The sequence below is a fragment of the Epinephelus fuscoguttatus genome, linkage group LG4, assembly GCF_011397635.1.
Source record: "Epinephelus fuscoguttatus linkage group LG4, E.fuscoguttatus.final_Chr_v1".
In the NCBI taxonomy this organism is placed as follows: domain Eukaryota; kingdom Metazoa; phylum Chordata; class Actinopteri; order Perciformes; family Serranidae; genus Epinephelus; species Epinephelus fuscoguttatus.
In genome coordinates, this window is record NC_064755.1 from 42,652,542 (window position 1) to 42,896,334 (window position 243,793).

General features: G+C 42.4%; 5 protein-coding genes across 7 annotated transcripts; 2 read left to right on the plus strand and 3 right to left on the minus strand.

Moving 5' to 3' along the window:
* Window positions 1-59,254: 59,254 nt before the first annotated feature.
* dusp6 (dual specificity phosphatase 6) lies at window positions 59,255-64,586 on the minus strand. The gene is made up of 3 exons (XM_049573057.1): window positions 63,592-64,586; window positions 62,863-63,297; window positions 59,255-60,945 (listed from the first exon to the last, which is right to left on the minus strand). The coding sequence occupies exons 1-3, from the start codon at window positions 63,992-63,994 to the stop codon at window positions 60,632-60,634; spliced, it is 1,152 nt and encodes a 383-aa protein (XP_049429014.1). The 5' UTR covers window positions 63,995-64,586; the 3' UTR covers window positions 59,255-60,631.
* Window positions 64,587-115,056: 50,470 nt separating this feature from the next.
* poc1b (POC1 centriolar protein B) lies at window positions 115,057-191,505 on the minus strand. 3 transcript variants are annotated; one of them, XR_007449091.1, is made up of 14 exons: window positions 191,215-191,505; window positions 189,501-189,585; window positions 189,016-189,187; window positions 188,588-188,767; window positions 188,144-188,251; window positions 187,693-187,808; window positions 187,414-187,547; window positions 186,997-187,065; window positions 186,700-186,852; window positions 186,466-186,543; window positions 119,451-119,756; window positions 117,715-117,945; window positions 116,074-117,059; window positions 115,057-115,735 (listed from the first exon to the last, which is right to left on the minus strand). XR_007449091.1 is itself a non-coding variant. In XM_049573041.1 (12 exons), the coding sequence occupies exons 1-12, from the start codon at window positions 191,236-191,238 to the stop codon at window positions 117,808-117,810; spliced, it is 1,563 nt and encodes a 520-aa protein (XP_049428998.1). In that variant the 5' UTR covers window positions 191,239-191,505; the 3' UTR covers window positions 117,103-117,807. The 3 variants fall into 3 exon arrangements, 1 of the variants encoding a protein (XP_049428998.1); XR_007449090.1 differs by having other exon boundaries at window positions 115,057-117,059; XM_049573041.1 differs by lacking the exons at window positions 115,057-115,735; window positions 116,074-117,059 and having other exon boundaries at window positions 117,103-117,945.
* A 1,374-nt stretch (window positions 191,506-192,879) lies between these two features.
* On the plus strand, window positions 192,880-207,494 carry cep41 (centrosomal protein 41). The gene is made up of 11 exons (XM_049573059.1): window positions 192,880-193,003; window positions 193,332-193,395; window positions 193,494-193,541; window positions 196,666-196,727; window positions 197,130-197,199; window positions 197,351-197,492; window positions 203,615-203,781; window positions 203,860-203,927; window positions 204,021-204,135; window positions 204,255-204,470; window positions 206,187-207,494. The coding sequence occupies exons 1-11, from the start codon at window positions 192,971-192,973 to the stop codon at window positions 206,312-206,314; spliced, it is 1,113 nt and encodes a 370-aa protein (XP_049429016.1). The 5' UTR covers window positions 192,880-192,970; the 3' UTR covers window positions 206,315-207,494.
* A 1,976-nt stretch (window positions 207,495-209,470) lies between these two features.
* Window positions 209,471-218,425, minus strand: cpa5 (carboxypeptidase A5). Its single transcript, XM_049573055.1, has 12 exons — window positions 218,287-218,425; window positions 215,906-216,096; window positions 215,279-215,360; window positions 215,020-215,154; window positions 214,737-214,841; window positions 213,199-213,300; window positions 212,888-212,989; window positions 212,668-212,778; window positions 212,082-212,172; window positions 210,254-210,453; window positions 209,991-210,075; window positions 209,471-209,812 (listed from the first exon to the last, which is right to left on the minus strand). The coding sequence occupies exons 2-12, from the start codon at window positions 215,968-215,970 to the stop codon at window positions 209,625-209,627; spliced, it is 1,266 nt and encodes a 421-aa protein (XP_049429012.1). The 5' UTR covers window positions 215,971-216,096; window positions 218,287-218,425; the 3' UTR covers window positions 209,471-209,624.
* A 4,584-nt stretch (window positions 218,426-223,009) lies between these two features.
* On the plus strand, window positions 223,010-243,566 carry tes (testis derived transcript (3 LIM domains)). Its single transcript, XM_049573037.1, has 7 exons — window positions 223,010-223,217; window positions 232,059-232,144; window positions 233,690-234,152; window positions 236,848-237,522; window positions 238,728-238,943; window positions 239,080-239,238; window positions 241,465-243,566. Exons 1-7 carry the CDS (start codon window positions 223,191-223,193, stop codon window positions 241,654-241,656), a joined length of 1,818 nt encoding a protein of 605 aa, XP_049428994.1. The 5' UTR covers window positions 223,010-223,190; the 3' UTR covers window positions 241,657-243,566.
* Window positions 243,567-243,793: the final 227 nt, after the last annotated feature.

A 243,793-nucleotide genomic window follows, 5' to 3' on the forward strand; every position in this document is an offset into this window, starting at 1 on the left:
ACTGTGAGGCATCATCTTACACAGGACAGAACGTTACCGGACAGAACAAATCTCAATACAGAACAAATTTGCCAGTTACTGGAATTGTGCCTTAACACCACATACTTCCAGTTTAACGGTACTTTTTACAGACAGAAGCATGGCTGTGCTATGGGGTCACCAGTATCCCCCAACTTGGTATATGCTGTCCAATGCAGTGAAGAATGCAAGGACTCATACACTGGTGAAACCAAACAACTATTAAACAAGCGCATGGCTCAACACAGAAGGGCAAACTCCTCAGGTCCAGTTTCTGCTGTTTATTTACATCTAAAGGAGAAGGCTCACTCCTTTGAGGACAGCAATGTGAAAATCTTGGACAGAGAGGACAGATGGTTCGAAAGAGGGGTGAAAGAATCCATCTACGTTAAAATAGAGAAGCCGTCTCTAAATAGGGGAGGTGGCCTGAGACACCACCTATCCCCCATTTACAATGCGGCCCTTGCTGCTGTATCTAAGAGATTGAACAACTAAGACTGCCCGAAACTAACCTCAAGTGGCTCAAAGAAACACAACGACAGTCGTTCACTGGTAACCACACATTATGCCTAATGACTGTTGCTCACCAGTGGCCCCACTCACTCCTAACGACTGTCGTTCACTAGTGTGACTCACCTGACCCAAACAATGATCCAGTGAAACTCCACTAACGAAGTATTGTCTTATGAGGGTGGTGGGTGTACACCTCCACAGAGGTTAAAAACCTGAGTCTTACTCCACTGTTTGTCAGACTAGTGAGGACTAGTCAGACCGATGCGTTGAGAACTGATGAAGCCGCTTGGATAAGAGGCGAAACGTCTTCTAGACAAAATCAAAGTCCAGTTGCCTACGATTTAATTGTTGCCAAAATGGAATTGGCCTGGATAAATGAGAATATCCACAGACTCCTCCAAACAAGAACTGAAAGACTCTGAGCTGGATACAAAAAGTGTTTAGAAGCCGTGATACCTGCCAAAGGGGGCGCTACTGAGCACTGACCATGCAGAAGCTTTTGCTTTCGGCCCTTTTCCTTTTGTTATTTTGAAACTGTAAAAGATTGAAATTAAAAAGTGAAGGAATGTTTCATCTTTAACTTCATGTCTTTTGGAGATCAGTTCATCTCTTTTGACCAGAGGTGCCCAAACTTTTGCCACTGTGTTGTCCCTTGCTAACAGCATGTAATCTCTCCTCGCAGTCGGGTTCATTGAGTGGTGAACCACCAACTATCCTTTCACAGAGTCCCTGAAAAGCCCTGTGAACTCTCAGCTTCCTGATCACTAATCACTGAGGAGAGCATTTCAAACGCTTCATTGTCGTCGCCGTCTGTGTCGGGTCCCGCTGGGTTACGCAACCCACGTACACCCGACTCGGTTTGCCCCGGCGCAGCGGATGTGGCGGCCCCTCTTAGCCAGGCCTTGGCATTCTCGGGTTACTGAGTGTGCAGGCGGACAGGTCCTTGTGTGTATCCCTTACACTTGCTCAGGCAGGCAGGAAGTTCCTGTTGACATGAATGAACTGGCCTTTCAATAATGCAGGAGGAGCTCAGGGGAGAACGGCTGCCTCTCCCCGAGGACCATTACCTCAGCAACTGTCCTGCTTAGGCTGGCCCGGACGCTCAGTGTGTGTGTGTGTGTGTGTGTGTGTGTGTGCGCGTGTGTGTGTGTGCGTGTCAGGAAGAGAGAGAAAGAAGAGGAGGAAGCAGAGTGTTTGTTTTATGTTAAGTGGATGCATTAGAGTGTGTCTGCAGTTGTGTTTCTCTGTGTGTGGGTTCATTCTTACCATGCTTATGTGGACCACGAAAACTTACAGGAGGAGAAATAAGAGGATAAATTCACTGCTTCTCTGAGGTAATTCTTCAGACTGGGTTTTAAGATTATAATGCTGTAACACAATTGATAGAGTATGGGCTGATGTTAAGTCTTCAGTCAAAGAGCTGAAAATAAGTGCTGAACAATTTCAATTGCCTGCCTTGTGCATATATTTTTCCTGAACCCTTACCTCATCCCAAACACAAGCACATGCTCATGCACAGACAACCACAAGCTGTCCGAGGCTAAGTCAAGGCACACGGCTCTATTTGGCCCATCCAGGTAGATAAAATCCAAATTCCAATTTTCACAGCAGGCTGGTGGAGAGTGGCAGCGCTAGGTCTAATCTGTGTAACAGCAGCAACAGGATCACTTGCGGCAGTTCAAGAGTAGATCCACCCTGAGGTTTGCACCAGTTGAATTCACGGACCATGCTGTAGCCTCAGTCCGTGAGCTGCTGCCTGCCAAACTACGCCACTGCCAAGCAGCGTACATCAGCACGAGGTCATCCTGCAAATAAACCTTTGATCAGCACCAGGGACAGAAGCTGGAGCACCAGATTCATTAACACTAATCTAACAGTCTGCCCCGGACTCAAACCACCACAGCCTGACTACTCCAAGTGGCACTGCCTTCCTACACAGGCCCCTGACGGCCTCTGGGCACCAGTTGCACCGTCAACATTCATGCCATTGCGTGTCATTCTAGACAGTTATTTCCTCTCTTGCAGGAGCAGAATGTACATGCTAGCACGCTGTCGGCTGTAGTCTTTGAGGTGTATTCAAGTGCAACTTTTTGGCCAAGAAACAGGCGACGTGAGGCGACATGACAGTCAGCCTTTGTCGCCACTGGTTCTTCAAAGTTGGTTTGATGTGTCTGAGCCTTAAGAGCCAGATATTTGCCGTCGTCCATCTTACCTTTCCTCACACGATGCAGGTATCGGGGGCAGCTTCAGGCGCTGGTTTCTGGTTTGATGGCTATTTTCTCCTGTCTACACTTTTTCTATTAGTATCCTTGAACAGGCAATAAACTTTTGAAACATATGATGTATGTGTACGTTTTGTCAGCATGAAACCTGCAAAATAAACGTAACGTGTTCTCTGTAGCCATAGTGAGTTTTGTCAGTAGGTTTAGTCACATGTGCAACTGTTAGTTGTGCAGTGCAACTTGTAAATCTCCACTTAACAATGCATAAATTGTAACAAGTCGTTACCCTCAAACAAACAAGTTTGAGTTTCAAACAAGTTTGAATTTATTTATTTATTTATTCATTTTTTTGATATACTTTATTAATCCCCCTGAGGGGAAATTCAGTTCTTTCACTCTTGCTGTCATTTACACACAGGTCCGAACACACACGCACAAACAGGACCTATACGTGCACTAAGTGGAGAGATGTCAGAGTGAGGGGGCCGCCTTGGTCGGCGCCCCGAGCGGTTGGGGGGGGTTCGGTGCCTTGCTCAAGGGCACCTCAGCAGTGCCCAGGAGGTGAACTGACACCTCTCCAGCCACCAGTCCACGCTCCATATTTGGTTCCCAACCCAAGTCCCTATGGACTGAGCTACTGCCACCCCAGGAGGAGCTGCTGCAATCAGCTCAAAGTTAGACCTAGTTTTAAGTGGCGTCAGGGTCAGGCATGGTTGAGGTTACTGTGATGTGGACAATAGATGGAAGTTTCTAACAAGTAGGGATGCACGATATTGGATTTTTTGCTGATATCCGATGTGCTGATATATAACAACTCATTTGACTGATAACCGAAAACGATATTGATGGATTCACTTCATTGTGCAGAATAAGAAAAAGCACGTTGGCTGATTCTCATAGTTAATTTTAAAGCTGATTTTGGCAGATGCTAATGACATGCCGATGTTACTGTGCATCTTATAGTGAGACAAATGTGTGTACTCAACACATGAAAACGGTCACCTTGTGCACTTCTGAGTGACCTAACCCAACAACATGCATGTTTTATCTTCCCCAAATCTGACCTCTGTTCAGGTTTTCTACACCAGACCATTCATCAAACAGACCTCGTCCCAACAGAGCCATTGTAAATGCTCCTTGTTATCTGACCAGACTAAACAAGCCAGACTACACAAACATTCTTGTTTGGCCATAAAAAGCCCAGAGTGGAGCCTGCCCCCTCCTCTCAGCACAGCCTCCACACCACACTGCTCCACACTCCTCAGCAGCTCTTTTGAAGTCGTCCCCCGCAGCTCTCCACCATTAGCCAGCCTCCCATCTGCTGTGCCACAGCTACTTCATTACCAGCCTACCGCTGCTGCCATAATCGGAAAGAGAACAGCAGGCTAACGTAGCCGCGGTGCTTCCTGAACCCCCCCACTCCCATTCCAGCTTCTTTAATTAGCTGTCGGCTGTTGGCTTTTATTGACCTAAAACATCCCTAAACCTTATTCCTCCACACCCTGTGCTGGCTCATTAAGCCTCGCAAGAGGAACAGTAAAAGCACACAGTCTGCAAAGAACACACCTCCACATTATGTGCAGTTAGTTGATGGTTCAGAGAGAAATAAATGTGACATAAATACAAACCACTCCAAACAGTAACCTGACAGTTAGAAGTAAAACTTTTTGTATGAATGTGACATCTGTCCCTTGTGTCTTTCTGGCATCTGTCTTCACCTTGACCTTGGGCAAGTAATTTGCCCTTAAAGAGACAGGAAGTGTCTGCTGTCCTTTGCATCTTTTATCATATACGTGACAAAAAAGATACCCCAAAACATCCAGTTGTGTGTGGTGAAAAAGTTCAGTCATCAACCTCCTGAACATCTGCACAAAAGCCTGAAGCTTAGTAGAACAAAGCTCAGCAAAAACATTCTCACTCTGACGCCGTCGCATGGTGACGTTTGGTCATGAACTTTTGACGTCCAGGGTACCCTGGGTGTGTTGGTTGTTGATGTTCTGGGACACTGTGTCACCTTCTGCCTGTTACATGCATTGTCTGTTGTTTTCACAGGAAATGTACAGTTTGCATACAGTCTCTTTCAAAATTAAAGTGCTACGTCAGTACAACACCGCAAACTGACTTTTTTGTTCCTTCGACAAACAAATGCACGTAGTTTGGTTTTGGTTTGGCTTTACAATCTGACAGGAAGTGAACACCGGCCTCCTGAGTGACAGTTGGTGGTTGCTGGACTGATCCATCACCCCTCCCATCCACCCTAGTTGGACTTCTGGCACCTTAACTTAAGTTGTTGTCCTGCTGTGTTTCCCCCCAATGCCAGCAGGCACCGTTAAGCAACAGCAACATATACAGACGTGAAAGGATGGCTTTTTTGTTGGTGTCTGATGCTGGAAGTCCCTGATCAAGCTCCAGATTTCGACAACTTCAGAGTGAGCCCAGGCTGGGGAAAACATCAGCATAGATGACACACACCTGGTGATTTTTCCTAGAAGGGGCAGCATTAAGAAACACATTTCAAAATACATGGAGTGTGTATGAATTTGGGTGTATTACTTTTCGTAGGAAAATGTATGAACAGTTTGTGAGAACAGCAACAAAAGGAGCTTCTGTATTGGGTATTGAGTTGGGAAAGAGAACGGGTTGGTTGACCGGCTTATAAAGCCCTTGAAAGGGAAATTTGGGATTTTTTATTTTGAGCTTTATTTTAAAAATATTTGGCTTCACCTCTTTAAACAAGTGTCCAGCTCTGCACCTACATGCCTGCACCTTTGCTGGGCAACTATGTTTATTGTCTCATCATGGGATTTCACCACAACCTGACCACAGAACTGAAGTTCTGAGGTGTGCAGTCACATTAAAGAGCTACACGCTACACAGGAAGGACATCTGTTTCCAAATCAGAGAGCATTAACCTACCACTCAGCTATCTGGCATCCAATATACTGTTCCTCTCAGTCTCTTTCTTGTTTTTATATGAGGGGTTGTAAACAGACAGATAGCCTCTGGCTTTATTGCTCCCCTCCCTCTCCCTTATTTAGTGACTTCCTCTCAGTGTGGCAGTAAAAAGAGCTTTATTCCTCATTATTCCTCGGGTTTGTTGTAGCTCCAGACTGCAGGATCAAGTTGAGGTCAGCCAGGTTTGCATGTGAGGGGAGGTTACTGTGCACTTTCTCTGTGGTTGCTGCTGCCACTCCAGACCTCTTCATGTAGATTTTACACAGATATCTGCTGATTAGAGAGATTGCACGCTGAGCTGCTTTGATGTTGGTTTCAAAGGTGAAAAGTAAGGAGCGTTTGCACAGTGAAACAATGGGAGTGTCTCTGCCACGGCTCTGTTTTATGAAGCTATAAAGTGAGACGTCAAATAGAGTTTATGTCAACGAGGTCAGAAATGCTGCGGGGAATCGTGACTGCTGAAATCCAACTAAAATAAATAAGGATGCACATTTATCTGTGTGTATGCACAGTGTGCAAAGGTGCAACACACTAAAATGTTAGCAACAATAAAATCTCAAGTGGTCACAGAAACCAACTGAATATACAAAAATGACCATTTAAAACAGCTAAAACATTGAAATGCATCTAGAGGTCATAATAAAGACAGTAATAACAACAGATTCCAGTGAAAATGGAACACACACGTTCATACTATTCCTCATCTGTCACCCAAGTGTGCCACATCACACCACAGTGCTGAGCATGTGCTTTGTTTATGACGCCATTCGTCACATGGATCCACACCACTTCCTCTGCAGCGGGGTCACAGTGGGGTTGTGACATCACAGATGCACACTAAAAAGCCAAAGTTTGTTGAGTACAGAGGACACTGTTGCCTGGCTCCTCTCTCTGCCCCCAGAATCATCATCACAGCGCTGCACTACTCAACTTTTTCGAGCACTCTTCATGCGTCCACATTTAGACACATACAGGTCTATTCTGCTGGATTTGCTCACTTAAGAGCACAATCAGTCTGTAAGTATGAATAATAACAGCACTCTGACTGCATGTAATTGAATCACAGGTAAACACATGCTTCAGGTACTGCTCAGCCAACTTTTAAACACCTAGTTGTGATTTTAGGGTCCCTGTCAGAGCACTGAGTAGCATCTTTTTAATTGTTTTAGTCAAAGAGGACCCATTATTACATTTTCAGGTCCATGCTTGTATTTGAGGTTTCTACAAGAACATGTTTACATGCTTTAATAAAACATTTTATTTTCCTTGTACTGTCTGTGCTGGAACACCTGTTTTCAACCTCTATGCTTCATCCGAACGCTCTGTCTCTTAATTCCCACTCCCCCGAAAAAACTCAGTCTGCTCTGACTGGTCAGCGTTTCTGGGTCCTTCCCCATCTTGGCATCTCTGCACCATCATTACAGCCGCTGAATGATTGTAACAGAGAATAGCTGCACTTTCTTCTTCAGAAAATCACTAATGAAAGCTTCTCAACACCATTGGCCATACTCCAGCAGGAATATGATCCAAAACTGTGGAGAAATTAACAGGCAGCAACCTAGAATGCAGGTTTTTCCAGATGTTAGCATGTCGGTACATGTAGCATTGTACATGCAGAATGACTGAGTAGCTGGAGCGCAGTTTCTTCAGTTAAAAACACAATCGGACATGTTCTCGCAGGAGTCGGATCTGAAACTGGGGAGAAATTTACAGCATCAGCAACCAAGATTACAGGTGTCCCCTGAGGTTAGCATGTAGATACATGGAGCAGTGTACTTACAACCAGGGAATGAATGTGTATAGCAGCGCTTTCTCTTGTTTAAAACCTCCAATAAAAGCTTTCAAACACTATCAGACATATTCCAGCTGGAATATGATCTGAAACTGGGGAGAAATTTACCACATCAGCAACCGAGATTACTGGTTTCCCTATGTTAGCATGTAGCCACATGTAGCAGTGTACTTGCAGCTGGGGAATGGCTGTGTAAAGAGCAGTTTCTCTTGTTAAAAAAATCAACAGTAAACTCTTCTAAACACAACATGACATGTTCCAGCAGTAATATGATCCAAAATCAGGGAGAAATTAAAAATATCAGAAACTAAAATAATATGTTTCCCTGACATTAGCATGCAGCTACATGTAGCAGTGTAGGCTACGTGTTGTAAACACTTGCAGTAGTGTGCTGGGAGCAGATGATCACATGAAGAAACTGTCACAAGCTGATGTCAGCTTGTCTCGAAAGTAGAAAAAAATCTTCGAAAACAGAGAATTCAAAACGGTCCGAAGCCTGAGGTTTCACATTTGTTACTTTTCCATATGTTTACCTCATTAATATTAAAATTTTTACTGTAATATTGTATAAATGACAGGGTATAAGCACAGCAGGTCCTCTTTAACTTTGCCTTTATCCTGCAGTCTGTCATAAACAAAGACAGAATCTGATGTTTTCTTGGCCAAGTGTCAGCTGACAGCGTCTTCCTCCCACAGACATGAAGACACTGTTGACACCTGAGTCGAATTCTTGTTTTGTTCTTGTGACAAAAGCATTCACGATGAAGCATGAAAGGAGGACACACAAAGAGACGCCGCACACATGACAATGTGGGAGAGCACGCAAAATGTTCATCAGTGCCAGGAACCATTCAGACCCTCTTGCTCTGGCTGAGATCCAGAGACTTTCAGTATCCTGTTTCACAGTGTGTGGCTCTGTGTGTGTGTGTGTGTGTGTGTGTGTGTGTGTGTGTGTGTAGCTGAGTGTGTATGTTTTGGAGTTGGGGTGTTTGCATGTCTGTAAGAACCCAACAGTCCTTATGGTCCAGGGTTGGGAGTGCTGTGTTCATTTAATGTTTGCACTTTGTTTCACAGTGTGGGTTTTCTGGAACCAGTTTGGAGCGGACGGAGCTCTGATGAAGAGCTGCTGTACAGACCTACTTGACTTGCACCTTTTCTGTGTGGGCGTTATTTTTTTTTTCTTTTGCAAAAGTGAATATGAACAAAAGTACATATTACTGCAAAAAAAAAGTAAACCTACTGTTTGAGTTCACAGGAACAGGATGTGTTATAGAGTGTGTGTGTGTGTGTGTGTGTGTGTGTGTGTGTGTGTGTGTGTGTGTGTGCATTTAAGAGAGCAACAGCAGAAGGTGAAACTACATCCATATTTACCTGCTCTCTGGATGTGAAACATGCCTGTTTGAGGAGCTGAAATGGAGAGAACAAGATACATTTCAATATTTAGCTGCCTTAGTGCAGACATGAGGGAGCAGGAGTGTGTACAGCGCCCGTCAACTCTCCTGCCCGTGCTGTGAACCCCAGATCAGTGTGATATGGCACCTGGCAGGCCTCCCAGCTGCACGTCACCAACCTGTCCACCTGCACTGCACACATTCGTCTACCTACACCCCCTCACCCTCCTCAACCCCAGGCTTCACAACCAGTTTGTGCAAATTTAAAAATAATGAACCATCGTGTGAGGCCTGTCACATGGCCTGACGTGAACTGTACATATATCACTGGTCATGGTGCTCTTCTGACAGGTAGCACAACTCGTCTCAGCTCACTTGGACTAGCTGTTCTGCACTCAGTCATTAGTGAAAGCAGCTGAAACAGTTTCACACCAAAACATCCTGACACGTGTCTCAGCTCTGACCTCAGCACTCTGACTGTAGCTCTGAGAAGCTGATATTCATTGCTCAATTCAGCTTCATTTTATCCTAGATTCTTTGGTGAAATAATTACACCAATAATACTGCTACAAAAAAAATAATGGCTTGTTTAAATAGTAAATCAGTGTGCAGGGTATATTAAACTATGTAGAACCATGGCAACAAATGCTACGATGCCTCTCAAACCTCACTGGTTAAATGAACCAAACTGAGGACGGTTTAAACACAGTACGTTTACATGACAGTAGAGAAATTAGATTAATTGTGTCACTCCGACTAAAACTGGACTGTCAAAATACACGTAAACATGTTAGTGTGTCTGAAATCATACTAAATCAAATTTCTCACAGTGGGACTAACACACCAGATCATGTGACTCCTGCATGTATACAGTCAATCAGACCCAAACTGGCCGAGGCGCTCTGAGCATGCTCCACAGTTTCCGCCCCGGGCTTTGACCCTAAGTATTAAATGTGTAAGAGAAGAAGAAGCCGGTAACAACGTGGAGAAATCTACATCCAGAGCTGTGACTTTTTGGACAGACAAAATGTACAGAGCTGTAAAGTTGTCCACCATGGTAGCAGTTAGCTGCTAGCTAACCGTAGCTAACTTGTTTGTCCATTGTTTGGTCTGTGACATAATAGGTCAACAGGAAAAAGGTCCAATACTAACAAGCTGAAAGGGGGCATATCTCCACCTATTGTAGAGGAGTCACACATACTTGGGTCAATACATGGATTCCCCTCCCGTGCTTGTATACTGGGACAAGGACAGTAGGCCAGTTAGATGTCCTCGTCCAGCTGGAACTGGAATTAACATTTGAATATTGTCCACTGTACAGCGGGGTACAACTTTGCAAATTAAATGTCAAACAGCTTTTCCATTTTCATTCTAGCAGAGTTGAACGTCCATATGAGTGTGTGAAAATGCAAATTCAAATGGGATTATTGCATTTTAAATTTTACTGAAATAACATATATTTGTGGAAAATGATGGTGCCATTCTGGAATTATTTTCATTTTCAAGTTTAAATGGTCATTTTAATAAAGTCCTCTGTTGGCTTTCAGGAGCTGTGGTGTAAATACTCAGGCTGTTATATGTTCTCTTACGAAAAGCACTGCACCTGAATTTATACATGTTGCACAGATTTTGAAAGGCTGTGATCAAGTGGCCAATGCGTTGACAGAAGTACACAAGGGAACAGTCCTGAGGCAGGCTGGGGTGGATGGGTGGCAATAAACTGGGCTGGAATTTCCCCTGGAGTCACATATTTGGATCTGTGTGAACTTTGAGAACATTTTAAGGTACATCCTCACCATGTTTTTTCCTAAACCTAACCACAATAACTTTACGTTAATTATGTAATTGTACGTTAAGGATGTAACGTCATCCATAAGGCTCAAATTCGCAGGATATCATACGCAATGTTGTGCATGCATATTTTGTAGGATATTGTACGATCTATGTGCTGTGTTTCTACACTGGTCATGTCCACACTTTATGCTGATGTCCATATTTACATTTATTGTTAGTATAAATGTCATGGAACACTGAAAACTATAAGACTGACAAAAAACAGTTTCAAGCACAAAGCTCAAAATAACAATTAACATACTTTATGTGTCTCATTTCCTTATAAATATAACATAACAGCTTTGAAATAGGGTCATTACTCAACAGTCATTACCGTGTTGGCCTGTTAGACCAGCTGTAGGATCATAGAGGGGGGCGTAAAAGTCTGCTGTTTACACTCGGCGTTTCAGTCACCTTTAGTTTTCACCCGGCCTTTTTTCTTGCTTTAACGTCTGGGTCATGGTCATGTGATTTACAAAGGAAATCATATTTATGAATTTAACAAAGACGACATCATAATAATTCTAGCTCATAAAGTATCCCGAAATGACAGTAAATAAAATCTTTTACAACAGCTTAAGAAAACCGTTTCATTATAAAAGGACTTCACATGTCTTCAGGTGTTGTCATGGCAACTTGCAAACAATGCTGTTATCAGCACCAGCTGCATGATATAATGCAGATATAATGTGTCTTGATGCTGACTGGAGGACACAGCTGAGGAAAACTCAACTATTGTATTTACCTGTACCAGAACACCTGGTTGTACATTTGAACACGACTGATCAGAGGCTTATTGGAAAATTAGTCTTTACGAGTTTGAAAGGAAAGAAAATGATCTTTTTTTTTTACTTCTGTATTAATAGTCTAAATGTATAGATGGATTATTGGCAGCAGTGTGGAGCCAGTTCAGACTGTAAAAGACTGATTGTTCCCCTGATGGAAATTCAGTTTGCACAAAGCTGAACACAATAAGCACAAATCACACACGCAGAAAACCCGTTGTGTAGAGTACTGGTAATATTTGGGAGCAGCTCTCGCCTACTGAGAACAAAAAGTGGTTCTTACAGAGAGAATTATGATGTATGATCGAAGAACCAGGTGCAACCGCGTCACGTTTTGTTACGTTGCACTGCAAACAATAAAAAAGTACACAGCGTACAGCCTTGGCCTTGGTTTACAGCGGGCCAGTTGTCTGTTTTGACACTCTTTCACAACGTTAATCTTACTCCTCCATGTGTGACACAATGGGGAGGCTATGGCCTGTGGCTAATCTGGGTAAGAATGTAGACAGATGTACTAACAGCAGGAGGGAATGTACTTTCTGTCATGATACACAAACTCTCAGAACAGAGGTTGTTCTGAGTTTATTCAGTCGCTGCAGCCTTCCAGTGAACTGAGTCAGTGATGTCAGGGTTTCTGATGAAGGGACTGGGTGTGAACAACTGATCCAATCAGGAAACTGCCGCTGGTTCAACAAACAAGAAGGTGTCATAAGTAAAGAGGTGATTTTTAAGTCAGCAAATAACCTTCAGTCCAGATCACGTTGTGAGTGTTCTACAGTTCAGTTTAGAGACTGAACATGTTTATTCCTGTCGACAGAACCAAACCTGTGACTTGAGTTTGATGCACATGAGTGGTCAAAGTTGTAAAAATATGTTGAATAAAAAGCAGAACAGTGCTGCCAAGTTTTCTTCACAATAAAGTGAAAGTTCTGTTTACAGCAGATCATGTAGAAATACATTTTGAGTACAGGGAAGTTTCTGTTTAAAGCAATCACTGTAACATTAACGGCTCGTTTCCACTTACGTATTTGACTGCTGTAAACATACCGATGATGCCTCCACTGTGCATTTCTTTACGGATGAAAGAAAGTAGCTGAAGCCATGGGGGAGAGGCTAGAGGCTTTCAGACTTGTGCTGACTAAATTTTGAATGATGTTCGAGTGCTGCTAGATGGAGACAGACAGTATTTAGTGGCGACACGTCATTGCAATGCGCTGGCCAACTCCAAAGTCGTCGAATAATGGCACCTGGTCAGTGACTTTTGGCGTCAGATGCTGACGAAAAAGTCATCCTTTCATGTTGGCGTAATGTGCAGTCAATCGCCATTATTGTTTATAGGCGACTGGTGGCGTCATGGGGAAACACAGTGGGACAACAACAAAATTAAGGTGACGGAAGTCCAAATACAATGGATAGGAGGGTTGGTGGATGGGTCCGACAACGCCAGTTTTACCCCGACTCTTTGAAAGAGACTATATGCAAACTGTACATTTCCCGTGAAAACAGAAGTGTATTTTGAAATCAGACAATGCATGTAACAGGCTGAAGTTGACACAGCGTCCCAGAACGTCAACAACACTGCTGATCAGAGCTGGAGATGATAAAAACCTGTGACTACTGCAGAGTCATTTGACCCGGCAGGGAATGCAGACTGTCACCTTTCCTGTTAAATTAAAAAAAGCCAGATGTTTGTGGGTTTATGTTCGGTGGGAAAATCGCTAAAGCTAACAAGATAAAATGCGTGAATTAATTCACAGCTGTTGGAAGCTGTATCTCTTTAGTGGAGGGCATCGGTCTCCACCTGCTTCAGTTTTGCTCCAAACTGAACCAAAAACTGAACTCATCAATCTTTTCATTTAACCCAATCAGAAGCTGCAACAGCAAGTGTTTTTTAAGTTGGTGTTTATCCAGAATAAGCTCAGGGCCACTGATACTTTTCCTTGCACGTGTGATAATTAGATTCTATTTACTTAAAACCTGCTAAGCGGGAGCATTTATAACCCTGTCACATAAACTAAAATGAACCAGACTCTATTCAGCTCCTCTCAGCCACCACCTCTATCTCCCCATCTCCCCATCTAATTCCTTTTTTTTTCTGTCAGCTCAAAAGCCGACCTCTTAACCCCAGCGTGACCTTTGCCGCCCCCACCAGCGGCACACTGAATGCACCACAGGAAAAACACCACCTCACAGCCTGCAGGAAGCCCCTGACCTTTGACCCCACCGGGCCCCTTTCTTCGCACTGGGAGGTGATGCTTTTCCACACCATTTGTCCCGGTGCTCTCATCGTCAACACGCCTGTGTTATCTCTCTGCTAACACACTGACCTGTGGCAGCGGAGCCATCACACCTCAGCTGTTTCACAGCTCTCTGCCTGTTTCATCAGGGTGTAACTCCACATATTCTTTCACAAATAAACCATTGATAATGAATGGTTATGTATCACTGAAGTAGTCTATGTGTGTGATAACAGAGGACCAGGGATGGAACAGATAATGAATGTGTTTTTGGATCTGATGATTTGACTCCTTTCGGCGTTTGCAGTAAAATTCTCTGTTGAGGCTGTTTTTAACCCCCGCTGTTCCAGGCTTTATCAGATCAATTTTAAATGATATATATATATATAAAACATATAAAGGCAACTAATCTCATGTTTTAGAAACTAAAACCAGCAGACATAGACTGTGTAAAATAAAGGACATAGCCACCGTGACGTCACCCATTGGTTTGTGGACTCACATTTTAAAGCCTTGAGTACGGCATTTTGGCTGCGCCATCTTGGACTCTGGGAGCCAGAGGTGATCATTAATGCCTCCCAAAGTCAAGGAAGTTTCCTTAAATGGCTGAAATCAGGCACAGAAAAGACAGGTGGCCGTCTTTAGTTCAGTTCACACCAAAGATTACCACGTCACCTGTTTCAACAGCCAATCAGCTTGCAGTGAAGTCCGCTGGTCAAGTCAAAATGACCGCAGACGACGTGTTGGCTTGCTGCGGCAGGTGCTCAACAGCCCTCTGTTTCCATCCTCACGGTGTGCCGGTGTCGGACAGTGGGTCACTGCTGCTGCTGGCTGTATGTGCTTATGCCCCGCCCACACCTGTGCTCCACGAGCCTCTTAACAGCTGAGGTGCTCTCACCTTGACTGGCCAAATTTTGGCTGGGTCCGAGTGTCGCCCTGCTACAATCAGATCACCAAAACTAACGATTTTCATCTCGCTGTGAAACTCTAAAAGTGAATACTCTTTGATTTGGGTTGCAGTCTGGAGTCTTGTTGCTTGTGGAGGTAAAAAAGAAGAAGAATTTACAGTCAGTGGGTGAAACTGTGGAAGTGGTAGATCAACAACCAGTCTCTTTCTTTGACTGTCTCTGCTGCTAATTTGTCACGCTTGAATGTCTTAACGGACACTGACGAGTGCCAGTGGTGCCAGGCGGGGGTCACTCAAAGATCGTCAACGGCAGCCGACGATCAGCAGTTGCCTTGAATTGTCAGGTTCACAGCAGCTAAACATCTTGTTATCTTTTCATTCACAAATGCCCCCAACGCTCTCTGATAACCTCCCTCAGTCTAAATCAGTTTCTCTCTCATTGTGATTCAACTTTCTCTCACGGTTGTAAATGCGAAAGCAACGGCAAAAAGAAAAGAAACCTCGCCAGGGAGCAGGGAAGGGAGGATGGAGGGAGAAGGAGGAAGGAACGGAAAAAAACAGGGATTACTGCCCTTCATTGTCCTGCTGCTAATCCCTCCTCTACTTCACACAAAAACATTTGACACCTTTCAGTGGCTCAGCTCAACACTTCCAGTTACTCACTCAGGGTTACACAAACTCACACAACGTTCACACGCACGCTGATTCAAAGCGTTTCCTTGCTCCGTCCACTCTGCTTCTCAGACAGCATGAAATCTGCCCTTCATTGGTGGTTGGGGCTCTCGTCTGTTACACCCCCGCTTCTCCTTCCTCCTCGCTTTCATCCATTCTCCATGGCTCCGCCTTCCTCTGGGGCCCCACAAGGCCTTTGTGCAGATCGATGGCCTGTGGCTAGCCTGGAAGTAGGGTTATACAGAGTGCACCATCCTCGCCGAGGCAGGATTTTCAGGGATTTTTCATGAAGGGGAATATTTAAATCTCTCAACCCTGACGTTACATCTTCTGTTAGAGAGCAGCTTCCTGTGTGGCTAACCGGCCCGTGACCCTCAAGTCATTCCTAATTTAAAAACCACATAATCCCAGCCAGGATGAAATATTCACATCATTTACTGAAGTTAAAGTTAAAATACCACAAAGGAAAGTATTAATATTATTACGTCATGTAGAAAAACTTCAAAATCAAAATGCTACTGTTGGAGAAATATTAGCAGCAAATTGTACTCAAAGGATAAAACTGGTATTATTCTGCATTTTTTAGAATTTTAAACAAATCCCATGAAAAAACAGAATAAACTGATTAAACTAACAGGTAGTGTGTAGCCAGAGCCTGATGTATCATCTTCCTCTGTGCCATAGAGCTCCACTGCTCCCTATAAAATATTAAAAACACATCAATGAGCCTCGAGGAAGAGCACTATTATATTTGTGACCTGTTTGTAATGATTTATGTTTTTGATATGAATAAAGGGGGCTGAGGGCCACACATGGGGTGGAGTATTGAGAGACTGCCTTACGCATCGTTAACACCAGCCGTTTTCACACCGCCTGTTCAAGGCGAGAATTTTGAACCATTATTTTGCCTCAATGTTCTTTACAAAAGGTACAGCTGAGGACAGAGGTGTGTCACCTTTAAGCTGGCAGCAAAGGTGTTCAAAGTGTGGAATTTATGTCTGCATAAAAGGGACAGCTGGCAGGAGGGGACCATGGGCAGCATGGGTGTGACTTTTGACAACATGTTCTGCGTATAACCCATCGTGGTGGTTTTATAAAGATGGTAATAGCAGTTAGCAGCTAAATCAACGAATAAGAACAGCAGCCAAAAATGTCCACAAATTGGAAAAACATGAGGTCCAGGAGCTCCTTACCCTCCGATCAGAGGACGAGATCAGCCGCCATACAACAGGGACGGTAAATAATTGTTATTCACATGTTATGTCATTGTTGTTGTTTAGAAAGTGCTGCTGACGCATATGTTACATGCCACACCCGTCACACCTCTTAATTCTGGAAGGCCGGCACGCCGTCTAAAATCACACACTGGAGCGACATGATGCCATCATTGTTTAATTCAGTGTAAAAAAGCAAAGGCTGCGTAATGAAGTGACCTTGTAGCTGCTCTACGGCACAATCTCTGTGTAGGATCGGCTGATACGTCAACTATAGAGTAACAGCAACCAGCAGTTGAGCAGTTTCATGTTATTTTCTTCCTACCAAACCACACCTGCCATCTGAACCACCGTATAGAGAGAAGCGTGCATCTATTGCTAGCTCACCTAACACCACTGAGCTAGCTAATGTTACATGAGTGGATGCTTTCTTCTGAGCAGTGATACCATTGGTGGGTGTAGAGAGAAAATAGTTCCTACATGAAACTGCTCCCAACAAGGTGTGTGGATTATCTTGAGTAACCAGGACATGATTTCTGTAAAAGGACATTGATGTTGAGTTTTTCAAATGCATACTTTGGTGCTTTGAGCACCACTAGCTGAGTTCCATTATATTTAAGAGAAGGCAGACACCTTCATAGCCGAATATCTCCAACACCCTACAGCTCACACCAAAACTACTTAGACTGATAAACAGTTCTACTGGTTAGAGGAAAAATATGTATATTGGATTTTGGGATAAGCTGTTCCTTTAAAGTATCAAAAGTACTCATCAGACAGCACAATGTTTTATGTTATTATGCTTTACAGCACGCTGTACGGTTTATAATTCCTTTGTGTTGTGGGTTAAATGTTGTTTTTACACATTACTGTGTACTTTAAAATTCTTAGTGGTTTAAAAATGAAAAAAATTCAAGTTAATGTGATTTTATGCAAAATTATGTAGGAGACAGTGTCTCTCTCTGGGTAAAAGAAAACTGATAGATGAAGGACTTGTCAAACATGAAACTGTATTTCACATAGATAGAACTCATTTTAAAGATATTTAAGGCATGTTTGTTGGCTAAGATGAATGTAAAGCATTTTGACACAGCACCCTGAGGTTCCTGCACATTCCTCACACTCTGTAATTAACATCATCCTGCTTTTCTCACGTCCTGCTCGCTGGGTGGGGTGACTTCACAGGTGAGGTGCGAGCTCCGTGACCTTTTGACTCACACGCTTTCCCCTCCTTCTCATTTGGAAAGAATTTATTTTCAGTTCCTTATTTCCTTTTCATTGCCCCTTTCTCCAGCGGTCCCGCCCCCTCGATGCCCCCTCCTGGGGCAGTTAAAGTGCAGCTGTCGCTCTCAGCTCTCTATTATCCAGCCCGGGGCAGAGGAGGAGAGGAGTGGAAACACACAGGAAAGTATAGGATGATATTTTAGCATTTCTGGGAAGCTGTGGGTGTAGCTGTGGATTACTCAGACAGGTGTTACTCCAGTTTCTTTTCTCCTTTGCTCTCCTCCACTTCCTGTAAAAGAAAAAGAATATAAAGCATGCCAGAAAGGAGTCCCACACATGTACTGTGAAACCCACAGACCAGGCGTTGTGTTTGCAGGGTTGTATCAGTCTATTGTGGAGCTTCTTTATCGTTCCTAATCATTGACCATTATCAAAAATGTGGAGCTCTTCTGTGAGCTTCAGTGGCCTGTGGGCCCTTCATCACCACCCACTGTTTAACTGGAAACCTGAACTTCCTGTGTATCTTCAGGGATGAGCTCATGCTGCACTGGGAGACGAAACTAAAAAGTCAAACCAAAACAAGATGACACATATTTTCAGCTGTTTTTGCCTGATCAACACACACACTGCCGTTCTCTTCATAACTCAGGGGTTTACACTTGATAAATTGATCCCACAACATCCATCCTGCTCCAATGTGTTTCCACAGAAATTATATCACACTGTGGGAGTACTGATTCCATTTCATGGAATCTTGAAGCTGAAGCTCAGACTCTGTCAGAAGCATATTTTACACCATTCTGGCAAGAAAACATAACTGGAACATAAGAAGCACCAACAGTAGAGGTGAGTTATGTTGCAGGAGTTTCCGTAGAAGACTTTGATGATATATTGGGAACAAACATGAATTCAAGCCAATCGCAGCCATTTTCCTGTGAAGAAAGAAACTTTTCACATCTACCTGTTTGTGTGTTTGATACAGAATAGGTCCGTTTTTGGGTGGAGTATCACTTCAAACAGCAGTTTCCTGTTTTTTATTTCCTCTGCTATAAAACAAAGGTGGTGACAGAAGGCCAGACATGTCTGATATTCACTCCACTAACCAGCTATTCTGCCCCGACCAGAAGGAAACCAAATGTTAACTGAACTCTGTTTCGCCCGTAAGTCTGTCGGCTCGCTGCCATCCTATCCATCTCACTCCTCGGGATCAATTTGGCTGAGTTGAACGAGGGGTCAAGGCAATTTAACACTCCTGCTGCATTGTAAAACAGGAGAGGAAGGGTCAGGGCCAGGCAGGTGGCGGTCAATTCTGCAAGGGCCGTCTGCATTCCTGTGTGTGTGTGTGTGTGTGTGTGTGTGTGCGTGTGCGTGTTGGAGTTTAGCGAAGGCAGGGTTGACAGGAGGCAGAACACTGCCACTGCTAAACCAACACATTCTCACTGCGACCTCGTCACATATCATCGTTTGGTCACGGACTTTCCATGACGTCCAAGGTACCCTGGGTGTGTTGGTTGTTGATGTTCTGGGACGCCGTGTCAACTTCAGCCTGTTACATGCATTGTCTGCTTTCAAAATACACTTCTGTTTTCACAGGAAATGTACAGTTTGCATACAGTCTCTTTCAAAATAAAAGCACTATGTTGGTACAACACTGCAAACCCAAACACACGTGGTTGGGTCTAGAAAAAAAGAACAGGGTTTGGCTTTGCAGTCTTACAGGAAGTGAACACTGGCCTCTAAGGTGAAAGTCGGTGGTTGCTGGACCTATCCACCACCCCTCCCACCCACCCTACTCAGACTTCTGCCCCCTTAGCATATGTTGTTGTCCTGCATTTTCCCTTGACAACACCATCTTGTAAATTTTATACTGTCTGTTTTTAAACTAATCTAAACTAAAACTAAATGTTATTCATCCCGTTAAGTGTTGCCACGCATGTTTCCTCCTCCTGCAGCTGCCACGGTGTTTTCTGTAATGTTGCTTTTCTCCTCCTCATATTTTAGTAGAATTAATCTCTGATCCTCACGAGAAATACCTTTTTCCCCTCACGTACGGCGCTCAGTGAGGACGCTCAGTGACGCTCAGTGACGCTGCGCTTCTCTCATGATTGTGATTGGTCCGCTGCGTGCGCGTTCACGGCTCTTGATAAAGCAACCCTGGGTTGAGTTACCGAGTTGATATCCAGCATCGTGATACTGATTATCCTGATTGCCATTGCTAGGGTTAGTCAACCCAGGATAGGTCTGGGTAACCCAGGAAAGGTTGATCTCACTTTGTGATACAGGCCCCTGCTCCCTATGTAGATATAAACATATCTCATTCTAAGGTAACGAAAACACAGCTATTCTTATTTTCATATTATATTACACTTCTGCCAATATATCCCTCTGAATCCCACACACTGGAGCTTTAAAGGCACTATGTGTAACAATTTCAGTTGTTCTTTGAGACAAACAAATTTTGCAGTCAAAAGTGTGTCCTAGCACATGTGTATTTACCTTCATCAGCGTATCTAAGTATGTCCGTAAGCTCCGAAATTCTCATTTACATATACATTGCGACCGGTGTCTCATCATGTACGTGCGCCATCTTGAAAATACAGGTACGTACAGGGACATACTTGAGAAATACGGAATCGCCTTTCGCGTTTTCACTTGTCGGTTTCTGGTTTCCGCCTGCAGGTAGAGTGACGAAAAGCAGCAGCAAGCAGGGTAGTCACAAGTGCAGTTAGCAGCAACAACAGTTAGCAGCTGTTAGCGGCGCTGGTCGCTAACAGCTGTTAGCGATGCAGTGTTGCCAGGAGAGGGATGAGGTGTGTGAGGTTGAGCCACTCGTCAGCTGTCAAAAGACAAGACATGATTGGTTTGTTTTGATTTACAAGTGCCCCAACACAGCCAGCATGGTGAGAAGGGGGTTTGTCGCGTGTGTCTGTGTAGCAGCCTGAATGAATACTCCATGAAGTATCGGATGACATGGTTTCATCAATGTTATCATAGCTTTTTGGTACACAGCAGCTACCATTGTTGCAATACGAAACAGTGAGGCGCTAGAGCACGCTATCCGTTTGAATGCAATATATACGATCTCAACACTAGATGGGAGAAATTCCTACACAGTGCCCGTTAAAGGTTTTAGTTGAAGGTTGGATTTAGAGGTTAGAAGGTGCTTTATGTCACTCAGGGTCCTCACAAGTACAATAAAAACTCTTAGCTCTTAACTCCTTTTCATTTGGACGCACTCTCATATGTGTAGGTTTAAATTAACGTACATCCAGTGTGTGTTTCAGTGTGTGCATGCCTGTGTCTCTGTGATTATGTGTCCAGCGTGTGTGTGTGTGTGTGTGTGTGTGTGTGTGTGTGTGTGTATAATTTAGTCAGTAAATGTTAGTCATTAGCGTTGGTCTCCAGGAACAGAGAAGGAAGGAAGTAAAGGAACAACCAGCCTTCTAAGGTTTCATGGTAATCACCAGGGCAATTATGAGCAAGTATGAACACACACACACACACACACACACACACTAGCAGTATCAAGCTAAATTACAGTTTATTTTACCGTCTGTTGTCATGGATTTCCTCCTGTGTTTGCAGTTTTCCTCCCACGATGTCACCAGATAACGTGTTTCATTGAGAAGCCGACACACAGTGCTCACCTGGAGGTGGAGGTGGAGGTGGAGGGTTTCTCCAATAAGTACATTTGAACAGTAAATGTTGCAAACACATGATGTCTGAGCCGATGCTTGTTCCTGCTATAACAGATGGCTCAGCCCACTTACTTCCCTTTCGCAGGATATTTATTATATTATGATACGTCTGTTACATCCGTGCGACAGCGTCTGACTCAGCGTTCTCAGTTTCACATTGACCAGATGTTTGTTAGATACCGTGGACAGATAAATAGATTAGTTTTAGTAGTAATAGTAATAGTTTTTCCTTATCCGCTGTGAGGAGGGATGTCGTGTGCTGTAAAGCCCTCTGAGGCAAATTGTTGGGCTTTATATATAAAATTGATTGATTGATTGATTGATTGATAGATATATAGCCCAAAATCTGATTTTTAAAAAAGTCTGATTTTTGCTTCTTTTTATTTTAAGGCCTCAATTTTAATACTTATGTTTACTTATGATTATGATGTGTTGACTTACATGACCTTTTTAGGGATCTGAAACATTTGAAGAAACTCCATCTAGATGACATCACAATAGAGTGTGCCAGGGCTGACGTCAAAACCCAGAAGTTTAGCATCGCGCTGGTTCCCGGAAGAGAAAGTGAATGTGATTTTTGCATTGCGTTTTGGATTATGTCAGAAAATAAGCTCTGTGGCTAACACAAGTTTATGATACTTACAGCTTTTGTTCAGCGAGATAATCTTCACATATGAACACCTTTCATACCACATTTGAAGCTTAAATGCAATCGCCAGAAGTAACAAGCTAACGTTAGGCTTTAACGGACTACATGACTACTCCACGGTCACATGACTCTTGACGTCACCGCCACTAAGCTTTCAACTGATTTCGGCCGCTTTATTTTAAAAACATTGTATAATGGGGAAATCGGACTGTTTAAGCTAAATAAGAAGCTGTAATGGCGGACTGCCAGCACTCTCGCCTGTTCGGGGTGATGACGTTTACTGTCCTCGACAGGGTTTGTAGTCGTATTGAGCAACTTGTTAGCAACTGCCTTTTTTATGACACGTAAAAGCTTCAAAATTCACAAGTAGGGTATTTACTGATGTGTTTTATGTCATAGAACAAAACCTGAAACTCGCTTAAGCTTTTGTTAACCACAGACCTTATTTGAGGCATTTTACCAAAATCCCATTCAAAAAACGTACTGACTTTTAGACGAGAGAACCGGAAGTGCTAAAAGCGCTAACGGAGTTCCGGGTTTACTGGCACACTCTATAAGAAAAGTATAAAAATGAAGGTACTGGCCGACAATTTCTGTTGCAGAGTTGAAAGGGTTAAAATTAATAAACCCTCTTCCAACTTATAAATCCTTTACAAACTTTGCCTTAATGAGAGAGTGGTACTTATTACTTAAATGGCATAAAACAGAGAAGTCACTTGTGTCCTGATAAAATTATTTCAGGCCCGGCAGCGTTCTCTTTTTTTTTCTCTTTTGGATGCACTATGTTGAGTTGGACCATCAGTGCAGACGGAGCTGTCCTGTGGCCGAGGGAAGCTGAAATTCAGCGCATTCATTTTCATTAATATGTTTCTTTATGCTGTTTTTTGAGAACTCATGTTACCAGCAGCTTCCCTCCGTCAGCATAATGTAGCAGCAGTTTGCTAAATCTGCTTAAGTCCTTCTTTGCTGGGAGGTTTAACATGTCTGGATTCCGGTGGAGGAGGCGAGCCGTCGACACAAAGAGGATATTGATTTCAGGACGTTTCCTCTTCTTACCTTTCACCCAAGTGTCAGTCGGACAGACGGAGGCCCATGGGCTCAGCCTTAGACTTACCTTAGTAGGTCAGGGGTTGTGGAGTTTCTTCTTGGCTGAAATTCTGGAGCCAGCATGTCTGGCTGATGTGGACTCAGCACAGCACGTTACAGAAGTTATGTTTAAGTGCTTCATGCTGCCAAAAAGCATGTGTGGATCCAACAAATCTGTGTTCAGTGCATGTCCTTCACTATGAAACACTTTTTAGGTGTTTAAATCCAGCATTGTTTGCATGCATGTTTATTAGCTTATAGTCGCCTTTCCTGCCTTTGACTTTTTACCTCCACCTGCAGATTAGTGGAATAGTGTGACACCATCAGTAGGACTGTGTCTCATGTCAGCTGTGTACATGCATATGCATACGCATGTATCCCCATGCACGTGCACCATATAAACACAACAGGGATCCACCGTAGACCCGTACCTCTGCCGCTGGACGGGCAGGGATCTCTGGGGGAATTCAAACAATGTTCATCTGCGCACGATATGATGACACACAGCTGGTTGAATATGAGCAAAGTTTCCCTGCTTCCCTTCACTGGTTCCTGTACAACAGGGTCGCTCTTTGTTTCACTGTTATAATCATTAAAAAGCAAAAGCAGCATGTGTATACATTCAGTAGGCTATATCTTCAGTAGCTAGCTAGCTAACCCTACACTTTTCAGGGTCAGATTTTGGTTTTGGAACAGGGAAGAAACGTATATCTTTTATCTACCTCTCCAGGTGACGAGTATCATTAAAATGCAGCGAGCTCCAGGCACAACATTTAGCTCCTGTTGTGTCTTAAAAGAAACAACAACAACTAATAACACAAAGGAAGGGACAACATTCAGTAAAACTACACTTAACTTCCATTTAATGGGTTTAAACAGGTGAAATTACCCTTTAAAGTCTCCTGTGTTGATGAACATGCACCCTGCTGATGTCCTTGAGCCAGACACTGAACCTCTGACCAGCTGCAGGGGTTCATCTGACCCTGACCTCTGACCTCTCCTTCAGGAATCAATAATCAGACATTATGAAACAAGGTGAGGAGTAAAGTTGAGTGTCAGGTGCCTCCTGGGGGGCGGGGCACAGCCAGGGAAAACATTACATTAGACACACTAAAATATTTACAAGCCTCTGTCGGCTCCTGAGCCTCCAGCCTTCATCAAGTGCCAGAGCTCTGCCATCCGGTGTGGCCCCTGCTGTTTGTTAATGGACTTCCTCCTCGACGCTAACAGAAGGACGGCTGCTGTGTTTATGCGCTCAAGGCCTTTTTCAAGAGAGGATATGGGCAGAGTAACAGGTTGGAGGTGTTTCATTGGAGGCTGCTTTAGGAAAATGGAGGCAGAAACTGCTGTTTGATTCATTAAATCACAGTTTCATGTGTCCTGTGAACATTCTGCAGACGTGTTTGTAATAACGAAGAAAAATCTGTTACAGGAAACGCAGAGATGAATAAATACAGGGATTAAATAAACAAACGGACACTTAGATACACAGTTCAAAAGAAGGTATATAAACTGGGAAAAAGCCATATAAGGAATTAATATCACTTCCTTTTTAATTCTTAGACGTAACCAGAAGGAAGGAAACTCAGTGTGCCTCAGTAGCTGTTAAAACTCTCAAGTTTTTCTTTAGGTGTGAAGATCTCAGAAGCAGTCGGTGATCTGGTGGTTTTTCATTCACTATTTTAGTCCCCCATGAGATACACAGTGGCATGCAAAAGTCTGGGCACCCCTGGTCAAAATTTCATTTTCTGTGAATAGTTACGTAAGTACAAGATGAACTGGTCTCCAAAAGGCATGACGTTAAAGATGAAACATGCTTTTCAATATTTTAAGCAGGATCAGTGTTTTATTTTTGCTCTGTACAATTTTAGAGTGAAAAAAAGGAACGGAGCACCGTGCAGGAGTTTGGGCACCGCGTGACATGCACTCATCTCCAGCAGATTGGATTAAGGGCATTACCTTTTTGCTGGACATCCCAAAAACACAACAGGTCAGCTCCAGCTAATTCAAATGCTGCAGTGAGAGCGCTAACTGGGACTGAAAACACTTTACTGGCTGACATTTTCAGAACAAAGTAGAACAGTGTAAAATATGGTAGGGGAGACTGGGGTAAGTTGAGCATAGGGGCCAGTTGAGCCGTCCCTTGTTGCTAGGACACCGTAAATTAAAAAAAAGCATATGACCAAATATTTAGGACGAAGGCATCATTTCATGGAGTCTGTGAAGGTAAGAACCACATGGGTTACGTGGTTAGAGATTCATGTCCAACAAAGCGTTTTTCACTCATGAAAGTGAATTTAGTCTGTCATAAGTTTCATGGGGATTGTGTTTAGACCAAAATAGATCAGGGCTAAGTTGAGCCGTAAGTTTCTGAGAAGAGGCAAAGCTGGATATGGTATGATTTCAGACACAGTATGAGATCACTGCTTGTTCTCGCGATATTTCGGCCGCGCTTTGGAAAGCAGAGCTAGATGGTAAACAAACATGGCAGCACACCAGTAAGGTAAGACAACACGTTTACATGTCGTTTTCTATATGTTCTCTGACATTTATCCTAACGATATGAGGCGGTCTTTGTGGAAAAAAAGCTTGTTTAGTGGACTAACTTTGCACTTGAAGGTTGCCCGTTCACTTACGTTTTAACAGGTCTGACGCTACTATGCGCCCCGGCTGTATCTAGGCTAACGGCTAACATGCTAACTATTATTTTTATGTCACTAGTCACTTGAAACAAATTTAGGACGATAGGAGACAGGTTGAAATAAACCGAAATTTCCCTTTAAGAGGAATAACCACTTTCATGTTTTATAGAGAAGAGTCAGTTTCTCATTTATTTTTAGGTCTTCAGAGAAGAAGGAGTCAGCGGCTCAGTGTAGAGAAACAAACCTGCACATCAGCGCCTTGAAATAAAGCTGACCTATATGCAGCTCAAAAAACTCTTCCTGAAAATGACAAACTACTAACAGCTTCCATTCACCTCATTCCTCCCATTCACAGGCAGCGAGTGAGGGTTCATTCAGAATTTCAGACCAAGGACGAGCTCTGTTTGTCTGTTCACCGGTGTCTCTTTTTCCATTTTAAGCCTCTGCTGGCTAATGGTCGAATATGATGTATTTATTTATCTCGCAGCCGTTGGCCTGACAACAGAGACGCAGGATGATTCAAAGAGGACGGACAAAAAGAGACACACAGGGATGTCTATATTTACCTCTTCTTCTCTGAATGAGGATAATATCAAACATGAGAGACACTGATGAAGAGGAGACGATGAATAAGGTGAGTGGAAGTTTGAGAACAGCTCAGTCTCTGGAGATGAGTCAGGTCACGTTGATGGACAAACTGGGAGCATGTTGATGGATTTCTGCTCACACCACGAGGACATAAGTCAAGATGCTCCTCAGGAAGGTTTCAACGCAGGTATTAAAGTTTTTCCTAAAACTGAGGGCAGAAAGATAAACTGTCAGAGGAGTTTACAAAAGCTGCGAGACATGCAGCCTCAGCGCAAAAGTCAAAATTTCAAATAGCACCATTGCATTTTCGTCTCTTAAGCCTACAGACATGTAGACATGAATACGTCCCACCTGGTCTCAAAGAAATATGAGGTAGGAACTTTTAACAAAGCTTCACGAGGTGGTGGGCATAAAATGTGTTTTAACATTATATGCTGGCAACACAAAAACAAACAATGCCAGTGCAAAATCGATGACCTTTTGTTGTGGCAGACACATGAATTAAGTAAAGACCAACCTGGTCTCACTCCAGAGTCAGTGACCTCCAGTGCTCTCATGTTGGCATGATATGCACCCCATGGCATCATGGGGAAACACGGCAGGATAACAACGAAAGATAAGCCAGCAGATGTCGACTTGGGTGGGCGAGAGGGTTGTAGATGGGTCCAACAACCAACAACCACCAACTTCCACCTGGGAGGCCAGTGTTCGTTTCCCGGATGATTACAAATCCAAACCCTGTTCTTTTTTCCTAAACCCAAGCGCGTGCGTTTGTTGTTGAAGGAACAAAAAAGTCAGTTTGCAGTGTTGTACTGACATAGTGCTTTTATTTTGAAAGAGACTGTATGCAAACTGTACATGTCCTGTGAAAACAGAAGTGTAGTTTGAAAACAGACAATGCATGTAACGGCGTCCCAGAATGTCAACAACCAACACACCCAGGGTACCTTGGACGTCATATGTGGACGTGGAAAAGTCCATGACCAAACGTATGTGATGAAATGGGAGTGAGGATGGCGTAGGGCAGGTTGGAGGGGTGGGTGATACCACAAAATTTGGTTTCAATCCAAAAACATAGACCCAGAATCACCGATACTGATCAATACTTTTTATTGTTAAAAGTGGCTGTTATATTTTATGTAGGGTAAAGCAGTGTGCCATGACTGATGAACTAAATAATCAACCTGCTTTAGTAACAGATAATGATGACCATATACTGTTTGAAAATGTGACATTAACCAAAGCTGAAGATCTGATTTGACTTAGATATTAATTTCTCTGGTGTTTGATGGTGAAAAGAAGAGAATAAATACTGGTCAAACATCAGTTGGAGTGAGAATTATCTGTACCAGAAGAAAACGTTGGGAGCAGGTTCACAGGTTGTATCCATGTCAGGTGTTTTTGATACATCTCTAGTGCACGCTGCTTTGAGACCACTGATGTTTAACTTACATGCTGTTAAATTTCATTATATGCTGGATCATTACTGTTTCTGTTTATGGGTGATTATTTTAATTTTGAGCACTTTTGGTTTCTTAATTTCTAAAAAATGAAACCTCATAAAGCCTTCAATTATCTACTTACACTTTTTTGTCCAGGACCCAGCATCTAAACATGGTTGTACGTGTCACTTTGAGAAATTTTAAATGTTTAACACTTTTTCTAAGATATCAGCGGAAAAGGTAAATACCACCACATTGTTGAGTAACTGTTCAAAACCTATAAAAACTTGAAAGTTATTGATTTTGAGGCATTTTATGTATCTTGACATTTTACTTCTGATGTCTTAGTGCTTAGAAATATTTTAATTTGAATTGTGAAGTGCAACCTTATCAATATATTCCTAAATCCTCTCATGAAATATAGAATTACTCCAAAGGTCAGTGACGTGTGTTTTTTAGTGTAATGTCAAGGAATGGCTTTTAATATGAAAATGCCTTTTTTGCCAACAACTTCTTAAAAAATCATTTAAAACTATGAAATGTGTTGGCAATGATAAACAGAGGTGGTAAATTCATATTTCATAAGAAAATACTATTTAACCTTACAATAATGATCATGTCATTGACTACTGTGTAACTGGCCGGGCCGGGCCAACTTGATTGCAAAACTTCAAAATGAAAACACACAGTTGTGAAGCTGACGACCTTTATGGTTTCAAACAGTGAATTCTTAAGCTTTTGATATGCATTTCAGTTTACCAGTCCATTTGCTGTTTTCATATCGCTCTTTATCTTTTGTAAGTATCTTTGGTATAGTTCTGGATCCTCTTGGGGGACCATGGCAGAAACGGTAGCCTAAACAAACACAACAAAATCATTCATTTCAGTTAGAAATGAGACCTACATATTAAAAAAACCCCTTTAAATTCATCATAAAATTAGAAAATATGTAGCTACAATGAACTTATATAATATATAAATCTATAGATATATGGTCAAACAGCCACAGCGGTGATCATACATTTATTCTTTAGTGTTCAAATGGATGTGATCTATCAAAGTTCATTATCTGATTCGATAATCACGACATGATCGCACAAATGAAAGGTTGAATTCATTTCCTTGTGTTCCTGAGCTGTGAAAATCAAACCCAGAGCATAAAAAATGACTCAACTTTGATGTTACGGGAAAAAATAAAGTGAATTTGGCAACTTCTCCTGTTGAAAGGATTTGTTTTTCAGTGGCCAGCTCCGACATGTCGAAGCTGACAAACACAGTCTGTACTCACAGCTTCAGCAGCTTTAGATAATTTACACTGTCGATGGAAAGACAAATTAAAGCTGCTTCAATGTTTTATCTTGAAAAATTACTATTCTGAGCAAAACTAAATTCTGCACACCTCGCTGACAACAAGGGAAATAAGACCCAAGTTGTAAAAACCCAGAATTATCTAGTCCAGTTCCAGCAACGTTATGATGGAGCTGTGTGCACAGCAGCATCATGTGTGAGTTACATATTGTGCCTATTTTGGTAGACGTCAACAATCCCGTGAAGTATTGTGTTTATCACCCAATAGTTGGTGAAGTGTGCTGAAAGTGATGAAGTGCTGTTTCCTCCCACTGACTCCCTTATTAGCTCTCTTTCCCCCTGTTCTGTCGCTGAAGTGGCACAGTTGTGTCAGCAGCATTACTCATACCTGGGCTGGATTCACTGGGCAGGCGAGCAGGCCTGGATCTGCCTTAATCACCCACTTCCACTTCCTGTTCCTCAAAGTGCCAACTACCTGCCGTGGGCGGACACTGATGACGGGAAACAACAGAGACGCACCAGCGAGAAACAGGAGGGAGCATTTGACTGGGATATTATTATAGTTTCACTAATACAGGGGCGGTGGAACAGGAAGAAAAGTGCAGATGTCTGAAGTCAATGCTACGTAAGAACACACACTCAGAGGAATGCAGGTTCACTGATTCATATAAAAATGATCTTTTGCACTCTGCAGTGAAAGGATTCAGGGGTGTACACCTTCAGATGTTCTCAGCTTATTAAATGATTGTTATGAGTTGTTATCGCTTTCATTATAATGATTCAGATGGGGCAAACTGCACCTACTAGTAGGTCCGAAGGTGCATAACCAACACTGTGAAACGGCTGCAGTTTCGTTAGATTTTGGTTTCACTTCTGTTAGGTTTCGGCACATGAACTACATGGTCAGGTTAAAGAAACAGTTGTGGTTTGGGTTAAAATAAATACATTTGTTACATAATATAGAAAGTAAACGTTAAGTTAGAGGGTATGTTTTTTTTTTATTTTTTTTTTTACCAGACCTATGTATATTTTTCTAATAGGAACAAAAATGTAATATTCAGTGCAGTGGCGCAGATGGGATTTTTGAACTGGGGTAAGAATTACCGTTTATGTTTAAATTAATTGCATTATCGCGGTGGATTATCAGGATATGTAATAACAGCCTCATTCAAGTCTCGCAATGCAGGCGCTGCGTGAATGCGTAGCATGTGTAAACACAAATGAAAACATGGCGGAAGGTGGTGATAGCGGCACTCCGGACATTTTCCCCCCAACTAAACACACAAAGTCTGAGGTCTGGGCGTACTTTGGGTTTCTTAAGAATGCCGAGGGACAGCTGGTGGAGGACAACTATCCTGTGTGCAGAACATGCAGAAAGAAAGTTGCTGTGAAGGGTAGCGACACTACAAATCTGCTGGCTCATCTCCGTGACCGTCATCCACAGCTTTACAGCCAATGCAAGTTATGCCATGCAAACATCAGTTATTGTGTGAGGAACTTCGGTTTTACTGAGATTGTCATACTGTGTAACTCTTGACATATACGGGACATTTGAGCCGTATCTGTCCTCTTAAACGGTGACTAGGTTTTCCATTTTTGTTTAAAGGGCCACTGTGTAAAAGCATAATTATAAGGCTACGAAAACCAAACAAATTTTATTTTATAGCGATTATACACTTATATAAACATATTAATGCGTAGAATATTCAGATTCAGATTTGACAATAAACCATGCCAAATATTACACACTGGCCCTTCAAGACACTTAGGAGCTAATACTAGCTGAATAGCTAATAGCTGTATTAGCAGCTATGTTGCTAAGTGTTTCAAAACAAAATGGAGCTGAAAACACTGAGCGGAGCTGACAGAATATAAACCGACGTAACGTAAAGCTAATTGAGATCAACTATGATTGAATCACTGTGATTATGGTTTTTGTATGGCGAGCCAGAATCGATACAGACGGCCAGTTATGGTTTCTCGACATAAGCTCAAGGAAACAACATAAAACGCTGCCGTGTTAACGTAAGTTCACTGCTCACAGCTTTGACCTAGCCTTGGACCAAGACATTATTCTGTGTAATGATGACCATTGCCCAGTGATATCTATTCTATATATTGTATGTCTTTTGTTCTACTCTTGCATTGTTTTGTTTTATATATATTTTTCCTCTCGTGTTAATAAATAAATAATATATAAATTGTTTACATATTTTGCTGACTGTTAAAATGCACCAGACAAATAAGCTTTGCTCCTGTAATGTGTATTTTGTTCATTTAAAATAAAATTTTCAGTTGCTGTGCCAATCCCTTGCCCCTTTAATGTGAAAGTTTCATTTTAATATAAGATTTTGACTGTTAACATTTTGGTATGATAAGGAAGTTACAAGATTTAGTGAAGTTATTTCAATATATCTATTTTTTGGACATTTTACAGCGCTTAAAAAAAATATCGGGATATTATCGTTTACCGTGATAATTTGGTCACTATAATCGAGATATCAAATTTTCCATATCGTTACATCCCTAATATATATATATGTATATTCAATTCAATTCAATTCAATTTTATTTATAAAGCCCAATATCACAAATCACAATTTGCCTCACAGGGCTTTACAGCATACGACATCCCTCTGTCCTTAAGACCCTCACAGCGGATAAGGAAAAACTCCCCAAAAAAACCCCTTTAACGGGGAAAAAAACGGTAGAAACCTCAGGAAGAGCAACTGAGGAGGGATCCCTCTTCCAGGACGGACAGACGTGCAATAGATGTCGTACAGAACAGATCAACATGATAAATTAACAGTAATCCATATGACACAGGGCGAGAGAGAGAGAGAGAGAGAGAGAGAGAGAGAGAGAAATGACAGTATCTTACAACAACATTAATGGAAGTAATAATATTATAGTTATAGTTCTGGTTACTGCGGTACAATATGTTGAAAGTATGTATTAATACCTGGCAGTATACATGTGTGACAATAATCATATGTGTATAATAACAGAAGAAGTATGACTAATGACTAATGATGGCAGCAGCAGCAGGAGGCATCTGGCAGGACCACGGCAGCAGCACAACCACACACGTCACGCTGTCCAGGCACCGCTGTGATATGAGTTAATCTGAGAGACAGTGGAGCACAAAGGCTCCGGAGAAGAAGCCGAGTTAGTGACATCCAGAATGGCCGGGTTAGCTAGATGCAGTAATAGGATACGAGAGAGAGAGAGAGAGAGAGAAGGGCCGGTGTATTATGAGGGTCCTCCGGCAGACTAGGCCTAAGTCAGCCTAACTGCTGGTACAGGACAAGCCTGAGCCAGCCCTAACTATAAGCTTTATCAAGAGGAAAGTCTTAAGTCTAGTCTTAAATGTGGAGACGGTGTCTGCCTCCTGGACCGTAACAGGAAGATGATTCCACAGGAGAGGAGCCTGATAGCTAAAGGCTCTGGCTCCTGATCTACTTTTGGAGACTTTAGGGACCACGAGTAACCCTGCGTTCTCAGGCGCAGTGTTCTGGTGGGATAATATGGCACTATGAGCTCTCTAAGATATGATGGAGCTTGACCATTTAGAGCTTTATAAGTTAACAGTAGGATTTTAAATTCAATTCTGGATTTTACACTGGAGCCAGTGCAGTGAGAAGCTAAAACAGGAGAGATATGATCGCGTTTCTTAGTTCCTGTTAGTACACGTGCTGCTGCATTCTGAATTAGCTGGAGAGTTTTTAAGGACTTACTAGAGCTACCTGATAAGAGAGAGTTACAATAATCCAGCCTTGAGGTAACAAAAGCGTGGACCAATTTTTCTGCATCTTTTCTGGTCAGGATAGGCCTAATTTTGCAATGATTACGCAGATGAAAAATGCAGTCCGTGAGGTTTGTTTTAAATGAGAATTAAAGACAAATCTTGATCAAATGTTACTCCGAGGTTTCTTACGGTAGTGGCAGGGGCCAGAGCAATGCCATCTAGAGAAACTATGTCATCAGATAAAGAGTCTCTGAGTTGTTTGGGGCCAAGAACAATAACTTCAGTTTTGTCTGAATTTAACATCAGGAAATTGGTGCTCATCCAAGTGTTTATGTCTTTAAGGCAATTAGGGAGTTTAGTTAATTGATTGCTTACATCTGGCTTCAATGATAAATACAACTGAGTATCATCCGCATAACAAAGGAAATTTATAGAGTGATTTCTAAAGATGTTATCTATAGAGTAAACAGGATTGGTCCGAGCACAGAACCTTGCGGAACTCCAAAACAAACTTTAGTACGTAAGGATGGTTCATTGCGAACGTCAACAAATTGAAAACGATCAGATAAATAAGATTTAAACCAGCTTAGTGCTGAACCTTTTAAGCCAATTAAGTGATCCAGTCTCTGCAGCAGAATTTGATGGTCAATTGTGTCAAACGCCGCACTAAGATCTAATAAAACAAGTACAGAGACGAGTCCTTTGTCTGAAGCAATCAGAAGGTCATTTGTAATTTTAACTAGAGCTGTCTCAGTGCTATGATGCACTCTAAATCCTGACTGAAATTCCTCAAATAAATTATTATCCTGGAGAAAATCACACAGCTGGTCTGCGACTACTTTCTCAAGGATCTTTGACATAAAGGGAAGATTAGATATTGGTCTATAGTTGGCTAACACCTCTGGATATATATATATGTATATTAGGGCCGTAAAGGTACATGTATTTGTGTCGACTTCCGGTTCAGCACGACCCTGTACCGAATTACTGGGTGCAGGATATTATTTTATTTTATTTTGTTTTATTTTAATTCCATTTTTGCGAGTGACAGACTGAGTCCCGTAAATCTCCGCTTTCACTTTGTGCAGCGCATTCTCGCATTTTGACCAACCAACGCCATTGGAGTTGAGTAAAATTGTTTAAGCTGCACTTTAGAGATAAGCATGTTTTGTTTACTGCACTTTAACAAAGTGGGAAAGCTAAGTAAGTTCCTAGTAAAACTGAATCTGAGCAGGCTTTAAAGCTGACCAGCTGCACTATACTTTTTATTTTAATTGAGTAAAACTGTTAAAGCAGAAATGTATATTTATATTTTTCATTCAAAAAATGTGTTAACAAAACAGCAGGATTTTATTTTTCACTTTTATATTTCTATTTTCATTCAAACAATGTGAAAAAGCAGGATTTTGTATATATATTTGTTTCATTCAAAAATTGTGTAAAAAGAGTTAACTGCTGTGGTGGTATGTTTTAATAAGGTTACCAATAAGTAAAAGATATTTAATAGTTGTCTATTTTTTTCATTACTGTACTGAAAAAAAAACGAACCGTGACTTGTGTACCGAGGTACGTACCGAACCGTCAGTCAACAGACTCAGCCGATCTAATGGAAGTGGAGAGGTTGTTCAAAAGTCTGGGAGCCAGGGCAGCAAAAGCACAGTCACCTTTAGTTTTTAGTTTGGCATGTGGTATGGCCAACAGGTTTTGGTTGGAAGACCTAAGTGACCGCTCGGTGGTATATGGGCTGAGTAGCTCGGAAATATAGGTGGGAGCTAAACCGTGTAAGGCCTTATAGGTGATTAAAAGAATATTGAAATGAATCCTGAGCTTCACTGGCAGCCAATGCAGTGAGGCTAAAACAGGAGTGATGTGGGATCTACGGCCAGTCCTAGTTAATAGCCTCGCTGCTGCATTTTCTACAAGCTGGAGACGTGACAGGTCAGCTTGGCTAAGGCAGGTGAAAAGAGAGTTGCAGTAATCGAGATGGGAAAAAAATGAAGGCATGAATGATATGTTCCACGTCAGAGACTGACAATAACGGTTTGATTTTTGCAATGATTCTGAATTGAAAAAAGGTGGATTGAACCATTTTATTGACATGTTGTTCAAGTTTCAATTTCGGATCAAATATAATGCCAAGATTCCTAGCGTTAGTTTTGATATAGGGGGCAAGTGGGCCAATGTGCTGAAAGATGCCTTGAGCAGTATTTTCAGGGCCAAAAATGAGAATCTCAGTTTTGTCAGAATTTAGCTGAAGAAAGTTGACAGACATCCAGTCCTTTATCGCAGCTAAACAGTTGTGGAGAGTGTTTAGGTCGCTAAGATCATCTGGCTTTACTGAAAAATATAGCTGAGTGTCATCTGCATAACAATGATAGGATATACAACCAAAACGACTGATTATCTGGCCCAAGGGAAGCATATACAATGAGAAAAGAATCGGACCAAGGATTGAGCCCTGGGGCACCCCATATGTGCAGCCTGTTCTCAGATTTTGGTGTCAGATACCAACACCAAAAGCCACCTTTTGCGGCTGTATGATATGCCGCTGAGTGGAGTCAGTGGAAATGCTGGCTATAAGGTGCAGTAAAGTCCCTACGGGATGGGTGGGAGAGGAAGTGGATGGATCCAAGAAACCCCAGACTTTCACCTGGGAGCCCGGTGTTTGCTCCCTGTATGAATGTTGAGTCAAACCATTATGTTTTTTTCTAAACCTACATCCTGGCATCGGTTGTGGCATCCTGAAACTTGATGTTCCAACAGACACACCCAGGAAACCTAGCATGTCATATATAGACTTTAAAGGTCCACTGAACAAACGGGTTGGGAGTGAGAACGTGTTTCCCCCAGAATTCCATGTGATCTAAAACATGAAGACCATCCACACTGAAAAAGAGGCTGCAGAAAGTTAAGAACAAAAAAAATCTAAAATCTTATCTGCTTGACAACTAAGTGAGAATTCCAGTCATTCTTTGTTAATATATTCCTGCATCACAGTCAGACTGACACCAGACAGGTGTTGGACACAACTGACACTATGCTGAAAGTGTAAATGAGAAACGGAGGCCAACAGACGACACAGTGGGAATAAAGAAAAAAAACAGCATCAGTTAAGTGGGCCTGATAGCAGGTCTGTCTGTGTAGGCGGGATGTGCTGTTTGCTCGCCTTGTTTCTCTCATTTTGTCATTTTTAAAACGGCTTTTAAATGATAATGACTATTTATACTCCTCTTGAGTTGGCTGCGTGGGCTCGATGGAGACAGCGCGAATGATTCACAGCCATTAGAGATCGCCTTTTGTCAACCAGCGCTTCTTTTTACTGTGGTTCTGCCTCTCTTTCTCTTTCTGTTTGTCTCTTGATATCTCGCACCCTCCACCTCTTTTCTTCAGCGGAGCAATAATAGAAAGAGCACTGTAGTCGCTTCAGGTAGAGGCAGCGTGGGTGGGAGGACACGTCGACTCAAGGTTTATGAGGAGCCAAAGATAGTTTTTGAAGGAAAGGTTTCATAAGTCTGGGGTCTGACTCACGCTCACTTTAAAGGAAACGGGTTAAGTTGCAGCGTTGGCCGGCCAATCAGGTCACTGTACATCTTTAGTTTGAATTCACTCAGTGATAGAAAGATTCAAAATCATTTTTAGACTTTTTTAGGACTTAAAAGGCTGATGACCTCATCCTAAAGGCCCAGAACAGGGTTGTGCCAAGACCTTCAGAGGGGCAGAGTTTCAAAAAGGCACATTAAAACACCAACATTACTTCCAGCATCACATGTTGAATTAAAACAACCCATATTTAAATAGAATAAAGGGAACATTACAACAAACCACGTCAGACTACTGTCACTGTACCCCAGCTGACGACATGAGAGGGAAGTTACGATAAATACATGACGAAATTCTGAATTTTGTGTCATTTGAGCAGACTTTCCCTTTAAATCGATTAAATACCTGAACAGTAAAATCACATGATATCTGATATGACAGTGTCATCCTGAAAAGACATTTCGTTAAAAAAATCATATAACCTATTAAAGATTTTTTAAATTAATTTTTTTTACACGATTAAATCATGAATGTGTTATAATGTAATTTGAACTGATTCTAACTTTATATTTCTCAAAAAGTGCACAGTCAATCTATATGAACCATTTTATGGTCATAGTCAGAATCATCTTTTCAGCTAACCCATGAAGAAAAGGTTTTTATGACACATCAAACATGATAAGACTGTTTAATGATATTTTATTTTGGAGCTCCATAAAAATTGTGCAGAAGAATATCTGGATTTTTATATGTTGTGGAATATAATGTTGTTTTACTTGGTCTATCAAATGTGTTAGATTATTGCTGTAATGCCTTTCTTTTTGCTTTTTGGCTGAGCCAAGCACCCATACCTCATCAGACGAGCATCAAAATCCAGGTTGGCTTCACTGGTTGTTCTGTGCATAACTGATGCACAAATTAAAGGTGACGCTGTGTAACGCTAATAATAATAAATTTATACATCAAAACCAATCACACAAATAAAGCTCACCATCTAAATGTCACAACTGAGTGTTTGTCTGCAGCGTCTTGTGCTGCAATGGAGGGCACATCACCTGCTGCAGGTGAAAGTTCATCGTGTGAGGTAAACTGACTGATGGTAAACAGGTCTTTTTTTTATAGCTAAATTATTAGAAATTGTTAAATGTTTAACTTGACATGGGCCACGTGCAGGCAAACAAACAAAAAGCACTTTGGACATCAAGGGGCAAAGAGGCAGGTGCTCCAGTACCCTCAGCCTACCTCTCTGCTCGTGAGCCTGTGTCTTGGCCTAAAGTTGCACTTGAACACACTGCAAAGACTACAGCCAACAGCCAGCTAGCACATATGTTCTGCGCCTGCATGAGAGGAAATTAGTCTCCACACCAGCATACGGCGGTCGTCTGTATTCATCATTCAAAAAGGGAAACAGGAAGACCAACAAGATGGCAGTTAGCCAATAACTACACAACCTAATGTTGAAAGAAGAAACAACATTCACTCTGTGCTAGTGTGCGATAACACCAATAATTACTGTTTATGCTCAAGAGCTCAAAGGCTAAAAAAATAATCTCACCTCATCTAACATCTTTGTTGCATCTCACACCCTATTGACTTTAGCTGTTTGTTTACTTTCCTCACTTCTGTTTCTCATCTCGTGCGCTGAGCTGAATAGACAATCAGAGTGATTTCATTCACCAATGAACTCTGCCGAGTCTGACGCCAATTCAACATGCTTAATCATCTGAAGAGCAGTCGACAAGGGCCAACTAGTGCCAACAATGTGGGACACGCTGCAAAAACTAAGGTGGCTAATGCTCGCTGTGTGTCGTGGCTCTGAGACCAATTTCTCAGCTAAAATATCATCCTCATGAACCTGTAAAAACCAGCATCATTTTCACATTGTACAACAAACGTATCGTCATAATAAAAAATGTACCATATTCAGCACCACATGTTTGAGTTTTGTTGTTTGCCAAAGCTGCTAAATCAGTACTGCATACATGAGAAGGAGGTGTAGGATAACGACATCTGTCACAGTGACAGTCGAGCCATTAAAAGTGGCGTCTCTAACATTAGCTTAGCCACAACAGCAGCGGCTGACTCAACATGGCCTCATCTGCTGCTGACTCATCATGGGATATGTTGTTGTTGAATGCTAAAAACAAGAGATGTAATAAATGTTTAATCTTGCGCACACACACACACACACACACACACACACACACACACACTGACTAAAGAGATGCAGGATGTTTCTGTAAATCTGGCACAATGAGCAACTTTCAGTGAGTACGACAGCCACAGTTTAGAGATCTCCGATGCTACATTTACAGCTTCTTTTAAAATATATAATAAAATCAGCAGTTATGAGCAACCTGAAATCACAGAGATGTGTGAAATGACCACAACCTCTTGGACAACCACAACTAGTGGTAGCATGTAATGTGTTGAATTATGTGGTGATGGCAGGGGTGGGTTTTGGCACTGAAACTACTTGGTTAGGTATGGAAAAACGTGGTGTTTATGGTTAAAATATCTACATCTGTTACCTGCTGAACAAGTGCCGTATGTCCTTCATGTAACTAATAAAGGATGTAAGTATGTAAAGTTAAAAGAAAAAGTCAATGTTGACTTTTAGTTTCCCACAGGACAGTGGTCTCCTGGGCGACCCCGACCTCCTCCCAAAGGGGATTCTTTTGCTCCTTATACTCCCTACAGGGCCGTAATATTAACCACCTCCAACTGTGTGATGTCGCTAAACCAGAGAATTCCTGTGTCGACCATGATGAAGGATCCAAATCAACTTTCTATTGCTAATGTTTCTGTAGAGCAGCACATAATTTTAACCAACGTGTCCTCAGATTGTATGATACCCTACAAAAATGCAGACACACCAGCTCACATGATATCCTACGAATTAGTGCCCAACGAATGACATTACATCTGTCGTTGTTGTAATTAATGTAAAGTTACTGCAATTAGGTTTAGGAAAATAAAGCATGGAGGGACATTAAAATTACTCAAAGTTAACATGGTTGCAAACACTGGTCTCCTGAGTTAAAAGACCTTTGTTTTGTGACACAGGACAGCCTGCTTCCTAACTGGACTGCTTCCCTACTCCCTACTTTACTTCACTTCTTTACTCCTTGCAGCACATCAGTCATGTGATGGCAACCTGCCAAAATAGAGGGTTATGCACGAATAACTGTCTCATCATTATGTGGAACATGTACGAATTTTGGTGCAGTACTTTGCATAGAAAAACATATGAACAGTGCATGAGATGAGCCTGTTTGAACACAGAGGTCGTGGTCATTTCAGGCGTTTCTGTGGGAACAGGTTGGTTAGGAATAGCAGAATGAGCAGGTGGATGAAGATGGAGCAGCAGCTCAGCGCTCTACTGCACATTGATGGACTGGGGCTCATCCTACTCTCCAGTGTGCTATGTGTGAGCTCAGTCCTGCGTGTTCTTTATTGAAGCAATAGGAGAAGATATTCGGTCTCAGTTAATGTAGTTTATTAAGCAGTAAAGGAATAAAATTACAGAGCTCTGGGTCTCAACTTCACGTCCCTGACGAACAACAAAGGTGTGTCAGTTCACGAAGTCTGACCTCCTGTCCTTTCCCTGACCCAGTATATTTGAGCGTAACAGAGTGTCATTGTGCACGCAAGGCGTTGTCCTCTTCTCATTGGCAGTTCCACTTCCTCCTTCACCACACCACGCCCCTGCCTCGTGTTAATCTGACTCCTTCCCGCTGACAGTGGGGGCATGGTTCCTGTTTTGAAAGACAAGAGAACAACACAACTCCCTACACGTGCTGTACCTTACTATCTGTACATCACTTTCTATTCTTTTTACCATATATGAAACTAATTATCTAAGCATTGCGATATGTGCTCCTCAGACTTCATGTCTCTTCCTCTCCTGTACTTCTCCACTTCTGCAAAGCAAACACATTCAGATCAGCTGAAATCATCTCAGTATTCTCATTGTTCACACATCTAAAACTTATATAGTGAAACACAACTCATAGTAAAACACATAAAATCATTCTATTCCCAACAACATCAACGGGGAGAGGGTGGAGGGGGTGACCAGCTTTAACTCCCTTGGCACACCTATTTCAGAGGACGCTCAGGAAGGTAAACCTGTCACAACAGGTTCTAATGTCGTTTTACTGCTGCTCCACTGAGATTGTCCTCACTACAGCATCCTTGTGTGGTACAGTAGCTGCTCTGCACTTTTATCCCATTTTAATTGCATATGTTGGCAATGAATTTGTCATACCTACAATTGTGTAGAATGTGAGTAGAATGGAGGCTTTTTTAATCACTATTTTATTACTATTTTTACTTATTTAAGTTCTTTTTGCACCTGAATTTCATTGTATGTTTGTACAGTGACAGTAAAGAAATCTAAATCTGAATCTGAGAAATCAGACATCACATTTCTTTTAGTAAATATGAACTAGAGTTCTTACTGTTTGATCTGACTCTGATTATGTTTTGTCTGTATCACATCTGTATCTACAAGCCTCCTGGACTGTTATAACCATAAAAATAACTTGCTCATTCAACAGACTGTGGTTGGTCTTCTTGGTTCGAATGTGACGATGCAGCAGGATGTTTGCAGCTAAAAAAGAGCTTGTGTCCTCTGGATACACAGCACTGGAACAAACAGTTTTCCAATCAAACAGCCGCTCCTCTCACCATCCAAGCTGGTTCTGCCCGTATAATGGTGAAAGCCTATTATGGTATAAACCATGAAAATCGGATGTTTCTCCCGTTGCTTTGCCCGTATCTGGGACAGCTCACAGTAGCACGTGCAGCGCTCGACAGTCAGCTATATCAGCACCCTGCAAATCCATCAGATCCGCACATGGATCACAGTGGGAGATGGGTGACGAGGGGGCTGCAGGGACAGGAAGGTGGGTGTTATGAAGACGTGCGAGCACATCCGCCAACTTGTAAAGAGGCATTTCAAGTGATGAGAACGGTCGAACTATTTTTGTCACCGGCAGCAAAGCTTGTCAGGTGATTTTTTTTTTTTTTGTGGGTTTCGTAGGGTAACACGGGGGGATCTGAGAAAACTGAGGGCACATCTGCAGCTCTGCTTCAGGAAAGAAAAGACAAACCCAGCAATTTGAGCACTGTAACTATTTTTATCAGGCTTTGCAGTTTGTCAGGTTTTGATTCCACCTTTTGTCGATTTTGGTTGCAGCTGCAGTCTCTTTGCACCTGGCACCTGAAACTGTCACCTCAGAAACTGTTTTTAAACATTCAGTAATAGTGAAAGTTTTAATATGAACCACAAAATAATAATTTCCCACAGTTAAACGTGCTGTCAGATGTCAGGGTCAGTAACAGATTATAGATTGATTGTATTCAGCACTGCAAATACTTGCTTACATGTGTTTACGATGTGTTTCTGTTTCCATCTTCAATACAGCGGCTGCTTTTATTCCAGTCTTGTTTAACCACTAAAACTGTCTTAATGTTGAGTTTAATGCTGTGTCTTATAAAACTTGAACTACACTTGTGAAAATTTTGAGCATTAAAAAATTTGATATGCACCATCAGTGCTGTAGTCTGTCTTAAAGGATATGTAACATAAGGAATGACACACTGCGCAGCAGCAACTGGGGTTGAAAAATGAAGCCAACATTAAAGCCCCAAAACCTGCAGTTCCTCTCATGGCCACTTGAGGCTGGCTCCAAGAGTGATCCATCACCACAGACCCCCATGTTTAAACTTTACAGCAGAGATAAACGTGTTTACAGCCGGGTAAAAAGATAGTTTTGGTCTCTGTAGATAATTTAAACATTCATGACAACTGTACGGGGGCTGAATTTTTTATATAACTCACCTATAAAGGCTTAAAGTTATGCATAATTAAGGGTGGGACTGCTTTATGTGACAGGTGGGTGGTTTGTTTTAAGTGTCACAACCCCTGAAAATGTTTCACTATCAGGATTTGACCCGTACGGCCCCATAACGTTTAGAAAGTCTAGAAGAGCTGCGTGATTAAATCATTTTATCCCTATTCAGGTTAGCGGAGTGCTAATCTGGTGGAAGTCTCTAGTGTGACTGCTCTATGGGCCCAGTGATGCAGATGCAGCGTCTATCATCTGAGTAATTTTATATGTTAGTTAAACTTTTTTGGCTTCATGCACCACTGAGCAGCTTTCATGGGAAAGAACAGGGTCCTGCCTCCAACGCTGTATCTAGTTCCCTTAATAATCTATGCAGTTAACCTTAGCTAGTAGCTAGCATTAGGATTATCTCCACTCTCTCTTCCAATTATGGTCACTTCTGGCACCAAAAATCCAAGATAGCAGCACCTAAAACGGCAAATTCGAGGCTTCAAGACAATCCACAATTCAGTGGGTGACGTCACAGTAGCTACATCCAATATTTTATAAAGTCTACTAAAAAATGTCTAAATTTCATTCACCAAAGACAGTTTTACTTTGACAAGAAACACGATGTAGAAAGCAGCTGAAAATGATTGTTTTTTTAGTTTTAGGGTGCTGACACACCAAGCCAGTGGTCGGTCAGTGATGGGTTATCAGTGAGTGTCCTTCACCCTTGTCACAGCGGTGCGTCCTGCACTGTTGTCCCTCTTTTGCGCTAGTTGCCTTTTCCCCCTAGATTCAACACGCTGATTCAGCGAAACCTGTCTGATTGGAAGTTTGGCTCAGCGCATAAGACTGGAAACAGAAGTGAGGGAAGTAAACAAAGTCAAAAGGGAGAAAAGTGCGACCAAAACAAACTTGTTCCATAAGGTCGGATTATTTTTCTCATTAGCAGAAACACTTCCTGATAGTTTGTGTTATTGTTCACCGGTGCATGCTCTGTTAATTCAACATTAGATTGTGTTGTTAAAGTGCTAACTAGCGTCAAGACGATCTTCCTGTTTCCCTTTTTGAATGATGAATACACACAACCACCGTTTGCTGGTAGGAAGAGTTATTTCTTCTCACGCAGGTGTAGAACATCCATGATGGTTGGCCATCGGCTGCAGTCTTTGCAGTGTGTTCATGTGCAACTCTTTGGCTTGGACAGAGGCTACGCAGCAGGGGGCCTTTGTCGCTGTTTGTTGGTTTGGCATGTCTTGGCCTTTAGTCAGTCACAAACAGAATCAAATAATGAATAGTGTCCTTGACAAATAAATTGATTTTCTGCGTAATCTGTAAAATAACTGTGTTAATAAATAAATCAAATTTGATAAAACACTAAACAGAACTTCATAATCCAAAAGCTTACAAAAGGCTAAGAGGAGGAGCTCAATAAAAAAGGAAGATTGTATGTATTGGTACAAAATTTGCAGCAGTTGAAGGCCTTGTGTTTATGGGTTGTGCAGGGATGGGGAAAATGCTTTTGAATCTTGGACCAGACCATCTAAAGATCCACTGCACTACCAAAGAGACTTTTTCAGTAAACGTCTCGTTGCAGCTTTACCTCGAGTGAAAATGGTTTCTAATTCAAAAAGGAAAGATTAATTTGTGTCTGACTTAAACTCAAATCATGTTAAAGGTTAAACACTGTGCTAAAATGTCAGACTGTTCCAGAGCAAAGTCTAGGTAAGGTGGTTATCACAGTGGAAAAAAAAAACTGTCTTGCTGTGGAAATTGCGTGGGCTGAATGGCTGCTCGAGAACACTGTATCATACTGTACACACACACACTGAGAGCACAACACTGAGCCTCAAAACAAAGCTCTTCATTCTGACTTGCCCCCTACTCCAGACATTCCTTCCCAGCATTCCAGAGGGCGTGGGTGGGGTCAGAGGTCCCAAGGACACAAGTGATGATTTTAACAGTGGGGAAGCATGTTAATGAAACCTACACGCGTGTTTGTACTCTATCTATACTTCTGAGGACCTTCAGTGACGTAATGCATTCCTTATCGCATCCAATCCACAACTCTGATTCTTATCTCCACTCTACACCCAGGGCATGACAAAATGTCCTCATCCTTAAGGTCTAAACTCAAACTGACAAAAGCTGCATTTTCACAAAACCAGAGTTGTGGAAAACGTGCACTTGATCAGTGACTTTGGTGTCAGACACAGACGAAAAAATCTGTCCTTTCACGTCAGCATGATACGTGGCCTATATTATTGTTTTGCATCGGGGGGAACGTAGCAGGACAACAACGCAAGTAAAGGCAGCGGAAGTCCAAGTAGGGCAGGTGCGAGGGGTGGTCGATGGGTCCAACAACCACTGACTTTCACCCAGGAGGCCGGTGTTCAAGATGGTAAAGCCAAACCCTGTTCTTTGCTCCTCGACCCAACCAGGTGTGAGGGTTGGTAAAACGTAACCATGCGCGTTTGTTGTTGAAGGAAAAAAAAATTGTGGTGTTGTAGCTATGCAGTGCTTTTATTTTGAAAGAGATTGTATGCAAACTGTACATTTCCTGTGAAAACAGAAGTGTATTTTGAAAACAGACAATGCTAAATGATACTCACAGTTTACTCAAAGATGCCTTATAATTTGAATATATTTAAAGTTTATATGTATGGATAGAATATTCAGTTATATTACAAAATAATATATATAATATAAAATTTTCAAATTATATCTATCTATATCTACCTATCCTATCTATATACATATCATTGTTACTTCATGTTGTTTTCTGTTGTTGTTTGTACTGTATGTCCACTATTTGTACTCCACTTCGTGTAATGTATTTGTCCTCTATGTCACCTTGTCTGTTGTCACGTAATTTCACCAATAAAAATAAATAAATAAATAAATAAATAAAAAATAAATAAAAGAGGGAGACTGGTTTTTCCTATTTTATCTTATTTTGTTATATTTCTCCCTCTCCCCTCGCTGGAAGCTTCGGACCTCCCTCTGCCCACTCCCGTCTCAAACACGGAGGTCTCCCTCTCCGCGGAGCATCCATGGCACACACCCGGCCTGTTAAATAGCCTGTAACCATGACAACTGTGTGACACAACCTCAGTGCTTTAGTCATTAAATAATGTCGGACTCGGTTCGGTTTATAGGGGATGGGTTCGGACAGAAATAAGCGGCTCGTGCCGCACTCTAACACACACACACACACACACACACACACGGAAAACTGGACATTATCATCAATTTATAAACACCCCCCGGATGCCCCGGACAGGACGTGAAAGTGGACACATCCGGGCCAAAGAGGATGTTTAGTCAGCCTAGCTGCGCGCCAACATTTTCAGAACAGAAATTAAAAAATAGAGCATTGAATCCCTGTCGTGCAAGAGTGATGAATCTTTCTTCACCAGTCAACGAACTGCAGTGTTTCCAGCTCCACCTTTTAGTGCCGGATCTGTGTGCTGGGTACCTCAGAGGGGTAACAAAATATATATATTTATTAAAAATATACAGAGTGGTACCATCCACAGATTTTGACGATGGAAACACAAAAATAACCGTTCTGTGTAACAGTATGAACTGAGCTGCTTGGCGGAAACAAGGCTAAAGTACAAGAAAACACACAGACAATGGACAAGATACAGGAATGCAGATAATGCCAGAATACAGCTAGCAACTTATTAAGCTATTTAACTGTCACCGACATATTTCCAAAGTCAGAACAAAGTGATGAAAGAGTTGCTACAGTTGTTGCGCACTCCTGTGACCTTGATTGTTTGAGCTAAGGTAAAAAAATAAAATAAAAAAAAAACTCAGTCCATGCAGTTCATCTTGATGTTCCAATAAAATCAGACATGTTTTACATTATCATAACTTTTAGTCTTGGTTCATGCAAATAGTGAATTTTAACGGTGTGAACATTGTCAACAATGTATAGCTGTGCTCTCTCCAGCACCAAACAGGAAGCAGCATTCCAGGTAGATGTAAACAACTCTCTGTTGTCAAAGTCTTCTCAAAGTCTTCTACTGTATGGAAAGCACGTGTCTGGGAATGTTTCTTCCAGCAGTTAAACCCACAAAAAACAAACACAAACAATGTATGTGTGTATTTTTTAAAGTAAAAATGACTTTGTAGTAGCAGGACAAACACAGGTGGCATAAATATCAACCGGGCTCCCAGTACACCACACCACTGAGTGATCATGTGCCACATCAGTACCCTGGAGCTCAAACGGAATGGAATCACTTGTCTTTAATGTCATTCACTTCACCTGTTTCTGTCCTGCTATGATGAGTCAGAATATCTGCTGTAGTGAATGAACAAAGCAACAGAATAAAATCCCAATAAGCTGCGTTTGCATCAGTTGTGTTGAAGCAAATAAACAGACTTCCTGACACGTGTTGGGCAAATTGGTTTCCTCCCAACTAATGTTGGCTGCAGTGTCCATGCATAAAACTATTCGAGTACGTTCAAACAGGAAACTAAATAAACACAAATAGAGCTGAAAATGTTTCAACTTGAGTACAAATACAGCCTTTTTCCACAGCTTTATAAAGAAACAGAGGAAAGTTCAGGGATAAATAAAGTAACTGAGTGTCTGGTGAGTTTTTAGAGCTGCCACACAAACACATATACAGCCACACTCCACAAACTGCAGTTAATGTCTGTAGAGCTGGTGCATTTGGGGCAGAGCAACAAGGACTTCAGTCACAGATAGAGCACATTGACAGATAACCACACTGTAACACTGATGTTCTGGCAGTGAACGATTGAAGCTGGGCCGGTTTATGTAGTGAGAGGCTGATGAGGGAATAAGATGCAGGTGAGGAGGTAGGCAGGGAGGCCAGGCAACTGCAGAGCAGATGAGGGAAGTGGGAACAGGTGTGTAGATGGGTGGGGCAGTCAGGTGATGGGGAAAGGAGGGAAAATCTAATGGCATCTGGTGGATGGATGGAAAATGGCAAAAAAAATTAAAGGGCTTGGGATATAAGGAAGGTGGCTAAAGAGTGGGGACTGAGACAGACTGTGACAGATGATGTCACTGTTAGTCATTCATGGTACAGTCCAGTCACCAGAGGAGAATGTTTGCATTCTATATTTCTGCATGGATACGTCACATATGAACGTCTCAGATGTATCATATCAATCTTTCTACAATGATACAGATTACATGTACATGAGCTGACTTTGTCATCGGGATGGAGGGGATGGAGTGACACCGAGGCAAGACGGCTTCAGGCTACAGAGCACTGTTTGAGCACAACAAACATTTTTCTTTTTAAATTACATGATAGCTATTCTCCCTTAACTCCCTTAAAGAATACCTTTGTCCATTTCACTTCTACTTCCACTTCTCATTCTTTGAGTTTACATATGGCTAAAGGGGGAAAAAACAACCGTAAACGGACGGCATGATTAAAATTGCACACACAAAAAGTAGCCGAGTGGCGGGGTTAGTGTTGCGTTCATGGTCCCCCAAAAAAAGGGGGGAAAAAAGGCAGAATATTTGAATTTTGTTTTTCACAATCGAATCCTGTGCCATTGAACGAAGCTTCGAAGCTTTGAAGCTTCGAATTTTTTGGATCAGCCCTACATTTCTGCTACGTAATAACGTAGAAATGTTACATATCTGTTTGCAGAAATGTACATAGCCAGCATTTTTTCTGGTGACTGGATTTACGGTAACAAAATACATTTCTCTCTGAAATATCTGTAAAAGATATAGAACTTGAGAAGAATGTTTCTTCTTCTGTTAAGAACCCTGATGCAGACACACATTGCTCTGCATTAATTTGAAACTGTAAACATGTGAAGACATATCAAGATACTTGGATAAAGCTCAGATTACAGTCAGGGGTGAGGTGGGACATATAGGGGACACAGAGGACATCAGCTGTCAGTTATGAGAGTGTTTGGCTGGAGAAGGAGCAGGTCTGTCCATGTGGGAGGTTTGGACTAAAGGAGAGGTGATGAAAGCTGAGTGTGACAGCAGTGCTGTCTGAGAGGCCACGACGCAGCAACAGGCTCAACTTGCTGACGCTGTGACAGGAAGTGTGCATTTATATGAGTGCTGAGACCATAAAGACACTGAGTGTCTCCTGCTATCTTATAGTTGACCTTTGGACCTCCATCTGGTGCTAAGCAGACATAAAACTCCAGTAGGCTTACAGACAGTTACTCAAACAAATGTGCCGAACAAATATAATTTAGCTCTGATTCAATGTGGCTCTGCATGGAGGTGTATACGCTGTAGGGCTGATATATAGCTGTGCGTTGGCAGAGCCTACACCATGTGAGTTCAATCCATTTCAACCTGCCATCGCTAGGGATGAGTTGAATAGCTTTATGGTCTGGGGGACAAAAATATTTCTCAGTCTGTGTGTTGAGCAGGATGGGACGGCACTGAACATACTCCTCTGCTTAGTGAACATGCTGTGCAGAGGGTGGCGGGCACTGTTCATGATGGACAGCAGTTCATTTAGGGTCATTCTCTCTGCCACCCAAATAAGGAAGTCCATCTCCACGCCAACTACAGAGCCAGCTGTCCTCACCAGCCTGTCCAGTCACATAGTGTAAAAACCTCACTGCAGCCTAACATGCAAGTTTCTCTAGAAACCCTATTGCCAACTTTTTGCAATGTAGTTGCGGAGTGACCCAAATACACCACCACACAAGTATGATCACTCTCAACGATCTACATACAACTCTACATCACTCTGATAACAAGAATCTGGACCCAACATTGTTTCACATCTGACATGTTGGAGCGGTTGATGTATTCCTGATGCTGATACATATGCTCTGTGAGTCATGATGGCCACACGGCTGATTCACTTCCTACCTCAAAAATAGAAGCTTCTGTATTAGCACTTGAAATCAATCCTCCTCTTCAGCCTCTCTTTTCCGTGGAGTCCCTCAAGGCTCCATCTTAAGTCCCATTCTCTTTTCGTTGAACATGCTTCCTCTCGGCCAAATCAGTGAAACATCTCCCTCCAATCGTATGCTGACGATACACAGGTGTATCTCTCTCTCAAACCTAACAACAAGTCCAATTTTGCCAGTCTCATGAACTGTTTCAAAGATACAAAGAATTGGATGGCACAGAACTTCTTCAGCTGAATGAGGACAACTCCAGGTGGAGTCCCCCCGACTCCACCAAAAGGATTTCTGACCAGCTCAGCAGCATTTTCAACTATGTTAAACCCCATGTCAAAAATTGTAGCTTGATATTTGACTTCACCTTTCAGTTTGACAGGCAAATTAATGCAGTAGTAAAAGCCCGATTTTTCCAACTCCACACCGATGCTCCACAACTCTTTTTTTTTCTCCAAGTGAGGATTATAACATATGCAGTTCACATAATCCCGTCGAAATTAATATATATTTTTAAATGCTTGAAGATCCACTCATTACTAAAAGTGTCCATCGTCCAAGAGAGACAATTAAAAATGTAACTTTCAAAGTTGTCACAGTGAAATTTAAGGTGTGCTGATGGATTCATGTCATCAACTCATGCATTGAGTAACATTACAAGTAAACGCTCCACCTTAAAAGTTGCCGGCAGTCGGCCCAGTGAATGAAGTTTTTTTTTCTTTTTCATTTTATAGTTCTAGTTTACTGATGTATGAACAGAGGTTACATAAAACCAGAGTGACCGTCCTCTACTGACCAATCAGACTGCAGTGTTCACAGCTCCACCTTTTAGTACCAGATCTGTGTGCTAGGTACCCCAACAGAGGGGGGACCAAACATGGGGACGCTGAGGAACGCTTCTGTTGGTACCATCCACAACTTTTCACTGTGGAGATGCCAAACTGAACTGAACTGAACTGTGGAAACGAGGCTTTATTCATCAGTGTTTGAGTCCCCCTGACTTTCTCTGACGTCTGCTTGTGTGTTGTGTCTCTGAATGTATGAGCTGTGTACCTCACAGTTATGTTGCCTCTCATGTGTGTCTTTAGCGACGTATTCCTTTTGTGCAGCACTTTGGCCAAAAGAAGTTGTTTTTAAATGTCTTTATAAATAAATTTGAGTTGATGTGGATTAAAAAGAGTCATGTGAATTCTTAACAGATATAAAGCAATGTTGGATACACCCATGAATTATTAGATGGAGAATAGATGCCAAACACACATACACCTCTCTCCTCTGTGGAAAGAGGCTCTAATATGCTTTTTGATAATCAGACTGCTCCCCGCACACGCAGACACACACGCACACGCACAGGCACGCACACACACACACACACACACACACGTTTTCTTATCTTCACCTCACCGACCCCATTATCATAACCCTTCATGGGAGATGTTATGGGCTGATAGGTTTGTGCGTGTGTGTGTGTATAAAATCTGTATGTGTACAAATCTGCCGACAGGAAGTGTATGGGGGGTTTTGTTGTTTTTTTGTGAGCTTGTCCATCTGTTGCTTCCGATGAGGTTTTGGTCACAGCCTGTTCCCTGAGCGGGATTAATAATCTGGTTAGAGAGAGAGTCTGTGCGCGCGTGTGCATGTGTGTGTGTGTGTGTGTGAGAGAGAGGGAGGGAGGGAGAGTTGGAAAGTGTGATGGTGTAAGCGATGAGATTGTGAGGATTGGCAGTGAAAACGATAGCATTGCTGGCATGCAAGAGTGAGTGTGTGCATGTGTGAGAGTGTTTGCGCCCTGTTATGTCTGTGTGTTTTGAGAGTGAGTTGGTAGTGTGTGTGTGTGTGTGTGTGTGTGTGTGTGTGTGTGTCTGCCTTTGCAATTTTGGAACTTGTAACACGATCTGCGAGGGCAACAGGAAATTGCTGGAGTGGATGAGGGGAAGCAATGTGACATGAGACAGGTGGGTGGGGGGTGGTGGATGCAGGGGGGAGAGATGAAGGGGGTGGAGGCTGCTGTCAACACGCTGTCGCTTGAGGGTAAGAGGGACAGGAACCGTTAGCAGAGGATTAGCAGGCGCGCCAAGTTTAGCCCCGCAACCTCTCGCCTTTATTTTCATGGCCAAAAAGCCAGTGGGAACTGGGGCAGCCGCTCAGCAGCAAGCCCACAGCTGGATGTTATGTCCGTACTCAATCATAAAACGGATGTGGCATTTTCAACACTGCAGGATGTGACTTTGCAACACGTGTTGGTAGAAGTAAGCGTGGGTTTGATGCTCTGTAGCACAAAGTAACAGAGCGATTGATTAGGTCTTTGATCAGTGCCAGCTTCTCAATAATTCCTCATCCAGGTGCTGATTTCAGACTTTCAGAAGTTACTTTTTGGCCTGTGCTCTGTTTTGGAACAAAAGCTCCCCACGCTCTGGCAACTTTGCTGCTCCAACTGGAGGATGGCGTTATTAGCGAGCACCTGGAGTCGTGAGCCATTTCTGCTACAGAAACTGGCTCTGCAGCCAAAGTAGCAGTTGAGCTGTTATTATTCCAATATTCAGCCTGGTGATAATCTGGATCTCACTTGTAACTGGCTGTTTTATTCAACTCTAATGTGAGGAAATGTGTGTGGGGGGAAAGTTCCATCAATGTTGCAGCAACTGCTGCTGGTGACGACAGAGGTCAAAGTTGAGTTGCGTTGATGACACAGCATGGCGTTATCAGCACTTCCTGTAACTCAGAGAAGTAATGCATCACATATTAATCATTGGATGTACAGCTTTTATTTCACTTACCAGCTGTAATTAGGTGCTTTGCATGACTTTTCTGTCTGTCATGTCTTTTCTTAGTTTTAAAAGGACAAGATATGAATCATCCTACAAACCAGAGAGCACTGACGTTCAGGGGTCGTGTCTTCCTTTGCATTCAGCCATCTGTGACTGCAGTACTTCCTCATACATCAGCCATAGTGTTTGACAGCCACACTTAGGACATGTAGCTGAGAGGACAGCTCACAGATGACAAACTTAAACCCCCCAAACTTAGTTTTGTTGCACAGCTCATTCACAAAAACACGTGTTGTTCAGGAGGAATGGTTTGATCTCCATGTATTTCAATAGAGGAATGCAACTTAGCATTCAGATAAAACAGACCAACTTTTGTGGAGACTCACTTTTTGATTATTTATTATTATTCTGTTTTTTTAAGATTTTTTTTTTTTTTTTGCATTTTTTGCCTTTATTTGAGGGGAAAGTCTAGCATGAAATGATGAAAGAGAGTGAGGATGACATGTAGCAAGGAGCTGGGGTTGGAATCAAACCCTTGGCTGCTGCAGCAAGGACACAGCCTCCTTACTATTCTTAAAGGAATAAACTTTCCAAAAAACCCACAGATTAAAATGTTTGAAATTTTTGCACTTCTGCGTTGAAGTGATGCCTATCTACGCTGCAGCCTGATGTGCACCTTCCCTCCCGTGCAACATCCCACTTGGCATTCTAATGTTTATCACTGTTGAGTCAGCGTCATATACCATGGTTAAATCACTGCTAAATTATGTTTTGATTTTGAAGGATGAGTCAATGTTGATTTCACAAAATTGTTGTAACCGATCTTTTTTAAATTTTACTTTTGATTTATCATTCATTCATTCATCTTCTAACCGCTTCATCCTCTTGAGGGTCGCGGGGGGGCTGGAGCCTATCCCAGCTACATCGGGTGAGAGGCAGGGTACACCCTGGACAGGTCGCCAGACTATCACAGGGCTGTCACATAGAGACAGACAACCACTCACGCTCACATTCACACCTACGGACAATTTAGAGTTATCAATTAACCTAGTCCCTAACCTGCATGTCTTTGGATTGTGGGAGGAAGCTGGAGCGCCCGGAGAGAACCCACGCTGACACGGGGAGAACATGCAAACTCCGCCTGACTTCATACAAGTACAGGAAATCTCCGCTAGCCGCTAGGCTAATTCATACAATGTAAAATGCCATGGGATTGTGCTAATAACATTAGCATGTTGTATTTGTGGGGAAAATGTGTTGAGCAAAAGCAAGTGTTTGTCTGTGAATCCTGTGAGTTATAGTGAAGCTGATTTGTGTACTGGTGTTTGAAATTGTTGCTATTAGGTCATGTTAAATGTGTGTTTAATGTGTGCTTTGTAACAACTCCACTTTACAGCTTTTCCCAGAAACCAGGGTGAAGACTGACACAGACACACTACCACACAAATATAAATGCTCACATGTGCATAAGCTCTGTGTAGAGCTGACGCACATGTATTAATCCACCTTTACTCCCAGGGTAGACTGACGGAGAGACCCGGTGAGTGAGCAGCTTCCCCTCTGACTGGATAGCACTCTGGATTGCACCCCTAAAGCTGATTTGGTAAAGGTTGCTGAACCCTGATCTAGGAACAAAGTGAATACGTGTGTTTAAAGAAAGATCCGAAGGAAGTATCTGTAATGTGTTCTTAATAAAACCCCCAGCAAACAAATGCTTAACTCCAAATCAAATATGTGCAGCACACAGTCTTGGTAAATTATGTTATGATTCTGTAGTTGACCTGTTATAAAGAGAGAGGATGAAACCACTGCTACTATCGTAACTTCCCAGAGAAATCTCATTAATCTCTCAGAATCATTAAGTTCATTAAGTGTTGGCGTCTGATGGACGATTGTGTTTCATCACACTAATGCAGACTCTTACATTTTTTATTGCAGTGCTATTTTTAGTCTTGACGCCTGCTTATCTCATCATTACTGTACATTTAACCCCGGACCTATCAGTCATCTGACCACATGTCCACATGCCGACCCCCCTGACGGCCCTCACTGTGACCCAGCCATACATGTTTCCAGAGCCCTGTAAGGCCTGTCCTGTCATAGCCGCAGTGGCGTTGTGATGGAGGTGCTGATGGGGTCTGCCAAGCCCATCTACATGCCTGTCTAAAATTAGCCCTGGTAGTTTCCTGTGCCCTTTAATCCCAGGCTTTAAAACCACGAAAGGCCAAGCCGCAGACAGGAAGAACGGCCATGAGAGCCCCAGAGGCACTCGGCATGCCGCGCATACCCCCGACCCTATCTGTCAATCTCAGTCCTGCCATGACATCACAGCGGCCCGTTCTAAGAATAAGAGCTTCCCAGGCTTGGCTATAGTTGGGTTTAAGTTTGATGGACGACATCCGGGTGGCTGAGGAGTCCCGTCCCTTCACCTGCACGTTCATGGGTTTGATTCCCTGAACACAGTGAACACATAAGTCATTGATCCGTTGTGTATGCATGTATGGGTGTCCAGAAATGTCTGAAGTCACCAAAAGAAAGAGCAGCTGTGCCTGTAAGGGAGGAGAGAGTGACTGCAGGAGGGAAGTATTTAATTTAATTTTAATTTTAATTTTTTTTTAAATTTTATATACTTTATTAATCCCTGAGGGGAAATTCAATTTTTCACTCTGTTGTCAATTACACACAGGTCCGAACACACACATGCACAAACTGGACCTATACATGCACTAAGTGGAGAGATGTCAGAGTGGGCTGCCCATGACAGGCGCTCCGAGCAGTTGGGGGGTTCGGTGCCTTGCTCAGGAGCCTCGGCAGTGCCCAGGAGGTGAACTGGCACCTCTCCAGCTACCAGTCCACGCTCCATATTTTGGTCCAGACGGGGACTTGAACATGTTGAAATTAGCTCTAGAGACCATAACTGTTTTTGTACCAGGCGGTAAACATGTTTATTTCTGCTGTAAAGTTTTAACATGGGGGTCTGTGGGGACTGGCTCTTGGCGCTTTATGTTGGCTTCATTTTTTCAGTCATGGAGTTTCCTGCTGTTGGCAGTCCTGCAGCTGTCTCAACCAGGCTCACACCATCCCCTCCACCTCCTGATAGGAAACTCTTGAAATCTGAATATGACACTGTAGCAATGTTAATATGACACGTTTAACACATACAAATATTACATCTCTGTGGTTTGCAGAAATGTACAATACCAATTTTTTCGTCTTGCTACCTGGCTGCAAACTGCAAACGATTTCTACTCTAAATATTCTCATTGATAATAAGCAAAAAAAGACTACTTTATTTTGTGTCACTTTTTCTGTCCATTCCAATGGACGACGACACCAACACACTCTCACTGCGACCTCGTCACATGTCCACGTTTGGTCATGGACTTCCCACGTCCACATATGACGTCCAAGGTACCCTGGGTGTGTTGGTTGTTGACGTTCTGGGATGCCGTGTCAACTTCAGCCTGTTACATGCATTCTCTGTTTTCAAAATACACTTCTGCTGTCACAAGAAATGTACAGTTTGCATACAGTCTCTTTCAAAATAAAAGTACTACGTCAGTACAACACCACAAATTGACGTTGTTTAAGCAAAAAGAACAGGGTTTGGCTTTACAATCTTGCGGGAAGCAATCACCGGCCTCCCGGGTGAAAGTCAGCGGTTGTTGGATGGAATAACGGCATGAAATTCCTGCCTTGAACAGGCAGAGTAAAAGGGGCTTGACTGGAACAATGATGTTTCCAAAGAACCAAACGGCGCCTTGAAACCATCAAAAAAATACATAAATAAATTTGATTCGGAGCCAAGAGCCTGTCAGTATGGAATCTGCATGTTAATCCAGTGTTCCCCTGGGTTCTATAATTTCGATGGATTGGACACTGGATTAAATTACTAGTAGTGGAATGTTATCAGTCATGGCCTGTACAATATATCTACATTAATCCTGTGATGAACTGTTGACCTTTCATGCTGCACATCAGACAGACCCCGTGACACTTAAAACTGATAATCAGGGAGAAAGATGAATGAATGATGACGCCACTAAATATCAGAAGAACATCTCAGAGAGATTTGGTACAATGAACACCACTGTATACAGCACAAGTCACAAATATACCGTACAATATTCATCATTAGAGAGTACTAATGTCTTTTTCCTGTTATTTGCTCCGGTTATGAAAATTCTTGAGGGTAAAATTGCAAATTTATAACTCAAAGATCCCTAAGGACAAAATTCACTCATCACTGTGTGCACTGTGTTGTTGCAGTTGGACTGTAGGAGTCATATTATTATGAAATGATTACCCAGGAAACGGAAAAATATCACCTGAACTGGAAAGTGGGCAAAGGGGCGAGCGCTGGCACCTCCTGAAATGTAGGAGTCTTTTTATAAATCATTTACGTCAGGACATGAGTGTGCAGGTTTGGGCCTTTGTTACATAGCCAATGATTCACTGGCTTTGTTCAGCTGCATGCCAGACTGTTTTTCCAGTAAAAAACCTAGAATAAGACGTGTCACAGAGCCCTTTATTCCATTGATTTCATCCAGTGATTACATGTCTCACATATATTATTGATAATTAATATTATTAATTTATTTTTTTCCTGTGAGTATAATGAACAGACTTTTGAAACATCTACAGCCTTCTAGCTCGACTGCATGTTACTTTCTCTCCAGATTTATGTGATGTCTTCATGTTTTCTGTTTTCTGATGCACATATTAAAAGTCCAGTTTGTAGGATTCAGGGGAATATATTGACAGAAATGGAATATAATATAATAGGCATGTTTTCTTTAGTGTATAATCACCTGAAAATAAGAATTGTGTTGTTGTTAGAATGAGCTGTTCATATCTACACAGGGAGCAGGTCCTCATCTAAGGTGAACGCCATGTTTCTACAGTAGCCCAGAACGAACAAACCAAACACTGGCTCTAGATAGAGACATTCACATTTTTGTGACAGCCACTGTGGCTAGAAGTCCCTCTGAAAAACATGGTTTTCTTTATGTGAAACTGTTTTATTTGGTGTTTTTACCGGTTTAAATCATGGGGGCAGCTGGCTTTTTTTTTCAATATTGTAGATAAGCAAATGCACACGACACGGTAACCGTCAGATATACTGTTGCAACCCTACTTGCAGAAACTATCGCTGCAGATTGCGAGCTGGCCAGGGCACTCTGCGATGCACCGTGTCTGGTGTGAATGTTTCAGTCAATTAATATGAGCACCCAAAGCAAGCAGGCAACGCTCCATGGAAAATCCCTCTGTGGCACACCTGCACCCAGTGTGAGCACAGTTTGAGGGCTGTTACGTTTATGTTTGAAATGAACCTTTAATCCCTGTAAATCTTACACACTGCTTCTTTCAGGAAATAATGAAGCTCAGTGTGAATATAATCAGGAAGACTTTCTTTAAGTTTCATCCACTCATAATTCTCTCCATCACAAACCCACTGCTTCCTCCAGACAGCCAATCAGGATGCTACTGTAAAATTTTAAATCTCCTCTTTGCTGCTGTCAGCCATCATCTTAGGCAGAACCATTGCACCCTCCTTCATCCCGTTCACCTCCAGACATCGTATTCAGAATCCAGGACGAGCTCACCAAAAGCCCATTCCTCTCCTGGGTCCATGTCATTGGTTCAACATCCCATTAGTCCGACTGTCCGCAGTGCTGAACGGCTCGCGGCGGGCGTATGGTGCGCCGCGACCGGCTTGAGGCAGAGCAGGCTCACGGCTTATGTGTTTGTCACTTTCTTTTTCATTTTAACCCACACCATGATCTTTTCCTGACCCTAACCAAGTGGTTTTTGTGCCTAAACCTAACCAGACCTTAAGCACAGGGCATCATGATGATTTCGGAACGGACTTAGGAACAATGAGTTTAATATGGTCGGAACAATGGGATGTTGAACCAATGGGCTGTCGAACCAATGGGCAGTTCCCCCTCTCCTCATCCAGATCATCAGCACTTCTTCATCTTCTTCACATCTTCATCTCATCTCATCTTCACCACCTCTAACACCACAGGCGTCTAGACCCTGGGCTGGGTCCCTATTCTACTACGGCATCATCACCCTCCTTAAATAGATACCATCTGGGTGGGGTGTAATCACCAGTTTTCACATTTTTCATACTTATGTGCACAAGTAAATAAATATTCTTTTCAGTGAGAATGAGTCTCTCCTGATTGAAATTAAGTAGTTGTTGAAAAGAACAGGAAGTCGTGTTCACATCTATTTTACTTTGTCTACTTTTTATATAAGTGAGGTGCCTTCCCCTCGTTTTGTTAAACCCGACACTCTGAACTTATTGTGTCTCTGTTGCCTCTATATTCACTCTTCTTCACAGTTAAAGTGACTCTCAGCAGCTTATCACAGCGAGGCGGCCGTTTGTGTTGACTCACACACACACACTCTTAACTTTGGTTTAAGGACTTTACTTCATGACGAGCACATACATGCTGCAGCCGTCAGAGGCTCAGCAGGCACAAAGAGCTGCATGGGAGTCCGTCATCCAAAAATCCCTTATTTCCATCACTTGACTTCCATTTGTCTGTTAAGTTTGATGTGTGGAGATCAGTGCTTTGCTTGTCCCTGACCACACTCCAGAGAGTTAACCCACACACACACACACACTCTGCTGCTGCTGTTAATCAGCATGTGTGGGAATGTGGGTGCAGAGCAGGCGGGTCTCTGCTGAGCTGTGAAGCAAGTTGCTGCTTGCGTGAGAGCACGATGCTCTTCCTCCCGCGCTGTGGGGATCATCTTCTCCTGGGCCTCCAGGTCTTTACAGGTACACGCCGCTGCGTTAGCTATCAAATAACACCATATCTAGCTACTTCCAGCTCCCTTTGATGGCTGAATGCAGAGGCCCCACCTTCAGGAAATGCCTGAAGGGGTGCTTATGTGAACCCGGTGCCCTGGCTGCACCTGGAAAAACCAGTTGGGCTGTTTACAACGTGACTGGAATCACTTTGTACCTGTTGAGTTGCATTTCGTGAATGATTGTCGCAGAGGACAGAGTGTGCGTGACGCCTTGTTGCACAAGTATCATGTGACAGGACATGCTAATTCTGAACTGGAGATGTAAGTGTGAGATGTGTCGAGCGCTGTGGTTAATGAGCAGCGAGAGCTCGGTGGACAGCCTCATGATTCATGGCGACTGTTTTTGTTGTCGTGACTTGGCCTGCTGGTTAACTGTGCCGCGGGTGCGGAGACACTTACATAAACGTGGCACTGTGGAAACAGACAAAACACCGACCAGCACGCTGATGGAAAAACAGGCATGGAGAGTGGAAAGTGTAGACAAAATAGCAATTTATTAATAACTTATCTTTTCTTTACATTCGTAAGAGAGGAAAGTGGAGGGGGGTTGGCAGAGGTCACCAAGATGGCTTCCTCTGGAGAATGGCCTTCTCTGTAGAGGGGCGACACGGCCCTCCAAAGCTCTGGATTCTTCTTCTCTCGTCTTGACAAATAAAAACTGCATTTCACAGAGTTTTCCCTGAAGAGGCAAGGTGAGCAAAGCCTCCTAACTTTGTCCACATGTCTGAGACTTTTACCCCTTGTGCACAAATCAGGATTACTCACATTAGCCTTCAGAGATCCAGACGACACGTCGGCCGCTCTGACTCAAACGTATGCTATCATCTGTGTGGTGCCAAATTAAAAACAGCTTTAAAACTGCTCACATTTTGTGAGAAAATTAAAGAAAACTCTCTGAAGGCTAATGCGCAGTAAAAACCTTCTGAGTACAAGCATAAGGCAAACAACCATGGTGACTTTGATTTGTGAGGGTGGGTGCAAATACAAGGCCCATCGGCTGAATTCACACGTAAAGCGATTATCAAATATATTACACATGTACACATTTTTGCACAACTCTTGGAAAGCCTACTTGATTTTTGGCATAATCAACTTAAAACATACTGATCAATATGCAGTTTGTTTGCTTACATAAAAGAAGAATATGAAACAAAGAGAATCTTCAGTACCCACTTGTTGCAAAGGGTATATACTAGAGCAAGGCTTCTGCAGTATTGTCTCTTATATTGAGATATATATACACAATGTATAAATGTTTGAAAAGACTCCAGAAGTGTAAAATCGAGTCCAGTATATAGTGTGCCATCTAAAGCTGGGGTGCTTCTACCCCACACAGGCAAGTCTTCACAGAAGACGAAGGAGACGATGCACCCTGACGTCTCGGGGGAACCAGTGCTAGACCCCGAAACCAACATAGAAAAAGAGTTTATTTTCAGATCTGTCCAGTTTGAACAATCTCTTTGGCACACCAGCCCAGGAGCTTTGAAGCTTAACGTACAGCTGTCCAACAGATCACTTGAAGTTTCCTCAGACACAATGACAAAAAGAGATAGAAGAGCCCAGGAGTCCGACAGTGATATAAGATTGAAGAAAGTATCTGCGCTCTTCCTCTTTATCTGTCTCTTTTACTGTCTCTCCTCATTTAGTCAACAGCAGCTGCGTCTTGACCAGACAGCTTCGACCATCCAGTAACCACGCTCAGCAGCAGTCGCCTCAAACCAGCTGTGTCAATAAGGTCAAGAGCCCGGTCCCTTGGCAGACGGCGGAAAAAAAGAGAAACTTTTTGCAGCTTTTCCTATAGGAGGCCCACGAAACCTCCAGCAATCAGAGGGGGGTGTGACAGCAGACCTCACGTGGACTCCAGGGGGTCCAGCTGGAAGACGTTATGGTTGGTCGGGGTGGTGAAGTAGAGCTGCTGGCTCGGCGGTGCTATGCGGTTGTCACACGGGCTCTTCAGGCCCAGCGTGCGCTCAAAGTCCAGGAGCTGGCCCATGAAGTTGAAGTTGGGCGAAATGTTGGACTTCTTCATCTTGACGATGTCATAGGCGTCGTTCATGGACAGGTTGAGCTTCTGCATCAGATAGGCCACCGTGACCGTCACAGAGCGACTGATACCGGCCAGGCAGTGGACCAGGACGCCACACTTCTGGCCTCGAGCTTCATCTGGAAGACAGACAAAAGGGTGAAAAGGTTAGACATCTCTTCGAGAAGTGCACAGAAAGTTTAGAGCAAGGTGTTAAAAAACAGTGGCATTAGAAAGTAGCAATTTAGAGGTCGTATACCCATAAAATGCTAGGAGAGGACACCTTGCACATCCCAACAGAGGTCCAGGCTAAGCTCCCAATGTCCTTAAATACTTAAAATGCCACTGTGTACACTGCACATGTTCAGGGCAGCTGTGACTGGCCCCTGACCTCCTGCCATTTTGCTAAAGTGGCCCCCGCGCAAAGCAAGTTGAGGACCCCATGTTCGGGGGGCATTATTTGCACATTGTACACGCACTAGCCCTTCAACACAAGTGATGAAAAGTGCGGCCTCTTTCCGCACAGACAGAACAAAACTTGTGATAAACATCTGTGACATTTAAGTCAAGCTGTGCTGGAAGTTGGAGCGCGTCCAGGGAGGGAGAGCAGCGGAAGTTATTATTCTGGCTATCTCCCAGGCATGTCAGTCAACAAACAGGGGCTGCGGCGGCGGCGCACATAAACAGAGCCGACATTCTTTCGTTTTTGGCCTAGAGTAGCTGGTTGGGAAATTGACTATTACGGTCTATTAAACCATTCTTCTGCTCGCCAGGGTTACTCTGACAATGGTGCCATTTGGGCGTGTAAATGTAGGAGTCATGAGGGCACGCTGTCAAGGCGAACAGGATGTCAACAGGGCCTGTAAATGGCTCCTTTTGTAATGTGGAGGGAGGAAGGAGGGGAAGAGGGGGAGAGGGGGGGTGATGCCATGTCCTAGATTACTTTCAATGCCACTTCCTTCCTGTTGCGCTTGAATTACCGCCCTCCCCTTGTTCACTCTCCCCCGTTCTCCTGTTTCAACGTCGCCCTTTGTGCTGCAATTACACAAGCCCCGGGACAAGAGATAGGCCAGGATGTCTTCCATTGAAGTCAAATCATTTGTACACAGTGCGCTTTAGCCAGAGCGCCATTAGGGGCAGACTTGTATTCCTCTGCCCTCAACACAATGGCCTTAATCTGCCCGCTCTGTGTGTCCCTGCCTGATTGACTGATAAGATCACAGCCAGGGACACCTCATCTAATCTCAATTGCACAGTAAGAACCTAAGAACTTCCTGGCAGTGATAAGACATATCCCATTAATAAGATTATGTCCGTGACTATCTGCTCCGGACCCTTCACTTAGTCTGCGTGTTCCCAAAACAAATCACATCTGGTCATCAAGTGAAGGATTAAGTGAATAGTGGTGAAATGATGAGTCGAATCATCACTTGATGAGTTGCTTCCTGCTTCGTAACTGTGATGATTTCTTGATTTTGTCATTATAAGTAGGTGTAAACTAATATATTACAGTTTAGGACATCTGATCAGACATAAGAGACTGTTTCAAGTGTCGCCTTGGACATTTTTTTAACATTTTTTGGCACTAAACTCATGGAATGATCATTATTTGTTGCACTGAGCGACTGTTCTTTACTTATCAGAGGAGAGGGGTGGCTGGGGTGTGAGTTTAGTTTATTTTAACCCTCCCTATTGAGACAAATATTAAAATTCATTTAAATTTGATATTAGAAAGTTTAAATTTGAACTTGTTTTTTTCATGACAGAAGCATTTCCTGCACATAATGTGTCCTTGGACTGTTGGAAATTTTAAAATGTTTAGAAAAACATGCCTTCCAAATCTAAAATTCAAAATAAAACCATTTAAATGGGTATGCTGCTCCCTTCAGTTAAAATAAAACACCTGCAGTGTCCCTCCTCAGTGCTTCTCACTTTCTGCACCACCTCCACCTCACAAGTAACGAGCAGTCCCTAAAAGTGAAAGAGCATGAACACAACCCAGAGGCCTGAGGTTCACTTGCAGCTGCAGCGTGTTTCAGCTCTGCAGGATCACTCACCGATGAAGCTGATGGCCTCCGGGAAGAACTGAGACAGATTCTGGCTCCAGTGATCCGAGATGGGGATCTGCTTGTACTTAAACTCCCCCGCGTTCTCGAAGAGGTTGGGCAGGTTGGGAGTCACGTTGAGGATGTACTTGATGCCGTACTCCTCCAGCACGTCCAGGTTGGTGGAGTCCTTGGCGCAGCCCAGGTACAGGTGCGGCAGGATCTCCACCGGGAAGGAGGGCTGCGGGTTGGACAGCGGGCTGCCGTCAGAGTCCGTGGCGCTGCTCGGGTCCCGGTCGATGTCCGACTCAATGTCCGAGGAGTCGGAGCTGATCCGCAGCCCGCCGAGGCCCAGCACATGGGCGGTGGGGGAGCTGGTGTTGGAGGTGCCGTCCAGGTTGGTCTCGCACAGAGCTGGATACTCGGCCTGGAATTTACTGAAGCCACCTGGGAAATATGACACAAGTCCAATTAATAAATGGCCGATGTTATTTATCATTGAAGACATTTGGCAGCATATAAGTTCATCTCTCCACATCATTAACGTTTATATCTAATACCCTGCACATTCACCTCATCACTGATGACTATTTTAAGATGTGAACAAGTGCAGGAAGAGCTCAGATGAAAACAGAATAGTGTTTCACATTAACGCGCCTCCCTGCGTCTCTGCGCAATAATCTGCGGCTATGAATGAGGAGCCGCCGCGGGGCCCCGAAAATGTGAATGAACCGCACTTACCCTCCAGATAAAAGGCCTTGTAGCCTTCGTCCTTCATCCTCCTCAGCAGCAACCCCAGCACCGACCCTCCGTCCACATTCTCGTTCCACTCCCGGCTGTACTCGTCGTACAGCACGATGGTGTCCGTCTTGCACCGCCGCACGAACTTCTCCCGGTCCTCCCCGTCGGAGAGCAGCGAGCGCACGGGCAGGTTGCCCTTCTTGAGCCGGCGGAGCATGAGGCTCGGTATGGCCACGTTGATGGCCGTGTCGACGTGCGAGGACTCGTAGAGCTCCTGGGCCCGGCAGTCCATCACCAGCAGGCCGTCCCTGCGCGTCTCCAGCTGCTCCCGGAGCCAGCCCACCGTCTTGCTGATCGCCATTACCGAGTCGAGCTGGACGACGGGCTTGAGCTTGTCAAGCATTTATAAGCAGGAGTAAAGAATTCAAGAGGCGAAGTTAGAGGAGCCTGAGACTTCTCGGCTGCTGCGGGAAGGAGCAACCAACAAATCTCTGTCAGTCCGCAGCTCGGAGGGCCCACAGCAACACTGAGGCTGAGGGCAGAGCGCAGAATAAAAGTGCAGGAAATGTAAAATCACACGCTCCAAATGTCTCCACTGCGCTTTGGATCGAGAGGGATGAATAGAAGCGGGTCTCCTTCACAGATTCCCCGGCTGCGCGTTGCCTTCACTGGCGGTCATTCATGCATCTGGCCGGAGAAAGCCTGTGTTATTTATCAATGAGTCACACCGGCCCTGCGCCGCGGCGGACGGGACTGAAGCTTCCTCTGCTCTTATAGCTATAATAACTCCACGGATCCGAGCGCACAGCTCTTCCACCTGTCTTCCTGCTTGGAGATCCACGGTAGGTCGGTGTGAGTGTGGATGTGAACCATGCGGGTTCTGCTCGTCTGTTTGCGCCTGCGGATGCCGCCTGTACCGCCGTCTGTCTGCGCTGTGAATCGTCGCTCTGCGGTGTCTCCGTGTCGATGCGCTCTCTGCGGCGCCAGGCTGCTGAATGGCTACAAACAGGAGGCGTTTCATTGGATACATTATGTCAGCCGGCCAATCAGAGCAGGCCCAGCGGCGGTCGCCTTGGAAACGGGGGCCGGATGGAGCAGCCCGTGTTGATGAATTGTTAATGAGTTTGTCATTCACAAAAACGGAGAGGAATTTCCGCTCCGGATCAAGTGAGTGCAAACAAACACAAGAACTGCAGGGAGAGGGAAGGAAGGAAGGGAGGAAGGGAGGGAGGGAAGGAGAGTGGCCTTTACTCAGACTGACAGAGAGAGGACACAGGATCACAGAAGAGTACTGTAGCATGGGGCTATGATAATACAACCTTATAATAATATATATTTTATTCATTTTGAACTTTGACAAAGTTCACGTTAGGACTTTCTGGTGACGCTTTGTTCACAAAGATTTAAACTAAAATCTGTCTAATTGTTGAAGTTATACCTGACAGACACTGGGTGGATTATAGGTTTGTACAGCAAAAATGAAATAAAATAAAATAAAATAAAATAAAATTATATTAAATTAAATTAAATTAAATTAAATTAAATTAAATTAAATTAAATTAAAATGATTTATTAAATCAATAAATACTAATTAATAACTAAACATATTTTAGTAGTATAACAAATGAAATAAAACTAATTCACAATAATTACAATAGCAATATTAATAACAATAATAATAGCAATAATAACAACAACAATATCATTATTATTATTAAATCAATATATATACACATAAATAAATAATGTTAGTTGTATAAAATTAAAATAAAACAACTAAAATAAAATAAATGTACAATAATAACAATAACAACAATGACTATAATAATTTACCCTTTTTCTTCTTCATCATCATAACAATATTATTATTATTAAATCAATAAATACTAATTAAAAAATTTGTTGTGTATATATCTTATCTTTTGAGTAAACTGAGTTATTGAGGTGGGTAAGACAATATCCTTGTATTCTTTTTCCTCCTTCTTTTTGGACATGGAAATATTTCATATTTTATATCCTTTTATGTTGAGAGTTTGTTTAAGGATTATTGTTCAATTTATTTGTTATTGATTTTTTATTTTATTTTTTTACATGTTTGAAATAAACCAAATAAAAAAAACAGCTGATGTTTTAAAAACATTTTCTTTAAGGTGCCTTGTGAGAAGGTACAGTAAAACTTTTTTGGATGAACAATCAAAATAAAAGACTGATTTTCGTATATGAACATAACATCTTCTGTATACTATACGTGTGACTGATTTCCTGCAGGAAGCCGACGTTTCAAAGACATGTGAGAGCTTCAGTTGCGCCTCTGATGATGACACTCCAGACGTTTGGTCCTGGACCTGCAGACACCCTGCTGATGGAGAAATTCTCTTTTCTCTCCCCTCCACCCTGGAAGGTCAGAGGTCAGCCAAACAACAACTGGTGCTGGATCAGTGTCCTGCTCAGAGACAACTTTCACTTTACAGGATTGTCTGGTAAAAAACTGTCCCTGACGTTTGTCCTCTGACCTCATCTGTCTTTAACTTAACTTAAAATTCTGCCCAATTGTTCATTATTTGTTCCTATAACTTTATGTTGTTGTACAAACTATTTGTATTATGTTTCAGTACGCAGACCTATCAAAGGGTTTTTTATTCACTGGTGCACTTTTCAGAATCACTATCACCTTTATTGGCCAAATATGTGTTCACATAGAAGCCATTTTTACACTGCTCTCAATGTACTTAAGTGGACAGAACACCTCAGAACAAGGACAACAGAGCTGGACAAATAAGGTAAAACATAGACCAGACTATAATGTACACAAATATGTAAAAGAATAAATATTATAAATATACATAACTAGAATTACTGCCCTGCAGCTGTATGCCTCTGCGCACCAGTCAAGTGTCCCTTACAGTTTACATCTACGTCTTTAAGAACATGGATACTTCATACCTATGATGATATGTAAAATTATAATCCATAATAGTCTATAAAGGGAGCAGTGGATGTTTGCTATTACAGGTTTATGACAAATTCAACTGCTGATCAGAGTCAGTATGTTTCTCTAAGTTATGGTTAGCTAGCTGCTAACTGGTACCATGGTGGACAACTTTACAGCTCTGTACATTTGGTCCGTCCAGAAAGTCACAGCTCTGGATGTAGATTTCTCCACGTTGTTACCGGCTTCTTCTTCTCTTACACATTTAATGCTATTGGACTTCAGGGTCTAAGCCCGGGGCGGAAACTGTGGAGCATGCTCAGAGCGCCTCGGCCAGTTTGGACTGATTTGGACTGATACACGTGCAGGAGTCACATTATCTGGGTGTGTTAGTCCCTCTGTGACAAATTCACTTTAGGACCATTTCAGTCGGACTAACACAATAAATCTTTTTTCTCTAATGTCATATAAACGTACTGAGTGTTTATCATGCCTACCAGAGGGGAGGAGTACAAGAAACAGCCTCTGCATTCTGACCAAAAACAAAAATGCACACTCATTTTAAAATCATATACACAACTAAACCAAAGTTAAAAACACAACAACTTCAAATAGATTATGTAAACAGAATAAATCCGACAGTCTCTATGGGAACATTACGATAAAACAATGAACACCAGCAGCATAGTATCATGACCCCAATCAAGCTGTATTTGTTTCTGTGCAGCTTCTCAATGGAAAGCATGTGAAGTAAACACAGTTGAATAATCCGTGACAGTGTGAGCACATAACAGCACTGGAGCTATTTCTGTCTGTGCAGCCTTCAGTGGACTGAAGAGGCTCAGTTGTGTGGGTGGTGGACATGTCACCGTCTCTTTCTCTCTCCGTCTCTCTCCCAGTCTAAGCAGACTCATAATCATTTTGACAGTACTGAAACAAATACAGCCACACTTTGCAAACATTATCCTAAAATCTCACATTTGCAGCCCAGGCCTCTGTGGTGTTTAGGCTGCACTGCTAACATGCTACTGCAGTAACCTTCCTATAATGCTGTCTTTGGGTGAGAACACGTACATAAACACATCAACAGTCAGCGTCAGTTGTGTTCACTCTCATCAGTCAGAAGGATCTAGGCCATCACCGCGTCCTTCACGCCCTTTTAACGCCGACAGATGAGACGCTCTGGTCCATACAGAGCCATCAGAGCCACCGATTGCTTCCCATCAGCCCGTTAATGGCCTTCACACCAGAAGTAAATGCATCTGTGCCGTAAACAAAAGGAGCATTTCCACCAATTACAGTTTTGACACCATCTGCAGCCTTGCAGCGAAATGTAAACCCACACAAAGGCTTTTAATTGATGACCCGTTGATTTAATATCACCTGTTCAGACTCAGGAGGTCAAATTAGTTGCAGGCTGTAGGAAAACTAAACACCTTAACCGCAGCGATACTCCTGCAACAGTTGACCTATAGGCTTCATCACATTATATGTGTGTAGAAAAAACCTGTTGTTGTAATGAGTTTATTATTATCTTATTATTATGTTAATCTGACATGTATATTGCTGCCTGGGAAACAAGTGCAATAGCCTGAAATATGGAGGAACAGTAGGAAATAGCCTTTAGTGACTCAAATTTATTTACTGAGTACAATGCCTAAAAGGTAAATATAAATATAATGTCGATTTTAGAGTTTTAAAATAGCCGCTTGTAAGTTTCTGTCCAAATAAAGACGTGTTTTGACAGCTGACTTATCTCTCTGCTGCGTCCTGTCTGACTCACACCTCGGACGCCAACAGCTCCGTAATGAGATAGCATCAGAGTGCAGGAGGAGTTTATTAATGAGCTGACAGCATCCTCTGAAACACACTGCCCAGATCCATCATTACAAGCTCCTTTTACACTGCCTGTTCAAGGTGGGAATATTGCACCGATATTCTGCCTTGAGTTTCTGTACAAAGGTATGATCGCAGAACAGCTCTGAATTGATGTCTGTGTGCCACCACCCCCCGAGAGATTTAAAAAGTAGCTACTAGCAGTTGGTGGCTAACTCAAAGTAGAAGAACAGTGGCTGAAAATGTCCACAAATCGTGAAAACAATGAGATGCAGGAGCTGCTGACCCTCTGAGCAGAGTACGAGATCAGCCGCCATATAACAGAGACTGTAAATGATTGTTACTGACATGTTATGTCATTGTTATTGTTTATAAAGCGCTGCCAACGTGAATGTTGCATGTCACAACAGAGGTCAACACTGTTGTGATACATGGCACGCCTCTTTTGCCTCTGTGATGCCAGCACGCTGTCTCAGGTGCCGTACACATGCCGTGATTTTTGTGCCCTCAAATCCATCATTTTCTATGTACAGGCACATTAGTTGTGCTCGAAAGCCAGAGCGACACCGTTGCAGTGTGCAAGCGTTCCCAAGCACCTATTTTTTGGGGTGCGGTGGTCACACTCTGAAATAAAAAAGTTCAACCTCTGGAATGCAGCAGCATGTACTGCATGTCATGTGATGAGGAAAGACCAATCACAGCTGACAGATATTTCCCTTCTTTTGTAAATATCAGTCTGTGATAAATATGGAGAAGAAGTGAAGAGCTACTCAGAGCTTTACATCTTTCCCTCGGACAATATAACAACAACTGTAAGAAGATCAGCTCTGTACTTAGGATTTCTGGTAAGTAGGCTATGAAACAGTGCTAGTTATGGTCGCTTAGCAACCTCGGACGCAACCTGCCTCCACGCTCTTGAAGGTTGGCGTTGAGCAGCCACATCAGTAGCACCCAGCGCCCAAACTCATGTGTTCAAAGAGGTTAAAGGCACGCTGTGTGAACAGGCCTAGAATCAGACACTGGAGCAACGTGATGCTGCTGATGTTTGGTTCTGTGTAAAAATGCAAAGGCAGTAAAAAGAAGGGACTTTGTAGCGGCCCCGTAGTGCCATCTCTGTGTAAAAAGGGTTCATGTCAAACACACACACAGACCCTAATCACAGACGCCTCCGTCTCACCCAGCAGCCTGTCTCTTTACTTATTACCTGCAGGTCTGTGTGTGTGTTGTGTCCCTGCCAGTGTCTCTGTGGTGTGTTAGCATATGAAGGGTGTGTATCGACCCTGGCGTTAACATTGGCCCTTTGGCCCCTGCAGCACGTCCCCCCTCCACCCCCCTCTGCCTCCCCCCAGCGTGACAGAAGTCCCTCTGAATGGAGCCAAGCTGTTTCTATTCACCTTCAAATGAATCCTGCTCCCTCCTCTCCCTCCCTCTGCCCCTCACTGCCTCCTCCTCCTGCTGCTCGCCCTATTATTCTCCCCCTGCCCCTCTTCTTTGCCCTTGGCCCCTTCCCTCCATCCTCTCTCACCCGCTCTGTTTCATTTTACTCCCTCTTTGTCCCTGTCATGAAATCTGGGATTGCTATCTGTACATGTTATGTTAAATATGTCAGGAGCCACATAGTTTGGACTAAAAGCACGGACATACTACAACATTTACAAACCTGCTCTGACCAGCCTGATCGAGGGGTTAAGTGTCATGATGTGTCCATGTAAATCTGAAAACACTGTTCAAATGTGAGAACGACTCTCAGTCAGTCTCACTCACTCGCAGCTTTTTCCATGTGAGTTTCAGAAAGCTCTCGTCCACACTGACAAACCAAAACAATATATGTGAGTATCACAAACAACATCGTGGTGAGACTTGATCCTGGTTCATAAATGCTACCGACTGACAACGGAAAACAGTAGTCCCTACATGAACAGAAACAAAGGTGATTTCCAACTCTTGTGTGATTGGCTTTATTGGCCAAAATAAGCATCACATTTACTCCTTCTCTCCAGACACGAACGCATGTACGTATGTGTTTTTTAAACAAGGAGAAAAATGCTAAAAATTGGTGATAGACTCCTTTTCTATTGCCAGTAGACTAGAGCCGTGTCTGCAGCAGACAGCAATACCTTTCTGTTTGTTTGTTTTTTTACTGTTGGTTTCGTTCAACGTCACAGACGGGCCAGAAAACCATCCTGATCTCATTTCAAGGTGCCTCACGCAGCCATAAACCAATGTAAGCTAAAGGGGCTAAAAGTCAGAGTAGAGCAGGCGGAGGGTTGGTAGATGGGTCCAACAGTCACCAACTTTCACCTGGGAAAACACAGCGATGGGTCACTTTAAGCGCCTACATATTGCTAAAAAGCTGCTGGTTTTGTTGTTCATTGGTTTTGAACAGTGGTCTGCAGGCGTCTTGCCAAGTGGTCAGTGTTGGGCAGAAGCTCTTAAAAACTCTGAAGTGCAGTGGACTATTTTTCTGCGGAGGTCTGGATAAAAGTAGGGAGCTCCACACCAAGGCATGTAGACGAGGGAAGCACTTCTCTATGACGTCACACAGTCATCCTTCATTCTTTATCCTTTATTCTGCTTGCTGCATCGCTACTGGCTTTTTTTAATCGCTTTGGCTACATTGCACTTCTGGACACATCTCTCACGTGTCTCGTGAAGAAGGAAGAGAGGAGACAGAGAGACACTGATGTCACGTGTTATCTGCACGTTCGTGTTCTAATGTCCCAAAACAAGAAAAGTTTTCATTTAGGTCTGTTATTTTTATTGTTCATAGGTCGACTGATGATGTCACATTATTGTAGGACATGTTCAAGTGTTACAAAGTCTCAAAAAAACAAACCAAAACAAAAGAAAGCAGAAGAAACAGAATAAAGTTTTAATTGAAGTCTTTTATTTTATATTAAACAGTTCAACGGAACATTTTTTACAGCCTATTTGTTTGACTGACAGTTTTTCTGATCACTGAGAAAACGCTGATTTGACATAAAGTAAAAAAATAAAAGTAGCTTTGCAAGTAGCAAGCTATTTATTTTGACGTAGAGTAACTGGTAGCTTAGCTCACTACATTTCCAAGTAGCTTGCCCAACACTGGAAATGTTGATACGATACATATGAAATTTAATGTCACATATTCCTTCGCACAAACGTAAAACGCTGACATGTTCGTCTGGTGACGAAGCTGAGTCGGCCTGAGACAACACTGATTTCACATACGTATTTTGCTGAAAATGCAAAACTACATCTCTCTTACAACATCATGACCCGCCACTGAGTGATGTCATTCTTTAAAATGTGCAGACATCAGTCCAAGTATGTCACCAAATCATTTGTTTATGTCCTCAGTCAAATCATCTGCTGACATGTTTACTGCCTTGTTTTCTTTGTATTCTACTCCTGGAAACCCCCAACTTTCTTTCTCTCTTTGTTCCTCTCCATTCATTTCCTTCAGCCCTGCAGACACACTGGATTTCATGTCCTATTTGTTGTGCTGCTGGTTTGATTTTTTTCTGTATTCTAATGTTTCCCAAAAGTTTGGAGGAAACACCTGAGTATGTGGCAGGTGTGTTAGAGGGAAGGAGGAAAAACTGTGTGTCCTGTAATGCTTCTGTTTCTTAAAAGTTTCACCGTCTCTGCTGACATTTACATTTCAATCAGTTCACATTTCCATACTGACTGAGTCAATGATTGACTTAATGACTGTAGACAAGTGAGGAGAATGAGCTGCAATTAGCGGCTGACCGAAAGCAGAGAGTCTGAAGGTCAGTGACACTTCTTCATCACCTCTGGGTGCTGTGGCTTCACTCTGTTAAACTACAGTTAGTCAGTTAAATCTGCTTAAAGTACCTTAACATTGTGGTAAATGTTAGACCCTCATAGGTAAATAATATCTGCCTTGTGTTCAAACTCAACTCAGAGGATCACGACGCCAGATCGGGCCAGTTTCATTCTCTTAATCTCCATCGTTTCCAAACGGCCCCCCACCCCACCCCTCCAACCCCACCCTCACTTCTCATTCAGCAGCTAATCTTGTCCGCCTCCTTGTTTCTTTGCCACCGGCTGCTCGTCTCAGACGGGGAAATCCTTTGTCCTCAAACAAAGACTCACCACATGCACTAATCAGGTCTGGAGCTAGACCTGTCTGTCTGTGTGTTTGTGTGTGCACACATGACACATACTCAGGAAGTGAGCGTGGCTTATCATGGAATTTATTGTGTGAGAACGACACAGACACAGACGGAGACAGACAATGAGACAGTGTCTGTGGACATCACCGCGTTGCAAAATCTGAAAGTTGGCGCATGATGCACAGGAAGTCGGTTTGTGCTTAAAGAGGAACTGGGTATTTCGTGTGAGAAAGGATGGATACCAAACAAACAAAGAGAAAAACACAAACCATCATTTTGAACAACCAAGTATCTCAACATTACCATCTTTAATTCTGTGGATTATCTTGATAGGAAAACAGTTAGTAGTGCACGCAGAAAACACATCTGGACGTAAGCTGGGGGATGCTGGGATACGATCTCAGCCAGGTGTAAATGACATCCGTACAGTTTGACCACGACAAGTGAAAGGTCAAATAACTCTGCCTCTCTCTGCTAACTCAAGCTGCCCGGCTAAAAGCTACAGACGAGTCCTTCCTCTGCACCACTACACCTACAGAATACTGACCCTCCAACTGCCTGTCATGTTGAGAGCAGCAGCTGCAGCCAGCTCATTCCCAAATCCATCCAGCAGCTCCATCATCAACAGTCGGACACACACAGCTTCGTATTCACAGCCAAATTATACCCCACAACTCAAGCGAACAGCTAGCACCATGTTTTACTGGCTAGCAAAATATCCTGGCGCCGACTATTTACTGGCATTTACCAACAAAACTTACATTTCTTCATAGATTTGATCGAAGACAAAAAAAATTTCTCGTCAACGACTCGTCTCAGTCATGGAAAAAAAGGTCGATGAGCATTTTCATCGTAATTTTTGTTAACAAAATTAACACTGTTCGGAGAAGGAAAGCAATGTTGAAAATTAAGATCAGAGATTTCTTTGCTTGAACTGAGGACAAAGTGGGACTGTGATTGAAAGTGACGTGAGTATAAAGTGGTAACAGCAGCTGGAAAATAGATTGGGAATTGTTGCAAAGTAAAAACAGCGACATATTAGAGGGGAACTGGGAGCATCATCCATCAAAGTACCCACACAGGAGAGATGAAATCACAGAAGGTACTTAGACCTGGCTATATTGTTTTGGCTTGACACATTGTAACTGATAAGTCCCAATCGGGAAGCGAACATAGGTGTTATATCATTGTTTTCAAAAATCTCAGTTTCTGCACGTCTAGCCTGAAACTTAACCAAACTAATAGGGAGGCAGTGTTTTCATAAGTTTCCTGTTGTAGGGGTAAATCATGGATGAATAAAGAGAACAGGACACAGCACCAGAGGCAGAGCCTGTTCATTCCTATGGAAGTTGCTCAGTGCCGGATGAGGCCAGAGGAATCTTCTGCATCGTTGAGCCCACAGATCAAGGGTACTTGGCACTTCATGAGCCAAATGGCTACTTCCAATTAAGCACTCTGCTAACTTGAGCGAGGACAAATAATTTTATCGTGTGGCTCTTCTAGACTTTCAAAACATTACTGGATTGAATGGATCAAATCCTGATAGTGAAATGAATCATTTCGTGAGGGCAGTAACACTCTAAAAAATGGATCCACTGGTTTCCAGATGTCTTTTTAACGATGTAAGTCAATGGGAAAAAGTCTTTTTGGGCCCGGTGGTATCCGGTGACAAACTCAAAAGTTGTAATTCCACAGTTTGGCCTCTGTAAAATTGGCTTCAAAGCCCAGCACACTTCCTGAGGACCTGGTTCAAATACCCTCATGTAGTAAGGGCATAAGGTTGCTGCTCAGTCAGGCTCTAATCCAGATACAGATCCCAGGTCAATATTGGCTGTGAAGGCACCAGAATAAACGATGGGAGGAAGTTGCATCGAGCTGTTAGTCTTCAGTAAGCAGAGGTTTGTGAAAGTGAAGGTGAAAGTGGGCTCCTAGAAAACCAGAGCTAAACCTCTTCAGATGTTGATCTTCAGAGGCGTTCACTGGTGTGTGACGCAACACGATGCAAAAGTGACGCAAAGCGCAACACAGAGGCAAAACAGTGTGAAAGCTAAACCACGTGAAGTCAGAGAGCAGAAAGGCCCTTCAGCATGAAGATGATGAGGCGTTGGTGATGACGATGGATTCCTTTGAAGGTTCTGGGCTGCAGAAGAGTTTGAGATCAGTGGAGACAAAACAGGAGGAGCTGCCAGGCTCCTGCTCGCTGATAACGACCACATGCTTCCTTCTCTTGTCACACTGATTCTATCTGTGCAGGGGCAAGACCAGGGCAACACACACACAGGTGAACAGCACGCGATGCCTTTGCCGACTCCTTCAGTACACGCTGTTCTCTTGGAAACATTCCTTCAGGCTTTAGTTCTACAGTGATGACGGCTCACGGTTATGAGGGCTGACTCAGTTTCAGAATGTTGTGGATTAAAGAAAGCTTAACAACTTAGTCGGAGATGTAATTGTTGCCATTGTTACGAGACAACAACAACGAGTCATGTTTTCCTTTATAATCTGCTGTCGGGCTGAGACAGTGAGACAAAGAACCAAAGTATCAGGAACTAAAACTACAAGTTCCAAAGGTCAAAATTCACACACGCTTCCAGAATTCCGAAAAAAGATCCTGTAAAAATTCCCTCCAGTATTTCACCAGCTGTTTTGGGGATTGCTGCGGCCTGAAATATCTGATTTCATGGCAGCTTTTCTAAAAAAATTGCAATACAAAATTGATGGTTCTGGTTCTGAGCATTCAGGGTTTCCCACAGACTTGATGGTGATGGTGGGGGGGTTGCCATTTGACGCAACGCTAAGGAACTGTCTCCGTTAGCAGCTCTCCACCTGCTCTCGGTTAGCATGAGCTAACACAGAATCCAACACCGACACCGAAATGGCTCGGCTGTTATACATGTTAATAACTGTTAGGAATGTTTAGCTGTGTGATGCTAACAGTTAGCCCTATCACTGTGTGTGTGTGTGACTTCTTCCCAGGCAATGAGCTCACACTCCCACAGCCGTGGTCTCATTAAAAAACAGATACCCCTTTTCCACCAACATGGAACCGGTTCCATTTTGGTTCCTGCACGTAATTTTAAACTGAGCACTGTGAAAAACAGAGTTCTGCATGGGTCCATTTTTGAAAACTTGCACCCGCCCGTACCTGTAAAGCTTAGTACCAGAACTGACCTGTTACCCTTCATTATGTCTGAGTCAAAGCCACACCCGTGCCATGAATTTATAGACATATATATATATATATATAGTTTTTAACTTTTACACAGATTTTGGGGTTACCCGTGGTTACCCGACCCAGTGCAGGACGTTGGGAGGGACTGTGTGGAGCACATGGCAGGTGTATGACATGCACAATATCTGGTACGCAGGTAATTTCAGGACGTCAAAATTGCGGTGAAAATCATGTAATGTGAACTAGGCTTAACAAGCGTGACGCATCAGAACAGGCCACTCTCCTTTTCCCCAGGCAAACAAAGAGCACTAGTGGAGTTTCAGTGTGAAAAACCCTACGAAAAAGATCTGAAAATAAAAAAGAAAGCTCTCCATATACAGTGTGAACAGCAACAACACATGTATTTACGTCAGTGAGGCTGAGACTCAGACTTCCTCAGCCCACAGTAAGATCCCGTCTCTGCTGCTGTGTCAGCTGCCGTCTCCACCACCCATCCTCACTCCATTCACATGTTAATCAAAGAACTATTTACACCTCTATTACCTGAGGAACTGAGGAGCACACAGGCTGACACACACACATGGACGCAGACAAGTAGGCGCGCATGTTTCCTGTGTTGTGCAAACTCATCTTGTTCTTACGTGCATACTCATGCATTCACACACACACACACACACACACACACACACACACACACACACACACACTTATTATTTCCTGCATGTTTTTACTAGTTTTTATTATATATTTTTTTAAATAACTTTCTTTTCGTTAAGATTTGAGGCACCATTGTGACATATAACTAAGGTAAATGGAAAAGAAGAAGTGGACAAAAGAAAGGATATAAGGACACACAATATCAGCAGTGTATACATTTTTAAAATAATAAAAAATCATTCAAAAAGGGAAACAGGAAGACTGTCTTGATGCTAGTTAGCCAGTTACCATAATACATCTAATACAACCCAGTGTTTAAAGAACAGAGCCTATTTACTGTGCACTACTGCACAGTAACACAAATCATCAGGAAGTGTTATTGCGTCAGAGCTCAACGATTACAGAAAAATAATCTGCAGATGTCACGGGTATTTATCGGGTCTGGCTCCAAGTGGCAGTGATGGAAATATGACATCTGGGTTTAAGTGCTAATTTTAGCCCATTTACAGGTGAGATGCAATGGCACGCCACGACAAAATATCGTCCGTCTCCACCTAAGCAGCACTCAAACCTTGTTTCAAATTAGTCAGCACCGAGTTTGAGAAGCAGAGAGTGAATAAGTGAGAGCTATATAGGAAGAAGTATCTACTGTAACATTTTCAGAGTGCTCTGTTCTACTTTCTGCTGTTTACTAACCTGTTTTCAGCGTGTCGGTGACGTTAAACTTGAAACACCAGTAAAAAAAACAGAAAGACATTCCTGTCTGCAGCAGAGCTGTGTACACGGCTGAAGGCCACTGGTGATGGGAAAACACTCCATAGTCTAATTTTACCTGCGTACATGTGCTAATTCTGGTGGAAAAGGAATAAAAATAATGAATTACTATCATGAGAGGTGATAACTCACAATGTTACAGGGTTCTTTTTGATTTTAATATTAGTTACAATGCATATTATTGTAAACCATATTGTCAGAGTTATGTAGAGACTGACTTCCAGGGAGGTTCCCTCCAGCTGTTTCGTGACAACCCCAGACACACACACACTCAGACACACACACAGACCCTGGTCTGAGCTCTGTGAAGACAATGGCGGCTCCGCTGTTATCACCAGCTCCATCACTCTGTCTCTGCTCTGCATCGCCTCACTGCTGTCCTGCTGCTGTATCTGTGAGTGTTACAACAGACGAGGGGCTGGGGATTGTGTAGAGGGCTTGGTCAGCTTCAATGGTGTCACAATCTCATGCTGTGTGTGTGTGTGAGAGAGAGAGGATTTCCCCTTCGCTGGGTGTCCACTTCCCTCTGCCTTTGGCCCATTTCTGTCCGTCACTTTTCATTCACACGTTCAGATACAAACAGGCCTCTCTCCTCTCCGTCTGTAGCTTTAAGGCGTGTTTAGCACTCAGCATGTCATTTACATATCAGCTCAGATTATGAAGCTGCCTCTATAATGAAGTGACAGTAGGCTCATATTGTTTACTGACATCTTATTAATCTTTTTCCCCCTCACTGGTTTATGTTTTGCAGAGACCGTTTCCTTGTGATATCTTTACCTTGTAAGATTTGTTTGGAGCCATATTTAGACTGTACGGAGCATCAGTGGTTCTGCATGTTCTTTTCAGCTTCAGTCTTGAACCATGGTCACTGCTCCTTGAGCCACAGTCAATCGTTTCTAAACTGAAATGGTAAGAGACAGAAGAACAGAGTTGTGGTATAATATAACTACATCGTCTGCATACGTAATGATTTATTAGAAACTCCCCATAAACACCTGATTTAAGACACACTTTACACACAAGTTAGGTGAAACACAGTTGCTACAGTACTATTCATTAGACACTGACACTGTTGTGTGACAGGTCACGCCTCTTTTGTTTGTGTAACGTTGCCATCCTATTTAAAATCCAACATATTTTCAAACTACAGTTTGTATGATATCTAACCAATCAGCTCCCCACGATTGGTGTCTTCATGTAATGTATCAAATGTAAAGTTAAGTAGGTTATGTTTAAGAAAAGAAACACAATTGGGCGTTGTCACTTTATGCATTTAATGCAAAGTTGCTAGGGCTGTCAAGCGACTGAAAAAATTAATCTAATGAATTCAATGCTCTGTGATTAATTAATCTAAATTAATTGCATATTATCAATTTTTGCTGTGAAATCATTTAAAAAAATTTAGTTCAGATGAATGTTGTCAGATGTGTTGAAGTAAAGTGAGATTTTGGACACAATTGTCCTTCTGTCCACGACCACACGAACTGGCCTGCAGTCCATTTTGTAAGGAAGTTAGTGAGTTGGTCAGAGGTAGACTGACTCAGTTTGTGTCTGAACACCTGGTTGAGCATGATATGACGAGGCTGCCTGCTAGCGCTAGCATCAGAAGCTGTGTGAGGTGATATTTCAGGCTTGTAGTTCTCTGATGTTACGAAAACTCCTTCTGCAGAACCTGCAGAGAACAGTGCTCCTATCAACAGTTCCATCTGGGCGAATTTTAAATATAAATGTTCCATTCATGAGGCCAAGCAACGTCGTCTTGTCTGCTTCCGTCATGTGACAAAGACACTGTGGCCTTCAATGACACACCGGGTAAAAGGGCATCACGAAACATGATTAATGAGCATTAATTATTTTTGATCAAAATTAACATGTTATTTTGACAGCCTGAAAAGTTTTGTAGGTTAGGTTTAGGAAAAAACACACATTATGTGCATTAACGTAAAGTCACATAGGTTAAATTTAGGAAAAATCACACAGGACATGAATACCAGTCTCCCGGGGGAAAGTCCTGTGTTTGTTTGATCCATTTACCACCCTAACCTTCCTCTTAAGATGAACTTTCACTCTTTATACTACCTTCTTCTTCACTCCTATCAGCACATTAGTCACAGGACCGCAGCCTTCCCGGTTACATGGATATGGACATATACGTACCAACAGTGCCTGAGAACATTCTGGTAAAATCAAACACTGGGGCAGCATTATGCCGGCAGTGTCTTGGTTCACATGTAAGAGCAAAGTTAGCTCAAGTGGCTGATCTTTTTTATGGCAGTATTGTGGAGACTCTGTGTAAAGGAGCTGTTGATAATGTGCATTAAAGCAGATGATTGTTCTTTAAAAGAACAGGAAGTGATTATGGAGATAAAACTGGATCTTCCAGATTCAGTGTCACTGTCAATATTGGCTGCACAGCATATTGTCAGTTCTTTGTTCATATGATGTCTATAAGAAATTAGATTCAAAAATACAATACAAAAAGTATTCCAAAATCTATTTTGAATTATCACCTCAGTTGGGGTATTTTAGAAGGCAAGGGAAGATTTATTTTCTCCACCTGTGTTGATAACACAGTATCACACGTATTCCAGGTTAATGCCAGTTTCCTCCCACAACACTGGCTGTTGTCCAAAGATAAACAAGGGGCACCCAGCTCCAGTCGTCCAGCTTTATTTTGGTAACAAAAGCTGATCTGCTGTCGCGGTCAGTGGGTTTTATTGAAAAACAGAGACGGACGTTCACAATGTGATTGATGATCGTTCTGAATTATGTAACATCATCTGTGTTTGTGGCCTCTGAGGGGTTAGTATAAACTGTCCGCCTGGATTTTAAGGGCTTCATTACTAATATCAATCAGCTGTTGTCTTTGCACTGCCGTCACCACTGAGCACACTCTGCTCTGTTTCCGTGAGCAGGTAATGGAAAAGTGTTTTGCTGCTGATTTAAGGGGACAGAAATTCCTGCTGCCCTGCACTTTCGACTTCTGTGGTCCAGTGAAAACAGGAAGCGCCGGACTGAAGGGCGTCCTTCGAGAGCGGGTCCGCAAACAAACAGAGCAAGTGTGGAGAAAACAGGAAACACTGATGGGGAGGGGGACGGAGAGAGTGTGTGTGCTGTACTGAACGTGGCGTGTGTGGTTTTGATGGCATTTCTAATCCTTTTTGTGACTGGAATTCAAGGAGACACGAGAATCAGAGAGACAGAGCAGCACACAGAGGAAGACGTAAAGAGAGAAAGGTGGTCAGAGAGACAATAAAATAAAACAGGAGAGGAAGTCTTGAATGGATCTGAGTAATAATTTGTCCACATCAGGTAGATACTCTCACATGGATCCACTTTGTTTCTCTTGGCAAAGCATTGCTGACGTTCCTCGTCAGGCCACTGTGAAGGAGGTGGGTGTGTTTCAGTTTGTGAACAGCTGTGCAGACATGTATGGACGTCAGCCGGTGGACTGCATGTACAGGCAACCGTCAAAACAAGACCTCAGACATGTACGCACTCACTGTGGATGTTCTGGTTTCGGTTTGTGTATTCAAAGACTGGATTTAAATATCAACTTCAGCGTCATCAGGGACTTGTGTCACTGTAAATTCCCAAATATGTATCCCAACAGCAGAGTTAATTATATCTCATTATACTGCAGTATATTTTAACAGATTTCTGTGAGACACCCTATTTTCTAATCTGCTTCCACTTTAATTTGCTGTTAATTTAAACTGGGCACGTCGTCCTGGTGTCTTGATACATTCAGTATAATTCACATCCCCACAGCTCAATTTGCATCAGAACAACATCATTACATCCTTCTCACCAATCTGTTGCTCTGGGTTCCTCAGGAAAGGTTCTGTGTTAGGTTAAATTGCCTTTTCTGTATTGCTTTTACACAAGTTTACATTTGTGCCACTAAAAAAGTACTGTGGTCACCAAATTTAGGTGACAACAGTCACTATCCCTGCCACTTCTCAAAGAGTTTATCATGTCCTTGTACTATCTTGCTTCCACTGGTGTTTATCTGAAACAGTGTCCTTCACTTCCTGTGATAACACTCACATTAACAGACTTTCTTCTAACATCTCCTTGATATGACTGAATCACCTTCTCCTGAGACAACAAGTGCAGATGTGCAGATTCTGATGTTTTACAGCCAGACAACAGGGGAGTGTCCACTCTTTAAGTCCTCAGCCAACACAAAGGGCTGTTGTGTTGCTGTAATCCAAACTGCAGCATAAACAAGGCAGACGAAGCAACACTCAGTGTCAGCCGACCTCAACCACAACGTGATGTAATTGAATTTATCTCATCCATTCCTCCAAAACATCCGGGAAGAATTAAACACAGAATGTTGGAATTTAATGGCATGCAACCTATGCACTGGGCTATCCTCCCTGTGTTTTCTTTTTTAGGACTTTGGTTTAGAAGAAAACAACATTAATCTAAAACTAAATGTAGAAGTCCAATTACATCATTGTTGTTGGGGTTTTTTTGTGTGTATTTGGACATTTTTAAGGTCAGAGATTCCTCTGTCTTTTTTATGTAACAGGAACACTGTTGAAGCCTTCAGTGGGGTTTGTGCTTCTGCAGCATAGACATGTACCGTATGCTTAGGGTTGCCACTGTCACTGGAAAAATAAAGGACACCTTGCCTCATTCACGAGATTGTGAGTGTCAGACACTTAGTTTCCTGCATTGTGGTGAATTTTTAGGCACTATTTTGTGCTTTTTATGCGTAAGTTTCAAAGGCATCTGCTGTCCTCAACATCAGCATAAAGGAAATAAAGTGTCAATAAGTTGTTTTTATTATTTCTCATGTCATTCCAAGAATGTAAAAGAATAGGGAGAGCATGAGAGTAGGTTGTGCACAAAATATGAAACAGTACGTTTACATGACATTAGAGATTTTTTTTGTGTGTGTGTCAGTCCAACTATACATATAAACATGTTGAAGTCCAATAGCATTAAATGTGTAAGAGAAGAAGAAGCCGGTAACGACATGGAGAAATCTACATCCAGAGCTGTGACTTTTTGGACGGACCAAATGTACAGAGCTGTAAAGTTGTCCACCATGGTACCAGTTAGCTGCTAGCTAACCGTAGCTAACTTGTTTGTCCACTGTTTGGTCTGTGACGTAATAGGTCAACAGGAAAAAGGTCCAATACTAACAAGCTGAAAGGGGGCATATCTCTACCTATCGTAGAGGAGTCGCACATACTTGGGTTAATAAATGGATTCCCCTCCCGTGCTTGTATACTGGGACAAGGACAGTAGTCCAGTTAAATGTCCTCATCAAACTGTAACTGTAGCTCTACTTCACTGTGCATGTAAATGCATTGGCTGTGATTCAAGGCTCGAGCTAAGGTTAGCTACATATATGTAACTTGAGGCTGCAGCTGTGAGCCTTTGGCTCCAGTTAGCAGAAGGCTAAACTATTAGCAACATTTTCTCTCCATTTCTGAAACACTTCTCAGTGTTGAAATATGTTTTATTTAGTTTCTTGTCAGACTCTTTTTTTAGACTCTTTTTGATAAGTCCTTCATCCTTTTTTGGGGGTTTTCTTTGCATTGTAGACAGGTGTTGTCAATACTGAAATAGCAACTTTCTCTGCAGGATTCTCCACCATTGAATCGGGCTTTGTTCACAACAGTGTAGGCGATCTATGTAGCCAAGGGTCCAGGCTCTGCGTAAAGCCTGTGAACAACTATAAACCAGCCTTTATGGGAGCTGGCTGTGTCATGCTAACAATATAATCACTCTTTTATCTTGATCAAAAGATAAGAAGTCCAAATTTTGCTGTCCAGCACCAAAGCAAAAACCATTTAAGCCTCAGAATGTAGAAATAAAAACCCAGGAACATGTTTCAGCTTTTTAACAAGACAGAAAGAAGAGAGAAGATCATGAAGGAATCAAAGCTTATAAAACATAAGCTTAAGTAAAAGTGAGGCAGAGAGGCCTGATTATTATATAACACCTGACAACATCTGTATTTTTTAAACAAGTAACTTTATTTCACTGAGTGCATTTGAATTTATTTGTAAACCAGCTGTTTACTATGTCTATGTCCAGCTCAGACAGAAAACTCCAGAGCTAACTTTATGAGGACAGATAGAGAGTCAGAACACAAGACAACAAACTCAGCGTGATAGCAGATGATGAGGTCTGAGCTTGTTGCATTCCGGCGCCGCACGGCCTCCCTCAGACCTCCATAACATCCCAGCAACCCCCCGCCCCAGCCAAGAAAACAGCAACCACGCGTCAGGAAATGAGTCGAGACGTACATGTTGAGACAAGAAGAACTCGCTCCTCGACAGCTGTTTCTGTCCCACACAGACACACATATGTCCTCGCATGGTCTGGAGCTTCCCATGCCAGTACGGCTCAAGTATGGGAGGAATGCGGTAAACACTGGGAAAGGAAGGAGGCCCTGAAGCATCGTGGGTAATGACCCCCCAGAGTAGGGATGATGGGATGGCGAGCAGGATGAGGGCCATTATGTGGTTGTTTGTTGCTGATTTGCTGGTTGTTGTGTGACCTTAAGTGAGGAGGCCTCTGTAATTAGGCCGCTGGTGCAGTTATTACGACGAGCATCTGGTTGGTGGGACAAAACCAGCGGACGAGTGTCTACAGTCTACAGGACCTTTCCTTTAGATACATACAAGCAGCAATATGTTGCCCCGAAATACCACCAGGCAAATCCTGTTTCAATCCTGTGATTTAGTTTTTCACGACATTTACAGCAAATAAGACGTGTAGAGATACAAACTCAGGATGTGTTGGAGTTGCTGCTCAGCTTGAAGAGTCAAACTTAGCATATAAACAATGCTGTGGTACATGGCGTCGACCCTCTGGTTTCCCTTCAGGTGGTCGGCTTCATTTTGAGCTGCAAAACCCCTTTAGCATCGTTAACTATGTTAGCACCACTAGCCATGTGACACTGCTAACGGTGCTAACAGAGCTAACAGTAGAAGCTAAAGGGGGTTTGCAGCTCAAAATTTAGCCACTCACTCACCAGGGCGACCTGGGGTGAGACCGGTACAGTGGGCCTTATGTTGCTATGGCAACGCGACAAGCAGGACTCGTCCAATTAGCAGTGCCGCTAGGTTACGTTAGCTCCCACTAGACCCAGGTGGTAAGTGTTCAGTGCACTGAAGAGAAGAAAAATTAACCTACACACTGACATGCCAAAAATATTCTCTACGGTTAACTGATCAGTGGTTAACCCTTGACATCCCTACTTTCAAACACACGACTGACTGTTCAACCCTGGTAGAGCTTTCAGTTTGAAAGGGGTACGTCAAGATCCCAGCAGAGATGTGATTGGATCATTTATGGCAGGTCCAGGTGTTCATAGTACATTATCACCATAGTGAATCATCAGGCCTGAAACAATGGAATGCTGAAATTATAGTGCAAATAATAGGGATGCATGATTGGATGTTTTGCTGATATCCGATATCATAACAATTTATTTGGCTGATAACCAGTGCAGGTATATCCTTTTTTCCCCCAACTTAATTTTAGTGATTATCAAGTCTCTTCTCTAGTGGAGTTAACATCACATTATACATGCATAGTCTTATCGTGACGGCCTACCAGCAGATGGAGACATGAAATACGATACCTTTCAGTGAATGTAAAATTCATTCATTGTGCAAGAAAAGAAAAAGCATGTCAGCCTACTCCGTTAACTTTACAGCTAATATCAGCTGATACCGATGACGTGCCGATATTATCGTGGATCCCTAACAAATACTTTATTGTAAACACTTGTGTGGAAAAACTCGACTGGCCTGTACAGAGCCATGACCTCCACCCTGTATTTCACCTTTGGGATGAATTAGAGCACCGACTACGAGCCAAGCCTTACGCCCAACATCAGAGGCTGATCTCAGTAATGCTGTTGTGGCTGAAAGGGAGCAAATCCCTGCAGACAGGTTCGATGCCAACGGTTGTAGATTGAGATGTTTATTAATCACATACAGATGTGATATTCAGGTGTCCACATACATTTGGCCTTGTAGTGTAAATAAATGTGGATTTTATTGATGTCACGTTTGACTCCATGATGAACAATAAGTCTTTCAAAGACAGCGACGTTGACCCTTTGACACACATCACACTGTTTGCCTGCCAGCAACAAGTGTTTGTAATAATGTTTGTTACAGTGTGGCTTGAGCAGGGTTTAGATTCAAGATTCATAATTCAAGATTAAATCTATTGTCCCACATAGTGGAACATTTGTCCTGGAGTCTTCACCCATGCTGCAGCCATAAAAATACAACATAGAACATGAACAAATCAACAGATCCACAACATGGTGCCAGGTGGTGCATACACCCAAACCATCTCAATACATGTACATACCCATGTACAAAGGTGTTGGAGAATACATTCATAAAATTAAAAAAAAAAAAAAAAAAAAAAAAAAAAAAAAGGAATTTAATAAAATAAAATAAAAGTGCCAGTAATAATCATTCATAAAAAAAGATAAATAAATAACACCAAGCACCAAAAACCATAAGTTGTAGCCTTTGGATTTAAGGTCTTTGGGGGAAAAGGAGAGCTGCATTGTGTATGTGGAAACGTTCTAAGAATGATGATACTGCTCGTTACTGTGATTTCTGTCGACCTAATTAAACTTTTAAAAAGAAAACACCTTTCATGTCTGTAAGTTCATTACATCCACTACATCCTGCTCCACACAAACAAGACCCGACTCTGCTTGATTTGACCCCACTATCCACCCAGTGTAGTGTAGCTGTGGGCCACCCAGGCTGTCACTCACTCACTCACACACACACACACACACACACACACACACACACACACACACACTGGGTCACCATTGTTCAGCTGCCTGGAGTCGGTCCAGGAGAACAGGCCTCACTCCACTCCATCCCCTTTGGAACAATTAGCACAAGGGCTGACCTTTGACCCACTGAGCAGCAGGGAAGAAATGAGCTTCAAGGAACTGCAGTAAACACAAAGCCAGGAGTCTTACACGCTCCTAAAGATAAACAATAACCAGGGTTTTTGAAGAGCGTGCTTCATTTGATTCAGCTAAGAGGATGTGGGCTCAGTTTAACTGTTCCAAAGTGGAGATCAAAGACAAAAAGGTAATCCAACATTTGCAGTCGGAGCCGCTGAACTTTGGAAGAACGTGCCGGAGGAAATCCTGCGACAAAAGATTGAAACTCCTCTTAAGACTCATTTTTATAAGCTGTCAGTTCAATCATAACCCGTCTTCAGAGTCACTTTACTGGAGTGGTATTTTACTTTGTTGGGAGTTTATTGTTTTCTCTAACTTTTGGGCATTGGTAGAATCAGCAGGACTAATTTTCACAAAACTTCAGTTGCCTAAGCTACACTTTTCTATATGCATGTTTTCTGACCAACCAAGCTGCAGCAGACAGCAAGATGACATCAGAAAGACGTTAAATTTTGGTTGGAGTAAAAACTGGGTTGATGATATTTTAAATGTCTGTTGACATTAGAATTTCAAGTTGTGTGGACATTAACATTTTGAGGTTTTGCAGACATCAGGTTTTGTTCTCCATACCTCACGACTGAAGGACGTTAGATGATGTTGGCATGAGACGTTAAGAAGACATTGGATTTTGGCTACCTAATGCAACTTAAAACGAGCAAAATATCAATATCATCAGCATTCTGTAGTCATTGATTTTGGCACTAGACGCTGTCCTGACATTGAATTTTGGTCAACCTGAATTCAATCAAATATCAACTTTGAAAAATGTTGGTGGCCAGCTGGGATTTGGAATATGGCAACGCAATTTTACTTCGACCTCGTCACATGTCCACGTTTGGTCATGGACTTTCCACTTCCACATATGTCGTCCAAGGTACCCTGGGTGTGTTGGTTGTTGACATTCTGGGATGCCGTGTCAACTTCAGCCTGTTACATGCATTGTCTGTTTTCAAAATACACTTCTGTTTTCACAGGAAATGTACAGTTTTCATACAGTCTCTTTCAAAATAAAAGCACTACGTAGATAAAACACCACAAACTGATGTTTTTTTCCCCTCAACAACACACGCATGTGGTTGGGTTTAGGAATAAAGAACAGGAACATCGTACCACTTGGACTTCCTCCGCGTTAACTTTCGTTGTTGTCCTGCCGCGCCCTTAAACAATAACGACGACTGACCACATGTCATGCCAACGTGAAAGGACAGCATTTTTCTTCTCTGTCTGACGCTGGAAGTCACTGACCAAGCACCAGATTTTGATGACTTTATGAGTGAGACCGGGTTGAATATGGTTATTGTGGGTTGTTTTTAAGAAGAGGACATCGGCAGTGGTTAACATTGGTCTATACTGGAGGTATAATGTGGATAGATTTCTTGTTCTTCATATGAGAAATCACTGAAAACAATTTTGGTTTGAAGTTTTTAATTTAAAGTATTGTTGGCTTTTCGCAGGAATGAGAAGCCCTCAAAGTTGGCTTAAGCCCAATCCATGTGTTTGTTTCAACTGACATTTTACAGCTGGTCTAAACATAGACGGATCATTTGGATTTTTGCAGCAATAGGCCTGTTTACTACAGACACACAGCTTTTTTCCATGCACGTGGCCTGACTCAGTGCATCAGTCGAGCATAGCAGGGATCAGCATCTCCATACAACATGGCTACCTGCCTGAAGGAATGTTTCTAAAGGATACTTTGCCTTTAGAAACACTGAAGAAATTGAATTTCCCCTCTGGGATTAATAAAGTATATCTTCTTCCTCTTGGTGTGGCCGAAAGTGCCAGTGGAAAAGCCCAAATAGTGAAGTAACCAGAGAGTAAGAATTCTAACTGATACACTGGGATGTCCTGCTGGCTCAATGAGCTACAGCGCCTACAGTGTTAGTGCAGTTTTGTAACATAACCACAATGCACAAACCAATAAAGTGCACGAGACAACCAAACTTCACCTGACCCCCAAGTAACCCTGTTTTGTGTCACTTTTATCAATCGAGAGTTGCAGCACAGACGTGTTTAGTTTAAATCCACTGACAGTGGATTTTCTCTCAGCGCTCCAGCAGCTGTGACAGTGACACACAGCGACACCGAGCAGACGGCCGCCTTACACTAAGAGTCGACAGCCGTTAGCCAAATGCCCAAGATGCAGCGATTACCACTGTCACTGCGCAGCAACCTGGGCCACCAACTGTCACCGCGCTGAGCCACGTCACACACACAAGAGGGGCCGGCACGTGAGCGCACACACACACACACACACACACACACACACACACACACACACACACAAATACGAGTACAGTCCAATAAAATAAACCAGGCGTCATCTTTACGTACATGTAGTTCACAGTGCACTCAGGCATTCATTCCACTCCATAAACAGCCCCTTTTATAGTCATCCATACGTCAGATTCACCAATCCAAGGATACACGTGTGCTCCCCTCCCTCCACACACACACATATTTCCGTTCCCACTGCGGCTGAAAAGCCAAACACCCCTAATCCTCAGCGTTGGCGCACCACGTCCACCCCCCTCCCCTGCACTGGTTATATCTGGGATTTGAACAAGGCCAGAGTTGGCGGTGCTGCCACACCAAGTCTTGCCAGCCTCCCCCACACGTCTTTGCCTCACTCTCCCCTTCCTGACTCCCGGCGTAACCAGCACTCCCTGGCTCCCACAATCCCATCAGCCCTGCACAGGGCCAGCTGCCCACAGGTCTCGTGCGTGGCTGCGCCGTCTTACAGGATCTCTCTGCTGCTAATGCCACTTAAGCACAAAGCGCTTCAGCTGAGGAAGCTGAGCGCTGGCATTGCCTCCCTGAAGATCAAACGTCACCGTCCCACGGCCGGCTGCTCGCTGTCTGGCCCTGTGCCCGCTCAGCATACTACAGCGAGCTGCCAGGACGGGAGGGGTGAGGGCTACTGTACCACAGCCAGAGATGACTGTATGGGCCATAGGAGGCTGACAGGAGCAGAGACAGAGCAGAGACTGAGGGCTGATGGGATGTGATGCTGATGAGATCACAGGTCCTGCTGTCTGTGTTTTCTTCTGGTCTGTGTAAAGTCAAGGTCAAAATAAATTCTTATTGGAAAACAGCTTCAACTGTATGTTTCTCTAATGCCTGATACACACTGCACGACTTCAGCCCCGATTTTCCACTCACTGACAGTTTTTGGAGCTCCCTCACAAGAGCCTCATATCACAGGCACATGTTAACTGTTCAGAGATGTAAGCCAAGAGGCCTGCAGATGCACCGCAGACACATCCTAGATATCCAGCAGGCTAAACATCTGGAGCTGCCGGGAAACAGTTGGTGAGCTACAGCCAATGAGAGCCAAAGACATGGGTTGACAGGGAGTAAACAACTATACTGTACATGTTGCATTTGCATCACAGATCAAAGCTGTTGTTTTACTGAGAGGAAACAGCATATGAAACTCAAAGACATGTGAAAACAGGCTAGTTTTTAGGCTTTTTTTTAAATTCGGTCTGGCGTTATGTCATTTCCTGTGTCACTTCTTGTGTGTGTTTTTCTGACAAAACATAGTTTGAGGACCTGACAGACTCATCAGGGATTCGTCCTGGTAAAAGATCTTGTAGTGTGTGACCCCCTGACACCGCTCAGTCATGTAGTGTGAAAACCACAACATCAACACTCCAAAATAAAAGACAGCAAGTTGCATGAGGTGAATAGTTCAGTTTCCTGTTTTGTAAAAGCAGATGCTGAGATCAAACAGTAAAACTCAGCAGTGCTGTCAAAATATGAGCCAAGACTCTGTGACTGTGTCGCCTGCTGCTCACCTAAAACATATTCAGAAGGATGTTTTATCTCACAATTTAACTGTGATTCAAGATCATTTGTTATCAGCTGGCCACCATGTTGTTTCCTGTCAAAACAGCTACGCTGCATTTCGTCACAAACCAGCTGGAGCGTTTACTGGTGCGGCGCAGTGCATTCTGGTAGCTGTACGTTTTCCACCTCTTGAGCAAAAGCAAATGTCACAGACCTTTCTCTCTGATTTCTCTGGTCATAAAGCACCAGACTCAAAGTGTTTGTGTCTCTCTGCTGCAGAGACAGACCTTCTCCCCAGAGATGTAAAGCAAATCCAAACTGACTGTACTTTAACATTTGTAGAAACATGGATAATAAAAGAAAACTGAATTTTATTGATTAGAGTACAAAGGCTTGTCACTCTCAAGCTGAAAACACAACGGCGTTGCAACCATGCATCAAGTGCCGCCCAAAGCACACACTGGGCGCGTCACGCTGCAGCTCGTCAACAGATGACCACGCAAAGTTATCACAACTTTCACTGAACGATCGATACTTCATCCACCTCTGCATTAGCTTAAAATAATGCGTGGACAGCCACTAATTAGGGTTGATATTCTCACCTGAAGAGCTGATCCCCAGAGCTATGACTCACCAGGAAGTATCCTTTAGGCCATTGTCTTTATAATGACACATCTGTGGGATCAGCATCAAAAACTGGATTCTAAAAAGTCTTAATTAGATGCCATGTGATGTTAAAATTGGTTCTCTTATTTCCAGTTAAACTCCAACCAGCTGTGAATGACTGTGATGATCCTGTAGCTCGTTTAGTGCCTGTTAGTTTGCAGATTATTAGTAGGCGGGGTCGTTCATTCAGTGCAACATGGAGCACCTGGGCTCACGCTCCTCAGACACAGTAAAAGTTTCCTCAGACAGACTTTCTCTGTGTGTTGTATTCGTTTTCTCTGTTATTGTTGGGCACCAACATTCACTTAACTGCACCACTGAGTGAGTGACGTGACTTGCCTGGGTACTCGCAGTGCCTACAGCCCATCAAAGCCGTCGTGTGGTTTCACACTTATCATTATTATTTTGTCTGTTTATGTGCCTCATGTGAAACAAACAGTTCTGTGTCGTGCTTAAAAGCGCTGAATCTTTAGTGTTTATGTGAAAACTTCTCTTCCTGCCTTCCTGGCGCCTGATCATGACTTAGCCACAACACAGGCCTCCTTTCCCATTTCCCCCCTCTGCTCAGGAAGACCGGCTGCGAGGTCACGAGGTCACAGTCTGTTCAGCAGAGAGGGACAGTCCACGGTGAGATATGGCCGGGGTCTCCGACAAGATCCGAGGCCACAAATAGAAAACAACAAATAGTTTATGAGTCTTTAAGTTGTTACAGGGAGGAAACTGGGTCTCAAGGTTCACCAAACTAATCCTCCTTGACATTTTACCTGGAGATGTGACAACAATCTGTCTTTAATGTTTTTGCTTCTGCTGTGACAACACTGATGTGGATTAAAAATGTTTTGTATGATGACACTGAAAAAAATGGAAAAAAATCTCCTGCTGTGTCATTGAGACAGATGATGTTATGCAACAAGTTGCCGAACACAAAAAAAAGTTTCTGGACAGTTTTAATTTAATTTTCAAGGACACTACGCTGAACAGCTAAAACTAAATCTTGAGTATGAAAACGAAGATTAAATCTTTGTTCAATTTTCAGTGACAAAACAAGACTGGACGAAAATGTTAGGGACTATTTGACATCCAAAGTGATACAAGAGGAGGACTGAAAGATAAATTATTTTAAACTGTCTAAACTAGACAGCTCATAACGACCATGCCTCCAATGATCTTTTACTGCCACATTAGCGGTATGAAATCAGAGCACTGCCAGACTGTACACTCCAGTAAATATTCAGCACCAGGATGTTTCGATAACCTGCAAAACACTCACACCAGAGCAGCGTCAATTATGAGCTGTAATTCAGCAGTAAATAATCAGCCGTGTGTGTCTGACTGTGATGGTGGAGCTGCTGAATGGGTTTGTGGAGTTTGTTAGTTGCAGCGGTGATTGTTAGCAGCTAGCTCCGCTCGTTAGCTGCTGAATGGCAGCAGAGTGATATTAACATGCGTTTCGGTGATCTGAACACAAGCGGACAGCCAAGACATCAGTCGTCCACACTTGTGTCTATCATGCATCTACAGCTGACCGCACAGTTACCACATACACACCTTTGCTGGCTGCTCTGTAGCATGGTTGCTAGTCACGTTAGTGGTTGTGTCGGTACAGCTTGAAATATCACTGTTAGCAGAGTTAAAAACGTCTCTTTACAAAGGGCAGAACAAGGGATGGTCACGCAACTTGATATCCGACTCGACATAAAATGGGTAAGTTATAGAGCGCTGGCGTGCTGTCACCATAACAACCACCACGTCCTGCACCGATGACACAGACCTTGAATCAGGTCGTTGTTTACACTACTAAAGATATGTGATCACATGCAAATGCGTCTTCGTAGTGGTTTAGACTTGTATTTAGCACTGTCCACTTGTGATCAGATCACTCGAGACACATTAATAACAGGTCTAAATGGCTCCTAAGTATCTCATGAATTATCTGTTGAGAGCAAAATAGAGAGATGTTGAGCTTTTCAAATGATGATGAATAAGTGTGTGCTTGTAAATCAGCCCTTAAACCTGTCAAACACTGCTGGAGACATGACAGTTGGGAAGAAATTATTTGTAGTTGTAGAAAAAAATGAAATTAAATTTTTATACAGCTGGTCACCTTGATTCTAGTTTCTAATACCTGTATTTGCCTAATTGGATTAGTTTGAAGAGAAAAAACATCTTGACTAAAAGTAATGCCTTTTGTTGACTATCATGTCATGAAATTTTGTCGACTAAAACTAGACTAAACCTCTGAAGGATAAAAATGACTAAAATGTGACTGAAACTGATGAGCATTTTTGTCTGAAGACTAAGACTAAATATAAATGGCTGCCAAAATTAACACTCACTGTAAAACCAGAACAATCTGGAAACATCAGTGAGTTCATGAAGCATAAAACAATGAAAATAAGATATGGAGGTAACACAATCTCCATGTGGATGACCAGTGAAAGGAAATGGTTGTCTTGGGAATCAGAGAGGAAGAGACCCAATCAATCAATCAGTTCGCTGAAGAGGGATTCCCCTCCTTCGGTCACGGTATTGATGGCTTTCCAAACGTGTGGAATCCGCTTTGCGCTCTCAATCGCTGATTGATCTGTGGTCCGGTGGGACCTCTTTGATGTCAAGAACAAAGGGTTCCTATTGGGTTACACAGGTCAGGATTGATGATGCGTGAAATCAAGGCTTCTGAGGGGGAAACAGAGGAAGACACTCTCATCTTCCCATGGGAAGATCAGTGTTTCTCAAAAACCTGCCTTTATGCCAAAGCTCTTTGGAAAAGCGTTTACGTCTACAAAGGCTGGCGAAGCTTCACATGAAAGTGAACTTCAAAGCAGGACTGGAGGTTCAGGGTATTCTGTTGTTGGCAAAACAGAAACCAAGGTTGGGTCCTTTCCTGTTTTACAGGCACCTGACGAGGGGCGTTCACTTCTTGAGCAAATAAAAATTCCTGTTTATCATTTCAGGGGGAAGATAGGAGCCGTTCGTGACAGAGGGGGCCGCCTCATCTGAGGCCTTTGGCTGCTCCTCTCGCTTTTTCTCATCTGTCATCTCAGTCCTCTCTTCCCTCCCCTCCCTTTCTCCAGTCTGGGGATAGACGCGCTGACAGATGGACCGAGGACATCCGGACGCAGGAGTGGGGAGGGGGTGCATAAAAGAGGGAGAGGAGGGTGAGAAGGGTGGAGCTGGGGGGAAGGAAGCCAGAAGAGAAGGAACAACAACAGCGGTTGTCAAATACAAAGTGCTTCTCCTCGCGAGCACAGGAGAGATTCCGGGAACGGAGGCATGATGAAGTGGTGGTGGGAGGAGAGGGCGGAGAGGGTGGAGGGGGCGCAGAGTGCGGGCTGGAGTTCGCCAACACCTGGTGGGGATTATAGGGAGTAGGATGGGTAGAGGGTGGAGGAGGGGGCTCTGTTGTGTTCTGGAGGAAAGACTTTTTTTTCTTCTTTTTTGGCAAGTGTTTAGATTAGACTTGGAGTAGATGTTGAGGAAGTCGGGCTTTTCCAAAACACTCACACACGAGAACACAAACATCAGGGTTATTAAAGGTGATTTATGGCAGTGAAAGGTTCACGATAAGTGTGAAGATGGTGTTATTGTAGATTTTTCTTGTTAAGAACTGCAAATGTCTCCCCTTCCATTCCTGAGATATGACATTGAACATGATGATGTCACGGTCATGCTGACCTTTGACCTGTTAGACATTTGTGTCAAGTTTTGTCATAATTAGCATATGAATTCTTGAGTTATGGCCAAAAACATGTTTTGGGAGGTCAATCTGACCTTTGACCACAAAATGTTAACAGTTTATTCACAGATTCTTCAGTCCAAGTGAGCATTTGTGTCAAATTTGAAGAAATTCCCTCAAGGTGCTCTTGAGATATCACATTCACAAGAATGAGACTGACACAGTGACCCTGACCTTCAACCTACAACTGCCCAAATCTTATCAGTTCATTCTTGACCTTAAAGTGGGCGTTTATGCCAAAATGTGAAGAAATTCCCTCAAGGTGTTGTTGAGGTATCCTAAGATGGAGGCAAGGTCACAGTGAACTTGACACTGGACTATGAAAATGTAATGAGTTCACTGTTAAGTCTAAGTGGACGTTTGTGCCAAGTTTGAAGAAATTCAATTCTTGAGATATCTCGTTCAAAAGAATGAGACAGACAAGGTCATAGTGACCCTGACTTTTGACCTATAACCACTGAAAACTAATCAGTTCGTCATTGAGTCCAAGTGGACATTTGTGCCAAATTAGCAGAAATTCCCTGGAGGCGTTCTTGAGATATCGTGTTCACAAGAATGGGACGTACGTATATCGCTGGCGTGGAGGCATACAAATCAAGCACTCTCAGGGCCCGAATCCAAACTCACCTGAGGGTCTTGGCTCCAGGTGCAGCTGCAAATGGGACACAGAACTAAATAGGGAAACTGCCAACTAAAGCCCAAACCATTTATCATCGGCCAGGACGAGAACGATCAGAAATATGCAACGCTGGCATTCAATGGATGCACAAAATAATCTACAAAGATGTTGTGAAAGAAAGAAAGAGCACCTACAGGGATTTATTTATCCAGTATCCAGGGAGCCTTCTGTGTCTCATCACTTTGTTGGAGAAATGTTAGGCCTTCCTGTCATTGCTGCCACCCAATAAAAGCAGACAAACTACACCAACAGTTTATGGTAACTTACTGGTGTAAATTACAACTAACAATGCCCCATAGCTGTTTCAAAAAAACCCTGTAAAGCATTGTTTCTCATGGCTTATTGCTCAAATCTCCTTCACCTGATGGCTCTATATTCTTCCTGTCTGATTTTACTTTAACTGATTCACATAATTCACCGTTCCGTGTCTAATTTTAGCAAAATTAGAAACTCTGACAGAGACTCGATGTGGAGAGAAGATGAGGTTATTTAGGTGGTAGAGGAGACTTCCCAGGTTACGGCAGAAGATTGGGAGCGACTCTGCTGTCCTGACATTCAGAGGAAAGGTCAACAAAGCGTTGGGGGAGACGGGAAGAAGCCAGCAGTGGCTGTGACACCAAAGCCTTGCTTATTAAAATCTTTCCCCTGAGCACGGAACTCTGTCATTTTGCATCAAGCTACGAGTGAACACAGAGGAACATTTTTATGTTGAGACTTACAGCTCTGTTTTTGTGCGGATAAGTTGGGTCACAAAAAGTGTTATTCTCCTGAGGCACAGTGGGTGTTTTCTCTGCGTCTTTTGATATTTTGGCGTCTTGTTACAGTGGGAAGGAAAGTGGAGGGAGTGTCACTAGCAATCCAGCGGCACGTCGCAGTTCTGGACTCCAGATTTACGGCTTTTCACATTGTCTGCAAAAACCTCGCTTGGACCATGTAAACAGCACGTTCTGCATGGAGCAGCCATGTTTTGTGCTCTTTTTATCATTTTAATTGGAGGACTCACACCCACACTGACCTCTACTAAACACACATATAATTGCACGGGGGAAGTGACAGCTGCACTCATGGTTATGGCGGGGATGTACAGTCGGGTTGTTGACGTATGTAAACCCACGGAAAATGACTTCAACCTCCTTTTAAGGTTAACCCAAACTTGAACTGTACATCACAGTGAGCTGGAACAAACTGACGTCAAGAAGACCAACATCTTCTAAAGAGAAAACAGTTTGTTTATGATGTTTCTGATGATTGAAAGCTGCACATCACCAGCTACAAGACAAGAAACAATACGATAAGAGGGCAAGATATGAAATATGAGGAGAAAAGAAGACAGTGAGAAGAGTAGAGAGTGCCTCAGAGATGAGTGTTAACGCACGGCAGCGAAAGCTTCACAAACAGCAGAATGAAAGCAGGCAGGTGTCCCGTCAATCCAATCAGTGGAGGTAAAGAGGATGGAGGGGTAAGAGAAGGTGAAAGAAAGCAGGGATCAGGCAGTCTGATGGCAGGAGACTCTACGGTCACACACTGAAAAGTGAGCAGAGGTGCATTGTGGGAGCTGACCCAGAGGCCCAAAAATGCTCAACAGAGGACTTAGTGAAAGTACTCGAATGGTCAAATTGAACTGCGGCATCCATTCAGAATTATCGCCAGCTGCAGACTGTCGATGTCAACTGAACACTATACGCTCCAAACTTCGTACATGCATTCATATTTGTTCTTAATTTATGCTTTTTTCAACAATATACTGTACAAGAACTCAAAGTTAAAGTCGCTTTGTCATATTCTGTTTAATTATTGAAGGAGAGTCTTACTGCCGACTCTTAACAAAGCGTACCATATTCACTGTATATTATTTAGGATTTCAAAATAATTAGTGGTTTATTTTGGTGGTCTCAGGGCTGCTGTGAAACTGCGCCTACTTGGGACAACAAAAAAGTTTGTCTGGGTGTTTGTCTGTTGTGCTGTTGGGTCAGCACAACAGACAAACAAGAAAGGACGGCAGAGGAGATACTGGCACACCAGTGTAACTGGGCTCCAAAGCCACAAAAAGGTCCACAGGCTGAGATCAATGCAATAATAGCTGATCTATTTGTGCACAGATTAAAGTTGCTCAAAGTGCAAAAAACTGTGTTTGAGGATGTTGTGTAGTCATGCCTCTGCTCCTCAGAGCTGATCTCATGTAATTAGTGGCACCAGCTGCTTGATGCATCACACCTGGTGGGAACCTGTCTGTGTCTTTACATGTGGACACTGATCAAAGTCAAGGATTGAAACATTTGATGCTGTTTTTACTCACTCTTTATCATTTTTTAAATACTTTTGTGCACAGATGTCTTAAATGAATAGATTACTTTTGCATTGATCTCAGCCTGTGGACCTTTCTGTGGCTGCCTGGTGCAGTTACACTGGTGTGCTGGTGTCTCTTCTGTCCTTCTGTCTGGTTTATTTGGTGAAAGTATCTAGTTCTTATGGTGTTTAGATTTAAAAAAGGTTTTATCACATTTGTAGCGCCGAAGTTGGAGGGATTTTCTTGTTTTGTTTTAAAGGTCAGTGTGTAGGATGCAGTGGAACCTAACAAAAACCTGCTGACATCTGGCTTTTGTATTTAATGGATAAAGTAAAAATCGGCCTTCACCAGCAGTCATGGGTATTTATCAGCTCCAGCTCTGATCGGTTGTGATGGAAATTTGACAGCTGGGTGGAGTTTAGCCCCTTTACTGGTGCTATGCAGTAATGTGCTGCCAATACTGTCCATCTCCATCTAAGCAGCACTTGAACATTGTTTAAAATCTAGTCTGCACTGAATTCAAGAGACTGAATAAGAAAGAGATACATAAAAAGAAGTAACCACCATAACATTTTCACTGACCTCCATGCTGCTTTGTACTGGTTACACACCAGAAACAAAAAGAAAAAAACATACAAACACACCTATTTTTAACAGGTTTTCCCGCATTTAAAAAACCTGCATACCTGCGCAAACTTTGGTGGAAAGGGGGTTTAACAGATTCCATTCACAGACAACCAAAGTCCTGACCCCAAAACTGGAAATTTATTGCAATCAAATGGGACTTTAGAGTCAAAAAACATGGATGTTTGATAGGAAGAACTGGCTTAATAACTTTTGCACTAGTTTTTACAAAAACATGAAAAAACAACCGGGTCTCACTCTGAAGCCATTGAAATCCGGCGCTTGGGCAGCGACTTGTGGCATCAGACAATGATGAAAAAAGCCATCCTTTAGCATCAGCATAATATGCCACCGGTCAGGGGGAGATGTGGTGGGACAAGAAGCAAGTTAAGGCAGTGAAAGTCCAAATGGGGTGGGTGGAAGAGGTGGTGATGGGTCCAACAAACAACTTTCACCCAGGAGAGCATTGTTCACATCCTGTAAGATTATAAAGCCAAACCATGTTTTTTTTTTCCGAAACCCAACCACATGCATTTGTTGTTGGAGAAAAACGATTTGGCGAGATGATATTTAGAGCCATCAGAAAAGTGGAGGCTTTGATAAAGATTGCCAGGAGAGGGGAATCAGGCTCAAAAACGATGCTCATGATGTGTTTACCTGCTGTTGGCAACTAGATGGTGAACAGTGAAGTTGTTGGAGAACGAAACAGAATTAATAGCAGAGTAAATGCTGCTTCAGCTGCTTGAAGGTCATTTTAAAAATATATGTTGTGTTTAAGTTTATTCTGCCAATAATTGTGCAAGTTACTGAGTCCTTTTCTAGTAACGGACTTATATCAGATACTGGGAGCTCTACTGACAGCAGCACAACACAGCTACATGTTTTTCATCAACTTTAGGAAGCTCTGTACTGGTGCTTTGATAAAAAATACTGCAAGAAGATGATGATATTTCTCTCTGAAGTGTCAACTGGAGTCACACAGAATTAAACTGTCTCCATCTCACTGCCCTTAAATCTTAAACATCATCATGGTGTGTGTGTAACTCAAGTCAAAGTTGCCATCATGTCTCATTTAACCTCTCAAGACAGATTCTGCAAGAAAAAAATATATATTTATTTTTTTTTTACCGATGGATTTCCAGATTGTGTCTCATTTACTGCACATTTGTTGATTACAGCAATTTTCATTCCTCAACATGAAGGTAAAGCCGAGGTGTGTGTGGTAAAAACTCTTAACAGGCTGTGATCAGGATGTGTGATCCCCTACCGTCGTCACCTGAGAGGAGGACCACTCAGGGACAGGCTGTGACAACAGGCTTAGGGAAAAACCATTAACCATGAGAGGATCCTTGAGACTGGGGCCAAACACATGACTGAACAGACACATGGAGGCCTGACGAGAGAGGGAAGACGGGTCGGGAGAAAGCAGCAAGGAGACAGAGGGACAGAGATGATCCAAGTGACACAGTTACTCACAGGAAGACAGAGAGTGTGTATCATGCTCTCAGTATCTATCAGGCCGTCTGTCAATCACACAGCTGAAGACGTCCAGTCATAAGTAAATAGTTTGAGACTGGACGAGTTCATCAAATCATCAGCCAGGTTAGAAAAGTTCTGTAGAGTTCATTAAAACTACGGACCTTTATGAGACTAATAAAAGAAATCTACATTCTCTTCTGCTTCTGGCGCAGCGCCTACATGTACCAGCACACTCTGTGTCTCTGAGATTATCAATGGCAAGCCGATGAGCATGTTTACTTCTCAAGGTAAGCTCCTTACAACATCTGCCAACGGAAAGAAAGTCTGCCTGGAATTCTGTGAATCGCTGGTTCAGAGCTGCATCAAGTGATTATCATCATTAGCAGCTCTTGTTTTTTTTTTTGTTTTGTTTGTTTTTTTTTTAATTAATTGATAAATCAATCAATTTATTAAATGTAAAAAAAAAAACAAAAAAGTGACTCAGAGCTTGACTCCAACAATCCCAAACCCAAAGATATTTAATTAGCAATTATATGAAATGTTAATAAGCAGAATATTTTCACATTTCAAAAACTGGAACGAGAGTACATTTTGTGGGATACTTCACATTTTCTGCCTGAGTGACTGGCAGGAAATGCACAATCCTCCCTCCATCAGAAATCAAGCAATTACAGAGAAAGTTTAGAATTAACCAAAACTGGCAATCATAATATTGCTGCCAAAAGGGAGGTCTTTGAGAATGTTTGTGAAAAGTTGAACTGGTGATCACGTGTCAATGTTTTTTTTTTTTCCTAAAAATCCAGAATTTAATTTAAAATCCTTCTCCTCACTCACAAAGCTCTAAACGGTCAGGCTCAGTCATATCTTACCAGATCACTGCTCTCTGAGAATGCAGGGTCGCTTAACGTCTCAAAAAGTAGAACAGGAGCCAGAGCCTTCAGCTATCAGGCTCCTCTTCTGTGGAACAAGCAGACACTGTCTCCACATTTAAGACTGGACTTAAGACTTTCCTTTTTGATAAAGCTACAGTTAGGGCTGGCTCTTATAGTTAGGGCTGGCTCAGGCTTGTCTTGGACCAGCCCCTAGTTAGGCTGACATAGGCCTACTCTGCCAGGGGGACATCCTATAATACACCGGGCACCTTCTCTCTCTAGTTTCTGAAAAGTTGGTTCTTCTTCATTTCCTAATATTCACGCCCTATTACTGCGTGTCACTAACTCTGCTTCTTCTCCAGAGCCTTTGTGCTCCAACTTGTATTGCAGCTACACTTGGATGGTGTGACAGGGTTGTGCTGCTGCCATGGTCCTGCCTGATGCTGCCTACTGCTGCTGTTATTATTAGTCATACTTCATTTTACACATATGGTTATTATTGGGGGGGAGTTCCTTATCCACTGTGAGGGTCCAAAGGACAGAGGGATGTTGTCTGCTGTAAAGCCTCTGGGGCAAATTGTGATTTATGATATTGGTCTGTATTAATAAAATTGAATTGAATAAACTTTATTTACTTTTTAAACAACACAGAGTTGAAAATGTTGACTAAATTTCAGAAACCAACAGGACACATTTTCAGATTCATTTCCATGAGTCCTTGGAGATGGAGAAGAAAAAAAGAAGAAACTGAAACTCACCTTCATGAAGTTCCTCTGCCAGCGATGGACGTCAGGAGAATACGTCATGGTGGAAGTAAACTGGCTGGTACAGTTGGCTGCAGAAGACACTGGCAGATATTATAGACACGCTAACCCAGTGACGAACACAGAAACAACGCTGAAGTTTGTCCATTTAAGGTAAAACAGTGAGTAACTGTTGACTTGGCTCCTTCTAGGTTTGCATCAGATTTTGGCCCAATATGTGTGCAGTATTGGCAACACTGTGCATGTGAATGTATCAGCTGTTAGTCGGGACCTGCTAAGTCTGGAAGGTAAAATAAGAAGTTGTGCAGACTTTAAACTAACAAAGATCATCCTTGAAAACATGAATAACGTGGACAGGGTGAACATAAAGCTGCTGTGGGAAGCAGTAGGTTTGATGAATTCGGGACAGTGTGAGTGTGTGTGTGTGTGTGTGTGTGTGTGTGTGTGTGTGTGTGTGTGTGTGAAGGGTAAATAGGATATGCCAGTCAGAGCTAACACCCACATCCCAGATGGTGCTTCCCGTAAATGCGTTCCCTAGAATCTACTGGGGCCAAAACACACACACACACACACACACACACACCTTTTGAGGGCAGCAGGATGATGGAGTTGGTCAAGTCACTGCTCAAGTTTCTTCAGCTGCATTTCCACTAATGGCCACTAGGTGCTGCCTCCAAGAAAAAGTAAAATCAATAAATCATTAATGTAAATATATTTTACATCTTGTGGTAAATAAAAATGATTAGGCTTACTAAAGTCTTTTATCTTAAACACACACACACACACACACACACTGGAGGCCACAACAAGAGTCCCACTCAAACAGGTTGTGGTCGGCCAGGAAGGAAGGATGTGTGATCCACTAGACTGACCTCCGACCCACATGGCCCTGGACCAATAACACGCCAAGAAGCCAGGAAGTCCAGCACTTCCTTATCTGAGGAGCAGAGACTGGCTGTTCCCACGTTTGGTCCTTTATTCCAGAGAAAAAGGAACCAGATAAAACAGGCGAAAACTGAGCCGTGTCGGAAGCCTGGCAGCGTTTATGAGAAGAGAGCTCGACTTTTTCTTTTTTTTTTTTTTCCTGAGAACAAGTCTTTCTTTTCTGACCTCAGTTTTAGAACTGCAGCAAAATGCAAATCAAATTGTATTTCAGGTCTCTGAATATGTCAAATTAATATGACATGACACTGGAACCACAAACTGTAGCCACTGTGGCACCACCCTTTGGATGGGGACTCTTGTTTGAGGCCTCGAGTTTGGCCGTCACCATCTTGGATTTTTGGAGCCAGAAATGACCATCTTTAAAGGAGAGGGTGGAGCTAAGCCTAGCACTAGCCGCTAGCTTGGTTAGCACGGAGCATTTACACTTACAGTGATTACGCTAATGCTAACACTAGTGAAAAACAGGCTTAAAAGCATTAAACAAAATGACCATGTTTCATGAACTGAAAACACACTTAAGTAGTGACAGCTACTGCTACACCTGCAATGTTACCTAATGCTGCTACGTTTCTCTGCAACGTTCTAAAAGGGTTTCGTCTTGTTGTCAATCTCCTTAATAGCATGTAAACAGATATATAAAAGTTCACGCCCTGTACAGTCGTCATGAATATTGAAATCAACCACAGAGACCAAAACAGTTTTTTGTTTCAGACTGTAAATGTGTTGATTTCTGTTGTAAAGTTTTAACATGTGACTGACTGTAGTTTTACAGCGCCTCCATGTTGGCTTCATTTTCAGCCCTGGAGGAAGCTGCTTGATTGGAAAATTTTCCTTTTTAAAGCTGTGTCAGTGCCATGTGTTACCTAACTACAACCAATTCTTAATATGCACGTGATTCACAGTTTCAGAGTCTTCAGCTTGAAAAGTCCTACCAGGTTCTGGTTTATTTACTTTTTAAGTGTTGCCGGATTTCAGGTCAGAAACTCGAGGCTTAAGCTTTATTACTTCCATGTATCAAGTCAAATCTTTGAGTATTTCAACTTTAACTGTACCTGTAGTCAAAAAATATGATTGTTGCAGTTTGCTCAAGGGCTCTACTCACTATCGTACTGCTCCCAAATTCATTGATGTCTGTCCGGCAACTCCCCTCTGCAGTGGCTGTGGTTGAACTGAAACTAGTTTTGAATTTATTTTAAAGTTTCATTCCCAGTGAGCAGTTTCACACGGCTCTAGAACAAGGGTGCACAAACTTCTTCCCTTAAAGGGCCAAAACTGAAACTTAACGGTGGGCCATGGGTCAAAAGCAAACACTGTGTTGTACCTTTAAGATGCAAGACGATAAGTTCCCCTAATTGAAATGCCTTTTGTCTGTGACTGAGCTACTGCCGCCCCTACTGTGCACCCTGTGCAGCACAGACTTTGCTGACGGGGCGGACGGCGTAAAGCATAAAGAAAACATTTCATGGTCGATGGACATGTTATGTAAATATCTTAAACTAAGGTATGCAAGTAGGGAAAGACATCCAATGCTTAACACAGTTAATTAGTCTTTCCTGGAAAACGACCAAGCCTTCGTGAAAAAGCACTCTGTTGCCTTCTGTGGCTTATTGGAGAGTTATGACGGTTACGAAGCTGGTTATGTGTCATGGAAGTGAAACTATTTAGGGTTCAGTACACTGTGTGTCCAGGATACAGGATGTCTGACAAGAAACAAATAACATTTTATTAGCCCACAAAGGAAGGGGAAAGGTTGAACCTGTTGTCGGAGGCCTTGTGTACATGCATCCCCCTGTTTCCTGTGAGTGAAAGAGAGGAACAGGAAGGCAGAAAGAGAGCGACAGAGACAGAAAATCAACTCAGGGATCAAATGACAACAAACAGATCACGCAGGAGCGGACGTCCCTTTGAACCTTCCCCGTGCGGAAGTCAGCTTTTTTTCCTGAGCTCGCTCTCTCTTTCCCCTCACTTTTTTTTATCTGCCGCTCCCCCCTTTTCACCGGAGATAAGCTTTCAACACGCTAAGCCCTGTAAAAACAGGCCACGAGTGTTTAAGCTGAGACCAGGCCGCAAAGATGTCCCAGCATGCTACGCTGCATCAGGCTGCTGCTGCTCAGGACCGCGTGGCCCTGAAAACAATGCGTTTCCTCTGGCTGTGTGTCCTCGGTTTGTCTTCACTGTGTGCATTGTTGCAGCAGCTAACGAGGGGGAAATGCAGCTCACAAGGTCGACTAATGAAGAGCCCGATGTCAAGGTCAAGGTCAAGGTCACAAACAGGTGTTACTGTTTAAAGCAGATTACCTTCAGCAGTTTTTAAAATGTTTTACCAAGAAAACATAAAGTGTTACAAGCTGTTGAGGCCCTACAGTGATGATGACATTAAAATCACTTCATTATTTTCTCCCCTATCATAAAATCACAGCACAGACATAACGGTAGCAATAATGCATCTCTCAAGGGAACATTTTCTGGCAAACCACCAAAAATACATTTTTGTTTAAATAATTATGTATATTTATGTATGTTTCTCCAGTGTTTTTTTCCTATGAATTATGGGACCTACATCGGAGGACATTGTGCAAGATTTAGGGGGATTTAGTGGCATTTAGTGTTAATTGTTCTAGAGGTTTTTACCAGGAGCCAAATTATCCACAGAGGTCTCTGCCTCTCAAAAACAAATGGCTGATTAAAACCAGTAAAAACACTGAATAAAGCAGTTTCACGTCACAGATCTGCGATTCTCTGATGCAAATTTTAGCTAATCTGTGCTCACCTTTTCTCTCTGATAACTTAAGATCCAGATGTTCAGGAGGTTTTGACCAGAAGCCGAATTATTTACAGAGGTCTCTTCCTCTCCAAATCAAATGGACCCACTGATTAAAACCAGCAAAAACACTGAATGAAGCAGTTTCATGTTACAAATCAGTGTTTCTGTGATGCTGTTTGGCATGTCGCAGATGACCGCTTGCCAAGCACCTGCACACATACACCCTGGACAGGTCACCAGACTATCACAGGGCTGACACATAGAGACAGACAACCATTCACACTCACATTCACACCTACGGACAATTTAGAGTCACCAATTAACCTGCATGTTTTTGGACTGTGGGAGGAAGCTGGAGCACCTGGAGGAAACCCACGCTGACACGGGGAGAACATGCAAACTCCACACAGAAGGGCTCCCACACTCCGGGTTAATAAGAGCAAGAAGGCAATGAAGGGCCGTGCACATGATGCTTCTTTACCCACTGGGAAAACGCCAACTTCCAAGGGCACAGTGGCAGTTTGCATCTGAATTATAAGTGTGAAGGCCTAAAATATTGTCTGTGGGACAGATGTAAAGCTCCGACAGCTCTGCACTATAACGATCAACTCCTCCTCCATATTTATCACAGAGTGATATTAACGGATGAAGAGAAAGATATCTGTCGGCTGTGATGCGTTGTTCCTCGTCACATGACATGCAGTGCATGCTGAAAATGCGAATGGCCCTATCTAGAACCACTGTTTAGTTTGTCTGTTCTGGGCTTCTGTAGAAACATGGTGATCTCTACAAATGAGGATCAACGTCCTATGTAGACACAAACAGCTCATTCTAAGGTAATGAAAACACAATGATTCTTATTTTCAGGTGATTATACACTAAAGAAAACATACTTGTAATATTATATTTCTGCCAATATACAGTACCCCCCCAGAATCCTGAACACTGGAGCTTCAACACAGGAATAGAAATCACTCTGTGGCTAAACTGACAACTGATCAAGGAGAACAAGGTGACATAGCTTTGTTTTAATTAAGTTGACAGGAGCCACTGTTGTAGATCACTAGTGCTTCTGGATCTACTTTACCAAGATGTATTTCTCTATGTTTTATCATTAAGGAAAAATGTGATCTTAATATCATATCACTCAGGTTCAAACTGTTATGACATATTTTTGTATTGACAGTACCAGTGGCTGATGGTTTGTTATATATCTTTAAATCTGTCATCACATTTTTATGCCAAAACAATGCCAGTGATTCAGCGGCTGCCAGGTGTGAATCTGTGACAGAATCTGTGAGAATGAAAAAGCACATAAATGTCAGTTAGCTAACAATTTCATAACCTTATTTAAATTCTGTGACAACCATGCAATGTTCTTTTTACTTTGTATAATCCATGCTGATTATGAAGGGCGTTAGTGACTGGCAGCTGAAGATCTTACTGTGTGTGTGTCAGGAGGCATTTTGTGCTTTAATTTAACTTTTCAGTGTCAAACCTTCCCTCAACCTGTCAACCTTCGCTGTTTATACATTTTCCACAAACTATTCCTGAAATTATGACACAAAATTAGTCTTTAACATGTGCAAGTCGCCAACACTTTAACGGAGTGCTTTTACCAGTAAATCTGACAGCATAGTTTGAATGATTTGTGGTAGATGTGTGGATGCTGCACTGACGTCACAGTCAAGCTGAAACCTCTGGGGCTGAAAAATGAAGCTACTGATGCAGCGCCAAAAACTGCAGTTCCTTTAATGTCCACTCGAGGCTGACTCCAAGAGGGAGCTAATCCCCACAGACCTCCATGTTACAATGTCCAACTTCACAGCAGAAATAAACATGTTTACAGCCTGGTACAAAAAAGCAGCTAGCAGCTATTAGTTCATTTCCACACAGCATAAGAAGTGTATGCCTGCAAGTTTTTTTGGGAGTTTTTCCTTATCCGCTGTGAGGGTCCTAAGGACAGAGGGATGTCATATGCAGTAAAGCCCTGTGAGGCAAATTGTGATTTGTGATATTGGGCTTTATAAATAAAACTGAAAAATTGAAATGAAGTTTGAACCATGGATGTATTAAAAGACCTGAATACAGTCTTGAACTCAGGGCCCTGTTCATTCCTATGAGAGCTGCTTAGTAGCGACCTATAGAGCAGGAGCACTCAAGACTTAGTCTGGGGCCGTTTAGTGGCCGTTTTGGTAAGCAACCGGAACCAGGGCGAGAGAGACAGGATCCGGAATTCGATGGATGCGCCTTTCTGTCAAAATAAAAGCACCAAGGTAATAAAAATGCGGTGAAACTTTTTAATTTAAAGAATATAATTTACAAGAAAAGCCCCAAGCCATTAAGTTAACCTTTTTCTTTTATTGTATTACAAGTTATTGTCTATTTCAGTTGTCTGTTTTATTTAACAGGCACTTGATCCTAATTTTGGACGTTATACCCGTAGTTTGCAAATGAATTTTTTCTATAAAGTTTGGGGCGGTGGGGGCGGAAGAGAGAGGAAAACTGCGTGATGCTCGCCATGTAGCATACTCTATCAACCAAGTTTCTTCAAGAACCTCTTCTAAAACAGACTGTTGTATGTCCATGTTTAAATGATTAAAATGTATTGATCGTGGTGATAGTCTTCACTCTTCTTTCTTTTCCGATTCAACTTTCCAACGTGGAGAAACCGGAGACGGAAATCGATGGTGCGCCAGAATTTAAAGTTTTACTTTGGTGAACACTTTTACTTTGGTGAATTTAGATAATTCCGGATCCGCTCTCTAGACCGGAACCAGAATCCAGACAAAATTCAGAGTGAATGGAAACCAGGCTCTTTGCCGTACGTTAAGAGCCTGGTGACACGAGGCTACTCAAGACTTACAGTAGCCGAGGGCAATCAAGTGTGGCTGAGGATCTTAGGGGATCTGGGGCCTCCCAGTGTAAGTCTACGGGAAAACACATGCACGTCATTTCAAGTTAAGCATGTAAAGTAAATTGAATTGATGCTGATTTCTATAGCGCAATGATAGAAATTTTCATTATAGGTTAGCATTGATCTAACAGACTAGTACTAGTTATTTGCTGCATGGCTGTAGCAGTTTTTTCTACACTGCAGATTATTTCCAGGAAGTTACAATATTCATTCATTTATTTTCCATCACCGTTTATCCTGTTGGGGGGATAAGGGGTGGCTGGAGCCTATCCCAGCTGACACTGGGTGAGAGGCAGGGTTCACCCTGGACAGGTCGCCAGACTATCACAGGGCTGACACATAGAGACAGACAACCATTCACACTCACATTCACACCTACGGACAATTTAGAGTCACCAATTAACCTGCATGTCTTTGGACTGTGGGAGGAAGCTGGAGCACCTGGAGGAAACCCACGCTGACACAGGGAGAACATGCAAACTCTGCTCAGCTCCCCCATCCTAGGTTCAAACTGGGAACCCTCTTGCTGTGAGGCAACAATGCTAACCACTGCAACACCTTGCCACCCAATACATTTACAATATGTAATGTAATATTTCACAATAAATTACATAATTGTCACCTCACAGGCTTTTACTGTGATATTTAACCAAATCCAGAATTTTATTGTGAAATTCACGCAGGTAAATACAGTAATGTTACAGCAGCTTCCTGCTACATCACAGTAATATTTGGAGTTTAACTGTGAGATTACAGTGAAATACAGAACTTTTACAGGAGCATACTGCTAAATCACAGCAACACTTAGGCATAACTACTGTGAGAACACATTATACAGCTGTCAGTCCACAACAGTTTATACAATACAATACGATAACTTCTTGTGAAAGTGCTGCAACTAGTATTCAGTAATTTACTAAAAGTGTACAGTCAAATATTTTACAGATTAGCTATGTTAGGGGTTATGTCAGCATTATGCTTCACTATAGAGTTGGTTTAATATCCTTAGTTTTTATAGACCTTTTCTAACTTCACATAAACATTCAAAATGGGTCCCTTTGCATTTCCTGTTGAAATATGTGTAAATGCAGTAGCTGAACAAGGAGTAGCTGACAGGAAGTAAACAGGGACCAAAGCAACAGAATATCAATGAAAGTCGATAAATATGCAGTTATAGACTTTGGGAACGGGATGAGATGGGACTGGAATTATTCTTCCGGGATTGGGACAGTTTTGTTGCTGGATGGGACAGAGGTGAAAACCCACTCCTGTGTCACCCTCTACCAGTCCATTACTTTTATAAAGTCTCTGGTTGCAGTTGGAAATTTCAATCACATTTTTGCACAATGTTTGACTTCGTCCAGTCCGTTCAGGATGCATTTCATAAAACAGTGTGTTTTAACTGTTACAATCCTCTGCATTCTTGTCTCCTGTCAGGAAAACAGGGACTTCATTTACCAGATGAGCAGTGAGAACTTTAACTGCCAATCATGTAAAAATGAAATCCTGTTTAGTTTTTATGAGCGAGGCAACGGAAGCAGGCTGTTAAACCCTTCTGGCAAACAGGCGGCATTTTTCCAGCCGAGGAGAAGTCAAACAGAGACATAAAAAACAAACCATTAGTTGCACACTGTGCAGGTTTCACTGTTTACCTGTCTCCTCCTGCACCTATTTGAACAGGTGTCACCATGTGTGTGTGTGTGTGTGTGTGTGTGAATAGATGTGCACATTAGATAAACTACAATCAATTATTGTAAAGGCCGTATCCTGAGCTCAGAGTGACACTCACTGTAACTCAATAAGCGTGGGTGCAGGGTCTTCCTCCTCTTCTTCCTTCTCTTTCCACTCCCTCCTCCTTTGTCCCTGGCCTCCGTTTATCGCCTCGTCCCCTGAAGGGGGTTAAGGGGGAATTTCCGAAAAAGATAATGCTCCTGTTTTTCAGAGACAGGCAGGAAGCGGCAGAAAAGAGGAGAGGAGGAAGAGGAGGAGAAGAAGAGGGTCTGTTGATCCAGTTGGGAGCTAAAGATAATGTTTGCCTTCCGTCTCGTGTCCACCATGAGACAACAACTTTACCATGTGGGGTAAAACGATGGTATACACAGAAACATTGGGGCCAAGTACTAGTTTCTGAAATCAGAAAGAAATATTTTGGTATTTAAGGAGCATTTTCTTTTTATCAGGAAAGAAAAACCTCTGAAATACTATCTCAGACCCTGAAGGACACTGACACTCTCCACTGAAACACAGACTAATGAAATTCTTCTAGAATTACCAGCTCTTTAAAAGGAGGGTGACTTATCTGATCTATTAATCTGCAGGGGACTTTTAAACATCCTAAACATTGTTGAACAGTTAGCGGGTCAGTTTACCCAAATCACAGTTCAACAGTTTTTACTGTGGGCAGTGTCTCTGGTAGAAAGGAGTTCCAATAAAAACTGTTGGCAGTGTAATCTGCAGATTATCCAGAGTAACTGGAACATTGTTTCCGGATAAACACTTTGCTGTTATTTTTTTTTTTAATGTCTGGGGAAGTAAAATCAGACTTTTGTTTCTAGACAGATTATGCCTGTTAAAACATACTTGTTGAAAACGTGAAAAGACTCTGAGCTGTGCTGCACTGTGGAGTCAGAACATTAAACTGTTTTTCTGTCCAATCATAGCTCATTGATGCACTGAAGCCGTTCTTATTTTAACTCCACTCCTACAATATTTAATCAGTAGGGCACATAGAGTCAGTAGCTCTTTTTACACAGATATCGCCTTATAGAGCCACGACGAAGTCCCTTCTTCATCCTTTGCATTTTTGTACAGAACCAAACAATCATCCTGCTCCGGTGTGTGATTTTAGACGACATGACGGCATCACCAAATCAAAAGAGACGTGACATTTAACACATCAGTGTTGGCCTCTAGTGTGACATACAAATGACATACATATGCGTTGTCAGTCAAGGTCTCCACCATGATCCCAAAACCTGCGTCTGGTGCCTTCTTCTCTCCGCATGACACCCCCCCCCCCACAAATATAAAAATCACACCAGGGAGGTGCAATGAGCCACCTGGTGAAGGCCATGCATGGCAGTGAGTTACATAAACAGTAACAATGGCCTAACATGTCAATAACAATCGCTTAGCGTCCCTGTTATATGGCAACTGATCTCGTCCTCTGCTCGGAGGGTAACGAGCTCCTGGACCTCATTGCTTTCACAATTTGTGGACATTTTCAGTCGCTGTTTTTCTTCTTTGAGTTAGCTGCTAATAGCTACTTTTTAAATGTCATGGTTGGGTTGCACGCACAACACATCGTCAAAATGTCACAACCGCAGACATCATTTCGGCACTGTTACTACCTCCTATGCAGTGTAAAGCAGTGGTTCCAAGCTGGTCCAACCACAAGGTCAAGATTCAGGTTCAAAGTCATTAGTTAAAGTTTCTCACAGTTTAACATATTCAGCGTCATACTTGCGTTTGGCCTTGTCATCCAGCTAGTTTGCTGTCTCTGTCAAGTAGCTCTCCGTTAGTCACTCAGTCACTGTTCATTTGCACACACCGTAGTGACACAGAGCTGGTTGAAACTACTAATTTACTTGGGACACTGCTTTGTCACTTTGTCACAACGCACTGATTGATTACTGTCAACATTGCAGCAGTATTTGCCGAACAAGACTGGCGTCCAGCAGACATGCCCCAAGCATTTCAGAGCAGAGGACAGTGCTTACTTTGTCATGATTTTGAAACCTAATTTTACTTGCCAATTTTTATACATTGAATTTGACTGAGTAGTTAATTACACATTTTTCTGTGGTGTAACACACTCAAAATACGTATTTATCTTCACTTTATTCAAGCTTTAATTGTCATTTTTCAAAGCTGTGAGCACCACAAACACATTGTAATCACCTTCATTGTATTGGGCTGAAGTTTCAAATCCTGTGCATGATTAGATTCCCCAACTGACCCTTTAAATTAATAAACAGATACGAGACAGATTACAGTGTCCATCACATAACTGATATCTGATAAAAGGTCAATATCAGCCTGACCCAATCAGCATATAAATGACAGATATCAGATTATTGCTTCCACTAATACCTCCACTGCCAATAAACCCAAGGACACACACATTTAAACACAAACACACACAGTTCAGCAGTAAACTGGGAGCATGCGCTCGCTCCTTCCTCAATATCAACAGGAAGCCCCGCCTCCAGGAAGCTATTAACAGGTTACAGGATCATGTTTACAACACACACACACACACACACACACACACACTGCACTGTAAAACAAGGCCTGTGTGCACTTAATGAGATCGAAGTGGAAGTGAAGGTGGAAATTGGCCGTTAAACGTTTGCTTGTGACTCTCTGTCCTGCGTTTGTACACAGAAACTTTTGCAGCCGAGTTTGTTTTCCTGTTCTCGTGTTTCCACTCCTAAGGAAACACAGGAAGAGTTTGAGGCCTTCAGGGGACGTTTCTGCAAAGTGAGATCATTTTGGCTGATTTGCATTTCTTCCAAGGAGTCACTGTTTAAAGGTTCAGTTCAGTTTCACAGGAATGATCCACACACGGTCCGAGAAATCATCATTTTATGGTTTTCAGTAAACGTCAGGATTTGAATACTTATCATTCTTCTGAGCACTTAAAGGACTTCTTGTTTCCACTGGTTCAAAAGTTGAGCTTGACAGTCCAGGCTTGACTTAGGAAACAGCAGAAAACAGTCTCAACTCAAGATTTACTCAGCTCCTGTCTACACATGTACAGATACCTTCCTCTACGCTTTGGCCTCTCGTCCACAAGCGAACACAGTTTTAGGTTTTTGAAAACACCTCCAAATGTGCAGGTATTTTAGACTCTGGTCACTTTGTATCCCTGTGAACATGTAAAATGGAATATTTGGTAAACACTGACATCATTGCTTCACTTTGCGCATGCCCATTGTGTCTTTATGTGATGAGCATGCACTAGAAACAACAACAACAACAACAACAACAACAACAACAGCGGACTCAGTTCATTTACATTTTGTTAGCACAGCTCAGACTAATGAATACTTTACACTTAAACGTAGTTGTGTGGCACCACTTCATGGACAAATGCAGCCGTCTGCTACGCCAAATGTTTTTGCTTTATCTCAGTGTTTGTGACTTCGTCAAAACAGCAGACAGTGAAGGACCTTCAAGAGCTCCAAAGCTCTGGATCAGCCTTCCACTCTTAATCAAACCCTCCACTGACACTTTCAAGGCAAATCGTAAGGTGTACATGACCTTTGGTTGCTCTTAGTGGTGTTAATATTTTTATATTTATGTACAGTACAGGCCAAAAGTTTGGACACACCTTCTCATTCAATGCGTTTTCTTTATTTTCATGACTATTTACATTGTAGATTCTCACTGAAGGCATCAAAACTATGAATGAACACATGTGGAGTTATGTACTTAACAAAAAAGGTGAAATAACTGAAAACATGTTTTATATTCTAGTTTCTTCAAAATAGCCACCCTTTGCTCTGATTACTGCTTTGCACACTCTTGGCATTCTCTCCATGAGCTTCAAGAGGTAGTCACCTGAAATGGTTTCCACTTCACAGGTGTGCCTTATCAGGGTTAATTAGTGGAATTTCTTGCTTTATCAATGGGGTTGGGACCATCAGTTGTGTTGTGCAGAAGTCAGGTTAATACACAGCCGACAGCCCTATTGGACAACTGTTAAAATTCATATTATGGCAAGAACCAATCAGCTAACTAAAGAAAAACGAGTGGCCATCATTACTTTAAGAAATGAAGGTCAGTCAGTCCGGAAAATTGCAAAATGTTTAATTGTGTCCCCAAGTGGAGTCGCAAAAACCATCAAGCGCTACAACGAAACTGGCACACATGAGGACCGACCCAGGAAAGGAAGACCAAGAGTCACCTCTGCTTCTGAGGATAAGTTCATCCAAGTCACCAGCCTCAGAAATCGCAAGTTAACAGCAGCTCAGATCAGAGACCAGATGAATGCCACACAGAGTTCTAGCAGCAGACCCATCTCTAGAACAACTGTTAAGAGGAGACTGCGCGAATCAGGCCTTCATGGTCAAATAGCTGCTAGGAAACCACTGCTAAGGAGAGGCAACAAGCAGAAGAGATTTGTTTGGGCCAAGAAACACAAGGAATGGACATTAGATCAGTGGAAATCTGTGCTTTGGTCTGATGAGTCCAAATTTGAGATCTTTGGTTCCAACCGCCGTGTCTTTGTGAGACGCAGAAAAGGTGAACGGATGGATTCCACATGCCTGGTTCCCACTGTGAAGCATGGAGGAGGAGGTGTGATGGTGTGGGGTATTTTGCTGGTGACACTGTTGGGGATTTATTCAAAATTGAAGGCACACTGAACCAGCATGGCTACCACAGCATCCTGCAGCGACATGCCATCCCATCCGGTTTGCGTTTAGTTGGACGATCATTTATTTTTCAACAGGACAATGACCCCAAACACACCTCCAGGCTGTGTAAGGGCTATTTGACCAAGAAGGAGAGTGATGGAGTGCTGCGGCAGATGACCTGGCCTCCACAGTCACCGGACCTGAACCCAATCGAGATGGTTTGGGGTGAGCTGGACCGCAGAGTGAAGGCAAAGGGGCCAACAAGTGCTAAACACCTCTGGGAACTCCTTCAAGACTGTTGGAAAACCATTTCAGGTGACTACCTCTTGAAGCTCATGGAGAGAATGCCAAGAGTGTGCAAAGCAGTAATCAGAGCAAAGGGTGGCTATTTTGAAGAAACTAGAATATAAAACATGTTTTCAGTTATTTCACCTTTTTTTGTTAAGTACATAACTCCACATGTGTTCATTCATAGTTTTGATGCCTTCAGTGAGAATCTACAATGTAAATAGTCATGAAAATAAAGAAAACGCATTGAATGAGAAGGTGTGTCCAAACTTTTGGCCCGTACTGTATATATATTTTTAGTTTATGTAACTGTTCTTACCGGTGTTATTCTATTTTTATAATTGTGTACTATTTGTGAACTGAACAGAATCAAACACTGCCCAACCATTGTGTCATGAACTATATCGAGAATCCGTCAGTTTAACTCTTAACGTGCAATAATGGGTCAACCTGTGCTATACTGCTTTTAATGTCACTGTACTTCTTGTTCAATTACAATTATTCTATTCTACTTACGAAAGTCGCATGGACATAATGTTTTTTTAAATGGAGGGGGAAAAATCTGTTTAAAAAAATATCTCTACACGTGTAGACAGGGCCTTAATGGCTCTCTCTGGAGGTTGCAAGACCATGTGATACGGTTAAAAGCTCCCTAACAAATGAGTGAGTGGACCTTAGGTCAGGTTTAATTCAAAAATCTCTCCTGTCATGTAGTTTTTTCACTTTCCCTCTGAGTGACACATTTTATTAAGTTTCATTCAAATGCAACACAAATGTACCATACTGTAAGACAAAGACCTAAAACACCCAGATAGGTAAGATTTATTACTAACAGCTGCCGTTTTATGAGTGTTAAAAGTCCAATCCCCAACTTTTTGATCATATATATTTGATGCATATTTAGAAACATAACTCTGTTTTGATTTTGGGATATAACGCTTAGAAAGTGTTTAGAAACTGAGATGAAGTTCTTGTCTAGCAGCTCCTTGCCTGCACAGATTTTTTTCAATGTGAGAATCTCCCAAGAATAAGAAGAAAATGTGAATGTGCTCTGTAAAACTGTGTCTATAGACCAGGACAGACATAGACACAGGCAGATGTCGGTCTTAACTTATTCAGATTTTTGATTTGAAATTAAGGTTTCAGTTTTTGTACTTCACCCATTTATGTAACTTGTCTTTTTAATGTTGCATGTAACCTCAGGTCCAGGTCCTGCAGTGGGTGAACTGGAGTCACGCTCCTGTCTCAGCAGGCCGTCCCACTTTAAGTAACTGGGAGAGAGAAAAAGATGCAGGAGAAGAAAAACCAGTAAAGAGGAAGCGAAGGATGTGGTGGGGAGAGCAAACTGCAGCCAGCGGAGAGCTCCCCCTTTGTGTGGCTTTTTTACTGCTTCCTCCCGACCCGGCCGCATCGCTCACCACATCTCTGCCGCTGGAACAACATAAACAGCTAAAGTCTCCATGCTGGGCGAGAGCAAGCCAAAATACTTCACAGTCACTGACGGAGACAAGAGGCACAATGACACGTATCACATGAACAGGCTTTAGCAGATAACAGCAGTGACACGGCTTTATGGAGGCCCAATACTGCCAAAACAAATGACAGATAAGGGAGAACAAAATTAAAATAATCAGGGTAAACTGCCAGTTAAGATACAACTATTTGTTGCTCTTTATGTTGCCCTTTACTTTCAGTTATGAGGCAATGAGACAAAATTATGATCAGTAAAAAGCCAAATTTACCAGGTCAGAGTTATGAGAAATAAAGTTAATCTTACTTTAAACAGCTGAAATACACACAGCACATCACATAACATAACATCACAACTGGCTCACCTGTACCCATTTTTGACAGTCATGGGCCGACTTGGTTTGGCTTGGTTTGGTTTGGGCCGTCACCTGGCGCAGTAGGGATTTGCATCTCCAGTACAACAGGTCTACCCACTTAAAGGTGTGTCTTTACCCGATGATGGCTCGTCTTGGGTGATGACGTTTAAAAGCAGCGGGCTGATCAATGCTCAAAGTCCCGTTATTTTTGCTTTTCCACAGCAGGGCAGGTAAAAGAAGTTTACCTGTTGGAGGTGAGCTGTTTGTGTGCAGCTACTCATCATCATCTCACTGTGGCAGTTTCTGCTTTTACTCTTCCTCCCTGCGGTGTAATTAGATTTGCTTTATTGAAGAGGAGCTGCTAACAAAGTTCTGCTAATTCATTTCCTGTAGATTCTTCACAATAAAAGTCCCACATTTTGGGGTTTTCAGCAGTAACTTAACACGACTTATATGGCTGGTAGCGGATATGAAACATTAAAATAAAGCAGATATCTACAGTAAAAACAGGACGCAGGTGAGTCTTGCAGCACACATGCTTGTTTCACAGGGAGAGGCGGGGTCGTGCTTGAGGGCGGGTGGCCTGGCTTTTGGAACGACTCCGGAGAAGGCCCATCTCTGGCGCAGCTTGGCGTGGCACGGTCCCTCTAAACTGATGGTGGAGATGCAAATCGGCACGGCATGGCTTGACTCGGTGCAGACGAAGGTGATGGTGAAAAGGTCCACTGGTAGAGCTGGTGCCTTGAGTACAAAGGCGGTGGTGCTTCGCTGCGTGTCACCCCCTCAATCTCCACCTTTCACTCTATCAACGTCCCATCAAATAAACTTCAGATGACGCTGAGTCGAGGTGCTTCGTGGCGAGTAGCAGACACACACAAGGCCATGATGATGTAACTGATTAACGAGCGCTTAAGCGACACTTCAATGGCGACAAATGCAGTTGATCACGCTGTTGAGTTGAGAACACAGCGTAAGAAGTTTTCTTCAGCCTTTGTCTGGACAGAGAAACAGACACACTAATAACATCAGTGCAGTAAAGTAACTCATTTATTCATATAAATTATATTCATATGATGTGTGTCTGAGGCAATGAGCACGTTTTAAAATTACAAAACCAATGCAAACAGACGACGACGAAAGACGTCAACCAGCTGCTAAAACATGTGCTAATACACACATATACACATGTAAACACACAAACACACACACACACACACACACACACACACACAGAGGTCATACAGCAGACAAGCACCGTCTGTTTTCATAGCTGCAGCTGTCCTGATTGGATGTAACATCCATATCACCACACACACACAGACACACACGCAGAATTGGAATGTCCCAGCCAGACTGTGCTCGGCTGTACAGCTGGATATCCTTAAGAGGTGCAGAAAGACATGGACAAAATATGCTGGTATCAAACATACACACACACACACACACACACACACACACACACACACACACACACACACACACACACACACACACACACACACGAGTCCAAATCCTGATTAACCCACTGACCCCTGAGAGAGACCACCAAGGTGGACATTTAGAGTCACACTCAGACGCACACATGTACACAGACGCACACACACACACACACACACACACACACACGCACACGCACACGCACACACACACCCGTCTGGCGGTGTCGGGGTTAAACTCAGTCTGTGTGTTTGTGCTGCAGTCTGAGGGAGGGCGAGGTCGTCCTCAAGTGAAATGGACAGGTGATCAGTCCGTCTCCTCGCTCTCCATCCTCCGCCTCTCTCCTGACGTTCGGATGTCCTTGAGGATGTGGGACTGGTGGAGGAGACACTCCTTCAGCTTGTCCTCGGTCAGGGTGAGACGCTCCTCCAGCACTGAAACAGTCTTTGTGTTTGAGGAGGTGGGAGCGGAGATGCAATAATTATAAAGCAGTCAGAGAATAATTATAGAAGTAGAAACTCTGAGGGGCACAGATCAGTCTGAGAGCCTTGTAATAAATCCTGATGCCATTGTGGGAAAATCACAGAAGAGCTGAAGAGAGACGTTTTAGTTTCTGTGACACATCAGGGAGGTTTTCTTTTTTCCAGGGCAGCAGCATTTTGGCCTTAACGCTGACAGTAGCTCATAAACACGGCTCTGATTATAGAATTATACTAAGAGTTTACAGCCTTAGCTTCTTCTCTAACAGTTTGCATTAAATGATCATATGATATTGTCTCATACTGATCACAAGCCCCTGAATCACATCAAAATCATATTGTGATAGACCTTCATTAATATAGGCCTATATTTTATCTCCAAGTGCACGTCACACACTGAGCGAGCCGCCTGTTTATGACGCTGTGGGCTAATGGGCATGTAGCTACTTCCATGTTTCAGATGATACGTCATGTTTGTAGTCGACCAATGAAGATGAGTTTACATATCACCTTGGGTTCGTTCTTCACCTTCTCAAAATGATCCCACACTTTGGATTTCCTGCCCGACATGTTATTAACTAGCCTGTGGAATAACCGCAGGTACCAGCCCTGGAAATGAACCTGACTCCTGTCTGACTGCTGAGCGTGGACACTTCCTGTGTCTGTCCTTTCACATTAAAGTCACACATGGTGCAGTCATATAGGTTTGGATTTATTTTGGTAAAGGTGCAGCTCCTAATAAAGTTTCTTTTTTCTGCGTCTAAGCGACCAATGAAATCTTTTTGACTAATGACAAGGGGCAGCCCTAGAAACTGGTGATTTACGCCCCTAGTAAAAGGGGCCTGTGTAAAAAACACTTCACATTGTATATTCATTAATGTTTTTTCCCTAAATTCATGATTTGTTTTTCACCTCTCAGGCTCATTTTGTTGGATATTTAATGAAAGAAAGGACATAAAAAGTTAATGTTATTAAAAATAATTGTTCAGTAGAACACATGAATAAATCAAATGAATATAAATATACTGAACACATCATCCTCCAGTCACACTGTATCTGCAAGTTAAATCCTCAGCCCACTATGTCTGTGCAGTGACACCTGCTCTGACAGGTGCACAGGAGGGACAGGTAAACCATAAAACCTACTTCTACTGGCATCTGTGTTTGTTTTTTAATATTTGATTTGGCCTCAAATGGAAAATCACCGTGAGCTTGATGAAGCGGATTCATAACTTGCTTTGACCGACTTTCTTATTATGAAAAATTCTGCAATCTAGATCATCAAAGACATTTTCATGAGTAAATGTGACCTGACACAAATTAAACCCTTCAGTTGGAGGATTATTAACTGTAAGCAGTGACCTGTTGGCCCTCCTCCCACACTTTCATTTTCCACCTATGATGTTTTTTTTTAGGGTTTCTAAATCGGCCAGTACCTTGAGTCGTCAGTTCGGACCTTTAATAACTCACCTGTGTTAGAATATCCAGCTGTTTAACAATGTGCTGCAGCGTCGAGTCCAGACTCGATGGATGACCTGAGAGAACTTCCAATGGATGCGTCTGCCCTCTCTCCTCTTCCTCCTCCTCTCTCCTTCCTCTTCCTCCCCCGCCAGCTCTGGTCTGGCTCCAAGTACCCACACCTGCCCCGCTGGTACTTTCGTCTCCCACCCATCCTCCCACTCTTGAACTGGCTACGTGACGTGCCGGCAAACCGTTGGAGTGGTGACTGTTGGTGGTGGCCCGCGTGGGCGTCGAGTGTGTTCGACCGTTTAAGAGCTGCAGATGAAAGTAAGAGAGAGGAAGAAAGACTGATTGATTTTCAGTGCATTGTGCTCTCCTATATTTGTGCTGGTGGGTTGTTTTTTTTGACACAAGTGCTGTACTCAGGTCTGCCTGAATTTTTCTCTCATCAAATGTACTGTATCCCAGAAGACACCCACACTGAATCAAATCACCACTGTGACACTTTGACATTTAATTGGGGCTGTGCCACTGAAAACAATGGGACCTCTAAATAGTACCCCATTAAAGGCGCCCTGAAGTGTCCAGTCTGATTCAACACTCAGCTGGAAATGTACAGGAAACAAAGAGTTAGAGACGACTAGAAACTGCACCCAGTGTGCTCACTTTTAAACATTTGAAACAGCTTAAATTTGTTTAAGAACTCAAAGAACTTCGCGTGAAGGCAGAAGTTTAATCTGTCAGAGGAACTGAAATCTCAGTTGAAGTGTCAAAACTGGATGGTGTTGAAATTTGAACTGAAGTGTGAGAACAGGACGGAGTTGAAGCATCAGGTGAAGTGTAAGCAGTGGATGCTTAACTAGAATTGCCGCCCCGTGGTTGTGTGACTCCGCCCACCAGTCTAGTGTCTCTGACAGTCTGACAGAGATATGACGTTAAAACATGATGATGTCACTGTCAAGCTGACCTTTGACCTTTTGGATATAAAATGTCATCACTTCATTATTTTATTTAATTAGACATTTGTGTGAAGTTTTGTCATAATTAACTTATGACGTCTTGAGTTATGGTCAAAAACATATTTTGTGAAGGCACAGTGACCTTTGACCTTCGACCACAAAATTCTAATCCGTTTATTCTTCAGTACAAGTGGATGTTTGTGTCAAATTTAAAGAAATTCCCTCAGGGTGTTATTGAGATACCGTGTTCCAGAGAATGAGACAGACAAGGTCACAATGACTTTGACCTTTGACCAACAAAATCCAGTTAATCTTTGAGTCCACGTGAATGTTTGTGCCAAAATTGAAGAAAACTCTTAAAGGGATAGTGCACCCAAGAGTTCAAATGACGTTTTTCCAAACAGCTTTTTATGTCGGGGCTTCAGGACACTTGGATCACTACGGACGAGCAGTATGGAGATATTTTGTGGTTTCAATTATGTGTTTTTGGACGTTTGAATCTGGGGCGCCGTCAGCCTCCATTAGGTGGAGTTGTGCTGCTACCTCCTCTCCCCTTGGATCTCTGCAAGTGATGTGAGGACTCTAAAACTTCACCTGAGCCTCCCTCGGCATATGGGTGAGTAGATAATGGCTGAATTTTTATTTTTGGGTGTACTATCCCTTTAAGGTATTCTTGAGATATCACGTTCACAAGAATGAGACAGATGAGGTCACATAGACCTTGACCTCATAAATCTAATCAATTCATCGTTTAGTCCGAGTGGACATTTGTGCCATGTTTGAAGAAATTCCCTCGAAGCATTCTTGAGATTCTTTCATGAGGAGAATGGGATGGACGGACATACAGAGTTATGGACAAAAACATGTTTTGTGAGGTCACAAAATACCTTTGACCTTCAACAACAATATTCTGATCCGTTTATTTTTCAGTCCAAGTGGATGTTTGTGTCAAATTTGAAGAAATTTCCTTGAGGCCGTCTTGTGGTATTGCATTCACAAAGCTGGGACGGTCAGACGGACAACCTGAAAACACAGTGCCACATCTATCACTGGCATTGAGGCATAAAAAACAGGTAATGTGCAGGATGGTTGGAGACCTGGTCCTGCCTGGTGCCGTACAAGCTGTGATGTAGCTCAGCACACTGTCCACTGTAAAAGACTAGAAGTTTTTGAGACAGACCATTTTGAGACTCAAAAAGTAGAGGTGCTGCTGTGCCTTTCCGTTGAAAGTGAAGGTGTGTGTTGCCCAGGAGAGGTCCTCTGTAATGTGCATCCCCAGTAACTTAAAGCTGGGGACACTCTCCACAGCCCCGCCATGTCTGAACACTGGGCTGTTTTACTGAAGTTCATCACAGTCTCCTTTGTTTTGTTTGGTGTTCCAGGTCAGATTGTTGGTGGAGCACCAGGCTGTCAGATTGAGTATCTCGTCCCTGTGTGCTGTCTCTTCGTCTTTGGTAATCATCCCACTGACTGTGGTGTCGTCAGCGTGCTTTGAGATGGTGTTTGTTGCATGGACAGGTCGACAGTCGTGGGTGAAGAGTGTATACAGCAGAGGGCTCAACACACACCTCTGCGGCGGTCCAGTATTCAGGGTGAGAGTGGAGGATGTGTATTCTCCCAGTCTGGCGTTCTCTGGGCGGATGGTCAGGAAGTTCAGCATTCTGTATTATGGGTTTTGTGGATTTCATTTAAAAGTGTGTCTAGAGACATGACAATCTGTCAAAAAACACACATTTTATTGGGGCCCCACTCAAAATAACCACCTGTGAGTCCTGGGGATCACGACACTGAGAACCCATCATCACTGAATAATACACCATAGATGGAGCCCTAAACATTGAGCCTGCTTTATTGCCCAATCTGACAGAAGAATCAAAGTGTTAATTACCTGGGCTCATGTGCATTGGTGATACATATAAAGGTTCAGCCAACATCCTTCCTGCCTAATTGTTCTGTCAGTGGTGCAGGCCTTGAGCCTGCTGTAACTTGGCAGACTGAAGGAGGTGGATGACTCACACTGCTGGATTACTGACTGAACGACAGACTCTCTGACCGACTGACTAACTTGCTGGCTGAAGAGTTCACAAGGTTATTTGCACTCAAAGGCAGGGAGAGCCGCACAGCCAATGAGAGAAAACCTATTTTTTCTTTTTATTTGACCTTTACTTTTATTGAGAGCGGTTTTGACGAAATGATTTTCCTTTGCACGAGTAAAGAAAAACACGTGGAAATGGAAACCGAACAAAGAGAGAACATTATGTTCAGCTTAACCAGGGACACATTTTCCTCATTCATCACTTATCCGGGCAGAGACAACTGAGCATGACTTCACATTTAAATAGTTTCACACATGCACAACAGAAGCTGCACATTACAGGAGTGTGTGATTCAAGCTAGTGACTTTCCAGTCACAAGACTTCTGCTTCAGCTTTAGCTGAGATTTTCAACCAGCACGTTGAAACACACTCATGTAAAAGTTTCACAAACTGTGTATTGATTTCTTGATAAACCGACTGACAGATAAAAGTCAGCTTTCGTAGGGCTGCAGGAAGAACAGAATTAGTTCATCTCAGCTCTTTATCTAACATGCATTATTTTTTATTCCACTTTTAAGATCCATTAATCAGTTTTTGATTTATCATTTAAGTATTTAAAGCTGGGGTAGGCAGTTTGATTTTGGCACTACTGGGCAAAAATCCCATAATAAACATTGAGCATATAGTAATTTAAGTGGTCTGAGAGAACACAAGACTTCTGCACCTCCTCTTGGCTCTGTTTTCAGGTTCTAGAAAATCTAGCCAGTGAAAGGAGACTTTGGCTAATATCAGGTCATTTCAAAGAGAGGGTGTTTCTATTGGCTGTTCTACACATGCAGATGTGTGTGAAAGTTGCTAATCCAGCATTGGCAACAACTGCCTACACTGCAAAGCAACCTAAAAAAAGAAGACGGACTAATCAAAGAGTTTAAAAAAAAAAAAAGGTCTGACAATAAACTGAATAAAACATATTTCAGCATCGGGGAAGTGTTTCAGAGATGGAGAGAAACTGTTGCTAATAGTTTAGCCTCCTGCTAACTGGAGCTAAAGGCTCACTGCTACAGCTTTAAGTTCAGGTACAGTACAGGCCAAAAGTTTGGACACACCTTCTCATTCAATGCGTTTTCTTTATTTTCATGACTATTTACATTGTAGATTCTCACTGAAGGCATCAAAACTATGAATGAACACATGTGGAGTTATGTACTTAACAAAAAATGAAAAATAACTGGTGAAATAACTGAAAACATGTTTTATATTCTAGTTTCTTCAAAATAGCCACCCTTTGCTCTGATTACTGCTTTGCACACTCTTGGCATTCTCTCCATGAGCTTCAAGAGGTAGTCACCTGAAATGGTTTCCACTTCACAGGTGTGCCTCATCAGGGTTAATTAGTGGAATTTCTTGCTTTATCAATGGGGTTGGGACCATCAGTTGTGTTGTGCAGAAGTCAGGTTAATACACAGCCGACAGCCCTATTGGACAACTGTTAAAATTCATATTATGGCAAGAACCAATCAGCTAACTAAAGAAAAACCAGTGGCCATCATTACTTTAAGAAATGAAGGTCAGTCAGTCCGGAAAATTGCAAAAACTTTAAATGTGTCCCCAAGTGGAGTCGCAAAAACCATCAAGCGCTACAACGAAACTGGCACACATGAGGACCGACCCAGGAAAGGAAGACCAAGAGTCACCTCTGCTTCTGAGGATAAGTTCATCCGAGTCACCAGCCTCAGAAATTGCAAGTTAACAGCAGCTCAGATCAGAGACCAGATGAATGCCACACAGAGTTCTAGCAGCAGACCCATCTCTAGAACAACTGTTAAGAGGAGACTGCGCCAATCAGGCCTTCATGGTCAAATAGCTGCTAGGAAACCACTGCTAAGGAGAGGCAACAAGCAGAAGAGATTTGTTTGGGCCAAGAAACACAAGGAATGGACATTAGACCAGTGGAAATCTGTGCTTTGGTCTGATGAGTCCAAATTTGAGATCTTTGGTTCCAACCGCCGTGTCTTTGTGAGACGCAGAAAAGGTGAACGGATGGATTCCACATGCCTGGTTCCCACTGTGAAGCATGGAGGAGGAGGTGTGATGGTGTGGGGTGTTTTGCTGGTGACACTGTTGGGGATTTATTCAAAATTGAAGGCACACTGAACCAGCATGGCTACCACAGCATCCTGCAGCGACATGCCATCCCATCCGGTTTGCGTTTAGTTGGACGATCATTTATTTTTCAACAGGACAATGACCCCAAACAGACCTCCAGGCTGTGTAAGGGCTATTTGACCAAGAAGGAGAGTGATGGAGTGCTGCGGCAGATGACCTGGCCTCCACAGTCACCGGACCTGAACCCAATGGAGATGGTTTGGGGTGAGCTGGACCGCAGAGTGAAGGCAAAGGGGCCAACAAGTGCTAAACACCTCTGGGAACTCCTTCAAGACTGTTGGAAAACCATTTCAGGTGACTACCTCTTGAAGCTCATGGAGAAAATGCCAAGAGTGTGCAAAGCAGTAATCAGAGCAAAGGGTGGCTATTTTGAAGAAACTAGAATATAAAACATGTTTTCAGTTATTTCACCTTTTTTTGTTAAGTACATAACTCCACATGTGTTCATTCATAGTTTTGATGCCTTCAGTGAGAATCTACAATGTAAACAGTCATGAAAATAAAGAAAACGCATTGAATGAGAAGGTGTGTCCAAACTTTTGGCCTGTACTGTATATGTAGCTAACGATAGCCGGGGCCTCAAATCACAGTCAGTACGTTTCCATGCACAGTTAAGTGGAGCTACAGTTATCAATCAATCAATTTTATTTATAAAGCCCAATATCACAAATAACAATTTGCCTCAGAGGGCTTTACAGCATACGACATGCCTCTGTCCTTTGGACCATCACAGCGCATAAGGAAAAACTCCCCCCTAAAAAACTCCCTGCCACTACAGACAATCTCACCAGGAGGAGAGCGGGCAGCAGCTCCAGAGACTGACCCCCAGTCAGCAGGGGCAGCTTGAATCCAGTCAACACAAACCCCAGCTCCGATTATCCAGAGAGCCCCGACTCCCCGCCTGATCAGCAAACTTTCTCTTGCTGCAGTTAGACCTGGCGCTGCCACTGGCCAACAGCCCGCTGTAACCTGGCGCTGGGGCGTATTTGCTGGTCAAATTCGAGTGGCTACAGCCACCGACTAAAGGTCTGTCTCCCAAACTGCTGATAACTCTCCTCCTGGTGAAGCATTTCACATCAGCGGGCGGTAAGGCGGAGAAACCGCGGAATGGCTAATGGCTAATTCTTGTCTCATTTATGGTCTGATAAACAGAGAGAGAACTCAATAATGAAGTAAGATTAAACAAATCAATGCATGGGAAAAACTGGGTTACTGTATAAAGTGGCCATCTGGTGGGAGGGGCTTACATACAATGTCAGAAAAGAGAGAAAATGATCCATCATAGTTTCCCAATATCAATATTCATTTAAAATAAATAAAAACGGAAAATGTTTTGCATTTTTTTGGCTGATGAATGACTTAATAGATCGATTACAAAATCATTACAGATTAATTTTATCAAATAGACCGCCATACTCAGATCAGTGTCTAGACTCTGCTCCCCAACAGCACTGAGTGAAAAAATGCTGGGCTTTCGTCCAAAATAATAGCAGGGTCGAGCGTGAAAGGTGGAGGGGGGGCAGGTGGTGTATGGAGTGCACAAAGAGGAGCAGAAGGGGGGGAATAAATGAGGGATGTGTCAGGAGGATGGAGGAGGAAGGAAGAGGAGGAGGGTGTCACACATTCCTGGCCTAATGCATGGAGCAATCGATTCCGGCTCGCTTCCTGCGCACTGTCCTCACTTCAAAGAGAGCGTGGAGGGAGGCAGGAGAGGAAGGAGGGAAGGAGGGAGTAGAGGAGGAGGGAGAGTTACTCTTAACTCCTGAGTGGAGGTGAACAAAGCTGTCAGTGTGTGGAGGGAGTCTCTCCTGCTATCTGGGCTCATTTCTCTCTTTATTTCTTCTCTCTTTATCCCTCCACCCCTCCTCCTCCTCCTCCTCCTGCTTAGCCACATCTGGCCAACATCTGCTCAGCTCATTTACACTCAGCAGATGCAGACCTCCATCCCTCTGCACCCCCCGCCCTCTCTCCGCCAGGAAGTTTGGGTGCAATCAAACATTTAACAGGCAGGGTACCCCGGCTGGCCTCAGTGTCAAATCAATGCACACACACACGAGAGCAAATTCAAACACATACAAGCTGCCACCAGGTTCTTTCTGTGTTCTGAGCAGCTCTGAGATACTGAGCTTCAAAGTTTTTGTATTCCAAACAGCAAAAATCATACGTGGAACAAGTCTCTTTAGTGCATGATAATGTCAGACACCTTGAAGTTATTCTACATGTTCAAAATCCTGTCAGGTTTGTAAACAGGGTTTTTAGGGACAGACAGAACCTTCTAATCATGAGAACTCATTTTCTGCTTTGAATTAAAAGGTTCAATCCTGCGAAACATGGAAAGACAAAATGATTTCCAAAGAGTAAAAACAATTTACCTGTAAACTGTTCTACAACATAAAACTAGTGTTGTAACAGAGTGTCTACATGTATGACTATGTTTAGTTTAATGCTTTCTATGATATTTATGAGACATTCATTTCTTGTTTTAGGACAAATCTTATTTTTCTTACTTAAAAAAGCACTGCAGGTTCAGTAAAGGTTTAATGTGGGAATATGGTTGGTTATTAAAGAAGAAGGGTTAGACAGCAGCACCTGTGATACACCTAACCAGGACTGTACGGCACAGAAAGTGGGAAAGGTGAAGTATAGGCAAGTTTGTAAAAAATACACTTTAGTTTTATGCACAGTGAATTTCTGGCACAGAGCTTTTATTTGAAGTGCTGTTTCCTGCTGCAGAGTGAGTGACTAACAGACAGCTAGTTGAGAGAATCAGAAAATTAGCTTGACGACATGGCCAAAATGTAGTATGACGCCAAATGTAATAAACTGTGTGGACCTTGAACTAATGACTATGGATCTGGACCCTGTGGTTGGACCAGTTGAAACCACTATTCTACATGTTCTCTCTGCAAGTAAACAAATGTTTGTTGGCTACTATGGGAATTGTTACAGCAAGTAAGTGTAGCAGGTCAGAATAAAGGCAGTGTTGGGTTGTGTTTGTACTTCCGTTCTGATTCGCAGCTTTTCAGACTTATTTTGTGGCTGAATATAATTTGTAGCTTCTTAAAATCTGAATGAGGATAGTGATAGTGAGATACTGGCTACAGTGATGAAACAAAACCAGCATCAGATGGACTGTATTCATAATCAATACGCCACAATAATATAAATAACCAGTGCCAATTCATCAGTCAGGTAGAATCAGTGAATGTGGGTGGGGCATAAGCACATACAGCGAGCAGCAGCAGAGATCCACCGTCTGACACCAGCACACCGTGAGGATGGAAACAGAGGGCTCGGCGGGGACGGAGCACCTGCTGCAGCAAGCCAACATGCCGTCTGCGGTCATTTTGACCAGTGGACTTCACTACAAGCTGATTGGCTTTTGAAAAAGGTGACGTGCTTTAAAACCAACCAGTGTCAGGTGACACCATCAGCTGGCTTGAGTCGAGCTCAGACCAGCCAGTTCACACCGCTGACACTTTTCTCTGCAACGTTCTAAAACGGTTTCATCTCGTCACAAATCTTTGGTCTGAACTGGACTTTAAAGTTCGCAATTTAGATCAAAGAAAACCTGCTATGTTTTGGTTCCACCCGAGATCCAACTTTTTGGGTTCTGCAATGCTCAGATCAGCTCAAAGTTATGTGCGGGAATTAGAACTGAACCATGTTTGTGAGAAAGGCTGGAAAGCCTGTGTGCTTAGCCAAGTTGGGGTCTGCTGTTGGAGACAGAACCTTTGTGTTTTCTAAATTAAAAGTCCGAAAAGGTATTTATCTGAAAAAAACATCTCAAATAATGTTAATAAGTTGTCATTGAATAAGAGTATATTTATAGCTATATTTTGATAGAGCCTTGCAATTCCAAGGAGACGACACACTCAAGATTTTATGAAACTAATGATTCACACAGCAGCAGCAGAGAACTGAGCAAATAAAAAGCATTCAGAGACATTTAGCGAAAAAACAGCAAAATATGAAGAATTATGCAACAAATATCTAAAAATAAAACATCTTGCCAGATATTCATGAGTTAGAGGCACAGCACAGTGCTAATTGGTGGTGATTCACACTATCAGGTATACAGAAGTATGTGCAAAATCATGTGAACATGCAGATCTACAGTCATACTGGTTCACTTAATCCAGTGTACTGACTAAAGCTCCATTACTTCCAGCATATTAGACAGCAGCTCCGTCAGGACACTGTGCCACTAATGCAAAAATAACTGCAACAGGAAGATTGATTAGAATACTTTCAGAAGACATAGAGCTGAAACATGATATCTAAAACAAGAATCTCAGAATTATAACGGTCACTTCAGAGATAAAATCATCTCTGCTCAGCTCAGTGGAATGTCAGAGGTCACGGCTCGCTGTAACCGCAGCCAGCAGCGGCAAGAATGCGGTGATGGCATGCTGCCAGACGGGGTTTTTTGTGCGATGGGAGATGAGTGGGTGGTTCGGCCTGAGTGGCAGAGCAGAAACTAGCCACTGTGATAATAAGGGGGCAGTGGGAGTGACGTGACGGTGCCCCAGCGATGAGAGTGAAGCAACAATGTCCATGCTGTCTCTATGTGGCGTTGTGAACCAAGGACTTTTGCACATCATTAGATTCTGTGGGATTAAAAAAAGCTCAGAGCAGAATGTTTGGTGAAAAGTTACCAGGTCATGAGGGGTGAAAACTGAGAAAACTGTGATACTTGTGCTTCAATATAATGAGAATGCTTTGTGTGATAGGTCAAGTAAATGCATATACTATGTGGTCTTACTGCAATACATTAAATGTCTCCAGATGGCTGATAATCATGTGTAAAGTGAGAGAAGGTAATCAATAATTATTAGGGGTGTAACACCATATGTATTCATGTTGAAATATTCTCAGTGTCACTGCTCTCAACAAGGCAGCCCACACAGAACAGGTAACATGCTGTCTGCCCCTCCCACCCCAAAACCAGAACTTCCAACTCCGTGAGACACAATGGGAGGCTGCTACGCTAAGCTAAATATATGTTTCATTTTTGTTGATGAGACGAACATGTTAGTGGTGGACTGTCGGACTCAACTCAGATCAGTTTTCTCTGACAGAGATGAAAGTTTAGTTTGAATCACCAACTCTGTGAGAGGACCAGTTTAAACCTCCAGACTAACATGTTGCACATGAAGAAACAAGTTATGTGTCTGCTTCTTAACAGTCACATGGATAAGTCAGAGTTTACAATGAACCTGGGGACAAATCCTAGTTGGCTCATATTAGTTATTTATTGAGAGCATAAATAGAGAGATGCTGAGCTTTTCAAATGATGATCAGTAAGTGTGTGCTCGTAAATCAGCCCTAAACACTGCTGGAGACATGACAGTTTGGAAGTGTGCACAAATTATTTGTCTCAATGAAATTTTTACATAACCTGTCACCTTGATTCTAATTTCTGAGACATGAATTATCCTCACTGAATTAGTTTAAAGACAATAAAAACATATTGAAAACGTAGTGACTGAAACTTGATATTGATGTTTTGATTTGCTGTCCACGAAAACTTTTCGTCTCAAGACTGAGACTAAATTTAAAATAGCTGTCAAATGAACACTGGATCCAACTGATTTGGATATATGCATTCTAACATACGGCTCCTCTGGGCAACGTCCAGATAATTTTAGGTTTGATGAGTCAAAGGGTCTTTGTTTCCACGCTCACAAAATCTTATGAACCCACACAGACTACTAAATTGCATTCCAGTATTAGATCATCAGAGATTAATAATAAAATTAAATTTAAATGATTTTAATAAAGTAGGAAACGGGATTTATTATTTTGTGAATTGAGTATTGAGAATTGTGGCATTTCACTGGTTTTACTATCGATGACTACACTTCTGCTGTCGTGACATAACTTTATTTCTTTTACTGTTGATAACTCGCATGACTGCAGCAGAATGTACCCAACATGTCAGTGATAGAGGAAGAGAAACCCGTGTTAAGATGTTAAGATGTTAACACTACCGGTGATGTTTATGATCAAAAAGATCTTCAGGAGAAAACAGATCAAAAATAGCCTCCCCTCCGTTTCTAAATCAAATCACAGATGTCTGATCAAAAACATGATTAGCATGAGCACCAGAATTAGTTGTGCTCTCTTTTGGCAGGAAACCTCAGACACTGTGACCCTTACATAAAAAAGCTGTTTGATCTTAATTGAAGGACCTCTCTGATGTTGCGCCTCCCCCCTCTTCCTCCCCCGCTCCACCTGAAGCCATCTTCAAGCACCGCCTGATGTTTATTACTTAACACTGAAATCCTCCTCATGATGTGAGCAGAGATCTTCTGATGCTAACAACTTAAACTGCACTTCGTTTTTTTTTTTTTTTGTTACCAGTAATAATTCTGTCAGATGTCAGTGTCACTTCAAAATGACTCAAAATATTCTAGCTAGAGTTCATTTTAATTTCTGCATATATTCAGCAACATTTTCTGAGTGGATGTGACTCCTCTGCAGGTCAGGCTTACTTTGTGTCACTTATTGCTGAAAATAAAAACTGCAGCTGTATATCAGCAGGGCGAGCACGTGTCATAAGGTGGTCTGTCACACTGGTCGCAGCACCCCGTCCACTGCAGAGGACACAGATGGACTCTCCGCCATCGTGATGTTTAGTATTCACACCGAGCTGCCCGCCCTCGTGGTGCCAAGCGCTGGCTGTGTTTACATGCTGACCAGAATGCCACAAATATTAAAAGCACTACTCAAGGTGAGAGCGTGACTGCACAAATTCTATAGCATGACATTTCAATTATTCATGTGACATGGGGTTAATGAAGGTATTCAAATGGAAATTATGAATAAAAGAAGCGTCTGTAACAAGAGGTGCTCAAGGCTGAAATTGTGTCAAGATGACATGCAGGTAAAAGTCTGGCTAGACACATGCGGGGGCAGCAAACACCCAGCACCACAGAAACTTTCAGGTGTTTGTTAGTGTTACTTTATCATCATTAGCAGGATGCAGAGTCGTGCTGAATAGCAAAACAGGAATAATCTCTTTGAAGATAAATGTCAAGCAAATCAACAGAAGATGTCGGTTTTGTAATGTCTGGACATTAAAGGTGGAGATTAGAGTTACGTGATACTAGATGAAGGTAAGACTTAGTCACTATCCACGGCCTGGTGGGAATTATTATTCAATTATTTTTTCTTTTTGAGAAATCAGTGTTTCTGAGCAGCACAAAAGCCAAAAAACAGATAAAAGGTGTATAAGTTGGACTTTGGTAACAAGATGGTTTAGAGCTGGCGATGGGCAGAGTTTTGACTGACAAACTATACCAAACTAGTTACCAAATTATAATGGTACAGGGGTCATGGTGTTCTCCTCGAAAACTTTTAGCCTGATGCTGTTAGCAACATATGCTGTGGTTAGCACAACAAGCGGATCAGTGCTGGAGTCAGTCACACTATGGCGAGCACAAATGCCAGGAAGGAGGTGGAAGACCCGCCTGCAGACTCCCGTTCATCTACAGTAGCAATGCAGTTGTATACAAAGCCCAGTTCAGACCAATGATTCGTGATGAGACAAAAACATTGTAGAACGCTGCAGAGAAAAGTTGCAACATTCTCATGTTTCAGTCACCAAAAACATGAACACACAACCTCACACAGGCAGAGATACACATACACACATCTCTTCAGCTCTTTCTGAACAGTGTGAAAACACACACACACACACACACACACACAGTCCAATTAGTAATATTTGCGAGCTCTTTTAGCGGAGCAGCTCGAATGCTTCAAACAATCAACCAATCAAACAGGTCCGCGGGTGGTTCTCTTTGTCGCTCTCTGTGGCGCTCACAGGAAACGGACTATTAGCAACTGTCAAGCTCCATCTGTTAACAGTGAGGTAAATAAGCCGCTGCTTGACTTCTTCCCGAGTCTTTTATCCAGTATGTCATGATGACACGGCAGCACGACTTTATCTGTGAGGCTGTAAACGTGGAGAGAGGACTGAGCTGAAATAAAAAAAGCATGTGGGTGAATCTTAATTGAATTGTAAAAGATGGAGAAAGAAGTGTCAGCATGTTGGTGAGTCAGCAGCACTATTTTTTAACAGAAATCTGATATTGGCCGCTGTGTGTCACCTACGTTTGATATGACGGCTGTGATTCAGTTTGACTGATTCTCATCATATTATGTAATATCTTAAACTAATTATAGTGGAACCAATTCATAAAAATAAATATGATTAAAAACATTAACAAGATTTCTTGCTGCCATTTAAATGTCTTTCCACCCTGAACAAAAAATGCAGAAATATTTTTAGGAATGTTTCTGCAAGAAAAACAAACTAGCACACACTGGAAAAGGAACACTGGCGTCAGCCTTTGAAACTTTTATTTGTCTAACACTAGCATGTACCCATCAAGTAACCTCACCACTCCTTTCCTGAATTAGACGGTTGGTGTGGTACTGAAATTGGTCCTGTGATGGTGAGGGAGCGTTTCCTGGTCACATGGATACCATGTAATGCTGTTAATAAAGCAGGCTCCATGGAAGGAGGAAATCCTTGTTAAAAATCAAAGGAGGCATTAGCGGGCTCTGACCCTCCGCCCTGGTTTCACTTTTCTGTTTTTGCAGACCAACGGACACGCAGTGCCCTCCGGACACTAAACACACATTCATTCCGAGCAAACATTAATGGTGGCACATACACATGCGTATGATTGGCTGCCGTCCATACAAAAAGTCGCACACACACACACACAAACAATTATCCACTCAACAACTAGCACCGCACACCCAAACACAACTCACACAGCTGGAGTCACTCTCCAGAATTCTTCCCTTGATTATTAACAGCAGTCAGAGCCCGACTCTTCTGCACACTCAGTCACACAGAGACGAACCTCATGAACTCTGAAACTCCAAGAAAATGGCTGCGTTGGTGTGGGCAAGTTGTCCCAGGTACTGGTGAGACAATGAAATAAAATCCAGCGTGGCCAGTTTGGTGTCTGATGAGCTTTCACTCTCAGTCCTTTAAAAACTGTATCACACCAGAGTTCATTATGTCCTTGTCTACGTCTGAGAGATGACTTTGGTTTTGTTTGCCAGAGACCTCTGCGCTCCATGTTTAAAAGTGAGCCCAGCTATTTCAAGTACTCATATACAATTTCCCACCTAAATTAGCACAGGTACACAGGTTTATAAACACAGGAACACATTTACAACAGGGCTACCCACTTGAAGGCATGTCTTTAACTCAGGAAATGCTGAGTTTTTTAACAGCAACTTCAGACAACTTCTACCATTGTGGATAGCGAACATGAAACAATCAAACAAAGCAGATATCTAAAGCAAAAACAGGACGCAGGAGAGAAACGAAACTCCAAACTACAGAGATTCAGTTAGGACCTACGAAGGTACTGAGAGCTGAACACACAAAGACTTTTGAAAATGTCTGTCTCTCTGGTTGCCTGCAGAAAGAGGTGAGGAGAGCCCTGCAACACACACGGCTTGTTTGAGGGGATAAAGCGTGGTTGGCTGTGGTTCGATGTTACCGCTACCTGCTTGAGAGCAGGCAGCCTGGTTTTTGTACCTACTCCGGAGAAGGTTAATCTCTGGTACAGCTTGGCACGGCACGCTGTGTCTATACTGACAACAGAAACGCAAATCGGTGCAGCGTGGCTTCTTTTCAGGTCCTTAATTTTATACCAATTTATTTTTGGTAGAAAAGCTCGGAACAGTTCAAAATTAGGTGCAGGAGCTGGGGGCCATAATACTGCAAGAGAACACAAGAAATAAAAAAATATCAATAGTACAATGTACCGTCAAGTTTCTCTATTACAGCAATTCGATTCAATTCATGCCTTTTAATATTCATCACATGTTTCTGTAATATTTTAACCACTACAAACTGTATTACAGATGTGGAACAAAAACTAAAATGACTCCTTCAGGCAACACTGCTGCATGAAATTACAGCAAACAAGAGAACAGTGGATTGTGGTCAAGTTGTGGTCGCAGAGGCAGCAGCAGTTTAAGGCCAGTGTGCAGACGATCATTAACCCAGAGTGAAAAACATGGTACCCTCACTCGTTTGAATGGGAACACCCCATTGATGCAGTGGTGACGCCAACACAGAGTTCTCGTTTAAAAAACACAGGGGTGTCTGGTGAACAGTTAACTCTCAAGCAAATACACACAAGCACATGTTCCTTGTAGATTACTCAGTAACCTAACTGCTGTATTTCCACTGCTTATCTTGCTATCGTCATGGCACAAGATGAAATGACTGTAACTGATAACCTTCCAGATTTTCTTGTGTCATAGTTTAGTAAACTGCCGTGAAGTGTTTTAGCATCTGATAAGCTTCAAACTCAGGGATTTATTACTCAAACCAGACTTCCTGTATCAAATTTCATTGTCTCACTGCCGGTACTTGAAACAACACGTCCCAACCAAAACAACCCCCTACATCTTTTTAATGCAGGGTTGGTTTAGGTCTGAATGGCCACTTAATCACAGTACAGGCTCAACATCGGGGCTTGAAGAAGCGGTAATGTTCTGCAGTGTCTGCCGGGGGCACAAAACTTGTCTGAAAAGACAAGTAAGTGATGTTAGCTAGCTAGCGTTAGCGGCTTTATAATACATCAGATAATGCAAACGTTAGCTCGGCACCAACCCAGAGAATTGTGACGTGCTTTTGCTGAATTAGTCACATTGACCCAAAAAATACATTTTGAGATGATCAAAGCTACAAATATAGAGAACTGGAGAGGAGGAAGAGCCAGTTGAGGGACAACGAGTGTGATTAAGCTACCGGCAGTGGCAAAGACCGGCACCTTTCAGCCACAACGGAACTTTGTTGGCAGTTTAGAGATGCCTCCCTGGACAACCCGGTCTCACTCTGAAGTAATCACATTGTGGCGCTTGGGCAGTGATTTCAGGCGTCAGAGACTGACAAAAAAGCCATCCTTTCATCAGCGGCAGCATCGGGGGAAATATAGTGGGACAACAACATTAGGCCTGTTTCCACTGAAGAAGTTCCTGGCACTATTTGGGGGGCTGGAACTACTACAGGAACGTCCTCTCGCTTGGCCCTCTCAACCGCCGTGTCTCCACTGAGAGAGCGGAGTAGGAGGAAGGTTCCTGCAAAGTTACCGGGCTCTGTATGTGACGTAATCGTTGCGTGACCATTTTTGACCAGGTCAACGTAGGGGCGTAGGGACACCGTTAGCCGTTAGCGGTGTCTGTAATAACTCTGGTCACGGTCCATGACAAAAAATATTTTTTCTAACGGATGTCTTAGTTACAACATGATTGAGCTAACTGGAGTAGTTTCATGTCGTATCCGACAATGGGAGGCTTTTAACAGATGACGTCCTGATGTTAGCTTTACTGCTGCTGTTAGCTGTCCCTGTCAGCTGACGCTTTCTAGACATTGTGATTTCCCAAAACTGAACAAATACCACACATAGCAACACAAAACTGCTTTGCTAGCTCAATCATGTTGTAACTAAGATATCCGCTGGAAAAAATATTTTTTTCACGGACCGTTTATTGAGTTATTACAGACACCGCTAACAGCTAACAGTTAGCCCAGCTAATCCACAATAACCATGTTATTAATTACAAAACGTCACATCCTGCCTTAAGTATATCCAATCAGCACCGAGTAATCCCCAAGCCCCAGCCAGGAGTTTCTCAGGGCCGTTCTGAGTACCTACTCCGAGGCAGGGACTTGTTTAGCCCCTGTAAAAGTTCCGGAACTCTGTCCTTCGGGGGTGGTTCCTGCGGTGGACACACGCACCAACGGCCCCGGGCCCATAAAATTACCCCAAATTTCCTGCAGTGGAAACGGGCCTATTGGTTAAGGGGGCGAATTTCCGAGTGGGGCAGGTGGGAGGGGTGATGGATGGGTCCAACAACCACCCACTTTCACCCAGGAGACCGGTGTTTGCTTCCTGTAAGACTGAAGAGCCAAACCTTATTCTGTCTTTCTTAACCCAATCATGTGTGTGTTGGCTAAACGTACTCACGTCTGTTTGCTGTTGAAGGAAAAAAACACAATTTACAGTGTTGTATCAATGTAGTGCTGTCAGATGCGGACATGGAATGTCCATGAGCAAGTGTCGATATGTGACAAGGTCGAAGTGAGAATGTGTTGCCCTGGACCCGCTGTTAACTAGGCGAGAAGTGTTCATGGTAGAATTTTAAAAATAAATCTGAGAGATTTAAGTCTGCTGGCCGGTCCTGAGAACAAACCACACAGCACATTCTCCCTCATCCAACCAATCACTGATCGCGATTGGTTGGACAGGTGTATGGATGGGAACTGGATACCATGGAGATTGCTTCAAACAACGTCACCAAGGCAAGATGGCAGCAGCCTTATTTGGGATATTTTGGCTTCATTTTTTTCCAGTGGGAGTAAGTGGAGATGCTTCGTCCATCTCTACATACAGCCTGTGGTTAATACTCACAGCAGCAGTATCAGCATTAGTGCTCTGCATGAAGGCAAATAGATACAAGTGGAATTAAATACAACGGCCTTGAAAAACTGACCAGAAAAACAGAAACAAACACGATATTGTCTTCCCCTGACCTTTAACCTTTAACCGGAAGTCAGGTGGCGAGTAGAACTGGCAAGGGATCTGACAGCTCTGCTTCCTGTCTGTGCTGCCAAGACATCACATCAGAGGATTCATTTTGCATTCATCTCTGTCACACCTAATTGTCATGTACCCAGGTGCTCTGTCCACACCCGCACCATTGTAGCTCTTCAAACAAAACATGCACACACACAAACACAGTTACGGACGTTCTCACTCACATGTGGTCACACAAACTGACACACCAAAACACGCACAGACCAGGGGAACCGGCGAGGGCACAGTCACATGAACACAAACACACGAGTCACGTAACTATAATTTAGCTGGAACCACTGATGTGATCTAACAGGATCTTTGTCAGAGGTGCGGCAGCGTTGATGTTTTGAGAGCTGAAAGGCGAGCAGGAAGCCGAGACGAGGTTCATGTGGCTTTCAGGATGGAGAGGAAGGCTACATCCTCTTTATTTCTCACACTCCCTCCCTCCTTCTCTCTCCCCTATCTGTCTGTCTCTGACATCCGCACAGCAGCCACCTAAATGCCGCTTCTGGCCGAAAGGCGTGGATTCAATCCCGACGGCAGACAAGACAGACAACCCTGAAAATGTGTGAACTCCGGCAGATGGAGATGGAAGAAGTGAGAGAGAGTGGGAAGACGGGGCTGAGTCTCATTATGTAATAGATGGAGAAATATGTATAACATATATTCTAAAACCAAATACTGTGTCATCTCAGTACAGATAAAATGAATCACATAGTCTTTTGATGCACATCCTGCATAATGCTATGAAAATCAGACTGTTTAATACGCACCAGATCTGGGCATGTTTTGGTATCAGCAAAAAAATAAATAAATAAAAAGCAGAACAAAAAGATCTTTCCTGAACTTGAATGTATTTTGGGGCCGTGTCCTTACTGTGGCAGCCGTGGGTTCATTTCCAGCTCACGGCCCTATGCTGCATGTCATCCCCCTCTCTCGTTCCCTTTCACGCTATATCTGTCATATCAAGTAAGGGCAAAAAGCCCCCCAAAAATATCTTTAAAAACACTCTGTTTTTCTCTCATGTCGCCACTGTGAACAACAAATCCAAAAACGGAGAAAAAGTTTTAAGGGTCTATGTTTAACAAGCAAAACTATATCAAAACATCCATTTACAAACTCACACAAGGCTCCCACACATTTTCATTTCCATGACTTTCAGGGACCCATATTGAAAATTGTTTTTTCAAACTTCAGAGTCTACTGAAACGGCGGGCAAACAATGAAGGAGAGAAGAACCAGGGGGAAAAAATGAAGTAACGTGGTAAACACAACATTGTCACACACTGACACATATTAAGCCCAGTTCAGACCAAAGAGTCACGATGAGATGAAAACGTTTTAGAACAATGCAGAGAAAAGTGTCAGTGGTGTCAGCTGGTCAGTCTGAGCTTGACTCAAGCCGGCTGATGGTGTCACCTGACACTCAGCTGGTCAAATGGCATGAATCCAGTCCATCTGATGCTGGTTTTGTTTCATCACTGCAGCCAGTATCGCACTATCACTATCCTCATTCAGATTTTATGAAGCTACAAATTATATTCAGCCACAAAATAAGTCTGAAAAGCTGCAAATAAGAACAGAAGTACAGAGAGTCGTTGACTAGAGATGATACGCCGTCTCATGGTGGTCACTTCCTGTCAACGTTACAGATCAGAAGTACAGAGAGTTGTTGACTAGAGATGATACGCCGTCTCATGGTGGTCACTTCCTGTCAACGTTACAGATCAGAAGCACAGAGAGTTGCTGACTAGAGATGATACGCCGTCTCATGGTGGTCACTTCCTGTCAACGTTACAGATCAGAAGCACAGAGAGTTGTTGACTAGAGACGATACGCCATCTCTTGGTGGTCACTTCCTGTCAACGTTACAGATCAGAACTACAGAGAGTTGTTGACTAGAAATGATACGCCGTCTCATGGCGGTCACTTCCTGTCAACGTTACAGATCAGAAGTACAGAGAGTTGTTGACTAGAGACGATACGCCGTCTCATGGTGGTCACTTCCTGTCAACGTTACAGATCGGAAGCACAGAGAGTTGTTGACTAGAGATGATACGCCGTCTCATGGTGGTCACTTCCTGTCAACGTTACAGATCGGAAGCACAGAGAGTTGTTGACTAGAGATGATACGCCGTCTCATGGTGGTCACTTCCTGTCAACGTTACAGATCAGAAGCACATAGAGTTGTTGACTAGAGACGATACGCCGTCTCATGGTGGTCACTTCCTGTGAACCGGCACCTTTTTACAACGTTACAGAACAGCGCATTGCAAGTAGTTGCCTGTTTCAACTTGAGTCGTCTGGAATCTTTGGTCTGAACTAGACTTCAGAGGTACATTATGTCGACAGCGACAGAAAACTAATTTGCCATGACGTCAGATTATGTGGAAAGTTATCCACAGACAATTACTGTAACAATTTCATGATTCTTAAAAAAATTTCCACACCTTTTCCAAAACTTTCAGCAATTTTTGCTAATTCCATGACTTTTCCAGGTTTTTCTGATCCTGATTAAAATCTCATTTATCTAGTCTTATGATCAGTCCTTTCAAAAATTGTGCATTTCACTAAAACCTTACTATTTCCAACACTAACATATAAACAGCTCAGATGAGCTACTTGAATAATGGTAAATGGGCTGCACTTGTATAGCGCCTCTCTAGTCTCCCGACCGCTCAAAGTGCGAATACACTACATGTCACATTCACCCATTCACACAGTCTCACTGGTGGCTAAGGCTACTATACATGGTGCCGCCTGCTACTCAGTAACCATCCACATGCTCTCACAACCCAATGGAACAGCCATCAAGAGCAATTTGGGGTTCAGTGTCTTGCCCAAGGATACTTGGGCCGGGTCTGGGGGTCGAACTTTCGATTAGTGGACGATCGGCCTCTGAGCCACAGCTGCGCCTTGTGGATTTCTCCTTCACCATGGAATCATGACGGAAAAACAATTTTTTCTTCCTGAATTCAAATTAACACGTGGTGAGTAACTGATAAACAGATGATCACTTTTGAGGTGAGTTTCCTTTAATAACAGTCAGCCTCTCCACTGTGAGCGTTTCCCAGCATATGCGTGAATGTGAAAATTATTTGATGGCACAGATGATAGGATTTGTTCTGACACCTGGGTTGGCAAAACTTGCGATGCTGCAACGATAACAGATCCGTTATATTTCCTCCTTAGCAAAGAGCACTGTGCTAAACACTCAGAAAGCAGCTTCTCATATTAAGATGCTGCTGACCACCATCACCATCACCTGTTCAGATGACAGACGTCACCAGGAGCAGATCAGCTGTCGTCAATTAACGTTCACTCTGTGAGTAATGTGATGGCAGGTCAGAATAAAACCTGGCTGTTGTTTACAGGATCAAAGACGCATCACTCTGCGACACTGCTGCACAGCTGCACACGGACTGCAGAGTTTTTTCGTAGCTCCAGTTTAGTATTTGGATCAATTGGTTGGTGAGAAATAAGGTGTATGCCAGACCCATGCCTCGCTCCTCCACAACTCCACCCTCTCATCCAAATACGGTCACTTCTGGCAACAGCCAAAATGAGGTCTCAAGATAGGAGAACACGAACCAATAGGTGTCATTATCCATTTTGTTATACAGTCTATATCAGGATGTAAGAGACTGGATCCAGAATGTGGGAGAGACAAAGACAAAGACACAAAAATGATTTGAATGAGAAAGGAGACTGTCTGAGAGGACGGAGAAATAAAGAGAAAGAAGGGGAGCGCTGAAGATGAACTTGGCACTCTGACCCACTTCGGCAGATGAATGAGTGAGCATCTGAATCCCACCAAGAATGAAAATGACTCATCGGCGAACACTGCTTAGCTCACTGAGAGGAAGGGATAGAGAGGTAATAAAGCGACAGAGAGGTGCAACATCTTCACTATAATCATCTTATCGTTTAAACCCAAGAACAAGATGTTCATAACTTCATCTGAGGAAATGTGTCAGTCACCATGCCGCTTTCCCCCTTATGCTGGCAATTTCACTCAGCCGGCGGCATGGCCAAAATAAAAACAACTGCAGAAAATCAAGGACAGTCAACCCATCAAATCTGATATGTATCTCATGTCAAACACAGTCTGTCTCTAAACTTATGCCAGATAACGTTTCACAACTAGCACTTCTAAATATCAGGTCTCTGGCTGGCAAATCCTTCTTAATCAATGATTTTATTAACAAGCACAAACTTGATTTTATGTTTTTAACTGAAACTTGGCTAGGTCAGGAAAATAGTGCAGCAGTTTTAATTGAGACAGCCCCTCCAAATTTTAGTTTCTTTAGTGAAACAAGAATACATAAGAGAGGAGGCGGAGTTGCCACTCTGTTCAAGGACAGCTTCCAGTGTAAGCAAATGTTTTATGGTCAATTTGACTCCTTTGAATATGTTGCCACTCAGTTAAAATCCCCGTCAAGCAATTTTAGTGACCATCTACAGACCCCCCAAATATGATGCAAGGTTTGCCAAATTGCTGTCTATTGTGTGCATGGAATTTGACTGTGTTGTTTTAGTGGGAGATTTTAACATTCATGTTGATAATCTTACAGATGGGTGTGCTAAGGAACTGTTAAATATTCTGGATAACTTTGGGCTTTCTTAGCATGTCACAGAACCAACACATAACAGAGGACACATATTAGATCTAATTATTTCCAAAGGTCTTAATATCTCTGAGGTTGTGGTGAACGATGTCGCTTTATCTGACCATTACTGTGTTTCATTCAAAATGACCACCCTTGCTAATCCTATGAAAAGTGAAGCAGAGGTGATCAGAAAGCGCTATATAAATGATAACACCTGTGCATTATTCACCCTGGGTTTTACACCATCACAAACCCTGCCCTCAGCTCTAGTTGATGACCTTGTAAGCAGTTTTAGTTCTAATGTTATGACTGTTATTGATTCTATCACCCCAATTAAGACCAAAGTTATGTCAGGCAGGAAAAAGGCACCCTGGAGAAACGCCACACTGGTTAAAGAATACAAAAGAGTATGTAGACAAGCTGAACGCAGGTGGCGAAAAAACAAACTCCAGGTATATTACGACATTTATAAAGTCTTCACAACTATAACCAGGAACTGAAGAATGCAAGGCAATCATATTTTTCAGAGATTATCAATAGAAACAGTAGTAATGCCCGCACACTTTTTTCTGTAGTGGACAGACTGACCAACCCCACAGCATCACTCCCTCCTGAACTACTGTCTAACAAGTCATGTAATGACTTTGCAGGCAGTGTGCAGCTCCAGCTCAGGAATGATAACACTTGTGCCTTCCTGTCCTCCAGTTAATCTAGGACATTTTAGCCTCCTAGATTACACAACGAACAGAAACGGTTTCAAAACTAAAGCCCGCAACATGCTGCCTTGATATTCTGCCTTCAAACTTTTTTAAAACCATTTTTAACTGCATAGCTGCAGATAATAAATACTTCTCGTAAAGCAGGCCAGTTTCCCCAGGCCTTGAAAACTGCAGTAATAAAATCTCTCCCAAAAAAAATCAAATCTGGACGCCACAACAATTAGTAACTATAGGCCAATATCAAATCTGCCATTTTTGGGGAAAATCATTGAAAGGGTTGTCTTTCAGCAAATCCATACTTTTATGATGCAAAACAATCTTTTTAACACATTTCAGTCTGGATTTCAGCCACATCACAGCACTGAGACTGTACTTATCAAAGTCTTAAATGATATTCATCAGAATAATGATGCATGCAAATCCTCTGTCCTGGTATTACTAGATCTCAGTGCTGCATTTGACACAGTTGATCATAATATACTACTTAGCAGATTGGAAAAGTGGGTGGGACTCACCGGCACTGTGCTACAATGGTTCAAATCTTACTTACAAGATAGGGACTTTTTTGTGTCAATTGGTAACCATGAATCTGCGCGAACTACGATCACATGTGGGGTTCCTCAAGGGTCCATTCTCGGACCACTTCTGTTCAACATCTATATGCTACCCTAGCCCAGATTATGGAACATCACAACATCTCCTATCATACGTATGCCGACGACACACAACTCTATATCTCAGTGTCATCACACGACTACAGTCCCTTACTCTCATTGAGTAACTGTATTCATCAAATCAGTGACTGGATGTGGCAGAATTTTCTCCAGCTAAATCCAGAAAAGACAGAGGTATTAATTTTTGGCCCTAGAAATGAAAGGGCAAAGATCAGCGCCCACCTTGGCTCTATGTCATTGACAGCTACAAATCAAGCCAGAAATCTTGGTGTTATTATTGACTCAGACCTGAATTTCAGCCGCCATTTAAAGTTTATTACTAAATCTGCCTATTACCACCTGAAAAATATAGCTAGAATTAAGGGGTTTCTGTCTAAACAAGACATGGAAAAACTTATTCATGCATTCATTTTTAGTAGGTTGGATTATTGCAATGGCTTATTTACAGGCCTTAACAAAAAATCAATCAGACAGCTGCAGCTGATTCAGAACGCTGCCGCCAGAGTCCTTACAAACACCAGGAAACTGGACCACATTACACCGGTCATTAAATCGCTACACTGGCTTCCTGTGAGTCAAAGAATAGATTTTAAAATCTTACTGCTGGTCTACAAAGCCCTGAATGGTCTCGGACCAAAATACATGCTTGATCTACTGGTTCCCCATGAAGCATCCAGACCCCTTAGGTCATCTGGAACAGGTTTGTTGTGTGTTCCAAGAACAAGAACCAAGCAAGGTGAGGCAGCATTCAGTTATTATGCTCCTCACCTGTGGAACAAACTTCCTGCAGATCTGAGGTCTGCTCAAACTGTCAGCTCCTTTAAATCAGGGCTAAAAACACTATTGTTTACTGAAGCATACTCTTAGATTAAATACTTACCTGCTGTATTCTACTGCAGCGTACTTTTTAACGACACACTGCTGATTTATGCCTTTTATTATTCTACTTCTTTTCTTATCCTGACTGTTCAATGTATTGAGGCTGTTTTTATTTTATGTTACTGTATTTTATTATTATCACAATCATTCTCAACTTCTATTTCCCTTTTTAATCGACTGTTTTTATTGTTTTAAATTGTGTCTTGTTGCTTTTAATGTCTCTGTAAAGCACTTTGAATTACCTTGTGTTGAACTGTGCTATACAAATAAACTTGCCTTGCCTTGCCTTGCCTTTAAGTGGGACCCTCTGAAAAATCTGAAAACACTTATCAGCAAAGAAAGCTCCTCATCAAGACTAAGAAATGCACTTCTATTTCAACAACTCAACTCATTCAGGATAAAACACTGACCAGTGTGAACCAAAATGCTCTCACCACATATGTTTTTTTTAATGATGTATTTTAGGTATGAAACTTTAAAGCTGCACTGAACCACAGAAAATTGTCACTGAACACAACGTTCTAGAGCCAGATTTCCCTCAGGAGCTGGTGGAGACCAAATCAGAACAAAAAAATTATAAATATCGGACAAAGAATCATCACGTGGTCCAATACATGACTCCAAATAACTGCTTATGTTGTTCCTTGTCTGCTAGACTTGTAAATAGGCAACTCTTTGATAACACATTCACCATATCAAATTTGTGATGTGATATTACTTCAACAGTGTCCTTACAACCTTTTGTGGTGCCGCAAAGTGGCAACAAAATGAACAAAAATTGTGCAAAAATACATTTAAACAGCTTCAGTTCCGGAAGCCCCAAAAGAAACCTATCATATCATCAAAAGATTCTCAGGGGTGCTATTTATTCAGGGTGTCAAGTGAGATTTTGATTTTGATAACCCTTGTATTTCACATTGCATTACTCATCACCAGATGGTGGCCAAAGAAACTGCTTGAGCCAAAACCTGGGAACCAAACAAATCTGCAAGCCCCTTTTGTTTGCTCTAGTAGAAGCGTCTGGTCTCCCTCTGCTTTGGACAGATTTCGAGCGCCCTGAGATGTGCTGGGCCAATCAAAACTGTTTCTCTAATATGGCGCACTTTTGAGATTAAGATCGTACAGAGAAGCGCAGTTAAGGTATTTTCAAAAACGACAAGGATGGCTGCAACTTTCTGTTGAAGCCGCTATCATGTCACTGTTGAACGAACTGAACAGTTTGCAAAAAGAAGAACAATCAACTTCACTTAAATGTCTGCAGCTCCTTATATGTGCAGTCTTCTGCAGAAGGACTGCCGAAGTTGCGCTCATTGGTTCCTCTCGGCTGTTTCAAAGCACTATTTTAGGATTTTTGTTTGGGCAGCAGTAGCTCAGTCCATAGGGACTTGGGGTTGGGAACCGGAGGGCCAATGGTTCAAGTCCCCTTCCGGACCAAATGGACTGGTAGCTGGGGAGGTGCCAGTTGACCTGCCGAGGTGTCCTTGAGCAAGGCACCAAACCCCCCAACCGTTCAGGGCGGCTGTCCATGGGCAGCCCCCTCACTCTGACATCCCTTCATTTAATGCATATATAAGTCCTGTTTGTGCGTGTGTGTGTGTGTGTGTGTGTGTGTGTGTGTGTATTTCAGGCCTATGTGTATATGACAACAGCGTGAAAAATTGAATTTCCCCTTGGGGACTAATAAAGTATATAAATGTTTTTTTTAATTAACATTAAATGAATCATCTTTATGTTAATGTCAGGGTGTATTTTAGCTGGTCTTTGTAATCATGTGTAGTTGTCCCCGGTTTATGTTTTTATGGTTAACTTGCAGCATTTATTAACATACTTTATGGCTTTTTCTTTGTAGTAATCTACTAAGGTGTTTCATATCACTTGTTTCAGAGCTGTATATTTTCATTTTGTATTTTTGATCTTTGTTGTCTGAAACTTACGTTGCTGCCTATCTCGGTCAGGACACTCTTGAACAAGATATGTGTAATCTCAAGAGGTTTTTTTTCTGGTTAAATAAAGATCAAATTAATTAATTAAAAATCAAAGGTGCTGTATGTAACTCTGGAGAATTGAGAATTGATAGTTGATTGTTCGGTCGTCAAATGTCGACACTTTGGGTATGTGGTTCAGTCCGACTGCCGACCCAGAACAGTGGTGTCTGATATGGGAATGAAACTCAGCAATCGGCTACCTTTCTCCAGAATTACATACAAAACCTTTAAAGCTTTTCCTGGGAAAGAAAATATGCTTGCCGTACTTCCACCAGAATTTGACAAAAATTAAATATACTGACTGACTGTTTCCATTTGTCCATTACTCAGGTGTTATTTTTATCCACATGCCTTGTGTTGAGCTCCGCCCTGTTATGCTGTGATTAAATAGTGTCACTGTGCTGTGATTGACCATCTTCACCGAGCAGACCTGGTCACTGGTCGCTCAGTTATATGTCACATGTTGATAATCCAGTGATAACACCTCTTGGATATTGAAAATGAACTGAAAAGTTCCAGATTAATTCACATTTGTGATTTGGTAATGTATAGTAATGTAATGGTAAAGTTATAGCTCACCAGCATTGCAAACCTGTTGTAGTTTAGAAGTTTCATCTAATGTATCAGCGGTTTTAAATAATGTGTACAGGTGAAATGTTCAGCTGTTTTAAATCCTGTGTTGCCTGATGAACAGAACACAGCAGTGACAGTGGGAGGGTTACAGGTTACCACTCATGCTAAAAATGGATGCAGTGTTGACAATCGAGGTCTTTGAATAAAAGTATCCTCCAAAAAAAGGTTTCTGAGTTTTCATCAAATATGGCCAAGCACTTGCAGCGTTGGCGTGGAAACAGGCTTTGTTGGCCATGAAGTGGATTGTTTTGGTACCATGAGACAGCAGCAGCCATTCCACCTGCTCTCTTTCAGTCTGAAGATGCCTTCAATTTATACCCTCCCCTTTAAGAGGAATGAGTCACGCCAGAGCACAAGTCGTGATCTGGACTGCTGCGTGTTGAATAACCCTCATTATCACCAGTCTGTCTCAAAAACAACAGACTAATGTTCACGCTGAATGGATTACAAACCCTTGATAAGTTCAATTTAAGACATAATTTAAAGGAAAAGGTTTGGTTGAGAGTTTCACAACGGCTTCAAATGTCCGAGGAGAAATGTCCAGAAGGAGAGCAGACTTGTGAAAGTGGGCTTCTTTGGTAACATGGTGTCTAAATCATAAACTCATGGGAGTCAAAGGCATGACGTAAGAAAAACTGTTAATAAAACAGTCATCAGAGCTGTGTGTGAACCATGTGTGCAGGTGGTCTGGTGGATCTGTAATCACATCTCAGTTACAGCCAGGTGTTAATGTGAGGAGTCAAGTTCGTGAAATGGTGTGTGCCTGTGATCTGGTGTCCCTGTGCCCAGTTTTAAGAGGACACTCCACCCGCTTATATAATAACATCATGCCAAAGATGAGTCATCGTCATGGGACACGGAGGTTAAGCTTCCTGCAGCTCCCATGAAGAGCAGCAGTGCTTTCATGTTGGCGATGTAACAGAAAACATACACAGATGTAAGGACGCAGAAACGCCTACACAGACTCACCTGCACGGACAAACACAAACTCTTAAACTCAAACTTCAGACTGTTACACAATACTCCAACAAGAAGCAGCAAACACATATTTCACTCTTGTGCTACTTTGTGATAAAGGAAAATAAATCTTATTTCCATAATTTGTGCAAACATTGGTTTGAGTTTTAACAGTTTACTCACGACTTTGGTACCATGTGGAATTTTCAACCACTAGTGGCTCTTTAAGCATGTTGGGATAGGTGAGTCTCCATTTTGTTTGTATCTAGCACTCTAATAGGCTGCACGCAAGCATACAAAGGACGCGACAGATATTCCTGCCAACAGAGAAAGGTAGTCCTGTAAATATACTGCTCAAAAAATGAAGGGAACACTTAATGGCCACAGTATAAGTCAGTTAAACTTCAGGGATATCAATCTGTCTGTTTAGGAAGCACAAGTGATTGTGAATCAGTTTCAGCTGCTGTGGTGCAAATCAAAGTGACAACAGGTGCAATGGAGAGGTAAAAGCAAGACAACCCCCAAAAAGGGAATGGTTTTACCTGTGGTGTCCACAGACAGTTGCTCTCTCCTTATCCTTCCTGACTGATTCTTCTCTAGTTTGGTCTTCTGCTAGTGTCCTTGTCACTACTGGCTGCATGAGGCAGTACCTGCAGCCCAATCAGGTTGCACAAGTAGTCCAGCTCCTCCAGGATGACACATCCATACATGTGGCCACAAGAAGGTTTGCTGTGTCTCCCAGCACAGACTCAAGAGCATGTAGGAGATACCAGGAGACCTGCCATTACATGAAGAGAGCTGGACAGGGCCGTAGAAGGGCATCAACCCAGCAGCAGGACCGGTATCTGCTCCTTTGTGTGAGGAGGAACAGGAGGAGCACTGCCAGAGCCCTACAAAATGACCTCCAGCAGACTACTGGTGTGCATGTTTCTGACCACACTGTCAGAAACAGACTCCATGAAGGAGGCATGAGGGCCCCACGTCCTCTAGTGGGACCTGTGCTCACAGCCCAGCACCGTGCAGCCCCATCATTCACCAGAGAACACCAGAACTGGCAGGTCCCCCATCGGTGCCCCGTTGTCTTCACAGATCAGAGCAGGTTCACACTGAGCAAATAGCCTGGAAATCCAGATCCAAATCTAGAAAGATTTACAGTCTGGCCATGAGTAATGAAAATGGCCCAACTCGAGGGGCGGCACCAAGCATGCATTTGAAAATATCACTGCACGCAATTGGATAAGACTACGACCAATCAGAACAATACACAGGGTGACGTATCCAGAGCTTAGCTATCAGTGGAGCTAACTGGTAGATTAGACTCTTGCTGTATCCGGTCGGCAAAACAGCAAAAACGTCCTTCTTGCAAAGGAAAGACTCAAGCGCCGTCTTCTGTTCCTCTTTTAGAGAAAAAGCCAAGTCTAACTCGTTCATTGTAGCGGCCAAAGCCGTTTCAAACAACTGGTGTTCATCTGTAGCCATCTTGCAATGTTTACTGACTGATTCCAGACTTCGTCGTCGCAGCGCTGTCGTCATCTGTTTAGCTCGCCTCTGGCCTGCCTATACCAGATACACCGATGTGATTGGTGCAGCTCGGTTTCATGGGCATAGGTAATGAGCATCATTACTGATTGCCAGAGTGACTTGCTGAGCAAATTCAAATTGTGCTCTTGCGAGAACTCTGGATTTCCAGGGTACCTAGCACAAGTGACAGGTGTCAAAGAGTCTGGAGACGCTGTGGTGAACATCATGCTGCCTGTGACATCATCCAGCATGACCAGTTTGGTGGTGGGTCAGTGATGGGTGTCTGGGGAGGCAGATCCTTGGAGGGTCGCACAGACCTCCATGTCATAGCCAACGGAACCCTGACTGCTGTTAGACTCCAGGGTGAAATCCTCAGAGTGATTGTCAGACCTTACGCTGGTGCAGAGGGCCCTGGGTTCCTCCTGGTGCAGAGGGCCCTGGGTTCCTCCTGGTGCAGTGGGCCCTGGGTTCCTCCTGGTGCAGGACAATGCCCGGCCTCATGTGTCCAGAGTGTGTAGTTCCTGGATGATGAAGGCTTTTATGCCATTGACTGAACCTCTCGTTCCCCTGACCTAAATCCAACTGAGCACCTATGGGATGTTATGCATCCGTGCATCCGATGCCACCAAGTACCACCACAGACTGACCAGGAGCTCACTGATGCCCTGATCCAGGTCTGGGAGGAGATCCCCCATGACACCAGCCACCAACTCATCAGGAGCCCAGACGATGTTTGGAGTGCGTAAAGGGACACAGGGGCCGTACACACGACTGAGTCACATTATGAGTTGCAGTGATAAGATTCACACACGTTGGATCAGCCTGTGATTTCATTTTTTTACTTTGAGTTTCGGCGTGATTTTGAATCCAGCCCTCAGTGGGTTGATGATTTTGGTTTCCAGTGACCACAGCTACAACATTTGGTAACATGCAGATAAACACTGTGATGTGCCAGCGAAGGTATGGAAAGAGGACTGCTAGCCAATGTAAACAAAGCATTAAACTATAGATATATATATCTTTTTATTTTAGGCCTCAGTCATACACAGTTCAACCATATTACCTACACTGCTGTTTTGTAAGCAACAGCAAAGATGAAGATAAGTGCGAGCACACAACTACAGTAAGCACAGAAGGACAAACAGCAGGTTTGCAAAATGCAGTTGGTTGATAACATCATGTTCACCTTTATTTTAACTCTGCGTTGACCAAAAGGTTGGATCACTGTGATCTTCACGAGCCACTGAGCAGTTTAGTGTAATCTCGTCAATGATTACAACTGAACCATGGGACTGTTGGTTTGTGTGTGTAATTTCAGAGCTGATAACAGGTCATTCATGTAACAGTGAGGTTAGGCAGGCAGGCAGGCGGGCTGTGGCGGAAATAAACAAGCATGTGTGGCAGCATGGCTGTAATGCATGAGCGCAGGAAGCTATTAACATGGCATTACCAGACCAACAAGGGGCAGGAAATTAAATTTGGCTGCCTCTGAGAAGGTTATGTCCCAGCCCTCCCTCGTGGTGGGTAATTGATTATTATGGCTTTCCACAGCTCCTGTGCCCCTAAATATATTTTCCACTTAAAGATTTCATGTTTTCTACATGTTCAGAGGGAACACACTCATCATCAGTTTGAGGTTAGGCCTGCACGATATGAGGAATATCTGAAATGTGTAATAATGATGTTCAATTTTGCATTGACAATATGAACTGCAATACATATATAAATACATGAATATAGGCTATACAGTTCCTATGTCTTTTTGCTTTTGTAACTACTGCTAACATACAATATAGACCCCAAACCCTGAATAGCTTAAATCCACTGAATAAAGACATTAATCAATTATTTTACAGCTCAAAATGTCTGCATATGGGTTTGACTTGATGAAATGATCAGAGGTACTTGGGGATATGTTGTGTTTGCATATTGTGGAGTTTGCAGAAAGCAATTTGAATTGATTTTAAACAGAATTTCTAAATCTGCCAACATAGAAATGAATTGGATCATTATGATGTTTCCATCTCATTATCATTATTATTATCATTATAAAATGTTGTAGTGAAAGAACAAGAAAGTAACGACAGATGTGCATTTCAACGAAGGAAAATAAGAAAAAATAGAAACTCTCCTGTTTTGAACAACCTCCACGGCGATTCGGTAAAACTTCAGATAAACTCCCAGTCTCTTTTACTGGCCTGGTTTGGCTACACATTTTGACAAACAGATGCTTGTCTCAGTTAAACTCCCATTGTGGTTGCCAAGCAGTTGTCTTTTTACAGAAGTTATTTGGATGTATAAAAAGAGGTTGTTGGCTGCTCATTGTTTGGTCACACAACAAATACAAATATAAATGTTTATACATTTGGAACCCGCCCTTCTCTCCCTCTGATTGGCTAGCACTCGTTGCTTTCGTTGGTTAGGTTTAGGCAAGAGGAGACTGGCTATGGTTAGGGTAAGAACATCAGGGTAAGCCACTCAGAGGCAGAGTAAAGTTGAGTAGGGCAGGCCATGCTTATTAAAAATACAAAAAAAAAAAATACAATATCAGTCATCCTCTAACAGAAACCACAGGTGGCAAGTTTAATTTAAGTTAGAATAGTGACAAAAAAAAGCATTGTAACTTTTCTCCTGAAACCATTAAGACTAAAATACATAATAATGATCACTCTAACTCTGAGAATGTTGAGGCACAGTTATATAGCTCCTGCAGGCTAGCGAAGGTCAGACATACCTTACAGCAGCTCTCCCTGACTGACTGACTGACTGACTGTTAATACTACCTGACACAAATCTTGTTGATCATTAACCCTGAACACCACTCAGATCCTGTCACCACTTTCTTTACACCAAAGATAAGAGCACAAAGAACACCGCCTACATTCACCTGGATTATGACGATGACAACAAAAGGGCAGTTACATTTCTACATCAAACAAGGTGTTGATTTTACGTCAGATTAAATGTACCGAATCAAGGTCATAACAAGACAAACAGAGAGCTCCACGCCCATCTGCAGTCGGTACTTTACTGTAACTTCACTACAAATTAATAAGGGCCTCTTTATTATCAGAAGGGTTGAAGAGAGTGAGACAAAAAGCAAAGGCTGCACAGAGAGACAGAGTAAGAGTAAGCCTGCTGCTTAACAGGAGCATGGCTGAGGTGGCAGGAACATGTTTTCCTGACTGGGCTGTATTTCACTCTGCAAACACCCACACAGCAAATACACTCATCCTGAAGTGAAGGTATGCTTTGGAGGCCTTAACCCGACGGATGCACACATATCCTATCACGAGCATTCACACCTGGGACGGCAGTGTACACACTCATACACGATCACACCCATGCAAATACACCCACGCACAATTGCAGCCCTTGTCCTGATGCTGTTAATTGTGTTTACCACCTTAAAGCAGCTTCTTTATATTTGCACACTTCCTCTCACCTGTTACTGTTGGCTGCTGCCACGGCCAAGAGGAATTCAATATGTCTTTATTTCAGAGTCTGGGGTCCTGTTTAGTCTCCAGTAGACTTGCAAAAGCAGCTGATTTAATGTCAGTGTGTTGGCTGTATATTAAGCTCCAAACACCCTGTATCATAACTCATATCCTTTTGTATTAGGACTCCAACATATCATACTAATTTCAAAACAATTGAGCTGCAAAGACTGACTGATCAAACATTTTTGTCACATCTCATCTTCATCTAAAAATTGTACATGAACACAGTCAAAAGACCAGAGTCAGGCTCCAGCTGACACGTTCATACTAAATGACAAGCTCACAGTCTGTTCGCAAGCTAAAAATAAAACCTGAAGTGCCACCATCTCAAACAAAGATCAACCTACAATTTTAATGCACTGCGTATCTAATGAAAGTCTTATTATGTTTTCGGAAAATAATACTATAAATCACTGGTTCCCAATCGGTGGGATGTGGTCTAAAATTACGTCAGGGGTCGATTCTGAATGGAACACAAGCAACTCGCAAACATGTCAAGTTAAAAAACAGTTGGTGAGGTTTTGCTTTGATTTGCACCAGGGATTCACTAATTTATCAGCTGAACATCGGTACTAGTCAATATTCACTTTGTTGACAGCCATCATCCTATCAGGAAAAAAGAGGACATCTACAGATGGTGGTAGCTGAGAGGCTTGGGCAGTAAGCCAGTTTTACGGTATACCGAGGTATTTAGAAATCTCAAAGGTATGAATTTCAGTACCGTCAAAAGTACAGGCACTCACCTTTCTATTAACGTCATACCGGAGAGGCTGTACTCAGGATGTTTTGCATGTCGTGCACACTATGTGCCATCAAAGGTCAGTGTGGTGCAAGAGGCAGCTGAGATGACTGCGCATGGTGGTAATAAACGTAACACAGCCAACTGTAAATAGCTGGCCTATGTCCTGCCCATAACAGCAGAGAGGACAGAAAGACCACTAAGAAAACAACTTACATCTAACTCTGTGAGTTAAAGATTTATTTCAACCAAAGCAGAGGTGGTGATTGTTGGAACAGTGGACTAACTAATTTAAGGAGTAAAAAGATGAACCAAGAATTAAATGCATCTTATCCCCATTTGCTCTGTTTATACATACCAGCTCTTTTTCTCTGCTCCTGTGGCAGCTTGACTCCTCTCCTCACAATAGATACATAAAATGACCGCTGTAGCTGTTGCTGTGTCCGGTGTGTGCCAAGGACTGGATGACAAGACCCTCTTTGTTGAGGTAAAAAAATATCTTGAGCCAAATGACCCACAGTCCCGTCAATATAAAGACAATGGCCAAAAAGATACTTCCTGGTGAGTCATAGCTCTGGAGATCGGCTCTTCAGGAGAGAAATAAACTATCCTACCTACTAACTAACATATCTTTCAGTAGAAGTAGTAATAACTTTGCAATTTGTGCTAGGGGCGGCATTTGATGTGCGTCACATGATGCTCCACGGTCGTGCCAGTGTGTTATCAGCTGTAAAGGTATGACAACACAAGGGCTATTTTTAGTTGAGCAAATGTTTTATTACTATAAAAAACTGGAAACCATTTTTTCAATTGAACTGTGTGTAAATCGTAAAATAAAGTTGAGATTGAGTGCTGTGACCCTACTGAAAACCGTTTCTAAAAATGGAAATTTGTGTTTAAAGTCTTATTTTTGAAAATAACTACAATAAAGTTGAGAATCTCCATCCAGTTGCATCTTTTTTCCAATATCATAGATAAGGAAAGGTACACAATAAGATAACCATCAACTTTCATTTCACTGAAATGCTAGAAAGAACAGCATTCAGGTAACTAGTAGATGCCTCCAGTGCCAACACTGCTGCACATGATACAAAAACCATAGCTGATGGTTAGCCACAGATGCTAACCAGGTGATCAGTGGTCTTGGTGTGTAATGGCCTCGACATCCTTCTCAAGTATCTTTCAAAAGGTTAATAAGTAATAAAGAAACCATTTCTACTTCTCTTTAGCACTTGCCTACTGTTGTAATATTCAGTCATGAAAAGGACAAATTTCTTTTTTCTTGTAACTGCTCCCCAGAGAGGTCAGAGGTCAGGGTCAGCAGCAGAACAGCACCCTGAAATAATCTGTGTTTCTCTCAAGGGCACTTCTGCAGGATGTTTGCTGTCACGGGGACTCGAACATGAAACACGGCTCTGCAAGTTCACTTATTCGTGGATAGATCTAATCAATGCCGCACATGTGGATAAGATTTCAGAGTGACCTTCCTGCCAAAACACAAAGTAACAACCTTCCACGGAGCAGAGCATGACATCAGGCACACACATTTAGCTAAAGTAAATGAAGATCAAGAATTGAGGTCACTGACCCAGACACTTTTCTGTAACTTTCAGTTCCTGTCTTTCTTTCTCTTCTCTGTGCGTCCTATGAGTCAGTCAGCAACTCTGGTTCCTCTTATTTCATCACTCCCTCATTTGTTCTCCCTCTCTGTCCTACTACACTTCCTCTTTAAACTTCCACTTTTGTCTCTGTTACGTGCCAAGTGGCAGCGCCTCTTTATCTGATCCCCCGTATCTATGGGTACGGCCTACAGTAACCGTCTGCTAATCATCCGCGTAAGACGCCTCTGACTAATCAGCCCAGACACAAAAATGGGAAGATGATGTTTGCGATTAACGACTTGTCTGATTATTGTCATCACAACAAAGTGAAAACATATTTAGAAAGTTGCAAAACCCGTGTGTGCTATGACTCACTACATTACAATCTAAGTGTCTAGTTTCATGGTAAACTTTTTGCCCTCTTGGTACTGCAAACTTTTTCTATTTCTCATTGGGGGGGGCTGGCTGAGTTTTGTTTTGATGTTTCAAAAGCAGCATTATCTCTCAGGTCCTGTTCATGGAACAGGAAAAAAGTCTGAGTGGTTTATCTGTCTTATGAAAGGAAACCAGGATTACTGAAATGCAACATGAGGCATAAGCTAAAAGTAAAGGACAAACACTTTGTATTTAACCGATCTGAACAGTGTCAGTGTTGATGATTTACGCCTATAGCTTTAGTATTCTTTTAAATGAGCTTTGAATGGATTGGCATCACTGAGCAGAGGTTCTTAAGAAAAGTCTCTTGTTAGAGAGGAAATGAGGCTTTCGATGAGAAGTTCAGTAACTCATATCCCGACCAGAGGTTTTTCTTCGGTTTCTTTCCCACCAAGGTCTCAAGTGGAGGCGAATCCTTTCACAGTGAGGAAGTGAATGAGCGTCATTGTGGCTTTGCATGGGATTAGCCCATTTTAAAGCCCCTTAGTAAGATTTACCCACATTATTCACATTTTAATGGACATTCCCACCCACACATGCACATGCTGGCTAAAATCAAAATCCGTGGCAATGAAATAAGGCGGCAGGAGGCTTAATGCAGGGGAAGAAATTTCAAGGTTCATTGACCTCACTCAAGTGTGAGTATTGTGTGGATACAATGAGAGTATTGACATTATTGAAATGGGGAAAAACACATATAGGCGTTGTACTTGTTTAGATGAGTGAACATGAACATATAAAAAGTTTAAGCAGCCAATGTCGACATAATCATTCAACTAAAGCAGATACATAGAATGAACCAGCCAAAACATGGAGGTGAGAACGTGTCAGGTGCACCAGCTCAGCTCTATACTGTCAGACTCAACCTCTGCATGTGTATAGCATAAAGCGCTTTAATGGCTTCAATCAGTGAACTCAACCGGCCCATCTTTGGGACGGGCATCTATGGTCCCTTTTATACTGCCTCTTCAAGGTGGGAATTTCATGCTGGTATGCCAACTCATGGTTTCTGAGACGAATTGTGACAAAAATGTCACAGTAATTTATTATTGTATTGTACTGTATTTGATTTGATTTGAAAAATGTTGGGGGTGGACTATTGGACATTGAAAGCTGAGAAAAGCTGTGTTTGCAGTTATTTTCAAATACCACATGAGCAACAGGCTGGCAAACTCCAGTAAACAGTCTGCACCAGGATGTTTCAGTAGCCAGGAGGAACAGTCAGAGCGGAGCAGCGTCAGTCACTGGTGCGAGTTGTGAGCTGTAATTAAACAGTAAATAATCAGCTGTGTGTGTCTGACTGTGGATGGTGGAGCTGCTGAATGGAATTGTGGAGTTTGTGAGTTGCAGCGGTGGCTGTTAGCAGCTAGCTCCATTCATTAGCCACTGAACGGAACCAAGCTCCACCAATCAACCTGCTGTTACAGCATTCTTCAAATGTCATCATTTTGCGTCACCGGAAACCAAAATTGCAGATATTATTTTGTCACAAACGGCATACAAGTTTGCTTGTTAGCAAATAGTAAAACAGATGCAGAGGTTTATCTGCTTGTCTATGCAAGATGGAGGAGATTACAGGCCACAGTGGGAGCAGCTATGACTTCCAGATTCCTCAAAACAAATGGACTACACGTGTAAAGCACTTTTGTAGTCTTCTGACCACTCAAAGCACTTTTACACTACATGTCACATTCACCCATTCACACACTGGTGGCTGAGGATACCATACAAGGTGCCACCTGTTACTCCATATCAGTTCACACACACTCACACACCGATGGAGCAGCCATTGGGAGCAATATGGGTTTCAGTATCTTGCCCGAGGATACTTTGACATACAGAGTGGAGGGGATTGAAGCACCAGTCTTCCGATTAGTGGACGAGCCGCTCTGCCTCTGAGCCCCAACATACAAGTTTACATTGTGGCGTACCTAAGTAGTCAAGTATTATTACAGTAAACAGAAAATATCCAGTCCCCGACCAATGATGTAACAGTATTGACCAATTACAGGTTACCAAGAACCGGGCAGCAGTGAACTAAACTCTGCAATCATTCTGACAAATGAGTTTAGCCACCCCGCCCACATAAGCATTTGTGTAAACACTGGGAAGTATCCTGATTTAATTAGCAGTCAGTTCCACTTCACTAAAGCAGAAGCAGCACTAGACCAGAGTGTAATAAATAATGTTGCGGAGGCAATTAACTGAGAGCTATCTTCATCTATCGAGGCTGAAAATGACATATCAGGCCTGCTAACAGAAATGTCAACAACGATCCACAGACAGCTCGAACACTCTACAGCCACACACCAAAATGCCAACCTGTGGAAAATGCTCCTAGCAGGTGGCTAAATGAATGACAAGGACAGGCAGCTGATTGGGCTGGAGAAGCCTTCAAAGAGGAGGCAGCTAGCCCTGCCACCATTCAGCAGCATCACAGGGAGGAAGCCCTGGAAGGGGGGGGGTTTGCTGGGCTGCTTGATTGGCAGCTGGAGCAGTGGGGGGTTAGAGGTCATGCTGAGCCTCTGCCCTTCACAGTACAGGCAGGAGGGAGCAGACTCAGCAGAGAGAGCTGCCCCAGGTCCTGGCAGCCACAGGTGGGCTTTGTGGTCTGTCATCATGGGTCCTGTAGCATCAAGCTGCCTCTCAGCCCTCGATCACAGAGACAAACAACAAGCAGGTGAATCTGTCCGTGTGTCTCCTATTAACATTCTGAAAAGCTTTTGTTTTTGTGGGCATGCTTGATAAGATAATCATGCATTGGAATGACAGCATATCTGCAGGTACACATGATATGACAAGCACATGTGTACATGTGGTAAACATCTGAGTGACCTTCAACTCTTAATATGGTTTTAGACCTTTTTAGAGATGGAAGCTGTAACTTTGGACTCGTCTATCTTGTGTAAGTAATTGATTTTTTGGCTGTCACGTACGTTCCAAGTACCATGTTGCCTCACACTATGCACGGAGACGCAATCCTCACATGATTTTTGACATTTGACACGTGATCTCATGCAACACAGGAGCTGGTTTAAGAGATTGTTTACTGCAACTGTTATCTTATCCTCAGTGTGGACAGAGAGCAGTTCTGTAATTTCAGCATCAGACCAGCTTTTTGCAGCAATTAAACATGATGGCATCTTAAAAAAATTGGCAGAACATTAAGAATTACAGCATCTGCAAGAGGCTTTTGATGGTTTGTTTGTTCTCCTCATTTTGAGTCTCATCTTCTTGAACACCCGACTCTGGTGGCAGCTCTGAGGGGTCAGATTAGACCTCCGCTGACAGAGCTAAATTAGGCTGACATCCACTGCTAAGACCTTACACATCAAACGATGGGATGCACGAGGACCATGATAGATTTTCTTAGAACAGGAGGTTCCATGTAGAGTAGTGTGTGTGTGTGTGTGTGTGTGTGTGTGTGTATGTGTGTGTTAGAGCCAGTATTCACAAAAACAGCAGTCTACAAAGGACTGAAAATACAAATACACAGGGTTGATTCAGACATTGCAAAATGAACGGCAAGCACAATTTTTTTTTTTAATTTACAAGGACTTCACTCAAAGGAAATAATTCATTTTACAATACATATTTTTATCAACCCTAAATAAACTATGTGAACAATGTCTCTCTTTTCAGTGACGAGTTACGTATCACACTCTTTTTAGGCAAAACTGAATATAATCCTCAACAAAACATCAGAATTGAATGACAGCTATGATGCTAATGCTACTATAATGCACCCCTTTCTGTGCTTGGACTGACAATGAGGTGGAACCCTTACTGAAAGTTACACAAGTATAAGGTGTTGAAGGCAGCGGTAAACAAATTGGGAGTCATTGCAAAACAAATACAGCATTATTTATCGCTGGAGGAAGCCAGGGCAAAGGGAAAAGAGTACCAGCACCAGAGGGATAAAATCACAAAGAGACCTAGCTTTATTGTTTCAGCTTGACACGTTGTAACTGAAAGGTCTCTATTTAAGTGTCCAGACTTAAACGTAATTCCGTTACAAGTTTTCAAACTAAATTCTAACATCTAAATCACTGTTATTAAGCCGCAGTTCCTTTTATTTTGAAAGTCAGCAAGTGTAACCTTTAACCCCGTGGTCTCATTGGTCACCGACGTGGAGGACTCCCGAGGATGAGGTGGCAGCCTACATGGAGTTCAAGACACCCAAGGAGGATTTTTTTTCAAAAATGGACCCGTGCAGGACTCTCTTCGTGGTCACGGCTATCGCCAGCACGAAGGCATAAAAACATGTGGATGAGGCCACATTGTGACCCACAATCAATTCCTGGAAACTTTTAAGCTGCAGATCTCAGTTTGAATAAAGCTCCTCCTCTGAGATGTTAACCACCTCTACGGATTTGTTCCTGATTAATATGTCTGCGGTTTTAAAGGAAGTCCTGTTTGCAAACCTGTGAACATGCACACTCTGTGCTTTTGCCAAAAACAAAAAGATTAGTAATTTACTGTTGTTCCCAAAGCTGATTAATCCAAACAGCAAAAGCCACGTTTGGCCCATTTCTCCGAGCAGAACACTACCAGACTGGGACTCGGGAACTGTAAACACCCCAAACTTACCATGACGTGAGTTATGCGCTAATCATTCAAAAATAGAGGCAGTGTCAGGGATGTGTAGACGACTGTACTGTATAGGTGAGCTCAGAGCCGAGCAGAGCTGGACGTGGGTGGTGTAGGTGGATGCTTCTGAGGAAGAAGAATCTTCTTTTTGAATTTCTGGAGATGTGATGAGATTAGCTGGCAGAGGAGGTGCTTTTTTTTTTTTTTTTTTGGTAACCCCTGTGACATTCCTGCGCTTACCCACCTCCTCTAACATCAAAGCCAGGTTTTTATGTGGGCGTTTAGTCTAAATACCACAAGGGATGGTTACATCAGATTCTCTGTGTATTGCTAAAATACCATGTTCACTTCTGCCTTCAAGAGCTGAACAACAGGGCGTCCGAGGCTTCGGGGTTCTCCTGGTTTTGTGCAAATCTCAGCTTTGGTGCTTTGAAAATTACATTATGTGGAGGTTAAACTGCTCCTTTGAGGAGTTTAAAAAATGCTAATACAGCTCAGTCCACTCAAAAATACTTGTAGAGTAGGAGTAATGTAGGAAGAGCTGGTTCAAGGATCAAAAAAATAAACTGTCATGAAGTGGCATTTATGCTCTGATTCTAACATTAAAACACTAGATACTAAAACTTTATGTAACTCTAAATATAATCCTATGAATTTTACCAAAATGGTAAATTATGTGCACAGCTGACACTGCAGGACTACGAAGAGATCACGTTATCTTCAAGGACAAGATAAAGAAGAAGAAGGAAAAAGACATGACATCAGTGAGAGGGTTTGAATTATTCATTGGAGTTAACGGGGCGGGCACGGCAAATGGGGGACTGCCAACTGGTTAGATTAGATTAAAAAAATATATATTTTTATGGCAGTTTACAAAGAAGGTTAACTTTATATCTATATGTGCTCAAAACGTCACAAACCCCCCCCCAAAAAAACGTTAAATTAAAATGCGTAATTTCATTGACCAGTTATATCATCTGACCTGAATATCATCATGCCAATCAGAACACATCATCTGGTAGCGAAATAAGGCGTAAAATCATCAAAGCTCTGGAGACACTTAAACACAAAGCACCAAAGAACTGTTTAAACTAACAGAAGTGGGCCTTGAGTAACAAAAGGTTGAAATTCCCTGAGCTAAAACATCAAGTTTGTAGCAAAACTTTTCAATGATGTGGCCCACTTGACCACCAACACATGGACCCAAACCTTCAGGGGGTGCTGCATATAGTGCATATACTCACATGTTGACTTTGGTTCTGCATCTAGACCTGAACATCGCCTGTAAAAACAATTTCATCCGCATTCAAGTGCATCGAAGTGTTGGTGTTGCTGTTGGGTCACACACAAAACCTCACAGAGCAGTAGTCTGTGATATATTGTCTTAAAGAGGGAGGAGTGCATACTACAGCTTCAGTGAAGATGTTGCAGAGGAGGGAAAAGACTCCAGAGGTAGGAGAGGTCCTGCTGGGAAATGTCTGAGAACCAGAGGAAAAAGTTGAGAGACAAGGAAAACATTTCAAACAGTGGAGCCCTTCTTGTCATTTTCATGGTACCACCTCCACGAGGTCCAGGGGTTGACGTCAAACAAGGCAAACCTTCAAGCCCACTCTGTTCTGAAACAGGTGGATCAACAGAATCGCAAGTGTTTCCTCCTGGGCACTTCCAAACACCCAGGCTATTGTGCTCTACAAGATGTGGTAGATCATCAACGCAGCAAAGTCCAACTGCGTCAGAACATATTCGACAGTAGGAAAGAGGGTCTGGGTGTAGACGGTGTGAAGACGGGAACAATGATGCAAACGGGGAACAAAGAATAAATGGAGTGTGTACTGGAAGAGCGGCAGCTGTAGAATTACTGGTTTTGGAAGTCATACTAAAACCGGAAGGTCACTTGCTCGAGCACCCAGCTGGTTCAAATTATCTTTAATGAGGACATCAGAGCACAATCTAACACGACTCCATTGGGCAGTGTAAGAAATGTTAGAACGTGAAGCTGCCTGCTACTGTCACCGTCTGCTAAACTCATGACTGTATAGGAAGGCTACATCCACACTTAAATGTGTTTCATACGCGTTTCCAAATGACAACAATCTCTGTGGGGTTTTAGCTCTAGCACGGCTCTACTCAACTCAGCTTTTAATTTTCCATTTGCAAAAGTTGTGGGGTTCTAAGTGAGCTGAGCTTAAAGGAGGTGGAGTTTAAACACAGCAGACCACTGACTAGTTAAGAGAGCATTTCATAACATATCAATAGCAGCCACAATGTTTTTATTTACCAAACCAAGGTTTTACAAAATGGCAGCCTGCAAAACTACTCCGTGAACTAACTTCACTACGCAGTGCAATTGACGGAGTGCAGACGGTCCTCTGTAGGGCTTCCCCTTTCAATGTCAGAGATTCGTATCGTCAGTCGGACACCCCCCAGACTACGACTGCTTCAAGTCAAGCAGTTGGTTTACTATATAAAGTGAATGTCGCTGTCACACTGAACATCCCGCCCATTTTCAAACTTAAAAATTTTATGTGAAGAAGATAATCAATTGTCTAATATCGGTATTGAAGAGCCAAATCTGATTGGACTGAAATGATCCTGAGTCGGATACAGCCTTAGTCCTCTGTCTGGTTGACGGTGAAAGCATTCAGTGACTGTCCGTTTAAGATGATGTCACGGAAGTTTAACATGGTATAGAAAAGAAATAGTGGAGAAAAAAAACTGGTACCTAAAGTGAGTTAAGTCCAGTCGATCTGAACCATGCAGTGGAAATGAGTCATACAGGTGCTGCTCTTCATGGACAATCTGCTGAAGTGGTCAACACACTCCGACAGTTATAATAACAACAAACAGCCATCACATGATTTTGACATTTAGAGTTCTCTGATTCCTGGGACTTAATTTAATTGGTCCATGCTTAAATCAGGGACATCAGTGTGTCACTTGCTGACCAAACCTCTCGTCATTTGCCCTCACATGAGCCATTGCAAACATAGCTCCTGTTGTGTGACAGGAGATTACTGAATGTTTCTCGACACAGGCCACGGCTGTCAGTTCAGGCCAAGGCCTTTGAAGTGGTGCAACTGATTCATCAGAGCAGCAAAGGGACGCTCTAAGAATAACTGACTGTAGAGAGGGAAATAAATGGGTGACTTCCTTTCATTAGGCTCACTTAAGTGTTCAAAAATAGCCGGTCACAAGGGGCCTTGCAGCACAAAGGTGGCATGTGGTCAGATTGAGGACATTTGTGCTGAGTTTGTTCCATTTATACAGTTTATTTCTATGCAATAAGCTCTTCTCTTTTTAACACAACATTTTGTCAAAGTTTAATCACAGTTTAATTTAAATGATGTGGAAGTGAATGAATTTTAGGATGTAATAGATGGACTTTGAGATCTGATTGTAATCTTTAGTTTTATGTTATTGTTATAAAGATGATGTAAATGTTCACTGTATGTTGCCTGTATGTAGTGTCAGGAATAGAGTTTGAATTACTTTACTACTCCTCAACTGAATCTGATTTTGACTCTGTAAGCTCTTTTTTAATTTAATCCTGGAACATAGTTCTTGAACGGGAAGTGAAATTTTGCCAGACGAGAAACCAAAATGTGTTAAAATCTAGAAACACCTTTATTTCCAGCAGATTCAAGCTGCCACAAACAGCAAGTTGTCATAAATGAGATTCAAAGCTGTGTGATTATATGAGAAGGAATATTCTCCATCTTGCCTTGTACAAGAATAGAAGGTGTTCAACACTTGTTTTTACATAAGCTGGATGTGCTATCATTCACAGACTCTGGAAAAGTAGGACATCAAACGTGCTGTGTGTCGGCCAAAACTTTAACTTTCATTAATTGATATATAGAAACTAAAAGAAAAATCATTTTCTTATGAGTTATGGTTGTTGTAAAATTTTAACCAATACCACATCAAGGGATGCAGAAATGATGGTCACCGATGGCAATGGCCAATGTTTTTCTGTTGTGTTACATCAGCTCTGTTCAGACTAAGAAGCACTGATTGAGACTAAAGGCTCATTTATTTTCCTTTTGTTTGTCACAGAAGTTTCACATGGTGTAGCTATGGTGATCAGCTGAAAATCCTGCAAACTCTGAAGGGGTACTATCCACAGTAAAGACAAGAAATAGACAAAAAGACCTGGTACTAGGGCTGCGTGATATATCGTTTGAACATTGCCATCGCGATGTGCACATGTGCGATAGTCACATCGCAGGACATGCAATGTTTTATCTTTTTTTAGAACATGTAAACTTTTGTTTTGCTTCAGAAAAGCAGCTCTGAAGAAAGCTCCTTGCTCCGCTCCACTCGCCTTTCTCTCTCTGTCTCTGACAACATCCAAAATGATGTTGTAGTCACCTAAAAAGCGCCAGCAGATGGCAGGAGCTACATTTGTAGTACTGTACGCAAACATACAAGTCGCCAAATCCTCCACAACAACTTCCTACAAATGTTCCACAATAAAAGCCTATTAAGAAAATGGAGGGATTCTCTCAGCCGAGGTTATAAGGGGCTTTTAATTTGAGACAAGTTCAGGAAGTGTTGAGTTTGAAATGACGGCGCCATGCATTAACTTTATCAAGGCAACGGGAGCAGATAAAAAGTTAAAATATAAAGATACAGAGGGATTAATAAATAACGGCCCTTTTATAATGTAGTCTGTTTCAAATGAAGCTGGTAGCCTCTGCAGGTGTGGTGAGTAAAAGCCCCGCCACTAATTCTTAATTTCTTACTTTAAGTCATCCGGTGAAAATTCTTGTGTTTTTTAATATTGCAATATATATTGCAAAAAAAAAAAAAAAAAAAGTGAGTCAAGTCGAGTCGAGCTTAACCATGCAGTGGAAATGAGTGACATACAAAAAGAGATACATCTGCTTCAAACATTAAATGTCACTGCCCTAGTACTTCCACGCATCTTCCACTCATCCTTTATGATGGCATGGATACATTAATTTGAACTATGCTACACTTTTGCAGCACTTTTGAGCAGTCCGCCAGGCAGCCCGCCAGGCTTGCGGGCTGCCTGCTAGGCTAAAACATCGCTCTCACTCACAGAGAAGAGTAGGAACGTAAGCGTTAACTCCCGGTGTTAGCACTAGCAGGGATCCGAGTCGGCTAGAGCCCGCCAGGCTGCCCACCTGGCTCGCAGGCTGCTCAAGCTCCGGACATTAACCCATCACGGTGTTTCCTCCGCAGCCTCCACTTCACCCAGCTTCACCCAGCTGCCCGATAAACCCGCTGCTTCTTCCCACTTTAACCTGAAGCGATGTTTTAGCCTAGTGGGCAGCCCGCAAGCCAGCTGCATGCTAGGCTAAAACATCGCTCTCACTCACGGAGAAGAGTAGGAACGTTAGCGTTAGCTCCCAGTGTTAGCACTAGCCGAGTCGGCTGCCACCGGCTACTGGAGTAACTTAACAGCTATGGAGCGCTTCTATCAGCTCTTCTAGCCACTGAGCCTCGCCTCCATCTCAGCAAATATATTACAAAATCTAGCCTCGTGGAGAGGCTAACGCCTCGCCAGCTGCTCCCAGCTAGCTCCGGATTGTTATCGAGGTTAAAGTGGGAGAGGCAGCGGATCTGTGGGGCAGGTGAGTGAAGTGGAGCCTGAGGAGGAAGCACCGGTTCGCCCGGTTTTGTTCCGCTCTGCCATTTCATTTCGAAAATACGCACTGCCATTGTTCACTGGCTGTAGCCTTTTATAGGGAGGGAGGACCGAGGGCTCCGAGGAGGGGGGGATTCACATGAACATACATGAACGCGCAGCCATACCGGCTTGTAAACAATAGGCTGGAGATCAACACACAGAGAGGGTGTGTGAGGTCATGCTATACTCCAGATGAAATTACATCTCTAGTTCTTCACATAGCAATTTTTTAATTCCTTCAATCTAGAAATGATGAATTTCGCTTATTGCTCCTTGAAGGTTGTATAACTGAATTTGTGCTCACTCAAAGGTAGTGTTATGAAGGAACTATGACTTAAAAACAGTTCAGTTATTTTTTTTATAATGAGGATTCTTTGTTTTACCTGGCACAAAAGGGGAAATACAGAACAACAAAAACACAATATACAATATCAACAAAACACTGGTGTTGGGTGTCAGCCAGCCAGCTTATTAAATGTCACTCAAACAGGAAACAAACAAAAGTTTAATCTTCCTACAAGGTCTGCTAACTGACAGTTTCAGCACATTTCATTAATGTTTACTGTCCTTCCCAGCAACATAACATTAACTCTTAAGCAATGTTGTAGTAACAAGTAGCCAACTGTAACACAGACCATTCACAAGTTGTACTGATCTTCTGAATAGCAGTTACATAATGCTTTGCAGCTACAGACAGTTAATACTTAAACAACTGTGTCGTGACCAAGAACAAGGAACACGGCTAAAAGAATGAGGCCCAGGATAAAGAAAAAACCTGAGAGGACAATGAAGCAATGCAGCCTTTTAAAAAGAAAACAAAAATTATGATGTTTTATTTTTGTGTATTTTAAGATAATACTTTTTTTTACCACCTGGGTAATTCTGCTGCTGTCTAAAAACTATTTGCTCCATCTCCCCATTGAAATTAATTTATGTTATCAATTACAATAAAAGTGAAATAAAAGACAGAATTTGTATTGAAGGGAGAAATGTGTTGCCATATGGAGGGCTTAGGTGAATGTAGGACAGTGGGAGGTTAATCTTTCTGTGTAATCTTGACACATATCCAACCATAAGTATGACTCACATCCTTTTATCTCTGAGAACCTGGAGATTACCGGACAGGTAAACAACTCAGGGGGAGGAAAAAAGTGACAGACAGGATGGACACACAACGGACACAGTGACTGAAAGTGTCACAGGAAAAAATCCTGTGCTTTGAAGTTCATCTGCTGCGAATACTCACATGAAATGTAGAACAAAAATGAAGCACAAAAACATCTGACTGGCTCTTATTGAACACTGTCCCTTTAAATGCAATAAAGCATCATCATATAAATATTAAGCCTACCATCTCAAAGGCGGTGGCTCTCACTAGAGAATTGCCAAAACAGGCGAGTATCCATAAGGGAGATTGGATTGAGCTGCATTGCCACACAAATGCCCGCTAATCAGCTTTAGCACTTACGCTAATACCAAAAGGACTGCAAAGCACCTGTGGGAAACTCATTTGCCATTCAGAATAACCCCACTGCTAATTTCTAATTGTCCCGCTGTAAAACAATGCGAGCTTGAGGCCAGCCCTAATCCTCCTCTCAGACTATGCTAGCGACCTAACGTTTCCCATGTTCCCACACATACCGGGCTCAGGGCCACCACAAAACACTTAAGCGTCTTTAAACAAGAGGATTACATCTTAACCTTGACAAACAATCAAACAAAAAACAACAATAATGCAACAAAAAGCTATTAGTACTGAGAATCTGACTGTATTCAAATGATTTTGTATGGAGACCATAATTACAGCTTCTGGCATAAATGCTGCATGTCTCTGGTCTATGAGTCGATATCTGATTAAGACAGGACCTTCTCAAAAGATCAAAAAGGTATCAGCACAGTCTGGAAACAAAGAGGCAAACAATTTTAAGCTGTGTGCACAGTGGCTACTGTTTTCAAATCCCCAGCAATTTCATTAAACAAAAAAAAAGATGCTGAACTGACCTACAAGTTGTAAATTCAGGGTTTAGAGGGTCAATTCGATGGCAGTGGGTGGTTTAATGGAAACAGTGTAAATGGCTTTCGTACTCCAACACAATAAACTCCTCTTTCCACCTCTCACTCATGTTTCCACGGTTGTTTCCAAGTCACGTCTTTTCAGATTTCAAAATGAGACGTCTCTTTTCGCAAGACTCAGGCACACAATAGGTCAGAAGAAGCGAAACGTATGGAAAAGTGAGATTTCTCTGCAGGGTCCTTTCTGTAATGTTGTCAGTCCCTGATAAAAACAATCTGCGCCTGTCAGCGGAGAAAACAAGCACTTTAAATGTACGTATAATGACGGTCACACTGCAGCCTGTTTCATGGCTGCAGCAGTCTCTCAATCCTCGACCGATTTCAAAAATAGTTGTTCCCACTAGGGTTGAGTCCATGTACATGTTTACACATGTACACGTGTTTGAGATCATAAACCGTTATGAAAAATTAGTACATGAAAAACTTTTACGCACGGGTCGGTGGTGAAGTGGCGCACATGACGACGGACAGATGAGCCACGTATCTTGGTGCCGCTTTAAAACAGGTAATACATCTGGCTACATCTTTCCCACATCAAATATCCATGATCGCCTAGACCCGCGTGCGTAAAAGCGCACACAATTCCGTATCCTCTCACCGCGGATGCTGTGATTTGATGGCCTGGTACTCATTGTAGCTCACTCTTTGTACACAGACTCACCCCTAGTTCCCACAAGTCACTTAGGCCCCTTTCCCACTGGACAAAAATAAACACAAACACCCACTAAAATCTGGCTTTGTCTTTAGTAGGACAGGTTACAATCGGCATTCATTTCCAGGTCAAACGACTCTGCAGTAGTCACGGGTATTTATCAACTCCAGCTCTGATTGGCAGTGATGGAAACACAATACCTGCTTTTTTCGCCCATTTTTCGGTGCAATGCAATGAAGCGCCACTACAAATTATGTCTGTCTCCATCCAAGTAGTGCTCAAACATCGTTCCAATTAGTCCGAGTTTGAAAGAGAGACTAAACAACTAACTTTAAAGTCTGTTTACTAATCTGTTTTAAGTCTATTCTTACTTTTCCCACTTTTAGAAAACCTACATACATGTGAGCTAATGTTGGTGGGAAAAGGGTATGAGACACAGAAACATGGAAATCTGCTTCAGGTTGAAGAATACCGAGGTTCACCACCAAAAGGCCAGTTCAGACCAAAGTTTTGCGACGAGACAAAACCATTTTTGAACATTGCAGAGAAAAGTTGCAGTGGTGTGAACTGGATGATCTCAGCTCCACTCAAGACTGCTCATGGTTTCACCTGCGCCTCCACTTGTCAGGTCTCTGGTGGCTGCTTTTAGAATGTAAGGCACATCACCTGTTTTACCAGCCAATCGGCTTGTACGCAAGGTCCCTGGCCAAGTCAGTAAACTGCAGTGGACAGCATGGTTGCTTGCTGTGGCAGTTGCTGCCCCAGAGACGATACACCGTGCTGTCTCGTCTCATCTCCTCTCGTCTTGTCACACTCGTGTAAACTGGCAGGTTTTCACAACGTTGCAGACCGGCGCATTACAAGTAGCTGCAAGTTTCAACTCTTGTCTTGAATCTTTGGTCTGAACTGGGCTTAAGGCCACCCGGGAATGTGTGCTTACATGTATCTGACTGGTCAACTCCATATGTAGCCAGATGTTGTTGTTGGAGTGCACCACAGCAAGAGTCGGGTTAGGATCATCTTTATTGCTAAACAACACAGCGTTTTTTGCTGGAGTGGTCTCAATGTAAAGAAGCAGTTTGTTAGTGTGTTTGTAATTTAAAACATGGGACCACAATGATGTCTCAGATTCTCGAAGACCTTTGGGAAAGAAGTCTGGAGTTCTGGATGTTTTACTATGCAACTGCAGTCTGTGCCTTTAAATAGTACCTTAAAATCAAATGATCAAACTCTGTCACACCCCTTGTTGTCTCCATACTGTAATTATCCTCAGAGAATTACTCTCTAGTTCAATATTTGTCATTTTCCTTCCAATACTAGTTCAGTCCATCGTCTCCGGTTTATTTCAGGGCAACACTGATGACTGCAGTTCTTTATGTAGTGCCTTGTATTGTGGCTGATCAAAGAATTTCTGCTCTCTGCTGTTTGTGATTGAATAGCAGCCAGAAAACAGGAAATATATGCTTTGAAGAGAGGTTGTTGATTGGCCTACAAGTCAGAGAACATCCTTGAATCTATTTATTTCTCCAACAGAGCCGCGCCCGTTTGTCATGCTGCATATGCGAAAAGGAAATGGAAGATAAACACAAAAGGGAGAAGCAAGTAAAAAGGTAAGTCATGAGCAGATAGAGTAAAGAGATATAAAACGAGCAGATTTGATTTGGAGAAGAAAGAGGAAGAGAGTGGATACATCAAACAATAAAAGCCCATTAAAGCCATCCATCAGAGCGGCTGTGGTCAGAGGTGGGGGATCCAGTTATCCCTCTCCGGGGAACAGAGAGATGAATGACTTCCTAACAGGTGGACTATGAGCTTAACAGGAGTGGGGGGGTTGCAGTGAGAGGAGGTGGGGTTTAACCTGGGACTGAGGCAGTTTTGAGTTACAGCTGCACCTCCGGAGAGAAACCGCGACCCTGTGGCTTTCTCAACTCACAGGAAATGGATTTGTTTTCCTAACGCTTTCCCAGTAATCCTCCCTTTACAGACACATGTATGAGCGTGTAGACACAAGCATGAAGACTCACACATACAGACTGACGCACTGTGCAAAGAAGACAAAGGTACAGATACTTTTGAAAGCACGCAGAGACTAAAATGCTCAATGATCTTGAGTATGACATAAGGATTCTGAGGTTTCATATAACTAACCCTGGCAGTATAATCTATGGAAGAACTGTTCCACAAACAGCTTGAACACAGATTAAGAGAAAAATGTGCAAATGCTACTTCCTCTGGCAAACAGATGAGACAGACACGAATATTCTCAACCCACCACCAAACTAAAAATAGCATTTAAAAAAAAAATCCATCCCTGAATGCGCTGAAAGTCAACCAACAGTACCATTCTGTCTTTGCTAACCTTTGCACAAATCACTCAAGGTCTGCAGGTAGATGCTTCCCAACGGGAGGAAAAAAGAAAACATAAAAAATGTTCAGTTAAAAAATCAACAACTTGTTTTTTGTGAGCCTGGATGAGCTGTACAGAAATAAGCCTGGCCGGCAACAGAGCCATGAGGCGTCTGATCGGCCTACGCAGTTCACCGGGCCACATCCTCTCTGCCTCCACTCAGGGAGAAAATAGCATCAGTGAGCAACACTGCCAGATATTAAGGTAGCCTGTTATTTCCACACACATACACACACTGGTGTTATGTTGGTGTTGCTGCTGCGGTTGTCCAGCACAGTAAGACAAACTTAAATACAGTGAATACAGTTATATGGCCCTAACCAGTCCACCTTTAAACCAGCATCAACTGCAGTTACAGACAATCTACAATTGCACATTAGCCTTATAATAACTATGTAAATCAATCTGAAATGGAGCAACCAGAACTGCGACTCGTATATATTCTCCAACAAACATACAGTATAAAACAGCCACTGTAAATTGCAAACTGGATTTCGGTGCAAACATTGATGCAAAGGCAGTCAGAGATGCAAACCATGTATTTTGCCGACAGGACAGAGATGTACATTGTTCAGGTGTTTTTTACCAGGAGCTGAATTATCCACAGAGGTATCCCCCTCCAAAATGAATAAACCATGTGATTTAAACCAGTAAATCGGACAGACGCTGTCATCGCGGAGGGGCTCCTGACTATGGTGGCTCATGTGAAAACACAAAATGTCCCTGAAAGGATTGCAGTGATATACTGGTTTTAAGTTGATGGTTATCATACCTCATGCATTTGCTTATCTATGATATTGGGGAAAAAATGCTATTATTATGCTGTTATTTTCTAAGGGGAGACTTTTTACACAAACTGTCATCAATAAAACAGTTTCAAGTTTCAATAATAAACCTTCTGTTTTCATTCCTTTAAGGGTCATGTACAGATAATATAAATTCTGTAATACCAGGATACCGTGGAATGGCGATATTTTCTGAGACGGTTATCGTACCATGAAAATCTCATACCGTTGCAACCCTAGTCCCTCTCTAGAGCCAGTGTTTGGTTTGTCCATTCTTGGCCACTGTAGAAACATGACAACGCAACATAGCGATCTCCATAGATGAGGACCTGCTTCTTATGTTGCGTGGGTTTAACTGCAGCTGGAGCAGCTTCATGACTTGCCCACCATGCCGACACGTGGGGCACACAATCTGCATCCCTAGTTTCAATACTTCTTGGTACTGGGTTATTTTGGTTGTTAAAGATATCGAGTCCCTATATCCAGCCTTATTCACTGGGGTTTACTCCACATACAAGAGAATAGAAAAGGTAAACAGAAGAGAAAAACCCATCCACAAACTCAAAGACTTAATACTTCGATGAGAACACAGACTCAACAAGAACACTGTGAATCAATAAAAACATGAAAGAGTCACGAGGGGAAGGAAGCGCACCACGGATGTTTTTGGTTTTCTTTTTCTCTCCCTCTCTTCTTGCTGGGATCTTACAGGCAACATGACAACATAATCAAATCTCATGTCTGCTCTTTTTCTTTTTTTAAATCTCATCCAAGTTCTATTTTCATCTTTCACCCCAGCCTCACGCCATCTCTCCAGGCAGGGATAATGGTAAGCAAGGAAGAAAACACAACACACCATCATTTGCCTTTCAGGTGTCCCTGGTACCTGTAATAGACCTGCCTAGTTATTTTTAGCCTCTTGCACGGAACGACTGTCAGCACGTTCCCAGTAGAGGCCCCTGAGGATACAAGCTGTACCTTTGAGAGAGCACATTCACAGGGCTGGGGATTGGTCGGATGTGAAAGAACGGCGGAGGTACCGCGAAAGAAGGGAAGCCCTGAGAGTGATGGAAACAACTCAGAAATAGTTGAAATGTGACACAGTGAAAAAACTAAAAATATATAATGGCAGGCCTATTATGGACATCATATAAATTTTCCACCAGATGACCCCTTAACTATTTTACAGGATGAGATATAAACCAAAAATTTACTGATACTGACGTGTCCTTATTGGTGTTTCACTTTAGGAAGTTATGCCCCCGGTGCAGACAGAGCAGCAGAATGCCAGGCACAGTGACGGTGAAACTTAAACGTTCACTCGCCTCTGCAGCAGCTGTTCCTCTCATTTATGATCTGATCAAATCGGACCAGCTCTGTTTGGATCGACTAATCAATTATCCATCTCACGACTTAACATCCCCTGTCTGTGGGAGACACTGGACAATGAATGGGAGCCTGATTTTATCAACCCACAAAATGTTTGCTTTCTTTTTTACACCCCAAAAGCTCTACTCAGAACATTCCCCTGGGTGCTCTCAGTTTCATCTAGAACATCTTTCATTATTCATTGTCTAACACTGTTTTTATACCCAATAATCTAAGAGCAGGAGGAAAAGTACAGACCCAAAGTGCGACAGCATGGCCTTAAAGTAACCACCTGCTTTCAGTGAGTGAGTGTTGCGTAAGGTTGAGATAAAAGACAAGAGGAGAGAAAGGGGAGAGACAGGAAGGGTGAGAGAGGTGAGGGGGGAAAGGACGGATGGGAATCTGAAGAGAGAACCCTCCTGAATTAGTGATAAGGCTTGCCCTTCTCTTGTATTTTTGATGAGGAAGATCAAGTTTTTGAACACTTGCATGCCAGCGCCAAGGAGACTGGAGATGCCACAGGGAGTCTCGGAGGAAAACACAGCATTACGAGACGTGCACAATGTCCTGAGACGAGTTTCCGCTTTGACTCTGCTGTCACTGGGACGATCGACTGGTCAGGAGGTGTCATGTAATATTCCAGTTACACAAGGTCTCATCAGATAATTACAGCTGCAGTGAGGACTTTCTGTCCACTAGAAGGAGGAACTCTCATGCCACCGTCACAGGTCACTGTCTTCATTAGTTTGCTGTTTTGTGGCGAGCAGGTACTGAACAGGTAGTGAACAGTTGGCCTCTCTGATGTCCCAGTGAATAGAGCTCCAACAAGACATGTGGTGTGACCTGGCAATAAGTTTCACAAAAAAAAACTTTTTTTGTTGGCTCAAATTTTGCAACAATGAAAAATCATGTGGCGACACATCATGCAGCCCAGTCCCATTTTGTGTCACGCCAACATGACAACCACTTGTCAAAACAACAGATGACATAACTGTCACCATGATAACTCTCCTGAGTTGTCTTAAACCACTGTGCAGCGTTTGTTTGTCTGAAGCGCTCTCGAAACATCACTCAAACTGGACATGCTAGATTGTTTTTCACCTTCTTACCAACACCTGCAGCAACAAATCCACACCAACACAGCTCCTTGTATTTGTTTTAAAGCAGTGGTATTTTAGGTCTGAAGCAGGGGTGGGCATACGTTTTTGAGTACTTCATTTGGATGTCAGTTTCAGTTAAATGTATGGAGTAATCACTGCCCAACCTCCCACATGGGAACATGACTTCTTTTTTAACATGAGTAAAATCTTATTTCAAGACAGGAGTGTGAGCTCTGCACCGCTGGGACAGTTGGTGAGAATCTTCCACAAACTGATTAGGTGTAAGTGTGAGTTTGTTGGAACGGTTAATCGGCTTGGTGTCAGATGTTAGCCGCTGTTTTTGCGTTAGGTCATGCTAACTGGGCAGACACTGAACCAAACAGGAGGAGAGGGGTTCCAGAGATGGTCTTTAAGCACTGTGTTAACCTATGTAACTGCAGCAACAGAAGGTTTGCGGATTTTTCTTAAGCTAACTTTGAATTTATGGTTTAACAGGCTAAGTCTGGTTGTTCAATAAATAAAGTCCAAACTGCACCTGTTTTCTGTTGTCAGCCAATTTAATTTTCTCTTATGTTTTTTTTTTTTTTACCATACTGTTTAATAATATAAAATGATTACTCTAATATGGATTCAGTTCATTTTGAAAACCTACACCTGCCCATACCCGTAAAGCTCTGTACCAGAACAGACCTGTTACCCACCACATCTGTTTGTAAAAGTCCCACGACCCAGAACACACCCGTGATTTAACATATTCAGGCTACAGTCACTTACATTAAGCTACATTCACCATTCTTGAATTACAAATCCAGAGGAGGACAAGCCTCTTTCACTGGCTGCGCTTGATGTTGGAATGGTGAAAACGTTCTGCACGGTCACTGCCAGGCGAGAAAACACTTTAGCATTTAGCACCCGTGAATGTAGATATACACACATTTTTACACAGCTTTTTACAGGTTACCTGTCAGGTACCCGATGCGGTGCAGGACTCTGATGGAAGTTACTTACAAAGCCTGTCCCTAGTCTTAGCATTGTGTATAGCGCAAGATGGAACACCAAAAAATATCAAGGCAACAAACTAAGAGGCTTAAAGGTCCAGTATGTAGGATTTAGGGGCATCTCTCAACAGAAATGGCTTATAATATTCTTAACAACCTTTCATTAGTTTATTGTCACCTGAAACTAAGAATCCTGTTTTTGTTACCTTACTGTGCGTTCACACCAAACGCGATGGACGCGATGAACGCCACAAGTTTCCATTCAAAATCAATGTAAATGACGCGATGACACGCGATGTCGCTTCGGGCGACGTGTTTCAGGCGATAAGAGCGACGCGATGAAGTGATGACGCGTCCATCGCCTCATCACGTGTGTCGCTTGAAGTTGAAAAATTTGAACTTTTCAAGCCACATCGCGTGACGCTGTGCCGCGACATCCAATCAGCGTTGATATCCAACCACGTCACCGACATAGTTACGTTGCGGGAGGAGGGTTGCGATTGAAGCGACTGAAGCGATGATCAAAAAGGTGACATTTGTTATCAAGCGACACGATACTCGCGTTACGGGTGATGACATCGCGTCCATTGCGTTTGGTGTGAACGCACAGTTAGTATGAGCCGTTCTAATTACAAAGCAGGTCCTCTTCCACAGAATCCATCATGTTGTGCTACAGTAGCCCAGAATGGACAAACCACACACTGGCTCTCGACAGAACCACTGGCATTTTCACGTGTACCACCGTAGTTTTCCTACAGTGGCACACGGGAGAAGTTTCAGTTCTGCAACCTCACTGCTAGATGCCACTGTCCTACACACTGGAACTTTAACAGGCTGTGCAGACCTGTCAGGCTGGTTATCAGTGTGTCTGGCACCATGACTGATCCTCTCACTTCACATGAAATTATTTGATATTTTTCTCAAAATAATCACTTAAAATAAAGCATATTATAACTGTGACATCAGGTGTACACATGTTCTGCATGTTTCTGAGCTTCAGCCTGCATGAGAAGGAGCATGTGAGCCAGTGTGATTCTAACAGTGTATGACAGAACAGAGTATGAATGAAAGTGTGCTTTGAATGAGTGTGCAGCAGTGTGTTTGCCTGAGTGTAACAGTGTATGTTTGTGTGTGGGCATGTGTGTGAGTGTGAGGGTGTTATGTAGCCTCTGGGAGCCCTTGTCCTGGTGGAAAGTGAACCCCCACCCCGCCTCCTCCCCCCCAGAGCTCTTACTATCTTTAGCTCATTTCCGTCGTGTCTTGTCACTCGTGTTCTCCTCTACAGCACTTAAATCTGGTATCTAAACCTCCGGGCCATCCAATATCCTGTACTTCCCTTGCACAGGAAGCTCGAGAGGGGTGGAGGGTGGGGGTATCTGTGTGAATGCAGACACATATAGTACATGCTGCAATTACACAAACATGCACGGCCTGACATATTCACATATGATAGATGCACCTTAAGAGAGTCGCTGAGAATGACGGCAGAGTGCAGTAAATTCACTACACAGGATCAAACACTCATTCATACACATTGGACGGACCGCAAGAGAAACACACACACACACACACACACATACACACAGAGGTGTGTGACAGGAGGCCTGTCAGTAGAGGACACCTTGTCTGGTCAAACTGGCGTCACAGCTAACGTCTGCAGGGACACGAGAGATGGCGCAAGAAACCAAATCTAACCTCCTGCAATCTAATCGCCTCTTAAACACACACAAATACACACAGGAGTGTTTATCAGAAGTATTATTAAAAACCTTTCGCGCCAACAGTGTATAGCTAACTTTATTTAACTACATAGAGTCTTAATCTCAACCTGATCCTCACATTGACTCTAAACTCATGTGACCTAACTCAAGCTGTTGCATTACAAAGTAACTCCAAACCCAAACTTACCCAAATGGACATTTCAGTCCTTAGAAAGACAGGTACACCATGCACACACAAACACATTATAACACTCAGCTGGCCTCATTTCACGCTTGCCATTCTTCATGTGTTTCACAGCTGACTTGATGTCTGTTCAGTGCAATGGGTTTGACACTCTCCGTGTCGTCGCCCACTCTCTGCTGCCACTCAACTCGAGGAGACTCAAGCAGCCGAGAGACTGCAGCCAGTCTCACCATTCAGCAATGGAATACATGCTTACACCACCACCATGAAATATATTTCACCCTTTGTTTTTGTAGTTTAGAAAGTGCATAACAAACTACCTTTTACTAAATATCCAGTTAAAAAGTTCAACTTACTGAATGGTCAATTTAAATAAATTTGAGTTTATGAGAGCAAGAAGGCTAAAAGAGGAAAATGCTTTTTTATTAAAAGGCACAGAGCTGAATGCTCTCCTAAAGTCTCCTACTGACTGTGACTGTTTTAGCACTCTAATAAGTTAATGCAGCTACATTGTGCCACATGGATCTATTAAACTTGTGTACGACATCAAGTTTGATGTATGAAGACTGTACGATGACAGCATCAGCGTCATCAGCGTGCATCATCCATCTACACTGCTGTAGTGGTCAGAGAAAAATTAAAACAAACACGAATTGAGCTGTTGCTATAGCAACATTACTGTATGTGTGTCGAAAAAGTCTGAGGAAGAGGAAGAGAATGTGGGCAAACTTGGCCAATTTTACAACAAGAGCTCCAAGTGAATTTATTAGCATCTGCTAGCATTTAGCATTGTCACGTTGAGCAGTGCATCATTTCATGCTGCATTTCAGTTGGTTGGTTAGTAGACGTAGGTGATAACAGCAGTCACACAGTGAAATGGTCATCCCAGATTTCTGACACTGTCAGAATTTTATCCCAGGCTGTCTTTGATCGCAGACCGTGACAAAGACCATCCTTGAACCTCTCTGACCGTGTGACATAGGACCACCGTTTTAGAGCCACAACCAAAGATACTGCCACGTTTCTTTATCATTGGACATCTTTTGTCGGGGTCAGCTCAAAATCACACAGCGTATACCAGGCTCTCGGCTGCATTCCCACCGAATTGCTCTGATGCAATCTGAAGGCCCCTTAATGACCACTAGAGCCCTCTGAAACTGAATTTGGGGCCCCTGTCACAGTGACGTAGCTCGTGACAGAAAAAACCTGAATAATGTCACATTGCTGTCATTAAAAACATAAAAATGTGATTGAATAATGATTGCACATTGATGTGTTACCCTAAGTAGATCCCAAGGAGGGGATAAGAAAAGGTCCAGTGCCCAAGGACGCTCAGAGAGCAGCTGATAGAATCTATGTTGGATGAGATACGTCACTTTATGGCCACTGGTGTGTGTGTGTGTATCAAAGCTCCATAATGTCAATATAGAGCAAGGGCACCACCCCGGGCCTCCGTCTGCTCTGAGATGACGTAGTGTTTGCTGATAACACTCCATTCAGAAGCACTGAGCCCTGCGAGTGCCCCTAGCTCGCTGCAGAGTTTAATGGAGAGACAGAGAGAGAGAAGGGGACAGAGCCACAGCTGAGGCCACATCAGTGTCATCGTGTCATCGCTGACATCACCTCCCCGTCCATACAAACATCCTGAATGGATACAATGCAAACATGAGAGCACCCTGCAGGCCTCGTGTACGGTGTCTGCACGTACAGTAACCTCATGCTTACATGTCATCACATGTGCACATGATTCATAAACAAAAGGTTATTAGTTCGTTTGTTTGGTTGTGATTGAAAGCATTAGCTGATTTGTTTTGGGATGTCGCTTTGTTCGGTAAAAAGGAACATTGAAAATAACGAAAGAAAAGACTGGGTTTATAGCCCACACCAGCAAAAACACCCCCAGACTAAATGTACACACATGGGACAAGGTTGTAATTTCAATCCACACCACACAGAAAATATGACGTGTCTCAGCTGTACGAGTTCAGTGCCATTGAGGTCTAAAGAAAAAATTTAAAATGCATAAGTGATAAGAGGAAATGGCCTTAACTGAAGGGTAAGAAGGTCACCAATGGCTGCAAGAACTGTGAGTACAGGAACTTCCCCATCCAGCCACCCACGTACCCACCTCAGGCCATCTGCATCTCCCGTCCCTTCACTCTCTCTGCCCATTTGTCTTTGAGCCTCTCCTGCCCCTTTTCTCTCTGTTCCCGCCTACGCTTGGACCCATTAGGGCGATGGGGGGGAAACACAGACGCAGGGCGGAAGGGAAAGCACTCTGAGGACATCAACAATGGAGGAAGGAGGAAAGGAGTAGGAAATGACCAGAGGGAAAGAAGGGAAGAGAGGAGGAGTTCCTCAGTGATGGAGATCAGAGCTGACAGGAGGAGTAGCACTGGGGGCTCCCTGTTCGACCCGTTTTAACCAGGGACGACTCTCACACACACTCACACGCACATTCACACTCCAATACCCAGTGACTCATGTACGCACACAAACAGACCCCAAGTACACACATCCTCGTACATATAACTTGGCAAATCTGCGTGTCCGCTGACACATGTACACACTATGTACACACACCCACACACCCCCACACACACACATACTCGTTCACTCATTCACATGCCATCTGACACAACTGCGCTCACATATACACACAGAGGCTATGACAAGCTGCAGGAGACATGGAGAAGGGATGGATGTGCATGAATGAGTCAGGAGCTGTGTGTGTGTGTGTGTGTGTGTGTGTGTGTGTGTGTGTGTGTGTGTGTGTGTATTTTAGATTTTAACACAATTAGCTGATGCACCAAGCATGTAAGAGTTCATCTTGCTATTTGTGGCAGAGACAAATGATGTATACACGTATTAAAAGTGTGTGACAGCAGGGTGCAGTGAGTTAAACAGGCAGGCAGAACTCCAGCTCGTCTATTATTAGATCTGCGGCTGCTGCTGAGGCCCCTGCGGGCCGGGGCATCGGCACGTGGATTCTTGCTCTCTCCCCATCTCTCTGATCTCTCTCTCTCTGATCTCTCACGGGCCTTTCCATTCAGGCACGCTTGGGCGATTCATACAGGGAGCACAGCTCCTTCAAGCGGCACAGAGAAGGCAGAGGAAGATGAAGAGAGGACGAAGGAGAGAAGGAGCCAGATCTGAGAAAGATCCTGATGTCGACTACACAGCAGCTGATTTATAGGCGTATGTAGTCTCTATCCAGAGCCATCGCCAAGTGGCCTACGCTGTTATGACCATTTAAATGTGTGCAGTGGTGTGTCTGCATCACTCTGTAATTACACTTCTAAAATGTTTGTTGGTGGTGAGGTTTCTCCGCCACATGAAAAAAACATGGCTTGATGAGTACCTTCAGGATGTTGTGATCACAACACATAGCGCTTATTGCCAATCCCCGTGAATTCTAATTTCATCATAGAGCTGCGTTCAGTGTATTGATTCACTCACTCTATAGCCCCTTTCACACTGCCAGATTTTCGGCGATGTTGGGCCGTTTTGCCAGCAAGCTGTGAGTGTTTAGACACACAGAGCTGGATTGGCGAGTTCAACCAAGGTGCCCAATTTTCTGCCTCGTAGGGTAGACATATTGGCGGAACCCTTTTAGTTTAAACAGACCGAGGCGGCCTTCCACAACGGGAGGGGCTGTTGATGACTTGTGGGAGGAGCTGTTGATGACACCACACGTGTGAGCCACTGGCGGTGGGTAAACAGGAAACAGCTGATAGCAGGAATTAGCGAGCAGCTAGTAGCAAGAGGGAAACACAAACCTGACAGACACTGTAAAGATGAGCAACTGGGGAGACAAGGAATTGCGCGCCCTCCTTGTCCTCGCAAACGAAGAGGCCATTAACCGTCAGGTGACGGGGACGGTGAAGGACGGGCCGACTTATGAGAGAATCGCCGAAGGACTGACCAGCTGCGGCTTCCCTCCCACGTCACTGTTTACGTCACACGCTGAGCTACACGTTTTGTTACTTGCTCACGCCCCCCATTGCCCCGAAAAAGGCGCATTCTGTATAAACAAAAGTAGGTAGGCGGCATTTTGCTGCACTCCCCGATTTTGTTTTTATACTGCCAATGCTGAAAAAAAGACTGATTGGGCTTTCCTGCAAATTCGCACAATTCCTGTCTAAAAAGGGCCACTGTTTATCGTCACTACAGCCGTGGGACCGGAGCATAGCATCACATGGCTAACATTACCAAGCCCTTACAGGTGTAGAGAGTTGAGCTGTTTCAGTGTATGTGTGAGATTAATGGCTCGGTGCTGGATGTTAACCGCTGCTGTGGGGCTTCTGACCAAGCAGCAACACATGACGAGCGGTGATGAGATTAGCTCGTGCTAACCAGGCAACGAGAGCAGGAGGAGAATGGTTCACAGAGATGGTTCTTCAGTGCTGCTTGTAATGGCTGATGCAGCTGACTGTCGGTGATCAGCTGTGTTGACTTGTGCACTTGGCTTACACCATGTGCTAACTGGATGTGATGCCAGCGAGCATCAGCAAGATTGCATTGTGTTCGATTGGACTGGCCTAACTGCCCACAAGTCACGTGACATGAGGCAGCGCGCTATTTCAAGCTGGAATTTTGTTCGATGCCTCGTTTCTGTTTTTATTATTGTTATCACTATTACATATAAGTACGTACTAACCCACCTTTTCAGTGGTTACTCTGAGACCACAGCTGCTGGGTAAGTGATTTGTCTGGCACAATAGTCTGACACTCATATCCAGTTAGAACTCAGTGTTATGATTCGTGTTCATGTGAGTCTTTTTATTAAATAATTTTAGCAGCTTTTATTATTTTTTCAGTGCATTTCATGGTATCATCAGTGACGACTGATTGATAAATATCTGTGCTGGGCCAGGAGAGGTGTCATTTCATTGTATAGATAGTGTCTCTAAAATGTCAGGACCATGGACAGAGCTGTTTGTTGTGTGTACAGAGCCACGTGTATGTGACCTCCTGACTTTTCCAGTCCTGTTGTGTTTTTCCTGCTGATATAGATATTAACTAGTTTAGCTTCTCCTCTGAGAAAAGTCAGAAGCTGCCATTTCACTGGTTTCCTTTTTTGCACAATATGCTCCCAAAATAAAACAGCTGTGAGTGACGGCTGGCCGGATCGCGGTTATATTTTGCTATTAAAAGTTGTTATTGTTTATTTGCAGTCATGTAATTAAGTTAGTTTAATTATGTTAGTGCTGTTAGGTAAAACTGACAGTCGACAAAGAAAGTTAAAAGAGTTAAAAGAAGACATGACACATGACATAAAATACATAACTCGCTTAAAAATAGCAACAACAGAGTAAAGGCTCTGTTGTGCGCACCCACCAGCAGAAATATAAATCAGCACCTATGGCCAAAGGTACTGCATCATTTCAACACAGAAGTAATAACTAAAAACTATTTATTCTCCTTTTTAGTTGACATGTAACGTAGATCAGGTCTCGCACCCCAGACAACTTTTCCTAAAGAGAGCTCCCAGACACATTTACTGTTAAGACTGACGTAACATTTGCATACAAATGTTAAAGCTTTCATGAATTCATGGTGTGTAGAGAAACATTCAGCTAAGTCTGTACTTGGTGTACATTTATTTTAAACAGTCCTTTTAATGACTTTTCTACATTTGATAATTTCTCAGAAATGATAAACCATGCAGATTAAAACCAGCCCCTTCTTCTGCCCATTCATCTGCACAGCTCCATGTTGACATCGGAACATTGTAAGTCATGAATGGCTGTTATGCAACTGTGTGTTTACTGCAGTCTTGAACCAAAACCACTTATCTGACTTGGCCATCCTCGCTCTAAATGACTTCCACTTGGCTTGGTCCATTCATGGGTTTCCTCCCACACAGGAGCCGACGGCAGGGAAGGAGACACTAAGAGAAGTGGGGCAGCGCGCTGAAGGAAAATTACTACTGCAATAATAAGGGTTTTTATTCATGTAGACTCGCAACATTTTACAGGGACTGAAAAAGGGATCATTAAAAACTAATACGTTTGGTTGTTCAGTCATAGTGTGAAGTCACACATAAAACATCTTTCCTGTTAGTCCTTCAGCTGTGCAGAGAACTCAAAAGACCTTCTCACTATTTGACTTTTCAAACACGTCACAGCCCTGAAGGAAACTTATGTGCACCATTTCACTTTACAAACTATATCCATATCCAAAATATGAAAACATGTCCAAACTCACATTCGTGTGCTTATGACTACACAAACATGAGAACATTTTCATGCTGCTCAGAATATAAATATCACTATAAATCATTAACTGCTGCTTCCATATTCAATTTGCAATACGATACAATTGTTTTATGGCGTACTGTATAAGTAGAAGTTTAAAGCTTTTGTGTGAGTAATGGGTGTATAACTAATGCACAGTGAGAGCTACATTACCACTATTTATGTCTTAATATTTACAGTCAGTTCATATCACTAAATCATGCTGGATTATTTTGTCTTCATAAAATCCCTTGTGGCCAGCAGACTTTTCATTTAAAGACCTGTGATTCTTCTTTACAACAGTAGGGGGCAGTAATTACCTGTAACTTCTCTGGGATGCTGCGTGAAGGAGGAACAGGCTGCTGATCCTGCTCCTGCCACTCAAGACGACACTAGGAACCTGCAGCATTTTAACTGTAATGAATGCATTTTTAGAATCTAGACGATGGACTCAGATGATTCAGGGTGAGACACTTTCCTAGATGCCAGGCTGAAAACAAAACAAACTATCCCAGTAGAAACACACCAAAAACTCTGGTGTAGTTTACAGCAACCATACGCAAATTCATGAGCTAGTATTCTCTGGTCTCTAACATGTCAGTGGATATGATATGTTATCCACAAACTCTACATCTTAACAGTCTTCCTCACTTCTGTGAAAGCATGTTTTTCTCCTAATACTCATTAAACTTGTACATTAAGACCCACCTTCATCAATCTCATGTTTCTACCCCTTTGTATGGGATCAGCATTAGCGGAGTAAGCGGATAGCGCTAATTCACATCCAGGATTTCACCTTGCAACATAATGTGAACTTGAGCAGCAAGTTCAAGGCCGGGTCAGCGCCCTGCCATCCCAGATGGGCCCTCAGCAACAATACAAACAACAGAAAGGAAAGATCTGGAAAACACAGTGTGGCTTCCACAAGGTTGTTGGGTCAAGACAAGTCCAAGAGATCAGCTGAAAAAGTTGGAGAAAGTGTCCTGAAGCGAGACACGTATTCCCCTGCTGCTGTCGTATGTGGTAATGTTGATGAAAACCAAACTCATACAGGCTTTTCAAAGTCTCACAAAGTATCCTTTTTACATCTGGATCTGAAAACAGATTGAAAATAGAACATTTATTCCAGGACAAATGTTCAACAGGGACGAGCATTTAGAGGAAACATTTCATCTGAGCTTCATTCACATGTTAAGATGATTAAATCCAACAGTTTACGAATGTAATCACTGAGCTGTAGTTGTGCTCTGCAGCTCTGGTGTGTGAACATACAGAGCTGTAAAATTAAAAGTGTGTTTCTGAACAACATGACGCTGAATAAAGCTTTTTAAACACAAACAAAAGAGGAAGACAGACAGTGTTGCTTTCGACTGACATCACCTCATCACTGACAGGTGAATGGACTGATGTCCTTTCAGGCAGCTGTCACTGCTGCAGCAGGAGGGCAAAACTATAGACTAGTCTGCACTGCCACCTGGTGGTGTTCATGGGAACAGCCCACACCCTCTCAAGTACACACACCTTGAATCTGTTCCATTAACAGTAATGATAGCGGAGTAATTTTTACAGGCACAAACTTTTCATTTCAGCCCGTAAAAGGCATCAATATACTTACTTAGATATGTTGAAGCAGCTGAGTATTTCTGCTTCTGTGTTGTAAGTTGTTGTGTCCATTTATCACGTGGTGCGTTATGTGTAAAGGGAAACATACAAGTCAACAACCATCTCTCGCACAACACAAGAGATCCACTTCCATTTTAACAAATGTAATGATCCACACAGAATCTTGAGACATTTTTTTCAGGTTCAAGACCTCTTTTTTTGGCGTGTGCATAGCAAAGGTTAATATTCACTGACTGCTGGTTAAATAACACAAATCTATGTAAACACTAATCTATAAATGATGGATCAAGGCCCCTAGGTTTCGCTGTAGACACACAGAGCTTTGGTAGCGTTAGTCGAAAAATGAAAGCGGCAGTTCCCAGAGTTCAAACCAGCAAGGACCTTTAAAACTTGAAAGCTGGGTCAGATCAAGACCTTTGACAGTTCAGGATGCCTGCATTAAAGATTGCCAACAGATTTTATGACAGTCAGAGAGATGCTCATTCATTAACGTCCAAACCTCTACCAGGCCATGCTCTTCTTTGGAGGCTCTGTTGCACCCTATTGGTTGACTGCAAAGTCATTTTGGGGACATGCTTTAAAGGCTTAGTTGAAAAAGTCCACTGAGTTTGTTGATGTTTGAACAAACCCTCATTGATTTATGGCCAAATTTCACAAAAGGCCATTTCACTTGTTTGAAACTGGTGGCGCCCCCTATTGACCGATTTCAAAATTATTAAACACACATGGTTCATCGTTATTATTTAACATACCCTGCAAGTTTTGTAATGATTGGACAATACATTTATGATTTATAGTCTGATTTGTATTATCACACATGTCCATTTTTTTTGCGCTTGCTGTGCCCCCTAGTGGTCAGTTTAAATAAAACTTTTAGGATATGTTCCTGGTACCTCTTATGGCATTGCTTGCACGTTTTGTGATGAGTGGACCAAAGGTTGTGGAGTTAGTTTGATTTATGTGCCCCCTCTGAAGTTCATTGGTCAATATCTTCAAAATGCAGTGAGATATCAACAAACTTTTGATATGTTTTGATTAAGGTTGGTCCAATAATGACCCACAGAAACTTGGGTACAAAAGGACATGTCAAAAAAAATGGTTTTCTAAAAATTAAAAATGTAGTCCAGTGCACCATAATGGTTCTTGAGGCTTTTTTCAGAGCACATTGAGCTGGACATGTGTGTCAAATTTCAAGTCAATTTGACGTACAATATAAGGGGTGGCCTTTCATGACAAGGTTTCAGCCCTCTGGGTCTGAACCCCTAATAAATAAATCTGTATACTTCATATGCAGCCTGCTTTTGTGGAGGTTCAAAATCCAGCACCTGATAAGCTGCGCTGCTCCTGAGGACTCAGTGTGGATTGAATGGACTGGATGCCTCAGTACACACCTACTGTGTGGCCATCCACCTTACTGCTGGGCTATGGAACTATCTGCAAACATTCCTGCAGACCTCTCTGTGCTACTACTGTTGTTGTTGTTGTTGTTGTTGTAATATGGTCTCCAAGTTATTTGTCTTCACGCCACCCATTTCCTCCTCAAGAGACTCTCTTCCTGTTGCCATTAATTAAGAAACTGCCAGCTTACCGTGGTGCTGTGAACGGACTGGCCCAACTCTATGACATGTGGATCAGTGGACTGAGTGTCTGCCACGATGGGACTGATCTGTGGAGAGAAAGAAGACGTCATATACAGCTGCTCCCTTGTTTTTTAACTTTACAACATTTGTGTGTGTGTGTGTGTGTGTCTGTACATATGTTCATATTTTGATTAATTTGATTAATTAATTAATTTTTAAAAGTTAGGTAAAACTGAAGTGACCTGAATGGCTGAGGGCTGCGGGTGGTGAAGGTGGGGTCCTCTGGGGTGGATGTCAGTAAGGTGGGGCGGGGGGTCCGGGGAGGACCTCCGGCTGTGTTGTTGCAGGATGTCTCTGTAGGATTTGGTGTCAAAGTTTGTCCTCCACATCAGCACCTAGAGGATCGAAGGACCAGCAAAACTTCTGCTACAAAAGTTCCTCAGATTTTCTACCACAGGAAGTAAAAACGTGACCTTAAAGTTAAAAGCTGCCGAGAGTACAGGAAACACAGGGTCGTTATGTGGTCATGAAACACCAACCTGACCATCAGCTCCCCCCGAGGCAAACAGGTCTCCTGTCCTGGAGAAAGCTACTGTTATTACAGCGCCCTGAAAACCAAAGTTAACATTGTGAGTGAATGAGAAACCTCATAAACATCAAGGACTAATCCAGTGAAATACTGGAACAGAAATAACGCTCCTCAGACTGCATATAATGTCTGATAGTGTCTGATGCCTGTGGGTCAGGCTGCACCATATATATCGTTTCAGCATCATCATTGTGATGTGTGCATGCACAATAGTCGCACTGAAGGACATGCCATGTCAAGTCAAAGACGTCACGTCACAACTTTTTTGCTGCTTAATACAAAAGTAAAGCTCATACTGTTCTCATTACTATGGTGCAGTATGGTGCAGCCTTATCTGTGGGTGAACTGAGCTGTTCTGTAGCATCACCTTGTGTCCATGGAGGGTGTAGATGAGGCGTCCCTCCAGCAGGTCCAGGATCTTAATGGTGCCGTCACTGGAGCCGCTGATCAGGTAGTTGTTGGACGGGTGGAAGGAAAAGCTGTTGATTCCTGCACTGTGGACTGAGCCAACAAACATAAACAACATGCACGCACACAAATAAAACATGAACAGCAGTTATAGTCTTGGCACACAGAAATTAATTTCAGGTAATTATTTTCCAAACTAAATATACAGAGTTATTACCGCTCTGACATTTTGACATACCTTGATAATGCTGAATCAGTTTGTTGGTCCTTAGATCCCAGATTTTCAGTGAACTGTCGGCTCCTGAAGAAGCGATACAGGTGCCACTGGAGTTAAAACCAACAAACGTTGCTGATCTGCAATGACAAACGCACTCGGTGACCTGCAGCAGTTAAATAATACACAACAATGCCATCTGCAGGAGAGAAAGAGCAATGACTACACTACATTTATTTTGTTTCACACCTCTTATGATATGAGACTATATCCTCCCCCTCCTCAAATCTCCTGTTTGGAATTTAGAGAGGGTAAAATATAATGTCCAGAGACTGTGAGCCAAGAACAATAACACAACAGAGACAACTTGATAAAATGACTGAAACTCTTTAGTCACAAAGCTACATCTAAAACAGAGCCCAGGGTGACGGCAAAACACAGCTGAGAGGACTAACAGGACACTTTAAGGACTCACTCTCCATAGTCAGTGAAACAGTTGATGCAGTTTTTGGTGGACGTGTCCCAAAGCCGGACGGTGCGGTCGTCTCCGCAGGACGCTATCAAACGTCCATCTGGAGAAAACCTGCAGTAAAGACAAGACAAAAAAATGAAACTCACAGTGCACACTACAGCCCAACATCCAGACGCTTCACATAGAGCCTGATTCAAAACATTTTAATAAGGACTGAAAAAGCAATTGGTTATATCATTCTAATAGGTCACCTAAAGTTTATCTTGTATTTGTATGATTAATAATTTATACAATAAAAAAATCGATACTTGACACTTTGTGATGATACGATATTGCCACACAAAAATATTGTGATACTATGCTGTATCGATTTTTCCCCCACCCCCGTGAGATACAAAAACATGCCGAAGCACAATAAGTTACTGAGGCTGTGGTGCTGCTGCGTACCTGGCACAGCGCACCCAGTTGGTGTGCTGGTTGAGAGAGAAGACGAAGCACTGCCGCTGAACGCTCCACACTTTGACAGACTTGTCGTCAGACGCCGTCACCAGTCTCTGTCCATCGTGGGAGAAAGCAACACTGCGAACAGCCGCTGTGTGAGCTTTGAACACTGTTGACTCTCCTTTCCTGCAACACAAAAGTACACAAACAACTGATTTAAAACCCAGCTTCACCCAGTCGCACGTACCATGCAGCCTCAGCCTGTGCAGTATCTGTGACCCTCTCACCAGTTCACTGAGTCACACTTAAATCTCCAGCATTTTGACAGAAACAATGAATTGAAAATTTGTTTCACATTTCATATTAAGGTCCACTCGTCTGACTAAGTCAACAAAGAGCTCCTGATTAAAGTGGAAAAAGTGTCTTGAGCCTACATGGAAGGAGTCCACAGTCGGACTGTTCTGTCCTTGGAGGAAGTGGCCACCAGGTTACCAGACGGGGAGAACTGCGCCCCTGTGATGACGTCCTGATGGCCGACGTAGCGGAAAGCCCTCGCCTTTGGAGCCAGATTCCAGATCATCAGGCTCTTATCAACTGATCCCGAGGCTGGAGGAAGACAACAGAAATAAAAGAAGAAGATTCAGTCAAGACTTCCACAACAAACAGTCCAGGTTTTAATTACTGGTATTTAAAGAGGTTATCACAGTGAATACACAATAACAATAGTCCTTTATTACCAAAACTGTGCTTTAACTATACTGTTTAAGGTTACAGTAAGTGAGAGACAAAATTGATTTAACAGTGATTTGACAGAATATTGATCATTTCTTTGGGTGCCGACATGATTACACACAACTATCTACACACTGCCAAACAGCAGCTGTCATTCTGTAAAGCTTGTAGTGGCAGCAGAAATTACCCAGTTGTTTGCGGTTTGGATTGAAGTCTGCACAGGTGACAGCATCTTTATGGCCCTTGAAGTGTCTCTCTAAGGTCGGATCCTCCTGCAGTGACAACACACAGTCAGTCAGGGAAACGCTGCATTTCCTCTGCAGCTTTAATGACGCAATCGTTTGGAAAAGGTCAGGTGAAGAAGGTGATTTTCATATGGACAGCACGGTAATGAAAGAAAAACAGCCGTTGTATCTGTTAAGACACCTTAAATTATTAGTTTTGTTAATGGAGTCTTCAATTCCCATCAGAAAAAGTTGCCTGAGGGGAAGGTAATATGATGAAAATATTCTAAACATAGCATACACTTAAATTGATATTGATTTTTTTGGTGGGCCTTGGGATTTTTATACAAAAGTTGTTCTAAATAAACACTGTGATTCAGTCCCTAAAGATTAGTTGTGACAACAGAAATCCTGACGGCTTGTTTAAAGGCACAGCTTCTGATTATGGACTGTGCATTTCTTTGTGGACTGAGCATTCACACACTTTTACAGTATTCAAGTAGCAACTATGCCTGTTGTATTTTTAAAAAGACATGGCGAGTTTTCACAAAACGGGACCTTCAACAAATAATCAATTTGATGCTAGTGTATCTCCACACTGAGAGCTGAGAGCTATGGTTTGCAGGACAAAATAGCGGCTGTCTGACTGCTGGGGTCATTAAAATTTGGTGGGCTGAAGTTCACCTGCAACACCAGCTTATAGGCTACATTCTGGTCTGACCCGGATCTCTTTGGTTACTTGTTTGATTTGATTTTTGAAGCCCTTTCCAAAATACTTGGAAGAATAACTGATCTAAATCCAAGACAATCATCTTCTTATGGTACAGTCAAATTGCAGTTCTTACATCAGCCTTTTAGCCAGAAGACTTATTTCCTTTTAAACACTGGGTCAGACATACATTACAATATTTGAAGCTAGAAAAGAGACGGCCTGCTTTATGAGGACCTGAGGACAGTTTTAGTTGTGTATGGCAAACCTTCATTACATATCTGCACGAACAGCTGTGAGGTTGAAGTCCCGTTTGTTCTCAACATCTGTTATAGAACTTTAACTCTAAATCACAGGCACACACGTGCACACAAACACACACTTTGACTATTACTGTTATTCTATGTAATTTTCATATATTTTTTCAATATTTGTTTTCATTTTTATAGGTGCACATCATCATCTCATACTGGATTGTATCCCCAGGAGGTGGGAAAAATGCTTTCCTTTACTTTTGTATAAATGTTTTCTTAAGTGTGAAAACTCAGAAATAAAGTGGGGAAAGAAATGATGGGCCGGAAATGAATCACAGGCCAGAAAAACCATCATATCAGAGCTGGACACTGATGACAACCAAATACTGTGACAAGGCTGAGACCTGTTGTGTTGATACTGTAGTAATGGAGGGCAGGAACTCTCTGAGCAGACCCAACATGGTGGCGTTTAGTTACTGTTATTAAAGATACATTACACTGAGCAGAAGAGCTGAAGAACATTAAACACCACCAGACAAATCTACAGTGCTGTACAGATTGATCAGAGGACCGAGGGTGTGTTTGACAGCTCCAAATCCTCTTAGCAGGGACGCTGCTAGCAAACTCGCCGACTCAGCTAACGTTAGCACAGAGTTCGTTATCAGAGTAAAAACACTTTTGTCTCCTCAGACTTTATAAAGCACATGTACTCACCAGGACAGACGCCATTGTGGACATTTGTTTAAAGAGTTAGAGGGAAAGTTGGACCGTCCTGCTGCTCTGTAACGACACTTCCATGATTGTCAAACAGTCCGCCTTCACTGACTGTCTCAGACCTGACCTGTCGAGCTCAGAGTAAACCGTCCTCTGCTCCTCTGGACATTAGTTTACTTTACACTTTATGAACTCTGAGTGAAAACTGTTTGTACCAGCAGCACAATAACGCCTGCTCCTTCTACAGGTAACCATAAACAAGCGACCACCTGTAACAGTCTGAGGTGAACACCTGTGGCAACGGAGAAAGCAGTGCTGCATTCAGGAAACATATGAAAACATGGACATGTGAGTATCCGATGGCACTCTCGCTGACATCAAGTTGTTAATAATGTGTTATTATATTACTGGTGGAGTTTTTCATTCATAAATGTAGATACTTTAAGACTAAACCATGTCTGAAGCATTCTAAGAATGAGTTTAAAATTTATAGTAAGTCACGGAAACTTGTTAACGACAAGAAAGTTCCTGTTTTCAGTATGATAGATTTTTAAATTCATTTGAGATAGCTCTGTTTTTCTTTTGTGTCGTTTATATATATCTATATCTATATATGTTACGTTTATTTATTTTCTTCTATTGTTCGATTTCCTTCATTTTGTATGTGATTAACTTTACTTGGCTCAGCCTAAAACAAATGATACCTGAGCAACAGGACGTGAAAATGTCCCTTGTTTGTTTGTATTTGCAAAGCTCAATAAAGAATTATTGGGGGGAAAAAAGATTGATTATAAGAAATATAACCCACTGGGAAATTTGACTTTACATCATATTAATCAAGGCTCTGCAAACTGACTTGTAAGGTGAGCCTGCAGTCAAATATAAACACATAAAACTCATTTAAGCAAAACAGGAAACAAAATATGAATATCATATTAGCAGGTGGTGATTAATGACGATCAGGGTAGAGTGCATGAACACCCCTCAAAGAGCCGCCAACAAGTCAGAAATGTTGTTTTGTCAACTGATAACTAAAAACTTTATGATGAAATTAATTGGCTTGTAAGGGACGAATTTTGCCTTAATAATAAAGTTAAAGAGGTTTTGTTTAACATATTGTATCAAATATTATTATTATTATTATTATTATCATTATTGTTATTATTATTATTATTATTATTATTATCATATAACAACCTGCCATTTGTTTTATCACTGTGTGTATGCCATAATATTTTGTGTGGATGTTCAACTGTATAAAACTAGAAAACCTGGGCAAACAAGTCAGTTTACAATTTACAGTTCAATGTACTTTCAAAGTAATGAGATGGACAAAGATGTTATTATTATTATTGTTGTTGTTGTTATTATTATTATTATAATTAACAGACTCAGCAGAGTGAAGATATATATTTTATTCTGAATATCTTAAGTATTAGTGTTAACATTGTAGCATACCGCGCATTGTTATTTATTATTATTTCTATTATTGTTATTATTATTATTTAAAAATGTTGTGAACTAAAAACAGCCCGGTTATATATATGTTTAAATATATGGGACTTGAATGCAGCATGTAATAAAGGTGGAGCGTCTTTCGTTGCTAAGCAACAAGCCTGCCATATCATAGGTAGCTTCTGTGGAGGAGAAGCGGTGCAGTACTGGCTTCTCTGATTGGTCGATGAAACAGCTCGGACCAATCAGCACCGAGATTGTTAAAGTTAAAAGTTGATGTTTGGTATTTCGGTTTGAAAAGATGTCGTTCAATAAGGGCATCGGCAGTGTGGAGGTAACGGTGGTTAAATGACCGCATTACGGTTAATATTTATCCGCTAACTGGTTATTTTAAACTGTCGATAACATCATGTTACGCGTCATAGCATCATGCTACATGAACTAATGTAGCAATCCTAGCAGGTTAGCATGTTAGCTGTGGTCAGTGTTAAGTTACCATATCAACCACAGTGCACCTGTGAACATGACATCGTTAGCTAGTTAGCTCTGTCTGAAAACTCCCGGGCTGTAAAGTTAAATAACGTTACCGTTAAAATGTGATTTCCGGTCTTTGTGTGTGGTTACACAGCTAACACAAACACATGGTTGTGTTTTCTTTACAGTACATGAAGAAAAGGATACCGAGAAATGAAAAGTATCAACATGTCAAAACCAGGCTGGACACGGGTAATTTATCCATGTTCATATGTAACGTTACATCTATGTGACTGTAATGATTCATAAATGCTTTGTTATGAATATGAACTGTCATGTTTATGTGACAGGATGCAGCCTGACAAAGTACATGGAGAGACTGGAGGACATTAAAAAAAGTAAGTAAATGTTTTAAAGAGGGGTCTGAGCTGGCAAGTAAATGTACATCCGTTTATAGATTTCATGTTCTGTTCCCTTCTGTGCACTTTGTTTGATGCACTCATGCAGCTCAGATATTTAAATGAACAGTCTGTGTGTTCCAGTCCCCACACTAACATACTATAGAGTATGCCAGAACAAGATTTAGTATGACCCAATACATAGCATGTCAAACGCAGTGTGCCAGTGATACCAGGATGTTTTACTACATCTGGTCAGATTTTGCAGAATGCAAGTCAGCATGGTTTTCTGGCTGTTCTGACCCACAGTCCTCCACTGACACTGTGAGGAGTCACAATGACGGATGGCAGCGCATTCGAGGAACTAATGACCAGTTGAATTGTTATAGGAATATTAATTGTTTCATTGAATAAAAGAATCATAAATCGAAGCAACAACAAAAGGGCAGAAGTGTTAAATAACAATGACAGAGAAAGTTACAGCTCATTTAATTTTGCTATGGCAAGTATATTAGAATCAACAATGTATGCAGTTTTTCCTTTGCAAAATCACACCACCAGAGCTGTCCGGATTGCCAGCTGTCCGGCTCTGGTGAGCTTGGTAGACGGCATTTTGTTTTATCTCCATGGTAACAGATATGAGTAAGAGAGTCAAAGTTTAGGGTGTGATGTTATGAGACAGTAGTATCACCTGATTGTGAGCATACTGTATGCAACAGTACATATTTTAAGGATAAGGATTAGGAACACATCCAGTGTAATATTAAGATAGATAGATAGATAGATAGATAGATAGATAGATAGATAGATAGATAGATATAAATAGAATTACACCTAAAACTGCTTCACCTGATGACAGTTATCATCTGCGATCCTTTGGGGGCGGCTCCAATCAGTTTTAGAGATGCAGGAAGTTTCCCTTCAATAGCAGCCGTATTTAAAAAGGTGTTTTTCTTGGCCCAGTCAACCTTTGAATATAAAAAGGCTAAAACCTTTTGGGCTGCATCTTGTTGAATAGTTGTGACTGTCTCTGAAGTGATTAAAGTAGTTGGACAGATTGCAGACTGCAACCAGCTGAAACTTCTCCTGGTTAGAATTTCTTCAGCGTTCATTGTTCAGGAGGTTTTTACCAGGAGCTGAATTATCCACAGAGTTCTCTTCCTCTCAGAAACAAATGGACCAGCTGATTTAAACTGGTAAAGACAATGGATCAAGCAGTTTCACGTTTAAAAAAACAACCAAAAAAACCAGTGTGTTTTTCAACGACCTGATACATGGCACTGCAACATGCTGATCTCTGTAGACAAGGACCTGCTCCCTATGTACATATAAACAGCTCATTTTAGGGTAACGAAAACACAATCATTCTTGTTTTCAGGGTGATTATAAACTGAAAATAAAACTAATAACTTAAGTGTCTTCCTAAAGGACACTTCACACGGTCACATGCAGCAGCTTGGATCACAGTTCTGACCCAGTAAGAACAGAATAGTGTCTCTGTCCAGCAGGACACTACACTGCTGTACACTGTCGGATCCATGACATCAGTTCACTCCATTAACGTCTTATAAACACTTTCCAATCTGCTCTAAAGTGAACAGGTGGATCAGATACTCCAGTTTGGCAGCACTGTGTAAACCTCACACCTGATCCTGTTGCAGCTGAACAAGCCCTTCTACTGTCAGGGTCTTTTTCTTAGTGTAGAGTATCTAGCTGAGGACTATTTGCTACACTGAAGATAGGATTTGGCTCTCAATTTTCCCATGAATCCGTTGGCTTGTCTTCTCCGTCTGCCGTGTACTTCAGAGGTAAACTGGAGAAGTTCTGACCCAGTGATATTTCCCAGTTAAAGAAGTTCTTTCTCACGGATAAGTGACACTGATTCCAGTCTCTAATGGAGGATTGTGCTGCTGTCCACAGGTGTCCCTCTGTGTGACTGGACACACACTATGGGGACGTGCTGGTCAGGTGCCAGCAGGGGTCTTTGGGAAAGTGTTAGCTTCTGTAGCGAGGTCACACTGTGGATAATACCAGTATCAGCTGCACAGATAAAACTGTCTGAGCAGCCTGATTTGGGTGCAGTAGTGGGAGCTTTGGCCGGGAGGCAGCATGGGAACAGACGGGGCAGAGCCGAGGTTTAGTGAAGCATTAGAGGAGGATGAGGAGAAGCAGGTCCTGAAGGACCCGGGTGAGTTGTGTGAAGTACGACTGCATCCGAAGGCTGAAGTCTTTATCACTGTTGTTTTACTAGATTATGACTTTAACTGACATTTTGGTGGAGATGTGCACGATTCGTCAACTAGACAATTTAATGTTGCCTCTCTTGCTCGTTGGCACCAGTTTAAATGCATCAAAATTACTATTGTATGCAGTGGCACTCACCCAATGAAACACCGCTGTAACAATTAGGCACATTTCCGAAGATTTATTTTCCGTAAAATTTTGTTTTATCAGTAAATGTTATTTGTTAAATTTTATTTACGGGTTGTTGTCATGTTCTGTAGGATAATATGCAGTTTTCAGAATGCACGGTGCAAAGCGCCAGCAGCATTTAAGAAACAATTTGGTGATTGAAAAATGTGATTAACGATTTCAAATAGCTCTTAACATTTTCACAGTATTTAATAACATTACAGATTATATTTTGCTCAATTTTGAATGTTCTTACTTACTTTTAGACGACAAGACGAAGAAGTTCCCGAGGTGAAATTAAATTTCTTTCACCCTGTTGTCATACACACACACAGGCCCGAAATACACACACATGCACAAACAGGACCTATACATGCATTAAATGGAGAGATGGCAGGGTGAGGGGGCTGCCATGGACAGGCACCACGAGTAGTTGGGGGTTCAGTGCCCAGGAGGTGAACTGGCCCCTCTCAAGCTACCAGTCCACACTCCATACTTGGTGCGTACAGAGACTTGAATGAGAGACCCTCTGGCTCCCAACCCCCACCAGTCGAACATCAGGGAAATTAGCTGTTAGGAATATTCCTACTTTGTGGTGTCTTCAGCTTCAGCGGCCATTTAAAATCAGATACTTTTTAGACCATCATCAGGCTCCTTCCTCCTGTAAACTCTCTTATATTTCATTATCTTTTCCACTTTTTTTTCTCTTCAGATTACAGGTATCGAAAAGATGAAATCTTCAAGCGGTTAAAGGTGACAACATTTGCACAGTTGGTAAGCATTCATGTTTATTTCCTATTATACAACAGTTAGTTCCGGCCAAGCAATTTGATTGGCCAGGAGACATTCAAAACGTGACGATATTGGAGTACAACATCACTCCCTCTCGTGTGATAAACATCCTGCAAGATTGCTATCTCATACGTAATGGAAAATCCATCCAGCAGTTATGGTGTGATGGAGGAGGTTATAGAGAGAATACAGTGAGACACTCTGATCCATTTACAGCGCTTAATAATTGATAGACGACTTGTGTGAATAGTTTTAGACGGACAGCTCTGAATCTGTTTAGTGTGGTTTGTTCTCTTCTTCACAGACTCCAGGATCTCATTCTCTTCTAGCAGTTTTTCATTCTGGTAGAAGCGTCTTTCTATCTAAACTTGTTTTTTCCACCAGATACTGCAGGTTGCCTCTGTATCAGACCTGAACGAAAGTGAGCTCAACGGCGAATCACATGGCCCAGATGGTAACTGTCAAAGTTACTTATTCATATCACATTTTGAAACTCAACTTATCTCCAGCTTCATACCAAACATGTTAAAACTGATGTAACATACAGTATGAGAGCAGTGTTGTAGGTGACAGTCTGTTGATATTCGCTCCCTGCTGGTTTGCAGACGGTCTGTCAGTGGTGTCTGATGCAGACCTGGAGTGTCTGTCTGAACACACCAACGGCTCCCCGCAGCCGCCGCCTCCATCAGATCGCCAGGATGCAGGAGACAGTGAAATGTGCTACTCTGCCAGGTCCACACTGCTGAGGTACTGTACAGCTCAAACTCTGTGAAGCCACACTGAATATCACTCATAGTTACAACCGTTATGCAAAGTCCCTCGTGTATAATTATGAATTGCTGGACAGAAGAGAAGTGTTCCTCTGTGCCTGGTGTCAGTGTCATGCTCTGCCCTCTGAGCTGCGTTAAGCTCTGTCACGTGCCCTGCAACTTTCTTTGGTTTACTTTTGCATCCTGGAAGTCACTAATAGCTCAGATCCATCCGCACTGGATCGGTGTTAAACAGGGTTACTGAGCAGTATGGAAATGTATGGAATTTTGATTCCGTACCGATTGGGTTCAGTAATTTCCAGATGTGGAGGAGTATGAAAAATAGTGTGTTTCCAAATTACTGCATCGACTCTAAATCCTGAGTGCAGAGCTGATCTTCTTCCAGGTGCTGTTGTTTTTAAAGAGGCAACAGATAGGATTTGTTGGGGTTTTTTTTAGCTTGGCGCCACCTAGCGTCAGTGGTGTTGCATCGCACTGTCGCAATGACTAAATTGAATGTGGGAATCAGAGATAACCAATAATATGACTCTATTAGACTCTCTAAATTAAATCAAATGTAGGCTGTAAAGCCACCAGTATACCTCTATGTGTATGTAGAATGAGACCAAGCAACAATTATCAGATTTATCTGAAGAAAAAACAAATAGTAATGCAAATAATTATAGCAGAATGCACAGTACCAGTACAAACAGCTCACAGTAAATGATACCAATATGTACAGTACCAGTACAAACAGCTCACAGTAAATGATACCAATATGTACAGTACCAGTACAAACAGCTCACAGTAAATGACACCAATATGTACAGTACCAGTACAAACAGCTCACAGTAAATGATACCAATATGTACAGTACCAGTACAAACAGCTCACAGTAAATGATACCAATATGTACAGTATCAGTACAAACAGCTCACAGTAAATGACACCAATATGTACAGTACCAGTACAAACAGCTCACAGTAAATGATACCAATATGTACAGTACCAGTACAAACAGCTCACAGTAAATGATACCAATATGTACAGTACCAGTACAAACAGCTCACAGTAAATGATACCAATATGTACAGTACCAGTACAAACAGCTCACAGTAACTGACACCAATATGTACAGTACCAGTACAAACAGCTCACAGTAAATGACACCAATATGTACAGTACCAGTACAAACAGCTCACAGTAAATGATACCAATATGTACAGTACCAGTACAAACAGCTCACAGTGAATGACACCAATATGTACAGTACCAGTACAAACAGCTCACAGTAAATGACACCAATATGTACAGTATCAGTACAAACAGCTCACAGTAAATGACACCAATATGTACAGTACCAGTACAAACAGCTCACAGTAAATGATACCAATATGTACAGTACCAGTACAAACAGCTCACAGTAAATGATACCAATATGTACAGTACCAGTACAAACAGCTCACAGTAAATGATACCAATATGTACAGTACCAGTACAAACAGCTCACAGTAAATGACACCAATATGTACAGTACCAGTACAAACAGCTCACAGTAAATGACACCAATATGTACAGTACCAGTACAAACAGCTCACAGTAAATGATACCAATATGTACAGTACCAGTACAAACAGCTCACAGTGAATGACACCAATATGTACAGTACCAGTACAAACAGCTCACAGTAAATGATACCAATATGTACAGTACCAGTACAAACAGCTCACAGTGAATGATACCAATATGTACAGTACCAGTACAAACAGCTCACAGTAAATGATACCAATATGTACAGTACCAGTACAAACAGCTCACAGTAAATGACACCAATATGTACAGTACCAGTACAAACAGCTCACAGTAAATGACACCAATATGTACAGTACCAGTACAAACAGCTCACAGTAAATGATACCAATATGTACAGTACCAGTACAAACAGCTCACAGTAAATGACACCAATATGTACAGTACCAGTACAAACAGCTCACAGTAAATGATACCAATATGTACAGTACCAGTACAAACAGCTCACAGTAAATGATACCAATATGTACAGTACCAGTACAAACAGCTCACAGTGAATGACACCAATATGTACAGTATCAGTACAAACAGCTCACAGTAAATGATACCAATATGTACAGTACCAGTACAAACAGCTCACAGTAAATGACACCAATATGTACAGTACCAGTACAAACAGCTCACAGTAAATGACACCAATATGTACAGTACCAGTACAAACAGCTCACAGTAAATGATACCAATATGTACAGTACCAGTACAAACAGCTCACAGTAAATGACACCAATATGTGCAGTACCAGTACAAACAGCTCACAGTAAATGATACCAATATGTACAGTACCAGTACAAACAGCTCACAGTAAATGACACCAATATGTACAGTACCAGTACAAACAGCTCACAGTAAATGATACCAATATGTACAGTACCAGTACAAACAGCTCACAGTAAATGACACCAATATGTACAGTACCAGTACAAACAGCTCACAGTAAATGACACCAATATGTACAGTACCAGTACAAACAGCTCACAGTAAATGACACCAATATGTACAGTACCAGTACAAACAGCTCACAGTAAATGACACCAATATGTACAGTATCAGTACAAACAGCTCACAGTAAATGATACCAATATGTACAGTATCAGTACAAACAGCTCACAGTAAATGATACCAATATGTACAGTACCAGTACAAACAGCTCACAGTAAATGACACCAATATGTACAGTACCAGTACAAACAGCTCACAGTAAATGATACCAATATGTACAGTACCAGTACAAACAGCTCACAGTAAATGACACCAATATGTACAGTACCAGTACAAACAGCTCACAGTAAATGATACCAATATGTACAGTACCAGTACAAACAGCTCACAGTAAATGACACCAATATGTACAGTATCAGTACAAACAGCTCACAGTAAATGATACCAATATGTACAGTACCAGTACAAACAGCTCACAGTAAATGACACCAATATGTACAGTACCAGTACAAACAGCTCACAGTAAATGATACCAATATGTACAGTACCAGTACAAACAGCTCACAGTTAATGAGACCAATATGTACAGTACCAGTACAAACAGCTCACAGTAAATGATACCAATATGTACAGTATCAGTACAAACAGCTCACAGTAAATGACACCAATATGTACAGTACCAGTACAAACAGCTCACAGTAAATGATACCAATATGTACAGTACCAGTACAAACAGCTCACAGTAAATGATACCAATATGTACAGTATCAGTACAAACAGCTCACAGTAAATGATACCAATATGTACAGTACCAGTACAAACAGCTCACAGTAAATGATACCAATATGTACAGTACCAGTACAAACAGCTCACAGTAAATGACACCAATATGTACAGTACCAGTACAAACAGCTCACAGTAAATGATACCAATATGTACAGTACCAGTACAAACAGCTCACAGTAAATGACACCAATATGTACAGTACCAGTACAAACAGCTCACAGTAAATGACACCAATATGTACAGTACCAGTACAAACAGCTCACAGTAAATGACACCAATATGTACAGTACCAGTACAAACAGCTCACAGTAAATGACACCAATATGTACAGTACCAGTACAAACAGCTCACAGTAAATGACACCAATATGTACAGTACCAGTACAAACAGCTCACAGTACATGACACCAATATGTACAGTACCAGTACAAACAGCTCACAGTAAATGATACCAATATGTACAGTACCAGTACAAACAGCTCACAGTGAATGACACCAATATGTACAGTACCAGTACAAACAGCTCACAGTAAATGACACCAATATGTACAGTACCAGTACAAACAGCTCACAGTAAATGACACCAATATGTACAGTACCAGTACAAACAACAGTAGACACAGTGGAATTATACCAATATGCACATGTAAACAGTCCCCATTCTAGAATAAACGCTACCGTATGGAAACCATGCGGCGGTTGGAGCTCAAATTGAATGGGAGACAAAGTCCAGTGTTCACTTAGCTGGGCGTAACTTAGCTGGGCGATGTCCGTGGATAGCTGCCTCCGTGAGAAGAGAACAGAAGGAAGGGAGGGGGGTATCACTGTCCGAGGGCTGCCGTAGAATGGCAACCAGGACGTCAGCCGACCAACGCTCGCTACCCGCTCCCTGGTTGCGGCGATTTGCGATGCTGGCCAGCTAGGAATGAACTAGCAGCCAGTACAGTCCAGTCCTCTCTGGTCTAGCTAACATTTAGCCGTGTTACTTACTGATCCATTAGAAAGAAAGCTAGCTGGACATGGGTTTTGAAGCCTCTTTGGTCACGGAGCTCCCTCCATCTCTTGAACGCCTGACTGAGGTTTACTCTTGTTTTTCCTCTTCTTTTATCACTCTCCTTTTTGCTCTTCTTTGCCTCCTCACACAGAGGAGCTCCTTTTCTTTTGCTAGGCCGTTTTTCACTTGTCTCCAAACTTTGTCCGTCTGCCATTGTGCTCGTGACTCAACTATCTCATGCCCAACTCCTCATAAGGACCAGCTCCAGTCCCTGATTGGCTGACCGACCAGTTTCACAATACATGACGCGTTTCCTGCCGTAAAGCAGATTTTTTCCGTGAAATTTCGGCACCGGTGGCAGAAGCTTATTGCACAGCCACTAAGTAACCTATGTAAACGCTGATAGTCTGATTTTACTGTGGCCACTACCCTGTGCAACCCACATTATTTTCATAATGATATTTTTAGGAAAAGATGCTATCTGTTGCATCTTTAAGTGTGTAGGTGTAAAATATTGTCTGTGGGACGGATGTAAAGCTCTGACTGCTCTGCACTAACATGATCAGCTTCATATTTTACCACACTCTGATATTAACAGAAGAAGGGAAAGATATCTGTGGGCTGTGATTGGTTGTTCCCCATCACATGACATGCGGTGCCCACTGCCGTGTTCCAAAAGTTGAACTCTGTCTCAGGGCCATCATGCCCTGAGAAATAAGCGCTCAGGAATACAAATAAGTCATGATGCTGTTGCAACAGTGTTTGAGTGCGCCTGTTGTGCATCTACACACAGTAGATTTGAGGGTGCAAAAAACACGACATGTACGGGCCCTAAAAAAGCAGTTTTGTTTGGGACAGATCCTGGAAAAAATCACAGCGTTATCATTTTAATATAATAATGGTGTAACAATGATCATTCCCTTGAATATTGCAACATCAGTGGAAAATATTCTTTCAAAGCGCTGTTAGATACACACACACAGGCTCACACTGTCATATTAAGTCACACCCAACATCCAACAATCACGACCTCTAACACCACACACACACACACACACACACACACACACACACACCTGTAACCCTACACCCACCACATCTGTATGTGTACTCAACATAGTGTCCTTCCACCTCCGCCTTCCCGTATACAGCACAATAACCTCGCTCCATATGCTCTCAGCGTCTCCTCCTGTCACCTGCGTCCTCCTCCCCCCTCCGGCTTGAACAGGAACCCCAGGTGTGTAACTCTATCTGTGGTCTCTCTGGGGGATTTAGTCTCTGTAATGGCAGGGCTTTCAGTTCACCTTCACCTTGTGGGGAGGACGGATGGAGAGAGAAAGTAGGGCAGCACTGGGGTAAATCTACACAGGGGGAAAGTGGTGTTCTTGTGTTTGGCTCCGCTCCATCTTTTTCCTCCAGGCTCTGGGTTCACATTAACTGGTTCAACACCTGAGAGATTAACCCCTCCCTGCTTTAAGAAAAGAAACCATCCTGTACTCATCATTCACACACGTGTGTGTGTGTAGGGAGTAGAAGTGGTGTTTCCATCAGTGATGTCATGGAAAATATGTGTGTCTTACCAACCAACAAGTGTCAATATAAATCACATGAAGAGTGCTGGAACAAAAGAAATGTCTATTAGAGTGAAACCTGTACAAACAAGGAATGGAAAGAAATAAGATTAAACACCTCAAGTATTAAAAAAATATAGATTACTGAATTAATTAAATGTATTTAGACAGGACATTTACATATCAGCCTGTATTTCTGACACAGTTACTGCAGCCTCTAACCTTTCTTAACTGCCTTCAGTGTCATTAGTGGTGTTGGAGAGATGAACCTCGACAGACGTCATCAGAAGACGGAGAATGAGTCGGAGTCCAGCCCCGAGCCAGCTGACCGCCCCTACCCCGACTGCCCCTACCTGCTGCTGGACGTACGGGACCGCGACCAGTACGACCGCTGCCACATCATCAGCGGTAGGTGACGAGAATGTGACGCCAGATCAGCAAATAACAAATATCTCCTGTTGCTTTAATCATGTCTCTTTCTTACAGCTCACAGTTTCCCCATCGCCATGTTGTCCCGAACAATGAACCCCTACACCAAAGATGTGCTGGAATACGTATCCTTCAACACAAACTAATGGACCTGTTTTTCATGCAACACGATCAATGCTGATTAAGTGATTAATCTGAACTTAACCCACAAACTGTAGAAAAATTCAGCGGGGAAGATCATCATCATGTACGATGAAGATGAGAGAGTAGCCGGACAAGCAGCCACCATCATGTGTGAACGAGGATTTGAGAATCTGTTTTTGTTGTCTGGAGGTAAAGAAGTCTAATTCAAAGTGATGTTACTTCATGTATCCTGCATGTCAGCACCCTCTGGTTGTAGCTGTGAGTGCAGCCGTAGGTATCCGTCATCTCACTCTGCTGTCCTCTCCCAGGTCTCAAGGTCATCGCTCAGAAATTTCCAGAAGGGATGACAACAGGCTCCTTCCCGACCTCCTGCCTGTCCTCTCCCACGTCACGGAAGGGGAAGATCTCTGCGCCGCTGCAGCAGCCGTCACAGGCAGCAGAGAAGAGGTGGCGGTTTACATCAGACGAGCTGAACAAAGTCCAGGAGCAGCTGGACGAGATCCTCATCCCCAGTACCTCCAACAGTAAGACCACACTGTCAGAAACTCAACTCATGCCGGCCTTACACCAAATGATTTTCTAAGCCATTTTACTGACGCAGACAAACTTCTAATGTCGGAATAAAATCATGTTCCTGTGACCTTGATCTCATTTAGAGTAAAAAACTCAGTCAGTGCTGTCTCTAGTCAGACTTTTCCTCGTCTTGACGTTCCAACAAAATCAAACATGTTCGTTATTATTCTAGTTTTGGCTCATGCAGATAGTGACAAACATTGTCAACAACCAATAGCTGCACTCTCCCCAGCACCAAACAGGAAGCAGCAAACCAGGTAGATGATAAACATGGAGGAAACACCAGGGAGGGAAGTCTGAGTTCTCTTATTCTGTGGAAAAGGAGGAGAAACTGGTGGAGTTGTGGAGTGAACAAGAGTTGGCATTTATCTATCTTGTGTTTCTAGAGTTTCGTGTTTTTGCAGACATGTTAGGAATTGTTTAAATGTCATATTTCTTAAAGGGAGTTTGGTGAAGTATTTTCCACCAGGAGCAGGATGGGAAATGATCTCAGTAGGAATTCTTGTTATGGTCTGTAAATAGTGACCCTGCAGGATCTCCAGTCTGTAAAATTTTTGTGTGAGACTAAAAACTAGTTAGAATATGGTTGAGTGTGTGTTCACAGAGCATTTTTCTTCAGCAGTAAAGCAGTGGCAGGGTGTTGGGCAGCGCTTCATCCCAGTGCCTCATAAAAAAGCTCCTGCAGCGCATCTTTAAAGATGTGCCACACGTGCGTTTTGTATCTATTACAAAAATATCTTGACATTAAAGTTAGTTAGGGAGCTAATGTAATGTTACATTGACAGAGGGATGATTACACAGTTAACAACAAGCTTACAAGGTTAACAGTGATAAAAGCACAAAACTCAGCAGCAACATCCGGCTGGTCTGTTCCCACAAATTAGATTTACTGTCTTTGTTGTGACAGCAGAGTGGCAGACAGAGTGCCCTGTATAAAGACACTGAACATGGTGCTTTTTTCTGTTGTCGCTCTCCTTATTGGGAACAACTGAGAAAAGATGCTGGTGCTGAGAAAAAAAAACTGTGGCCTTTAGGCTTTTCCCAGGGAAGAATTTGGCGATAAGGAAAATAGAGCCAAAGTTCTGCAGCAGTTATTTATTTGTTTCAGTGTCAGTTGGTTTGAGTTTATAAGCAGTTGTTGATTTACAAAGGATTTTCTTTAAAAACTAAGAAGCTTCATTTAAACCAAAGTAAAGTCATTATTTTTGCATTACTGGAAAATGTATCCTCCTAATGGTAAGTGATTATGTGTTTGCACTGACCTGCTGTGGACAAAGACTGGAGGTCACGCTCACAATACGCTGGGTTCAGCTGATTGGAACAGTATCAGCTGAGCACATTCTCCATTTTCCCATGAATTTGAAGTTGTATATCATGTCCATCACATCCAGGAAATTGAAGGACCCGTAAAATGTAGCGTTACCGACCAGTCTTATCGGTCTCAATCACAAAACGGGCCTGGGATGGTTCAGAATGCGACCATTCCTCCTGATTCATCCCCGATGTGTTGCTCCATCCCCTCCATGAAATTCTGTTATCAAGCAGATTGAAGTCATGAATCAGAATTTAAGATCATAATCTAACCTTCCACCCGCAGGAAGTTAGACTTAGAAATGTCTCATCACTCTGCTAACCTTCAGTTTTGTTTGCATGTGTGTTCACTGCAGGCCGCATGTCCAGCCGCATGTCGACCAGCAGCTCTCAGTCTAAAGCGTCCAGCGCTCGGAGTCGACAGAGTTCCTCTGCAGCTGGCAGGGGCAGCGCCAGAGTTCAGAGCAGTAGACCCTGGAAATAACACCACCTCCACCTCCTGTTCCCCCCCAGCCACACAGATACACACAAACAAACATACCTCCAACACAACGTCCATTTATTTCAGGATCCATAACTGTCGCAGTCTGAAAAGTAATCCTCCCAGAGACAGGCAGGAAACAGCACAGATACTGTATCACAGCAACTTTTAATCCAGAATTTTCTCTGACACAGATACTGAAAATAAATTCTTGTCAAATTTTTAAACCAACGACCAAAAAATAAAACTCTAATTAGGCCTTAATGAACAACAGTATCAAATTGAAGACAAAAAATCTGTAGGAAAAGAACAAAGAAATTCTGGAGCTTTCTGTCAGACTGAAGTATTTTCCCCTCCATGTTTTTCATTTTCTTGTAATCTTTAATAAATGGTGTGTATTTGAATGTTTGCACAGTGCCTCGTCTGTGAACCTGAAATCTGATGGATCTTTTTGCACTCAAATTAACTTTGTGACACTACTCTCATGCTTATTTTTCACCAGCGAGTGACCCTGAGCAGATAATCATTTCATTCTTTTTGAATATTATTATGTCCAAAAAAGGTCACGTTAGCTCCGTCAGCATGAGCTGTTAAATAAATGGCATTCCTAACAGAGTTTTCCACTGCAGAATGTTAACATGATATGAAGGATGTGCTGTGAGTCTGTGTATTACATGAGATGGAATTTCTATAAATATTGTTACAGAGCCTGAGAAAAGCTGTGCTGTATTTTTGTAATTTTCCCCATGATGTCTTAATGTGATTCCTAAACTGACGGTAGACAAACAGCCTGTATGTGAGGCCTTTTCATTCACTTATGCTGTTATGTGACTGGTTTTCTTTGTGTGTGTGTGAATTAAAGTACTGTACGCTGTCATCACACTAACTGACTCATTGAGGCCTTCGCAGTGTCAAAGGTCAAAGAGAGGAAACATGGCTGTAGCCAAAATACAAGCAGATGCATTTAAAGACAGTATTTCTGATTTGTGGCCTTTTGTTTGGTTGCAGTGACTCATTGCATCGTTCTGGATTCACTCACACACTCACAGTCTCCTATGAAGTGCATTTAATAAAAATATGGACCGAATGATGTCTTCACCATCGGTTTACTCACATGAACGATGTGATCACATGATTGTGTTTGTAAATGAATGTTAAATAAAGTGTATAATTGTTTGCTCTATCAGAATTGTGTCCTGGTCTTAATAAGACAGCTGTGAAATGTTGACAACAAATAAATTATTACTTTGCTCATTAACTCTTGAAGGTTTATCGTGTAGGATTTAGAGGGATATATTGTCAGAAATTGAATATAATAAGTATTTTTTCTTTAAAGTGTAATAGCCTGAAAATAAGAAATGTTATGTTTTCATTACCTTACAATAAGGCATTTATGTCTACGTACGGATCAGGTCCTCTTCAACAGACTCCATCATGTTGCTCTACAGTAGCCCAGATCAGACAAAATAAACAGTGGCTCTAGATAAGGACATCTGCGTTTTCACCTCGGCAGCTGTAGTTCTCCCACACCAGGAGTATACAAGCTATTTTTAATAGGGGACATGAGACAAACAACTGTTTCATCTTCTAGTGAAAAAGAATTCAGGGCTGTTTGTCCGGGCCGTTTATTGGCAAGAAACTGGCTAACTGTGGTATTTTTTAAAATCTACTATTAGGCAAAACTCATAAAGAACACTCGACCATAGAGAATTTAAGAATTTATTATAGCTGCTGCACAGCGATGGGTTGGGTCCGGGCATTTTTAGGCAATTCTGAGCAACCTCTGGAACCTAAGACGGTCATCTAGCGCTCTGAGCTAATTGGCAAGTAGCAACTCAACAGTGGCTTCACAAACTGAGTAAGCCATTTACTGTTGTGTAGGAAAGCAGCCGTCCGTGCATGGAAAGGCAGATTTGAAACCACTGTAAAAAATTCAGTTATTAAGACAAAAATCTGAAAATACACATATTGCATCTAGACAGCATGGAGATGTTGGTAATTTGTTTGTAACAATGATTGATTTGCTCCATAAGTGAAAAACTGATGTTTAAAATTGCCATTTTTACATTGACTCCAATTGTTCACATTAGAGCAAAATTCAAAATGCTGTCAAAAATTCAGTTTTTGAGATAAAATTCTGAAATTTGCCACACATCATCTACCATGACTCTAGAATTTTGCCTTTTTTTCATGAACATTGAAGATTTATTTAGCAAGAATTTGCAAGTATATGTTTACAGTACCGTTTACAGTCAAACATTTTGATGCATTTTGATAAATCAAAAATCTGAGAAACATAGTTTGTGTAGGACAGTCTGAAGATGCTCTGTAGCAAGATTGGTGTCAATTGAGCAAAAATTGTGGGAGGAGATAGGTTTAAGAAGTTTTACAGTTTTTGAAAAAACAGAATGATGAACTTCATTTTTAATAGGTTTAAATGTACAAAAGTTTCTTCAGTATTGGGGCTACAGTTTGATGAAAGTTGTGAAGTTGTAGCACGTATGGTTGATTTGTTATGAATTTTCAAAGTTTTGAACTTTAGACACTTGCTGTAGGGCCACCATCAGGACTATTGGCTTGAGTTTACAGCTGAGGATATCTGGCAGGAGACTGGACCTTTGTGCAAAGTTTGATGAGTTTTCACCCATGGGAAGTATGATTTCCTCGGAAGAAGAAGAAGAATACCTAGGATTACATTAGTGTCCTGGCAGCTTAGCTGCCCGGACCCTAATAATGCAATCAGAACATTAGGATCAGTGTTTATCACAGCCCCTGTGACACACTGGTGATACTGTATGTTGTTATTTTTGAAGTCATTACATTCTGCAGATTTTCATATTCATTTTGGATCACCGCTAAAACAATAAAGAAAAATCCCTACATTCTGTTCTGGCCTGGTCATTAGTGACGATTGAGATGAATTACTTCTGTGTGAGTCTTAACGTTGTTTTTAAAGAAAATCCTGCACAGTATACCTTTAATAATTAATGATTTAAAATGTCTCTAAAAAGCAGATAAAAAACTGATTGACGATGGTAGTAATGAGAGGTTCAAAGGATGTAGAAATAATGCAGACAGAGGTGTGAACACAAACATATTATATGTGCAGAAATGCGTGTGTGCAATAAAAGGCATTGAAATCACAGAAGAAAGACAAACAGCAGTTTTCCAGTCTGCTTTTATTTGTCTGCGGTTTTCACGATGTCTGAAGAGTCATGGCGTACGATGATGATGGTTATGATGATGACATTAGTCTTAAAGGTACATTTGCCAACAACAGGGATTTCCACTTCTACACACTCGCACACACACTTTAATAAGGGTTCTTGAAGGTGTGGTCCATGATGGCCATCAGAGCCAGCCAGGTCTCCTTGGCGGTGGGGATGATCTGATTGGCTGGCAGGACGAAGCCGTAACGGCCAGTGTCCCTCAGCTCAAAGGTGTAGGAGTACTTGATGCCCTGATTGTAGGTCCAGTCGATGGTGCCACCGCTGGCTTGGTCTATGATTGAAACAGGTATTTTTATATAAAGATGGCAGCCATAGTGAAGGTGTTGCAGCATTAGTTGTGAACATTTGATTTCTTTATGTACAATTTGTGTTTCTCAACAGAACTGTCTTTGATTTCTAGTGGGTGTGGTTTATATTACAAGTAAAAGCATCAAATAACTGTGACTTACAGATGGTGTTGATGATGCTGCCGTATCTGTAGCGAGTACCGTACAGGGAGGCCAGGTCAGTGATGGCCTTCTTAGCCAGACTGTGCTGTTAGGGGAACATGATCACATATATGTTTGTTGTTTCCGATATTGCAGTTTCTCACATTTTCTAACCTTTCAGGCAAAACTACAACTGATACGCTGATGTTTCCCCAGTTTGAAGTTTATGAATAATAAAACGTTCTGTGTAAAGAGGTCATAAAGGTAAGGAGTGTTATGTTTACCAGCTCGGCCTGGTCCTTGACTGGAGTCCTGGTGTAGCCGTAGGGGTACAGGAGCATCTGGGAGTAGGAGTGGATGGAGATGAAGGCCTTGAAGTTGCGGTGGGACTTCACAAAGTCCACAATGGACTTGACCTCAGACTCGGAGTGAGCCCTGGGACCACGGTAGGTCTCTGAGCAGGGGTTGCCGCTGGCACCGGGTCCTACACAGGGATGATGACAGAGTCAGAGAAACTGTCTATAAATACCCTCTGAACACTCGGTGCCTTAGAAACCAATACTCATGGTGCAAGTGTTTCCATAAAGTGCAAAGGGGCAAAACATGTCAAAATATATGTGTCTTATACTTGATGTAATGTGTGTTGTGTTTTCTGCATGTTGGAGAGAAGTTTGGGACAAATCTGTGTAACTGTGCTGCCACCTAGGCCAGAGCTCTCTGGAAAAAGACCATCCTGTGTGTAGACCATTAACTGTATAAATAGTGTAGACCCTCCCATATATAGAGTGTCGAAATAAACAAAAGGTACTTTTGCACCATCTGGTGGTAGAATCAAGCATGACACCAGCAGATAGCAACGCATGACTTCTCAGCCCAGTCACCACAAGAAAATGTTGCCATTGTACGTTTTTGCAAAAGCAAATATTGTATGTTTCATATGTATCTTATGATTGTTTTTTAAGTGACCTCTGGACTGACTTTGTCATTGGGAGGTGGACGGCATGAAATCCATCCATCCATCCATTTTCAACTGCTTATCCGGGGTGGGATTGCGGAGGGAAACAGGCTTAGCAAAGAATTCCAGACATCCCTCTCCCCAGCAACACTTTCCAGCTCCTCCTGGAGGACCTTGAGGTGTTCCCAGGCCAGATGAGATATATAATCCCTCCAGTGTGTTCTGGGTCTGCCTCGGGGCCTCCTACCAGCTGGATGTGCCCGGAACACCTCTAACGGGAGGCGCCCAGGAGGATCCTGATCAGATGTTGAACCACCTCAACTGACCCCTTTTGACATGAAAGAGCAGCGGCTCTACTCTGAGCTCCCTCCGGATGTCCAAGCTCCTCCCCCTATCTCTAAGGCTGAGCCCAAGCACCCCACAGAGGAAACTCATTTCGGCTGCTTGTATCTGTGATCTCATTCTTTTGGTTACTACCCAGAGCTCATGACCATAGGTGAGGGTTGGGACGTAGATGGGACGTAGGTAAATCAAAAGCTCTGCCTTCCATCCTAGCTCCCTTTTCACCACAACAGTCCGGCACAGCGCCTGCATCACTGCAGATGCCCGCCAAAGTGCCAATCCATCTCATGCTGTATTCTATACTCGTGATCAAGACCCTGAGTTACTTGACCTCCTTCAATTGCTGCAGTAACTCACTCCCAGCCCAGAGGGGGCAATCCACTGTTCAAGATGAATAAACAAAACCAGCTGTTTAGTAGCGTGTTTCCAATGAGGACAGAGCCATGAAAAGCATTTGTTTTTTACAGAGACATGACACAAAAGCAGATATTTTAAGCAAAGACGTGATCTTTTTCTAATCATAACAAAGTGTTTTTTGTGCCTAAACCTGCGTTACCCTACACATTGTGGAAACTTAAAGTTTCAGCATATCCACCGCATAATAATGTACAAATGTAACATCTCCATGGTTTACAGAAATTTACATTTATTCTGGCAACTGGTCTGATAATACTACACGTATTAATCTTTTAATGCATGTCAAAAAAAATGATACAACCATTGATGGTTTTAAAACAAAATAAAACCCTCACTGATAATTACTAAACATGGTAGGTTTGGAGTTTTAAAAAAATAAGTTTTGAGAATGATGTTACCTCCAAAACCAGCATCCCAGTTCCTGTTGGGGTCGACTCCCACACAGTTAGAGCCGGAGTTGGGCTTCCTGGTCTTACGCCACATACGGTTCTGAAAACATCAGAGTCACAAGTTTTCACTTTTATTTATTATTTTGATTTCATTTTCACCTTTGCTTGTGTTCATGTAGTTCTCAGTTTATCTGTCTTTGTTTTTTTAATTGAGACAGACACACCGAGACACAAATATAAGCTGAGTTCTATCATCCTGTCAGGTTGTGCTAATTTGCACCAATAGTTCCGACTGTTATTTGTCTTGACTGTGAAGATGTTACATTTAAAACTGAAAGGTTCTAGTATCACCTGCATAAACCATGACCTCATCAATGTCCAAAGCATATCACTGCAAATAGAAGTCAGGACAAGTCTTTGTATGCATGTCCCTAAAACTGGAAATGGGAAACTTACGCCGTGCTCATATTCACATGATCTCATTGCCAGAGTCGTGAAAACAAGGTCAAGAAATAAAAAGACTATGACTGAATGTTGTCAATCAAACACTGAATATGGCAGGATGTGAAAAATAATCAAGCTCTAAGAGACTCACGCTATTGTGAGTGTAGTAGTAGCCATCAGGGTTGGTCACAATCTCCAGGAAGATGTCCATCTTGTCGAGGATGGCGGTGAGAGCAGGGTCACGTCCATACTCGGTCACAATCTACTCACAGATATGTAAAGAACATGATGTGAAGTGCAGCAGGTTAGAGGTCAGAGGCTCCAGAGACCATGAAGAAAAACCCAAAACAAAGTGAGAATTATCAAAGCACCTTCTTGGCGAACCAGGTGCCGCTGGCCTGAGTGACCCATTCTCTGGAGTGGATACCAGTGTCGATCCAGATGGCGGGACGGTTGGTTCCACCAGTGCTGAACTAAGACGAAGGAAAGGAAAGGAGCAGTCAGACAAAGAGTAAAAGAGAAATGACCAGACATGGTTCAAATTATGATTTTCCTTGTGATTATTGAAGATTATTTGACATCACATTATGTCCAGCACAAAGAAATCTCTTCCTTTTGGCAAGAACGTGCCATTCATCATTGTTTAGGACCCTTCATTTGCTTGACAGCCTGTTTTACTTACCTTGAGCACATTCAGGTCACGACCCTGGTAGCTCTGACCGATTACAATCTTGCTGACCAGGTTGGGATTCTCAGCCACCAGCATGTCCTGGAAGGCGTAGATCTAAACCAAAGACAAAAAGACAAATTTCTGGTCTGTAGGTTTATGAAATAATTCTATATATACAGTATAGCACTGTCTGATCTCAAGTAAGTTTAAACTTGTTGTAGAAGTGACATATTTTAGGCTTCAACCTAAGAACATTATCTCATCATCAGAGGCCACTGTCACGAGCCATCCGGTCCTTATGTAACCAGAGTGAGAGCTGTTTCTGTGCTGTCAGTGGATACTGGGCTCAGCCAGGGTTGTCACTCGTCACAGATTCTGCTGGTGGACAGGATCTCAGATGCAGCCTAGATTGAGGAGAGTGTCCAATTTGGGGATCTCTCTGCTGTTTGCAGATGATGTGATTCTGTTGGTTTCATCCGAATATGACCTTCAGCACACACTGGGGTGGTTTGCAGTTGAATGTGAGGAGGTTGGGATGAGAGTCAGCACCTCAGAGTCTGAGGCCATGGATCTCTGCCAGAAAATAATGAATTGCTGAATTCAAAATCCAGCGGAGGAGACGTCTCTTTGACTGGATGGTGAAAACATTCAATCACTGCCAGGTTAGGAAACATGTTAGCATGCTCCTTCTACCACCATCAAACCTCCAAAGGATCCTTCTTGGGTGTCTTGAACTCCATGTAGGCTGCCACCTCATCCTCAGGCTGCAGAGTTTGATGGCTGGAGTCCTCCACGTCGGTGACCAATGTGACGATATTTGTAAATGAAACGAGAGATCGAAGGGCAGACTGGCACATCAGCAGATGTTGTACCAGACTTGTTTGGTGAAGAGAGAGCTGAGCCGGTCAATCTGCATTTCAACCCTCGACTGTGGTTATGAGCTTCGGGTAGAGACTGAGACAATAAGATTACACATTCAAGCAAAAAAAATTTTTTTCCCACAGGGTGGCCGGGCTCGACCTTGGAGACAGGGTGAGGAGCGTGGACATCCAGAGAGAACTTGGAGTAGAGTCACTGCAACGAGCCAGTTGAGGTGGAGGTGGTTCAGGTATCTGATCGGGATGACTCCTGGGCACTCTTCTTCGGAGGATTTCAGGACCTGAAATTTGCTGGAGAGATCATATACCTCATCCGTCTTGATAAAAGTTTGGGATCCCCCAGGAGGAGCTGGAAAACTTTGCTTGGGAGAGGGACCTCTGGAATACTTTGCTCAGCCTGCTTTCATCAACTCAGCTCCAGAAAATGGATGGAGGGACTTTAAATTTTGATATATGTTTGCTTCCAAATATTTACTGGATGTCGTAGTAACTTTCAAAGGTTTGTTGAGATTATACTGGTTGCAGATATATTTCCGCACTTGACTCTACAACTGCAACTACCTGATTACTTTTTTTGTTACATTAAAACAAACAATTAAAAAGATACAATTTTATAATAGTCGCACGTGTTATTAACGCTTTTAATGGATAGCACTGGGAGTGTGCACCAACCTCATTGATGGGGTGGTAGTTGGCGAAGTCGAAGCTGTCTGAGTTTCTGGGCTCAGGACGACGAGCAGCAGACACCATCTCCTCCTGCTCCTTATCCAGCATTGCCTGCAGGACAATAACATTCATACTTTAGTTAGAGGTCAATAAATTTACTTCTGAATATCCATTACCCAGATTATCCCCGAAATCTGCTTCAAACTTCTGCAAAACTCAAAACCAACTGCAGCAGATTCAGTTTTGTTCCTGTTGTAGCCTGGACTTGAGCTGTTTGCAGGTCTCGTACCTGAAGGTCCTCGATCATGACGGAGTACTCGATGTCCTGACCCTCCAGGTGGATTTTGACGGACTGCAGGCTGTGGAAAGGAACTCTGATATCCACAGGGGTGGACACATCAGTAACTCCCCTCCAGAAGTCCAGCTGAAAGAAAACACTGATATCTTTAGAGATTTGTCACTCATTTAATGCTTTGCTCTTCCATTTTTCCTCTTACATTTTTATTTTAGAATGAATTTAGAATGATGGTAAGAGAAAGATAAATGACCTCGAACTCGCTCATGTCCTCCAGGGCCTTAATGAGAGACAGCTGGCCCTCATCCTTTGCAACAATGCGAAGCACCTGATGCCTGCGAAACCACAACCACGGTGTTAAAATATCCTTTGACTCAAGACCCCAGACCAACAGAGAAGTTGGCACACGTGAGGTGAGGACACATTTCTCAAGGTTGACACTCAAAATTTGCATCATACATTCCAAGGATAAAGATTTTTTTTTTTAGGGTGGGGGAGGCATTTTAGACTTTTAAGTTTGAATTAGAGACATTTAAATTATAAATTGATGAAGAAAAGACACAAATTGGTGCATAAACACCTGATTGCTGGAAATTAACCCTCCATCTCATGTGTTGAAACCAAACTCACCCCTTACATTGTTACGATGCTGCATGGTCTAATAAACATCCTCACAAAAATAAAAGCTATTGCATTTATTATAAGTTAAATGTAAGTTACCACTTGGAGCAGTTCATATTGACAGGAATCATCTGGATGCATTTAGTTTAAATAAAGGTGCTATTATTGGCACTACATATTGATTCAGAATTCTTGCACACATATATCCAGATGACCTCCACCCTACACAGCAGTGAGAGGCTCTTTCAGGCCCACTTACCCCTCAAACGTCTCCTTGCCGAGAACGGCCACGAACAGCGCTGTGAGTGCGAGCAGGACCCTCATCGTGACCAACAGTGTGAACCCTGCGGGGCCAAACGTAGGCTTTTATGGAGTGTGTCAGCTCACGTGTTCAAACCTTGCTTAAGGTGAGGGAGGTGTGTCAGCGGCTGGTTCCTTTCCCATGCCAGCCTGGAGGTACAAGACCAAAAACAGTTGCACCATGTGTTTGATGACATATCCACAGTTGAGTTCAGGTTCTGAAGAAAAAGGAAGAGTGTTGTTTGTTCTTGGTTCATCTACAGAGTCTGATCTGGTTCCTTATTGAGTTTAATTACATGTCAGACACACAGAGGGTCATTAATGCAAAGTCTCATGAAGAGTAAAAACTAAGGCTGGATTATTTTTTCTGTATCAGTTCATCTGTCAGTTAATTTTGGATGTTTAATTGTTTCTATTCGATAAATATACAAAGATCAGTAAAGTTTCCCTTTAATCAACGATCTGTCACCACACAAGTAAAAACCATGTCATGTGAGATTTATCATGTCTCTGTGCCGGCAACAGCTGTGGCCAGAGGCATTATGTTTTCGGGTTGTTTGTCCGTACATATGTATGACCCATTCTTATGAGCGTCATATCTCAAGAACGTTTTGAGGGATTTTTTTTTAATGTTGTGCGAATCGACTTGAGGATGAACTCATTAGATTTTGGAGTTCAAGAGTCAAAGGTCAAGGTCACTGTGACCTTCTGTCTATTTCATTCTGATGAACACAATATCTCAAGTACAGCTGAAGCAATTGTTCCCAACTGGTGGGTCGTGGTCCATAAGTGGGTCGCAGGTTCATCCTGAGAGGACTGCAAGTGACTCACAATTGTCTCAAGTTTGACAAAACACATTTAATCTCTAAGTGCAATGAATTTCCGGCACAGAGCTTTTATTCTGAAGTGCCATTTCCTGTAAAGTGAGTGACTAATGGACAGCTACTTGACAGAGACAGCAAACTAGCTGAAGACATGGACAAACTCAAGTATGATGCTGAATGCATTAAACTGTGTGGACCTTGAACTAATGACTAAGGAGAAATATGGACCTCGTGGCCGGACCAGCTGGGAACCACTGAGAACCACTTGACACAAACGTCCCCTTGGACTGAAGAATAAACTCATTAGAATTTTGTGGTTGAAGATCAGTGTGACCTCACAAGATATGTTTTTGGCCATGACTCAAGAATCCACACACTAATTACACTAATTAAACTTTACATTAATATCTAACAGGATAAAATAATGAAGGTCAAAGGTCAAAGGTCAGCTTGACTGTGACATCATCATGTTTTAACGTCATATCTCAGGAACAGAAGGGGAGACATTTGCTCAGATACTGAATTGATGACTCTAATCTTGACACTGTGCTGATTGTATAGATCTTCTGTGTGTGAAGCATCCATGTTTTCACTGACATGGATGGAGACTGTCAGAAACACTGGACTGGTGGGCGGAGTCATACATCCACGGGCAGCGGTGATTCTAGATTTATGAAAAGTTCCCTTTTAAACCAAAAAGTGTTGTGCATGTGTACAATAAACACATGGAAACATTTTACAAAAATGCCCTCATCAATAAATCTGGCTCTTATTGTTTTGCCCATGTGGTTTTATTGATCCATGTAGTCTGTTGTCTAACCTTCACAATATGTCTTTATCTTGCTAATATACTTTGTCACTGTGTCCTTGTCACCTTTTCCTTCTTGTTATTATTGAATGCATATCTGCAATTTCTAAGGAAAATTAATAGAAACAATACAATGAAGCAATCGTAGGTCATCATCTCTGCTGGTCTAAATTATGTTAACAGCTCAAGATGGAGTCTCCCTGCTCAGGAGGAAGCCACGGCTGTCCGCTGTGTGTTTCAACTTCCTCTTTGTTAATGTTGGGGCAAGACTTCAGCTTCAGTCAGCAAGATTTAAACCAGCTGCTGGGATACATGTTGTGTGAGCTCCACATGTTAGCACTAAAACACATTCAACTATGAGACAACTCGAGATGTCAGAGGGCAAAAATTCACATCTGGTGCTTTCACATGGTTTCATTTCATAATAAGATATCCACCCAAAAAATGTGACACCAGCATGAAAGAAGAGAAATCTCCAGCTTTTGCCTTTTACTTGTAAGTCAGTCACATTTTAGTGGGTATAGTCATCCAGACTGTTTAAACATTGAGCACATCAGATAACATTTTCAGCATTTCTGAGCAACACTAAAATCCAATTCATCCCCGTATGGAAACTTTCTTATGTCTGAAACACAAAATACTGATCACACACTTGAGCATCGTTTGAAGCCAGTTCACATGACATTAAAGATCCTGAACGTTACTCACTAATTCGACTTCTCTCCGCTGCTAATGTCCCAGAGCCTGCAGGTTTCTGTTGTGCAACACAGCTGATAAGAAGAGGAAAAGTAAAGAGACAGAAGCCGAGACAGAGTCAGGTGTGGAAAACACCTGCTGGAGGGTTTCTGATTCACAGAGACTCACAGTGAAGCAGACAGCGTGTCTGTCCACATCCATGTGTCCTGCTGAAGTGTCTCTAACAAACACACTGAGCTCCTACCGGCTGAGCATCACTGAAAGCATCAGCTGAAACACAGACGTGTCTGAATTTGGTTTCTGTCTCAGTGAATCAGCATTTTGAGAATATTTAACTTCCTAATTTTGGTGTTATCTTTTCTGCTTAAACATGTAGTTAAGAACTATCTGTGCTTCTGATCTGTAACGTTGACAGGAAGTGACCGCCATGAGACGGCGTATCATCTCTAGTCAACGACTCTCTGTACTTCTGGGGCCGGTTGCACCAACTGGTCTTTACTAAGCCCAGTCCTAACTGCTAAGTCGGTCTTAGTTAAGACAGTCTTTAGAATGGACTTAAAGTCAGTTGCACCAACAGGGCTTACGCCTGGTCTTAACTACGCCCAGTCTTGGTTTTGCGCATTCATGAGGAAGCGAACGTGACTATGTTTATTGCCTAGCAACGAGCGTTGCTAAGATACATTGTTAACTTCCTTCCGTTATCACTTCACATTTTGCTGCATCATTATGGAGGATCAGCGCAAAAGGAAGGGCAATTTCACACATCGTGAAATAAGAAAATTAATAGAGCTGTACAGTCAGCACAGAGACACGCTGACAGCTAAGCAGTCAAACGCTGTCACTAACAAAATGAAGCAGTCCATCTGGAGAGAGATCACGGAGGCCGTTAACGACTGTTCCGACTCTGGCGGCCTGCGTTCAGAGAGCGATGTGAGAAAAAGTGGGAAGACCTTCTGAGTAAGGCGAAGACAGATGTTTCTGCAAAAAAAAATCTCTGTAACCGGTGGAGGTCCTCCCCCGAAAACATCAGTATATAGTGACATTATTGTTGATATGTTTGGGGAGGATTCCCCTGCTTTTACTGGCTTGGTCGGTGTGGAAAGTGGCAGTGTCGACCCACCACCGGAGGAGGAGGATGCAGCAGATGTGATCCATCTAAGTGATGAGAGCACTGCTGTGACACCATCAGCCGGCTCAAATTGTTTAGGTCTGAACCGGGCTTAAGTGTCACCCAGAACATCTTTATTATTTCACTGTCTGTGGAGCAGCTCCACACTTCACCTTTATGACATCACCAATTTGAGTTTTAGCACTCTAGTTTTTGGATTTGGGAGGGCGTTGTTTATCTTTACTAATATTCTTTGGACTGTCTTAGACCATAGGAATAAAATATATGACTTTTGAAAATGGGTGAAGGTCTCCTTTAAGTTAGGGTAATAGTAGGGAAAGACTGGCCGTGGTTAAAGGAAACGAGATGGTCCTTTAGATGCTTCATACACCCAGGCAGGTGAATTTTCAGACGTGGCTGAGGACGCCACCTACAGTCTGGAGCCAAGAGGTGAGAAGAAAAAACCTCATTAGCACATGGACGCCATGACACTTCCTGCTACAACAGCCTCCAACACACAGACAGATTGACATATTCATAGTTTTAAATTTGTGTAAAAGACTTCCTGTCTGCTCAGACTGAAGGTCAAATGATCCACAGTGTCTGCAGCAACTTGTACTAAACAAAATGGTATTTGTTTTTGGTTGCCATGGTGACAACACGTCAGTGGGGGCCATAAAGTGTGTCACACTGAGAACTCCTTCTCACGCTCAAACAAACAGATCTAAGCATATATTTTCAAACACTATCACATTTAAAAACCTGTAATAACAAATCATTAGTCTATTTCTCTGCTGTGCAGTCAGTCGCATGCACACTGTCACTGTTGCAGCTGCATTCAAGCTGATAAGGTGGATTTATTTTTAGGCATCATATCATAGTTGTTAAGTGTAACTTTAAATACCTTTTAATTCATCTGTCCATTTTATAAATCCACAGATTCTTGTTCAGGGTCACATGAGGTGACAGTTGCCCGTCTTTTCACCCTCTGCACATTTCAGGCTGCAGGTCAAAGCAGCGCTCAGGTTCATAAAACATAATGAGGTTCATCAAGCTTTGGGAACTGCAGAGGAAATGACTCCATCTCTGGAGCTGAGGGGAAACAGCTGTCTGACAGTTAATGGACGCTGAAACACTGAGAGAAACTCAGACGTTCATACAGATCAGACTTGACATTCATTAAAGCTCTGACAGATACCTCCCTCTGACCTGTCAGGGTGTGACAGCGTTGTTTCCTTTCTGAAGGCCAGCTACAGTTCACAGAGGAAGTTGGTAACCACATAGTTTCCTGTCGCTGAGGCAACGCTGCAGCTGTTTTACAGGCGTTTCATTACCAAACAACACAAAACACACCAGCTGTGGTGTGTGGTTTGTGTTTCAGTGTGTGTTTCCACAAAATGTGCTACTGCATTCACAAAACATTTTTTTTTTTTAAAATAAAGACACTTTTATTTATCATCATATTTCTGTTTTCCTTTAAAAGACTCCAGCATCATGATAAGAACAATAACAGTCAACTCTCTGGTAGATAAACAGCAGATCCTGGATCAGAACTAAAGCAGGTTCAATGTGTCAAACATACTCTCACATCCTTTGTTATGATAAGGACGCGCCCCTGCTGCGCTCTGATTGGTCGTCCTGTCCTCTAGGCCCCGCTTTCTCTGTTCCTATTGGTCAATATTCAGGTCTGTCATCGCGTAAATCCCCCCCGTGAAAATCAATGAAAAGTGAACGGGACCTTCAGAGTGAGAGACGCGTCAGGCTGCAGAGAGGACGGAAACATTTCACCGGAAATAAGGAAAGTCCATCTTCAAAATAAAAGAGGAACTGTTTTACTTGGCATACAATGTTCATGACATGAGGTCTGCAGCAGTGTGGTGGTCAGATGAAATTCACATTTGGTTCAAAAGCGTTTTTGAGTCCTCTTGGTCTTCATTTATTTTGTAGTTTATTTTTGATATAATGATATAATGAATTATTTAAACCAGCTTGAACTGGGTTCTCTAGGTTTCACAAAGCTATGCTTATTTGTGGACAATTTTTCTGTGGATCAAACCTATGTAAAGTGCAACTATTAGACCATTAAAGCAGCTTTTATGTATTTATTTATTTATTTATCTATTATTAACAGTTTTATTGCTATTTCTTAAGTCAGATAAGAAAGACAAAAACAGAAAAAAGACAGAACAATACAAGGATACTTCCATATTAAGCCATCGAAAATAATTTTGTCACTGCTGCTTAACTGAGAGAAATCTAAAAAAGAAAAGACAATAAACATGAATAAATAACACAAATACTGTTGATTTTTTTATGCATTCATTGAGTAAAAAAATAACAATTTTTTTGTCTGTGTTCCACATTTCACCATTAAAGCAACTTATGTGGAATATGTTACTGACTCAAATTTCTAAGGATGAATGAATGAATGAATGAATGAATGAATGAATACTTTATTTGTCAGAATCACTTCTGAAAATTTTCTTGCATTCAAGACACTTGTTTCTTGTGACAGAAAACAACACAATATAACAGACAACCAGACAAAATGTCACATCAGACAAAGCATAACAAAATATGACATGAGACAACCATCAGACATGTGACGTGCTATATGTAACCTCATCAATGTGAGTTATGTTTTATCTAAAACAGATGTAGATTAAAAAAAACACAAACAAACAAACAAACAACAAAAAAAAAAACAGTAATTCAAATAACCTGCACATCATGTTTTTTGAGCAGCACATTTTGCACCTTCCATGAGACTACATGCAGTTATTTTACATAATATCCCCTTTCTTGTAAAAATGCGTTCATTTTAATGTATTTGTCGTTTAATGTATTTATTATTTAAATATAAGAATATATATTTTAAATAAGTCTGCACATTTTGTAATTTTTCTTGTAAAAAAAAAGTGTTTATTTAAATGTATTTGCCATTTTGCCATTGACGGATTTCCAAAAGTACATTTTTATCCCATTATAATTCAAAATATATTACTTGATATTTAAGTAAGTCTCGATGTTTTTTTTAATTATTATTTTTATTTAACCAGGAAGTCCCATTAAGACTGAAAATCCCCTTTACAGTAGAGATCTGGCCGAGGTAGCAGCCAATCAAACCACATTAAAATGCAACAAATACAACATATAATACAAAAATCCTCAATAAAACAACATCTATTCAAACATATTGGCCTCTCAAGAAAAATAAGTACATGTCTCTGTCACCACGTTCTGTAGATGCCCTTAAATTCATCACTGGATATAAGTGTTTTGGCAATTTGACATCTTAATTTTTCTGTCCACTTTCTTTAACATAATAATAATAATAATAATAATAATAATAATAATTTAAATGTATTTGTCATGTTGTCATAGACTTATTCCAAAAAGTGCATTTTACCTAAATATAAATCAAATAAATACATATGATAGTATATTTCAAATAAGTCCACACATTTCTTACACATTGAAGTTTTGCCTTTCATAAATAACAAGATTAAATCTTCCATTTTCTAATCCTTGTTATTCACAGTTTCATTGGTTTATTTAATCACATCGACTGCATGTACCCAAAGATAAGATTTTATTTTGAAAGCTCTGACCGGAAGCTACTTAGTTGATTCCGGTAACCTTGACAGCTGTGCGGTGCAGGACCTCCGAGGAAGCAGCGGAGAGTCAAGCGGGCTCCTGTGTCATCTCTCCGGTCCGTCTCATATCACTGACGGTGTCTGACAGTTGTTTGAGCAGCGGCTCGACTGTTCGTTTCTTCCGGACCGAGGAAACTCCGACAGGAACCAACATGGAGATAGAGAAGGAAGTGAAGAAGGTAAGCTTCCCCCCGGTGTGTCGGTTTGTCTCCGACTGACCGGGAACGCCCTGAAAAGGTGTGCCGAGCACGGGGGCAGGTGGTGAGCGAAGTTACTGTAGCACAGGCGGACTGGGTCTGTTCCTGGGCTTTAACTTCAAACAGTGCTCACAGTCATGTTCTTAAGTTTCATTAATGAAATTAAAATTAAACAATCTAAATAATACGAGCTAACTTTACAGAAGAAGCGAGTTGATAAACATTAACAAACACTTAACTGTTGACTTGTTGACAAACTAAACTTGTAGCCTTCTTCCTTAGCGAGCTTACTTCCCTTTGAGAAAGTGTCCCCACCTGGAAAAACTCACCGCCAAACTGCGTTTGAAATTCGACAAAATAGTGTTTCTCTTTATATCTGCAAAATTAACAAGCTCAGTAACATGGTAGCACTTATTCTTCAAAACAATAGGAGTCACTGTAAAATTCGGCTCTAATACCATGCACCAAAACCTTCTAGTTTACGCAGTATCCATGGTTTAGTGTTGGTGCGCGCTGCTCCACACCTCCAGCCAAATCATCTTGACAGTAAATTGCAAACTGGCTGCAAAAGTTAAAAGAGTAAGAGATTATATTTTAACAGCTGCCGAATTGAAGTACTGGTTGTAAGAAATTAAATTATGTTTTTTTCGTCACATACTTAATGTGATAAGAAGATTAAAAGCAATAAGATGTTAAATTAAGGGAATTTTTAATGGGATTTGGTAATGCATGGGAGGAAAAAAAGTTCTCCAGCCTGCTATGTGACTTAAAATGTTCAGGTTGTTCTCTGAAAGTGTTGGTTTTACTCAGTTTTAGGAACTGTAGGTGACTTTTGCTTGGGTGTGACTTATTTGTTTTTTAATCTTGACCCTCCCTGAAGCCGCAGATACTTTTCATACTTATCATTTAAAAAGAGACATGTTGATTAAGATGATTTTGAGGACGGAAGTCTTAGTTTCACATGATATGTCTGTTTTCTACAGTTTCTGGCTCTGATAAATTGTGTAATTTTGCTGTTTTTTTTATTTTATTTAGTTTTATTTTTTAACTTTGAGATTTAAAAAAAAATATTTTAACTCTTTTTATTCAGATTTTCAGGAATCAGGCTCCAAGTTTAGCAATTATTGTGTATTTCAATCTGCTTCATATCTGCTGTCCTGAATTCAGACAGTTATTTCATTTTTATCCGTGTCAGTCCAGATGATATTTAAGTCCCAGTGATTCCAGCGGTTTCTTCATGTCCACTTTTCTCCAGAGTCACAACCTCAGAGACCAAGGATTCATGCCCCAATCATTTTACCATGATGTCTTTCCTCACCAGCAGTAAAGTGATTGAACCACTTCCTTATTATTTAAGAGAGTCAGCGACAGTTTTGCTGATTTGTAAAGAAAACATGCCTCTAAAACCTGCCAGTGAGACCTGAGGTTTAGAGGGTAATTTGAAATAAATACGAAATACAATCATTTAAAGTTGTATGCCTCTCCCCTGAGACAAAATAAAAACATAAGTCCCTCCCCAGTGCTTAAAAAATTATTTCACATGACTCCCACATTGTGCACCAGACGCTCCCCATGATATGTAATGAACAGTCCCTTACAGTGATTTAATTTAGAACAGGTTACAGTGTGTGTTCATTAATGTAAGAACATAGAGTTAATTGTAGATGCCCATCACCCACATTGTTGATTTTGTCTGAAAATACTCATTCATGTGAATCTGACATATTAACTGGCTTATTCATAAAAAAACCCAAAACATGTGCAGTACACAGCGTTGATGATCAGCTAACTGTCACAAGGGATTGGTTAAAAATTCATTACAGCCTGGTATGGTGATATTTTTGTGTGGCAATATCTTACTGTCCCACAGTGCCAAGTATTGATTCTTAATAAATTATTAATATTACAAGTACAAATTAAACTTTAGGTAGCTGACTAGAATAATATAATCAGTCCTCTAGATACATTTTGCTGCAAAAAAACGTGTCTGACGTGAGATGAACAGACTGAAAACTTTATCGTATTACATAAAACAGATGTTGACAAAGTTTTCCTTTGGGGACAAAATTTACAGTTGAAAAAAGGTAATAAATTGCAGTCTATTTTGTCGCAATACTCAGCATATCACAACATATTTAAAACCGCAATGATATTGTATCATGACATAAGTATTGTGATAATATCGTACTGAGATTCCCAAACTGTTACTCATGAGTCCTTGTTAAACAAATCCATGATGTATAAATATATGAATCTGTCAATGATTATTATTTTAATGGCTCAGTAGTTTATACATGACACTTTAGACCCCACATGTTAATGCAGGCACAGTTTAATATGCAACTCAGTTTCATATATGTAGTAGGGGGTCCCTGCTTCGTCCCTCTTTCTGTCCTTGGCCTGAAAAACATTGAAGACCCCTGAGTTACAGAGTGTGCCCAATGTATGTCCATTAATATCAGAGCATAGAGTTCATTTTAGATGCTGGGTGTTGCGGGGCACATGTTGCATTCATCGGATTCCTTCTGCTTATGACCCATGGTAAAATGCAGTGTAACTAATTGGACAGTTGCTTTTGAATTCCCCCTGTAAAGTTTTTGGTCTAATCAGGAGCCGAGATGTTTGTAAACTGGAGTGAAACTGCAAATTAGTAGTTTAAAAAGTTTAAAGCATTTATTTTGGTGGCCCGGGGCCTTTACTGGGTCATTTTCCTGGAGATGTTGAAGGTAATCTGTGCTGTTAAACGTGGGACCCTTGCAGAGACCTGCAGACAGCTGTCAGCAGTGGGGGGCAGCACAGATTGCTGCAGGGGTTAAAGCTGGTTAGTGTGATGTGATGTGTGTAGTGGGGAATGTACATCATGTTTCCAGCATCGTGCATGTAAAGCAGTGTCTCTTGCTTTGCGTGCAGAGACAAACTATCAATTACAAAACTGTCAATTAACATTGGGTGAAGCTCGTGATGATGCCCGTACTGCATGTGTGGCATGGAGCTAATGTATAGCTTGCTGCCCACAGTGTGTGCTATTCCAGGCCTCACCAGCCATTGTGTCTTTGTACAGGGTCTTATTTTTGTCAGTTAGATTTTTTGGCTGGAGCAGGATCATGAAACAGAAAGCTGTTTGTTACTGAAGTGAAGGAATTCACCAGGCAGTGTTTTCATGTGGCTGGTGACAGTTTCCACTCTGTTTACAGATCTGTTTACTCGTTGCCTCGGGGCCGTTGTTAACCGTGTCAACTCCATTAAAGCGCAGGAAACACATGTGTACAGTACATACAGTAAGCTGCTGCTGGAGAGTGGGTCTGAGCAGCTGGATGACCCAGACAGACCCAGTCTGACATCTGCTTTTAATCCCTGGAGGAGATAAGTCTTGGGCTGCTGCTGGAGGCTGCAGGTCGCTGGGAGCTCCTCTGTTAGCGAGAGGCTGTGTAATTACTGTCAGACTGAAACTGCCCTTTTTAAGAAAAGCAACTTGTGCGTTTTGGTAATATTATGCTTAATTAAGCTCATGCTGTCGTCCAGAAAGAAGGCTGAGGTAATAAGTTGTGACAATGAGCACCCCGCGTACAGGCTGGGAAATCATCATCACCGTGACTGAAGTTGTTTCTGGTGATTTTTCTGTGAGTCATGTTCTTGTCCAAACACCTAAATGATTGTTGAAGTTGCCATGGGCGAGACTTTTAAGGATAAGTCTGCAGCAGGGAAGAGTGACCTAACCCTACAGTATGTTTGCTCAAATATGTTTTAGATTTCTGTTGGACTTTCTGTGGTAAGCTGTCACAAAATGCACACAACAAAAGAAACAAAAACAGAAAACTGTCTGTATAACAACAGGAAGGAGCCGGAGCTAAAAAACATTTTTGATGATATCAAAGTGCTGAAAATATTCATCATCTTCGCCCTGCTCAGATACTCAAAAGAAGGAAGTTGTGGTCAGAGCAGTGTGCCGTTGTATTACATGGTATAAAGTATTTCAAAATAAAACCAAACTTAGTTGGAAATTGCTGCTAAAATAAAGAAAAAGCCGTTTATGAATTGTGGACTAATAAAGTTGCTCAGTGGCATGTGAAGATAAAAATGCTCCATATCTGGAGTATGAAAATACCCGGAACATTGTGAGACCCGCAGAGCAAGCTCACTAGAGACTAATGGCAGTCGAGCACGGCCAAGCGGCCACCTAACTTGAATTGGGATAAAATGATTTAATCTTGTGGCTCTTCTAGACTTTACAAATGTCATCAGATATTAAAACGAGACATTTCACAGGGTTGTGACTCTCAAAAAAAATTTTCCACTGATTTACAGACGTTTCTTTCCCACTGCAAGTCTGTAGAAATGTCTTTTGGGCCCCATGACATCACTAGACGGACCCTAGATATTGCAGTACCACTGTTTGGCCACTGAGAAAATTAGCTTCAAAGCACGGCGCACTTCCTGGAGGACTGACTGTGAAACTGGTTGGATTAACTAAATTCTTCCTTAAATCTGCCTGGAATTCTTAACCAAGGTCACCAAGTTCATGGAGTTAGTAAAATCCTTGAAAGTAGGGAGCTTTTGCCAATATGTGATATGCTGATATATAACAACTTACTGAGGTGATAACTGATACACATATCTATATATCCATTTTTTCTCCACCTAATTTCAGTCATCATCAAGTCTCTTCTGTAGTAGAATTAATGTCATGATATGCATGCATACTCTTATGGTGACGGTCCAGCAGCAGATGGAGACATGAAGTACAGTACTTTTCACTGTATGTGATATTTATTTAATCTACAAATCAAGAAAAAGCATGTTGGCAGATTCTGAAAGTTCATTTTAAAGCCCATATTGGCCGATACCGATGACGTACCGATGTTATTGTGCTATGTAAGTTTTGGAGAAGTCATGTAACAGCTACAGGAGCTGTACTGTGGCTCTAGTCTGCGTCAATATGTGATGTTTGGTTGACCACGACGTATATTTTTTACTTTTTTCCTGTGTTCTGTCTCCTTCCATATTTGCCAGCTAGCTGGAATTATGTTTGAATAGAGTTTGAATCTGATATGCTTCATAGGCAAGTGGGGCAATAATAATTATGTTTTTTGACAGTGTGATTTAACATATTAGGTCATGAATCCCAAAGTTTCCATACCTGTGCCCCACTAATACTTTGAAATTGTACCACATTTTTGAGAATGAGCAACTGACATGGGCAGCGTAGGGCATCAGTTGTCTCTCAGAGCACCAATGCGTAATTTAGTTTATGTTAACTGCTCTGAAAGGAGAGTGTGGTGGTTCGAAGGTATGGAGCTTTTTTTTCTAACAAGTTAACCAACAGACAAAATGTCGGCTGTCACTCCCCCACCCTGGGAGCTCCACTGCTCCATGTCCGCAGAACGCCTTTATTAAGTTAAAACCTGGAGTGAAGTGCACTTTGTGGTTCTGTTTGTTTTATAGCTTGTGAAGGGTGATGATAAAGTTATTATGGGACCTTGAAGAGTCATGGAAAAGTTTTGAAATGTATCCATGAAAATGTGTGGGAACCTTCTTAATTCACACAGTTCTGCTCTGCCATCGACTCTGAACAATTACGTCTGAATTTAAAAAGTTAAATGTGTGTTTTGGCTTATTGAAGTTGCAGAAACGTCTGAGAGCAGGTGGCCTGCTGAAAGAAAACTGCTCCATAGCCAGCAACATTACCGTCACTCCGCTGCCACTGGTCTGCAGCTCAGGTCTGCTGTAACACAATGACTCATGAATATGACTCACTGGAGCTGAACTCTGTAATTTGTGTCTGAACAGCTTCTTTCCAGAGTGTTGTCACTGTAATAATTCATCCTGCAGGCTTAGTCATAACCCAGAGTCACTGATCAGCATCAGCTGCTAATGCAGTTTGTGAAACTGACTCTGTTGCAACAAAGACACACACCCTGAGTGGCGTCTGCTCAAACTGGCCCGTCGTCCTCACAGTGCCCAGGACAAATATTTAGACTTCACAAGTAGTGAGCACTTAGCTTGGTTCACTTTAAATTCCAACACTTAATTTTGCATTGGAGGCATTTCCTCTGATCCAGACTGCCCTAAAATGAACACAAGAGATTCTCTGAAATGAACAGATCACAAACTTCACAAGATGGAGCACAGATGTGAAGTTCACTGCTCCTTTTGTCAAATAAGAAATAGTAGACCACTTTTAAATATTTCACAGTATTGAAAAAAAAAAAGTTTTGTTTTGGAATGTGTACAAAGATGCTGGTAGCAGATCAGATCAGCTCAGTGTCTGATGCAATACGCAGCTGTATGCAGAGTGACAGCTGAAGCTCATGATAGGAAAGTATTAGGGGAAAGAAAGAACAAGAATCTTAAATTGCATCTGCAACTTAACTGAGATTAGCTGACGTCTTCGCTACTTTAATGATAATAACAAATCATCCTGCTAAACTCCAGCCTTCTGCTCTTTAACGGCTCCCAGGAGAGGAAAGTCTCACTGCTCTTAAGGTGTAATGGAAGTTAAAATATCAGCATCATGGCTCTGCCGTTAAAAACAGGAGTCACTGTCTGCATTCCTCAGTAGTGAGTGTCTTTTGGGTCAAAAACGTTTCTCTGACAAAAGGGGTGCCTACTGAGATTCCACCAAGCTTTCAACAGCGTTGAATAGTTGACCATATATGGTCATAAACAGCGGTAACGGCTGAAGGTGAACGTGAGCATTGTTTGACGCTGGAGCCAGAAGAGGATGCACATGGTGAGGAGAGAAGAGACTGCAGCCAGAAAAACGCAGAGGATAAAATTCCTGATTGTAGTTTCTGGAATTTAAGAGAAATGTGAGAAATATTTCTAAAGTCAAAAAGAAAACTATTTTATTTGGATCACAAATCATCTGAACTCTGATAAAAAGGCTTACACTGACTTTAAATACTCAACAAAAATAAGAATAATCGAGAGAAAAGTGACCTTACTCAACAAACTAACACAAAATAAGCAACAAACAAGGAACACGTAACACGGAAAATATCTGTTCACACCAGAAAGCCAACAGTGATAAAAATAAAGAGAGAAGAACAACAAAAGGAAAAACATCAGAAGATATAAATAAACTTTTATTTGCCAGTCTCATTTCTTCCAGATGTGATTTCACCTTGAAACTATTTTCAATCCAGAGTAATTATCTCCCATGTTGAGCATCAAAACTGTGACTTAACTTTTACTTTGCAAATTCTTTTTGATATTTCAATCGAATCAGGTAAAAAGAAAATAAATGCACACAAATATATACAATTAAATATATATAATATACAAGATTTAAATAGGGATATTATTCTTAGACAAATAGAAGCAATATTATATGCACTCAAATATAAAAAAGAGTGACACCAGTAAGAACAATTATAAACCTATAAAGGTTCTAAAATACTAAAACATTAAAACCTAGAAGAGCAAGAAAAGGCCATTGAAAACATGTCTTAAGGTTTGTCTTAAAAGTGTCAGTTGAATACTCAACAATTAAAAGATATTTAATAATCAAACTGATAAACTTTGTTTTTTGTAAATATACACTAATTCTGAATTTGATGCTGCAGCAAGTTTCAAAAAAGTTGTGACGGGAGCCACAGAAGACTGGGAAAGTCGCGGAATGCTCAAAAACACCTGAAACATTTCACAGGTAAAGAGGTTACTGGTAACAGGTGATAGTATCATGACTGGGTCTAAAAGTGGCATCTTGGAAAGGCTCATTCGTTCACAAGCAAGGATGGCGCAGGGTCCACCACTTAGTGAAAAACTGTGTGGGCAAATAGACCAACAGTTTCTCAAAGCACAACTGCAAGAAATTTAAGGATTTCACCTTCTACAATTCATGATGTCATCAAAAGATTCAGACAAGGCCCAAAACCAACATTGACTGCCCGTGACCTTTGACCCCTCAGACTGCACTGCATTAAAAACTAACACGTCTGTATAAAGGATATTTCTACATGGGCTCAGGAACACTTTGGAAAACCACTGTCAGTAAACACATCACTGCATCTACCAATGACAGTTCAGACTCTACCATGCTCCGCCCACTTGTCTGAGCCCAAGCTCATCTGAGATGGACTGACCAGTCCATCATGGACGTCCTGTCCTCCGGGACCATCCAGACTGTTACCAGCTCAGAGTTCAAAGCTAGCATCTGTGATGGGATGGAGAGATGCATCATGGGCAACTTCACATCTGTGAAGGCTCCATATGCTGCCATCCAGACGCCATCTTTTTCAGGGACGTCCCATCTTATTTCAGTGAGACAATGAGACACATTGTGACGTGTTCCAACAGCGTGGCTTCGTAGTGACAGAGTGCAGGTACCAGACTGACCTGCCTGCAGGCCACACCTGTCTCCCACTGAACATGCGTGGAACATTATGAAGCGTCGACTGTTGAGACACTGAAGTCGGATATCAGACAAAAAAAAAACTTCTGCAGTGTCCTCAGCTCACACTCACTGAGTGTTGGTAAAGGAAAAGGTGATGATGTCACACAGTGGTAAACATGTCTATCCCATTTTTATTTTAACATGTTGCAGCATCAACTCAGAATGAGTATATATTTACATTAAACAATAAAGTTTATCAGTTTGAAGATTAAATATTATGTTTTTCTACTGTATTCAGTTTCACACAACTATCCCAGGATCAGGGTTGTATCTTCTCAAAGAGTCTGGGTTCTTTCAGAATTCCCCCTCTGCAGCACCAGGACAGAGGAGCTAGCTCTGCCCAAACGGAAGCTCAGCATTTCCTTTAAAAGCAGTCAAAACAAAAGTATGACGTCACTTATAATCTCCCTCCTGTGCTCTGTTTACAGATGACCCTTGGGCACGAGTTTGGCGCCGGAGCGGCCTGTTTGAAATGCAAGGACAAGTGCGAAGGCTTCGAGCTACATTTCTGGAGGTTTGTACAGCTTCTGTCAAACAGCACAGAACCCTCACTGAAACACGTCTAAAGCAGCAAATCAGCCTCAGTCCTCCCCATGTTTAGACTAGAGACATTTGGGAATTGAAGTAAATGAGCAGCAGCCATGGTTAAAGATGGCCTGTGGAGCACTGAGCCCTCAGGTGGAGCTGCACGGTGGCTCACAGTAGAAAACTAGGTTTGTAGGGCTGCTGCCAGGTCTGAATCACAACATTAAAGAGAAACATGCTTACTCAGCACATTGTTCCCAGGACTCTGTGGTTATATTTTATACTTAAATACAAGGAGGGTGATAAAACTTCCATTCATGGCCCAGACTGGTCAATAACATCACTTTCCTCTTTGCTTAATTAAAACAACTCTGATAGCAGCAGGAGTCATGGCCTAAGAGGAACATGCTGTTTCTGAGTACAGCCGCTTTTCATGTTTGTCTTTGGACAGAGTCCAACGTCCCTTCAGCTTATTGTTAACAAAAACGATGGAGAGATTGTGAGTATGAGGCCAGTGTGAGTCTACAGGAGATGACTACGGTCTGATTAGGGCTGAGAGTCGTGGGGGGAGCCTTCGTCCCAATGCAACAAAACTGTAGTTGCAGAGGCGTGGCTTCAGCCTCCTATTCCAAAGATGCTCACACGCGTTACAGTGTAGACACTGTATTAAAAAAAAAAAAGAAAAGAAGTGCGACGGTGTATGGACAGACTGACTTCCCAGGGTTCTCTGTCCTGCCTCCTCTGTCTGTCACAATATGCAGTTATTTGGAGCAGTGGCTCATGACACACTGTTCTGTCTGGACAATCAGACACACTTGGCTAGTTTTTCTGAAGACAGCAACAGGTGCCTGATACCCGCCACAGCACCAGTACAAAGGCCCACCATGGGTCTGTGGTCATGGTTTTAATGTGTCCGACACCCAGACAGGAATATTGTGCTGTTTCAGTCACACAGTGATGTTTTCCACCCTCTGTAAGGCTTTCTGCAGATATCAAAACTATCATCATACAATGTCAAAGTGATCAAAATGCACAGACTTGTCCTGAATATAAACGCTCTCATTATTGTTGTTTGTTCTCACCAGTACAAATCTAAAAAGCTTGACACTGCTGAGAGGAATCTGTGGGCCTGCTCATGCTGAAGCATGTCGAACAGTCATGAATTATGTCATAGTTTCTCTACAAATATGAAGCAAGCTGTGTTGAGGCATGTGCAAAGTGCAGATATTTGAGCATGAACACTGAGCTGGTTGTATCGGTTTAGTATTGGAGCAAATGACAAGAGAAAGAAAACACTTTGTTTCAAAAACAAAGATGCATATTTAATAAATCCCCAAATATTAGATAGATTGTTTCACAGTGAACCGAGTATCAATACATAATCACTTTGTAGGAACTGACATGAGACATTGTACATCTACAACACATACATGCATGAAAAGATCTTTTCCTCTCTAACACTCTTAGACTTTAACAATATTTGTAAATCTTTGAGACATCCTGAATATTTTTCTGTTCTTTTTCTTCTCTGCAGAAAAATCTGCCGAAACTGTAAATGTGGCCTCACAGAGCACAACGTGCAGATGAACTCGGAGGAGAACAAGAAGGTGGGCAAACTGTTCGAGGACACCAAGTACACCGGCCTCATCGCCAAGCTGAAAACCGACGGCATCCCCTCCTACAAGGGCAACATGGTGACCATCACTCTGCCCGCCTCCTCCACTGCTTACATCGTACCTCCGAGTGCTTCTTCCACTGTGGTGCCTCCCTCTGCCAAGGCTGCGTCTGTGCAGCCTGCTGGAGTCGCTGCAGGGTCAGCACCCAGCTGCGCTCAGGCTCAGCCTCAGCCTGTACCCGTCAGCGTCACACCTGTCAAGGCCAACAAAGTGCCGGTTGCTGTCAGCGCCACTTCAGCCAGTTCAGTACCAGTCCCCAAAGATGTGCCAATGAAGTCTGTCACCTACGAATGGGCACCACCAGTCGCCAATAAGTATATGGTAAGAGTTCGAACTAGTGATAAAATGACTTTAACAAAGTTGGTGTGAAGTCAGTTTATCTTAATGATTAATCATTTAAAGGAACAGTGTGTAGGGTTTAGTAACATCGTGCGGAGAGGATCACAGATTGTAACAGGCTGAAACTTTTCCCACGTGCCACATGTGAACTCCCAGTTAGGATTCCTTCAGTGTTCATTGTTCAGGAGGTTTTTACCAGAAGTTGAATTATCTGAAGAGGTCACTTTGTCTCCAAAACAAACAGACCAGGTGATTTAAGCAGGTAAAGACACTGAAAAAGCAGTTTCATGGTACAAATCTGTGTTTCTAAAGAGCTGTTTCGCATGTCGGAGTCGGGCTGCTAACATAGCGCCCGCTAATCTGCACTCACCATTTCTTCTTGGATAACAAAAGATCCTGATGTTCAGGAGATTTTTAGGATTTTTAATAAAACAGTTCACGTTAAAAAATCAGTGTATTTCCGATGCTCTCATTGCGGAGGAGCTGCTAACTATGGTGGCCGCTGCAAAAACGCAAATTGGCCAGTGTTTGATGGCAGCGCATCATGGTGATCTCTGTAGATGAGGACCTGCTCCCTGTGTAGCTATATACTGCAGTCCATCTGTCTTGAAAGTTAGAGGTCATACCAGATCGCATTCCAGTACAAGTCGGAAAACGAAGATATTGTTAGCAATACCAGTGAAAGCCAGGTTAGCCATTGTTTGAAATACCAGTTGATAACAACGCACGGCACTGTATCTTACACACACAAACATTGCAGCAACATGTCCACAGATAGAAGTTGGACTGGGCTGTGTGACTGTTCTACATAAGACAGAAGTGGCAGTGAAATTTATATTACTACAGCTTTCATTACTGTTGATTTTGGGGTCAGGGTTGGTGAGGGTTCTCCAACTTTCCAAGTTGGAAATCCGACTTCATGGGCATTCCAGTAGAAATTTCCAACTGGGATAGAACGCACGAATAAACAGCTCATTCTAAGGTAATGAAAACACAACAATTCTTATTTTCAGGTGATTATACACTAAAGAAAACATACTTATTATATTATATTCCAGTGAATCCCCCTAAATCCTACACACTGGAGCTTCGATGCTGTTTTAATCAGCCAAAAAATAACTTTTGCCTTTGCCATTAATCACTGGTAGCCTGTGTCTGTCCTAAACAGCATTAGACGGCTCTCTGCTGTGACTTTTCAAGTGATGTCATGTGGGTTTATGTTCCATGTAAAGGCTTTGTTATCAATTATACATCGCCACATAGCCTCTTGTTTAGTTTTATAGATGTGACACACTGTGGTCACAGGAAAGCTCAAGGATTTTGCCTGATAAAAACCAGCTTGTCGGTGCCTTTTAGTCATTCCCAAACCTTGTAATGTCTTATTGCTTTTATAAACTGTAACAAGAAAAACAACAACTATTAACTTCGGCTCCAGATGTGTCTGTAAAATAATCATGATAAACATTGGGAAATTCCTAAATTGTCGACCTTGAAATAAGTTGTATCACAGGTGTGTGTTGAGCTGGTATGATTGGTTAATAGTAACTGGTTCAGTATGTGAAATTAAAAGCAGATACCTTTAATTTTTATCTATGAAACAACTGTGTTTTGTGATCAGTTCACAGGGTCTGAATCCCCAGAGCAGCACTGTGATAAAGTTTTAACATTCTGGGCCTCCTAATGAAGGTTCATGTCCACAGGAGGTCCCAATAACAGTCACTGTAGTCCATGTAAACTGTGTAATGTAGATTTGTTTAAGGGATAGTGCACCCAAAAATGAAAATTCAGGCATTATCTACTCACCCATATGCCGAGGGAGGCTCAGGTGAAGTTTTAGAGTCTTCACATCACTTGCAGAGATCCAAGGGGAGAGGAGGTAGCAACACAACTCCACCTAATGGAGGCTGACGGCGCCCCAGATTCAAACGCCCAAAAACACATAATTGAAACCACAAAATATCTCCATACTGCTCGTCCTCCACACTTGAGCGTGGTGCACAGAGAGGCAGTTAGAGCTACAGGCGACAATGAGGCTTAAAACAGAGTTCAAATGACGTTTTTCCAAACAACTTTTTATGTCGGGGCTTCAGGACACTTGGATCACTACGGACGAGCAGTATGGAGATATTTTGTGGTTTCAATTATGTGTTTTTGGACGTTTGAATCTGGGGCGCCGTCAGCCTCCATTAGGTGGAGTTGTGTTGCTACCCCCTCTCCCCTTGGATCTCTGCAAGGGATGTGAGGACTCTAAAACTTCACCTGAGCCTCCCTCAGCATATGGGTGAGTAGATAATGGCTGAATTTTCATTTTTGGGTGCACTATCCCTTTAAGATTGTTCGGCAGGTATATGTTGAAATAATAATAAATGATAATTGAAAAAGGGGATGTTATTTTTAAGACAACAGCTCTCACAGTTTCTCTCATCTCTTGCTTGACAGTTACTACCAGACCTTAACTCTGGCAGTAAGTCCTGTATCTGTTTGTTTAGTCTGTAGGACACTTGTTTTGCACATCTTTCTCACCACAAGCCTCCGTTTCAAAAGTATTTCCCTTAACCTCGTTTTGATTGGTCGTTAACTTCTCTCTGTGCACTCTTCTCGTCTCTGTCCTTCACACAATCTGTTGTTATCTCATCTGGGCTCAACTTTTCTTTCCCACTTTTCCTCTGACTTCCAGGCGGTGCGTTACATCGAGCTGCTCCCACCAGAGAAACGTCCTGTGGCTGGCACAGAGGGAGCCGCTTACCGTCGGCAGCAGATGGCCATCCAGCTGCCCGAGCACGACCAGGACCCGTCCAAGTGCCACGAGCTGAGCCCCGCCGAGGTCAAACAAATGCAGCAGTTCGTCCGCAAGTACAAGGATGAGGCGCTGGGGGTGGGAGATGTTATGCTGCCCGAGGAGATGGCTCTGGTTCAGGCAGGAGGGCAGGGAGGAGCAGGGGTCGGGGCTGGAGGTGCACCTGGTGCTGGAGGGCCAGGGTTTGGATTGGGTGCTGGGGTTGGAGCTGGTTCTGGGGCAGGGGCAGGGGCTGGGGCAGGGGCTGCAGGCTCCGGGCCTTTGGCTGGAGCTGGAGGTAGAGGAGCTGGAGCTGGAGCTGGAGCTGGAGCTGGTGCTGGTGCTGGAGCTGGAGCTGGTGTTGGACCTGCAGCAGGGGGTAGAGGCTTAGTACCAGGAGCTGGAACTGGAGTTGGTGCTGGCTTGGTACCAGGAGCTGGAGCTGGAGCTGGACCATTTTCAGGCCCTGGGTCTGCTAGCTTTGGGCCAAATGGAGGAGCCATGGGCACTGCTGCCACTGCTGGAGCCATGGGCGTCCCTGGAGCTCAGCCAGCTGGACTACCACAACAGAACTTTGTAAGCAGTTTATATTTATTTATTCATCTGTCATTTTCCTGTATGTTGATATTTTATTGGCATCCAGGCCAGATTAGTCAGTTGAAATCAGTATCACAGTATTAAAATGTCAACGTCCTGATACTGATGCAATATGGTGCAAAAATGTCACCCTGTTAGTTTGTAATTACAGCTTGTCCTGCCACTATACCAGCTGATCATTTAAATCAGTAGTTTAGGTCAAATTTATGTGTGTGTGCTGTCTGTATGAGCTGATGACTGAATGACAGTAATTAAGCAGATTAACCCTGAAGTTTCCACAGTGTGTTACTGTCAGTAAAATAAAAAGAAATGGTGTTATTCATGGACAGAACACTAGGTGGAGCCATAGACCAGCTCTGACTCGGCCTCCCTCCTCAGGATAATGGATATTGATTTCATTATAATCCACAGTGGGTCATGAGTCACAGCTGGAGTCTTTTTTTAAGATCCATCATGTGCAGCCAGTTAATTCTTTCTGTGAGGAGTCTTATGATTTAAGTTTCTTTTTCATGTTCCTATGTTCTTATCGCTCTCTTAGCCTCATCCTCCCACTTAACTCCTCGCTGTAAACTTGACTGCACAATATCAGGAACATACTCTTCCCTCCTGGCAGGGAGTGTCACAGTACGCACCGGTGTTTAAAAGGAGAATTCCTCCTTTTCTCAGCAGTAAACTGTGTCGTTGTGCACCATTCAGGGAGTTCAGTGATTTAAGGAGAAAAGTTTAAATGTTCCTGATAAAGCAGCCTCTTTGTCAGATCAAAGGAGGCACTGTGGACTTTGACTTTGTGTTAACCCACTGGAAGTACTTCATAATTCAGTGTTATTATTAAAGAGGATGAAAGAAATCTTTGACGGACAGGAAGCAGGATTGTTCTGACATTATTTTGAGTCTACATATATCCATATGTTGGTGCTCTGTCTAATACATGCTTTGTGTTATAATCACGACTGATGAATTAACAAGAATTAGTAAATTAATCAGCAATAAAATTAATCTTTAGTTGTGTCCCTGTTATAAACCAACAAGACACAAACCTGAAATGATTAATTTCCATCACTGATTAATAGGAATCAGAGGATTTGCTGAAGCACCATGTTTGTGACTGACATATAAAAGCTCTGACAAAAGTCACAAGTCAAGTCGACCACCAACCATCTCTTGTTTTCTTCTCTCCTCTCAAGTCGTGCCGTCACTGCCAGCAGCCGATGCGTCTGGGCGAGCCAGCTGTCTACGCTGAGCGGGCCGGCTACGACAAGATGTGGCACCCAGCATGCTTCGTGTGTTGCACCTGCAACGAGCTGCTGGTGGACATGATCTACTTCTGGAAGAAGGGCAAGCTGTACTGTGGACGCCACTATGGAGACAGCGAGAAGCCGCGCTGTGGAGGCTGTGATGAGGTCAGAGAGGATGTTGTCATGTCTGATATTGGCTCCTTTTTTATCAACAGAATCACTGTGATTTTGGATGCATCAGTTTCTCTGTAGTTTTGAGGTCAGCAGCATGATCTGATCTCCACTCTGTGTCTGTCCACAGCTGATCTTCAGTAATGAGTACACTCAGGCTGAGGGCCAGAACTGGCATCTGAAGCACTTCTGCTGTTTTGAATGTGACTGCATCCTTGCCGGAGAGACGTACGTCATGGAGAAGGACAAGCCTGTCTGCCAGCCGTGCTACATGAAGAGCTACGCTGTGGTGAGACACATTTCTCTCTCTGGGTTTGTTTAAATAGTTGAAATTTTAGTATTTGTTCGTTGGAAGCTGCTCTCCAAACCACAGACCAAGGGCCGTATTCACATTTTAAAGACACTCAGAGAGCTCCTAATTTAGACTAAAGTTACTTCATAAGGAGTCCTAGCTTAGGAGTGATTTAGGAAAGTTCTCAGAGAAACTCTGAGCAAGGACAGGATGGAAACGTTGACCTTTGTGAGGAGGTGTGGTCGGCCCCGTTGCTAGATGTAATGCATTATTTTAACAGATGTGATAGGTTGTCACAGACACACCCTTTAGTGAGCCTGCAGGGTGAGGACACTCAGTGGAAATGAAATGAACTGCATCACAAGATGAGACTGAAAGTGTTGTCATTGTTACTGTGATCACTGCTGATGGAAGGTTGAGACAGACTCTTATCTTAGTGTTGTGATCACATTAATGTTTAAAGATATAGTGTTCTTTTCTTTTCTTGTTCTTATACGATCTTTTCTGTAGCCTTTCATTTCTCTCATCCAGCGGTTGGAGAATATTTTCTCTGACCTCTTTGTTTCCACCATTTTCTTAGGAAACTCTTAAACCTCTTAAAGTCCTCCTCCCTGCTCCTCACAGGTTTTTACCTTACGAGCTCTTTTAAGGTCTAACATATTTTGGGAATAACTTTTATCTCTCGTCACAAGGAGCGTGTGTACGAGGAAGCTTTGTGAATACGGCCCCAGGTCTTTTAGTGCAGTGGTTCTCATCCTGGAGTCTGGGGTCCTTGAGGGAGTTCCAGCTGCCCACAGAAAAACTGAGAATAGTATATGTTCACTGTTTTATTCACTATAGATGTGAGCCCAATGTGAGTATGAGTGACAGTTCTGATCATAGGTGTCAGCTCTCCATGTTTATCTCCTCAGCTCCAGTTGACAACTGTAGAATTCTGGTCTTAATCAAATCTAAAATCTTTTCAGATGAAGGTCCCTGAAGCAAAAACTCATCAAACTGGGGTTCCTGGTGTGTCTCAATTTAGGGGGACATGAAAGAGATTGAGAGCCACTGTCTCGTGCATACGTTTTCAGCTTGGGTGGTCCTAATGAGAGTCAAACCCTGAAAAGTCCTGTTCTCACTTACAAGAAATGTGTGTAGATTTTTATTGAAATAGAATATTGAACATGTTTGACTCTGACCAGTCTAATAGCAAAATATAATAAGGCTGCAGTAATTTACAGATTTTTATATCGTTGTTCAGTGAAGATTTGTCAAAAGAACTGGCTTTAATTGAATATTTTATGATATATCAAACATTCTTTAAAAAAAAAGGGTATCAGTGTCAAAGGGTCCTGCACACACCGAACAACAGAGCTCAGTGTCAAACTGCTATCAGAGAATGATTGTTAGTAAACGCTGGCAGCCCAGAGTCAAGAATGTGAAGCACTCAGCGTGTGTTTACATGCTGTATCCAACATAATCTCCTGCAAAGCCACTGTTTTGTTTTTTTTGTGTTTTTTTTTCAAAGATATTTTTTGGGCATTTTGCCTTTAATGGATAGGACAGGTAAGTGTGAAGGGGGAGAGAGAAGGGGGGATGACATGCAGCAAAGGGCCACAGGCTGGATTTGAACCCAGGCCGCTGCGGCAACAGCCTTGTACATGGGGCGCCTGCTCTACCACTAAGCCACCGACACCCCCGCAAAGCCACTGTTTTAATGTAACTTCATACCTGCACGCTTCCTTCTGCGCGTTAATGTGGTTGGCGAGTATATATTGGGAGAAGGAACACAGGTCCAGTTCCATTTAGTTGCATTATATTGGAGAGAAGGCAGACATCTCTATGACCGATATCTCCAACACTCAGACACTCACACCAAAACAATCCACACTGATAAATAGAACTGCAGGTAACAGGGAAAATATGTGTTTTTGATTTTGGGGTGAACTGTCTCTTTAACACTCTTGTCTATGAACAGTTCTGACCATTAATTGTGTCTCTGAGCACTCTTTTGTTTTCCTGTGTATGTGTATGTTACGTGTGCATGATTGTCTCATGTTCATACTCACAGTGCAGCTGCAGTGGAGTCTGATTTCCAGCAGCGCACTGAGAAAAGACAAAATGACATAAACTGAAATGGAAAGTTTGAATAATAATGAAACTGAACAGTGTAAAATATGAAACATCAAAGCAGAAAGCCGACTATTTTCCTTGACATCATTATATCCTCTGCCATCCCAGAAATGCTCTTCCTGCCAGATTGCGGTGGAGCCTGAGGCCCAGAGGGTTTCCTACGGCGATCACCACTGGCACGCCCAGCCGGAGTGCTTCAAGTGCTCCGGCTGCTCCAAGTGCCTGATCGGCCAGCGCTTCATGGCAGTGCAGGCCTTCCTCTTCTGCTCCGTGGAGTGCAAGAAGAAAACCATGGCTTAGAGGGGCCAAAACAACTCCCTCCATCTTCTCCACAACCACTTGTGAAACCAGGATGGGTTCGGCTCAGACTAGAGGCAGAGCAGGGAAAACAAACACTGGTGCAGCTGAGCATGGGAACAGATGGACTGTGGTTGTGTTGACACAAGTTAGAGTGCCTGATAACTGATATAGAGACGTACAATAACAGTGAGTCCGTCTGCGTTTGGGTACTCCTTTCTTTGATAAATCCAACTAGACTCCAAAACTTTATCCGCCTTAAAATCTGTTGTCTTTTTTCTACATGTAGATTTTTTTGTTGCTTTTTTTGCACTATTTTCTTACTGATGAGATTCATTTTGTATCAGAGGTGGCAGTCCAGTTTTTTAATGATAAACCTGTGTCTTAAACAGTATTAGTGCTGTTCTATTCCTGTTGAGCCTACTGTTGATTTAATGTGGTACCTTTCAGGAGCCGTACACATGCTGCGTCTTCTACTGCCTGGAAAACACGAGGTCGGGCGCTGGGTGCTACTCTTGTGCCTTTTTTGTGCCAGCCTTCAAGAGCATGGCAGCAGGCTGCGTCTGAGGTTGCTAAGCAATCTCAACAAGCACCGTATCGGAGCCTATTTACCTGAAACCCTGAGTGCAGAGCTGATCTTCCAGGCGCTGTCGTCCGTGGGACAGATGTAAAGCTCTGACAGCTCTGCACTAACATGATCAACTTCTCCTCCATATTTATCACAGACTGATATTTACAGAAGGGAAACATAGGGATGGGGAAAGTGTGTGTGCTGCAGCAGTGTAGCTCTGGCGTTTACGCTGCCGCACGTCTACATTGAAAACAATGAATTTTAGGGCACAAAAAACGCAGCATGTGCATGTGCTTACTGCTTCCTTCATATAAAAGACTACTGATACTCTCCTCTATGCAGCAATATGACGAGCAATATTAGCCAGGTTTGGGGTTGCTTTGCTTCCAGTGCACTGTATTCCAGAAATAATATTAGTGACAAACTTTTGCAGCAGATTTTGCATTTTGAGTTTTCTTTTGTAAAGAATTTCCACTGTTTCAAGATTTCAGTAAAAGATTTGGAAGTAAAATGGCCCCAACTGTGAGAACAGTATCCTTGGCTCCAAGCTGCCACCTACTGCCATTGTTTTACTGCAATAATAATAATAATCCAATGAGTTGTGTAGTATTAGTTTCATAGTATTGTATGGGAACAAAATAATGTGAAACCCTTCCAGTATACACCACCAGTTATCAGTTGTACCAAGTATTGCTTTCCAAAAAACAGCCCTATGTTTATATGGTTGCATATAGACAAGTGTGGGACAGGTATTTCTAACACTGCCCCCCCTTTTGTGTGTATTAATGTGAATTAACAAAGTGCACAGAGATATGGATTATAGCAAGACTCTTGTCAAATGGACTGGAAGACTGTGTAGTGTAGTTAAATCCAATAATGCTGCCAGCTGTATCCTGAGAATGCTGCAGCATTGACACAAATATTCAGCCTCTGTATCAGATTGCATGTGATTGTGCAGGAGGTGTTTGAATCTCCTTTAGTTTCCACAAAGTGCTATCTAGTCTTGGGTAATAATTATAGATTTAAATAAGTAATAATTACAAGCAAAATGAAACGTATGAAATAAAATTAAAAGTGCGGAACAAATCAAATATGTTTTCCTCTGTAGTTAGAAATTGGCAGTGAAGTCTCCTCAGATCATCCACTGTGGGCTCCTGGTGAATATGAACACTGTAAAGTTGTTGTATAGGAATAACTGTGTAGGCATGGTCTCCAACAACTGTATGAATTCAGGAAAAACGCTGGAGGCTGCTTCTCATAAAACAGTTTTATGTCACTCTGTTTTTGTTCTTTTTGTGCCATGTTCCTTCATTTTCATGCAATAAACTGCACTTTAAATGTTTTTTCTTCCAATAATGTGACTGACTCAGCCCTCTGAGAGGCCGTTTACACGTTGCCGGCTATTTTCATAAACGGACATTTCACCGTCTCCGTTTTCAAAAAGATCTTCGTTTACACTTACCCGTGTATATACACACAACAGCATGCCAAACCTGTAGGTGGCAGTGTAACGAGAAGCTCAAGCCTTCCATGTATCCATTGTCACCATAGCAACATAGGTTGCACTTT

What these genes read in the sequence shown, in the direction of transcription:
- poc1b (XM_049573041.1), bottom strand. Translation starts at nt 191,238, where the DNA reads ATGTCCACAATGGCGTCTGTCCTG. An exon ending in CCACAATGGCGTCTGTCCTG is followed by an intron (nt 189,586 to 191,214) that starts GTGAGTACATGT and finishes TTGTCACTGCAG; the next exon opens with GAGGATCCGACCTTAGAGAG. An exon ending in AGCTGGATATTCTAACACAG is followed by an intron (nt 117,946 to 119,450) that starts GTGAGTTATTAA and finishes TCAAACACAAAG; the next exon opens with ACTGTTTCAGTGCTGGAGGA.
- dusp6 (XM_049573057.1), bottom strand. Translation starts at nt 63,994, where the DNA reads ATGCTTGACAAGCTCAAGCCCGTCGTCCAGCTCGACTCGGTAATGGCG. An exon ending in CAAGGCCTTTTATCTGGAGG is followed by an intron (nt 63,298 to 63,591) that starts GTAAGTGCGGTT and finishes CATATTTCCCAG; the next exon opens with GTGGCTTCAGTAAATTCCAG. An exon ending in GGAGGCCATCAGCTTCATCG is followed by an intron (nt 60,946 to 62,862) that starts GTGAGTGATCCT and finishes TCTGTCTTCCAG; the next exon opens with ATGAAGCTCGAGGCCAGAAG.
- cpa5 (XM_049573055.1), bottom strand. Translation starts at nt 215,970, where the DNA reads ATGAGGGTCCTGCTCGCACTCACAGCGCTGTTCGTGGCCGTTCTCGGC. An exon ending in ACTACCACCCCATCAATGAG is followed by an intron (nt 213,301 to 214,736) that starts GTTGGTGCACAC and finishes TCTTTGGTTTAG; the next exon opens with ATCTACGCCTTCCAGGACAT. An exon ending in CAGCATCATCAACACCATCT is followed by an intron (nt 209,813 to 209,990) that starts GTAAGTCACAGT and finishes TTTCAATCATAG; the next exon opens with ACCAAGCCAGCGGTGGCACC.
- cep41 (XM_049573059.1), top strand. Translation starts at nt 192,971, where the DNA reads ATGTCGTTCAATAAGGGCATCGGCAGTGTGGAG. An exon ending in ACTGGAGGACATTAAAAAAA is followed by an intron (nt 193,542 to 196,665) that starts GTAAGTAAATGT and finishes TTTTCTCTTCAG; the next exon opens with ATTACAGGTATCGAAAAGAT. An exon ending in TCTGTTTTTGTTGTCTGGAG is followed by an intron (nt 204,136 to 204,254) that starts GTAAAGAAGTCT and finishes GTCCTCTCCCAG; the next exon opens with GTCTCAAGGTCATCGCTCAG.
- tes (XM_049573037.1), top strand. Translation starts at nt 223,191, where the DNA reads ATGGAGATAGAGAAGGAAGTGAAGAAG. An exon ending in TAGAGAAGGAAGTGAAGAAG is followed by an intron (nt 223,218 to 232,058) that starts GTAAGCTTCCCC and finishes CTCTGTTTACAG; the next exon opens with ATGACCCTTGGGCACGAGTT. An exon ending in TTCGAGCTACATTTCTGGAG is followed by an intron (nt 232,145 to 233,689) that starts GTTTGTACAGCT and finishes TCTTCTCTGCAG; the next exon opens with AAAAATCTGCCGAAACTGTA.